The following is a 286,425-nucleotide window of genomic DNA, read 5'->3' as shown; positions in this document are numbered from 1 at the left end:
TCTTCTAGTCATCTCCTAAGAGGGGATATTTTGCTAATAGGAAATTTTTTTTTTTAATGCCTGAGATACAAGGCTTAGTGGTCTGCATAAAGGAGAGACATGAATGGCCTGAGAGGAGATCCTGGGCTCAGGACCTGTCTCTGGGCTGGGAAACTGAGCATAGAGTAGGGTGGGGTGAAGACATTAAGTATTGAGGTGGTGGGGAGGACACAGATGGTTATGGGGAGAGGAATCAGATCTTGTGGAGAATAAATTCTATATCCTAATAACATCCCCCTCATACATTCTTCGGTAATATATCCTTTTTTTCTTTGATCTAACAGGGCAGATTTGTTTGTTTGTTTATTTTTGTGGAGCTGAGGATGTTACCTGGGGCTTCACACATGCCAGGCAAGTGCTGTACCACACAGAGCCACACCCCCAACAGCAGGGTGGATTTGAGAGGTTTGTGATCCGGAGGCAGGGCAAGAATGGGGGCTGGCTTCGAGGCTTCGTGACAGATGGGTTTCACCTGTCTGTACCCATCTCTATACTCTAAATCCTATGAGAGCTGGGATCAGTTCTATCTTGTTCTCTGTGTCTGCTGCAGTTCTGAGTACACAGGGACTTGGTAAGTATTTGGTGAATGAATGAACAAGTTTGGCAAAATCAGGGAAATCGTTGTCATCCCACGCCTGCCACTTTCTCAGCTCTGAAATAGGGGGACTGATAATCACTTTGTATACTTATCATGAGATTTAAATCTAATTTGATAAATAGTAACTATGGTTATTAGTTCTTTCCAAATTCCACCAGCTAACCTACAAATACTAATAACAACCTCTAACATTTACTGAACATTTTCTTTGAGCAAGACCCCTTTGCTAAGCACTTCACAGATGTTACCACCTTTGATTCTAGTCCTAACAACCACCTTGTAATTGCCCTGATGTTAGCTCTTCCTTCATGACATTCTATATGAACAGCATCTAGCAACATTTCCTTACCACACATGAGCACCAAAATCTAGATAGGGAAATGTGGATTCCTTTGCTAGTATGCTTCTTGCTACTTCATTCTCTAGAGATGCACAACTCAGTTGTTCTCACAAGATTGGACAGAACATAAGTGATGGATAATTTAAGAGCTACCCCAGAGTGAAATGCGATGGATTTGCAGTTGTTGTTGCAACCACATGACCGTAGAGTCAGGCAAAGGCTGAGCCTGTGGTCACTAGTGATGGGAAAAGTCGGGGGGTGGATTTGTGAGCACCAGGAATCAGTAGGCTTTCTTTTATGGCAGGGTCTATTCCTGGAACAGCTGAAAATACAGAGGCTAAATTTGGACTTCTGGATAAGACTCAAAGATTGACTGGTGAGAAGGAGAGGGGAGAAAGGGACTTTGTTCCTGTTCATATAGGTCCTCTGTGCATATTTAACATTTTGGGATGTTAGTTTTCTCATTTCTAAAATAGGAATAATAATATCTGATTAGTCATCTCTCATAGGAGGATTTGGGAAGGTTTAATGAAGTGATGTTCAGAATTTCTGCATGGAAAAATACTATAGAGATTCTAATTATTTCAATAAATAAATATATATGAGCTCCATGCAGACTCTGAAGAACTTAAGGAAGGGTAACACTCATTTAAAATTAATTTATTCATAAGTTGCAGATCTGCATTATGCACTGAAAACTCCATAATAAGATCTATAATTCTATACATATAATATAAATGTATACTTATAATCATGGATGCTCTTATGTGAAGAACCAGATGCTTTTTGCTGTTTTTAACTCCTTGGATTTCTGTCCTTCCAGAAAATACCAAGTGATGAACTTGACAATATTGTAATACTATCAAATGAAATTGTCATTTGCTTTGCAAGCCAAAGGAACTTCTCAAAGTATGAAGCAACTGGTAAAGAATTAAGGTAACATGAAGAGCTTAAGTTAAGATTGCATGTTCTCTAGACTAGAATAACTCCATTGTGGAGAAGCATTTTAATCAAAAGCAGAAAGCTCTAATCAAAAGTAATAATGATTGTTATTAAGTTTGGTGGTTAAAAGGAATAAACTTCATTTAAAAAAGATCCCCTGACATGGACTGTTCAGTTTTCTACTCATGAAATTTACTGTAAATTAACTCCAAAGGACTCAGCTCTGGGAGACCCAGACTCTGGTCTGAGACCTACTGCTACCATGGTGAATGACCTTGAGAAGTCCTCCAGTCTTGTTGGATCTCTGTTTTCTTATCTGCCAGCTGAAGAGAATGGAGTAATTTCTACACTCCTTTCAGTTCTAAGACGTTGTGATTACTTTAAATCATTTCCAGAAAACTCAGTGCTTATCTTTGGAATAACTGCTAAGCAACAGCCTGAAATAAGAGCTAAAAATGAAGCGAGACTCACCAGAGTAGTGACTAAAGCTTATGCCAACATCATTGTGCGATTATTGTGCCCTAGACCCTGTGCCTCACACATTGCATTTATCATCCACTTAAGCCTTCAGACAATCTCAGGCATACCCAAGTATGACAGCTAGAACATGTCTCAAACAAGGGATGACAGCAAACTGTCGAACGTCCAGGTCTCAGCCAATGGGTCCTTACTTACTTTAAAGATAGATCTAAATCCCTTCAACGTCAATATGAAATAATCCAGGGAGAGATGGTTGCTGGTATCGCTGTACATGGCTTTTTTTTTTTTTTTTAAATCTTATCTCCCTGAGGTATTTGGTTGTTTACCAAGGTCCACGGCATAATTAAAGACCAATTCTTAGTCTTCCTATTACTAGACTTTTGGGCAACATTTGATATGAAACAATTGAAACAATTTCTGATCATGGGGCTCCCAGGACCCCAAACTTATCTGGCAAAGATGTGTGACCTAATGAGGAGGGTCTGAACAGGTCACCAGAACAAGAAGAGCCTAAGATAGGAATACAAAAATGAATATAAGCCAAGTCTGTTCACCTTGGTGAACTCATGCAGGCTGAAGCTTTACATACTGATGGTTCTAAAATTAAAACTTGACGCCAGATCTCTGCTCTGAACTTTAAAACAGATATGTCCAACTGCCAACTCAGTATTTTCACTTGGATACCTAATCTCAATGTGAGAATAGAACTTTTGATTTTTTCCTCTAAGCCTGCCCCCGCCCTAGTGTTCTAAAACGTAGAAAAGGCAATTATCAATCACCTAGTTGCTTGGAGGAGGGCAGGGTGGAATGATGGATCCTTAATACTTGGTGGCATCAAAGGTCACTGAAGGAACTCAAGGACAGACTGCCTCAAGACTTCTTAATAACTAAACACAAAAATGTGCTTGGGGTTTGAATCCTCTATTACATTTTCTGCTTCTTGCAGCTCAATGCAACCTTATTGATACAACCAGACAAAAATAAGACTCACTGGCACACAGAGCTGTCCAAGTATATAGAAACCACACAATGATAGGAAACATCCCAATGTGCATACAGACAATTTACAGAATATTTTACTTTTATAGAATGAAGTAATAAAGAGGTAATTCAAAAAGTACTTGCTTCCAGTTTTCTTGAATTTGTTAGTATTTCTTGGTAGAAAAAATATTATTTAATATTTCTAATCAAAACAAAGCAAGGACCCAGTTACCCTCTTTGACTTGTAATCTTTTTCAAGTTTGTATGACTTGGGAAGTGGTCTATTAGTTATGATACAGTAGTTGTTTTTCTTTCTCTCTACATCCTCCACTTTCTTTTGTTAACATACAATACAACTAAATTATGTAAGATAGAGCTCCCTGGGATTGGAGGATGCACTACCTAGGAGGTAAGAGTGTGATTTGTTTATTGACCTACCATTGGGAGTCTCTTCAATTCAGCTTCTGTCTCTGCTCAATATAAATCTAGTTCTGAAGATGATAACGAGTTATTGAATTTGCTGAGAAGGGAATTGATTGCCTAAGGGCTGGAGAAGTTGGTGGGAAAATAGCTTGTTATAAATGGAATCTTTATTAAAAACACAATTCTCACCATATTTTTTTTTTTCAAATGGTAGATGATGGATGATGTTAACTAGCCCTTAGGTTTAAAAAGAGAGCCAGGAGAACGGACTCTGTGCTTATTGTCAATGAAGTTGTGAATCCTAGGCTTGTGTAGGCAGTGAGTGGAATCTAAATAGGAGTGAAGTGATAGGAGTGCTCAGAGTGAAGACACAGGCTCTGCTGCAAGGTGCTGGGAAATGATGACAGGGAGGGGGACAGGTGGCCACAGTGTGTTTCATCTCTGTGACTTCCAGTGTTACTTTGGATGTTCTGGCTGCCTGGGCTTGGGGGTCAGGAAGCGTGAGCATCCTCCTTGATCCTTTATTGCTTCATGCAGGGTCTTCCTGAAGCTGTTTGGGGGAACCAGGGTTGGTATCAGTTCAGATTGCAAGTATCTGCAAGTAACAGAAAATCCATCTAAAGATGTCTTATACACATGTCCTTCAATTTTGTTTTTTGACACCCCACACAACAAGAAACCCAGAATTAGGCTAATGATTGTTCAGTGCTACAAGGCATCTAGGGTTTAGTATCTGCCGTGCCATCCTTAATGTGCCAGAGTTTGCCTTCATCTTTGACTACCCATGATTGCAAGACGACTAGAACTCCATCATTTCTAATTCAAGGCAGGAGGAGGGGAATAGGAAGGGAAGACACTACCATTATTTTTTAAAATCTGGAAATCAAAATATTCTACAGAAAATCTCAGGAAACCTCTGTTTATGTGTCATTATTTCAAATTGTGTTCCATGGTCATCCCTTGGTGGGGAGGGAAGCTAGGAAAGAAAATATTTACCTTGGTACTTTGATAAATATTTTATAATTAATATTTAGCTTGAGTAAAATTGTTAGCAAAATACTGCCATAAAAATATAAGATAAAATTAATGAAACCTCTTTACTGCTTTGCCAAAGATCACTCTTAGTTCCTTGAAGTCTCCAGAGCTCCAGAGCCACTGTTGGTCCTGGCAGGAGACAGCAGCAGAGACCAGGAAGGGCAGCAGAAACTAAATACAGGAACTGCCCTACTCTTTTACCCATGAGAGGAAGAGTAACTTCCCTGATAGGGTATTTTGGAAGAAGGAACAAGGCTTTCTCAGCTCCCTCCCTCCCTCTCTCCTCCCTCCCTTCCTCCCTTTCTCCCTCCCTCCCTCCTCTCCTTTGGGATCTCCTGACTCATCCATTTCTGACCATTCAGAAAGCCTACTGGGACAGACTTTGACCCTATGGACCCTATGTCCATCTGTGCCTGTAACCCGGGGCAGTATGGGTAAACTGCCTATTGTTGTTTATAGAATTAATCTCTGTTCTCTAATTTAGACTTTCTCAATAATAAAGCTGATAATTTTTATTTTTATCTGATACCTGTGTCAATGGGCTCAGGTGGGTGAAAGATAAGTAATATGTATGAATGTCCTGGCAGCCCTACAAGTATGTGCATCTCAGTCTGGCATGACCTGGGGATACTCAAGACTCTAAAGATCCATACAGATAAATCTGATTGTGGTAGACGACATCAAAACATGTAATCTCCTTTACTTGGGTCATGCTGGTTTCCATTTCTATGACCTTTCCCTGGTAGAACTATACAGCTGATCGCTTGAAGACCTGTATGGATTGATTTGACTCTATTTGCTTGAACTATTTGCAGGGTGAATCCAGCATAATTTTGTGAAGGTTTTGAGGATAATTAAGACAGTCAGATTGCCCCCAAATTACTTCCAGGGTGGATATTTAGAGTCAAAACAAAACAAAACAAAACAAAAACAAAAAACAAGTCTTCATCCTTGGAGGAAAGAAAAACAGATTTCTGGAAATATCTTTTCCTTCTCACAGAAAGAACATTGGCAATCTCCATTGTCAAGCAGCTGTGTTTGGAAAGTGCTCTTATTTGTCTAGGTTTGGGGTTATTTAAGATCCTGTTACAAGTCATGACCTGTATATCTAAGTTTGATCCAAAAGAAACTCTCATATTAAAAAAAAAATTAGGAAAGTTCAGCACTGGGAACAATATGAAGAACTTCTTAAAGTGTGTTTCAGGTCTCATCTGCATAAGCATGTATGTCACCAAAATGTATTTTTGGGGTTTCTGGACTACTCTTACAATTAAAAATATAGCCTTTAAAATCAACAGTCTCACCCACACAGAAGAGTCAAATAGATCTTATTGCTTGGCCCCCCCAGGGGTATTACTACTTTCCCCAAGAAGGCGTCTTCTTAATGTGACTTATGACCTATGAAGAGTACCTCAGTGTGTCCTGAACTACCCAGGTCTGCTGGAAGACCAGCAGCAGGGCACTCCCAAAGGTAAAGGTTATATCTTGTCTACCCAACGTTCTGGGCTTGTTCATGTTCAAGAACCTAAAGCCATGCTGCTCAAAAAATCTTAAGCTGCTCTGAGCACGAGGCTGAAAGTCTATGGCACTGTTGGTCCTAATCCCAGGTATTTGACCCAACTAGATATTAATAATTGTGTTTGGGGGTTTTCCATCCAGATGGGACCAAGGGACAGTTAATCCTGACCTTAACAGTTGTAGCCTAAATCCTTCTTCCTAAATTTCACAAAATGTACGCAAACAAGTAAAGCTGGTGTATCCATCATTTTTCTCCAAGAAGCAGTAGGGATTTAACTGTATGCAATCATGGGAGCTAATGATATATTCACAACCGTTTCTGTGAGGCTGTTGCTTCTGCCTCCGGTGCTGCAGCTTGAAGTCAGCAGGACAAGTAGTCAGGAAGCAAAGATGGGTTGAAACAGGGGAAGCACAGATGGAGGGAGCATGTAAGAATGAGGGGGAGACATGAGGATGGGTGAGACCTCACATTGAACTCTCACCCACCTACAAACTTTAACCTATACGATGGAGGTGTCTTGCAGAAGAAGCTGGTGCCTTCCCTCCCATGGAGAGGAGTGCCCCTGCCTCTAGAGTCACAAAAGCTGATGGAGGAGACTTGGTAGGCCCAGCTGCAGTCCCAAGCCTGGCAGTGGAGCCCCCAGATCAGCAATAGCATGTGTGAGCAGCAATAGCATCCTGTGCCCACAATGACCCTCTGAGCATAAAGGAATATGGCCATTTCATTTCTCTTCCCATGCAAGCCAATTGTGCATAAAAGAATATTCTGGAAAATGTAGTCCCAGCTTAGCTAAACTGGCACAATATGAATCCATCATAGAGAGGAAGAAGGTGGCCAAACAGGCTGCAGAAATATTAGTGTCTCATTGCTTTATGCTTCCTCATGGACAACTGAACAGGCTTTATAGTCGAATAGCCAGATCTATTAATTGAGGGTAGAAAATGTGAGCGTTTTAACTTTATGTGACAAAAGAATCTGAGATGGTGCATATAAAGCTAAAAGCCCAGCATAAATCACTCAAACTATAAGAAGATACAGAGAAAAATTAATAGACATCTTGGGCAAACTAAGAATGTTAAAGGCCTATGACCCCTCCCCAGGGAAGGAGGAAGGTTTCCTGATGGGTCTCTAGTAGCAACAGAGGTAACAGCACTAGCAGAAGGACATTTAGATCTTTGCTGACAATGTTTGAGTGGAAATCAGGGAGCTGCAGGTGAGAAAACTAGAGAGTCTGTGCTTCACAATTCCCTGTAAAGGAAAGAGATTCAGCTCCCCCAGTTTGCTGGGAGCCATTAGCCAAGTAGGTATGACAATTTCCTTGCCAGCGTACCCCATGTTGCTGACATGTTGCAGCGACATTGAATGTAGGTGACCTTGCTCAAGGACCAAGGCAGATTAGGGTGTTCCCGGTTTTAAGATAATCATGTTTAGGGCGTTCCCAGTTTAGGTTCCAGGTTTAAGGTTTAAGATTATTCCTGCTGGGAATAGGGCGTATCCTGCTGCCTGAGTTCCCCTTGAGTTCTCACGGGATTCAGACAGTATTCTTTGGGAGATAGAAGCCCAGTGGAGGTGGATTTGGGCAGAGAACGTGGATTTGGGCAGAGAACGTGGATTTCCCCAGAACGTGATTGTAGACGGCTGGTGTGAGTTCGGGAATAAAGAGTTGCTGTTTGAATCTACAAGCTGTGTGGTGGCTCGTGATTGTGTGCCCAGCCAGACTGCGGCATTTGTGCCCAGCCAGACTGTGGCACAGTTAATTCTCAGTATCTCTAGAGAAGCTGCCTCTGCTCATCTACCCAAAGGGTTAAGATGAGGTGAGGTAATGTGCCAGGATCCATGATCTATCAATATCATCACATCATTAGCAAGTCAGGGGTCCCAGTGGTGGATATCTGAGCGGGTTCCTAGAATTTTTAACACATTTTCTCTTTTACATTTTTTGACTCCCATAATTTTCTCTCATGGCAAATTGGATCCTTGAGTCATATCCAGATGGATCGAATGAACCAACAACTCCCTTCTACAGAGGGACCCAGCCATTGTTTAAAGCCATCATAGTGATAACTGCTAATGACAGACATCCTGAATCTTTCAGAGTCACCTGGAAGATGTCTATTTAGCTAGAGAGGCTATGTTATTTGGAACTGTCACTTGTTCTATACATCAGTAGGCTGTGCATTCTGCTAATTGCATACGTACAATCACCCTCAAGTGCACTTATCCTTGACCTACCCATGTTATAAATATTTCAGTGCTTCTTGTCTGAGGAGATGATTGATTATTCATCCTTCCTTCTGTGGATTGCAGACCAGATTTCTCCATACAATTTAAACATCATTTATATTTTGTTTCTTTTGCTATATTTTAAAGGGAGAAGAATATTAATGAGAGTGAATGACACAAGACACAAAGAATGAATGCACATTTGAAAGGGAAATTAATATGAAATCTTAAACCAAGGGGAAAAAGTAAAGTAAATACATGATTTAACTGGCAAAAAGACAGGCATCTTGTTGACCCTATAAAAATACAAAATTTCTCCCTGGATATCCTGCATTACTCTCAAAATGTTATTTTCAATGTTTGAAGGAAGCGGAGCCTCTACATGTACAAGATGTAAGTGCTATTTAGAGTGACCAGATTTCAGTTCCGTAAGTTCCAATTGATGTGAACAGGAAACATCTCCAGAGCAAAGAACCCATTAATTTATTGAGCATCTCAGCAACATAAAAATATCCAAATTGCATTAATACATGGAATGTAGTGCCCAAAGTAGTCCATGAATTATTGCAAGATGAATACAGCTTAAATCAATTTCTGTCCAGAGATATTTGATACTGACTACAGAATTTGAGGTAAGAGTCCACAAGGAATGGAGCCTTAACTGCTTAATCTCTAAAATTGAATAGGTGTAAGATGTGGCAATTTTTATATGAAATGGAAGGTCTCCGAACTGGTCCAAAGAGCCAGCCAAACTTGACATTTGATGTGGATAATGCTGTCTTTAAAGACAGCAATCCTTCTGGGGTAGAATGCTCACAGTTTCCTTGGTAAATTAAAGCCTCCAACACCGGTCAGCCTCAGGCAGAATCACTACAAGAAGAGGCTATGAGGAGTGGACATGGTCCCTTTCTCCAGAAGTCAACTTATTTTTCTTTAAAGAAAAAAGTTCTTTAGAGCAAGCTTGCCTTCCTTCTCCTCTGCTCGTCCTTCCTCCCTGCAGCCAGAGAGGACAAAATGGTTGTGAATGAATACTTTGGGTGCCTCCTCTTTTACCTTTAGACATTAACAACATTTCCCCTTTTCCTTCTTTCCTTACATCACCACTGAAAAGAATCTTTATGCAGTTACTGATCAAATATCCGTTGGGACTCATTGACAAGTCTTTAATAGGAGAACAGATTCATCTCAGAGTAAAAGCAAGGCGACAGTGGAAGCTATACTCAATCAGGGAGAACATCCTGGTGCCTGTGGGTACTTGCACAGCAGGTGAGCCCGGAAACATGCACAGGGATATAGCACCTGCTCTCCAACAGTCTGCTCCCTACAGTGCCCTTGGCTTTGAGGAACTCACTTGGAGAACTTGCACTCTTCCTATGGATGTCTTGGGGGAGGGCAAGACATGGTATAAAACATTTCCAGCTCCCAGTTCCCAAAGTTTTCCTTGTAGGCAACCTATTTCTAATCAGCCCAGGCACCATATGGTTTCTTAGTGGTCCTGAAATTGAGAGAGGCCTCCAGTTTCAGAAAGAAACACAAGCCAGTGTGATATTGGTATCTCCACTCCCATAGCCACAGAAGCACGTCTCCTCAGTCTCCTGTTCTGTTTGCAAGCCCCCACACAATAAGGGAGCTAGGCTCTGGGAGCCAGGTCCTCACACCACACACACACACACACACACACACACACACACACACCCTCCAAGCCAACGCTGGAGAAGGAGAGGAAAGCTTTGAATTCCTTATGAGATTAATTTGTACCAACTTTAATAACTAAAAGTGACCTGAGAGAAGTCACATCTGCTTAAAATGACACTAACATTTAGAAAGGGTGATTTGACCAAACAGGGTTGAAAGCAGTGACTCAAAGGATAGAGAGAACCACTTTCTTAGATTTCCTTCAACAAGTTGAGTCTCTTGAAATTAAGTGGTTCCCTAAAAGGCATAATAGTTTAGTTTCTGTTCATTTTAAAGGTAGTGATAAGGCAACACCACTGGGGAAAGAAATGGGTGAATAGTTTCAAGGTTTTTCAAGTTTTCTCCCCTGAGGATGTTAAATCTGTTTATAAAAAGGAACACCTTGGCAGCCTGGGGTCCCAAGCTCTCAACAGGGAGTCCAGCTGAGAACACATGGCCCAGCTCAGCCTCAGCAGCAGAGCTGTAAGTTCTGATCAAGGGCCATTCCCTCCCTCATCTCAGTTTCCTCATCCAGCAGATGTTTACTCCCCACCCCCCACCAGTTCTGGTCCCCAGCTGCTCCCAATTTCTCCTCAACTTGCTTATGTATGACTCAATCTGACTTTTTTATAGGGGCCAGAGCATTTGGAACATGTCAAATGTAGGTTAAGTACCACCCAAATAGTGATTCCACATAAAATACCAATTATACAGCAAAGAGTTTCCTTTACTCCTAGATTTGTGTGTTACTCTGGAAGTCAGCTGTTAATCCCTCATGTTCCAAGGGGAAGTTACTGAATGGATATTGAGGATGTATTAGGAGCTTGATGTAGTGGCTCTGGGATGGGTCACCTGGGACCTTGGAAGGCTCTGCTCACATCAGTAAGTGGATCCTAGCCACCAGTGACTGGCTTTTCCACTGAAGGAAAGAGTCCAAAGCTGCTATAAAAGGAGACAACCATGGCTGCTTTTTCCTCCTTACAAGACTTTTAGAAGTTAATTATTAAATATTTCAAAAATAAAATAAAATATAGATAAAATATAATAGCACAAATTAATCTATACTCAGACTTTTAAATTGTTAACAATTGGCCATAATTGCTTCATATTAAAAGACAACAACAACCAAAAAAGAAAGAGAGAGAGAGAGAATCTTAGCTACAGTTGAAATGCCTGTCTGTTGTCAATTGAGGAGTCATTACCTCTCCCCAGAGACAATAAATCTTTTATTGTTGATGTTATTAAATATGAATTTGTCCTGCCATGTTTTTATGCTTTCTCTATATATTTATTCATATATACAACTGTTCTCATCCATTATATCTATATATTTTTTTGTGTTTTAATATTTTACACAAAGATAGCCTATCAAACATGACTTTTTCTAACTTACTCTTTTCATTCAACTATACTTTTTCTATTAAACTGTGTTTAAAGTTTAATAGAAACATTAATGATATAATGTTTTATTGTATGATTATGAAACCATAATTTCCTGTTGTACTATTGACTGACGTTGGTGCTCCTCGCATGTCCACATTATAAACAAGGCTGCAATGGACACCTGGATGTGTACCTTGTCCTTTCCCTCTCTGAGCAACATATAACTGAAGGTGAAAGTTTTTCCTGGAAGGATGTGAGCATCACTGACATCAACAGATATTGCAAAATTGCTCTTCTAAATGGTCATGCAAATTTACACCCTGTCATATTGCAGACTTCCTGTTATTCAACATCCTGACTAGCCTTTGGTATTAACAGATTTTAGTCATGCTGGTAATTGTGAAATGCTACTTCACTTGTGATTATAACTGGCACTTCATGATTGATAGAGAGGGTGGGAATCTGTTCAGATGTTTATTGGTCTTTAGAGGATGCTCTTCTATTTAGTGAATATTCCTATCCTTTGCTTTTTTTCCATTGGGGTGTGGCTTTTTCTTGTTGATTTGTTGTATTTTCTTCTATTTTGATATACTAATCTTTTCTTTGTTAACATGATGAATTGCAAATATCTCCTCCTGCTGTGTCCTTTCACTTTATACATGGCATTTTTCGTCATACAATAATCTCACATTTTAATGGAGCATGAATTAATCTTTTCCTGTATGGTTGGTACATTTTCTCTGTTATTTAAGAAGCCCTTCCCAATTCATCAGACATAGAGACAGAGGCAGTTGTGTGACAGATGAGAGTCTATACTTGGAATCAGAATGCTTAGATTTGAATCTCATATTTTATTAGCACCTTGAATGATGGGGAACTTATTCTTTTCTAATTCCTGGAATCATTTGTGTTGGGTCAGGGTTATCTGTACTTTCAAGTCACCTGGGCCTTGTACATTTTGCTGTTGTTATTGTCTAAGGATTCTTTGAATAACTTTATTGCAATATTATATGCCAGATAATTCACCCATTGTTAGTGTACAGTTCAATCATATTTAGTGCAACCATCACCACAATTTAATTTTAGAACATTTTTATCATCCCCTAAAGTTCCCTTGTAACCATTTTCTGTCAGTCTTAGCTCTCTCAGTGTCAGGCCATCTGCTAATAGAGATGTCATATAAATGGAGTCCTACAATACGCAGTCTTTCATGTCTTTCTCTTGCATAATGATTTTGAGGGTTATTCATGTAGCATTAGTTTATTCCTTTTTATTGCTGAATAGTATTTTATTCATAGATATACCAGTGTTGTCTCATTTAGCAGTTCATGAACATTTGGATTGTTTCAAGTTTTTGGTTATTATGAGCAATGTTGATATAAACATTTGCTTACAAGCCTCTCTACTTGTTATTACTTTGTAGGTGCTTCATTATTTCTTTCTGATTTGTTTTAAGATTTTATTTTTGTTTTCTGCTATTTCATTGCAAAATTTCTAAGGGTGGATTCATTTGTATTTATCTTTCCAATACTTGCTATGCTTCTTGAGTCTGAGGTCTTCCTATAATTCAGGGAAATTCTCAGTTATTAACTCTTCTAATGTCTGATATTTTCCACTTTCTTTCTTCTCTTTCCAGAATTAACATGATATAAGACATAATTTTTCATTGTTGTCTAGAAAGTTTCTTTGCCTCTACCTTCGAGATCAAGCATTTATTTTCTCTTCTGTCAGGTTACATTTTCTGTTTAACTAGTTCATTAAATTCTTAATTTCAATGCACCATATTTTTTATTTCCGAACAATCTCTTTGGTTCACTTTCAAACCTGTCTTTCCCTCTACTCATCATGTTTTTCTCTCACTCTTCTGGTATCTGTTCCTTTAAAATGGACAAATTTTATACAAAATTACATATAAGAGGATGTGAGGGGAAAGGGAAAAAAAACAAGAGAGAGAAATGAATTACAGTAGATGGGGTAGAGAGAGAAGATGGGAGGGGAGGGGAGGGGAGGGGGGATAGTAGGGGATAGGAAAGGCAGCAGAATACAACAGACACTAGTATGGCAGTATGTATAAACGTGGATGTGTAACCAATGTGAATCTGCAATCTGTACACGTGGTAAAAATGGGAGTTCATAACCCACTTGAATCAAATGTATGAAATATGATATGTCAAGAGCATTGTAATGTTTTGAACAACCAATAAAAAAATTAAAAGAAAGCAAGCAAACCAAAATATTCCAAAAAATGTCTAACATCCAATAAAAATTATTGTACATGTGAAATAAAATAAAATGGACAAATTTTTTACTCATTTTAAATATGTAATTTTTTAAAGTTTGTCTTATTACTTGTGTTCTAACAGTATGGTTTCTCCCATGTATGGCCTCTTCGGACTCTCCCTTTTTATGGTTTCTTATCTTGTGTGCCTTATCAACTTTTATCAGGGGACAAGTTTAGCAGGTGCTAGTTATCACATTTAAGATATTTGTGCTTCCTGGTTTGTGGAGGTATCACTTTGGGTCAATTTTGTGTTTGTTTCTGTAAGACGAGGAGTTTGATGTACCTAATCCAGGTTTCTGGTTTTATTCTTTAGCTTAGGATCCTTAAAACATATAGATAATGTAACCTAGAACTTACACCTCCATAGACTTGTGGTTTTATTTATTAGACACTTTTTGTTTGTATCCCTTATTGATATTTTTTTTCCTACTCATTGTCCGAGGCAGACTTCCTTTTTCCTCTCTGGCTTAGCAGATTATTTTTTGAAGCCTATTAGAAGGAAGGGGGCAGCTCTTTGAGGATTCCGGTTGTGTACTGATTCCTGGTCTTAGGCCTCAGGTTGCATCGGATTCTGCCCTCATTGCCAATGCAATAAGGGTTCAGTACACCTCAGGACTACCGTAGTGTCAGCTCATGGGCCTGCATCTCCAGTTTTAGAACTTTCTTGGCTGCTAGCTTCAACTTTCTTTAGAGTTTGCCTGCACATTAAAATTTCCTTTTACCTGTATCTTACCCAGTTTTTCCATGTGTTTTGAGCTGTGTCAAGATCAGCTTCAGTTTGGTGTGCCACGGAGCTGGATGTCTTTCTCTTTCTATCCTTGAGCCTGCATGTCCTTTGGCTGTGTATCTAGCCAGAGCCATGACAGATTGGTTCCCCTCTTTGAAGAAGCCTAGGCTTCTCTTCTGTTCACTGCCACTCCTTGGCCTCCATCTTCCTTTCTTTGGGAACCTAGAGTCTGACCTGGTTGCTTCTGTAGAGGAGTCCCATCTGTCTTCATTCTGTCTTTTCTTCATCTGGAATTAAGCAAAATACTTCTGGAGGAGCACCCCAGAGGACTAGTGTCCCTTTTGTCCCTTTCTACATCCTTCTCCCCACTGTCTACCTGGGAGAGGCCCAGGTCAGCACCACTCTAGGTCTTGAGAATGAGTCTCTGGTTTACCTTGTGTTTTTTCTCCCACTTCTCATTGATAAGTATGACTGTCACTCTTACTACAGTGATCAAGAGCCAGGCTTGAATTTGGAGATGGGAGTGGAGAGAAAGAACTAGCCTTTCAGCTGGTTTTGGTTTGGGTATTTAGGCACAAGCAAAGGCCTTCCTTACTAAGAAAATGTTTCTTACTTTGTTTGCTTCTCTGTGCCCCTCACAGGAAGGGGTGATTATTGAGGAAGGGATCAGGATCCCAAGGATCCTGAATCTGTTAGATCTCTGCCTCTCACATATATCTGCTCATTCAAATCACCTATGGAACTTCTAAAAGTAATATGGATAAACTTCCCTTACCCCAGAATAATCAAGTCAGAATTCCTGAGGATGGGTTCTAGGTATCGATATTTTGAAACTCTTCAGATTATTCAAATATGCACCCAGACTAGAGGACTGTCAGACCACGGCTTCAGATACACGGCCACCACTGGATTCATGTCCCATGATTATTTCCAACACCTTGAAGTTTAAGTCAAGACTCCTGGTCTCTTTAAGAATAATAATTAGCTATGGGGGAAGGTTAAGAGAACTCTAAGTAGATATGAAATAACTGTGAGCACATGTATTTTCATAGGCCAAGAGACTGCTTACTCTGTGATACAACAAAGCTTCCGAATCACATGCTCTTGTTAAGGTCAGGGAGCCAGGGTGTTCTCTACTCCCACTCTCCGCCCCCTGGATTATTTGATCTTTGTTCTGGTCTCCTTGGAAGACAAAGATGCTCAGTCTATAACATTTTTGCAGCTGGAAGGGTGGTCCCTGGAGTCTGAAGCCTCCTCTTTATTCTGGGGGTTACAGTGGTGACCCCGCAGGGTTATGAATGTTTTTCTGTCCTGACTTCTTCCTTTTCCAGTTGCTGGCTAATACCTCTCCTAAGTATCTTCTCTGCTATGTTGGGCCACTTTTAGGTCCTCCAATGGACCCAGTTAGCACTGGCTACTCTGGATCTTGTTCTATAGAACAACTGTGAAGTTTCCTTGGCTTTGAGCTCTTTTTTGAATGTTGGGCCAAATTTCTCTTGCACACATTGCAGGGGAGAATATAGGTTCTTTATTCTGCATCTCAGCGGACAAACTGTTTCCAGATTTCCCTTTGAGGTTATTGAAGTCCTCTCTCCAGGGAGGAGGGACGAGATTTCCTTTTGGCGTTAGCGGAATGTTCAACCACAATCCCAAGAATTCTTAGGGTAGAGCAGAAGGTGACTGGATCATTTTCAAAGGACAAGTGACTCAATTCTTGAGAGGAAATATCTGTTGAAACGAACTCTTGGGTGTTTGCTATTTCTCTGTAACAGTGGAAACTCACTGATCAATTATGAATGGTCTGAATTTTCAAATACTTCCTTCTACCATCTCCCTAGGTCTGTATCCACTTAATAGTCCTTCACCATTCCTACCTCAACAGCATTAATTTAAAAATTCAGCTACATGTTAGCTTTTCATCACTGTAACAAAATATCTGAGAAAAAAATCAGTTTAAAAGGAGGAAAGATTTAGTTTGGCTCATAGTTTTAGGGTTTTCAGTCCCTGGTTTCTTTGCTTTGTTGCCTTTGGTCCTGTGGTGAGGCAGCTCATCATGGTGGAAGCATGTGGAGGAAGAAATGCTCACCTCATGGTGGCCAGGAAGGAGGGGGAGAGAGGAGGATGGGGTCCCAATATACCCTTCAAGAGTTAAGTTCCCAATCACCTACTTCCTTCAACGAGGCTCCACCTCCTGCAGTGTCCACCACTTCCCAATAGCACCATTAACTGGGGACCAAGCCTTTAGCAGGTGGACTTTGGGGACATTTAAGATCTAAACCATAACAACCTACAGCTGTGCTACTTAACACTCTTTCCATGCCGAGGACATGAGTCTTTCCTTTATTGTGTTTTTCTCCTTCATTTCTTAATTATTTCTTTTCTTAAAAGAATGCTGTTCTTGGGCTGGGATTGTGGCTCAGAGGGAGAGCGCTTGCCTACTATGCGTGAGGCACTGGGTTCAATCCTCAGCACCACATAAAAATAAAATAAGGATATTATGTTCACCTATAACTAAAAAGTAAATATTAAATTTTTTTTAAAAAAGAATACTATTCTTTATCTCATTCTAATCAGTTTGCCTTGAGTTTGGTTTCTTTTTAAAACTGTTTTTTAGAACTCCCTTCAGGAGGCTTTACCCTACATATTGGCAAATATCGGTGTTAACCTCGTGAGGGACTGGGAAGGGGACAAGATTATTCACTTTTTCTTCATAAAACTTTGTTTACTTTCTTAAAATGGGCATATATTATTTCAGCAATTAAAAATATTAAAAAATAAATTTGGTCACAGAGAAACTAAAAAGACTGTTCCCTTTATTGGGATTTATGTGAACTTTTACCATATGTACAATTTCTTTCTTTCTTTTTTGGTACCAGGGATTGAAACTAGGGGTGCTTAACCACTGAGTGATATCCCCAGCCCTTTTTGGATTCTTTGTTTTCTTCCTTCCTTCCTTCTTTTCTTTCTTTCTTTTTTGTGGTGCTGAGGAATTGAACCTAGGGCTCTCTGCATATGAGGTAAGTACTCTACCAGCTGAGCTATATCCCAAATATTTTGGTATTTTATTTGGAGATAGCTTTTCACTGAGTTGCTGAGTGCCTCGCTTTTGCTGAGGCTGGCCTTGAACTCACAATCTTCCTGCCTCAGCCTCCCAAACTTCTGGGGTTATAGGCGTGCACCACTGCGCTTGGCTATACGTACAATTTCTTATAAATGTACATGTGTTTGTAAAGTACCTTTACAAACACATACATACATAAGTATATTTATAAATAAATTAGCGTTTATAAAGAACTTAGGATATTACCCTGCATTTAGTGAATCAGGACACAGTAAATTAAAAAAAAATGTGCTGTGATTTAACAAAACAAAGGATTTGCTTTAAATCTGTAAGTGAAAGGAAATTCTGAGTTAAGGGTGAAAATACAGCACTCAGTTGAATGTGGAGTGAAAACACTGCTGGTGGAAAACTTCTGATGTTTTTTTTGTTCTCTTTGAGAAACTGGAATGAGTTAAAGTTGAGGAGCATGCTGAGGTTTAACTCATTCCATCGTTTCAGAGTGACACGAAACGTGATTTAAGGCCAGCAAGCCTGCCCAGGTTTTTAGTTCTTAGTGGAAGTTGTCTGTCTTTGATTGATTATAGAGGACCAGGGGTTCTGAACACCTATTGTGACTGACCCAAGGCTGAATACAGCCAGGGGGATGGTTTGCTGCATTCCTGTGATTTTTCTGGTTCTAGCCAAAGCCCTTGGACTAGAGTAGCTATTGGATTGATCTGAGACTCTTGCACTGGACCCTGCATCCATCCTACGGCCTCAAGGGGTCTAGGCTATTTCCAGGTCAGACCAGGGAAACTCAAAACTCAAAAAAGGATAGTAGTAGTCTCCAAACTTGGCCAGAGTCTTTGGTTGCCTGTAGAGCTGGAGGTGGGCTCTGATCTGAAACCTTGGGGAACAGGAGGCCGGGCCAACCAAAGCATTCACCACCAGGATGGCCTGAGATAGCAGCCAGAATCCTACTCAATCTCCTGCCCAACAGGGCGGCCAGGCTGCCTTGACCTTAGCTCAGAGGGTTCAGCCAGCCCTGAACCAGCTTTGTTTTTTGCCCAGATTATCCACTGGTGTCAATATGATCTTCCACCTTAAAACTTTCCTTGAAGGCACCCCCCCCAAAAAAATAAACAGAATTACATTTGCATTGTATTTTTGCAAATATATTTTTCTGATCTTTTATGGTAGCTTTTTTTCTTTCTTGTTAAAAAAAATCTTTTTGAATTATAAAAAATGCTGTTACCAAGTATTGATGTTCTTGCTAAAAAAAAAAAACAAAAAAAGTGTAACCTGCTTTTATTGGAATGGGAAATTCCACAGAGACTTATGAAAAAGTGCAAGGGCTTCTTTTGTGTTCTTAGGCACTAAGTTATAGAATTCAATTGTTCATGGATCGATAATGCTACAACTTTTAAAGCTGAGGTTTCTTTAGGTTTAAGAGGAAGTAATTTCAGGAGGAATTAAAAGTAGATTCATCACTACATAGGGAGGGAGAGGTCGGGACTTTTCTAATGACTCTATTCCAAGTTGAGGAGCCAAGTTCAGCCCCTGGAACTAAACACCAGCGTCCTTCCGGCTATTCTAGCTGTGGAGGGAAGTCCAGGAGAACCTCTTGTCCTAAGACAACTGGGTAGGGTGGAGACCAGTCAGAATTTACGAGGGTAAAGTACCAGAAGCTCTCGATATCCAGGTTATAGGTCTAAATTCTTACTTGGCTTGTTAAGCCTTTTTTAGTCCCATGAATTAGAACCCCATGAGGACCTGGCTTTGCTGAAGAGGTAAGAGTTTATTTATAATTAATGCATGACAAAATCAGTCCTCCTGGCAGTTAATTATATGCACATTTAATTTATAAGGTACCTAAGCATTTCAGTTTTATTCTCATTTCACTTCAGTTCTTCAAAGACCTATCCTGGCCAAATATTGATTGTAATATTTAGAAAAAGTCTGGCTACTTCTTTTTCTGATTACGAACAAGTCTGATCATGGTTGAAGAGCCACTTTTTTTTTTTTTTTTTGGTGAGGAGGGTGAGGAGTTACCAGGGATTGAACTCAGGGGCACTCGCCCACTGAGCCACATCCCCAGCCCTATTTTGTATTTTATTTAGAAACAGGGTCTCACTAAGCTGCTTAGTGCCTCCCTTTTACTGAGGCTGGCTTTGAAATCTTCCTGCTTCAGTCTCCCAAATCGCTGGGATTATAGGCATGCACTGCACCTGGCCAAAGAGCCACTTCTTTTAAAAGCTTTGTCTACCTGTTTGTTAGTAGAGATTAAACAAATATTTGTTAAATAAATGAAAAAAGAATCAAAGATCAATTCTATTTCACAGCATTTAGCCAATTCATTTCTGTCCAGGAAGAATGGGCATAAACACTTGCCTTCTAATGTGGCTAATCTCAGCATTACACGTGATGTGTCATCCAAACATCCAAAGGAATTACCATCCCCCATTTTATTAATTAATCTGTGAGCACAACTTTAGGGTGAATTTCTATGTTGTATAATGGACCCATTATATCTATATCAGGATTTCCTAATATGGGAAATATTGAAATTTTGGACCAGATAATTCTTTGCTATGAGGGACCCGCCTGTACACTGGAGGATGTTTAGTAGCATTCTGATCTTTGTCTACTAGATACCAGGAGGAACCTCTTCCCTTGCCTCATACCCAGTTATGACAATGCAAAATGTTTTTAGATATTACCAAATGTCTTCTGCTGAGAATCATCCTCAGTTAGGAAAAACTCTTTTATATTTTATATAGAAGCATAATATGTGGGTTGGGGATATAGCTCAGTAGTAGAGCACTTACCTAACATGTGCCAAGTCTTGGGTTCAATTCCCAGTACCGCAAAAGTAAAAAAATTAAAAAAGAGTAATATGTGATTATGCCATTTTAAACAATACTAAAATTGGGGGGGGGGGAAACAATAATCTTTGTTGTTGTTGTTTTGTTTTATTTTGTTTTCTGTTTAGAGAAGGTGTTCTGTAACATTCTGCTCCAAGGAACACATGCCGAATGGATTTTTCTCTGAGAAGTAAGGCTTTTGTTTATGGGGATAATAAGTGTTGTTTGGGAGTAGAGATTTATAGTTATGAAGGTTTACAAAAATAATATTTGATTACTTTTGGAACAGAATAAGAGGAAAACAAAGACCCAAATGGTCGTAACCCTTACCTTGATGAACTCTTAAGATATTGAAAGCAAAATTAATAAGTGCACATAGTAAAAAATTGGTACAAGAGGATAAAAATGAAAAAAGATGTCTTTCTTCTTCTGTTCCAATCCCCATTTCTCCCCAAAGTGAATTATGTTCATCATTTTTCATTTCAGAAAAAAAAATGTTTACCGTCAGTAAAATTCAAGTTTCCCTTTGGGAGAACTGGAATAGACCTAGGTGTGATGTGACCCTGGGGTGGAAACAGGGTGGTGGCTTGAGCCTGACGCCAATTCTAAGCAAATCAGAAAGGAAGACCTGGCTTTGCTTCATTAAATGGGTGTGAGATTATTCGTTACTTATTCACCCTCCCTAGGAAGGGAGAGTCTTCTTTTTCTCAGGGTGCACTGGCCACATATTTTGGAAATTTAGCTGTTTTTAGCTTAAATCTGATAGAGTTTTAACTCATGGAGCAAGCCAGCCGGGACCATTTCTTTGGCAGAGAGCTCTGTCCCCGTCTTTGTTAAGGCTGACCTGTTGTGTCGGAGCCAGGGACTCATTTACTGCCTTTTTCCTTGGTACACAGGGCACCCACTCTTTCCCTGCATTATCATGTTGTTCTGGAGGGAACAATTCCTCTTTGTTATGCGGCTGAGGTTCCCCAGCCAGGCTCCCGAGAATGGATACAGGTTCCTAGTGAAAAAGCACCCGTGGGTACTGTCACTGTCTTGTCCTTAAAAGGTGCCTGTGGGTTCCAACAGCTTTCCTTAATGAGTCGGCTATTCAGAAAAGTTCTGAATTTGTTTGATGTCCTGAAGCATTTGAGGCTCTTGATCTAAAAAATGAAGAAATTCTCAGTATTCTGTAAGCATGCTTTTCATCCAGTGAATGAATCTCTTTATGCGTTCTAGTCACTAACACCCTAAAGTTCAGACACATACAAATAAAAAGGGCCATTTGTATGGGGAAAGAATATTGCAGGACAACAGAATTTTTTGGTTATTTGTGAACTTTCATGACATTTCCCTTCTAAATATATTGCTGTTTGCTCATTCACTTATTCAAGCAGAAACAGACATCAATTAAGCGATAACAGTATGTAAGAGACTTTAAGGCACTGTGTGGGATATACTGGGAGGGAGCATAGCAGAGTGACTAACAGCTCAAGTCTGGGAATAAAAATATTTGTCAGTTTTGCCTCTGTGTGCTATGAGGAAGTCACTTAACCTCCAGCCCAGATTCTTCATCGAAGAATGAGAATAGTAATAGTATTGAAAGCATTAGTTGAGACATGACAAGGCATATCCTGTCAAATATCTTCTAATTACTAATTTGATGTTCATTTTTTTTAAAAAAGCAACTTTCAGATTAAAAGGACAGTTCTGGAAATAAATTAAATCATACATAGTAAAGAGAAGTAAAAAAGAAGATCTATTGCAGAAAATAAGTAGCATTAGCTGCTATAACAAGCAAGCCCCAAGTTAATGATAGGGATAGTTTTCTAGGGTATTGATACTCCTAGTGACCAAGGGATCCTGTTTCCTTCCACTGTGGCCTTCTAGAGTTTCAGAATCAGTCAATTCAAAGTTCATGAATAGGAAAAAAGAGTTTGTGTGAAATCCTGCATGGAATGTTTTGTAGGCGGGCAAGGTGGCACACGCCTCTGATCCCAGCAACTTAAATCACTACAGTCTGGAAGTGATGAATATCACCTCTGTCTACATTCTACTGCTGTAAAGCAGCGGCACAGTCCAATGAAATGATTGCCCAGCTTGGAGTCTTTTAATTAGTTTTAATGTTTTATAATTATTTCTTCATTGTTTAGATTACTTTCCTGGACGTGTTCTATAATGGTGACATTATTAATGATTTTTATAAGTAAATGTCTTACTGTACAAGCACAGTTTTACTCTTCTCAATTTCTAGTGAATATTAATTCTTACAGCCCTCTGGACATTGATAATAATATTGCAATATAAAAATTGTGTTGAGCCAGGAGTGATGACCCACGCCTATAATCCCAGCAGCTCGAAAGGCTGAGGCAGAAGGATGACAGATTCGAAGTCAGCCTTAGAAACTTGGTGAGGCTCTAAACAAGTTAGCAAGACCCTGTCTGAAAATAAAAAACAAAAAGTGGGCAGGGGATATGTCTCAGTGGTTAAACACCTTTGGGTTCAATTCCTGGTACCAACAAACAAACCAAAAACCAAACCAACAATAATACCTAAATTTAATTGAATACCTAAATGGTATTTAGAGGAATAGCTAAAAGAGAAAGAAAATTATGCTTGTTGTGTTTTCAGTCAGCTCTTTCACTGCTGTGACCAAAAGACCTGAAAAGAACAATTTTAGAGAAGGAAAAGTTTCTTTGGTGTTTACCATTTCAGAGGACTTAGTCTACAGTAGCTGACTCTGTTTCTCTGGGCCAGAGGTGAGGCAGAACATCATGGCGAAAGGGTGTGGAAGAGGAAAAATGCTAAGGACGTGGCCACTAGGAAGCAGGGAGAGTTCTCGCTCACCAGGGACAAAATATAAACCCCAAAAGCACATCCCCAGTGACCCACCTCCTCTAGCCATAACCTACCTGCCCACAGTTACTTCCCAGTTAATCCTTATCAGGGTATTAATGCACTGATGGATTAAGGCTCTCGTAACCCAATCATTTCATTTCTGAAATTCCTGGCATTGTCTCACACATGAGCTTTTGGGAGATACTTCATATTTAAATCATAACAGTAGTCTTTCACAGGTTTCAATTTTTTTTTTTTTAGTTGTCAATGGACCCTTATTTTATTTTATTTATATGTGGTCTGAGAATTGAATCCTGTGCCTCACACATGCTAGCAAGCTCTCTACCACTGACCACAGCCACAGTCACAGTTCCAATTTTAACAGTAGAAAATTTGTGCTTTGCGATCAGACTAGTAAATTCCATTCAGCCATGTTTTGGAGTACGGTTTTTACCCTCTCTTGGCCTCAGCTTCCTCCACTTATAAAAATAACCACTAAAACTTACTGTGATTATGTCTTAGGAAGTAGATGAGATACCTGAAAACCACAGTTCTTGATATAGAGCCTGTGCTACATAAATGGCAGCTGCTTCTCTGTCCTTCTCTTCCTGCATTCTACAGCCTAGGACCAGCCATGACCAGCCCTGGCTTCTTTCCTTAGAGTTTAATCTGGAGGGAGCACCCACTGAAAATCACAGGAAAATATCTAATGGTCCACAAATCAGGTGGAATTCTGAGATAGGGAGATCACAGAAAAGTCATTTGAAGACTCAGAGGGCAGATGGTTTGTAAGCTGGGGGAAGCGGAAGGCAGGATAGATTATCTAAAGTCACCAATTTCAGGGTTGGAGAGGTCTTTGAAGAACAGCATGGCATGTAATTGAAAGCATGGGGTTGGACATTAGACCAAGCAGGTTCTAACTCTCTCATAGCTCTTCACTGTGTACCACTGGGCAATTCACTTAGTCTTCTCAGTCTCTGTTTTCTCATCTGGAAAATAGGAACAATAGTGTCTCCTTTAGTGGCAGTTTATTTGCAAAAATCTGTAAAATACTTAGAGCCTCAGTAAGTGAGGTCCATGGAGCCCCTGCGGGGTGAGTGAGGAAACAGGCCCAGAGAGTATTAACAGCTTGCTCCAAATCATTTAGGCAGCTAGTTAGGTATTGGATTAGAACCTTGCATTAGAACCAGTGTGAACCAAGTCAGAGAGCTTGCAAATGTCACATGGGCCTAGGACAGAGGTAGCAAAGGAGGGTTTGGGTAGAGAGAGAAGGGGTAACACCAGCCCTTGAAAGCAGAGAAGGAGCTCAATGGATGCAAAGAGGAAGGGAATATGATCCTCACTTCTTGGGCAGGGAGGTATTTCATGCAAACACATTCTGAAATTCCATTGCAAAGAGATGAATGATAGAATTAATACAACATACTTTGACTCAAGACCAGGAATACAGTCATTCAGCCACAGAACCCAGCGGAGACAGACCTACTGAAAGGCACCCAGAGGCTTTGCATCATTCTCAATCTGTAGTCAAGGAAACAGGAGGCTAAAAAAGACATTGCCACAGAAACACTGATTTGAAAATATCTACCAGAGAAAGAGGAGAACCAGTTATGTATTTTGTGCCCACGTTCCCATGGTAGCACGTGTATGTACAGAATGCCTAGTGAGGAACAGGTGTAATTGTATGTATATATGCATGCACACATGTGTGCATACATGTAGTGTGTGTGGTGTGTGTGCATGTGGGTGCATGGGTGTGTATGTGTTGGTGATGGGTGTGGAGGATACACAGCCCGAGCTCAACCTGAGACAGTTGGGAGAGAAGGAATAAGCACACAGTCTATCCATGAATGGACAAGGAATTCCCAAGAGCTTTTGAATTTTTTAACTGTTGTGCCAAATGAGCAGTGGCATAGCATCTCAGAGTTCACTTGGGGTCAATAGAGAAAATTATCAGCTAAAACCTAGGTCCTTGAATGCATGCAAATGGGTAGACACTGGGTGGGAGTAGGGTGGGCGGTGTGATGTCATGGGAAGAATGGAGGCTGTGGGGTCAGATGCACTTGCTTTGGAATCCAGGCTTTGTAATAATAATTCATTGTGGAGCCCTTGGCAATTTGTTACACAAACACTCCAGTGTCTGAGACTCATCACTGAAAGAGAATAATAAAAGCTACCTTTAATGGTTTTGTGAAAATCATAGGAGGTGTTATAAACACATGTACCTAGCATATAGGAGACACTCAGCACTATTATTTTCCTCCTCACTCTTCTCTTTTAAATAAGAGAGTTTTAAACCTTAGAATAAATAAGAATCACCTGGAAGCTGCAGTCTTGCTTCACCCCCAGGAATCTGCCCTAAAAGTCTACAAAGGGGGACTCAGGAATCTGTCATCTAACTAGGGTCACAGGGATCTATTGAGATGACCCAGCAACTGTATGTGAAGAAACATTGTCCTAAAAACATGAGAAACTAGAGAAAAAACAGAAGTCAAAGAATAAAATCTACAATAAGTAACAGACATCCTTTATGGATACTCTATTTTCCCATGTGGCTGAGGAGGTATGGCAGCCAGGTCACTTCCAGAGATGTCAGTCATGGTGGCCCAAGTCAATAAACCACACTGATGGCAAAAGCCTTGTTTGTAAGTTGAATCGGGGTAGTTTCAAGACCAGGTGATGGAGCAGAGGGCCCCAGAAGTTGTGTGGCCCATCTCCATAGTTGTTTGCTCATTTGTTGCTTCACTGCTTTCTTTATCTATTCATGAGTTGAGTGCCTGCTACGTGAGGCTTACAGGACATGCTCACGGCCCTCAAAAATCAGAAGATGCTAAAATATGACACCTTAAATCTCAACCAAGGACAACAGATCAGAATGTGATGGAAGTACAAACTTAGTACTAGACATAAGTTCTACAACTATGGGGACCTAGAGATACGGGTCCAAAAAGGCTTATTGGAGCCTTTGGGAATTAGGCTGGCACTTGAAAAGGGAGTTTGAGTTTTGAATATATAGAGCCAAGGGCAGGACATTCCAGTTTTTTCCTTTCATTGAATGCTTCTTTTTATAGTCATTTTGTGGATTGTTGTATATCCTTTAGCTATTATTGTTGCTGTTCAGACTGGTGCCTCTGTACTTTGCTAATTATAACATGCTCTGTTTCCTAGGAAAGAGGAGCATTCCTGTACTTCTTTATCAGACAATCCTTTGGTTAATTTCACCTGCATATTTCCCCAAATCTATTTTAGAACAAAATTTTGATATTCTAGAAAAAACTCCATTAACGTGTATAAAGCATATGGCTTGATCAATTAATTAGGGAAGAAATTAAAATAGCTTGCAATAGTTTTTCTGTTTAAAAATGCTGTTTCAAACTCTTTTGGAACTTGCTTAGGTGCAGGCCCAGCACCCTGCCCTTTTGTAGGCTGCAAAGCTGTGTGGCGCTGGGATAACCCCCCAGAATGACCAGCACTGGTTATCTGCCCTTGGTAACCCTGAGCAGTGTTGTCACCACTAAGCCAGGAGAGTTCTGCCTCACAATGGCAACTCTAATTGAGCGGGTTAAGCTACAGACTTTGCCAGGCACCAGAATGATAATGTTTCCTTCAGCCCAATTCTCAAATCAAGTAAAAAGGAAGGGAGAGCCAGGTCCAGCCTCCTAGGTCCCAATGCTGCTGGCTTTGTTGGTTTCTCCAAATAGTTCCTATTGATTAACTGGGGATCTATGGGACACCTGTTAAAGAGAAAAGGTACTAACAGGTATTGAGCACTGGTAATGTACATCTGCCAATCCTTAAACCTGATACTAGCTCCGTGTTTAAGTACATTCTCTACCTGCTTTATCTTTTTTTTCTTTTTTATAACAATCCCATAAGTAATAACTATTATTAAATTACTAAGTAAAGGGCCAAGTTAATTGTTAAACTATACTTGCACAGTGACACGGAACAGTCACTAGTCTATTTAACACCAACATTTATGACTTTTTTGGTATAGCACACATTGTCCAGCTGCTTAATATCCAAACTCTTTAATGGTTTTGTGAAAATCATAGGAGGTGTCATAAGCACTTGTACCTAACATATAGGAAACACTCAGCCCTATTATTTCCTTCCTCACCCTTCTCTTCTAAATAAGAGAGTTTTAAACCTTACAGTATATAAGTTCAAAGAGGTATGAGTGCAGATATCTGCTGTTACCATGCAAACTACATAGGTACTGCCAAAACATAGGGAAATCTGGGTTTCCATTAAGGAAATAATAAATGTAGTTTTCCCAGGAAAACTAATATCCGTAGCATCTTGCAGTGTAGCCATCTCAGGGGTGTGCTGCAGCCAGGCTGTTTGTCATGTAAAAGCCAGTTGTTAAACTTTCGGGAATATTCTGAGTCAGTTGTTAAACCTAGCTATTAGTAGAAATTAAATTACATAACTTATGATTAAGCAGTGTTAAAAAACAAAGGTCATAATTATTCATAATCTGTCACTGCCTAACCATTATTACTACACTTTATTATTACCTCTGCTCTTGAGGTAGAAATACTATAAAATGGTACTATACACTGTGTGCATCTCTTCAAAGCAGATATTCAGAGATGTTCTGTTGATTTTGTTGAAATCAGCCATGAGAATTGTAGCTACACTATTGGCAAATACTATGAACCCAGGGTGTTCCTCCAGGGAACCAGTTGTGAAAACACCAGCATACTATAGGCAGTCTGCAGATGAGTGTTTCCTTCATAAGGAAATAAACAGTCCTAATGAATATCTTTAGTAAGCTCAAAAATGCCGTCCCATCACTAGGGTCTTGGCCGAGACAGCAGAAATCAGGAAGACAGAAAGGGTCAAACTGTGACTGAGCACTAAAGACTCCTTACAACACAGGGATTCTGGGCCATTCGCCCAATTCTGGCATGCATGAGCTTCCCCAGGATCCTGGAAGCCATTGCCCCAAAGGAAACCCAGGCTGAATTTATTGTGCTTCTAGTGCCCAACCAATGAAAGCCCTGGTCTGTGGCTTTTTCCAGAACACTTCTGCTTTCTGGGTCTCAGTGCAAACGGCCAAGCAGTGGCAGCCCTGGCTGGGGAGGTGTATGATCATGACATTCACAGAAGGTGGTGGGGCTGGTACCTCATTGGCTTTCTTTCACTCTCTGTTACTCCTGTTTCTGGGCACTGCCAGCCCATTGCCCCAGTGAGTGCATAATGCTGTACCTTGGCCAACCATCCCCACAGAGTCAGATTTATCCGTGGGAGTAGGTGTCTGGAAACAAGTAAGACCGAGACATTGGGAAGAGGATCAAAAATGAAACTCATGGCAAGAGAAGAGACTATAAAGTGAAGTTGAGATTTTAAGATAAACATGAACTTTTAGGATCCTGAAAACTTGGTGGGTGGATATTCATGACAGAAATATAGTTAAAATTTCTTTGGATGTTATTTTTTCTTTACCTCTTTTAAAAAATTTTAAATCGATGCTGGGTGTGATGTTGCATGTCTATATTTCCAGCAACTCAGGAGGCTGAGGAAGGAGGATTGAAAGTTCAAAGTCAGTCTCAGCAACTTAGTGAGGTCCTAGGTAACTTAGCAAGAACCTGTCTTGAAATAAAAAGGACTAGGGATGTGGCTAAGTCCCCCTGAGTTCAATACTAAGTTCTAAAATAATAATAATAATAATAAAATTTTAAATCAATTCATGTCACTGAAAAGTATTGAAGAGGAGAAGATCTGGCCCATGTTTTATTGCATAGTAGAAAATTACATTGTGCAGATGTGCCATAATGTATTTAAAGAGTTCTCTATTGATGAACAGTGAAGTATTTTGTTGTGGTTGTTGTTTTGTGTGTATGTGTGTGTGTGTGTATGTGTGGTGCTGGGAATCCAACCCAGGGCCTTGTGCATGTGAGGAAGTACTCTGCCAGCTGAGCTATATCCCCAGCCCCAAAGTTTCTTTTCAATTATTTCCAATTAAAATACTATAAAAAATGAATATCCTTATAAATATATTTAGTCTAATTGTACAGTTATTTCTGTAGGAAAGATAGTAAGTGGTAAAGTTGTACAGTAAATGGTATGTGCACTTACAATTTCAATAACTTTTCAAATTGCCCTTCTAAAATATTTTACTTGTGTATACTCCTACAACATTAAAATATCTACTTTCCCCCTCATTTTTATCAACATGGTGAATGCACAATCTTTTTAATTTTGGCCCATCTCATAGCTGAAAACTTGTATCTTGTTCTTACTTTGCAATTATTTGACAGTATTTAATCTGTATTTTTCCTGTGCATAGCCTGTTTGCTAACTATCTGCTAATTTGATTGACTTTCTCTTACTGATTTCACTTTTATTGTTTTTTTAAAAAAACTTTTAATTAATTCTTTTTAGTTATACATGACAGTAGAATTATTTTGATATACATATATGGTTGTATGAGTTAACGTAAAACTTTTTAGATCTTTATATATGAGGAATATTCATACTTTGTTATGTGTTATATTTTCTCACTCTTCCATTTATCTTTTGTCCTTATTTTATTTACATTTTATACCACATCAACATTTTACATTTTTTCATAGATAAACCTGTTGATCTATTTTCTTCGCAGTTTCTGGGTTTGGGTCTTGTTTTGGATATTTTCAAATACTGGTAAGATGAATATAAAGCCTCAAGGAAAAAAATAAGCTTTAAAATTTTGATGAATGTCATAAAAAGAAAGCAGCATTTATTTAATAATTCATTAGATATTCTCTTATGTGTGGAAGCAAAACAAGAAGCATTTCTCCAACAAGATGAATAAATATTTTTTGCAGGTCAGGGAAGAAAACTGTAGAAAGCTGTGCTGAGCCTTCTGCACACACTGGAGCAGGCAGGGGATGCAGCGAGGGAGCCGGCAGGAAGACCGGAAACGTGTCTTGACATATATATATATTTCATTACTGGCTCTACAGGCAACGTTTAGCATTGGTTTATTCTGTCTTTATTTTGCTAAGGAGAAAATTTAAGAGAGAGAGAGAGAGAGAGAGAGAGAGAGAGAGAGAGAGAAGAGAATTACAAGTTTATCAAATGTTTGGAGTGACCATTACATTCAAGCTCAGGTTTATCCCACCCAGGTTTTTCTTTCTATCATGAATTTTAAATTATGCATATAATATTCCTCTAAAGAGACCAAGCAATTAGTTGGTAATGAAATTCATTAAGTGGAAACAAAACTATCCAGATGTTTTGGACAGAATTCATTAATCCTGAGAAACTAAGGATGCTTTTATTGGCTCATAGCATCATTTTACCTTCACTTGAGATATTAAAATTCTTATGCTCTTTTCCCCCATAGTTTTTCTTGTTACTTTAAAATATTATCAATGACTAAAGGAACTGTGGATATCTTAATAATTAAAAAAAAATTTAAAAATCAGATCACTCAAATTTAATGACTCAAAATACCTTGTTTGCAAAAGGACTCCCAGTACTTTTGGCTACATAGTTGCTTGAAATAACTCATAAAGGAATAGGAGAGAGAAAAAAAAGTCTTCCATGTTCAGCATTTTAGGATTCCATCTGTATGAATTACAGGGTTGAACAAGAAGAAATACTCAGCTAACTGGAAAATCAGTTACTATGGAGAGTATGGTATATGAGAGAGAAAGGAGAATTGCAGGAAAGCCTGTTGCACAGTGAGATCCAGGTCAGGGTCACTGGAAAGGAGGCAAGAAACAACGGTGCTGATCTCAGGTATTTATATGCCATTGCCTGAGCAATGGGTAATAGACAAGCAAATTTGCTATTCTAACACCCAGAAATAAATATGATCTCATGGATATGTTCCGGAGACTTGATACAGAGACTCAATGACAAGATAGAGGAATGGAAGAATAGACTTTGTCTAAGAAACATAACCTATAGGAAGATAGATATGTGAAGAATTCATCAATTGAAGATGGTGCTATGCTGGACAGTCAATGGATACAGACAGGAAAAGAGAGGTCAAGAGCAGCACAGAGCTGAGTAAGACGCTAGCTCACCTTACTTACTGAGGGGCTTCTCTGGTCTCAAGTTTCTCTTGGCCCCAAACCATTTGTGTATGTCACTGAAGTCATGCCTAAGAGTTCTGTCTTCATTGAAGGAGGAACCACCAAGAATTTCTGAGAGATAGGACTTGTTGGGGACTGAATTTTAAAGAAGACAATTTTTATTAGTGTGGCAATCACCCTCTGAATGAGGTCAATAAAACCTGGGACCCTAGAGGCATTTATAGGCCACATGGCAAACCCTGGACTAACAGAGTATAGAGACAAACAAGCACCTCAGAAATTACAGGCAAATTAGGAGACAGAAAGATGTATGTGAAGGAACATTATTTCTGCCTAGGGTTGTTGGAAGGGAGCTGCACAGAAGGTGGTATCCCAGTTAGGCCCTGGAAGCAGAATAAAAAGCTAGAGACTTGGGAGAGGCATGAGGGCATGGGCAGCCCAGGCAAAAGGAAGCCTGGCACATTCTGGGAAGAGTGGGTAGCTCTGATGTGAGCACAGGGAAATGGGCTGGGATCATGGCTGGCTGCAGAGAGGCAACCCAATTGTGAAAGCTGGGTAAATCCTAGCAGCAATGAAGAACCATTACAGAACTTTAAACAAGGCTCAGACTGAGCAGACTGAGGTATCTCTGGAAAGACCAATTGCAGCAGTAGTGCAGAGAATGGACAGCATATGAGAGGGTAAAGGTAGAGAGATCACTCAGGAGTCCATTGCCTGTGGGCCATGGGAGCTGTGAGGTCCTGAACAGGGTAAGGCTGGGCAGTGGATATGGAAAGGAAGAAGCAGTCAGAATAGAACTCAGTGGATACTGATTGGTCAGAGTCTGAAAGTTTGATTCATTGGGTGACCTAAGACGCTATTAACTGAAAGGCAGAACTAGAGGAGCAGGGACATGGGAGGCAGAGATGACTCTGACTTGGGACATCTTAAGTATACCAGATACCTATTGTAGTACAATAAATGACCCCAAACACAGTGGCAAAAACAACCATTTTATTATGCAGTGAGGATGGCATGCCTCTGCTCCCCACTCAAGGCCTTAACTGGAAAGACTGGGGGTGACCCAGAAAGTGGGGAACTGGAGCAGCTGTAGCTGCAGGAGCCACTTCCAAGATGACTTGGTCACTCACGTTCCTGACCCCTTGGTGGGCAAGACCAGCAGGCTGAACTCAGCCAGCACTGCCACTTGGCAGGCCACGGGGCGGTCAGACTTCTTACCTGGGCAGGAAGACCATCAAACCATCAAACAATGGCCTTGGAGGACCTGGCCTTCGAAGACTCCTGTCATCACTTCTGCCTTACTCTGTTGGTCTAAGCAGTCACAGGTCTTGCCGCTTCGAGAAGAGGAGGACACAGATTCCATCTCTCAATATAAGAGCCCAAAAGTCTGAGGCCATGTGTTAAAACTGCCATCAGAAGGATGAGATTAAACACAAGAGGACAGATGGGAGACTTTAATAGGGTTCCATGGATCTCAGAAACCAAATGAATATTAAGCTAAGGAGGAAGGAAGTCTCCAAGATGAATATTGACATTGCAATTTCCCACATTAAATATTGGTGGTAGTGATTGGGAAGGTGGGCTGGGGTTGAACACCAGCGCCACATAGTGTATTTGCAGTTTGATCATAGACAAGTTTCTTAATCTCTCTGTGCTCCACTTATCTGTTATTCCATTTTACTGGGTATAATAATTGTATAATAATAATAATTGTAAGCTACTTGTAAGAGTTGGTGAGGATTCTAGTAAAGACATGTAAAAGAAGCTAGGCGTGGTGGCACATGACAGCTTCTTTTGCATACCTTAACTAGAATCCTAATCCCAGCTATTTGGGAGGTTGAGGCAGCAGGATAGTACATTTGAAGCTAACCTGGGCCACTTAGTGAACCCTGTCACATAATAATAAAAAAAGACATAAATTTCCTAGTACAGCACCAGGCACACATTCACACTCCAAGTCTTAGCTATTACTGTTTACAAAACACATGCACATGCATTATCTCATTTATTCCTCACTAGGACCATCTGATGTAACTTTTCACATTATCGTCATTTAACAGATAAAGAGCAATGACCCTGAGAGGTCAGGTAACATTTTGAAAAGTCACACAGCTGGGAAGTGACAGAGCTGTGACTCTCAAATCTGCTTTCCTGCTTCCAGAGACTCAGTTCTTCCCACGGCTGCACAGCTGCTCCCCAAACAGGAGCATGCTCGGGACCACTCCTGGGCCCACCCACACTGTGGAATTAGCTTCCTGGCAAAGCCACTGTGTTTCTAGCACTGATGCGGTCCTCCTGGGAGATGCAGCGGCACCTGCCTCTGCCTTCGCCCACCACCGGCATGTCTGAAATTTACTAGAAGCAAGATGCCGACAACTGTGACAGCAGGTGTGACGCCCGTGGGCATCTAGCCTCCCTGCCTGAGATCTTCAGACTGCTGCCTTTGCTCTGGAATGGGAGTGGGGTGGGAAGCAAGCAAGGCCAAGAAGAACTCAGGACTGGACACATAATACACAGACATTCCTTTGGGACCAGCACCAGTTCAGATGCCAGGTCCAGAGGTGCCTGCCCAAGACAGCTGTGGGAGAATGCTGAATAAGGATGGGCCTGCCTTTCCCATGACCCTTAGGGCCCCTCTCATTTCCTGGACGCCCCTATTCGGCTGAGCCATAGCTCCTCCCTATCTCACCCTGCTGCATTTTTTTTCTATCTGGGGGGCTCAAAAATCAAACAAGGAAATACTCAAAACAGTGACACATTTCCTTTGACTCCTTTAACAGTTTAAAACATGGACACATCTGTGAGAATATTAATCTTCAGACCCTGCAATAGTCCGGAAAGGAATAACAATGTCCGCTGCTTTCTGTTAAAGGTCACCCTCTAGGCTCTGAGGAATTTTTCCTGAATTACAAAAGAGGGACAGATCAAATGCCTGTCATAACACACTCAGAAAACAAGGAGCAACCAGAAGTTCCCATTCATCTAAGGAATCTTTGAAAATCCTGCCTTGGGTGGGGCGACATTTGCTAACAATAAAAAACAGTTCACTTGGCAGTCAGCCCTGGGTACAGCCAAAGCTAACCAGCCCAACTGTCCCTCCAGGACTGTGTCTCACCTCTCAAGACTTCCAGGAAGTTCCTGAGAACGTCAGGAAGTATGTCCCAGCTTTGGAGTGTCACAGCACATACCTTCCATCCCTGTTTCCCCTGCACCCACGTCACAAGGGAATTTTCCTCTGAAGTCCAGTGGGGCTGTTTCACCTTTCCCCACAGTTAAGCTGACCAGAGTCAGACTAGGCCAAAGTCATCAGGCAGAACTACTCGCATATTTATGTGATTCCTACTGGTTCCTTGGCTTCCTGCCTAGTGCAGATTCTGAGTGATGGGGTACTGTATGGCAAAACCAAACACATCCTATCACCCACGCAGCCACAGGGCTATTTCCAGGTGCACTCGTCTTCTTTGCATGGGTTTGTTAAAAAGCACTAAAAGAACAGTTGTCATACAACTTCAAAGTCATTTGCTAAATCCTTTTTATAATCAACATTTTGCAATTTCCAGAATATTCTTGTAGAGGTGGCAGGAAATTTCATTGTCTCTTTTTTCTCTGAAAATATGATTGTGACTTAAAAAAAAAATTGGTGACCCTGAAATATAATCTAGGACTAAGTGGTATAGAATTACTACATGTTTTTGTTTTGGGTGAAATCGCTGGCAATAGTGTTGGAAGCAAGCTGAAGAAACCTTCTGCCTGGCATTGTGTAGTGAGGACACCCTTTATACTTTCACTGAATTCTTTTAATAACTCCAGCAGCTTTGGTGTGACTGGTGTGAGGAGACATGTGAGCATGACATACAAACTACCCCGTGGCCTGGGAAGACAAATGTCACAAGTGTTAGGAAACAAACGCACTCAGTCGTCGTCTTTTCCTCCCTTTGTAACAGTGTTTCTCTGTAACCAAAGAATTGTCCTAGTTATTTAAACAATCATTTTCATTTGTTTATTAAATAATCTTCCTAGGATCATGACTTCAAAAATGAGATAAGGAAACCCTACATCTGTCAATTTACTAATTTTAAAGCACGTTCAAATCAACTGTTGTGTCTTTTCTTGGTCCATAATACCATCTGCGACTTGGGCAGAGCTGCTGTAATTGTTGTTGCTTCATGAACTGGAAAACTGATGTTTATAAAGACAACATGACCTGCTCCAAGCCCTGCCTTGGTGTTACAGATTCGCCAGCATTTGGTTGTGTTTGGTCCAAGCTGTCTTCCCAGTGATTCTTGGGATTTTTAAAATTTCCCGAGAGGGGATGACTGTTAGATGATGGGAGTCAAAACGTCTCCAAGTCCATAATCGTTTTATGTCAGACACACATTCACACCACACACACTCCACATAAATTGCTGAAATGTTTTGCCTATGCATGTTTTTGTTTTTTTTTGGTTTTTTTTTTTTTGCGGGGGAGAGCGGTAAACTGAGAGTATAAAGTATAAGTGCTTATTATAAGAGGAATATTGCTCTGTGACGTGATGCGATGGTTGAAGTTTCTTGTGGCGAGGTGTGCTTTGTGTACACAATGTACACACACTTGATTGTGTACAATTCAAACTTGAGGCCCCCATGATCACTTTTACATTTGATTTTTTTTTTTTTACAGTACTGGGAATAGAACCCAGGGCTTTGTGCATGCTTGGCAAATACTCTACCACTAAGCTACATCCCCAGCCTCGAATTTGATAATTTGCTAGGATTCCAGAATCACCAAATCTCTTACAGTCACTATTACAGTTTATTATAGTAAAAGGATAAGATTAAAACAGCAAAGAAGGAGGACATGGGCTGGGCCCACAAGAGTTTCAAGCAGGAACTTCCGGTTGTCTCTCCCAGTAGAATCATGGACAGCTCTAACTTCTCTCAGAAAGAATATATGACAATATGCATGGAGTGTTGCCAATCAGGGACCTGAGCCTTGACATCCAGAGTTTTAACTGTTACCTTTGTTATATAGACATGGCTGATTACCTATGTGATGATTTTAGTCCCCAGCCCCTCCTGAAGCCATGCTAACACCACGTGGCCCAAGATCCCCACCATAAACATCATATGTGTAGAATAGACTTTCTGGCATGGCCCAAGGCCCCTGGTAAATAAGACCCTCTTACCAGGCAGGGAATTCCAAGATTTTAGAATTTACTTCACAGGAGCGAAGGGCAAAGACCAGCCTCTTTTACTGCACAAACATGTACTGGAGTTACAGAAGCCTAATAAAACAAAATGGAGGAAACTAGGCAGGCAGGCAGATATCTAATAGGGATTTTCCTATTGTCCTTCCGGCTCAGTGATACTTCAGAATTACTAGACACGAAACCGCATACTGGACATCATGGGCTATATAAGGGACTTTCAAGGGAATTTCAACTGTAAAGTTTGACTTTTAAAAATTATTTTCTCACTAACCCCTGTTCCCACCACAGCTAAATATATAAGCTGCTCTGCTACTACTACCAAAAAGAAAAAAAAAAAGTAGGTAAACAACTCCCCCCCCCCAAATAAATTATTTTAATAGAAGAACTAAATCTGGAAATTCAGTTTCTGTTATTGCTACATTTAATATTCTAGCCATGAAAACTGTGTTAGGTTGTAAGTTTCTTTTGCTTATGATTGTGAAACACAGAGCTAGGAATGTTGGGGACTATTTTTGGAGTGTCTCCTTCTAGTGTAAAGTTGACTCAACAATGAGGAAATTATGTGACCTGTAAGATTACTTAACAGTAAAACACAGCCTGCCCTCTGTGTCCATGGGTCTGCATCCATGAAGTCAATCAACCATGGATCAAAAATGTTTGGAAAAAAATTGCATCTATAAGGAAGAGACTTTATTTTCTTCTCATTATTCCCTAAATAATTCAGTATAATGGCTATTTACATAACACTTACCTTGTATTAGATATTATAAACAACCTAGAGATAATTTGCATATGTTATAGGCAAATACTCTGCCGTTTTATATTAGGGACTTGAGCATCTGTAGATTTTGTTATCTGTGGGAGTTCTAGAACCAACCCCTGGTGGAAACTAGGAATGACAATTTTAGGCTTTTAAATCTACAGAATTTTAAAAAAAATAGAAGACAGAGTAATTGGAGGAAATTTTTATAATAAAGAAATTAATACAAATAAAAAGCAACATGTTTTCTCTGTCACAAAATCTATCCTTGACGTTGGTGGGTACATACCAGCACTGGGGGCTCTGTCTTCATGTTGAAATATTGCAGATCATCTTATATAATTCATCAACCAAAAGCATTCCATCTGTGAATCTTAATAAGTTGGCAATGAATTTCTGTGGTGGAAATCGGTTATTTTTTCTCCTCTCTTACATCTTGATTTATGGCATGCCCTTTGCGGGGGGGTGGGGTGGGCCATGCCCCAGCACAGCAATTCTAATGGTTTCATGTAGCCTGTCATGAACACAATTACCCAACAAAATATCCTATTACCAATAAGCATAGATTTTTGGTATGACACATTAGCAATAGATCTTGCAAATCTGCTTTTTTAAAAAAAACCCTTTTGCACAGTAGATAGGATCAATAATTTCCAGACTTTAGGATTTCACAGACTAGATAAATTAGCATAGTTTTTGAAGGAACTGACATAGAGTTGTCAAATATTTTCTTTCGCCAAATAAAGACAATGTGAGGGGAAAAAAATCTCCTAGAACATTATCTAAAACATTTCACAAAAGAACAATTTTTCAGTTAACACTCAGGTTAATCAATTACTGATTTATTTGCCTTGTTTTTCTGTTTATATTCTACTTTTTCTGTCTAGATTTGACATCAATCTTTTAAATGACATCTTTTAATAGTTATTTCAATGAAGATCTGTGGGTAGCTAACTCTGTTAGTCATGGAGATAGAGTAACGGAGTGAATAACCATGGACTCTGGAGCCAAATGCCTGGGCCTGAGTCCCAATTTGGCCACACGAGAGTTGTGTGACCTTGAACAAATATTTAAATACTTAACCTCCCTGTATCTTGGTTTTATTATCTCTAAGATGGTAATATTGTAGTATCTACATCAGAGGGTTGTCATGGGGATTATGAGTTAAAATATATAAAGTATGTAAAATAGTGCCTTGTATAATTGTATGATATATAAATGCTTAATATTATAATTAATCTGTGCATGTTTGAAAATGTTCATATTTTGCTTCCATTCTTGAATTATAGTTTAGTTTGTCAGGAAATTCAGTGTTGGCCATCATTATCTTCATTACTTTTGATATCACTCCATTCTCGCATCTATTTTTGTGAATAAAGAGTCTGCTATCGTGATTGTCTTTCCTTTATAAATAAGAATCTCTTTTATTTCTGATTTGTCTTAAAGGCGTTTCTCTTTACATTTGATGCTCAGTGGTTTTACTCTGTGTGTCTATGTGAGGATCTAATTTTATTTTTTTAGTTCAATATTCAGATTACTCCTGAAAGACATGAAGACTAGAAAAATTTTTTTTCTTTGATCCTAGAAAATTCTCAGTCATTGTATAATTTAGGACTAGTTTCGACTGTAAGTGTCTTTTAAAAATGCTAAATTAGAGTGGTTTGTATAAGATAGAAGGTTTTTTTTTTTTACACAAATTATGTCATCCAGTGGTGTGTGATGATGATGTCAGGGGCTCAAGGAAACTTCTATTTATTTTCAGGAAGCTAGTTAAAACCTTAAATCATCACATCTGCATTTCAGCTACCAGGAAGGAAAAACTAAAGAGAGGGGTCCACCTCCTTCCTTTTAATGATGTTTCTGGATGTTGCCCCAGGACCATAATATGGTAAACCCAGCTGCAAGAGAAGCTAGGAAATGTTGTCTTTATTCTGGTTAGACAAATTTCCAGCTAAAGATAGGTAATTCTATTAATAAGGAAGAAGAGGAGACTGGCTATTGGGGAATAAGTAGTAGATCTGTCACAGCTATTTATTTTCAAATTTCTATTTCTCAAGTTCCCCTATTATGTCCTTCTGGAACTTTAGTACCATTCTATTCTTTCTTCTCCTTCTTTTTAAATTGCTTTTATTTTTTAAATACATGACAGCGGAATGCATCACAATTCTTATTACACACATAGAACACAATTTTTCATATCTCTGTATATGAAGTATGTTCACACCAATTCATGTCTTCATACATGTACTTTGGATAATTATGAGCATCACATTCCACCATCATTGCTAACCCCCTTCCTCCTCCATTCCCCTTCCACCCCTCTTCTCCTTCTTTCTCTCTTTTTGGTGGTAGTACTGGAGATAGAATCCAGAGCTTTGTGCATGCTAGAAAAGTACCTGTGGCCATCATGAGCTATGTGCATCTTCTTTTTAATATTTTATCTGCTATATTCTGTGAGATTTCTTCATTCCTATCTCCAACTTACTGAACTCTTAATTTGTGGTTAGTCTACAGAACTGTTTTTTTTTTAAATGGTATATTTTTATCTTTATGTACTCCCCTATGTCTATTTCTTTATGTTGTTCTGGTTTCTCTGTATAGTTTTTATTCTTTTTAAATTTTTTTTAGTTGTTGATGGACCTTTATTGAATCAATTTATTTATATGTGGTGCTGAATATCGAACCCAGTGCCTCACACATACTAGGCAAGTGCTCCTCCACTGAGCTACACCCCAGACCTGTTTTTATTCTTTTATGTCATGTTATTAGGTATACTTATTTTGCAGTCTGTTTGTGTTCTTTTCTGTAATTCCTGAGGTCTGAATTTTGCTAACTCCCTTCCCTGGATAGTTTTTTCCTTGACTCTTATGTTTTTGTCCTGTTTTTGTTTTAATCCTATCATCTTGGTGTCTCATGCATTCAGGATTATACAGTGTCACTATGGGACAGCTTCATATTTGCTTGAGTTCCTTGCTGTGTTAGTCAGCTTTCTGTTACTATGACAAAATACCAGAAAAAAAAAATAAATCCACTTAAAGGAAGGGAAGATTTATGTTGTTTCACAGTTTCAGGGATTTTATTCACGGTCATTTGGCTCTGTTCTTTGGGCCTCTGGCCATCATGGCAGGGAGTACAAGGTGGCAGAGTCTGCTCACCTTATGGCAGCCAGGCAGCAAAAAAAGGAGAAGAAAGGATCAGGATCCTAATATTCCTCTCAAGGGTGTACCCCAATGGCCTAACTTTCTTTTACTAGGCCCTACCTCCTAAGGGTCCCACCTCCTCCTAATAGCACCACAGGCTGGTGACCAAGCCCTTAAGACATGTACCTCTGGGGGACACTTCAGAACCAAAGCATAGTACCTGTACTACTCATGAAAGCACTTTTGGACCCCACCCATGCACACAGCTCAGTTTGGTAGACAGGTTGCTGGGTGGTAATCAGTCAGCCTCATCCACTGATTCCCAAGGTCATGGGAGGAGATAGTCCAGGATCCTCTTCATGGCAGCAAAGCTCCTCTAGGATCCAAGCTCTATGATCGGTTCCAACTCCACAGCACATGCAGCCTCCACCCATTCCAGTTCAGGCATGAAGGTCACAGCCCCTAAATTAATCTTCTGATTCTAATTCTTCAGTTCCCTGTTCAGCTTGCTTTTAAAAAAATGTTTTGTTTTTGTTTTTTTAGTTATAGATGGACACAATACATTTATTTTGTTTATTTTTATGTGGTACTGGAAATCGAAGCCAGTGCCTCATACATACCAGTAGAGCTCTCTACCCATAACTCCAGCCCCTACCTTGCCTTTTTTTTTTTTTTTTTTTTGGTACCAGGGATTGAACTCAGGGGCACTTGACCAATGAGTCACACCCCCAGCCCTATTTTGTATTTTATTTACAGACAGGGTCTCACTGAGTTGCTTAGCCCTTCGCCCTTGCTGAGGCTGGCTCAAGATCCTTCTATCTCAGCCTCCAGAGCCGCTGGGATTATAGGTGTGTCACTGTGCCAGGTGCCTAGACTCACTTTTTGATCAGTGTTTTTTTTGTTTGTTTGTTTTTCACTTCTGACCTGAGGGATTTGTTTTAGTATTTAGCTGTATACATTTTAATGTTTTTGTTATATTTTATACAGTATTTATTTATCTGTTAGGAATGATGGGTTTTCCCCACATTCATTTAGTCCATCATAGTGATAATAAGTCCAACAGAACATTTTAAATCCCCTAAAGCAGTACAATTAGTCTCTCAATAAAAATATTGAAAATATTTGTTTTGGTACTTCTTGCATTGACCTTGTATTTTCATTTGTAATGGGCTAGCATTTTCCTGTGGGTTGACATCTGTGAGTTAATGAACTAGACTGGGCATTGAGAAACTCTGGTTCTGGTCGTAGCTCTGTTAACTATACAGTTGGAGAAATCATTTATGTTCTCTGAGCTTATTATTAGCTGTAAAATTGGAATGCTATTATTTCCCCTGCTTTATAGGATTTATTTTAAGGATCAAATGAGTTAATAAATTTGAACATAACACTTAAACCATATTGCACAAATTTTTGTTATTAACCATATTACACAAATTTTTGTTATTATTAATAGCACTGTCTGTTAGGGTTGAAAAGCATTAATACATTCACTAAGGTGTTTTAAAATACTAAATTATATGGACTTGGTTTGTTTTTTGGTTTTTTGATAATTCGGAAGAAATCCTATATCCTTGTAAAAGCTATCATTCTATGAAAATACTTGATGAGGGAATTACACGGAGACATTCAAATTCTTGTGAAATTAAGAGCATTATTTGTATTGACAGGCAGTTATGACTTTAATATAGACTATGGAATTCATTTTGGACAGAAACACCCTTCACAGTTAAAAAAAACAAAACAGAGAATTGAACATGGCAGTAATCACTGCATTTTGTTATTATGCATTTTCTCAAACTATGGATATTGAAAATTCAATTACTATTTTGTGAGGAGCCAGAAGCATTTTTTAATATAGAAAAGATGTTCTTTGCTGCACCAATTTGCAGTCCCACCAACAGTGTATGAGTGTACCTTTTTTCCCACATTCTCGCCAACACTTGTCTTCAAAATGTCCGCCATTCTGACTGGAGTGAGTTGAAATCTTAGAGTAGTTTTGATTTGCATTTCTCTAATTGCCAGCGATGCTGAACATTTTTTCATGTAAAGTGGCATTTATACACAATGGAATATTACTCAGCAATAAAAGAGAATAAAATCATGGCATTTGCAGGTAAATAGATGGAGTTGGAGGAGATAATGTTAAGTGAAGTTAGCCAATCCCCAAAAATAAATGCTGAATGTTTTCTCTGATTTAAGGAGGCTGATTCATAGTGTGGTAGGGAGGGGGAGCATGGGTAGAATAGAAGAACTCTAGATAGGGCAGAGGGGTGAGAGGGGAATGAGGGGGCATGGGGTTAGAAATTATGGTGGAATGTGATGGTCATCATTATCCAAACTACATGTATGAAGACACGAATTGGTGTGAATATATTTTGTATACAACCAGAGATATGAAAAAACGTGCTCTATATGTGTAATATGAATTGTAATGCTTTCCACTGTCATATATAAATTTTAAAAAATTAACAAAAAAAGAGCAAAAAAAAAAAAAAAAGAAAAAAGAAAAAAGAAAAGATATTCTTCATGGGTGCAGTGGTACACACCTGTAACCCCAGCAGCTTGGGAGGCTGAGGCAAGAGGATTGTGAGTTCACAGCCAGCCTCATCAACTTAGCAAGGCCCTAAGCAACTTAGTGAGGCCCTGTATTAAAATAAGAAAACATATTTTTAAAAGGAATAGGGATGTGGCTCAGAGGTTAAGTGCTCCTGGGTTCAATCCCTGGCACAATTAATAAAAAAAAAAAAAGTATTAGGGATGGGATTGTGGCTCAGTGGTAGAGCACTTGCCTAGGATGCATGAGGCACTGGGTTCGATCCCCTGCACCACATAAAAGTAAACAAAATAAAGGGATTGTGTCCATCTACAACTAAAAAAAATATTTAAAAAGATATTAGAAAAGATGTCCTCATATTTGAAAAGTTTGAGAACCAACCAAGGCTATGATAGTAGCTCACTGACAGGGCTGTTTGACTCCATGTCCTCCTCCTATCGCTAATGCATTCTCTAGGACAGAAAGACTCTGTCAGTCCTCAATGATAAGTATTAGTCAACCTGGAGGTCCACTGCAGAGACTGTGATATTTACTAATGGTTAAACTTAATTAAGTTTGCATATAATTTACTTAATAGAGAATTAGAGATTGACTCATGATGGCTGACTGAACATACACATTCGCTGCTTGGTGCCCCCTAAATCTCATAAAAATGCCTGTAGATAAATACAGATAATAAAATCCATTTTAATAAAATTAGAAAACCAGGAAACTTATGACCAAAAAGAGTAGATTTTAAGTAAATTCTGAAATATATTACAAGAGAACAAATGTTGGGACAATCAAACTGAAGAAAACAAAAGCCCAACATATGGGCAGAGACGCCTACTGGGAGGGGAGGTCTGACAGCTGAAGCTAAGAGTCAGTGGATAAGGAGAGGTGGAGAGTGTTGGGGTAGCAGGGTGGGTAGGGAGGATGGATCTTCTATTCCAAAGTGCTTTGATTCTCTTATCTCCGGTTCTGAAGTTTGAATCATTCTGTGCACTGAAGACTCTTGCTCTGTTTGCTTTTCTTCTTTGTATGATTTGTTATTTTTGATTGTGACCTTATTTTTAGTGGAGATTTTTTTTTTCCTGAGAATCACAGAAATATCTCTCTAGGGGAATTTGTATTTGCTTTTGTCGGGTACCTCAGAGATAGCACTAGCAGGATTTTTATGTTAATTTTGTGTACTATGAGAAATCCTACATGTAAATTCATATTGCAAACTGGAATGTGGCATAAACAGGGTTTTACTTTCTCACTATCTATAGCTTCAAGTAGAGGTAAACTTTCTTGCTGTCTTGTGGAATGGAGCCTGCCTTGTATTGACAAGTCAGTTGTTCAAGAGTCTCGCTTCACACATGCTTCAACTCTCTCTCTACCTTGGAAACCATAAGGTTCTATCCCTGTTCAAATGTGGATTAAAATTTAAGTCCCGGGCTGGGTTGTGGCTCAGTGGTAGAGCGTTCACCTAGCACGCATGAGACACTGGGTTCAATCCTCGGCACCACATAAAAATAAAATAAAGGTTATTGTGTCCACCTACAACTAAAAAACAAATATTTAAAAAAATTAAATTCCTAGCCCTTAAGACCTTTTCCCAGACTGTTTACCTTCCCTTCCCTTCTTCCCACATCAAAGCTTTCATTATTATTATTGCAGTTATATAGCAGTACATCTGTACCACGAAGGTTGGAAATCTATTAACATAAGAAGGTAGTATGCATGTATTGACAAGGAAAGAGCTTCAGGATATATATTGACACAGAAATGAGCAAATTCACTCTTTTGGAATATGAAAGTTTTACTGTTGTATGAGTTTGGCTATATATTTGTTTGTTATCCAAACCTTTTATTCAGGATTTCAAGGTGTTTGTAATAGAAGGGATTCACCATTAGTCTTAGTTTGCCATGTTGTAAGATCCAGAAGTCCCCAACACACAAATACATCCTGATGGCACTCATTCTTTTGCAGTCTACTAAAGTTTCTTTAGTGGAAAAAGGATAAAGGGATAAAGAAAAAGCTAGTCTTTTTCAGTACTGCAGATAATAGTGAGAAGCATCCAATGGAAATCCAGAAATACTCGTTATAGCAGAGCAATAGTTCACCCACTTCTATTCATATGTAACACAACATATAGTGGATACACTATGGCACATCAAATACACCAAATTAGAATAGCTGGTAGAGTTCATCCTTACCAAACTCAGCCAAAAATTAAAGGCTTAATTAGTGTTAGAAATGATCTATGTAAAATAGAAAACAATTTAGGAAATATTTTTATATCCTAAGTACCCATGTAATCTATAAAGAAGGCAGGGTGTGTTTGTATGTGTATATCTTGTACTGGCAGAAATGTTTTTAGATTGTTCACACTCTTAATTGTGAAACACATAGGAGTTCTAAGTTTAGAAAAAGGAGGAAAACTTAAATTTATAGGAAAATTTAAATTTATAATTTACATTAACCTTAAGTTGAAATTTTAATTTTGTAATAGTAATAATGTGATTACGGGACCACGTTTTGATCAACATACATTACTATCTCATGCTCAACAATTTTAGGAAATTGCTATTTTCTTCATGTTACAGATGAGAAAACCGAAGTCTAGAGAGGTTAAGTAATTTATTCTAGGTTACACAGCTCCTATGAAGTGGAACCAATATCCAACCCCAGTTCGTTTTGATTCTAGAGCTATAACTAATGAATGTCTCATAGGGCCTCTCCTTTAACAATTTTATATTATTTAATAACATTAATTTTGTACAAAACAAAGTTTTTTTGTTTATAAATAATGTGATAGAAATAATGTCTCATAATCTGTCGCTTATGGAGTTCACTCTTAACATCTGGAGGTATTTTATCTTTTTTTTTTCTTTTTCCTATTTATGTAAACTATATGTTCTGAGGCACCAGGGCCTGCATGATAATTGCGAAATTTCTCTACGTTCCAGTGATTATGTTTTTATCTAAAGAAGGCAACTTATCCTGATTTTTTATTGGTGGCTTTAAAGGCTTTGGCCTGGTGAGAAGAGAATGTCCTATAGTTGCGTCTTCTCTCCTCTCAGGGCTTCTGGGGCATGCCTTGGCTGCCTGTCCGACGTCTGTTTCTGATAAGTGAGTTTTAAGTCTCTAACAGCTCTTGGGAATTTTGTTGGCAGAGACCTGGTGAGATCATTCTGCTTCCCGCTGGATTTCCTTTCTCTGTTTTTTTCGGGCTGTTCTGATGAACACCGCCCCGGAGCATTCAGTAATACCTCTGTTCCCTTAGGAACTATTGGCCTACTCCCTGGTTTTATCTCTCTCTGCACAAAAGTTCCAAGTCTCTGGAAAGGAAAACAAAGTTGACATTAACAGGGGAACACAAATCACCGGAAGACGCAGCTGAGTTTGTTGGTTAGGTCAAGTCCTGGTGAGGCAGGCACTTACTTCTCTGCTTCTTCATTGGCTGTCTCCTTCGTCCAAAACTAAAGACATCACCATAATATTTATTGGCTAAACTTGTAAATAAATTACAAAATAGGGTGTGCCAGAAAATGAGCAGGAAGGAAAAAGCAGTAGAAAGTCAAAGAAGAAATATTTCATTATCTCCCATTTCTCAACTTTTCTGTCATTTGGATTGTTTAAGGCTATTCATATCAAATATTATTTCTTGTTGTATAGGTTACTATGGATACAACAGAAACAGTTCATAGATCTAAGAATTTATGATCATGTCCCAAATGTCTATTAGTTCCAACAAAAGGTTTACTTATAATGAAATATAAAAGCAAACATCTGTAGTTGAAAAAAATCCAACTACTCACTATTACATTTCTATCTGGATTTATAACCTGATTTGCATCCCCCTGCCCCACATGCACATTAAGAATATCAAAAATTGTTTATTAACTGCTTTGATATTATCTTAAGCAAATAATTTTAATTATTTAAATAAATTAAATTCCCAAACTATGATTCCAAATTATGACATCATTCCTTGCTTTTTACTATGCATGTGGTTGGGATTCTATCCTACTAACAACTAGGTTAGTTTGTTTAAATAACCTTTTAGAAAGATGATTATGACTTCCAAAGGCTTTATATTCTACCATAAATCTATTCTGCTTTAATGTATTGTCATGAGCTGTCCATGGGTTGCATGTGGGTCACTGCCCATGGAAGCCTAGTGAATGGAAACATCTGGTGTCTGGGAATGACCAGTGGACATTTTCTCTGGTCAATTGCTCAGGGACAGTGTGAATTTCTGTTCCACTCTGCCATGGCTCCCACGGCACCTGAGATGGGTGTGACCTGCCAAGATGTCGATCAACCTGCTGACTGCAAGACATCTCAAGGCAAAACTCCACCCTTGAAACCTTATCCTTGCCTTTAATGCACCCCCTTAAATAAACCACTGGAGCCATCTTTTGTCTCTCTAGCTCCAGAACCCATGTGGACTAGATCAAACTATATCGTAAATATATTTCTGAATATTTGTGTTTTGTTATTCATTAAGTATTAGACTTTTAAGTTTTAGGGTGGCTTACATTCTCCTCGGCAGGAAGAAGAACCCCCCAATGAGATGCTGGCCATCACACCTGTTAATGTATTAAATAACTAATTCTAAATAAAGTCTTACCTTTCCCCGGATGGGCTCATTGGGAGTTTTCCTGGAATCATATTGGTGTATAAAAGACATGTATTCTGTAAACTTGTTTTGAAGTTCTGCTGATGCATCTGGAGAGGCAAGTGGAACTAAGAAAAAGAATAGAGTTTTTTGGGAAGTCAAAATAAAAATTAGATTTGTCTATAGAATTATAATCAGTATTCATAGTATCCAAGCTTTATAAAAATGCCCACAGAATGATATATTCTCTAAGTATTCAAGGTTACTTACCCGTATCTACACAATAAATATAATGGATTCACCATGATTTTTCCATGAAAAGGACCAAAGCAAAACAACCAAATTTGCCCCACATGTGAAATTATTAATTTTTACATCTAATATTAATACTAATACAATCATATTAAAAAAACTATTGGTCTTAAAAATCTGTTAGATATGCTCTTTTACACAGAAAGCAATAAGTTTTAGAGAAAACTTAAGTCTAACTTATTTGTCAAATTATTTTTTACTATTAGAAAGAGTATGAAAAATTTTATGCTGAATCTGTAGTCGGGACCAAGTGGCTAGGGTGACACACAAGGCATTCCATACTCAAGTTCCTCCCAGCTATCTTCACGGAATGCACCGGAAGACCCTGGGGCTGCTGCACTTGTAGCTGAATACACAATCCTTTTTATTTCACCCAATGACGGCGGAGACTCTGAATATTTGCAAGAGCATAAGACACTTTAGAAATCATTTTTAAGTATCTTTAAATCAAGATGATGAGTATATATTCATTTTGTGGGTCTCTACTTCACATATGTTTAACATTTTAAATACTTTAAAAACTCATTTTAGTTTTATTTTTAGCAGGCAAAGTTATTTAAAGAATCAGAGCGATTTCCAGTGGCTGCTGACAATCACAAAAGTTTAATGTAGGAAAAAATTAATCTTTTAAAAAATATGAACTAGTATGAAATATGAGCAGCAGTTTGGGCTGGAGGATAGGAAAGGTCATATTCTGTCAAAAGAGAATAGGCTGTGAGGAAGCGTTTCTAAGAGTTTACACATATTAGCATATCTGTGGAATGATATATAAGAAACTGATATCAAAGACTACTGTAGAAGGAAGACTTGGGTTACTGAAGGACAGAAGTGGAGAGAGGTAGATTCACTTTTCACTGACCTTTGTATTCTTTGAATTCTGTACTATATGCATATATATCTATGAAAAATAAAGTAAAATCTATTTTTAATTACATCTTTACATATGAGAGAATATTATATTAGTAAATTCACATTTATTAACCATTCATGAATTCAATTTTATATTCAAATATAGACATAAGTTAATTTTACTAGCATGAATGATGAGTATTCAAATATTTATACATTAAATGTATAAATACATTACATGATATGAATGGCAATCTTTCCCCAGTTAGCAGGAAACAAAAGTTAACTGATAAACGTTTTCTTGATTTCTAATTGAAATCAGCTGCTCAAAACGAATTTTTTGTTTTGTTTGTTTGTTTGTTTTACTTGTTTTTTTTAACCTAGTCATTACCTTTCTTTTAGAACTTGCTAGCACACAAAGAACAGCAGGTGCTAAAAATTTAATAACCACAACACTGAGAAAATCCTATCCATAATTCATATTGTTTTTCTGCAAATTGAGAAAGGACTACCATTTTTTTGAATGAATAACAAGTTTCAGCTCACAGAACATTAATGTTTTCTGGGGCCTCGTTTGATAACTTCTTGAATAAAATAAGGCAATTCTAAATTTAAGCATTAATCATATAAGGTTAATGGATTAAACCATTTTTGGGTTTAATTGAACCATTTTGGTTTTGATAGAAGATTGATATATTTTCAAATTCTGGCACCACTACATTTCCTACCCATGTGACTTTGGAAAAATCATTTTGTTGAGATTCAATTTCCTCTTCTCTAAAACGGGGATAATGATAATTTGTTTTCAGAATTGTGAGGATTAAGGGCAACATTTATAAAGTCTCTAGGATGTTGGGGTCAAATTATGGGGGGTCTCAGCAAGGGTCTAGGTCTTTTCTATTCTGGGGAAAATCCAGAAGGGAAAGAAAAGCATGAATCCAATGACCTATCAAAGAAACAAACAAAGACAAAACCAAGACAAAACAGCTGTGAGAAACCCAAAGGCTTCAGTAGATGGGTATGAAGGCTTTAGTGAACTGGTGTGACGGGTGAGCAGCACCTCGAGGATAGAAAGGTTCAAATGCAGTCAAGAGAGAATAGGTTGAGAGAGACCTTTTAAATTTGCTCCAGGCCTTGCTTCACATTGCCTTGGGAAGATCATGACTTGCCCCAGAGCCACAGAAACTGGCATTCACTGATCAGCCATCTGTTGTCAACACAGTAACATCAGCCAGCACAGCAGTCCCCCCAGGATAAGAAACTGGTGGCAATGGGTGCATGCTGTCCCCTTGGGCTTCTCTGCTCAACTTTTCCTCCAGCAATTGTCAGCATCAGTGGATGTGAAACACCAAGAGAGTGCCTTCCCTCAGTGATGCCTCTTTCAAAGAGTTTAAGGGTAGCAGGAGTGGATTCCTGACTTTAGGACTGGCCTAGTACAGTGACAACAACTGGTGATGGTCAAAACTGATTTTGTAATGTCGGAAGCTCTACAGCCTAGGTCTCATTTTCTTTCCTTAAATTCACTGGGAGGTACGCAAACCAGAGCCTGGTCTTAACCATTTGTCCACACAAGGCCACTGATCACCTTTGGGGAGCATGATCTAAGATAAATTACATCCCCTGGAACAGAAAGAAAAGTTTAACATATACCATGGGAAGCAGTACACCAATAATTAAAAGAAGCTTAACAGATAACTTCGAATATACATAGACGTTGTCAGTAATGTGAGGCAAGAGTAAAGATCATTAAAAAATCATGCAAAATGTTAGAAATGAAAATAGAGACACCTCCACCAGCGGGGTAGACACCTGCCAGAGCCTCACCTCTGGCACAGGACCACCTCTTCTGACCAGCAGACTACCTAGGGAGGTCAAACCCTGTGGCTCAGATCCACCCACACCCACCAGAGCCCACCTTCCAGCACAGGTCTGCCTCTTCAGAACAGAAGACTACTTCAGGAATAGGTCCCACCCACATCTGTCCACACCGACTTGGGCAGGAACCATGTCCAGGGTAGGTCGGAGTTCAACCCCCTCCCACCTGGGAGCTTAAGCCTAACCCACTTCCATTTTGAGACACTGCAGTCATCGACATAGCCCTTCCCACCCCACACAGTAGCCCCTAACTTTTTGACAACAGACAGGGTCTATAAGCAGCTGCATCTCAGAGCAGGCATCCCAAAGGGAGTGTGAGGCCCACTCTTACAGCCCCATCTCTGTAAGACATAGCTTTCATCTTCGGCACCTTAACTATTATCTCGAGTTACCTCTGCTATTGCCACCACCAACCTTAGATGCAGTAGCATATACTGAGGGACACCAGCAGGGTCTGGAAGCCCAACATCAAGGTGAGGTACAGACAATCTGCATGGATACTACAAGAATATAGGGAAGAACTGTAACATCTCAGATCCACACTGCAAGAAAGGAAGACACATAGACAACATGAAAAAACAAGGGAGGAAAGTTCCCCAAACAAACCAGGACACTATACTAACAGAACCCATGGACAGCAAAATTGATGAAATGTCAGAGAAGGAGTTCATAAGGTTCATAATTAAAATGATCTGTAAATTAAAGAATGACCTAAATGAACAAATACAGGCAAAAAATGATCACTCCAACAAAGAGATAAGAGAACAAACACAGGTAGCAAAAGATACTTCAAGAGAGAGATAGAGACTCTAAAAAAAAAAGTCAGAAATCCTTGAAATGAAGGATACAATAAATCAAATTAAAAACTCAATAGAAAGCATAACCAACAGATGAGATCACTTGGAAGAAAGAATGTCAGATAATGAAGACAAAGTATACAATCTGGAAAATAAAGCAGATCACTCAGTGAAGATAGTAAGAAACCATGAACAGAACACACAAGAATTATGGGACAGCATCAAAAGACCAAATTTAGGAGTCATTTGGGTAGAGGAAGGCACAGAGTTTCAAACCAAAGGAATGCACAATCTCTTCAATGAGATAATATCAGAAAATTTCCCAAGCATGAAGAACAAATTGGAAAACCAAATACAAGAGGCTTACAGGACACCAAATATACAAAATTACAACAGATCTACACCAAGGCACATTATAATGAAAATGCCTAGCATACAGAATAAGGATAGAATCTTAAAAGCCTCAAGAGAGAGGAATCAGATCACATATAGGGGGAGACCAATTTGTATCTCAGCAGATTTTTCAACCCAGACCCTCAAAGCCAGGAGATAATGGAAAAACATATACCAAGCTCTGAAAGAAATGGATACCAACCAAGAATCTTATATCCAGAAAAACTAAGCTTTAGATGTGATGATGAAACAAAAACCTTCCATGATAAACAAAAGTTAAAAGAATTTACAACTAGAAAGCCTGCTCTACAGAACATCCTCAGCAAAATATTCCAAGAAGAGGAAATGAAAAACAATAGTGAAAATCAGCAGAGAGAGGTATTATACTAAAGTAAAATCTAATCAGAGGTGAAATCAAGTCACATTAAATACCAAAAATAAACAAATCATGTCTCAATAATAACCCTGAATGTTAGTGACCTAAACTCACTAATCAAAAGACATAGTCTAGCAGATTGGATTAAAAAAATAAAAATAAAAAAAGACCCAACAATATGCTGCCTTCAAGAGACACATCTCATAGGAAAAGATATCCACACATTGAAGGTGAAGAGTTAGGAAAAATCATCACTCCCATGGACTGTGGAAGCAAGCAGGGGTTTCCACCCCCATATCAAATAAAGTAGACTTCAAACTAAAGTCAATCAAAAAGGATAAAGAAGGACACAACATACTGCTCAAGAGAACCATACACCAACAAGACTTAACAATTATAAATATGTATGCCCCCCAAAATGGAGCCTCTATGCTCATCAAACAAACTCTTCTCAAGTTCAAGCCAAATAGACCACAACACAATAATTTTGATGACTTTAACACACCTCTTTTATCACTAGATAGACTTTGCAAACAAAAGCTGAACAAAGAAACTATAGAACTCAATAATAAAATTAATAACTTAACTGACATACGTAGAATATTTCATCCTTCAATGAGAGAATACACTTTCTTCTCAGTAGCACATGAATCCTTCTCTAAAATAGACCATATACTATGCCACAAAGCAACCCTTAGCAAATATAAAAAAATAGAGATACTACCCTGCATTCTATCAGATCATAATGGAATGAAATTAGAAATCAATGATAAAATAAGAAATAAAAGCTACTCTAACACCTGGAAACTAAATAATATGCTACTGAATGAACAATGGGTTGCAGAAGACATCAAGGAGGAGATTTAAAAATTTTTAGAGGTGAATGAGAACACAGATACAACATATCAAAATCTCTGGGACACTATGAAAGCAATTCTAAGAGGAAAGTTCATTGCATGGAGTTCATTCCTTAAAAGAAGAAAAAGTCAACAAATGAATGACTTAACATTACCTCTCAAAGCCCTAGAAAAAGAAGAACAAATCTATACCAAAAGTAGTAGAAGACAGGAAATAATTAAAATCAGAGCTGAAATCAATGAAATTGAAACAAAAGAAACAATTGAAAAAATTGACAGAACAAAAAGTAGGTTCTTTAAAAAAATAAAAAAAAAATTGACAGACCTTTAGCCATGCTAATAAAGAGAAGGAAAGAGAAAACTGAAATCACTAACATGTGATGAAATAGGAAATATCACAACAGACACTACAGAAACACAGAAGATAATTAGAAATTATTTTGAAAACTTGTACTCCAATAAAATAGAAAATATTGAAGGCATCAACAAATTTCTAGAGTCATATAGACAACATGAAAAAACAAGGGAGGAGAGACTCTGTGTCTAATAGAAGAAAAAGTAGGCCCCAATCTCCATCATGTGGGATTAGGCCCCAACTTCCTTAATAAGACTCCTTTCTTTGGTGCAAGAATTAAAATCAAGAATCAATAAATGGTATGGACTCAAACTAAAAAATTTCTTCTCAACAAAAGAAACTGACTCAATTGCCCAAATTGAGTCAGGATGACATATACAACTTAAACAGATCAATTTCAAGTGACGAAATAGAAGACACCATCAGAAGTCTATCAATCAAGAAAAGCCCAGGGCTGAGGATGTGGCTCAAGCGGTAGTGCACTCACCTGGCATGCGTGGGGCACTGGATTTGATCCTCAGCACCACATAAAAAAATAAAAATAAATAAAGATGTTGTGTCCACCGAAAACCGAAAAATAAATATTAAAAAATTCTCTCTCTCTCTTAAAAAAAAAAAAAGCCCAAAACTGGATGGATACACAGCCAAGTTCTACAAGACCTTTAATGAAGAATTAATACCAATACTCTTCAATTTATTTCAGGAAATAGAAAGAGAGGGAGCACTTCCAAACTCATTCTGTGAGGCTAATTCACCCTGATTCCAAAACCAGGCAAAGACACATCAAAAAAGAAAAACTTCAGACCAATATCTCTAATGAACATAGATGCAAAAATTCTCAATAAAATTCTGGCAAATCAAATACAAAAACAACAAAAAGATGGTGCACCATGATCAAGTGGGATTTATCCCAGGGATGCAAGGTTGGTTCAACATACGGAAATGTAATTCATCATATCAATAGACTTAAAGAATCCTATGATCATCTCAATAGATGCAGAAAAAGCATTTGACAAAATACAGTATCTCTTTATGTTCAAAACACTAGAAAAACGAGGGATAACAGGAACAAATCTCAACATCATAAAGGCGATGTATGCTAAGCCTCAGGCCAACAACATTCTAAATGGAGAAAAATTGAAGGCATTCCATCTAAAAACTGGAACAAGACAGGGATGCCCTCTTTCATCACTTCTATTTAACACAGTTCTTGAAACACTGGCCAGAGCAATTAGACAAAAGAAATTAAAGGGATACACATAGGAAAAGAAGAACTCAAACTGGCACTATTTGCTGATGATATCATTCTATACCTAGAAGACCCAAAAAGTTCCACCAGAAAACTTCTAGAACTAGTAAATGAATTCAGCAAAGTAGCAGGATATAAATCAACACTCATAAATCAAAGGCATTTCTGTATATCAGTGACAAATCTTCAGAAAGGGAAACAAGGAAAAATACCCCATTTACAATAGCCTCAAAATAAATAAATAGATAGATAAATAAATAAATAAATAGGTAGATAAATAAATAAAATACTTGGGAATCAACTTAATGAAAGAAGTGAAACATCTATATAATGAAAATTACAGAACCCTAAAGAAAGAAGCCAAAGAAGACTTTAGAAGATGGAAAGATCTACCTTGCTCTTGGAAAGGCAGAATTAATATTATCAAAATGACCATACTACCAACAGCACTATTCAGATTTAATGTAATTCCAATCAAAATCCCAATGACATTACTCATAGAAATAGAAAAAAGCAGTCATGAAATTCATCTGAAAAAATAAGAGACCCGGAAGAGCTAAAGCAATCCTTAGGAGGAAGAGTGAAGCAGGTGGCATCACTATACCAGACCTTACTGGCAGAACAATAGTAAAGAAAACAGCATGGTATTGGCACCAAAGCAGACTGGTAGACCAATGGTACAGAATAGAGGACACAGAGACTAACCCACAAAATTATAATTACTTACATTAGACTAAGGTGCCAAAAACAGGCATTAGAGAAAAGATAGCCTCTTCTTTTGGCACTGGGAAAACTAGAAATCCATATGCAACAAAATGAAATTAAATCCCTATCTCTCACAAAACTCAACTCAAAATGGATCAAGGATTTAGGAATAAAACCAGAGACCCTGTGTCTAATAGAAGAAAAAGTGGGCCCCAATTTCCATCATGTGGGATTAGGCCCCAACTTCCTTAATAAGACTCCTTTGGTGCAAGAATTAAAATCAAGAATCAATAAATGGGATGGACTCAAACTAAAAAATTTCTTCTCAGCAAAAGAAACAATCTGTGAGGTGACTAGGGAACCTACATCTTGGGAGCAAATCTTTACCCCTCGTGTTATACACATCAGATAGAGCACTAATCTCTAGGGTATATAAAGAACTCAAAAAGTTAAACAGCAAAAAAACCCAAATAACCCAATCAATAAATGGGCCAAGGATCTGAACAGACACTTCTCAGAAGAGGATATACAATCAATCAACAAATATATGAAAAAATGTTCATCATGGTTAGCAATTAGAGAAATGCAAATCAAAACTACTGTAAGATATCATCTCACTCCAGTCAGAATGGCAGTTATTAAGAAGACAAACCACAATAAGTACTGGCGAGGATGTGGGAAAAAAGGTACACTCATACACTGCTGGTGGGACTGCAAATTGGTGCAGCCAATATGGAAAGCAGTATGGAGATTTCTTGGAAAATTGGGAATGGAACCACCATTTGACCCAGCTATCCCTCTCCTCAGTCTATACCTAAAGGACTTAAAAATAGCATACTACAGGGAACACAGCCATATCAATGTTTATAGCAGCACAATTCACAATAGCTAAACTGTGGAACCAACCTAGATGCCCTTTAATAAATGAAAGGATAAAAAATTGTGGCATTTATACACAATGGAATATTACTCAGCAATAAAAGAGAATAAAATCGTGGCATTTGCAGGTAAATGGATTGAGGTGGAGGAGATAATGCCAAGTGAAGCTAGCCAATCTCAAAAAAACAAATGCTGAATGTTTTCTTTGATATAAGGAGGCTGATTCATAGTGGGGTAGGGAGTGGGAACATAGGAGGAATAGACGAACTCTAGATAGGGCAGAGGGGTGGGAGGGGAAGGGAGGGGGCATGGGGTTAGAAATGATGGTGGAACGTGATGATCATTATTATCCAAAGTATATGTATGAAGACACGAATTGGTGTGAATATACTTTGTATACAACCAGAGATATGAAAAAATGTGTTTATATGTGTAATAAGAATTGTAATGCATTCCACTGTCATATGTAGGTAAAAAAAAATCAACTGTTAAAAAAAAAGAAAACAGGAACAATTGAAATGGAACAAACAACAACAAAAAAGACACAGTAAACCAAGAGATTCATGAACTAGAAAATTAGATTGAGAAGCTATCCCAGAATATAGGAGGAAAGAAGAAAGAAAAAACAAAATTCAAGAGACATGGAAGGTGGAAATACCAACACCAGATTTAAAAGAAATAGAAGGAAATATCCAAAGAAATAATGAGGCTAAATATCTAACAATTTAAAGGAAGAGCACAGATCTCAGATTGCAAGAGCTCACAGAATACTAAAAAGGCAAGGGAAGTACGAGGGATGCCAGATTTAAGGAGGTACCTGCATGACCTGGGGAGCGAGTGGCTCTTTAAAGTTTGCACCGTAGGCCTCTCACTTGCTCCACTCTGCACCCTGTCCTACAGGGTGCATAAGGAAAACCTCACGTCTAAGACACTTTATACAGAAATTTAAGGTCATCTGAGACAAAGAAAAAATTATAAATACTTTCATAGAGAAGACATACATTATCTCCAAAGGAGTAGGAAGATTAGTGTTAAATATCTGAATACCAACACTGGACCAAAGATAACTGGGTAATATTTTGAAAATATTAAAAGAAAAATTAGAATGTTAAATTAAATTTTAAATTAGAATTTTAATTAAAAGGAAATTAGAAGGCTGGGTGCGGTGGTGCCCACTTGTAATCCCAGTGGTTCAGGAGGCTAAGACAGGAGGATCACCAGTTCAAAGCCAGCCTCAGCAATGGCAAGGCATCAAGCAACTCAGTGAGACTCTGTCTCTAAATAAAATACAAAATAAGGCTGGGGATGTGGCTCAGTGGTTGAGTGCCCCTGAGTTCAATCCTCAGTACCAAAATGAATAATAAATAAAAATAAAAGGAACCTAGAATTTTAATGTCTAACCAAATTATCATTTAACTATAAAGCCAAAATAAAAAAAAATTGGGAGGTTACAAAATCAGATTTTCCCATTTAAAAAAAATCTACTTGGAAGAACTTCTAGAAGAAGTACTCAAATAAGACTAAGTAAGAAATAAACCAAGGAGAGTACCTAAGATATATGAAGGAAAATAACAAAAGCTTTTATTTCCTGAAAAAGACAAGGAGTACAGAACAGAAAAAAAAAAATAGCATTATACCCATAAACACGCAGAGCATATTATCAATGAATAATATTATCAATGGGCTGGCCTTATGCTTAGCTTTAGCCAAAATAATGAGGCAGCAGTATCACTGTGTCAGTTCCAGGCAAAAATCCTTAAGAAAACCTTGCAACTTCTGCTTTTTGTTTTCTTAGAAGCCCTGAGCTGCCAGGTTAAGAAATCCAGCCACTCTGCAGGAGAAACCACAGGGAGAAGACCCAGACATCTCAGTGCCCTAGCTGAACCCAGTCCTAGATACCTGTCAGCCGAACACAGCCATACAAATGACCCTCCCCAAGACCAGAACTGCCCAGCTGAACCCAGCAAAGAGTGAAGAACACTGAGCAAATCAGATGATTGTTGTTTTAAACAACTAAATTTGAGGGAGCTTGTTATACAGATAATTGAAAGAGAAATAGTTCCAAAGAAAGCCAATAAAATAAATCATCTTTTAAATGGAGATGAAGAACTTCCTAGAATCTCAAAAATAATAACATGAAAGCATTCATTTCTTTATGGAGGAACAAAAGGGAGAGGAAAGTACTCTGAGCTATGATAGAGGGGAATTCCTCACCCAGACATTACATCTATTAGACATAAATACTATGTTCATTTATGCAAACACATGAGACTTTCTTTAAAAAAGCTAACAATAGTGGGGGCTTAGGTTGTAGCTCAGTGGTAGAGCTCCTGACTCGCATGTGTGAGGCACTGGGTTCAATCCTCAGCACCATATAAAAATAAATAAAGGTGTTATGCTCATCTACAACTAAAAAAACATTTAAAAAAACTTGAAATAGTGGAGATTATCTAAGTGGGACAACCTGAGAGAAGATATTTGGGTTCTTAGTGGTTTCTCTACTTAATAATTCAAATGCAGCCCAGTGATTACTTAAAAGAAGTGTTATTAGATGAAAGCTACAAACATAAGGCAAAGTACATGAAAAATGTTGGAAATCCACAGTTTCTTGGAAACTTGATCTAATTAAAATAAGAATTTTCTAAACAAGTTGGTATCTAGCCATTCAAGTTTTATCAACAAAGCCAGGATTCATTCAAACCCACAATTTGCTCCTTATATAGGTGAGAACTTAGCAGTTTTACTTTGAGAAATTTTCTTAACCTTTTGTTTGTGTCTACTTAAGAAACATTGCCAGTAATATTTTCTCTTAGAAATTCTACTCAATAGCATTTATTTTGAGGGGCTGGGATTGTGGCTTAGCGGTAGAGCGCTCGCCTAGCATGCACGGGGCCCTGGGTTCAATCCTCAGCACCACATAAAAATAAATGAATGGAATAAAGGTATTGTGTCCAGCTATAACTAAAAAAAATAGTATTTATTTTGATCTGTATAAAAAAAGATTGTTAATATAAAAATACTATAGATCTTCAAAAACACTTAAAAAATCCACAAACATAACTACAGCAAGAAGTCAGTCCTGTGCTATACCTTGGTGCAAAAGAAGCAACTTAGACTAAAACCAACTTTATAAAATTAATTTGACCACTACATGTAGATTTGCAATGCAAAATAACATTAAAATATCAAGTAGTCCGATAAACAGCCAGAGTTTCATTTAAATATGAAATACAACCCCTTCGCTAATTAGATCAGCCTTTCCAATTTATAAAGTTTTATTATATAAAATCAAATGTGAAGACTTATTCTTACTGTACTCAGATATGATGAAGCATAGCCATTTGTTAACTGACCATGGATGGCAGCCAGGAAATTGTGTGGTGGTACAAGACATAAAGGGCACTTTTATTGTCAGCACAAGATAAAATTGCTGAAATACCAAAGACCAGGCGTAATTAAGTGGGCTGACGGAACGGAATGACTATGAAATGACTTTTAATTGGCATTAACACATTTTTTTTTCTGTTTGAATGCATATATAAAAATCTGGCACATTCAGACTAGTTTTATACATATTTTAAAATGTTACATTAAAATATTTTTCTTTTTAAAAAATCCTTTTTATCTGGTATCCACACACCACCTAAAATAGGAATTAATTACAGGCCTATGTTGTTTTTCATGTTAGTTTAAATTACATTGACTTTAAACATTTTTTTCTGAGTAGTATGTAATTATCATTCAATTATTCAATAAATATTATTGAGTTTGGGAATTATACTTGGCCCAAGGATGTAATAATGAACATAGTAATGGGAAATACCAATAACTGAGGAGAAAGAGGAAGGTGGAGAGGTCTGGAGGGAGGGAGGGAGGGAGAGAAAGAGAGGTTCAATGCCAGCTTCCCAAAACTAAATTTCACTTAACACCTAACTTAGCAGTGATTAATAATAGAAATAGCTACCATTTATTGCCTAGTACGTACAAGAACTGAGGTAGGCACTTTTCATGTTATTTCATTTAGTTCTCATAACAGTCCTTCAACGTAGGAAGTATTATTCTCATTTCATAAATTGACTAAACAAAATGATGAATTTTAGTAAGGGGCCCAGGATCAGACAATTCTAAGTACTGAAGCAATACTAAATAGCAGTGACAGTCACAGGGCTGATTTCCAATTAAATGTGGCGATCAACCTGTGTATTACCTGCCTTATCTTCCCTAACTCCCAAAAAATAACAATAAAGAAATTAAGAGGGCCTATGTCCTTCAGGGGAAAAAAGAACTAAATGGGAATTAAGATGTTAACAAATTTTGAAACTGGAAAGCTGATGGATAAATGGCAATTGGCTTGAATAGACCTCAGAAAACTGGAAATTAGTGCATATGGGGATGAAAGTGGGGTAAAAATCATGCCAGCTCATGTCACAGTATTGTAATAAGATCAGGAACTTGGAGGTTCTGAAGCAGGGAGCATGGGGCATTGGTACTGAAGTTGCAAACAGGATTGTTTGAGGGATTCTTGGATAATCTGTCTTCCACCTCAAGCAGAGGTTTGGAGGATTTCTCTCTGGAAAAGTTGTTTAGCCCAACAGAACGGATCCACAAACCCTAATTTAAAGGATCCCTTATGAAATGACTGGACTTTCCTGACCAGCCTGGAACAAAATGCATCTGTCCAGTCTCATTTTTAACCACTCTTCCACATCCCTTCAACCAGATTAGAAGTGACTCCTCCTTATATGAAGAGGACTAGTTGTTTAACCAAAATAAGTCAGTTAAAGCAAAGAATCATATACCATACTTATACCTTTAATTTTTATCAGCTCATTGCTCAAATTCTTACTGGAGTACCAAGTCATTTTTCTTTATGTATGCACTGATTGGAATTTCATTTTGTTTCTTGTACAAACTACATCTCTAATGCACCCTTTCCATTTTCTGTTTCTTTAACACAGAATGAAATATAAATACACATTTGAAGCAAAATGAGTATACAATGCTTCAAGACTTAAAAAATTAATTCCAGCTCCTCTTTTTTTTAAGGCTATCGTGCCTATACCTAATCATCATTTTCTAAGTTAATGACTGACTATTTCTCAAGTCTTTCCAAAGCACTCAACTTTGAATGTTTTATAGAAACAACTGCTTTATTATCATGCTCAGTTTTAATTTACAAGGACATGTAATTAAATTACAGAAATGCAATAACAAGTAAGCAAACATAAATTGGTTTGGAACAAGCCTGACTTTCAGAGTTTTCCTACCTCCTTGGTCTGAGTTGTATCTCTAAATCTCCATATTATATGCAATAGAAGAGAAAGCAGATTTGGCAGATTGACTGGGGCCATGTAGGTTACTGTAAAGAATTTGAAATTTGTTCTATGAACAATGAGAAATAACCGAAGAACCTAAAGTAAGAGGGGGATTTCATTGGTGTTTTAAAAAATATCCTTCTGTTGATGATGCAGAAAACACATCATAGCAGAGGAAGAAAGGCAGGAGGTTGTAATGGTTGCACTACATTCATTACAACGACGATGGAAATGAATAGATTTGGATGTATTTGGAGCTCAAAATATCAAGATTCACCAATAGATTGAACATAGAGGAAGGAAAGGGAAAGTTTTAGAATGACTTCTAGATTATCAAAACATGAGCACCTGGGGGAATGAAGATGGCACTCCTCGAACACAGGGATACTACTGGGGACATTGGTTTAGATGGGGGAAATGAAACCTTCTGTCCTAGCCTTATCATACTTAAAAATGTGATTATATATCCAAGAGGAGATTTTTGAGTAGGTGGTTGACAATGAGAGCTTGAGCTCAGTGAAGAGGCTAAGGTTCTTAACCTGATTCCTTTGACCTTTAAAGAGCCTTCCTCTCCCACCACTGCCCCACTGCCAGCTCTGGGGACTGAACCCAGGACCTCGTGCATGATACACAAGCACTCTACCACTGATGTACTCCCAGCCCTTGACTTTTAAATTTCTCCTCTTGGGCTGGGATTGTGGCTCAGCGGTAGAGCACAGGTAGGCAAGCTCTCTATGAGCTACACCCTCAGCCCCCTACTTCCCATCTTCTATCAACTGTTTATTTACTCTTCTTATTAAGGCTGTTAACACAAATTCTGTTATGTAATCATATTTAAACTTCCCATACTGTGTGTATACATTGATCCTAAAAGTTGAGAACTACTAAACAGTATTCATAATATTATGTAACTATATGAATTTTGCTCACTTCAGGGTCAAATAGTGTGCTAGGACTTCATTTCCTTCTCAGTGGGTTTAATGCCCAGTGCCACTTGAAGAAAGTGGTTGGAATATCCATGCCAAGTAAATCCTCTTTTCTAAGTTAAAAATTATTTCCCCTGAGAACTTTAAAGACATAAATTCTATTGTTCCCTTGCATCAGTGATTTTTTTTAATTGATTCTTATTCCTTAGGTGGTGACATTTTTCTTTCTCTTTATGGAAACTTTTAGAATCTTCTCTTCATGATTGTTTTACCATTTCATAATGATGTCTAGGAATGTATATTTTTCCCCTTCACACCTGGAAACACTCAGTGGACCCTTTCAATACAGAGAAACCCTTTGATACAAGGAAACTTTCTTAATACTTTAAAGGCTATGCAGAGTTATGAGTACAGATATTGAGAGATCAGGCTATTGGGGGTTAAATAACAATCATTCACTGTGTAGCTTTGTAGCTTTGAGCAAGTTATTTAAAATTTGTGCTTTCTTTTTTTAATGTGGTGATTTGTATTTAGCTAATTTATTTTCTTAAAATTACACCCAAAATGCAAATGAAGTTGTTTAATTGCTCAAAAATTATTTTGAACAGTGTATGTATTTCTTTATCCAACAAATCAGCTAACACACACACACACACACACACACACACCCCTATATATCCAGAAACTTTTCCTTGAATATATGTATATATTTGTGCAATAAAGAATACTTTTGCTTAAACATAAAGCCTTTCTCAATTCTAGATTTTGCTTTCAAAAATTAGTATGCATACCAGGCAGTGGTGCACACCTATAATCCTGGTGGCTCAGAAGGCTGAGGCAGGAGGATTGCAAGTTCAAAGCCAGCCTCAGCAACTGCAAGGCACTAAGCAACTCAGTGAGACCCTGTCTCTAAATAAAATACAAAATAGGGCTAGGGATGTGGCTCATTGGTTGAGTGTCCCTGAGTTCAATCCCCAGTATCCCCCCACAAAAAATTAGTACATGGCTCTTAAGATAGTTGATGTTGTCATTAAAAAATCATAACACTTTTGTGACCTAATTTATATGCCTACTATTAATGTTATAGCCATGCCTAAGCTTAATTTTTCCCACATTTAATTGGTACATTGTAATTGTACATACAGATGGGATTTGTTGTTACATATTTGCACTGCACATAATATGTCCATATAATTTGGCCAATATCAATTCTCCCTCTTGGTCCCTTTCCTCTACTGATCTCCTTTTGATTTTTATGAGATTTGCCCCATAACATATATCCCTTAACCTTCTGAGATTGACTTATTTCATTTAACATAATGGTCTTTAGCTCCACCCATTTTCCAAAAATGACATGATTTCTTTTTTTTTTTTTTATGACTGAAGAGAACTCCATTGTGTATATATACCACATTTTCTCTATCCATTCATCTGCTGTTGATGGACACGTAGGCTGGTTCCATAGTTTGGCTATTGTGAATTGTGCTGCTATAAACAAGGGTATGCATGTATCACTGATGACTTTAATTATTTAGGATAAATACCAAGGAGTGGTATAGCTGGGTCATATGATGGTTCCATGCCTAGCCTTTTGAGGAAACTCAATGCTGATTCCATAGTGGTTATACTAATTTACAATCCCACCAAAAGGTGTTCCTTTTTTTCCACATCCTCTCCATCATTTATTATTTGTATTCTTGATGACTGCTATTCTGACTGGTATGAGATGAACTCTCAGTGAAGTTTTTTTTTTTCTTTAATTAAAATTTTTTTAGTTGTTGATGGGCATGACACCTTTATTTTATTTATTTATGTGGTGCTGAGGTTCAAACCCAGTGCCTCACACATGCTAGGCAATCGTTCTACCACTGAACCACAGCCCCAACCCCTCAGTGTAGTTTTGATTTGCATTTCCCTAATTGCTAATGATGTCAAACATTTTTTCATATATTTGTCAGCCATTCGTATTTCTTCTTTTGAGAAGTGTCTGTTTAATTCATGTGCTCATTTATTAATTTACTTGATTTTTTTTGGCATAAAGTCTTTTGAGTTCTTTGTCTATTCCAGATATTCGTCCTCTGTCAAAAGAGTAGCTAGCAAAGAGTTTCTCCCATTCTGTAGGTTCTCTCTTCACATTCCTAATTGTTTCCTTTGCTGTTCAGAAGCCTAATGCCATTCCATTTATTAGCTCTTGACATTATTTCCTGAGCTTTAGAGGTCCTATTGAGAAAGTTGTTGCCTGTACTTATATGCTGTAGTGTTAACCCTATGTTTTCTCCTAGGAGTTGCATAAACTTTGTGCTTTCTTTTGAAGGAGTTCAAAGCATACCACACCAAATATACTGGTATCTTGACCATATTGAGTTAAAGACACTTGAAAAACAGTGGGTGCAAATAAATAAAGCAAAACAAAAACAAACAAACAAGCAAACAAAAACATTCTGATCTTCCTTCTTTTTCTTAAAAGCTGAAGATGAAATTCCTGTAAAAGATGTTCTATCTCTGCCACAAGGAAGTATCATTCTTATCATCAAGCCCAGGAAATGAGCCTGAGGGAAATCTGTACCAGTAAACCTTGTTAAACTAACCCTTCTCCAACAGTGACTCCGTTCTCTACCCAGTTAACTACCCAGTCCAAGTGCCTTTGCCTTTTTACATTTTCACAGTGTACAGCTTTGTCCAATTCAGTATATAACTCTGTGTCTTTGGATCTTCATTTTCTTATGAAGGCACTTGTGCTACATAAAGCTTGCTTTAACTAAATTTCTGTTTTTCTCCTGTTGATCTTTGAGTCAATTTAATTCTCAGACCCAGCCAAAAACTCCTAAGAGGGTAGAAATAAAAGTTTGTCTCCCTACCCGTTCTTATCTGAAATATGAGAATAGTAAGAGTATTTCTACACTATTATGTTACAAAGGATTTGTGTAAGAATTAAAGTTTATATTTAGAAAGCTTTATAAAGTGCCTGGCAAATAACACATAATCAATAAATGTCACATTATGTTTTCATGATTACCTTGTTTTTGTTTTTACTCCTCTTTTTTTGGAGCTCTAGAAAAGTTGGACCTCCCAAACTGATCCTCCATTTTGCTTTTATTCTCCCATATTTTCTAAGTTTCTGATTTTCTAAAATAACTGTTTTAGTAGTTGGAATCTGGCTAAAATATTGAGTTCTAATACTTTTATTTTTAGTACCCAGGGACACTGAGCTACATCCACAACCCTTTTAGTTTTTTATTTTGATATAGGGTCTCCTTAAATTGCCTAGATTGGCTTTGAACTTGAGATCCTCCTGCCTCAGCCTCCTGAGTGGCTGGGATTACAGATGTGCACCATCCCACCCAGCTCTAATAGTCTTAATGTAAAGACAGGTGGAGAGCTCATGACTGAAGCTGCTAATTGAGACAGACTTTTGAGCAACACTGACTTCCATCCCCTCTTTGTTCTTGTCTTCCCCAGTGTCTGCTAACTGAACCCATCGGGGTCTAGTCAAATGGATTGATTCTTCTTCACTGAATTTCCTTTCTGGTATTACTTCTTTTCTCTTTTTTATTCATCAATAGGCTTCCATTCTTTCCCACATTCCAGAAAGCTTTTCCTTCCATTCCCTTTACCTTTATCAGTTTATTGGTTGGGTGTTATTTATATGTTTGTGCAAATTTATGTTTGTGCTCAGTCTACTATCCTGAATTAGAAACTTTATCTTTCCAAAGTCATTGATACAGAGTATTTAATTAGTTAACCCTCTTTGTTAACTATTTCCCTTGAGATAGAAATCATGCTGGATAGGATCATTTTTTAATGTCCTGACCCTCAGTCTAGTTGCCCTGTATATCCTTGATTAGACTGACCAAATCACAGCAATCAGAAGTGAGGTACTCTTGATCTCTAAAAGCAAGCTTCCATTGATTACTGTCCTGTGTTACAATATCTTATTTAAAGTTTAGTTTTGAACTTTTGTAGGGGGTGAGGACCAGAGTAGGTATTCAATAAATGCATTTTAATCTTGACTTCATTCTGGACTTGTTTAAGACTTAGTAAAACCTACTTCAGAGGTAGAGATGACTAGGAATGGACTAACAAACAGATAATGACTTTCATAAAATGTGACTTAGTTTATTATAATGACATTGTCAGGCCAAATTGATTTTAGATATGAAAATGTTTTAATAATCTACATAACAGTATTTCCTAAATTATGTTTTGTGGGTCACCAGACATGAAAGATAATGTAAAAAAAAAAAGTGAAATGAACAGAAAGTGGGGAAAACAGCATTCTTTACTCTCCTGCTTGGAAATTCATCATGCTTATCTTGGAATAAGGGTGTTGAGAGTGCTACAGGTTAAAAAATTTTGTGTAACTTAACTTTTGCAAAACATATGTAACCACTCCCCCTGTTTATTTGATCAGTTATCCACAAACATTATACAAAACTAGTGTTCCTCAGAGTACACTTTGAGAAATACTGCCATTTAGTGTTATCTACTATTGGGTGGAGGGGCACTCAACCACTGAGCCACATCCCCAGCCCTATTTGTATTTTATTTAGAGACAGGGTCTCACTAAGTTGCTTAGCACCTCACCATTGCTGAGTCTGGCTTTGAACTTGTGATTCTCCTTTCTCAGCCTCAGGAGCCACTGGGATTACAGGTGTGTACCACCATGCCCAGCTATCTATTATTTTAATAGTAAGGATTTTTAAAATTTGGTGGCAGCAATGAGAAGAATGCAACTAAATTTATGACTTGAGGCTCGTGTTATTAATAATCTGTACAATTGTCATTATGTTATATTAAACACACTTGGAGTCGAGCTATCCACTAGGGAAGGATAACAAGTTTGTCAGGGGCTGCCCATTGTTGTGTGTATATTTTTAACTGTTAAAGAGAAGTAATTTTCTCAGGAGGTGTCAGCACCTCCAATATATCTTAATTTGATAGCAAGAAAGAGGTTTTACCACTGCTAACCTTACCTATTCCAGAAGAAGCCTTTTGCATCTTGCTGTGTTTGACAGGCAAAGTCAATGGACATGTTGGTTTTTGGAAGTCACTCCTCTGGGTGCTCTTAGTATCATAGGGTGGTTGGAAGACATGTTCCAGTGCTTTACTATATGACCACCAGTCACTCTTTATAGAAAAAAATTGGAAACACAAAATTGAATACCATAGGATATTTTCATGTGTTATTTGATGTTTATGGATGTTCAGTAATTCAACAAGTTATTGTCTATTCTAGAACTAAAAACGAGTTATAAAATCCAGGAATATCTTTTCACAGGGACACTATTTCTTAAAAGACAGCTAAAAAAATCATCATATTTTTAGTTAAAATACAGCTGCTCAATACTTAAACTACCTTCTATTAACAGATGAAGTGCTAAAAATCAACAAAATAATTTTATCTGTTTTGCACATAATTTTAATATAATACGTACTCACACACATAAAAACATGATTTATTTATTTATTTATTTAATTTATTTTATTTTGGGATTGAACAAAGGCCCTCTTTTATATGCTAGTGCTATACCACTGAGTTACATTCCCAGCTCTTAAACATGATTTAATCTAAAAATTATATTCTATACTTTTTTTAGAGAGAGAGAGAGAGAGAGAGAATTTTTTAATATTTATTTTTCAGTTTTCAGTGGACACAACATCTTTATTTTATTTTTATGTGGTGCTGAGGATCGAACCCAGCGCCCCGCACATGCCAGGCCAGCGCGCTACCGCTTAAGCCACATCTCCAGCCCAATATTCTATACTTTTTAATCATGATAATACAAATAAGGTGTCATCATCTAAAAATGGCAGTTTTCAAAGTTTTTAGTCCATGATCCACACCATGACATAAATTTTATATCATACAAGGACACACAATACTACACATACATAAAACTGAAAAAAATTTCATAAAATATTTATTTCTATTAGTTTTCAGGGTCCTCAGCCATTTTTCTATTATGTTATTTCTCTTCTATTCATTTCATAGTGCTGACTACAATTCACATCGATTTATAATTCACTAATAACTCAGTTTGAATGTTTCCAATAATACTGAATTTTTGGTATAAAAACCTACCTAAGTACCTAGGAAAGTGATAGATTTTTCATTAGTACATACACACCATTTCATTAATACATACACAACTCTTAGAAGTTGGGAAAGCAGTGAGGGAAACTGTTACTCAGGTTAATTCTGATCAAAAATTTTAAAACTGTTTGATGGGGTAGAAAGAAAACCTTGGGGAAAAGGAACTGTGACAACTGAGTTCCTGGGAATTATTAGGGAATATTCCTTGGGCTAAGAAAGTAGATCTGCCTGGGCTGGGGATGTAGCTGAGTGGTAGAACCCTTGACTAGAAAGTAGTTCTGCCTTAAAAAACAGCGATGTTATATTCCCAGTTTCTTTTTATGGGACACGCAGTCAGTCACTGCAAAGGCCTTTCTATTCATCGCCTAATTTTGTGAATTTTAGAGGCTTGTGCCCTTTGATGTACAGCAACAAAACAAATTAACTCAGTGGAAGGTTATGAAGTGATCTTTTATTTGTATGTATCTGCATGATTTTATTCATTTTAATCTATTGTAACCCCCTTTTATGATGCCTTTGAGAAAAGGCTATCAAGTGTTTTTATATTTCAATGTGGCCACAAATTTATAAATAAAACTTGACATTTTAAAAAAAAAAAAAAAAAAAAAAAAAAAAAAAAAAAAAAAACAGCGATGATTCCATAATCAAAGACTTTTAAAATGTGAATTAAGTGAAATGAATATGTGATTCTAATAATAAAATTTAGACAATACAATTGAGGCTACATTGATTCAAAAAGAATAGGCATCTAAAGAAACCTATGTGGGTTCAAAGAGAGTCATCTCTCAAATGAGATTAGTTTCTAAAAAGACAAGCACATGTAAGAGGTACAATATCAAACTTAAAATAAAATGTAATGGAGTCGACTTGTTAGAAGACTCCAGCAGCTTAGAAATAGAAGAAATTCATGAAATATGCTAAAGGCACCAAAAATAAGTTTTGGGTTTTGTTTTTTTTTTAACTTTTTAGAGCAAGAAATCAAAGAAATGCTAACAATTTGGAAAGGAGTACACTATTCAAAGCTAAAAAGTCAGAACAACTCAACTTAAGGTCCTTTGTTAATGAAAACTACCTTAAGACTGAAAATGACAGGATGAACAAATACCAAAGAGGGAACTAAGAACTGAATAGTTGTTACTTTATTTAGTGCCCGTTTTTAGGCCAATGACAAATGGTAACTAGGAGTAATGGAAGAACAGGTAATTGTAAATAGGTGATTTCTGCAGAGATCATAGAAATTTTAGGAACTAGGAAATTTTGGAGAACAGGAAATATTGGCTAATGCCTCATGTATTTTCAGAATGGGCTAAAAGGTGGATTTTTAAAACTGAGACAAATTAATATGGATCCTAAGAAAATTCTAGAGCAGATTACTAAACAGATGGTGTCTTCTCACTATCTGGCTAAAAATAGTCACATCTTACTGTTGTCAGAGTGCCTGATTCTTGTAGCTCTTTCTCCTCCACTCCAATTCATAATTATGACAGTGCTTAATATGTTTCAAGGTATAAGATTTATAGGCCTTATCTTACCACAATTCTGCAAGGTAGATACATCCACTTTACAATGAGAAAGCTGGCAGATTAAGTAACTTTCCCAAGGCACATCACCAGCAGGCAGCAGCACTACCACAATTCAATCCCCCACCCATCTGGACATAACCCTAATTTCTGTGCTCCATTGCTACATCAAATCTCCTGTAGAATGCTAAACCAAATAAGCATAGACTTAATTACATTATTTCAAAAGTGACTTTAAGTATCTTAATCTGTTTTGTGCAGCTTTAATGAATATAATTTTATTGGCTCACAGTTCTGTAGGCTCATAAGTCTGATATCAAGGAGCCATAGTGTGGGCAGGTTTGACAATTCTAATTCCGAGTTGGCCTCTAGAATGCTCATGTAGTTGGGAGATGTAAGAGTAAAAGGAAGGCAAAGGGGAGTTGACCTTGTCCTTTTATTACAGAATTAATCCCAGTCATGAAGGTGAATGGTCTAATCACCTCTTAACAGTCTTACCTCTTAATACTGTTACAATGGCAATTACATTTCTACTTATGTTTTGTAAACTTTCGAACCATAGCAGTCAGTATTCTAAGAAAGTTCTATGAAAGGTTATAAGGCATACACTTTGTAGTATAGTATATCTACATTTATTGATCAGAAATTTGTTTTACTAATATCCAAGTTACTGGGAAAGGGATACTGGGTAAGCAAACTACTAGAAGATGCTTGGTGGACTCCAATTTTTTTCTCAAATGAATATAATACAAAACTATTCCTTTTTTAAAAAAATTTTGTAATTGTAGATGGACAGCATGCCTTTATTTATTTTTGTATGCAATGCTAAAGATTGAACCCAGTACCTCACACATGCTAGACAAGTGCTCTGCCACTGAGTCACAGCCTCAGTCTACAAAACTATTCTTAAAGCAGAGAACCAGTAAACCTTTCAAGCAAAATTTGTTGAATTGAGAGTATTATTACAATTGTCCCTTTAGTTTCACAGATATAAAGGAAATAACGAATAATTTTTCCTAAAATTTGATGGATGACTTTAAGATGCTGTAATTGGTAAAAGAGTTCTGATGAGTGTTAAAACTAGATGCATATTCACTTCAACTGAATGAAATATTACAATTCAAAGGATATTATTTTTCCTATTTCTGGAGAGTCTTCCCTATGCTTGGAAAGTATGGGTTGTCCCTGAAGAGTGAGAGCATGACTCCTATGCACGGGCACACGCCTTTTTGGTCCAAGCACTTATGCATAAGAGTTTATGAGATCAAAGAAATAGATGGAGCTTGCTTTTGTCTTCACCTCACACTGAAGAGAAAGACTAATAAAATATTTACTGTTCTGTGGCTCATCACTAACATTGGATTTGAGAGGGGTTGATATGGAAATATTTAAGACAAAATAAGCCAAATTGAGAAGTCATCTAGTGTGATGGGTAGGCCTTGGGGGACAGATTACATTTGCAGATTATAAGAGGGGGCTTTGCCTAAAGAGACAGTTGTTCCCAAATCAAAACTTTGGACCCAGAGAGAAAAAGAAGCCTGCACTCAGGTCTGTACTCCCTCCCCACCCCCACCCCCCACATTTTAAGGCAGATTCTCTTTCCTAGGTTAGGACTGATAGTCACTAGGGTTCCCTGATTAGGACATGCCTGGAGATTCCTGGGTAGAACTCCTTCTAACCCCTCAATATTGGAAAGTCTAATGTCCACTGCACTGTGGGCCCATCAGTTACATTTAGAAGCCAATGTGAGGGAATCTATGTAATACACCTGTTATCTCCAAGTTATCAGAAATGTTTTAGTAAACACTATTTTATTTTTCATTCTTTGGGAAATTATTGGAGAATCCTCAGAAGAGAAGTGGTAAAATCAAGAGGAGAATCCTGGAGAAATCAGTTAAGAGAAAGCAAGAGGTAGTAAGCTGGGTAGCCAGGAGTAGCTTGGCCAAGACGGTTGTGGTGATAGCAGTCATCTGTGATACATAAAATCCTCCTCTGGGGATTCCTAAATATAGTGAAACTAAAATTGTTTTGCTATAGATATCAGGAATGCTAAAAATGTCTCTTTTAAAGCAATTTATAATGTCTCCCATAACAGTTACTTACCTGTGTTCTGTGAAACACTAGGTCCCGGGCATATTAGTAGATGTTATGCAAAAAGAGGTTCCCATAGTTAAATAAATATGGGAACTAGTCAGATAAGCAAAGTTAAACAAGTTTATCACAGAATTTCTCAGAACCTTTATACACCAATGTAAACTATGAAGCTCTAAGAAAGGTAAATAAAAGTACATGTTTTATAAAACATTTGATTTTGGAAATTTATTTTTTCAAGCATGTAGGCAAGGGTTAGTGCTCTGAAAAACGCACTTTTGAAAATATCAACTTACTACAATTTCTTTTAAATAATATCAATATTTAGAAAAACCAAGATAACTGGGCTAAAATATTCCATTTCGCTTTTTCCAGTGCCACCAATTTTATGTCTTTAGTTAGAAATGTATAAAGGATAATTTCATTTAAAAATCTTATAAACAAATAAAACCAACCAATCTAGTGTTGAGTTCTAAAGATATTATCTTAGCAAAATGTATAAAACAGATGTCAGTAAATATATTTAGACAACTTCATTTTATTTCTTAAAGCCAGCTATACTATATATATACTTATATATTTTAACCAAGCTAATTCTTAAAAAAAGAAACCTGTCATCTTAAATAAAAGAACAAAGTTTACATACATGTGAAATAGCATTCTTTATTGCTTCTTGGGTACATGGAAATGAATACATTAAAAAGTTCATTTTTAGTTTTGTTTTTGAAACAAACTTTTCCTTCACTGCTCATCCAAACCACATGACTTTGTGATGCATCTCTTGTCTTTGTCTGTAACTCTTTATTCATATCTCCTATTAGCCTCTCTTACCTGTGCTCTTATTTCATTTCAAACTTCCTTTCACCATCTCTGAAGGTCTATCACATTTCTATTCTTGAACTAGCTTTTCTTTAGTGTCCCCAGTGTAGGGATGGGTGGAGTTAACAATTTCCCTTAGATTAAACCCTGAATAGAGCTCAGAAAGTTACTCGTTAAGAAATATGAGAACTACACTCACCTGGATTTCTGTACCAGATTTATTTCCCCAGTGTAGGTCTGGTTTAATAATTTAATAATGGTTTTCTTTTAAATCCCAAATAAAGGATACAAGAGCTCCTACAAGAGCAAGTTTATAAAATCAAGTGCCTCAAACAATCCTTGCATCGGTTTACAACTGATATTAAAGCATATTTGACCATGAGAATTCTTTCCCCGAGATCTCACGTTTTGCATACAATAGCAGGGTGTATAGTTTTATGACAAGAACTGTTGATATAATAGATGTGGAGAGCTCACAAAATAGCCTCTTCAACAAATGGTGCTGAGAAAACTGGAAATCCATATGCAACAAAATGAAATTAAACCCCTATCTCTCACCACGCACAAAACTCAACTCAAAGTGGATCAAGGACCTAGGAATTAAACCAGAGACTCTGCATCTAATAGAAGAAAAAGTAGGCCCTAATCTCATCATGTGGAATTAGGCCTCAACTTCCTTGATAAGATTCCTATAGCACAAGAATTAAAACCAAGAATCAATAAATGGGATAGACTCAAACTAAAATGTTTTTCTCAGCAAAAGAAACAGTCTGTGAGGTGAATAGAGAGCCTACATCTTGGGAGCAAATTTTTACCCCTCACGCATCAGATAGAGCACTAATCTCTAGGGTATATAAAGAACTCAAAAAGCTAAACACCAAAAAAACAAATAACCCAATCAACAAATGGGCCAAGGACCTGAACAGACACTTCTCAGAAGAGGATATACAATCAATCAACAAATATATGAAAAAATGTTCATCATCTCTAGCAATTAGAGGAATCCAAATCAAAACTACTCTAGGATATCATCTCACTCCAGTCAGAATGGTGACTTCCATTAAACATCAAGTAAAATCTCAATTCCACCTAATGCACACTGGCAGAGATGAGAAAACTGGAATAGAGCAAGCTGACATTGCTGCAATGGTCTGAGACCATTTGGATAGTACACATTTCCTTCTTCAAATGTCATGCTGGAAATTATGATTACCTCTGCCTTGGCATATTTTGCATACCATCTGTTGATCACTTTCTGAGCCCAGTATTGTATTAGGCCTCGCATCATAGAATCCTGTTCTCCATGGGGAGTGGTGGGCTTCTCAGTCCCCACAACTGTACAGGAGCAGTAGATTAGGATTCTACTACTGCCAAGAGCTAATGCTTATTGAGTGTTCCCTTTGTGCACCATGAATCCTCTTCTGCCAGGTTACTATGTGGTCCTTCCCCAGTTCCTTTCAGGTCTTCACTCAAAAGTCACCTTCTTAGTGAAGCCTTCTCTGATCACCTATTTAAAGTTGCAGTTCTCCCTTCTTACCTCCTCTTCCATGCTAACTCTTACCACCATCTAGTATCCTAGTACAGTGTATTGTGCTTATTTTTCCACCAGAATGTAAGTAAGGAGCTACCCTCTATTTATTTTATTGACTGCTATATCCCAAGTGCCTCGAATAGGACCTGACAAAAATATCTATTTTAATTCTCTCAAAAATTCTATGAGAGAGAATGACTACTAATTCTATTTTATATATAATAAAACTGAAGCTTTGAAAAAGTAATTATTTGCCCAAATCACATGACAAGAGTACAGTAGCAACAAAAAGGAATGAACAAATGGTATATGCAACAATCTAGAGAAATCCCAACTGCAAGAAAAGGATTCAGAAAATTCCAAACTAATTCCATTTTATGACTTTCTAGAAAAGGCAAGGCCTCAGAAAACAAATCAGTGGTTCCCTGGGCTGAAGCAGAGGAAAAGGATAACTACAAAAGAACAAGGGAGAACTTCTGGGAATGATGGAACTGTTCCATAGCTTGACTGTGGTCAGGTGAATGACCACATCGTCATCAAAACTCACAGACTTGTACATTTAAGAAAGGTGAATCTACTGTGCAAATGCTCCCCCACCTCCAAAGATGTTCATGTCTTACTCTCTGAACCTGTAAATGTATTAATTTAAATAGCAAAGGGACCTTGCAGATGTGATTCCAGATCCTGAGATGGGAGATTAGCTTGGGTCATTTGGGTATATATGTGATTACTATGAGACCTATGCATCACAGGGTCCTACAAGAAGGAGGCAGGAGAGTCAGTCAGTACACAGTTTGAAATGCTATGATGCTGGCTTTGAAGAGGAAAGTGCCAAAAGCCCAGGAATGTGGGCAGTCTCTGGAAGCTGGGAAAGGCAAAGAAACAGATTCTCCCTAAGGGCCTCTAGAAGGAACCCACCCTGCCAATGGCCAGTGAGACTGATTTTGGACTTCTGAATTCCAGAACTAGAAAAGAATAGACTTATGTTAAGCAACTGTTTAAGTTTATGGTAATTTTTAACAGCCACAATAAGGAAGCAAATATAATAAATCAAACCTAAATAAATCTGACTTTTTGAAAAAAAAAGTTTTGTAGTTGTAGATAGACAGCATGTCTTTATTTTATTTGGTTATTTTTATGTGGTGCTGATGATTGAACCCAGGTCCGCACATGTGCTAGGCAAGCACTCTGCCACTGAGCTCTGACCCCAGCCCCAAATCTGACTTTTAAAAAAAGAAACTGAATGTATTTAGCATGGTACAGCAAATAAAAGGGGTTTGGCTAAGCTAACAATCCTGGGTCAGAAACATGAGTGTGATTATTTGCTTACTCTCTAACTGACATGTTAATTAACCTCACTGGAGTATTATTATTGCCTTTAAAATATTTCCAATAATATGTCATAGAAATTAAATTCAGGGATTAAAAGATATAATTTATACAAAAACTTTGCCAATTCCTAGCACTTTATATGCTTTCAATAAGTTGTAGCTATTATTTTAGCTGATTATCATGGGAAATTTTCATATTAGAATATACATAAAAATATAACATTATAGCAGAAATAAGCCTCCAATCATTATTTAGTGGCTACAATCTAGAAAAATTAGATGCAATCTAGAAAAATGATTATTTGGATTCCTTCCTAATAGACAATTGCTTGTATGCCAAAGTTCTCTACCAGAATAGGTCCGAGTTACTTCTTGTAACTATTGGATTATAAACAGTAATACTCTGAGATGTGTCACATCCTTTAAATAAGTATGTGACCAAACTGTCCTGCAAAACAGTTTCCAAATCTAAATCTATATTTGTATGTAACAAACATCTGTCCAACCTGGTCCTCTGTCTTGTTTTTGGAATCTATGTAGGGAATTGGTTCATAGAATGTTCTTGCATTTGTGATAATGAATTTGGCATAATCTACACGTCCTCTCCTCACACATGGTTTTGAACGTTGTATGCTTTTCCCAGGTTTTTTTTCATGTATGATTTCTTCTTCTTTCTCAGTTACATATACTATACCATCATCTTCTATTTTATGCTGTCTGAAAGACATAATTAAATAGTAAATAATTTACCCAATAAGCAAGCAGTCGTAATTAAATAAGATTCAAATATATTTCAGGTATTAGTCAAGACAATTTAAGTTTTATTAATAGTTTTTGACAGCTTGTGCTATTAAAATTTAGGGTGGCATCTTCTCATTCTAAATATATGAGATAAAGGAACTATGTGTCAATAATGATTATTCATTATGACCAGTGTAGTATACAGACTCTAATTGGCTTGCAGTAAAGAGTAGTAATTTGATTATGCTTATAAGTCATGTTTGCAATATTTATACCTGTGGATAAATTATATGCTAATCTGAACATATTTTTTATTCCAAATTTTATTACCAGGAGATGACACCCCCCCCCTACACACTTTACCTCATAAATTCAGCCATCTAGACAAAGATAACCACTTAATTTTAAAAACTTACCTAGAAAATTTATAAAAGCAGGCTGGGAATATAGCTCAGTTGGTAGAGTACTTGCTTCATATGCACAAGGCCTTGGGTTCAATCCCCAGCACCACAAAAAAAAAAAAAAAAAAGCTACCCAATGATCAGCAATATTTATCTTTTTGAGGGAGAAAAGATACTGTGTAGACAAAACAATTAAGTCTTATTATTTTATGCTTCTAATGATTATACTGCTACAAAAAGTAGAATTACTGAAATGAAAAACATTAAAGAGATTTAAAGTTCATAGAACATTTTCCTTATTTAAAAGATTACCATATTCTTTATTTTTCAAGTATATGAAAGTCTATTAAAATTTCATATACTTGAAAAATAAAGAATATGGTAATCTGAATAATTTTCACACCCAGAGGCTTTTAAAATCAAAGCTCTGACCCCACAAAAGGTGAATTAGGAAGATGCCAAATTTATAAGAAATTCTGTTTAGCCTGATACTCAGACCATAAAATATAACTCCTACCTTACTTCAAACCAAAGCCAGGCCCATCTCTTCTGTCATGTCATTTTTCAATTAAAATCCTCATGTAGCTCTCCACTGCATTTAAAACAAATCACTGTCTCTTGACTGGAGCTCATGTGTGACTTGCTCATCTCTTCATCCTCATTCAAGCCTCTCTGCCTCACTCCTGCAGCTTTTCCTTTTCTTTTCTCCTCAGGGCCTTTGCACATGTTGTGCTCTCAACCTGCACTTCTCTTCCCCAACTCGCTGCATAGCTTGCTGGTGATCATTTAGATCTCAGTCTACAAGTCATTTTCTCAGAAGCTTTGTATCTATTTTCCCCTCCTGACTCTCTATATTCACTATTTTAGTGATTTGTCCTTTTATTTCATGACACTTACCACGGTTTATAATGCATGTACCTAGTTTTTTGTTTACTTGCTTTTAGTAAGCACCAGAAATACCCTACTAGTCATAGTCAATAAGTTCCATGAGGTAGGGATTGTTTCACTTATTATTTACCCAATATCCGGGCAAGGGGTTCTGTTCCCTGCAGATGAATAAAGTGCCATTTATATTGACATATTTCTGGTGACTCTGATGGGATTTTTTTCTGAACTCTGGGTTTGTTTTAGCTGTGTATCCTCTGCAGTCCCTCCACTACACAAATAACATTCAATCCTTGTGACTGATTTGAAAAAATTGATTACTGGTAAAGTGTAAATAACTTCTAAGCCTTTTCTACTATCTTTCCGGAAACATAAGTATTTATTTCAAGATTGTGACTTTGAGGTTAATTAATTTATCATTGTAGAATCCTGGCATCAGTCTTTCCCCATCTGCTTCTCATGGTTGTACCCCAGCAATACATTGGTACTAGAACCAGGTCTTCAAAGGACAATAGTTATTTGTTTACACACTTATGCACTCCTTCAGTTAAGCACTTGTGTAAATGACTATAGATAAAGAAATGTGGGACGGGGGTTGTCGCTCAGTGGTAGAGCCTTTGCCTCACATGTGTGAGGCACTGGGTTCAATTCTCAGCACTGTGTATAAATCAATCAATCAACAAAAAAAATTAAAAAAAAAAAAGAAATGTGAAACATGACTCTTCAGTAATTTCTTGTAGAAGGAAAACAAATAAAAACCCTAATGGCTCTGTGATTAGTCAGATCTGGATTGGAATCACAATTCTGCCATTTAATATCTGAACTTCATTTTCCTCATTGGCCTGATAAGAACAATATCTATTATGACAGATGTGAGAATAACCCTGAATAATTCATTCTTCCAATAAATAGTCACTATGTGCCACATGCTGTTTGAGGTATGGAGGATACAGCAGTGAAAACAGAAAAATCACTGCCCTCATAGAACTTACATTCTAGTAGGGGAAGGCAGATGATATATAAAATAACAAAGGCACAGTCTTTTAGATGGTGTTAAGTGGTGAGGACAACAATAAAGCAGGGAAAAGGAGTGCATGCATGTGGGAGGTAGGCTGCATTTTTAGGTAGGGTGGAGGCTGCTTTGTGAAGGTGGCAATTGAAAAAAGAAACAGGGGAGGGAGAGAGCTAAGTGCATATTTGAGGGAAGAGCATTCCAAACCAGTGAACTGTAACTGTAAAGCCTTGCAGCAGGAATGTCCCCATCCTTAGCACCACGGTGCTTCCTGAAGTGTGATTGCTGGAGTAAGCTTCATTGGCATCAATGTGACTTCATTAGAACTACAACTTTAAAGGCATCATTTCAATACTAAATCATCATCTCTGGGGCTGGTTCCCAGGAACCTGTTTTAACCAGCTGTCTAGCTGACTCATATATGTTTAAGTTTGAGAACCACTCTTCCACCAACAAAAATGCAGGTTTTGGTTCCACTGATTCTACATCACTCTTAACTAGCTGTGCTACCTTGATTCACTGGATCACAAAACATGCATACATGGGAAGGCTTGCTAAAGCCCAGATTATTGGGCCCCACACCCAAAGTTTCAGATTCAGTGTGTTTGGACGGGGGATCCCTTATGATTCTGCATTTCTACAAGTTCTCAGGTGATGCTAAGATGGTCTGGGAATCACTTTGAGAATCTCTGGAGAAAACAGCAAGGCCTATATACTAGAGCAGGGTCCTGCCAGAGGGAGGTAAGCAGTAGACAAGGTCAAGTAAGGAGAGAGAGGCAAATTGTGTAGGCCTCAAGTAGAAGCCTTGGCTTTTGCTGTGCTATGCACGATGGAGGATGGTGATCTAACCTACCTTGTAAAAAGACCATTCTGACTGCTATGTTGAGTTGCTGCAGAGGGGAAAGGAACCAAAGCTATTGCAGTCTCCAAGAGTGAGAAGCTGGGGCTTGGGACAGGGTGGGGATGATAGTGGAAATGATTAACAGTGTAGAGTCTGGATACTTTGCAAGGGTAAAGCCTACAGAATTTGCTAATAAGTTAAATGTGGGAAGTGAAAAGGAGTGGATGATTTCAAGATGCCTTCGAGAGTTTTAGGCCAGGCAATGCATGTGAAGTTGCTGACACACAATACTATGAGCAGTAAACGGTGCATTTTAAAAATTGTTATGGTAAGCATTCAGCTCCTAGAAACCGCAATTAGGAAGGGAACTGGATGAGGTCTGGCATGGACAGTGCTGGGGACCACCCCTCGGGTTTCATCTAACTCTCTCTCTTAAGGAGGAAAATAATTTTCGGAAGGGAGAAATAAAAATCCAAACCCCTGCACTTACTGCAGCTTTTCCTCCTTTCCTTCCATGGGCTCCTACGGCCTGGCACGTGGCAACGAAGAGCCTCTACCAGAAGAACGGGGACGTAGCCTTGCTAGGAATGAGGCCCGAGAGCGAGGCAACTGTGACTCTTGCGTTGCGTTGCTAAGCGACTGCGGCCTGGCAACGCCGCCACAGAAAGGGGCGTGAGCTGGACCCGGACGCGCAGGCGCAGTGATCGCGGTCGGCTCCGCTCTGTTGGCCGCGGCTGAGCTGCGCAGAGCCTGGCCGGGTGTCTAGGCGTCCGCCCCACCAACCCGCTGTAGGGTGGACACCCTGCGCTTGAACTCGCCCTTCCCCGGTAGGGCCAGGACTGGTGTTTATCACCGTGACTAGGTCCTGGGTGGGAGGGATCAGCGAGGGTCGGTTTCCGGAGCTTCCCCCGCCGGGGGAAGTGCTGCTCTGGTCTGCTCATCGTCCTCCCTCCAGAGCCCGGCAGGACGTTGCCCCGGTGTCCGCAGCTGCCAGAGCTGGCTCCAAAAGTGCGGGCAGGGGCGGGAAGAAAACGTGTTTACTCGTGAGCCATTAAATACTGTTCAAGTCGTGATTCGCTTTCTCCGGTCAAGGAGAAAGCTTGGCTATCACTGTTTACCACCAATTTAAAGCAAAACCTTTCCCGACCCTGTGGCAATGGTTAAAATAGAACAAGGGAACACTCATCTCCTGCAAATGAGGCTCCCTGTGGAGTGTGCATCTGCCCAAGGCTGAGCGGCCTTCAGAATCAGGCGCAGGGGTTTGTAGGCTTAGGCAGCCAGCTGGTTGGGACTTGTTCGTGTAGCACTTATCCAAAAAGAGCAAGCTCCTGGGAGAAGCCGACAATTACTTGCGTCCATGTCTGACCCTGGAATTTCTTACCTCATTTTACCGTTGCCTTCCACTTTCCACTAACCAGAGCCAAACGTCTTTGGCATCTACCATGATAACTGTTACGCATTTTCCTGCATACGGAAGGAAATGGAAAGGAAAAGTCCTCACTGAGTCGAATTCTTCTACATATCCGGCTGTGTGCAAGTGCATACGTTTTGTAACCCAGAGTCAATTTGTATATTTGCGTTTTCCTTGGAGAGGTGTAGGAAAGTGAAGGTTGGTCCTAATATCCATTGTACACATGTGAGCTAAAGTCCTGGCAGGACGAATGTATGAATAGATTTGACACTCAGTGACCTAACATCTACTTCTCTGGTTTTATCTTAACCATTGTAGACACTGGATACCTGGAAGTAATGGGACTTTGAATGGTGGCTCCACCACTTAAACCAGTTAGAGGGAAGTGGCTTAAACTCCCAGAGCCTCAATGTCTTCATTCACAAAATGTGAAAACACTAGGGTTGTTATGAAGTATAATTTGATACAGGCAGAATACCAAGAGCAGTGTGTGATGCTTAGTACTTGCTTGGTCACGATTAGCTTTCATTATTTTTTATTTGAGCAATTCAACCTGCCTATGCCGCTACATGTCCTTGAGGTTTAGTTGACATCCTTATCATTCCTTCTGATTTCTATTTTAACCTTCACCAATCTCTTTGATTTGATTATTCAAATCACTTATCTTCAGGGACAGTCTCTACTACTTGTTAAAAAGAAATGAAAACATTTTCTCAACTTTCTGTCTCTCAAATTGACAAATTCACCTGAACCCATGTGGAATGAGTTGTTTGCCTCTATTTTGAAAGTATTAGTCTAAAATAAATACATTTATGTCACTATCGGAAACTGTTATGCATTTTGCATATGCCTAGGATTTATTAAAGGCCATGAGAAACTTTAAAACAAATTGTGCCACAAGGAAGTCACAATCTAGTTAGGAATACAAGAGAATCACACACAAAAAAAATTGTGAACAAAACAGCAATGAACATATTATATAGCTGATAGTCACAAGTGTTAAATTTCAGTGCTGATGATAATATTCTATTATAATGATACATCATTTATTCTTGTTGTATTCTCTGTAGGGCGATGGCATAATTGTATGGATTTTACAATAATTATTGACTTTTTATATAGAAAAGCACTTGACTACTTTAGTAGTTTTTTACTAATAACTATCTGACCTAAAATACATACTTAAAAATTCTCCATGATGTAGATTCTCACTTGTAAAAAAAAAACTGAAAAAAAATCAGTAAAAGATGCGATTTGTGATAAGTAGTCTGAATGTTTACCAAAAAAGTAGTTAGTTTACTAACATTGTTCAAGTTTAAAAATACCAGTGCTGTTTGAGCTAGCTAGCATACCTTCTGTGAGGGACCACAAGAGAATGGAAAGTGCTCATGCAAAATGTTATAGATTCAGAAAATTATCAATATGTTTTGGACCACAGGAAAATATCAAAAGAACAGTACAGTTGTATATCCTTGTAGGAAAGCTGAGGTTCAGGGAGATTCAGTTTCCTCTGAGTCTTTTTTTAAGTGATGTCGTTGAAAAGGAAAGGATTGCAAACATATGGCATAAACAAAAGCTAGCCCAAATTCTATTTTAAAAAAAACCAGATCATTTATTTGCCTCATACACGTGTTGCAAGGATTAAATGAGAAAATTCATTCAGTGAACTTATCCCAGCACATGGTAGCACTATTAAAAGCTAGCTGTTAGTATTCTTCCAATTTTTATAATTGGTAGGGTGGAAGTTTCATTGAGTGCACACATTTTATTGCCTTTGTTTCATTACCTTAGACTGTAAGACATTAATAAACCAAAATAAACATTAGTCGAGGGCCATGGAATGAGAAATGTTAGTGTTAGTTTTGCCTATCTTTGAGAAAGGATGGGTTCAAACAAGTCACAGATGTGAGAGGGTCCCTGAGTTTTTCTCATGTCTAAGTTCAAAGCTAATTAATTTTTATCATACTTTAAAGAGAGACATATATAAAAAAAAAAAACAAGAATGAGTTGTTGCATCTCCAGAAAGGTAAAAATCTCTAAATTTAAGGATAGGTTGGAGACTGGGGATGAAGCTCAAAATTTGGCAGCAAAATGCTTGCCTAACATGTGTGCCTAGCATCCCTGAATTCAAGACCCTAGCATGGCAAAAACAAAATGAAAAAAAAAAGCCCATATTTGATGTAAATAAACAATTCATATAGATATATAAACAAAAATTTTTAAAATTTTCTAGAAATAACTAAAAATAATTCTATTATACCATAGAGTTGTGCAAAATCATTATTAGAAATTACTAATTCAGAAATTTACCTTATTGAGAGAAGAAACCTATATTTTATGATTTCGCAATTCAAAGTTCATTTTAAAATAATCCCAACTACCATTGCCTATATAGAAGCTGTATAACCAAAGGATGAATGAAAAGCTAGTCTCAGCTGGGCAGAACAACGAAGGGCCATTTTACGCTATAGTGGTGTCGTGAATAAAGACTGGTTGAAGGAAGAACGTTGCAAAAGAAAGTATTGTTGGAATGTTACCCATCCTCAAAAGGTCAGAAATCACTAACTGAGCTGTCTAATTTTAAAGGTTTTCTGTCCCCTAGTTTCCTTTTCAATGTATTTTTTTTGTTCTGTCTGAAGAATTCCAGAAATGTGATCATCTCTGTGCAAGCCATTGCCATACTTTATTATCTAATTATTAAGCAACACATTCTGAGCAACTTTCATATTCTGATCTATTCTTACTGGGCTGTGATATTTTAATTCATTGATTTGAGATTTGAGTACCTAGAAAAGTATCTTCCAAATAAAAGTTCTGTGAGTAAGACTAACCCAGAAAAATCGTTCCTTATATCCTGCAAAATATATACTACTTCTAATATTTTCAGTAGTGTTTTCTTTAATGGACACCAATTAAAACTGTTCAACACACTCCTTAGAGAAATGCCACATTTTAAAAATGGTAATTAAAACACCCTTTTAAGCTAAACAATTTAAGTTCTTCAACTTCTGCCCATAAAATCTACTTTGATTCTTTTGATGATACAAATTGCCATCCTCTGTGCTTCCCCTAAGGGAGAATTAATACATATTGAATTTTGGGATTAGACCTGTGTTTAAATCCTAGTGCTGTGACTCTGGGCAAGTTATTTAAAGTTTTAAATTTTGAATATATTGCTTGTTAATCTTTAAAAGTAAATGAAAAATAAAGCTCCTGAAGAATAGGAATAAAAAAAAACTGTAAGGTGGTTGGTTGTGTTCAATGGTATGCATAATCACCTGGCGCACAGTAGGTACCCGGTAAGTGTTTTCTACCACTCTTGTACTTCCTTACCCATTGTCTAAGGTCAATCGCCTTGAAAGTGATTCTGCTAGGATTTGATTTTGGAACTACTTCTCTTTTTCTATCTCTCATGGCCTCTACATCTAATTTCTCTACCTCTTATTTTAAACCATGGTGATAAAAACTGAATATAAACTTCCAAATGGGGGCTTCCTAATGTAGAATAGTTGGAAAGATTAGAAACAGGAGATTGGGTGGAAATACCTAGAAAGAGTAAAATCAGATCCCTTGACAGGAGTCCATGGGAGTGGAAGACTTTGATACAGAAAGGTCACAATAGGGGAGGAGAATATTATTATTATTTAGTGATGGAGTGGGTGCAAAGGGAGAGAATGTGCCCCATCTGCTTTTAAAATGTCACCATACCTTATGCATTCTGGCAAATGCATGATGTTAGGTTCCATGATTTGATAAAGCAGAAACAATAACTTTCTAAGAATAAGCACATCATCACCAACCACCATGACTCCAACTCATGACTTAAGTGGCGCCATGATTTGGAACTGTGATATGTATGGATAGACCTATGATAAATTTTTTTTTAAAAAAATGCTTTCCTTCTGTAGCACAAATGAAGAACCCAGAGATGTTAAGATTACATTTGAAGAAAAATGAGAGTTCTGACCTAAAAACTTGAATATGCCTAAAAAGAAATCACAGTTGAGGTTTTTAATAGAAAAGTATTACAACACTTTTAATTAGTGAGGGAGTTTAGTTTAGTTTACCTCAAATACCTCCTAATCTGAAGTCACTGTCTTCAAAACAGTATGGTATAGAATGCTTTTACGAGCCATCACTTTTAAACTATTCTTCTAACCTACACTTTTTCCCTTATGTAATTATAATGGTATTATGTGTTTCGAGTTATAGTTAATTACTGCAGCATTTATAAGCTTTTCCAGAGTTTGGAAACTTAGCCATGTTTTTAATCCTCTTACGGTAAGCCTGGAAGCAAACTACTTACCTGATTTAAGCTTCCCTTTTCATTGTGTTCTCTGCCAAACTTTGAGGCTTTAATAATGGGTTGTAAGATTCAGGAAAAGAAATATTACAGGATTTTTTTTTATATTTAAAGAGAAGTAAAGCAGCATCCAAAAGAAATGTGGCATTTCTACAGTTTTTTGCTATAGAGAGCATAGATATGGGAGGTATCTCTATCCTTGATTCATCTGTGTCATGGCTAGTCAACCTCACTGGGGACTGCAGGGAAGCCTAGCAGTTCACTGTTGTCTAGGCCACTGCAAAGAACAAAGGATTTCCGCATTGGAACTGCAGATTTGAGGCTTGCTTTTTTGCTTACCATTCAGGAGACCCATGGCAAGTCTTTGTCTGCACACTGCGATGCCAACACCTACCCTCTCTCAGCAAGGTTAGAGAAGCAGTCATGTGAAAAAGTGCTTCGTTAAACTGCCCTTGCTTAATAATTACAAAGCATCGTATTTATTAAATCCAATTGCTGGACTGTTCTAGTGTCCCAACCTCACCCTCTTGGGATTCACTTCATAAGAGAAGTCCACTCCCTTTTTATAAAATATAGTTTCCATCTGTATGCAATTTGGTGGCAGCCACCCCTGCAAAACTCTTACTTGCTTTTTGTTTATATTTTAGATTCTGTTTGTTTGTTGACCCTGCTGTTAATTCTCACTTTAAACCAGATTTCATCTCTGTAAGAATATTAGTTTGAGAAGCCCACCCATGCACAACATGATCTACTCCAAAATCTTATTTCTCTAAACATGGGCCTAAGTAGTACAGAAGTTAGGACCAAGTAACTAATTTTAGACTTTTGCTCCAATTTGGTTGTGGTTTGATTATTTTGGATGACAACACAAAGCCTCAATAATAGGGAAATAGAATGATTCTAAGTATGTTGTTTTCCTAATGAATACTTGAGGTTACTTAAAATATATAGTAGACATATAATTTTTCTTGGGCATACTTCATGGAATTATAAAACAGACATTTTTTTCTATAATTCTATTAATATTTGGTAATGTGAGACTTATGTTACTTCTTATGGTTTCTACTCTCTTTAAACTTTTTATTTTTATCTTCTCTATGAAAGTTCTTATGTGTTGTTACCTAGATTCATTACAATTTTTTTTCTGACTTGAATATAAATTGAACCAAATTTTTGCTCCCTATTTTTAATATCCTCTTTGCTTCTCATTCAGTATTTGAAGGACTATAGCATTGTAGTTATAAGCCAGGAACAGGAACTGGAGCCATTTCTTAGCCACAAGACCTTAAACAATGTCTTTCCCATATTTCCGTATCTGGAAAATGGTGAAAACTGTACTATCTGACTTCCTCAGCTTTTGTAATGATCAAATAAGATGGTCCACATTATGGTGCTTGGCATATAGTAAGTGCTCATTCACTTGTTCTCCCCCAGCATTAACATCAGAATATAACTGTTTTGAAAGCTGAGATTACTTTTCTCTGCTCTGTTGTACCTGGCAGATTCTCAGTGGCTACTTCCCAAATGAATGGCAAAAACATCTAGTAAGTTTTTTGCAGTCTTCTGTTCTTCTACCAACCCACTGGTATCTCCCTGCTCTCTGAAAGTTAAAGGTACCAGAGACAGTCTCACCAGTATAGCTGGAGACCTTAGAGTTGAGCAAAAGGGTTCATTTTTTTTTTCAAACTGCAACTTTTCTTGTTCAGTCCTCATTTTTCTTTGGACTTTGAACTCTCAGAAAAGCCAACAGGTCCCCAGTTTGGATCCTTTTCTCCAAACAGTGCATTCTTTTCCCATGAACCATCCTTGTCTCTGCTTTACTCTGTTTGTTGATCTAGTTAAACTTATCTGGAATACTTTTCATCCAATTTGGGGAAAGGAACTTATCCTTGCCTTAGCTCATGGGTTAGAAGGAAATTGTTACTCCCTTTGTGGCATCCCCCTCACCACCCACTTCCATTCCACTGGAGAAAAATCTTGCTAATCAGCTTGTCAGAATTGAATTCTGATAGACTTTGGGCTTTAATAGCACTCAGTGCTTAGGCATGCTCTACAACCTTGCCTTCCTTGTACTTCCTTTCTCTAGGGATTGGACAAAGTAGGCAGGGCCTGTCTCAGCGGGCCTCACCATCTCAATTCTGTCTACCTGCATGCAGCATGGGAGAGCTAATGGACCACTCATTCACAGGTATGTAGCTACTTGGAGAGAGGGTACAGAATTCAAGAGAGAAGGTATAGAAAATAAGAAGGTTCACTTTGGCCTCCTATGCTAATTCAGTTTCTGTGATCTAGCTTTCACTTGAGTTTTCTATTGTTGAACTGGATCTTTCTCTGGCTAAGGAAATCAGAGCTTTGTTTGCTATTTGCCATCATTTCTTTTCAATATGTTCTTTTAGCAGAGAACCCCTGAAATAAGACCAAAGCCACATGCATAACCAGTCCCTAATACCATTCTTCATCCAGACCAACCTACTTTACAAAACTATAATTTTTTTTTCCCTTCTTATTCTAAAACTGGAACTCTTATCATATTAAGAGATGCCCTGATTAGAACAGGCTACATTCACTCCATCTATGAGGGAGAGATTCCTGCCCTAGTTTATGGGGATGGCCAAACACATGACTTTCAATACTGTGAAGAAGAAATTGGCAGCACTTTATTAGTCACATATTCATAGCAGAGGGGATGAGCATACTACACACAAGGCCACATGAGGGTTACCCTTGACAACGAATGAACAGCCAGAGTCTGTGGAAAACAGGCTTTGTAGTATCAAGATGGTTTGAACCCTGGTTTCCATCAGAGGATGTGACTAGCTTGTTTGAATGATTCTGCAGGTTGGCAGGGAACTGAAACCTGCTACTCAGTGATAAGGAGGAAGCACATCTAAGTCCCTTGAAAAGGAGGTCTCTTTGGTTAGGGGACTTTTCTCATGGGAGCAGAGTTGGAGGGGAGGAGAATTTGTATTTAAGCCATTTGAAGCCCAGATGTCAAGGTAACACATAATACTGGGCTTTAATTTTAGGATTTTTACTACACTGTTTATACTACCATAACATCAGTTGTTTTATTACCTTAGAATTTCACATTAGACATGTTAATAATGTCTTACTTTCCTGTCAAATTGTGGACTACTTAGGGATAGAGAGCATCTAAGTCCTCCACTTTAAAAACAATGTACATTATGATTTGAAAAAACATGATTAGCATTAAAATGATCTGTTATATCTCAAACCAAAACTTTCTAATTTAATCATATGAATAGTATTTAATATACCCAAGATTTGTCTTTGCACATGGTTAATTAGTAGTGATATTTTAGTACTAAAGGATGCACTAAGTAGAATTCAATTTGTATTAGTAAAGTCTGAACTGTTGACTGGCAATGACGCCCATGTATTCCCATACAGCTGAATTAAACCTCTGTGATGCGACGGGTACTGACAGCTCTAAACATTTAGAGTTACCCAGGTTTGCTGACATTTGAAAATAGCTAATTTTCCCCCCACTCTGTTTTCAAACAGCTGTTGAAACAATAAAATGAATGGGATTGGCATTCTTTCTAAAATCAGAGTTAAGCTACAGCCTAGATACCAGAATGCTGATGTCTCAAATGTATTATTCACACTACATATTGTAAGCACTAATGGGGCCCATTAAGAGAATTCTTACTGTTGCTAATTCAAGCAAATTGATATGGGGGAGGGCTGATAAGGAGGTCATAGACAAATAGGAAGAATTTATAATAAATCCTCCCAGTTTTCTAAAAATATGATGTTAATCCTTTTTTTTTTCATTTCAATTTAGGTCCATTAGATTATTTTACTTTTTACTTTATTAGAATATTTGTTAAATTGTCTGCAACCACAAATATAAAGTTCTTTTCCTTTTAAAATTGTAATATACAATAGACAAATGAGTGAAAGTTTTAACATTTAACTTATTTTTACCCTTTCAGAGTAATTCATTATATCTCTGAGATGGAATGTCTTTTCTTACATTTCTTACAAATAATCCTACCTAAATCCATTGCAGTATGAAATATTGGTATAGAGAAACTACTGATTTTACTACATGAAAAATAAACTGATTTACTTAAATTAAAATGAAGTTTCCATTGCAAAACTTTTTTCAAGTACTTTGAAGTATTTATTGTTTTAGTTCAGTTTCTATATTATAAGAATTTAATTCAAAAATAGTTTCTATGAAATAAACTACTTCTTTCAAATTGATACTAGGAAATATATATTTTATCAAAAATTTTGACTTTATAAAAGGAATACATGCTTATTGTAGAAAATTTGGTAAACATTGTTATAAATAAAGCAAAATTTTATCAGCTAGACCACTGCTCAATTTCAATGAATTTTTCTCTATTTTTCTTCCATCAATCTATAACAGTTTTGGCCAATGTGCTATCTACCAACCACATGTAACTATTTAAATTTAAATGAATTAAAATAAATTAAACTAAAAATTTAGTTTAATGGTTATTTTAATAGCCACATGTAACTAATGATAATGTTAGCCCAAATATAAAACATTTTTATCATCACAGAAAGTTCTATTGATAGAGCTGTTAGAGGTATATGTATTTCATATGTGTAAATCCATATGAAACTTAATTGTGTTTATATATGTACCATATATGTATATTAAATTCAGTTTTCTGAAAATGTCTTCATTCTTTATTCTTTAGCATTTTAAAAAGATCTAGTTGATAGTTACTCTTTGTTAGGTCTTGACATAATTGTACTGTTTTGGGGCTTCCACTGTTGCTGTTGAGCAATCAGCTATAAAACTAATAGCTGTTTGGATTTCTATCTTTTCTCTCTGGCTGCTTTTAAATATCTTCTCTTTGCTATTTAAGCTTTATGATAACTTTACACCATGTTTATGTGTGAATTTTTAAAATGTTATTCTTCATGGAGTATGCTATGCATTCTGTGTAAAGTCGTGTTTTTGGTTTTTCTTCATCAATTTTGCAAAATTATCTGTTAACTATCACCATGATTACTACTGCTTTCTTTCTTCAACTCTTTTCTTCCCGAGAATGTGGTGACATTTTAAAGATTTTGCATTCTATCTACTGTGTTTCTAATGTCTTTCGTATTTTCAATGTCTTTCACTATTTCAGCAATTTTTTTCAATTTTCAGTATTTCAGCAATTTTCTCAAACTTACTTGCAGCTCATTAATGTTCTCTTCAGCCCTATCAGCCGTATCTAATCTGCTGTTTAATAAAAGGTATACATTTGTAACTTAAGCAATTATGTTTTTTTGTTTTTAAAAGTTTTATTGCAGGCTGGGGTTGTGGCTCAGTGGTAGAACGATTGCCTAGCACGTATGAGGCACTGGGTTCGATCCTCAGCACAACATAAAAATAAAAAAATAATGGTTATTGTGTCCATCTACAACTAAAACAAATATAAAAAAAATTTTATTGGGTCTTTTTTAAATCCTGCCTATCCACGTTGTAAAAAATTCAGCATTACTGAGATCTAATTTGTATACAATAAAATGTACCTATTTTATGATTATAATTTAATGAATTTTGACAGATATACATACCACTTCTGTAATTTTCCACTCAATCAAGATACAGGACAGAGAATTCTGCCTTTTATTCTTTAAGGTTTGAAAGCTTTTTAAAAGATTGTTAAATTTAGGTTGGGGTTGTAACTCAGTGGTAGAGTACTCGCCTAGCATGTGCAAGGCACTGGGTTGGATCCTTGGCAATGCATTAAAAAAATAAATAAATAAAATAAAGGGATAGTGTCCATCTACAACTAAAAATTTTTTTGAAGAAATTGATAAATTTACATTGTGCAAATTTAACTTGTCGAAATCTATCTTCAAATTATTTTATACTACTTGATGCAAAATGCTAAACCTTCACAGAATACGTTCCTCCCTCCTGTCTTTACATATTATTGTCATACCCGTTGTTTCTATATATAGACCCAGCAGTTCATATTGCTGTTATTTTTGTTGTGAGTAGTGCACAGTCTTTAAATTTTTTTCTTTAATGAGAAAAATGTCTTATTAATTTACTCCCATATTTACCACTTCTAGCATTCTTTATTCCTTTATATAGATCTGAATTTTCATCTGGTATCATTTTCCTTCTGCTGGAAGAACCTGGTATTTCTTGTAGTTCAGATCCATCGATGATAAATTTTTCAGATTTGGTTTTTCTTAAAAAGCTGAAGTTTTTTTTCTTCCTTCTTGTCTTCATTTTTTGAATCTCACTGGATCTAGAATTCTAAGTTGACACATTTTTTTCTTCCCCCCCCCCAAATTTTAATACTCAATGTTCTAAAAGTTTAAGGTTTTAGAATTTAAATTCTTTTTTCTTTAAGGATTGCTGTACTTTGTTTTGGCCAGCAAATAAGTTACTTGCTGATGGGTTTGATCCCTCTGAGTGCTATTTTTAAGCTTTCCTGGTGTGGACCTAGAATAATCAATGAGAACTATCTGCTCTGGCTTGAACTTCTTTTTAGCCCTGTTAAGATTTTCTTTTCTTAATACACCTTTATACCACAATTTATCAAATCTCTGTTTGTGTATAAGGTATGTTGACACCAAATCCACATCTTCATACTTAGAGGTGTATTAAGAATTGCAACGCAAAAAAAAAAAAAAGAATGTAATGCACTCCTCTATTGTGATGTATGTAAGAAATAATAAAAAAATTTAAAAAATAGATTTTCTTTTTACAATTCTCTAAGATGTTTTGCACAACTTTGTGACATTTCGCTCTACATATGCATGGCTTAGAAACCAGGAAAACCTGGAGGGAATATCTGTGCCCATATCTGAATTTTTTTTTCCTATGTACTTTGTTTCTTTCCAGAACTCTGTCCTGCAATTGCCAGCTGCTTTAACCTCCCTAAACTCCATTCTCTTTCTCTTCCCTTTAGTGGGACCTCCAGGAGCCATCAGTTCTCTCTTTCTGCTCCTACAGTCTGGAAATTGCCTCTAGGCAGAAAACTGGGGCAACCAAGGGCTCTTTTGCTTCCCTTTCCCTCAGGGATCATAGTCCTGTAATGCTGTGCCCAGTTTCTGAAAACAATTGTTCCATATATTTTGTCCTGCATTCCATTGTTTACCATGGGAAGTTAAGTCAAGGGTTTGTTATCATGGATATAGTGGAAGTTTTTGTTTTCTTTTTGTCACTTTATTTATTTTATGTCTCTTGTAATCTTTACATGCTTGGCTTGTGTGAAGAATTATAGAGGAATTTTAGCCATTTTTTATTTATTATCATGAATATATGAACTGACTTCTGTCATCTTAGCTCAAGCCCGTGGAGGAATATGGTGTTTCTTTTCTTATATTTAATTCAACACACATACTGCTGAGCACTGTGGCCATGCACGGTTTTGAGTGTCACACACATCAGGGGACACACATAAATTCGTGCTCCACTGCAACTTGTATTGGGGTGAAAAGCAATAAAATAAATAAATGAAATGTAGGTGACCATTAGTTAGATGATGGTAAATACCAGAGAGAAAGTAAAGAAATAGATAGGGGGGTTGAGGAGTGAGTGAATGTGTGACAATTTAAAGTCATCAGGGTAGGGCTCATTGATAAAGTGACATGCATCCCTAGGTCAGATGAAAGTGGAGATACCTGTGGATATCCAGGAGAAGAGCACTCAGGTGAGAGACAATAGAAAAGTGGAAAGGAGGGGCAGCACATGCCTGGGATATTCGAGGTAAAAGAGGGGTTCCAGATGACAGGAGCAGCTTGAACAGGGGGACAGACGTAGGGAGAGAGATTTAAGAGGAAAGGGAGGCCTCATCAGCCTTTGCAATGGTTTTGGCATTTACTGAGAGTGAGAAAGATGGTAATGAGGAGGTTTTAAACGGAGGCATGGCATGGCATGATTTAATCGTGTTTTTTTTAACAGTGTCACTCAATGCAGTGTAAAGAACAGACTGAAGAAGGGCAAAGGCAGAGGCGGAGAGTCCTGGCAGGAAGCTATATAATGATGGGAGTGTCTGGGGTCAGGGCTGACACCTTAGCAGTAGAAGTGGTTGGATTCAAGCACATTTTACTTTTTTTTTTTTCCCTTTATTCTGTGTAGCATTAGGGATCGATCCCAGGAGCATTCTGCCTCTGAGTGACATCCCCAGCCCTTTAAAAAATATATATTTATTTTGAGACAGGGTCTCCTTAAATTGCCAGACTGCCCTTGAACTTGTGATTTTCTTGCCTGAACCTCCAGATTAGCTAGGATTACAGGTGTGTGCCACTGTGCCCCAAAAACTTACTATTAAAAATATAAAAGAATAAGGAATAGCCTACTGTACCTTGATGTACTCCCTTTAATAGCTGTATACTCATATTCAATCTTGTTTCATCTGCTTCCTGTTTATCCTCTTACTCCTTCCCCTTGCTCTCCTCCATAACTGCCCCCCACTTATTTATTTTAAAAATATTTCTACACTTTTTATTTTATTCATTTTTTTTTTAAGTGGTGCTGAGGATCGAACCCAGTGCCTCACACGTGCTAAGCAAGCGCTCTACCACTGAGCCACAACCCCAGGCCTCCCCTCCCCTGCTGGGAGCCATTAGCCAAGTAGGTATGACAATTTCCTTGCCAGCGTACCCCATGTTGCTGACATGTTGCAGCGACATTGAATGTAGGTGACCTTGCTCAAGGACCAAGGCAGATTAGGGTGTTCCCGGTTTTAAGATAATCGTATTTAGGGCGTTCCCAGTTTAGGTTCCAGGTTTAAGGTTTAAGATTATTCCTCCTGGGAATAGGGCGTATCCTGCTGCCTGAGTTCCCCTTGAGTTCTCACGTGATTCAGACAGTATATTTTGGAGATAGAAGCCCAGAGAACGTGGAGTTGGGCAGAGAACGTGGATTTGGGCAGAGAACGTGGATTTCCCCAGAACGTGTTTGTAGACGGCTGGTGTGAGTTCGGGAATAAAGAGTTGCTGTTTGAATCTACAAGCTGTGTGGTGGCTCGTGATTGTGTGCCCAGCCAGACTGCGGCATTTGGCGGCTCGTACGGGGAACTTCTGAAGCTTAGAGGTAAGTGAAATTTCTCACCCTTGAGGAAGAGAGAAAGAATGGGTGAACATTTCAAAAAACAATGTGTTATCGTTTTGATTTATTTTGTTTTTATTTCAAGTTGCCTGTTCCTAGAACTTTCTCAGGCAAACTGGGGGAAATGGTTGACTCAAGGTTTGAAGTTGTTCGCCTCCGAGGAAGAAAAATTGTTAGAGGAAAGAGGCACCCCAGTAAGACCAAGAGCAGTTAGGACATATGTTGATACAATACAAAAATGTAGCCCATGGCTTTTTAAAGACGAGTTATTAAGTATATCAATGGGACCATCATGGTATCCTGTAGAAGGAGTTTTCTTCAAGAAAGAGATGGCTAGTTCTGTTTACTACACTTGTCTAAGATCTTGGTTTTTACAGATATCTGATTAATTTACAATGCTAAAGTGTTAAAATATCAACCACTAAATATGAAATCAAGTACTCTTTACTTATTAAGTTCCATAAGGTAATATATTTAAACATTATGTGTGTTTTCATAAATTGGTAAATGGAAAAATGTTTAATATTGCTTTGTGTCTGTGTCTTTGCTAAAACAAGTTTACTAAGTGTTAAGATTCTATCATGTGTAATTTATATACAAAGAGTAGAAAAATTTTCAGTTGGGTTTCAATTATAGTATAGTATCATAAAAAACATGAAAGTCTTTCATCTTATTAAAGTGGAGTAATTTGTCTAAATCAGAAATTTTATAAGAGTTGTTTCAAAATGTGAATTTATAAAAAGGGTTAACGGTTAAAAAAGAGAAAAAGATTCAAGATATGGAAATATATTTTAATATAAAAGGTTAAAGGAAAAAGAAATGTTTCTAGATGAGTGATAATCTGTGTGGTAAAGTAAAAAGTTGTAAAATGCCATTTAAAAAGATTTTGAGGAAATAGACTTACTTTAAAAGCTTGAGAAAGGAAAAAAGAAGAAAAAGGTATTTGTACATGGCAGATTGAGACAAAGCTTCTCAATGGAGTTTAAAAAAAAAAAGCCTTTGGTTGAAGGGCAGCCATGTAAACTAACATTAAAGAGATTTAAACAGAATCTAAGCCTCGTTTAAAAGAGTGAAGTTGTAGGTGGTGAAAAAGTACATTTAAAAGTACAGTATAGATGATAATTGGAAGGCTTTAAAAGGTTAAATTGAAGGTGGTTAAAATGCCTTCATGATGGAGGAAAGAAGCTTAGTTAATCTTAAAGGCATTGCTTAAAAAAAATGAGAAAATAATAGGATAAAATATACTTAGATAAAGAAGATTAAAAATTTAAAGTGAAAAACTTTAAAGACAGAAGTACAGGAAGGTAAAAAAAAGAAGATGTAGAAAGAAGATTAAAAATTTAAAGTGAAAAACTTTAAAGACAGAAGTATAGAAAGTTAAAAAGAAAAAAGATAAAGAAGATGTAAAAAGATGTAGGAAGACAAAAATTTTAAACCCACAAAATAGGAAGAAAAAAAAAAAAACTAGGAAAAACTAAGCAACTAAGGGTAAAAATACAAACCTTAGGAAAAAAAAAAACTAGAAGATAGAAATAAGATAGAAAATGTCAAGTAAGGTATTACACAGATAGAAAATGCAAAAAGCTAAGACAACTATTAGATACAGACATACTTATTAAAGCAAAAAGAGGGAATTGGAAAGGGGTATATATCCCCCATAGATAAACTTAAAATAACCCTTTTTACTCTAAACTTTTAAAATTTGGATTCATCAGGACTTAGTGCTGCGGAAAGACATGTGTATCCAAAAAATGTACATAAGCCTAAGGTACTTTGGAAAGATATTCTAACAGGACAATGGAAAGGTCCTGACCCAGTGATTGTCTGGAGTCGGGGTTTTGTTTGTGTTTTTCCACAGGGAGAACAGCAGCCGATTTGGATTCCAGAGAGGTTAACTAAAACAATTTCTACAGATCGAAAAGAAGATGATTTGACTCAAATCCATAACAGCTGATATCCAGAGCTCCAGCTTGGCCATTCTTACATCTGCAACAGTGATTAACCAGTGATATAATTTTTATTTCCTTGCCAGCGCACCCCATGTTAATTGTGGTAGTGCTGGCATATCTTTGTTGATGGTGTCACCAGTGATGCAATTTTTCCCAAGGAGCCGTCAATTGGCTTGGTGTCGTGGCATTTCTGTATCCTCCTCCCTTCTGCTAGTGATGGTCTAAAATTTGGGGGCCAATGGCTTATGCTGGACCGGTAGTCAGTGACGGGTATGATCCAATTACAGTGGTATCAACCTAAGACAGGAGGCTGACGCCTAAAGGTCAGTTTTCCGATGACGGGTAAGAACCATATGTTGAATTGGACAACCTACCAGGCACGGTCCTTAAGCCACATTAACCTCACTCCCCCACTGGCACCAAGGCCAAATTTGGGGGCCAACAGAGGTGAGGCAAAGAACCTCACCCCCCCACTGGTGCATAGACCTATCCACAAGTATGGCTGTATGCTGGACCGGTAGTCAGTGACGGGTATGATTCAATTGCAGTGGTATCAACCTAAGACAGGAGGCTGACGCCTAAAGGTCAGTTTTCCGATGACGGGTAAGAACCATATGTTGAATTGGACAACCTACCAGGCACGGTCCTTAAGCCACATTGCTTGTTGTTTAATTAATCAGAAGGGGGGAGATGCTGGGAGCCATTAGCCAAGTAGGTATGACAATTTCCTTGCCAGCGTACCCCATGTTGCTGACATGTTGCAGCGACATTGAATGTAGGTGACCTTGCTCAAGGACCAAGGCAGATTAGGGTGTTCCCGGTTTTAAGATAATCGTATTTAGGGCGTTCCCAGTTTAGGTTCCAGGTTTAAGGTTTAAGATTATTCCTCCTGGGAATAGGGCGTATCCTGCTGCCTGAGTTCCCCTTGAGTTCTCACGTGATTCAGACAGTATATTTTGGAGATAGAAGCCCAGAGAACGTGGAGTTGGGCAGAGAACGTGGATTTGGGCAGAGAACGTGGATTTCCCCAGAACGTGATTGTAGACGGCTGGTGTGAGTTCGGGAATAAAGAGTTGCTGTTTGAATCTACAAGCTGTGTGGTGGCTCGTGATTGTGTGCCCAGCCAGACATTGGCACTCCCCCATTTATTTTTAAGCAAATTCTAGACCTTTGAAATAGAGACAACAGGGAGACATGAATGCAGGAGAAAGTCTAAGATGACTTCAAGGCTTTTGCACCAAACAACTCAAAAGGTAGTGCTGCCACCAACTGAGGTGGAAGAGTTGGTGAGAAGAGCCATCAGTTAAGGTGGGGAAGTCTAAGAGGAAAAAGTTTGGAATGAAGGGGGCCTAGTTTGGGACATTGAAGTTTGAGATGCCTACTAGATGTTTAATTGTAAATGTCGAGTTGGCTTTTGGTTATGTGAATCTGGATTGAGAAAATAACTCCGGGTGGGAGATGGACATTTTGGAGTTGTCAATATATACATGATATTTAAAATTGCAGGCTGGACATTATTAACAAAGAGAAAAAAGATGTCCCGGGCCTGAGCTCTGGAGCCCTCCAATATTCAGAGGTTAGAGAGAGGAGGAGGAATCACCAGAGAAGACTAAATAAATAGATGTGAATACAAAGTAATCCAGGAAGTATGATATCCAGGAAGCCAAGTGAAAAAGTGCCTCTGTGTTTAAATAAGAGAAAGACCGAAAATTGACTGGTTGGGTTAGCAACAATGAGATGTAATCATTAGCCATAGTAAGAGGAATGCTGTAGACTGGGGATAGGGGCGATGGCATGATGCAGACAGGTTCAAGAAGCATGGGGGGGCACAGCAAATATAGATGGCTGCTGCAAAAATTTATGTGTAAAAGGGAGAGAGATGAATCCAAGGCTGGTGAGGCTAAGTGGGGGAGAAATCATAGTATGTTTGTAGACTGAAAGGAAAGATTCACTCAAAAGAAACTAAAATTGATGCTGGCGGAGTGATGGGGGAGAAAGGTGGGAGTGGAGTCCTTGAGGGTGGGGGATCCGGGCATTGCCTTTACGGGGATCAGAAATAGTCCAGCTATGGTAATAGGCAGGAAGCTAGAGCAAGCATTTGGGCACAGATAGAGGTGGGTGGGTAGAGGCAAGGTAGGAGCTGTGGAAGTTCTGATGGAAAGTGGAAAGAGAGTTATGGTGAGAGTCAGAAAGAGGAATAAGAAGTGAGGTCCAGAAGGTGGGGACACAAAATAGTTGCTGGGATCAATTGGGTTCTGTATGGGCCTCTTTCCAGTCAGTTTTGCTTATAGACCTCTATGCTGTATAATTTATACCATCTACTTTATAGCTATCTGTTTCAACTCAAATTTTCTATTGTAACTGATTTTCCCTTCTGTTTCAATTATCCTGACTTTTCCCCATGAATCACTGTTATTGATGTACTGGTGGATTATACATATGCTCTCTTTTCTTCCCATGAACCATTTTCTCTCATTTTCATTTCCTTGTTTTCTCTTCAACTCTCAGTCGAAGAGAACCTTTCAGGTTTATTCTCTACATTAGTGTTTCCTACGCCTGCCGGATTGTCAAACCTTCCTGGAAATTTTTTGAATGTGCAGCTTAAAAACAAAAACCATGGTAGATCCTGATTCATTAGGTCTTGGGTGGGGTCTAATGAGGAGTCTATTTAAAACATCCCTCTTGGGGGACTGGGGTTGTGGCTCAGCGATAGAGCACTTGCCTGGCATGTGTGAGGCCCTAGGTTTGATCCTCAGTACCACATATCAATAAACAAATAAAGTGAAAAATCCATTGGCAACTAAAAATATTTTTTTTAAAAATCCCTCAGGTAATACTGATAAACAGCTGGGTTTGGCAGCCACAGTTCTATGTCAGTAATGCAATTTTCTGGTTACTAATTCCAGAACGGATTGTAATTCTGTTCCTTTTTGGGTTTCCCACAGTTTGTTCATATAGATACCACATTTCAAAAACAGTAGTACACAGTATGCCAATTTTCTAGTTAGGCATTGCAGGCATGTTCTTTTTTTTTATTTTATTTTTTTAAATTTTTTATTGTTGGCTGTTCAAAACATTACATAGTTCTTGATATATCATATTTCACACTTTGATTCAAGTGGGTTATGAGCTCCCATTTTTACCCCATATACAGATTGCAGAATCACATCAGTTACACATCCATTGATTTACATATTGCCATACTCGTGTCTGTTGTGTTCTGCTGCCTTTCCTATCCTCTACTATCCCCCCTCCCCTCCCCTCCCCTCCCCTCCCCTCTTCTCTCTCTGCCCCCTCTACTGACATTCATTTGTCCCCCTTGTATTATTTTTCCCCTTCCCCTCACTTCCTCTTGTATGTACTTTTGTATAACTCTGAGGGTCTCCTTCCATTTCCATGCAATTTCCCTTCTCTCTCCCTTTCCCTCCCACCTCTCATCCCTGTTTAATGTTAATCTTCTTCTCATGCTCTTCGACCCTACTCTGTTCTTAGTTACTCTCCTTATATCAAAGAAGACATTTGGCATTTGTTTTTTAGGGATTGGCTAGCTTCACTTAGCATAATCTGCTCTAATGGCAGGCATGTTCTTAATTCAGATCAATCTGCACTAAATATATTTTAAGTGTGTGTGTTGTGTGTGTGTGTTTTCCTGCTCTTCAGATGTAATCTTTACCTCTCAGCTAATTTTTCTTAATCTATATGCTGTAGTTTAATCTGCACAGGTTCTCTGCCAAGCCTCCTGCTTCCCTTCCTCAAAGGTCAATTTTCATTGTATGTTATTGAGGACATCAGCAGATGTTTCCTGAAATTTTATTTTCTTCCTATAAAAAATAATTTTTAGAAGTATGTACTTCCTTGGTTCTAAAGTATAATGCACGCTTTACCTTGAGCTGCAGTGCTTTCTGTGAATTGTAAGGCTTGTTTTTGTTTCCTGTATATTCATTTTTTTAAAAAAAGGAATGTTTGTTTAAATACTGGTATTTGCCAACAGTCAAGTATATTTCTCTCAAGTCTAAAGCCTGAGAATGGCTGATCTACCCTAAGCCAGTGTTTTGTCATGAAATTTCTAGGAGCATTACATTTTTTTAAAATTATGAAATATATATATATAAAATATGTAACTTTTCTTGTAGAGCTTAAATAATTGTAAAGTGAACAATTATGAAGCTACCTGCTCATAAATAAACATAAGATCACCAGCTGGTAAGGAAACCTTCATTGTGCCTGTCTTGGACCGCAGGTCATTTCCTGTCACTTGGATGTGACCGCTGACCTTGTTTTGTAACAATCACTGCCTTGCTCGTGTTTATAGTCTCGCTATTGCTGCTGGCCTCCCTCAACACAATTTCTACTATGCTCTGCCACTGAGGCTCTTTCCTTGCCTCTGCTCCCAAGCTTTAAGTACAGGGACTACCCACTAGGCCACTGCCTGTGTCCTCTTCCTTGTGTGTGGTGACTTGGCAGTTATCCTAGTCAATGGAGAAAGAGTGGTAGCTGGGATCAGGGAAGAGAAAGAAAAGTTGATTCTTCTTTTGTTCCCTCAGAAAATTGTTCCTGAGCGCAGAAAGATTCCCATTCCATTTTTTTTTTTTTCTGATTGGTGTAGGTACTACATCTCAAAAATAATAGTACACGGTATCTGCTCACTTCATGCCAACTTCCTGGGTGGGCCTTGCAAGCATGTTCTTAATCCAGATTAATCTGAACTAAATTTGGTGGAAATTCTGCTTTGACATTTGTAAATGCCAAATACTATGATCCTTGATTTTTAGAATTGTTTTTAAATAGAAACTCAATTTCCAAAACAATCTCTTGCATCTTCTGTTTCTCTATATGTCTTCTAATATTTGTTAAAAAAAAAAAAAATGAGAGAGAGAAAGAGGGAGAGAAGCCATATTAGAGGATTTTATCAGCTGCTACTTGCCCAGCAGCAAATGGAAAAGGAAAGAAAAATGTAGTTTGAGGATAAAGAAGTATCTTGGCTGGGCTTGGTGGCAGATGCCTGTAATCCCAGCGGCTAGGGTTGGGGTGCTGAGGAAGGAGGATCTCGAGTTCAAAGCCAGCCTCAGCAAAAGTGAGATGCTAAACCAGTGAGTCCCTGTCTCTAAATACAATACAAAATAGGGCTCAGTGGTTGAGTTCAATCCCTAGTACTTGGACATTCAACAAAAAAATGTACATTTACATTTCCAAGAGAGGAGAGAGCATAAGTCATGTTTTCTAGTAAGGGAAAAAATTACCCACTTGCTTTAGAAAAACCCAATAATCTAAAAGGAAAAAAACCTGATAATAAGATCGTTGTAATTAGCATTTCGAAATAAATGTGAATGTCTTATGATATTATAGTAAAATAAACATTGGAGTTTTATCAGTTTAATTTAGCTTTTCTATTTTATTTCCTCTACATTTGGTCCACACTTATATTAGTGTGTTAACTGAAAGCCTAAACTTAAAAAAAAATACATTAACTAGTCTTTTTAATTCTAAATTAATTTTTTATTAGACTTCAGTTTTATACAAAACCATGAACCATATAAATAAATAAAATAAAGGTCCATTAACAACTAAAAATATTTTTTAAATAAAGAAAAAAAGAAAAGGAAAATTATCTCTTAAATATGATCTTATTTTTAAAATTTTTTAAAAAATATATTTATTTTTTAGTTGTAGTTGAACACAATACCTTTATTTCACTTATTTATTTTTATGTGGTGCTGAGGATGGAACCCAGTGCCTCACACATGCCAGGTGAGCGCGCTACCACTTGAGCCACATCCCCAGCCCCTATTTTTAAAAATTTTTAAAAATATTTATTTTTTAGTTGTAGTTGGACACAATATCTTTATTTATTTATTTATTTTTATGTGGTGCTAAGGATTGAACCCAGGGTTTCACATGTGCTAGGTGAGTGCTCTACCACTGAGCCACAACCCTAGACCTTACACATGATTTTAAACATTAGCTTAAAATCTCCAAAATTGCTTATAAAGTATATGTTAATGAAATCACTAATTATATATTTACATTTTCTCCTTTATATTTTTTACCTGGGTAAGACAAAAATAGAAACAAAGGACAACAGAACATCAGTTTCAGAAATATGTTAGCCACCATGCACCTTTACGGAGGCCACCATGAAGAATAAGAACTTATTTCCAATAGTAATTCTCACTATATATTTTTGATGGAAATGAATTGAGGTTAGTATACTTGCCATGCTGGCTTGAAAGAAGTAATCATGAGAATGGAGGATATATTTGAGTTCATCATTTATGGAAATTTAGAAAAGAACACCCCATATATTAAACTTGGTGTCTTTGTTGTTATTTTTTTTAATTTATTTTTTTCAGTTGTAGTTGGACACAATACCTATATTTTATTTATTTATTTTTATGTGGTGCTGAGGATTGAACCCGGCCTTGCATGTACTGGGCACTGAGCCACAACCCCAACCCTGTTGTTATTTTTTATTTTGTTTCTTTGAGGCAGAATTTTTCTTTTTTCAGTGCTGGGATAGAACCCTGGGCCTCATGCATTCTAGGCAAATGCTTTACCACTGAGCTATGTCCCAGCCCTAAAATTCTTAAAAGATGTCTTACAGATGATTGGAGTGAAGATCATAGACCTGGGCCAAGATCAAACTGCCTGTCTCTCTCCTTGGCCTTCTTAACTCTCCTGGCATCATCCCCTGAAGTCCTCTGGCTCACTGGAACCTTGTAAGAATTCCTTCCTTAGTCTAACTTCTTGATTTTGCACATTGCTAATCAGTGGTTGGCTGACCCAGAGTGTGGGTCTCCAGAGTCTTCAAGCAGTCTTCCATACCATGCCACCTGCATTTAGTTCCTGAAATTAGTTACAGATGTGAATAATTAGTCCTTTTAACTAGAGAGAGAATGTTCTTTGATATCTACATTAACAGAGACTATAGAGGGTTACAGTATATAAAATATATTTGTGGCCTATATATTCCAAAAACAAGCTAGTTTTTAGAAGTGAATTGTTTTTCTATGAGTTTAAAGATACATATTTCCTTCACTAGATAAAGTTGAAAAAATATTTAATCATTGCCAGGTGCAGTGGTACACACCTGTGGTCCTAGCTATTGGGAGGTGAGGTTCACTTGAGTCCAGGAGTTTGAGATCAATCTGAGCATCTATAGTGAGATCCCATTTCAAAACTTTTTTTTTTTTTAAGTCTTAAAAATGGTGAACCACTTCCAGCAAAGTTAAACTAAATGGATATTGTTGCCCATATTCACCAGCCATCTATTCATCCCTTCTTTGGGTCTTATCTGCCCTTTGGCAACACAAAGATCTACTGTGAATTCTTCTAGTCATAGGGTGTTCCCCTGTACTTAGAGATTTCCAGTCTCAGATGAAACTTGGATTGCTTCTTCTCTGGCTTAGAAGTCTATACCCTTCCCAAAAGAAAAATCCCATATCTTTCCCACACCTCTGTCCCTTCTGTGTGCCCAGCTGGGTAAGAATCTGTCTTTTGCACATACTCTCTAGCCAAGAAGATTCTACTGAGCTTCACTTCTTGAGCTAGCTTTTTAAAAAAGATAGGCACATTTATACAAATTTGAAAAATAATATGCATTTACAAATCATGCCCCTTGGAATTCTGGTCGTTTCTTGAGGGGTGATGTGTACGGGTATGTGGAATGTTGAGACCCCTCATTGATAGTTACTGAATTGGGTATCAATCTTTTTTTTCTCTCTCCTTGTGGTGCTGGGGATTGAACCCAGGCGTTGTGTATGTGAGGCAGGTACTCTACCAACTGAGCTATATCCCCAGCTGGTATCAATCTTTTGCTTAATTTTTTCTTGGTTTTTAAAAATAATTCTGACAAAAATAAGCCTATCAAGACATTTTATTATATATAATATAATATAATATGTAAATCAAAAATTTCTTATGTAAATTCAATATGAAATTTGAAATATCAAGTTTACTATTAAGTTATGTTATCTGGTCTACCTAACACATTTTTTTTTTAAATTTAGAGACAGGGTCTCACAGAGTTGCTTAGTGCCTCACAGTTGCTGAAGCTGATTTTCAACTCAAGATCCTCCTGCCTCAGCTGAGATTACAGGTGTGCGCCACCGCATCTGGCCTAACACATTTTTATATTGCTTTATATTTATTTCTCTTGCTTTCTACCTTTCACAACACCTATTTTTTCAATCATCTTAAACAATATTTTCCACCCAGCAATAGAATGATCTATTAATTATTCAATACTCTTGGTTAGTGTGATTCATTTTGTGTAGTTAGAAGAGTGTTCCAGCAAAGCATGATTTTTTCTATAAAGAAAGTTGAGAAGGAAATTACAAAAGGCCATCAGGACAATAGAAAGTGAATATATCAGTGTTAATTCTGAGATCATATTTCTTTTAAAAAATCACTTAGCCTTTTTATATGTAGACAATAAGACTGTATCCAAACTTGAGTGTGAAAAAAAATGTCTGTTTCATTTTCCCAAAATCAAATCGAGCCTTCAAGGCCCCTCTGACTTGGAGTTGGGAAGTGAAATCTTAGTTCTCTCTGGTGCATTGGACCCTCTCAGAAAGACCACACAGAGGGTCTTATACAGAGAAAACATTTGGGAAGGACCTATCTGATATCCACTATATGCCAGCTACTATCCAAGGGACTATTACTGTGGTCCCTTGTAGCCACTGTGGTGTTTGTAGAATGCTTTCCAGCACTTTGGGGGACAGAACCTTGCTAGGACTGAGAGCCCCTAAGCCTGGGATCCTGCTTCTCTGGGTGCCACAGCTGCTCCCTTCTCAGCTTAGCCACCCCTAGAGGTGTTACAAGAAAGAAAGGTGCAGTTCTCCAAGGCTTGGAAAAGGTACAGCCTTTGCTCTTTTTCTAAAGTCCTGAACAATTTCCTTGTGCCCTTGGCTCTCATCATTTCTGCTTCTCTTTTACTTGCTTAGAGGCCCAATGTTTATCTTTCTTCTCAACACACAACAAAAGTCACTCTTTGAAATAAAACCTTGGAAGAAAAAATGTCTTCAGGAGCATTTGACACCAAAACTTCTGAAGTAAGGGAACACAAAGACTTGTTCACCTTCCTGGAACCTGGAGTGAGCAAGTAGGAGAGCAAAATTCAGATAAATATCTTAATAGAGTCTCCTGCATTATGTTCAACACATATACTAAACAACAGCAATGTTCTCTGTCCCTTTAAGTGTATTTGGAATGTCATTCCCTATGTTGTATTGTCTTATATGTATTTGGTGTCTGTTTTATTATTTTCCATGGAGTTAACTTTTGCAGTGAACAAATCCAGCCCACTGTTCACCTCTTAATTCTTACCTTGCAGCAGGTAGAGGGGAGAGGCCTGAATTTTTTTCTCCATGACATAGAGTATAGTAGTGGACATTTGTTTCATAGATAAAATGATAATTTACAACCTGCACTCCCAAGGGAAATAGAAAAGAGAGAAGGAGGGGGAGATCAATGTGCAGGGCCCAAGGGTTTACTCCCTCATCCCCATTTCAATTACACCAGTTATGCTATTTCTTCTTTTATATATTAAATTCCACACCAATTTTTATTTTCATGAAAGATTCCATTGTTATTAAAAAAAATTGGAAATCATTGAAGATATGCACTACTACATACCTACAACATTTGAATTTTCCTTAGTGTTTTCCATGATAGGTCTTTCTTCTTCAATATTATAATTCTATGATACAGAAATAAACTTCCCTGTTAAAATACTCTGTTGTTAATAATCACTTACATTTGAAGACTCCCCCAAATGATAGCCCAACTTTAGGGGATAATATTGTATGATTTGTTCAGATTTTAGTTCGTTTTCTGATTACTAGGATAACCATTGAGGGTAGTAGATAAGAATCTTGCTACTTACTATGCTGTAATTGTGAGCTCTTACTGGTGCCATCACCAAGGCTGATTCTTCAGGATACAGAAAAATGTAGTTCAAAGAAGACAATAAGTAGTTCCCACTTAAGAACTGAAACATGTTTACGTTTAATCAGAATTTTAAAAATTAATTCTTTATTGATATGATCTTATATTGATTATCACATACATTTATTTTAACCAGTGGTTCTTTTAAAGGCTCCAATAACAGATTGCTCAGCTTCAATAAATTATATTTAGAAGGCATTGGAATTTTCTCAGACACTCAATTCAAGCTTGTCTCATGGAATTTTTAATTTCAGTGAACATTTGCATACATGTTATTTAGCTAGATTTAAGAGTTAACCATCTAAAATTATTTTAAAAATTCCATGAGACAAGCTTGAATTGAGTGTTCATATTAAGTATTTTATAACTAGAATATTATATTTTTGCTTGCTAAAAACATACTTGAGCAAAATTATTTCAGTGTCAGACATTTTTAGTTACCTACAGTTCTACAGCTTTCAGAACAGAAAGTTCCTGTTTTTATATCTGACTCTGGTACTATTGTTCTAGAATATGGACTTAAGAATATATGGTATCTTGTGCAAAGTAAGCATTACAATTTTATTTCTCTTCCATTAGTAGCGAATACTAAAATTAGAGTATTCAAGTTTAGAGATGGCTTTCTCATTAGAAAATTCCGTGCGGTCAATGCGAGAACTAGGACTCCCAATTTTGCTCAGCCAGGACTTCCTACAAAAAAACAAAAACAAAAACAAGAGTAATTAGCATATAAAATATATGTGTATCAATTAAAATGATCCCACATTAGGTATTAATGGGAGTTCACACTTACTAAGTAACTTTTGCATATAATGTAATATATAAATTTGTTTACATTTTGTATATTATTCTAAGAATACCACAGAGCATAATATATAATTAAACATAGATGAAGAAAAGCTAATAATGTATTATCAAGATTAATTCCTGATTATTTCATATTAAAATTATTTTCCCTCTCTTAAAACACTCTAAAGTCACTATTATCTAGCTCTTATACACAAAAAGATCAAAATATTTTTACAAAGAGGTAAAGTAATAAAGCAATTCACCATTACCTAGCATTATATGTATATATACATGTACGTGTACGTATGTGTGTGTCTCTGTGTGTGTATGTGTGTATATATATGTATGCATATGTATGTGTATGTATGTTGAGACAATTACTGAACAAATAAATAATAAATATGATTTTCCAAAATCATTAAAATTAAATTAGATTATTTTTCTTACCTATTCAAATACTGTATTTCCTGTGTATCTTAGTAAAGTGACTGCATTAAAGAACAAGCTAAATCTTCTGAAAACATTTTTTGCTTTTTCAGAGCAATGGATTAATCCTAATTTATTAGTGTATCCATGTGTTTAATTTATGTGTTTGAGTACTCACCTGAGATGTTTTATACATAATTCATACTTATCATATATTGCTAACACCTCAGGCAATACTGTTGTGGATTTTCCAGAATCCTTTTACCTATTAATAATGACTTGGGATGATAGATTTAGTGGGTACTTTGGGTTAATAATATGAGGCTGTTTGTTTTATCAAAGTGATGGCTATTAGGCCAGCTGCTGTTGTAGAAATATCCTGTGAGTTTCCTCCTATCCCCCAAATTATTTCAGACTGTGAAGCCAGTGCTATATCCTTCTATGCAATAATCTCTTATGACCTTGGATTAGAAATATATTCTGAGCCAAAGCTTTCTGATCTGTTGAAAATTACTCTTAATCAGGCTAGAGAAGAATTCGAATGATAAAAATTGTCGTGCTTCTTCAATCCTTTTTTGGCTCTTATTTGTGACTGTTCTAGAGTGAAGTTAATTTTGACTTTTCTTCTCTTTGGAAACCATCAACACAGTAACACATTTCATTCTTTAACTCATTTAGTTGGAAACTTGAAAATGGAAATTTCATTTGTTGAACAATAACATTCAGTTGTTATGAAAAAGAGCTTATGGCTTCAATTTTACTAGTCAAATCTTGAAAGCTTGCAGAAAACAAAAGGCAGAAATAATAAGGAGAGCTAACATTTAATGAGCACTAACTGTTTGCTCAGCACTATGTTAAGTGCTTTATGTGTGTTATTTCTTCTCTCCCACAAAAGTCACAATCTATCGCTCAGGTGAAAGAGGAGGAAAGAAAGAACATAAGAAATAATCGCTTAGGGTGAGCAGTGGTGGAAAGAAGTGGTCAGATTCTGAATGAACTTTGAAGGTATAGTGAGTAGATTTGCTGACAGATTGGATGTGGGTGTGCGAAAGGGAGAGGCGGGAAGGATGACACTAGAGTTTTTGGTTTGAGTAACTAGTTGGATAGAGTTGTCATTTACTGAAGTGGAGAGACTGTGAGAGGAGCAGACTCTGGGAGAAGATCAGAAATTCAGTTTTGGGACATTAAACTTGAGATGTCTATTAAAATCCAAATGAAATATTGAGTCGGCAGTTGGATCTGTGAATCCGGTTAGAGGACATTTAGAATTTGTCAGCAAAGAGATTTGTATTAGAAACCAAGAGAATGACTAGGATCATCAAGAAAATGAATACAGACAGAAAAGAGAAGAGGTCCCATGACCACACTTTGGGTCCTCTAATGTTAAGAAGGCAAGAAACTGAGGAAAAACCAGCACAGGAGGAGGAACATCATTTAGCGAGGTCTGAGAAGAACTGAGGGAGTGCAGTATCCTGGGAGCCAAATGGAGCCCCCAGGGAGCAAAAAGAAATCAATCAGGCCAATGCTGCTGGCAGATAAGTGAGATGAGAACTCAGAATCAACCATTACATTTAGCAAAGTGGAGCTCACTGGTGACCTTGATAAAAGCAGTTTTGGTGGAATGAAAGCCATATTTAAATAGGCTCAAGAGAGAATGAGAGGAGAGGAATTGGAGCCAGCAAATCCAAGACTAGGACTAGTGGGAACTTCAATGACTAATTCATCTGAGCTGGTAACTCAGTGTACTGTTAATGAGAGACTTAACTATCTACCTGTATCTGGTCCTCAACACCAAGAACTTCTTCACTGGCTAACTGTATGGCCAAGGAGGAATCTGTGTTACACATAGGAACCGAATAGTTGTGGCACTGGGAGGTTTAGCTCCATTTACACTGTGGGGAGGATGGCCACTTCGTATCATGGCTCCACACTTACCACCCCTGCTACTAGGGACCACCTTCCTGGACTTGCCTACTCATCTGGGAATATTCTGGTTACGTGTCTCATTCCCTGAGACCTCACTCTTCATGTGCTGCTCTTACAGTCAGCCCTTGACAAGAATGGCTCAGGTCTGGAGATGGAGGAACTAAGTTTATCTAGTAAAAGAAAATAACTAGTTGGGAAAAAAATCCCACAAATGTATGTCTTATTAATGAGAACTGATTGGGAAAGAGAACCACATAAACAATCCATACCAATTAATCAATTCACTCAACATTTATGTATCACTTTATGCAAGGGCTATTCCAGGTACTGAAGGGCATACATGAATATTTAAAGTGGAAGTCCTTCCCTCAATAAGTTTCAGTCTAATATATGGGTTTGGAAAATAAAAATAACTAGAATGTAAGGCAGAATATGTTGTGCAATGTGTTTTATATAAAGGAAGAGAAGAATTAGAGGGTTTGGCATTAGTCAAAGGCATTAAAATACATCTTTGTGATAGCAATGGAATTTGAACTAAGTTCTGAAGAAAATATTAGTGAATTTTGCAAGCCCTAGAACAAGGAATGCCAATTTACGCATGACAGAAACAAAGAGGCATAGGGAAAATATCGATACCATTAACTAATGACAAACAGAATTATTGAATGACCAAAAGAAACCCACAAAGCCAAAATCAGCAGCAAACTGGAAAACGTATTACAATTTTCTTATTATACAAAGAATAATTAAAGATTGATATACACACACATACAAATCAATTTACAAGATGGTCATACAATATAAAATGGGCAAAGAACACTGGCAGATGAGAGGGAAAGAAATATAAATAGCCAATATATATTTGAAAATATTTTCACTCTTTCTCAATTTAAAAAATACATATAAAGCAAAAATGAGACACTATGTGTTGAAATGGTAAAGATTTAAAAGTACGATGGTATCTACCAGAGCCAGGGTATGGGAAAAGAGGCACTTCTCATTGTTGATGGAAATACAAATTTGTGCAGTTTTTTAAAGCACAGCTTGGTACCACCTAACAAATTATTAAATGCCCCTATTACACAGACACACTGGAAAGGACCCTGGGATGCAGACTCTGAGATAGAGATTAGCATAGAGGAAGATAATTAGGGAAGGCTGTAGAGTTTAACAATTTGTAAGAGGTAAGGAAAGGAGACAGGATTGGGCTGAGGGAGTCACCAGGCAGTGATACAGTCTCAATGAAGACCTTGGTCAATTTGTGAGAAGCTCTGAAGCTGGGAAGACCCTTTAGAATTGTCCCAAATAAAGGTACAAGGGCTGGATCTTTATCTCCTAAATGAACCCCTCATTAGAGAAGTGCTGCCCAGAGAAGGAGGTGTGACCTCCAGTAAGGTGACTGTCTTCTGTTGCAGCAATTCCTGGAGAGGGCTGATGGCTGAGGGCATCTGGGTGAATGAGTCTTTCAGTCCTGAAGGGGAATCTGAGTGGCCCATGGTATTCACTACACATACTCTCATATGTGGGCAAAGGGAATGAATTAAGCATGCAACACAAGGGAGTGACAATTGGTGGGACAAGGTCCAGGACAAGTTGGATGAAACAGGATCAAGAGATAGTTACACGGGCTGGGGATGTGGCTCAAGCGGTAGTGTGATCGCCTGGCATGCATGCAGCCCGGGTTTGATCCTCAGCACCACATACAAACAAAGATGTTGTGTCCGCCGAGAACTAAAAAATAAATATTAAAATTCTCTATCTCTCTCTCTCTCTCTCTCAAAAAAAAGAGAGAGATAGTTACACTCATTATATTTAGACAACAAAGAGGAAAAATCTCCTCTATCTAGAAGAGAAGACAATGGGTAGAAAAAATTGAAGGGCAATTTGTATATGAACAAACATCCATATGAGATAGCATTCATTTTCTCAGTAATGTAGGAGGCAAGGTAATTTACTGAGAATAAGGGAGGTGGAGGTAGAGTTCAGGGATTAAATAAGTGAAAAAGATGTAATAATTGCTATGGGAGTAAACAAATGTTAACTGAAAGGAAAGCAACACTAAAGAGCAATGAGAGCCCTTTTATGTTAGACTTGTGTCTCCTTAGACCTCAATTCTGCAAGGCTGGTCAAAACCAGGGGAGCCAGGGGCCAATGCCTGGGCCAAAGGTTTCTCAATAGGGACAATCCCTCTGAGAGTAGATTTAACAATTCAGTTAGATGTTTCCTGGACTGAATGATGGAATATGAGACTCTCCCACCATCAATCTTCAATGGACCTTTATCTTGGCTTTCTTCTGAGTTGTGGTTCTAGGCTTACAAGGGTGAGCTGAATAACCCATTTCACTGGGAAGCCTCTGAGTTTGGTATCTTAACATTTTTTCTTTGACTGGTCAGATTCTTCAGGGAATTCACATCGGATTTCCTGCCTGAAGATAAAAATCTGGCAATGTATTTTCTGGGAATCTGGGAATGTTAAGGCCTGCTATAGTTTGGATCTTAATTGTCCCCAAAGGTCTATGCATTTAAAGCTTGGCCCCGGGGTGGCACTATGGGAGGAAGTAGAACTTTTAGGAGGCGGGGCCTATTGTGATGTCCTTAGGTCATTTAGAGTGTGCCCTTGAAGGTATTGTGAGACTCCTGTCTCTTCCTCTCTTGCTTCCTAATCATGAAGTGAATGATCTAACACATACTCCTACCATGATGTGGTGCCTCCCAACAGGCCCAAAATAACTGGGCGAATCAATCAAAGAGTAAAACATCCAAAACCATGAAGTTTATAAATTCTCTTTATAAATTGATTAACTCAGATATTTCATTACAATGCCAGAAAGCTGGCTAATATAATATCTCAATATTCAGTGACTCCTTTTCACTGAATTCCTATTTTCAGCAGAATATCTTTCTCAGATATGCCCATAAAAACCACTCTGGATAATGAAACTCTGACTTCTGCCTGGGTTGCTTTGCTGCTATTAAATAGATTTGGAATCAGCCCCAACTTTGTGCCCAGTGGCCTGAGCCTTAGAGGGTTTCCACTATGTTACCTGGGCTATTTCTTAGCTTTCCTCACTACAGGCTTACAACTCTGGTCTGCACTACCTCCTGCTCAACTGCTTTCTAGTTCCCAGAGTTTTGTTGCTGTAGCTTTCTTTCCCATTCTTTGTCCTTGTTAACTGTTCAAGCCTCTTAAAAATATTTTTTATTGGTAAGTAGAGTTTTCAGGGAAGCAGAGGTAAATGCACATGTTCAAAATATTACATCTTGATTTTATCATTATATCTTTAGTCCATCTGGAATTATGTGATTGCTTTGTATAAAAAAGATGCCTTAATTCTGAATGGTGAGATGTTTTACCTAGCATCTTCACTTAATAACTTATATTTTCCTACAGATTTCAAATGCAGCTCTTCTCATATTCTAAATTTGTGTATATGTCTCGACCTTTTTCTAGACCTTCTACTTGGCTCCATTGATCTTTGGTTGATCTTTGAGCCAGTACAAAGCTATTTAATTATTAGGGCTTTAAAATATATCTTAAATTTCCATCAGTTCCTACATTTCTACCTCATTATTCTTCAGTTTTTAAAAGTCCTGTTTATCTCATATAGTCTACTAAATCTTAGCACAATTTTATCCAATTCCTTCACGTCCTCTTTTAAATCTAAAAGTAATTCAGAGAGAACTGACATACTAATAACATTTAATCTTGTCATCAACAACAAAAATTTTCTCTATTTTTTTCACATCATTAAGTTCATTTCTAAAATTTTGTGGTCTTTCTTAATTCAGGTCCTATACATTTCTTGACAAAATTTCACTCAGTTATGTTCTCTTTTTCTTGCTATTTTGAACAAGACTTTTCTTAGTCATTATGCTTTTAAACTACTATACAAGTAATGTAATTATATTGTTATAATCAATTGTCTCACTGAACTTCATCAGTAGTACAATAGTTTTCTTGGGGGTTCTTATAGTTCACCTAGGAAACATTCCCATGTATTTTTCCTGAATTAATTCTGTTAGTCACTTTTATCACATCAACTGAATAATTTCAAATTGCTCCTTTATGTTACTAGGCTGTTTAGCCATGTTTTCTAACTTACCTGTATGGCAGGGAATTGCTACAATAACTCCGCAGAGAGAAGGAACATGGAGAGGGCTCACCAGCCATAAGGCAAGCACAAGCATGATGTGCTGCTCTGGCTCCTGCATATTTGACCTATTAGTTTAGTAGAGCTGATAAATATTGAATGGATGGTTGGATGGATGGATTAATTATAGGTGCTTAAAAGAGGCTGAAGTCTCACATTTCTGCTATTAATCTGAATCTGTTTGTGATCATATATCTTGCAGGTATTTCTATTTAAGACACATAATCCACTGATCAACTCTTTTTTTTTTTAAAGAAGGTTTAGCTAGTAAAAGCCAAAGAATAAAAATTTAAATTAGAAAAGTCTGTTGACAGAAGTCGTGTTACTTGATAGCCATGTATCTCTCCCTTTACTGAAATAGATCTTAAAGGTCTTACATAGACATTTTAAAAATGAAACTAAATTTTGCAAAGTCTATTTTATTACTTTACCCAAATCATGTTGTCTTTTAACAATTATAAAGTAACAATATAAGAAAGTATTTCATTATGGATGCATTTCTTATAGGTCTAATGAGGATTATACACAGTTGTAAAAAGAATTTTGTATGGAATGGGCAAGGACAATAATCTTGCACATTTTATTTTTAAGTATCCTTTGGGCTATCTTTGCATTACAAATTAAAAAAAAAACAATGCTTGCTGATTAATGTTAAATGCCTAAGGAGAAATCAATTTATTTAATAAATTAACTATGCTTTTTTTTTTGTACCTATTTAAGCAGTCACCAACTATTGGTCTCCTCAGGGTTTCTACAAATTCTAATTCTTTGGGGCAGATGGGACATATTTAGCCATCAAATACAGTAAAGTGCCACACATGTATGATCTTGGCAGGCAGCAGAGAGGCCAGCTGTGGCCTTCTATAATGCACTTAGGTCACTGCCCTCCCAGGGCCCCTTCTTGACTGCCTCTATGTTAAAAGGCCTCACCTCCACATTGTTGTAGCATCATGGCCATTATCACATTCTGTAAATTGCTGTTTATGTAATTGCTTCTGTGTTCATTATGCACCTCCCCCACATTAGGATGCAAATTCTAGGAAGGCAGGACCAGAGTCTTTTACTTCCATCAGGGGAAGAGCACTTGCCTAGCATGTGAGAGCCTTGGATTTGATGCCAGCATCCCCTCCACTCCCACCCCACCCCCCAGAAAAACCCTCACTATTAGATCCCTAATATCTAACACAATGCCTAGTGAGAGGGGCTAGTCAACAAATACGTGCTGAATGAATGATCCTCTGTCACCTGTGTGACTTCTTCAGGTCTACAGTTTCCATGCACGGTGGAAGGGCATTTCTAGGGCCTCACATCATCCACATACGAAAAGGAATCTTGAGCATGGCTGTTTATCTTTTTTTTCTCACTAAATTACTCAATTAATTATTGGAATTAAGAGAAAAATCATGTGAATATCTCAGTACATACAGAGAGTTCAATATCTTCTTCTTCTTCTTTTTTTTTTTTTTTGAGTACTAGGATTGAATCCAGTGGTGCTCTACCATTGAGCTACATCCTCAACCCTCATGTTTTTCATTTTTTATTTTGATAGAGAGTTTTGCTAAAATGCCAAGGCTGGTCTTGAACTTGCAATCCTCCTGCCTCAGCTGGGATTACTGACAGGCACCACCATGCCTGGCTTGTTTTTTGTTTTTTTTTTCCTTGCTAGATTTCTTTCTTTCTTTTTTTTAATTTATCAGTGCTATTTTTTTCCCACATCTTCATACATGTATTTTGTAGAATGATGAGGGTCTCCTTTCACCTTCCATGCTATTCTCCTTCTTCCTCCCTTTTCCTTCCACTCTTATTCCCTATCTAGAGGTAATCTTCCTCCCTTGCTCTCCCTCCCAACCCCATTTTGAGTCACCCCCCCCCCCTTATATCAGAGAAGACATTTAGCATTTGTTTTATTGGGATTGGCTAACTTCACTTAGCATAATCTTCTCTAATGCCATCCATTTTCCTGCAAATGCCATGATCTTACTCTTTTTTATTGCTGAGTAATATTCCATTGTGTATAAATGCCACATTTTTTTCTTTTTTTTTTTTTTAATTTTTTATTGTGGGTTGTTCAAAACATTACAAATTTCTTGACATATCATATTCCACACTTTGATTCAAGTGGGTTATGAACTCCCACCTTCAGCCCATACACAGATTGCAGAATCACATCAGTTACACATCCATTGATTTACAAATTGCCATACTAGTGTCTGTTGTGCTCCACTGCCTTTCCCATCCTCCCCCCTCCCCCCTCCCCACCTCTCCCCTCCCCTCCCCTCCTCTCTCTCTACCTCCTCCACTGTATAACCCTGAGGGTCTCCTTCCATTACCATGCAATTTTCCTTCTCTCTCCCTTTCCCTCCAACCTTTCATCCCTGTTAAATGTTAATCTTCTTCTCCTGTTCTTCGTCCCTACACTGTTCTTAGTTACTCTCCTTATATCAAAGAAGACATTTGGCATTTGTTTTTTAGGGATTGGCTAGCTTCACTTAGCATAATCTGCTCTAATGCCATCCATTTCCCTGTAAATTCTATGATTTTGTCATTTTTTAATGCAGAGTAATACTCCATTGTGTATAAATGCCACATTTTTTTTATCCATTCGTCTATTGAAGGGCATCTAGGTTGGTTCCACAGTCTTGCTATTGTGAACTGTGCTGCTATGAACATCGATGTAGCAGTGTCCCTGTAGCATGCTCTTTTTAGGTCTTTAGGGAATAGACCAAGAAGGGGAATAGCTGGGTCAAATGGTGGCTCCATTCCCAGCTTTCCAAGAAATCTCCATACTGCTTTCCAAATTGGCTGCACCAATCTGCAGTCCCACCAGCAATGTACAAGTGTACCCTTTTCCCCACATCCTCGCCAGCACTTGTTGTTGTTTGACTTCCTAATGGCTGCCAATCTTACTGGAGTGAGATGGTATCTTAGGGTGGTTTTGATTTGCATTTCTCTGACAGCTAGAGATGTTGAGCATTTTTTCATGTACTTGTTGATTGACTGTATGTCCTCCTCTGAGAAGTGTCTGTTCAGGTCCTTGGCCCATTTGTTGATTGGGTTGTTTGTTTTCTTATTGTCTAATTTTTTGAGTTCTTTGTATACTCTGGATATTAGGGCTCTATCTGAAGTGTGAGGAGTAAAGATTTGTTCCCAGGGTGTAGGCTCCCTATTTACCTCTCTTATTGTTTCTTTTGCTGAGAAAAAACTTTTTAGTTTGAGTAAGTCCCATTTGTTGATATTAGTTATTAACTTTTGTGCTATGGGTGTCCTATTGAGGAATTTGGAGCCCGACCCCACCGACTGTAGATCGTAGCCAACTTTTTCTTCTATCAGACGGCGCGTCTCTGATTTGATATCAAGCTCCTTGATCCATTTTGAATTCACTTTTGTGCATGGCGAGAGAAAGGGATTCAGTTTCATTTTGTTGCATATGGATTTCCAGTTTTCCCAGCACCATTTGTTGAAGATGCTATCCTTCCTCCATTGCATGCTTTTAGCCCCTTTATCAAATATAAGATAGTTGTAGTTTTGTGGATTGGTTTCTGTGTCCTCTATTCTGTACCATTGGTCCACCCGCCTATTTTGGTACCAGTACCATGCTGTTTTTGTTACTATTGCTCTGTAGTATAGTTTGAAGTCTGGTATCGCTATACCACCTGATTCACACTTCCTGCTTAGCATTGTTTTTGCTATTCTGGGTCTTTTATTTTTCCATATGAATTTCATGATTGCTTTCTCTATTTCTACAAGAAATGCCGTTGGGATTTTGATTGGCATTGCATTAAACCTATAGAGAACTTTTGGTAATATCGCCATTTTGATGATGTTAGTTCTGCCTATCCATGAACAGGGTATATTTTTCCATCTTCTAAGATCTTCTTCTATTTCTCTCTTTAGGGTTCTGTAGTTTTCATTGTATAAGTCTTTCACCTCTTTTGTTAGATTGATTCCCAAGTATTTTATTTTTTTTGAAGATATTTTGAATGGAGTGGTTGTCCTCATTTCCATTTCAGAGGATTTGTCGCTGATATACAGGAATGCCTTTGATTTATGCGTGTTGATTTTATATCCTGCCACTTTGCTGAATTCATTTATTAGCTCTAATAGTTTCTTTGTAGAGCCTTTTGGGTCTGCTAGGTATAGAATCATATCATCTGCAAATAGTGATAATTTAAGTTCTTCTTTTCCTATTTTGATGCCTTTAATTTCTTTCGTCTGTCTAATTGCTCTGGCCAGTGTTTCGAGAACTATGTTGAACAGAAGTGGAGAGAGAGGGCATCCCTGTCTAGTTCCAGATTTTAGAGGGAATGCCTTCAGTTTTTCTCCATTCAGAATGATGCTAGCCTGAGGCTTAGCATAGATTGCTTTTACAATATTGAGGTATGTTCCTGTTATCCCTAGTTTTTCTAGAGTTTTGAACATAAAGGGATGCTGTACTTTGTCAAATGCTTTTTCTGCATCTATCGAGATGATCATATGGTTCTTATTTTTAAGTCTATTGATGTGGTGAATAACATTTATTGATTTCCGTATATTGAACCAGCCTTGCATCCCAGGGATGAATCCTACTTGATCATGGTGTACAATTTTTTTGATATGTTTTTGTATCCGATTCGCCAGAATTTTATTGAGGATTTTTGCATCTAGGTTCATTAGAGATATTGGTCTGTAGTTTTCTTTCTTTGAAGTGTCTTTGTCTGGTTTAGGTATCAGGGTGATGTTGGCCTCATAGAATGAATTTGGAAGTTCTCCCTCCTTTTCTATTTCCTGAAGTAGCTTGAAAAGTATTGGTATTAGTTCTTCTTTAAAGGTTTTGTAAAATTCTGCTGTATACCCATCTGGACCTGGGCTTTTCTTAGTTGGTAGTCTTTTTATGGTTTCTTCTATTTCCTCAATTGATATTGGTCTGTTTAGGTTTTCTATATCCTCCTGACTCAATCTGGGCAGATCATATGACTTAAGAAATTTATCTATGCCTTCACTATCTTCTAATTTGTTGGAGTATAAGGATTCAAAATAGTTTTTGATTATCTTCTGTATTTCTGAAGTGTCTGTTGTGATATTGCCTTTTTCATCCCGTATGCTAGTAATTTGAGTTCTCTCTCTTCTTCTCTTCGCTAGCATCGCTAAGGGTCTGTCGATTTTGTTTATTTTTTCAAAGAACCAACTTTTAGTTTTGTCAATTTTTTCAATTGTTTCTTTTGTTTCGATTTCATTAATTTCAGCTCTGATTTTAATTATTTCTTGCCTTCTACTTCTTTTGCTGTTGTTTTGCTCTTCTTTTTCAAGGATTTTGAGATGAAGTATGAGATCATTTATTTGTTGGTTTTTTCTTTTTTTAAGGAATGAACTCCAAGCAATGAATTTTCCTCTTAGAACTGCTTTCAATGTGTCCCATAGATTCCGATATGTTGTGTCTGTGTTTTCATTCATCTCTAAGAATTTTTTAATTTCCTTCTTGATGTCTTCTATAACCCATTGATCATTCAGTAACCTATTGTTCATTCTCCAAGTGATGTATGCTTTTTCCTTCCTTCTTTTATTGTTGATTTTCAGTTTCATTCCATTATGATCAGATAAGATGCATGGTATTATCTCTACCCCTTTATATTGTCTAAGAGTTGCCCTGTGACATAATATATGATCTATTTTTGAGAAGGATCCATGTGCTGCTGAGAAGAAAGTGTAACTGCTTGATGTTGGGTGGTATGTTCTATATATGTCAATTAGGTCTAGGTTATTAATAGTGTTATTGAGTTCTATAGTTTCCTTATTCAACTTTTGTTTGGAAGATCTGTCCAGTGGCGAGAGAGGTGTGTTGAAGTCTCCCATGATTATGGTATGGTGGTCTATTAGACTCTTGAACTTGAGAAGAGTTTGTTTGACGAACATAGCTGCACCATTGTTTGGGGCATAAATATTTATGATTGTTATGTCTTGTTGGTGTATGGTTCCCTTAAGCAGTATGTAGTGTCCCTCTTTATCTCTTTTGATTAACTTTGGCTTGAAATCTATTTTATTTGATATGAGTATGGACACTCCTGCTTGTTTCCGAAGTCCATATGAGTGATATGATTTTTCCCAACCTTTCACCTTCAGCCTATGTATGTCTTTTCCTATCAAATGCGTCTCCTGTAGGCAGCATATTGTTGGGTCTTGTTTCGTGATCCATTCTACTAGCCTGTGTCTCTTAATGGGTGAGTTTAAGCCATTAACATTTAGGGTTATTATTGAGATATGGGTTGTTCTTCCAGCCATATTTGTTTATTTCTGTTACTAAACATGGTTTGTTTTCCTCTTTGATTATCCCCCCCCCCTTTACTGTCCTACCTCCCACTGTTGGTTTTCATTGTTATTTTCCATTTCCTCTTCCTGTAATGCTTTGGCGAGGATGTTTTGAAGACATGGTTTTCTAGCTGCGAATTCTTTAAACTTTTGTTTATCGTGGAAGGTTTTAATTTCATCCTCCATCCTGAAGCTTAATTTCGCTGGATACACAATTCTTGGTTGGAACCCATTTTCTTTCAGTGTTTGAAATATGTTATTCCAGGATCTTCTAGCTTTCAGAGTCTGTGTTGAAAGATCAGCTGTTATCCTGATTGGCTTACCCCTAAATGTAATCTGCTTCCTTTCTCTTGTAGCTTTTAAAATTCTCTCCTTATTCTGTATGTTGGGCATCTTCATTATAATGTGTCTAGGTGTGGATCTCTTATGATTTTGCACATTCGGTGTCCTGTAGGCTTCTAGGATTTGGGATTCTGTCTCATTCTTCAAGTCTGGGAAGTTTTCTTGTATTATTTCATTGAATAGACTTCTCATTCCTTTGGTTTGGAGCTCTGTACCTTCCTGTATCCCAATGACTCTTAAGTTTGGTCTCTTAATGTTATCCCATATTTCTTGGATGTTCTGCTCATGGTTTCTTAACAGTCTTGCTGAGCTGTCTATGTTCTTTTCCAGTTGAAATACTTTGTCTTCATTGTCTGATGTTCTATCTTCTAAGTGTTCTACTCTGCTGGTAGTATTCTCCATTGAGTTTTTAAGTTGGTTTATTGCTTCCTGCATTTCTAGGATTTCTGTTTGTTTGTTTTTTATAACCTCTATCTCCCTGTATAGTTGATCCTTTGCTTCCTGGATTTGTTTGCGTAATTCGTTGTCGAAGTGATCTTTCATTGTCTGATTTTGCTGTTTAATGTCTTCCTTGATACTCCAGATCATCTGAAGCATGTATATCCTGAATTCTTTATCTGACATTCCATCTGCTGCAGCTGTTACCTCTTCTAAAGTTGCGTTGACCTGCATTGCTTGTGGTCCTTTCTTTCCTTGTCTTTTCATACTGCTTGTGTATCTTTCCTGCAGGTGCGGGCGGCGGCTCTGCTCTCTCCTTATTCCAATTGGGGTGTCGTGGCTACCACGCCGGCAGGTCACTGGGCCTGTTCTGGGAGCTGGCGGCGGCTCTGTTCTGCCCCTACTCCAATTGGGGTGACGAGTGTACCACGCCGGCAGGCCACCGGGCCTGATCCGCCGGTCGGTTGCAGGTTTGCCTACCCTGCAGGCGCGGGCGGCGGCTCTACTCTGCCCCTACTGCAAATGGGGTGACGTGTCTGTCGTACCGGCAGGCCACTGGGCCTGTCCCACTGGTCGGTCGCAGATCTGCCCACCTTTCGGGCACGGGTGGAGGCTCTGCTCTGCCCCTACTCCAATTGGGGTGTCGTGACTACCCCGCCTGCAGGACGCTGGGCCTGTTCCTGGCACGGGCGGCGACTCTGCTCTGCCACTACTCCAATTAGGGTGGTGTTTGTACCACGCCGGCAGGCTCCTGGGCCTGATCCGCCGGTCTGTTGTAGGTCTGCCTACCTTGGAGGCGCGGGCGGCGGATCTGCCCTGCCCCTCCTACCACGCCTGCGGACCCCTGGGCCTGATCTGCAGGTTGATCACTGGTCTGCTCACCCTGCGGGCACGGGTGGCGGTTCCGCTCCGCCCCCACTCCAATTGGGGTCACGTGACCACCACACCGGCAGGGCCTGATCCGGGCGTGGGAGAAGGATCTGCTCTGCCCCTACTCCAGTTGGGGTGACGTGTGTACCACACTGGCAGGCCACTGGGCCTGACCCGCCAGGCTGTCACAGGTCTGTTTACCTTGCAAGCGCGAACCGCGGCTCTGCCCTGCCCCTCCTACCACGCCCATGTACCACTGGGTCGCGGGTCTGCCCACCTTGCGGTTGCGGGTGGCGGCTCCGCTCAGCCCCCTCTCCAATTGGGGTCACGCGGTCACCACGCTGGCGAGCCGCTGGGCCTGCTCCGGGCGCTGGCAGCGGCCCGGCTCTTTCCCTCTGGCTCGACGACAAATTGAGGAGACTCGGGTGACTGTGCCTCACCCCCCCTACCAGGAGACCAACTGCTTATGCCACCACTGGTATTGATGAAGTTCCCTCCTCCGCCGCTTTCTGCAGACATCAGATCTCTGTCATGTTGGTATCCTATGCGAATGGCAGCATTTCGTTCCCCTTGCCGGGCAACCAAAGCACCGGGTGAGTCCTGACCGGCCCTCAGCAGGACCCGGACCGAGAAGCAGTTTCCGCGGGCTCCTAGCCCCGGGCCAGGGAAGTTCCGGGAGCTGGAACTCGGCCACTCCGTGCTCGGTGTAAGCTCCTATAAATGTAAGCTCCAAGAAGCAGTCCCCGCGGGCTCAGTTCCGGGAGCCGTAATTCGGCTGCTTAGTGCTTGTTGTATGCTCTGGTAGGAGCAGGGTCCAAGGAGCAGCCTCCGCAGGCTCAGCAGCCCTGGGCCAGGGCGGTTCCGGGAGCCGGAACTCGGCCGCCCCGCGCTCGGTATTCACTCTGATAAGATCAGGTTCTAAGAAGCACCCAGGCGCTGAGCCCTAGCAATCTGTCTGCAAGCCGCAGGCGAATTGCAGCCTGAAACTACCTGTTCTATGGCTGAATGAGCTGCGGTCAGTCGAAAACAGGGGTGGTGACGTCAGTTTACCAACATGGTGGCTGCTGGCCTCCTCTGTGGTCTGACCGGTGTGGAGAACCGAGATGGACCGCTTCCTTCCCCCGTCTCGAACCCAGAATTCAGCCCTGAGTACGGTGCTTGCGCGGCTGGCAGAAACTGCAGCGCTGTAACCCTGCGTCTCTATCCCAGTGCACGCTGCAGATTCTAGCCGCGGGGCGATTTGCTGAATAAGCAGTGTTACCCTCCGTGCGACAAACCTCTCGCGTTTGAGTCCCCGTAGCTGATCCTCGTGCGATGGAAATCCTTCCTCCAGGTTCCGGAGCACCCCACTATTGCTGGAAATTCCTAACAAGATATCCTTTAGCCGTCCTGACTTGTCATACTCCCACACAGTGAAGCAGCACACGGGGGCAATGCACTCCCCTCGCCGCCATCTTCCCTATCCCACATTTTTTTCATCAATTCATCCACTCGTCCACTGAAGGACATCTAGGTTGGCTCCACAGTTTAGCTATTGTAAATTGTGCTGCTATAAACATTGATGTGGCTGTGTCCCTGTAGTATACTGTTTTTAGGTCCTTTGGGTATAGTCCGAGAAGAGGAATAGCTGGATCAAATGGTGGTTCCATTCCCAGTTTTCCAAGGAATCTCCATACTGCTTTCCTTGATTTTATCTGACACAAAACAAAGCTCTTACTTTTAAAACACTCTCTGCAAGTTAAAAAAAAATCACTCTTATTAGACCAGAAAACTTTGCAAGTGCTAAAAGAAAACAGGGTCAACTCTCCAATACATAGGAGCAATCAATTTACTTTCTCAGTAGGACCCCTAAAGCTCTGAAAATAATGCCAAGAGTTAATAAATGGATGACATCAAATTTTTAAAGCTGGGGCTGGGACTGTGGCTCTGTGGTAGAGCGCTTGCCTATCATGTGTGAGGCACTGGTTTGATTCTCAGCACTACATATAAATAAACAAAACAAACATCCATTGATAACTAAAAAATAATTAAAAAATAATAAAAATTGTAAAGCTTCTGCACAACAAAGGAAACAATTAAGGACATGAAAAGAGAACCCAATGAATGGGAGAAAATCTTTTCCAGCTACTCTTCCAACAAAAGATTAATATCCAGAATATATAAAGAGCTTTAAAAAACTTAATGACAAAAACCCAACCAATATATGGGCAAATGATCTGAACAGACACGTCTTGAAAGAAGAATTACAAATAACCAACAAATATATATGAAAAAGTTCAATATCTTTAGGAATCAAGGAAATGCATATCAAAACCACACTGAGATTTTATTTCACTCCAGTTACAATGGCAGTCATCAAGAATACAAATAAATGCTGGAGAAGACATGTACATGGGGCGGGGGAACATTTACACACTGTTGGTGGGATTATAAATTAGTATAACCATTATGGAAATCAGTATGGAAGTTCCTCAAATGACTAGGAATGGAATCACCATATGACCCAACTATGAGTTCCAATATTTTTCCAAAAGAATTTAAGTCCGCATACTATAGTGACATATGCCTAACCATGTTTATAACAGCATAATTCACAATAGCCAAATTATGTCTCTCAGCAGATGAATGGATAAAGAAAATGTGGTAGAGATACACAGTGGAGATTTATTCAGCCAGAAAGAAGAATAAAATTATGTCATTTGCAGGAAAATGAATGGAACATGAGAGTAGTGTGTTGAGTGAATAGGCCAATTCAGAAACTTAAGGATCATATGTTTTCTCTCATCTGTGGAAGATAAAGAGAGAAAAGGGGAAAAAAGGGATGATCTCATGAAATTAGAAGGGAATACTGTAGAGTTGAGGAAAGGGGGTCAGGGAGGGAGTAGAGAAGGGCAATGGGAGGTACTGGAGAATGAAACTGACCAAATTATATTATGTGTGTGTACAAATATATAACACTGAATCCCAGTACCATGTATAATTATAATGCACCAATAAAAAGAAATAAACAATAAACAATAAAATTCAAAGAAAAATAGTTGCTCTTATTCCAGAAAATAATAAAATATTATACTTATGGTAGTCCCCTATGAAATCACAGAAGTAATATGCATATTCATCCTCTCAGAGGATGCTGGAGAACTATGAATTTGATGAATGAACCAAATATAAACATGTGAACCAAGCTGATTCATGGAATTGGTCCATATATTTTTGCCAGCCCCTACCCCCACTTTTAGTGTATGTCTTGTGGTTTTGATTTTACTCATGATATAAATAAACCTGGCAACTGGCTTCACTCAGTGTTTAGAGTGATTGTGATGACAGCACAGGAGGACCAAGTCCATTCTGCACGCCTGTCACATGACATGCCACCATCTTCTGTCAAATCCAGCACACTGTTGTACATGCTCAGATATATTGGGTAAAAATTCTTGGACTTTTTTTTCTAATTTTCTCAAATATGTACAAATACTTACTATTGCATGTATTATATTAATCCAGGATTTTCAAGCTTTCTAAAAAGAATCTCTTTTTTTTTCCCCTTACAACACAATCTTGCACAAAAGCTTAATGTTTATAGCAGGGTAAGTGATATTCTCTGAAGCCAGGGAATATTTGTGTGTATGTGCATGTGTGTGTGTATGTGTGCACGCATGCAGACACCCCCTCTAGCACAGATTTCTTTCTCTTCCAGCTACAATCCAAGCACCTTTGAGGAGTCCCATGGGCCCTGAGAAGCTCAGATTGAAAACTGTCCTATTAACCTACCACTGAGCAAGGATGTGGGAGAGTGGAATGTATGGGGAATTTATCAAATATAGAAATAGAAATCAACATAGGACTGTCTTTTCTATAATTCAAGTCAATATTTCCTAAAGAATGTAGTAAAGCTCCTGGGGTGATATAAAAAAAAATCCATTTAACCAATATCCTTGTCTGAAACAAAGAGGTGAACTAAAGCATTAGAAAGCCAACACTATCAATAATTCATAGCAGTTCTATTTCCTGGGACTAAAGTGGGGCATCATAATCCTTTCAGATCTCTCTGTAGCACCAGTATAAAACCTAGACCATAGTAAGAAAGCAGACAGAGGCTAAGACAGCTAATGAATTAAAAGCCAATGTGGTGCATGTTGGAAATATTGAGTTGCCTGTCCATTACCAGCTTTTAAACTAGCATTAATAATGGAAAGACAGTATGTAACATTGTGCTATTTTCCTTTCTTAAACAAGTTTCTTTATTCAGTTACATATGGACAAATAATACGGGAGACTTTTATCAAAACAAGTGTTTCAATGGTATTTTGATACAATGTCTAAAATATTTGTCAGACATGTAGCCCATGATGAGTGAAGGGATCAGTGATTATCCGGGAACTCCAGGACATCCATAATTAACCTGAGACCAGATTCCTCATCTTTAAAAAGAGGGTATTATTGCTGATCACACGAGCTATTGAAAGGATTAAAGGGAAAATCTGTAGGTCATAGGAAGTGGTCAGACCAATCCTTTTTTAAAAATAATGTGTTCTTTTTAGAAATATGTGACAGTAGAATGTATTTTGACATATTATACATACATGGAGTATAACATTCTAAATAGGATCCCATTCTTGTGGTTGAACATGATGTGGAATTACACTGATTGTGTATTAATATATGAACATAGGAGAGTTATGTTCAATTCATTCTACTGTCTTTCCTATTCCCATCCCCCTTTCTTTTCATCCCCCTTTGTCTAATACAATGAACTTCTATTCCTCTCTCCCTCACCACCCTTATTGTGTGTTAGCATCTGCATATCAGAAAGAATATTCAGCCTTTAGTTTTTTGGGATTGGGTTATCTCATTTAGCATGATGGTCTCCAGTTCTATCCATTTACCAGCAAATGCCACAATTTCACTCTTCTTTATGGCTGAGTAATAGTCCATTGTGTATATATACTACATTTTCTTTATCCATTCATCTGTTGAAGGGCACTTAGGGTGGTTCCATAGCTTAGCTATTGTGAAATTAGCTATTATAAACATTGATGTGGCTACGTAACTATAGTCTGAGGATTTTAAATTCTTTGGGTATATACTGAGGAGTGGGATAACTGGGTTAAGTGGTGGTTCCATTCCAAGTTTTCTGATGAATCTTCACTGTTTTCCAGAGTGTTTGCACCAACTTGCAATCCCACCAGCAATGTATGAGTGTACCTTTTCCCCAATATCCTATACAAAATTGATTGTCACTTGTATTTCTTGATAATTGCCATTATGGTCAGACTATTGCTTGTGACTCAATGCAATCTGTCACACAGTGGGCCCTTAATAACCATTATTAAATTTGTAATTGTTCTCTGCCTTTGCCAAAGATAAAACTCTGACCCTCAGAGTCACACACTTCCGGTGCAATTCCATTGGCAAGCCCTCTTGGTCTTGGCAGAGGGAAATGAGACGCCATTCAACCTCCTCAGAAGAATTACCCAGGCTCCAGGATTCTGAGAATCAGTTTGAAGGGAACGGCCTGGGAGCAAAGAAGGTAGAACAAGGGAGTTCATGACTATAACGTCTAGTTCCCTTGACACACCACAGCTTCCAGGTCCACAAAATGAGATAGATGCTCCCATTTCTCTGTTATTTAGTGGAAAGAAAACAGGTGCTAGTAGAATGTGTGTGTATATACATACATGTGTGTAAATATGTGTGTATGTGTGTACATACCTGTGTGTATATACACCCTTAGATATAATCAGGAATGTTGGTACAACTTATTAGTAGTAGAATTCTGGAATCGTTATGCTTGATTATGAATTCAGCTACCGCACTTTGTTTGGTCATATTGAGCAAGTTTTTTAAATTCTCAGTGCCTGTCTGTAAAACGAGTGTATATTGCCTCTCTCAAAGAGTTGGCATAAGGATTAAATGAGATAATCTTGTAAAGTGATTAACACAACATCTAGAAAGGAGTAAACACTTTTTAGCTACAATTTTAGTTATTGTATCAGCCAGGGTGCAGGTAGTGAAAATCACCTTAGCTATTTTAGAATGGAATTTAATAAAGGAAATTAAGTTCTTAAATATCCCTAGGAAGGTTAGAAGAACAGACTTAGAGTGGGCCTGTTTGAACAACTTTACAGATTTGACTGCTAAAGTATAAAATGTTAAAATAGCCATTCTTACACGCCATCTGATAGAAGAAAAAGTTGGCTACGATCTACATTCGGTGGGGTCGGGCTCCAAATTCCTCAATAGGACACCCATAGCACAAAAGTTAATAACTAGAATCAACAAATGGGACTTACTCAAACTAAAAAGTTTTTTTCTCAGCAAAAGAAACAATAAGAGAGGTAAATAGGGAGCCTACATCCTGGAAACAAATCTACTCCTCACACTTCAGATAGAGCCCTAATATCCAGAGTATACAAAGAACTCAAAAAATTAGACAATAAGAGAACAAACAACCCAATCAACAAATGGGCCAAGGACCTGAACAGACACTTCTCAGAGGAGGACATACAGTCAATCAACAAGTACATGAAAAAATGCTCACCATCTCTAGCTGTCAGAGAAATGCAAATCAAAACCACCCTAAGATACCATCTCACTCCAGTAAGATTGGCAGCCATTAGGAAGTCAAACAACAACAAGTGCTGGCGAGGATGTGGGGAAAAGGGTACACTTATACATTGCTGGTGGGACTGCAGATTGGTGCAGCCAATTTGGAAAGCAGTATGGAGATTTCTTGGAAAGCTGGGAATGGAGCCACCATTTGACCCAGCTATTCCCCTTCTCGGTCTATTCCCTAAAGACCTAAAAAGAGCATGCTACAGGGACACTGCTACATTGATGTTCATAGCAGCACAATTCACAATAGCAAGACTGTGGAACCAACCTAGATGCCCTTCAATAGATGAATGGATAAAAAAAAATGTGGCATTTATACACAATGGAGTATTATTCTGCATTAAAAAATGACAAAATCATAGAATTTGCAGGGAAATGGATGGCATTAGAGCAGATTATGCTAAGTGAAGCTAGCCAATCCCTAAAAAACAAATGCCAAATGTCTTCTTTGATATAAGGAGAGTAACTAAGAACAGAGTAGGGACGAAGAGCATGAGAAGAAGATTAACATTAAACAGGGATGAGAGGTGGGAGGGAAAGGGAGAGAGAAGGGAAATTGCATGGAAATGGAAGGAGACCCTCAGGGTTATACAAAAGTACATACAAGAGGAAGTGAGGGGAAATGGAAAAATAATACAAGGGGGAGAAATGAATGACAGTAGAGGGGGTAGAGAGAGAAGAGGGGAGGGGAGGGGAGGGGAGGGGGGATAGTAGAGGATAGGAAAGGCAGCAGAACACAACAGACACTAGTATGGCAATATGTAAATCAATGGATGTGTAACTGATGTAATTCTGCAATCTGTATATGGGGTAAAAATGGGAGTTCATAACCCACTTGAATCAAAGTGTGAAATATGATATATCAAGAAATTTGTAATGTTTTGAACAACCAACAATAAAAATTTTAAAAAAATAGCCATTCTTATGCAAATATAAAATGACATGTATCAAATATATTATTCAATAATTTAATTAATAAGAAAACCTGAGGTTTTAAAATCTATTTATTTGTTTATTTATTTATTGTGATGCTGGGGATCAAACCCAGGGCCTTGTGCTTGCTAGGCAAGTGTTCTACTACTGAGCAATATCTCTGATACCTGTAAGATGTTAAGTCTAGTTCAAAGGAGAATTTAGACACACACACACACACACACACAAACACATACCACACTTGTGTGCATATGTGTATACAGATCTCCGTATGTATATATACTTAGATATAATTGGGAATGTTGGAATAAACTTGCTAATAGATGTAAAACTGATTAAAATTTTATAGGGTAGCATTATTCAGGAGAGCTATAATACAAGTCTCATGTATAATTTAAAACTTTCTAGGACTTACATTTAAAAAGTAAAAACAATAGGTAAAATTAACTTTTAAACATATTTTACTTAATTCAATACATCCACAATGTTATTTCAAGATACAATCAACAAAAAAAAATTATTTTACATATTTTTTCATAGTGAGTCTTTGAAATCCAATGTGTATTTTATACTTACAATACATATCAGTTCAGACTTTTGCTACAGGTACTCAATAACTACATGTGGCTAACAATGCCTTTATTAGACAGTGTAGCTTTAGGTCAATAAAAATATAATGTTTGGGGTTATTGTTTCTTCAGAACAAAATTTCATTGTGTATCTATCAGGAAAAAATTAATGTTTGTTATGGATAAGAATTATTTGCATTTCTATAGTTTGCTGCAAAAGAATTTCTGATACAGAGTTGTAAAGTATCCCAGATAACAAGAAATCAATCAAGGGCACATATTCCTATAGAATGAGAAAATTCCTGAAAATTCCAAGAAACAATACCTGGAACTTCCCTGAAAGATACCCACAAACTCTATGATCCAACTCCAAGCCTTGGGTAATTTCTTTTTCCTGATGGGCTTATTAGGGCAACTTCCAGGAACCAGGAAGCTGTCACTATAATTACTGCACCTAGGAACATACTACTATAGAGAACTGCAGGCAACAGGAAGCCACCACCAAACTTGTTGGCTCTAGAGCCTTGGAATGTCCACTAATACCGCTAATCACTAACTAGATTGCTTCAGCACCACTGCCTCTCTTTTCACCTAACTCAAGTTCAATTTCACATGACTACCTCTCACTGATGAAGCTTAAATCACATTTAAAATCCTGGCTGCAAGACAGTCAGGAATCATAGCTCCCGATTTTCCTGGGTCTGAAGTAAAAGATGGCAGGAGTTTAGAACAGAAGTTGACCAAGTCAATAACCCATGTCTTTTGCTGCTATCACTCAGTTAAGGAGACCTGTGTGAAATTCTATGCTATGGGATTCAGAAGCATTAGAAAGATTTTTTGCTGGTCTATGATTTTTGCTGGTGTACAATTTTGGTTTTCGATTTTGGTGGTCCAATTTTCTTGGATCTGGAGTTCTCAGCTTTAGAAGGGAAGGGTCAAGTGAAGAAGAAGTAGAGGTGGAGAAGCATGTAAGAGGATTTATCGGAGAAGAGGGAGATCACCTTGAAAGTGTGGTGTTTGGAAAATCAAGAGCACAGAGAGCCCTTAAGAGGGAGAGAGCAGTCCATTTTCAAATGTTGCTGGAGTCCAAGTAAAATGTGAAGTGAAAAGTTCTTTGAGGACCTTAGCAAGATTAGCTTTAGCGAGATGGTGGGGGTGGAAACCTGATTAGAATAGTTTCAGGAGTGAGGGGGAAGCGAAGAAATGGAGAAAGCAAGAATAGATAATTCTTCTGAGCTGTCAGACTCTGGAAGGAGAGACACAGAGCAGCTTCATACATCTTGAAGGTTCTGTTCTTGGCCGGTCAAGCCAGTCTCGGTTTTGAATTCAATGACTTCCAATATTTACAAGTGTCTTGTCTCCAAAGTACAATAATTGGGGAAGATTATGTGAAGGACACAGAGTCCAGGGTGTCCTCTATTCCAGATAAGTTAAAATCTACTCCTACGTGAAGCCAAATGAAAAATGAGTTGACTAGACGCCCCTATTTTTCCCTCCCTCATCCTGACCTTTCTACCTCCCTCAAAAATATTCATAAGCAAATGGAGTTTTTGGGGAGATGCCACTAGATGATGGAGCACTATTAGATAGTTTAGAGCCAAAATGGGACCCACCCAGAGCAGAAGTCCCCCCCCCTTTTTTTAAGCATTTTTTTAAAGCTTGTTCCTGGCTCTGTCTTATGTCCCCACCCTTGTTTTCATCCCTTTTCACTCTTAAATGTGTACTCTCTTGTTAGAGGTTTGCATATTCTTACAAATTACTTCAAATGCTGCAGGGAACAAAGTGAGGTGTACACATATAAAAGAACTGTGATGTTCTTTTCCCCTTGCCAATACTATGGCTGGGAGGGTATTTATTTATGGAGTTTTACTTTACAACCAACTTTGCTACAGACCTTTTCTGTTAAAGCAAGGCATGCAATGTTCTATGGTCATAAAAACACATATCATCAAGACAGCAGTCCCCGCCACTGTCATCCAGGAATTCCTGGATCCAAGAGTTCACAGCAGGCAAGGGTAGTCTGGAGCTGCAGCAACTAGCTGAGGGGTGGGACCCGAGCTGCAAGTACCCACCAGCCCTCGGCCTCCTCTCAGAGAGTTGCATGCACAGCTCTAAAGAGAAATTCAAGAAGCATCTCCCCGACAGTCACTTTGAGTCAAAAGAACAGTTCAAAGGCAGAATGGAGAGGCAGCCAATGACACAAGAGTCATTGGAAGAACAGGAGATTTGGTACATGGCAAATCAAAATAAAAATTTAAATTTTAATGAAAAGAAGACTGTGTTTCAAAGGGAACATCTGTGACAGAGTGTATTGTGTTGCATGTTGTTCACCCTGAAAAAATGGGAGTTTTCAAAATGCCTTTAGATATTTGACCAAAAAAAATCAAAATAGTGAAACTGTTTTTTATATGTCTCATAGATAGCAAAATGGCTTATCTTTTGTAACTTCCAGGATTAAACACACACACACACACACACACATATTACTCTTTTTAGATCATCATTTTCACATAGAAGAGTGTTTTAACTTTAACCCCACGCCTGTGACTCAGCTCACTGGAGGCTCATGATAGAATAATTCCATGGTCCGGCTTCCATTCCCAAGTGCTCACCTGTGACTGGGGCTTCTCAATATTTTTCAGCATTGATAAGTTAAATGCTCACCAATTTCAGTCTATTAACAGCTTGGTGAATCTCAAATAAAAGGACATCATCATATAACCAAGTTGCCCATCTAGTGGGAGGTAGCAAAGTGGTGGAAGGAAGGACTAGAAGTGGAAAGAGAGAAGATAAAAAGGATTTAACGGAAGAGGCTGAGAGATGTGTAATGATACCCCACAAGGGAAAATTCTACTAATTTTAATATTGTATTATAAGGTGTGCTCAATTTCCCTGATACCATTAATAAAATGATCAAAGAAAACTTAGCAACCAGAATCAAAATGTAATTTTAACTATATTCCATCTCTTTCTTTTGAATTACTTACATCGTAGATGATTATCATAATTTAGTTTTCCAAATGACTTTGAGATGAGGCATCATAAGCCCCAATGCACCAGGTTGACATCTTTGCATTGAATAGAATTCAAAGTCTGGGGTCTCAGAAGTTATGACCACAAAGCTAAAGCTAGAAGGTGGGTCCTGCTGTGGAAAAAATGGTATTCCATGTGTCAGGTCTAGAAAGGGCTATTTGGACCTGAGAATCATGCCATATTTGGGAGCCTCTTCTAACTATACACTATATCCAGATGTTAAGCTTCCATGGGGTGGGGGAGAAAGGAAGGAAGGAGGAGAGAAGCTAGTTAGCAGCTTCTGGTAGAGTCTTATGAGGCATCAATACCTTGGTGGCAGAGTCATCAAAATTCTCTATAGGGAAGTGACCTTAAAAGCCGTCTCAAAAGTGACTAAGTTTGGGGAACAAAGACATGCCCATCAAATTCATAGGAAGTCAATGTACAACACAAAATACCATGTATTCATTTAATTTTTAAAAATTTATTATTATTATTTGGGGTATTAGGGATATATCCCCAGGCTTTTTTTTTCCATTTAGAGTCAGAGTCTCCTAAACCCAGGGGTGCTTAACCACGGAGCAATATCCCCAAGCCTTTTTTTTTTTTCTTCATTTTGAGACAGTGTGGGAGACCAACCTTGCAAGTGACTGAGTCACACTCCCGGCTGGGTGCTGAGGTGCTCAGTTGCAGAAATGTGGCAGAGCTTTCCCCACCCTTCTTGGGTTTGAGGGTTGGTGTCTCGTGCATGGGTGTGTCTTGCTACAGCCCCATGGGTGAAGACATGCTCACCTGTTCCTTTGTAATATAACCCCTTGCCCTGTTTAGGATAGAATCTTCCATGGAAGTGCCTTGTGTGTGTCCCCTTCTCTTACTGTGCCCTTGGGTGTGGCCTACCCAGGTGTCAGTCAACCTGCTGACAGTGGACATCATGAAGATAGACTCAGCCCCCTGAAACCTGATCCCTTGCCTCATTTGAATAGCTTCTCCTCAATAAAAGGGGTCAGCGTGTGCTCTTGCTCTCTCTCTTCCTGTGGACCCTTATGGTCAGAGGAGCCGTCACAGCTAAAAGAAAAAAGAAATACCCAAAGAAACAAGTATTTGTGTCTCTTGTGTGGTTATTTTGCGCAGCCCAGTTAGCCCAGTTCAATTGGAGTAACCCCTGAGCCTTTTAGTTGCAAGAACAGAAACCTGGCAAGACAGGGTCTCCCTAAGTTGCTGAGGGCCTCTCTAAGTTGCTGAGGCTGGCTTTGAACTTGCGATCCTCCTGCCTCAGCCTCTGGAGTTGCTGGGATTACAGGTATGCACTACCATGCATGGCCCATGTATTTATTTATATTAGGCACTGTCTTTGGTGTGTGTGTATGTACATATATTATCTCAACCATTTATACAAGAATTTTCCTATTGAGGAAATGCACTAATGAAATGGAATTACATCAGATTGCTCTTTCTCTATGTGAAATCAGGCATAGAGATTATATAATGATAGTACCCTCTTCCTAGGAAGCATAGCAGAAACGGTAAATATGGATCACCTTTTTAAAAGCGGCACCACCCACTGCTTTTCATTTTAATTACCTCAGACAAGTTAACGAGGCTATACAGCTGGGATATTCAGAGGTAAAATATGCAGGCATATTAGAGGTAAAAAGATTGGATTATAAGAGCTGTGACCTAATCAGCCATCCTACTTTGAATGAATTGATTGGGTGGTAACTATGGGCAGGTGGGTCACTGGGGACATGCCCTGGAAGGGTGCATCTTCCTGTCACACTTTCCCCTCCCTCTCTCTCTTTGCTTCTTGACCCCACCAGGAACTGAGCAGCTTTCCTCTCCTGGGCCCTTCCTCCACAACGCGCTGCCTCTACCTGGGCCCAGAGCAATGGAGTGGTATGGACTGAGACCTCTGAAACCATGAGCTCCAAATAAACTTTTCCCCCCTCTACGTTGTTTTGCCAGGTGTTTTGGTCACAGCAATGAAAAAGCTAACACAGTGACAGTATTAAGAGGTGGGACTTTTAGGAGATGATTAAACAGAGCCCTCATGGATGGGATTCTCACTTGATAAAAGAGCTGGAGAGGGCAAAATAGGAGGGTGAGGAAGCAGAAAGAGTCGATATGGACAGCTCTATCAAAGAGGTGTGTTGTGAGAGCAATACCTAGAGGAGAATGTGGGTCTATAGAAAACCTTATAAAAACAATTCTAGATATTGAGCATATTTGTATGCTTAGGGGAATGAGCTAATAAAAAAGGAACAGGTGATGATGTGGAAGACAGCAATAATAGCAGTAGCAAATCAGGATCCAGTGTACAAGTAGGGTGAGTCTGTTCCTTCCATCTCTTCTGCCCCTTCCACCATGTGAGGAAATAGCATTGGTCCCCTCCAGAGGAAGTAGTGGCAAAGAGTATACAGAAAAAAGGGACACAGAGACACATGGAGTTTGGACAAGAGAATCAGATTAGATATAAGAGAGACTAAGAATATGAGGTGAATAGATGGAGGGTAGTGAATACTCAAAAAACCAAGAGAGTTCATCTCAAGAATCACCTGGGACTGATTGGTGGTGGCTACCTGGGGCTCTGTTGAGGAGATGGGTGAAGTCCTACCAAGCTCAGTCGGAGAAAGTGCAATGATCAGTGAACTGCTTCCCAATATTCTGACCTGAATCACTCATGTCGCCGCCTTTGACCCACAAAGTATATGGATGCTTTCTATAAGTCCAGCTTTGACCTTTAATTATAAAGTTATTTTTAAAATGTTCAAATCATATTATAAATACTGTTACAATATCTTCCACGTATAATATGAAGATTATTTGTTTTTGTGTTAACAGAACAACATCTATATCATTTTAAATGCCTCTCAGGGGTTGCATTATATGAGTAGATCTTATCTTTGATACTTAATTTCCCATCATTGGAAATGCAAGTTGTTCCAATTGTTAAAATATGCTTAAATATGTACTTGTAAAACTCCTACCTTATGATCTGGAAGGTACTCTGAGGTCATGGTTTAAGGAGATGGACTATTGAGTCAGAGCTAGACTTCTGGAATTCAAATGGCTGCCACCCTAGTTCCTACGTGTGCAGTCTTAGGTGTTATGTAATCTATGTGTCTCAATGTCTTCATTTGTAAAATGAGGTTAATAATGTTTCTACATTACAGAAATGTTTGAAGGTAAAAGGAGTTAATATATGTTAATATATAAATAATTAAACGCAGTGCTAGGGGCATGGAAAGCACGGAATAAATGTTAGCTCGTGTTACCGAGAGAGACTTACATTTACCCACCTCTAACCTCAGTGCCCAGCCCCGGGGCTGACAAGGGCAAGGAGTTCAATGAATTACTAGTTGATTGACTGACTGATTTGTATAAGATCATCAGTAACAATATTAAAAGGTTATAATCCTAGTCACAGACATAGAACTAAACTGGAAGTCTATAATCAGAACCCCGAGCCAACATACACAAAACTAATGTAGTAATCATTTTATGTAATAATAATTTGGAGAAATTTTACTTTTTTATTTGTTTTTAATCATTCATTTAGTAGAAGAGCCCCAAATGTATCAATGAGTTGAAAATACTACTGTGAAAAATATTTTTAAAAAAATTTCAAGTCAATGGAGGTGCTATTATTTTACCAAGTTATCTTAAATTTAGAATGTTAGAAATAATCACTTTTGTAGTTCATAAATTATTAATTAAAATAGCAAGGCCTGATCATTGTAAAATTTCAAATAGGATATAAGTATAGGAAGCAGAAAATGGGAAAGGGGACCTTCCCATCTCCACTCAGATGCTGCCACTCCCTGGAGTGCATCCTTTCATACCTTTCGGGTGCATATGCAAACATATACATAGTCACACCACATGTACTCATCCAGAGAATAATCATTAAATTATAAGTCACACTGCTCTACTTTCACATTTTTTAAAAAAACAAACTTTCTAAGTGATCAAAACACCAGACTGGTGTTCTTATTCACTGAATATTTATTTCAGGTGATTTCAAGAGGAGCGGGTGGCTCATTGTAGTGGGTTAATCACTTAAAAGCAGGTCAAATGTTTTCGTTCAGTTAATAAGAAAGTATTTATTTAGTGCTTTTTCATAAACATTCACAGGAATAGTTGGGGGGAAAGCATGTGACCTGAACAAAGATCAAAACAGGCAGAAATGTACTTACTCCAGGATCTTGAAATTTAACCCTAAGAGCTCAGGGCAAAGCTAAATAAAGGGTGGAACAGGGTGAGGACACAAAGGAAGCCTTCGAGATAGGCTGGGAATTATCTGAAAATGTTAAAACTGTTGTTTTTTTTTTGTTGTTGTTGTTGTTTCCCATCATCCCTGAGGATAGAAATTATTGGTCATTTACTGTTCCTGTTACTTTATTTAAAGTCCCCAATCACTAACCCCAATAGACACAAGAGTGTCTTGGGATTTAGGATTGCATTTTTTGAAGGATTTGGAGAAACTTCCATTTTTCTGTGGTTGCTCTTTCATAAGAGAGTTTAATTTGATATTTAAGCCTCAAATTTTTTAAGGCAAAAATCCACAAGTTAACATACATTTTGTTTCCAAGAAAACTGGGGTTTCCTGGGTAATAAATTATGAATAAAAACACTAAAAATGAATAATAATATCACTTCAGCTGCTTTGTGGAAGGACATAGGACAAATAAATAAACATGTGAATGAAAACAAACAGTAAGGAAGTTTGCTAATTGTGTTGCTTCCCTCTGTTATCACTCATTCATCCTAAAGAGGAAAATAATTAGCTGGTAGGGTATAATTACTATTTTTATAATTCTTTCTTGTTCGAGCAGATTTAATTGAATTCATGTAATGGGAAAAAAGTGGGATTTGGTAAAGCATTTTCCATAATCATATAGGTTTTATGTTGCTACAATCTATATTTAACTCCTTAGAAAACGGTCCTACAATCAAAATCTCCTCCTGGGTTCTCTCACCAGGAGTTGCAGCACTCTCATTTTCAATAATAAGGTTTTGATTTTGACTTTTAAATTTTACTTCATAATACCACAGTCTAGAACTAACTTACACATCATTAAAAAATTAAGCACAAGGATTTCATTATACTAGTTCTGATGATTCCTGTCACAAAATGTGTTTGCTATTCTAGTTCCAAGAAGATGGGGAGTCTTACCCAACTCAATTTTGCCTGGCCTCCAACATCAGCCCATCCTTGCCTGTTCTAGCAAGAGGCTAGCCATGTCCACCTCTCAGCCTGTTCATTCAGACATCTATCTCCCCCATAATATCCATGACAATGCAACTGCACATGGCAATGTGATAGCACCACTGATTTATTTTATACATGGTACTTACTTTGATGGACTTTATTAAACAGATAAGAAGTTATCTAGCATCCAAAGCACGAGAATATATCCTACTGAAGGAAAAGGAAGTTGAGTCTTTACTTCTGAGCTACCATGACAAGCTTAATTGTAACTGGATTCTTTGTCTTAGGGCAATCCTTTTTAGTGGGAGTTCCTTTTATTTTGTTCAATCCTTTTGATGATCTCTAAACTTAATCTGCTTTCTCTTAATCTCTATCTATTCTCTGAATGATTTCATCTAAACCCAAATTTAGCCTAAAAGTTCCAGATACATACATCTGAATATTCTACCGAGATTTCTCACTAACTGTACCATAACTATCTCCAGCCTCTTCCTCACCTCCTGCTCACCCTCACCTCCCTTACCCAAGTGCTCTTCTCCTGCATTCTGAAATGAGAGAATTTGGGCAGTCATTGACTCTCAGCCCTGAACAATCAGTCATGATGTCCTCTTGATTTTAATACATTTTCATTTCTCTTTTTTCTTTTCTATCCTTATTACCTCTAGCTTACATCAGGCTCTTATCTATTTTCCAGGAAGACAAGTTAAGTTATCCCCTGAGGCTTGGGGCGACTCTTAGCAAGTGCAGTGAAATTGAAGTTTGTGTCCTTCCTATCAGTGTTTGGCTCCAGACACCTCTTATTGTTGAGACTCAGTGGGGTGAGGTAGGTTCTTAGGAATAATCAAAAATTACAAACCACAACTTGCATCTTCTTTCAGGAGACTTGAAGTTTATCCTAACGTAGCCACAGAAGATGAGGTGGCAAATACAAACTATTTAACGAATACTTACTAAATAACTATTCTGTACTCTGTGCTAGGCATCTAGGCTACAAAGACAGGACAGGGTGCCTATCTCCTATGAGCTCATAGTCTAGTGGGAAAAGCAAATGATTATAATTCAGCATGACCAATGCAATGATGAAGGAATATATGAAGTATTATGTGAGTACAGGAGAGAGGTGTTCACCCACACACTCATTCTGACCTTACTTCAGTGAGCAAGGACGTGGACACAATTGAGTTTTTGAGTGAAAATTCAAGGTACCCATAGAGGATAAGTTAGAGGGGGTGAAGATTAAAAATACAGAGTACATATATTTTTGGGGGGGTTGAGGGGTACTGGGGATTGAACTTAGGGGCACTCGACCACTGAGCCACATCCCCAGCCCTATTCTGTATTTTATTTAGAGACAGGGTCTCACTGAGTTGCTTAGTGCCTTGCTTTTGCTAAGACTGGCTTTGAACTCGCAATCCTTTTGCCTCAACCTCCTGAGCAGCTGGGATTACGTCTTTTTTAAAGGAATTTCTCCAAATGAGGATAGAAAAGAGAATCATACACTATTGAAGTTTCAACTTCATTTTTTTTCCCAGAAAAGTTGTATAAATGTAACCTAAACCCATAGCAATTTCTTTGTGAACTACTATAATACATATAGTTAAGGATATGCTTACTGTTGCATTTTATTGTTTGACTATTAACCAATAAGATATTGTGTTAAAATGGAACTTATTTGCCCTTATCAAATATTCTATTGGGCAAATCAAGCAAGGCTTGGATGTTCGTTATAAAATAATATTTGCTAAATATTCCAAATTTGCCTGAATGGATTTCACTTAATATGTTAGATTCTATAAATCTGCTTAATCATTTGTCTGTGCTTAGTATTCCTTAGAAAAGGGACTATTAGTTACAAAACCCATACACACACTGATAGCTGTGTTTCTTTCCTGTGATTCTCAGGAAGTACATCCCTGGGGGTGCTGAAACAGCACAGATTTCTTCATTTCTAAATTATTCCATGATTTTAGAAAAAAGACTAAAAAAGTATTTTCTCTCCTGACCTAACTCTAGAAGCTAGAAATAACCAAGCATCACTACTCTCCTTTCAAAACTAAAAACTGTTTTAAACATATATATGAGATGTTTAACCTCTGTAAAATAGTCCAACAGCCAATCCTCATAGATAGTGAGAGACAGGACAGATATGGAAGCCAAACAGTGAGTTTTTACTGGAAAATATATTTGGATTTAGGTTCAACATTAGTCTACTCTTTTAGAGAATATAGCCAAATTCATACAAGTTTAGGTTTACATCAAATCCAACTTGAGTAAATACAGAAGAACAGCCTCATTATAATTACCATATAGAGCTGAATCATTCACTCAAAGGTGAAAATGAAATTTTTAGATAATTTATTAAGACCAAGGTAATTTAGGGGGCTGGGGATATAGCTCAGTTTGTAGAGTGCTTGCCTCACATGCACAAGGCCCTGGGTTCAACCCCAGTACCACACACACACACACACACACACACACACACACACACACACACACACACACAAACAAAAAAACTAAAAAAAGACCAAGGTAATTTAGGTAAGGAGGTTCTTTTTTCTTTTTTCATATCCTTCCTTATACAAAACCTTAAAATAATATTAGGAAACTTAAAATGTGGTCTACAGGATTCAGGACCATCTCAGTTCAGGTTGCCATAGCATTTTTTTAATATAGCTGAGCCCTGTACCTTCTTTAGCAGTTATTTTAGATAGCATTGAAAATGATCCACATTATGAATGTTATTACTCAAATTTAATTAACATGATGTTTTCCTGTTCTTGGCAAGAGTGCTTAATCTTATTAGAATGTGGTAAACAAATTTTTGAAAGTAAAGTCATTTCTTTGTAACTCTTCAGGTTGAATTGAATATTTCAGTTTGGCTAAATGATATTTAAAGCACCATTAATGTGGAAGCACAAACCTGCAGTTGCGATTACATCATTCTCCTTTGTGTCTGTGTTGGAGAAGCTGTTCCTGGCTTATGTAATGTTTTTCTTCCTGCATATACCATAGCTCATAAGAAATAGCTTGATTCCCTATTGCTGCCCGACTATGCATCCATTTATATAGAAACTCAGTAAAAAATATTGGTATCCTAAGGCTAAGTGATTTTCAATAAGAAATGTTTAATTTCTCCAGATTTTTATTTTAGTTTCAAAGAACAGTATATAATAGTCTCAATATGATGCTAGTCTTTGTGAAGCTCAAGAGACAAAACCAGACACTTGTGCATGCTGCAAATTCCTGCTTTTAATTCCAAAAATAACTGCTATAACTATTGGTTGTATAGATCTTCCCTCCCACCCGGCTTTGGCTGGGGATGAAACAGAGGTCAGATATCTGCTCAGAATTATTCAGGCATAAAGGTTTAGAAATGTTAGCTAACGACTCTGATGAGACTTAAAAATTTAAAAACAGTAATTACAAAATTCTATGCCTCCTAGGGGCTGTATATTGTCATTTGGATTTCTTTTGGCATGAAAACAACACTCTATTAAATAATGCACTAGTATTGAACTGGGTTTTCTAAGAGTGCATTTCAAACATTGTATGTTTAAATTAAAGCTAAGAACATCAGAACATAAGTTCCCTATTGCATGCCCAAACAGAGATGTTACACCATAGTTGTTCATTTATTAAAAATTGGGTTTGACTAAACTAAACTAAAAAAAAAAAGGTTTGAGCAGGCTCTAATTCATTAAATTTGAATAGTCACAGTTTTGTCATATTGTTGCTGCAACAGCAGAACAAAGACAAAAATAACCCAAACAGCGTTGTTAGAGAAGAGTCTCCCTATCAGGGTCCACATTGGTCCTTCCAAGAATCCTGCTTTCCTGACCCCAATTCTTTGTTTTCAGAGGAATGAATACAAGCTGACTCTGTGCTAAGAATCTTCTTGTGAAAGACTCATGACAAATGCATTTTTAAAAAAGATTCTACGGTTGAAAAGTGAAATGATAAGATTTTAGGAGACCACACAGGAGCTTGTGTCCTAGCATTGAAAATCTCGCTGTAAAAAAAAAAAAAAAAAAATCAAAGGTATTTTTATAAACAGGCTCTATAACTCAATATCATGGATATCTTCAATCTTGTTCACACTTTCACACACACACATAAACACACATATGCACTCCTCAAATTAGTGAATCATAACGATACATGATTGCTTATTTTCAAGTCAAAGTGCGATTGGAGTTTTTATTTATGTAAGTCTACAGTTGTATTTAAGTGCTCTTTACAATACAGTCCATAAACTAACAATAAAAATTAAAATTAAAAGTAGCTTTCAATTATTTGACATAAAAAAAGAAAATCTCGCTGTGAGAAGAGCATAAAGATTTGCATTTTCTTGGATGGGTTGATTCATTCTGTAACAAATATTTATTGAGCATTTGTTAAATGCAGAGCAATATGAGCAACTCGAGGATGTGGAAAGTATAGCCTCTGTCTGTGAGAACTTACAATCTTCAAGAAAAGATGTTTATAATGCATATTTAACAACAGAATCAGCCTGTCAAAATTGGATCATCTTGTTTATTATATTCTGATGAGGAAATTACAACTTAGGTTTTTATGGTTTGTATCTAGAATGTTCCCCACTAGTTAGGCAATATAGAAATGCTCAGAGAGGAAAAGATTAGGTTATAAGAATCATAACCATATCAGTGGATTAATCCATTAAATGGTTTAGTAATTTAAATGGATTATTGGGTGGTAGCTGTAGACAGGTAGAGGAAGTAGGTCACTGGGTACATGCCCTTGGGGACTATATCTTGTCCCTGACTCCTCTCCTCTCTTTTGGCTTCCCAGCTACCATGAGCTGAGAAGTTTTCCTCCGCATGCCCTTCTATCATCATATTTCTGCCTTTGAGGCAGCTAACTGTGAACTGGGACCTCTGAAACTATGAGCCCAAAATAAACTTTTCTTACTCCAAGTTATTCTTGTTAGGTGTTTTGGTCAGTGATGACAAGCTGACAAATGCAGAGGTGACGTGACCTGGCCAAGTCACGTTGCTACCATAGACATCACTGGTAGAATGTGAAGACCACTGGTTGCTGAGCAAGCCACTTCCTCCACTACTTATATGACCTTGGACAAAAATACTTAAATCTGTTGAGACTTCAAAGGGCTGATCCTTGTTAGAAGGCAATGAAATGAGAACAGAGACTACCTTAAGGACTGTTTCCCTTAGATTCACTATGACCAGAAGCAGCAAGTGAGAAACAGACACAAAAGGAGAATATATGTGAGCTGATTTCCCTAATTCTTAATAGATCCTCCACCAAAGTTTAAGGTTAATGCAGCTCCTTAGAGAGTAATAAGCCTAATAGGTCCTGGAAGCCCAGAGCCACAGACCCACAGATCCACAGCCTTTCATTCACAGGCCAACCTAGTTAGACATTTTAGTATTCTGTTTCTTAATTGATCCTTCAGGCCTAGCACAGGTGGCCTGTATTTGTTAAGCTTTGATTTCCTCAAATCTGATATTTAATAATTATAGTACAATGGTAACATCAAAGATCACTGATCTGCCTGGTGCAGTGGTTCATGCCTGTAATCCTAGCAGCTTGGGAGGCTGAGGCAGGAGGATCTTGAGTTAAAAGCCAGCCTCAGTAACAGTGAGGCGCTAAGCAACTCAATGAGACCCTGTCTCTAATAAAATACAAAATAGGGCTGGGGATGTGGCTCAGTGGTTGAATGTCCCTGAGTTCAAGCCCTGGTACAAAAAAAAAATCACTGATCACAGATCACTATAACAGATATAAAAATAATTTAAAAATTAGACTATTGTGAGAATTACCAAAATGTGGTACAGAGATATGAAATGAGTTCTTGCTGGTAGAAACATAGTGCTGATAGACTTGCTTGATAAAGGGTAGCCTCAAGCAGCCTTCAGTTTGTAAAAACAAACAAACAAACAAAAAAAACCCCACAATATCTGCAAGTACAATAGAACAAAGTACAACTGTATACTTTGTAGGCTCATCCTAAACCTTGAGGAGATGGCTTATATGAAGAGTCCAGCATGGTACCAGACCCATAAAGCAAGGGAAGGGTGCTTCATAGATGGCTTTCTTAGTTGGGGAACTGAAAGTGAGATGCAAGTCTCCTGACTCTCCAACCTAATGCTCTTTCTAAATAGCAACTGCCATTTACTGAGCATTCACTTTGTGCCAATAGAATGGTAAGTTGAAAGAGGAGATAAAAGTCTTATTATTTTAAGAAAGTATTATATCTAGAAATCTGTTTAAATTCATTAGCCTATATGAGTTTATCAAAGTTTATAATGAACTTAAAATAAGTTTATAATTAATTTAACATAATTAGGAACTTGCTTCATAAAGGTAACCAGCAATTAAATAAAGCAATAAAAAGGATGAAATTTCATTTAGAATGGAACAAAAAGTAAGAGTGGGGTGTGTGTATGTACATTTATAAAGAAAATTATAAAAAACTACATGTGCCATATATAAAAAAACTATATTGGAATATATAAAATAAGATGAATAAATTCATATATATTCCATATTATTATACAGAAAAACAGTTTTCACTAGGTAAAGCTAAAAGTTCTTACTAACAAAGAGCCCAGGAATTATAATGATAATCTAGTCCCTAGGATATCCTAAGACGTAAAGTATAGTAATTAAATTAATAAATTAACAACAATAAAATGATTAAAGCAGGGCTGCAGATGTATAGAATATGTAAAGTCTTGGTTTCAATCTCTAGCACCTCACAAAAAAAGTGTGTGCATTTGTGTGTGTGCGTATAAAAGCAGTGTGGGACATATAGAAAGAAATTTAATGTATACTATATCATAAAGTTAGGAAAAGTAATGATTACTTAATAATTACCTAATTATACCTTGATAATTAACAGAATGACTGGTTAACCTCTAAATACAAGACAAAGAAAATGTTTCAGACCAACACTTATATTACATACCAGAAGAAAACCCTAGAGGATTAAAGAGTTAAAATATTTCCTTTAATTCTTATCAAAGTTAGAAGGAAAAAAATCAAATATTTGTGCAGTCTTTAGAGGGACAGATGCCTTTACATAGTTAATGGTAACAATATAAATCACAAAGGAAAAAAATAAATAGCTCGAAAACATCAAGAAAAACGATTATAATATAAAAAAACTAAATTACAAAAGAGATACACAACTGGGAACCACTTATAATAAGACAGTATATACAGCAAATAAAGAATTTACTCAAATATCCAAAAATATTAAAACCTCAAGAAATAAATGATCAAAGGATATAAATATACTATGCACATAAGAAGAAATTCAAGTAAAATACATGTATAAATAAGTTCTTGGAAAGATATTTATAATAGTAACAAACTGGAGACAAACTTTCCAGTATAAGTCATATCAATTCAACAGACTATTAGATTATAATTATGAAAACTGGAAGAAACTATTTAATGGTGGAGGAGAGTCCAATAAAATAATTTCACTTATTGTGCACACAGAAAAAGACAAAAATGAAAATCACTGTCGACATAGAATAGTTGACTAATGGACAGCTATACTAGTTGCTGAACGTTACAGACTTGAATGCCTATTTTCTTTTTTTTTTTTTAATTTTTTATTGTTGGGTGTTCAAAACATTACATAGTTCTTGATATATCATATTTCACAATTTGATTCAAGTGGGTTATGAACTCCCATTTTTACCCCATATACAGATTGCAGAATCACATCAGTTACACATCCATTGATTTACATATTGCCATACTAGTGTCTGTTGTATTCTGCTGCCTTTCCTATCCTCTACTATCCCCCCTCCCCTCCCCTCCCCTCCCCTCTTCTCTCTCTGCCCCCTCTACTGACATTCGTTTGTCCCCCTTGTATTATTTTTCCCCTTCCCCTCACTTCCTCTTGTATGTACTTTTGTATAACCCTGAGGGTCTCCTTCCATTTCCATGCATTTTCCCTTCTCTCTCCCTTTCCCTCCCACCTCTCATCCCTGTTTAATGTTAATCTTCTTCTCATGCTCTTCGACCCTACTCTGTTCTTAGTTACTCTCCTTATATCAAAGAAGACATTTGGCATTTGTTTTTTAGGGATTGGCTAGCTTCACTTAGCATAATCTGCTCTAATGCCATCCATTTCCCTGTAAATTCTATGATTTTGTCATTTTTTAATGCAGAGTAATACTCCATTGTGTATAAATGCCACATTTTTTTTTATCCATTCATCCATTGAAGGGCATCTAGGTTGGTTCCACAGTCTAGCTATTGTGAATTGTGCTGCTATGAACATCGATGTAGCAGTGTCCCTGTAGCATGCTCTTTTTAGGTCTTTAGGGAATAGACCGAGAAGGGGAATAGCTGGGTCAAATGGTGGCTCCATTCCCAGCTTTCCAAGAAATCTCCATACTGCTTTCCAAATTGGCTGCACCAATTTGCAGTCCCACCAGCAATGTACATGTGTACCCTTTTCCCCACATCCTCGCCAGCACTTGTTGTTGTTTGACTTCATAATGGCTGCCAATCTAACTGGAGTGAGATGGTATCTTAGGGTGGTTTTGATTTGCATTTCTCTGACTGCTAGAGATGGTGAGCATTTTTTCATGTACTTGTTGATTGATTGTATGTCCTCCTCTGAGAAGTGTCTGTTCAGGTCCTTGGCCCATTTGTTGATTGGGTTGTTTGTTCTCTTATTGTCTAATTTTTTGAGTTCTTTGTATACTCTGGATATTAGGGCTCTATCTGAAGTGTGAGGAGTAAAGATTTGTTCCCAGGATGTAGGCTCTCTATTTACCTCTCTTATTGTATCTTTTGCTGAGAAAAAACTTTTTAGTTTGAGTAAGTCCCATTTGTTGATTCTAGTTATTAACTTTTGTGCTATGGGTGTCCTATTGAGGAATTTGGAGCCCGACCCCACAGTATGTAGATCGTAGCCAACTTTTTCTTCTATCAGACGGCGTGTCTCTGATTTGATATCAAGCTCCTTGATCCATTTTGAATTAACTTTTGTGCATGGCGAGAGAAAGGGATTCAGTTTCATTTTGTTGCATATGGATTTCCAGTTTTCCCAGCACCATTTGTTGAAGATGCTATCCTTCCTCCATTGCATGCTTTTAGACCCTTTATCAAATATAAGATAGTTGTAGTTTTGCTTCAACACATATATGAAAGCAACAAGTTAAACAAAAGATATCAGTAATATTAGAGTCAAGTGGTAAATTATTAGGTTTCTTAGAGTTGAGATCTTTCACCATGCCAGGACCTTACAGAGCACTTATGGTTCCCAAAGATGTTGGAGAAGGCAATCACACCAAGAATGTGCAATTATTGTCACACCTTTGTTTATGGAGTCCTTTTCTGGGATGTCAGTGTCACCAGTATGCTTTCCTCCTTAATTAAAAAAGGGGCAAATTCCCTTATTTTGCTATTTTGTGTTAGACTTTCTAAAGATATCAAAGATCCTTTATGGAATGGGACTGTATATAAACAAACCAACAAAGTTTCCTTAATCACCGCACCTAATGAAAATTTTCATTTACTAATATTGGAATGAAGACGAAGAGGAAAACACATTTATTCAATCCTGGATTTATGATTTTAACAGTCCAATAACCTCATCTTAACTTCTAAAGGTAGTAGAATAATCAAACCCAAAATATCTAAATATTTAGTAAAGTTCATATTTAAACTTTTGAAAATGAAAATAAGTCTCAGTTGAAAAGTTCAGGTAAGGAGAAAGGAACATTTTTAAAGGAATTAAAAATTGTGGCTCAGTTTCAAAGTAACCATGGCTGGCAGAAAATCAAGGTTTTCCATACTGAGTCCTAGGCAGTGACAGCGATGGGGTACAGGTTTCATGAATATATGTTTTTTAAACTTGAAATCAATAAGTGTAATATGAGCATTTCTTGGACTTTATTTGAATTTATTTGAATTTTAACAGCTACTGACAGATGTGCTTAGAATGAATAGGCCCCAATTCCCAAATAGCACAGTATTTCAAATCTACTTTAGACTCTGAAATGAGAGCCGATTCCAGGAAGACAGCTCGGAACCTTTTTCCCAGCTGCAGAAATAACTCCTCTTGTTGCCCCTCTGACCTCCACCAGGGGAAGCTGCTTGAAAAGATGTTCTTTTGCCTACAATCCTTTTACCACTGTAGCCCACAAACGGAAAAACAAACTGTTGGCTCCTCTTCAGAAAACTCATGCTCACATCCCCAGAAACAGGTAGATAAATAAAGCCACAGAGTTCCTTTAATCCCTTTCCGATTTTTCCAAAATGATCTTGATATTTTTGTTACCTCAGGGAGGCCTAGTGTGCGTACAGCTTATAAAATGGGGCTCATCTACCAGCAATTAGTCACTAATGACCTTCCCCCGCAAACTTAATTCATCCAGGGAGGTACCTCCCTCCCAACCCTCAATTTCTTGACACCTTGCTCCATTAGTCATAATTCCCAACTCACTACTGCACCAGTTCCCTCTCCCTTCTGGTTCCCACACCTTTAGATGTACAAAGCTTTCTCATTTGAAAGTAAAAGCTTCTTACCAAATTCTCCTCCAGCTATCGCCCTTATTTCTCTTCTTCATACCCAGGCTTTGGGAGCTCAACGAATTTCTATTAAGTCAAATGGAAATTCTGACTTAGCTCAGACACAGTAATAATGACTCTATTAGGAGCCTAGGTGCCAAGCACTCTTATAAAACTTAAAACAAAAACACACCCTTTTCTTGCTTAAAAAAAATGCATGAATAATCCATGTTCATTATAACAAGTCAACAATACAGAGATAAAGACAGCATCAATGTCTCCCTCTATGTAGTTCCATCTCTTATTTGTTGCATCCACCAAAGATAAAAGAATATTAACTCTATTTTATGGATGGAAAAAAAAAAACTTAAACTGAGAAAGGCTCAGAGAACATCCTGTGGAGTTCAAAAACAGAACATTAGGGTCAGATTGCCTGGATTCACTTCTTGGCTTTGTCATTTACTATTTGTTCATGGGCACATTACTTAATACTTCTGCAGGGTTATTTATTTTTTTCTTTTTCTGTTAAATAGGACTAATGATAGTACTTAGTTCATAGGGGTTGTGGTGAGGATGTCATATGTCCAAATGTGAAATTGTTAGAATAAACCCAACTTGGTTGTGGTAAATGACTCAAGTGTGTTGGTGGATCTTGTTTACTTGTATCTCTTTTTTTCTTTTTCTTTTCTTTTCTTTTTTTTTTTGGTATTGGGGATTGAACCCAGGGCCTTGTGAATGTTAGGCAAGTGTTGTACCACTGAGCCATATCCCCAACCCTTTTAATTTCCTTTTTGACCCAAAGTTGGTTTAAGAGAGTTCTTTATTTATATCTGCTGTTATACAACCATTGTCAGAAAACATTGCCCAATTTTTTTCTACTTTTTTCAAAATATTGAGGATTTTTATGTTGCCTCAATTTTTGCAAATGTCCAATGGGCACATAAGTAGAGGTATTCTCTATTTTCAGGATGTCAGGTCTCAGAGAGCACAAATAATGAGTGTTGACATTCCTTAAATATTTTATACATAAAAAATTCTTTCTTTTTTTTCCCTTTGTTCTTTACAATAATTCTGCACTTTACAACAATTCTGTGTGGTACTATTATTAATGGTACCTCATGGTAAAATTAGTACCATTTATGGGCACTATTATTATGCCTATTTTACAGATAAGAAAACAAGCAAATAAGTAAGATCATTTAATGATCCAAGATCATTTAATTTGGAATTTGGACCAACAGTCTGGCTTTGAACTCACCAGTCTTAATCATTACAATTTCCTATAGTTCATTGGTACATATAAAGATCAACCTTATTAACATCTTTTAGGTGTTCAGTATTTTTACTTTATTTTTTATATTCTATCATGCACTAAGAGATATAAAGTCGCCTTTTACTATTGAGTTTCTCTCCTTGTATTTTCTACAAGTTTTGTGTCTGTGTTTTTTTACATTGCTTTCTGCAAAAAAATTCATTCTGTGGGAGCAAATTTTTATCACATGCACAACAGATAAAGCACTAATCTCCAGGATATATGAAGAATTTAAAAATCTTAATGGCAAAAAAACAAATAACCCAATCAATAAATTGGCCAAGGAACTGAATAGACACTTTGCAGAAGAGGGTATACAATCAATCAACAAATATATGAAAAAATGTTCAACACCTCTAGCAATCAGATAAATACAAATCAAAACTACTCTAAGATTTCATCTCACACCAGTCAGAATGGTAGCTATTAAGAATAAAAACAACAATATGTGTTGGTGAGGATGTGGGGGAAAAGGCACACTGATACACTGCTGGTGGGACTGCAAGTTGGTGCAGCCAATACGGAAAGCAGTAAGGAGATTCCTTGGAAAACTTGCAATGGAACCACTATTTGACCCATCCATCCCACTCCTTGGTTTATACCCAAAGGACGTAAAAACAGCATACTACAGGGACGCAGCCACATCAATGTTTATAGCAGCACAATTCACAATAGCAAAATTGTGGAACCAACCTAGATGCCCTTCAGTAGATGAATGGATAAAGAAAATATGATCTATCTATCTATCTATATCTATATCTATCTATCTATATATCTATATCTATATACACACACACACACACACACAGTAGAATATTACTCATCATTAAAAGAGAATAAAATCATGGCATTTGCAGGTAACTGGATGGAGTTGGAGAATATTATGCTAAGTGAAGTAAGCCAATCCCCAAAAAACAAATGCCAAATATTTTCTCTGACATGAGGATGATGATCCATAATGGGGATGGCGGGGGAACATTGGAGGAATGTAGGAACTTTAGATAGGGCAAAGGGGATGAAGGGGAAGGGAGGTAGGAAAGATGATGGAATGAGATGGACATCATTACCCTAAGTACACGTATGAAGACACGAATGGTGTGATTCTACTTTGTGTACAACCAGACATGAAAATTTGTGCTCTATATGTGTAATATGAATTGAAATGTATTCTACTGTCATATATAACAAATTAGAATAAAAATCAGTAGTTGAAAAAAGAACTATATTCTGAAAAGCATAAAAAAAAGTGATTCACCTTTCATCAAAAAAAATTCATTCTGATTCAGTAAAACATCTCTTTAAGGATCTCTTCTTGGTCAGAATTTTAGTTCTCCCCCCATGTTCTCCTGTTATTCTCCATGACGGTGTTTGGTTGCATGGAAAGAGAATAGTTTTGTAGTCCTGTGACTGTGGGAAAGAAAAGACTTGTTTGGTTCTTGGCTTCTTGGGGCTCCATACCAAGGCTCTTTGTCTAGATCCTGGGTACCTTGCTGGCCTTGAGGCTAAAATCCTTGGCTAAAAGAAGAGGAGGTTCTTCCCCCCTCAGGGAAATTCCCAAGTTCTGGTTATGACTCTCATTCATTAACAGCCTGGTAACTCTTTATAACTCTAGGATCTCCTTCTCTAATCAGCTTCCTAGCCAGTCACTTAGTTATGGTTGGGACTTCTATGTTCCTTGATCTTTGTGAGAATCAAGGTCAGCTCAGAGCACCAACTCTAGTTCAGACTGCACCATTGCTCTCTCACTGCTCTGCCACCTCTGATGTATGGAAGCATAGTTCATGGTGTACCTCTCCTGTGAGAAATGGGGCAAAAGTCTGTGTTCTTGGCTTTCTTTCAATCCTTTTTGGGTTCCTTCTATGGACTCTGACTCAGAGAACAGAGGTCAGAAGACACATGTCTCACCTCTAAATTCGTCTGTTCACATGGTCCTCTAGGGCTAGAAGGAAGGAGGACGCTCCCTACTTCATTGATTCTTCTCTATACCTCTGCTTCTTTAGCTTTCATGGAGAAGTAATTCAGGAAGTGTTGGGTGAGGCCTGAGAGGCAGGCCAATGCTGGTAGTCCATGGACCACACTTTGAGTTGGTAAGCCACCACATCATCCTTTTTGTTTTCCTGAGAGGCATCTATCCAAGGAAAAAAAATATATCCAGCTAACATTATCCCTGTGATACATGTTATTGATTCAATTCTCACATTACCCTTTGTGTAATGATATGTGATATAAAACAGATGAAAACTTAGGCTCAAGTAGGTTAAGCATTTGCCGGAAGACACAGCAGGTCACTGTATTCTTCCCCTTCTCCTTGCTATTCCTTTTCATCTGCCTCATCCAACCATTGTCAAAAGAAGAACATGCTTTTCTTTCAATCCCACTTTTGATTATACAAATTTTCATACATACATAGGAACAGGAAATAGTAAGATTAAATATATATGTGTGTGTTTATACATCTGTGTGTGTCTATTTATACACACACACACACACACACACATATCACCAGTTAACATTTATTATATTTACTTTCCTTTCCTCCATTCTTTTCAATCTCTCTCCCTCCCCGTCTTTTTCTCCCCCTTAGTATTCATATAATTCTATAAGAAATATAATATCCAGTCCATATTCAAATTTCCTCCAGTGTTCAAAAAATGTCTTTTATAGCTTCTCTGCCCCCTACCTGAACTAGGATCATATATCTTCTTTAAAACAATTAATCATCTAAATTTATACTTACTTTTCTTTTTGTATTTTAAAAGCTGGTATAAATACAGGCGTTTATACTGTGTAACATAAACACACAACAGTGGCTGTGTCATTCTGCTACTGTATTGCATCCCATGTGGGGACCCTCTCACTAGCCAGGACACAGGTCCAGTCATAAGTCATATATTATAGGGATAATGTTCTGCCTACCCCTGGCTGATTTGGGTTACCCCTGCCATTTGGCTCTATGACCCTGGAGCCAGTCTGTCAAGCCAGGACTTTACACTGACCTGTAGCTTCTTACAGTTTCACCAAGCACAGTTACTTATATTTATTGTCTGAGTACTAATAAGTAGAAAATTATTAAATCATAATTACTAACTTTCCTAGGGTAAATCATTACCCACATCCTAGCAACTCAAATATTTTCTTCCCTCTTATCTTTATTTATATGATCTTTCTAAGAGGCAATGGACAAAGCTACTTGGTTAATCACTTCAAACCTCTTTTTGACCATTCCCTTTACACAGTTTAATGGACATTCTATGGGAAACAGAGGAAATTAACCAAGTGTACTTCTGCCACTCTTGTCTACCAACATTCTTTTGAGTCTTAAGAAAGGGCCATATTGTTTTGAGGTCCTCAGCTTTCTAAACTGGGTGGCCTAGCCCAAAGAACAATAATTCTGTACAAACAAGTTTGTTTAAAGAAGTTAAGTCAAGTGTGAAAGATCCCTTTCAAAACAAGAACTGAGTAACAATATTTGAGGAGTCGAAAGACAACAAGACTATACAATTCACAGACTCTCTTCATTCATCTTACAGAGAGTTTACCTTTTAAAAAAGTCACACTTTTTCTGTTTCCCAGAGATTTTAAACATTTCAGTATTTCACGATGTGCAGATGCGTAGCTAAACCACACTCTTCCCAAGAAGCCTTCCTTCCCCCACCCTTGCTCATTTTTCTTCTCTAGTGGGCCACACATTTCAGAGATTTTATATTAGTTTTCTTTATTCTTCCCTTAAAAAAATAACAGAATCAGGATGTTTCAGTCCCTAGTGTTGAAACTGTATCTTACTCTTTCAACAGTTTCTAGTCCATACCCTAGGACATGTGCAGAATGGAAACACTTTCCAAATGATTTAACACTCAAAGAATATTATCACTACTCACTTTCCAATTTTAAAAGCAAAAAGGTTCCCTATTTTTAATAACCTTATATGTATGTAGCCTTCTTCTAGGCACTTTGATGAAAAGAAAATATTATACCACATGATCTGTAATGTTAAGAAATAAGAAATTCTCCAAGTGTCTGCCTTCCCACTATTCTGATTTTATCCAAGGTTCTTGGCACTCAGCCTTGACTCTGGAATACAGACCCGGTTCAAATCTCTACCAATGAATTAGATCAACAGTCGCCTTGTAGCTTCACCCCTATCATCCCCCCTCATTTATCACGGGTTTCAGCTCCTGGCTCATTCTTACTTCTCTCTTCTCTTTCAGTGATTTCAATATACACAAGAGATCCTTCCCACCCCGGCCTCTTGGTTTATTGACCTCCTCCTCTGTCTGTAATGACCTTGTCCTCAATTGTCCTCATTAGAGCTCAATATAGATGGAGGAGTAGGATTCTGATTAACCCCCTGCAGTCTTCTTTTAGGTCACTACCTCTTTCATCCTTACAGCCTACTCTCCCTGATATTTGATCTCAACAATTCTTCAATACCTGGGTCTTCCAATCCATTGACCAGACTACCTTTTAAATGACCTTCATCCCTGTATGTCCTCTGCTTAAATTCTAAGATCAATGATTGTAATTATGCTCTTGCCCTTCTTGCTTTGCTCTGACTAAACACATTTCTGCTCTCCTCACACTATAAGTGGAATGTGGCTAAAAGGAAATTCACAACCAAACTGATGGGCCTAATTTCAAATTCATGACCTTAATGTGGTCTGATGGTCATACCTCAGTCCAGCCATCCTTGTAATCTCTAGAATTTCATACTTTCTTCTCTCTCCTCAGCCTTCTACTGCTTCTTGCTCTATCCTCATGCTCACTGACAGTCTTGCTTTCTCCTTTACTGAGAACACTGAAGCAATCAGAAGAGAATTTCACAGATCTCACTATCACTCCCACCCACCTACTAGCATACACACCCTCACACTTCGCCTTCCTGCTGGTTCCAGAAGTAAACATGTCATGTTTCTATCTAACGATGACTCTTCCTCCTCCACTTAGGCCCTAGATTTCGTCTCCTCTTATCTATTCAAGAATATCCCTCCAATAATCCTGCTTTGTATCTCCTACAACATTACTTTCTGCTCCCTACTAGAGTACTCACATCAGCATATACACATATTTTTTTGTCTTTCATTTAAAAAATATTTTCTTTGACTCAAGTTTCCCCACCAGCTATCATCTCATTTCTTTGAAGCAAAATTCCTTAAAAGAATTATGTATATGTTCTCCTTCTTTCATTTTCTTTTAAATCCATTAGAATTGAGCTGTTAACCTGAACACTGCACTGAGAGAGTTCTTGTCATCACTCCATTTCTTTGTTTTTTGTTTGGAGAAAATTCCTTGCAAGAATTATTGATATCTGCCGTCTCAAATTTCTTTCCTTCCATTCCCTTTGAAACCTATTCCACAAATCAGGAGTCTAAGCTACTTGGGAGGTTGAGGTAGGAGGACCACTTGGTTCACAAGTGAGACCAATGTAGGCAACATGGTGAGATTCCATTTTTAAAACAAAATTGCTATTCCAACTCCTACCATGCCACTGCAAGTGCTCTCGATCAGTCACCAGTAATTCTTTTGTTGTAAAATCTGATGGTCAAGTCTCAGACTTCATCCTCTCTGACCTATCAGCACTACATGAAACAGTTAAACACCTTCCTTTCCACATTTAGATTCCAGCTCACAGCACACTCTGGGCTTTCCTCCTACCTTCATGGATTCTCTTCAGTCTCCTTTGCTGGCTTTTCTTCTTCCTGACCTTGTAAATTTAGAGGATACAGGCCTCTGTTTATCCACACTCACACCATTGGTAACCTCCTCCATCCCTCTGGCTTCAAACAGCATGTATGCTGATTATCCCAAAGTGTGTATCCTCATCCTATACCTCCCCTGACCTCCAAACTCATAATGCCCACTTGGTATTCAATTCTGTTGCCTAACAACACCTCAAAATTAATATGTCCAAAAGCAAGGGATTTTCCTGCAAAGATCTGTTCCATCACCACCTTCCACATCTTTGTTTTTAGCAACCCCATCCTACCAGTTGCTCAGGTCGAAAATCTTGAGAATCATCTTTGATTTCTCTCCTTCTCGTAGACCCCAATTCAATTCATCATGAAACCATTCTGGCTGTACCATCATACTATACAGACCATTCACCTCCATTGCCATCACCCAGTCTGAGGAACATCTTTTACCTGTATTACTACAATAGCCTTCTCACAGATGTCCTTAAATCTACCTCTGCTTCCACACTAATTTTCACTCAGGAATGAGAGTGATCCATGCAAAACATAAGTCAGGTTTTGAGTTCTCTGCTCAAAGTCCTGCAGTGGTTTACCATTTCACTAAGAATAAAACTCAAATTTCTTGCAACAGTATCCAACCTCCTCCTTGATGTTAGCCTTCATCATTTACTCACCCCAGCACAGTGGCTGCCTTGTTCCTGGAACACCCCAGGCATGTTCCTATCTTAGGGCCTCTGCTTAGCTCTTCTTTCTTCCTGAATGCTTTTCTCCAGACTTCCCCTTAGCTCACTTCCTCAACTTCTTGGATTTCTGCTAAAATCTCATCTTTTTAATGAGACTTCCTCTGACCACCTAATTAAATACTACAATCTGCTCTTCACTCCCTATTCTAAGAACTCTCATTTCTCTTATTCTATTGTTTTTTCCCATAATATTTAAACTTTCTAACATGTCATATTGCTTACCTGCTATTTTTGTTTATTATATTTCTCCCCTGCTAAAATATAAACTCTTAAAAGGGAAAAATTCTTTGTTCTGTTCATTGACATATATGAAGGGGCTAGGAGTGCCAGGCACACAGTAGATATACAATAAATATTGGTAGAGCAGTTTAAAACTTAAAAAGACTTTATGTATTCCTTGAAGGGTTCGTAATATTTCTCAAAATCATTTTAACCTCATGCTATTTCTGTAGACTTTTCCCCCACACTTCTGATTCAATTTATTTACAGTCTCTAGGTCTATTCAGTTTTTCTATTGCACTTCAGTCAGTGTTCATGAGTTATAAATGTCTATGAAGTCATGTATTTCATGTAAGTTTGAAAACAGAATGGCATGCTTTCTTAAATTTCTTTAAAGCACTACTGTGACTGTAGTTTTCATTCCAAAACTTGCTTGTTTTCTCTTGTTCCTTCTATTATCAGTCTTTGATTGTTTCATAAATTTCTCCAATTACCATTACCTTTTCTCTCTTTAGCCAAACTCTGTTGGTCTTTTACAATGCTCACCAAAATTCCCAGTTTCCTTCTTTTTACAGGCTCAGGGGAGAATTATTACCATCCCTGCCCGCCACCCCACCTTGGAGTTAGGCAAAGGCATATCGCTGATTCTGGCTAATGATATATACCACATCTGATGGACAGATTTAAAAACCTATGCATATGTAAAGCATTGTCTTTTCAATAAACAACGCTAAGTCAATTACATATTTCTATGGGGGAAAATTATGACCCTTATCACACCATTTACAAAGATCAGTTCCAGATGGATGGCAGACATGTGAAAGATCTTGGAGAAGTTAGAATTCTTAAATAGGGCAAAGAAAGTACTAACTTAAAGAGGAAAATGATAAATTGGAACATATTAGGATTAAAAATGTTTACTCTTCAAAAAGTACCATTAAGATAGTGAAAAAGCAACCCACAGAATGTAAGATATCTGCAAAACACGTGGCTGAAAAGGGCCGATCAAACCTATACAAAGGATTCTTACGAATAATGTGCAACAGAATATCCAATAGAAAAATGGGGAAAAGACACAGGCATTACCCAAAAGAAGTTATCCAACCAACCAGAAAACATAAGAAAAGTTCTCAATTCAACGAACATCAGGTAAATGCAAATTAAAACCAAATGACACCATTACCCATAGAAAGGCTAAAATAAACACAGATAGTCCTGGAGGTGACTCTCGTGAGACTTAAGAGACAGAGTTGCAAGACTATGGAGTGGATGTCCTGAGTCTGAGCGGTGGGCCGTGCAACTGTCAGTGGGTCGGTGGGTTTCAGGAATGCTTCATCTGGAAGGAACCCTTACTGGCCTGGGGTCTGGCTGCTATCAACATGAGCACCCTGGATGGGATCAAGAAGACCCCACTCCTCCAAGTCCACAGCTGCGCCACTCCCGATGTGGGCTTCACCCACATCAGTGTCAGGGACCCTATGAGGACAGCGAGACACCTAGTAGTGGCGGAGATGGGTGACAGCAGATTGGAGTCCCAACATATTCACACTGCTGGGACTTCCAAACGGGAGGTCGGGGGGCACGTCTGGGACACTGCAGGCAGTGGCAATACTCCTTAGATCCTAATCTATGGGGGTCATGGTCATGGAGTCACCACAGTGGGGCAGGAAGTGGCATGGTCACCCACCGAGAGCCTGGAAACAGCCTCTACCTCTGTTGCAACTGATGGAAGCCTAACTTTCATGGTCAAGAGACACTTAGCCTAAGTGGGAAGAAGGCCCTAGAAACTTATGGCACAGAGAGGGCAGCCTCTGAAATGATGGCCAGGTCCAAAGACATGAAGACTAAAAAGTGTGCTGTCTTAGTAACAGGGTATGAGAAGCAGATTGAGAAAATAGCAAGTCAAGAAATGCAAATGCAGGAGGAAAATGGAGGAATAAAAGAGGTGAAAGAGGAGGCAGGGTCCCGTCTCCTGAATGTGGAGCCCAATATGAACCCTCTGGAGGCCATCTGGCTGGAACTGGACACTGCCAATGCTCAAGCTAACTAAGCCTTCCTCCAGCTGGAGCTCAAGCTTGGGTGGATGCGTCAGTAAGACCTGGAACTGAGGAACTACATCATTCAGAACATCCCTGGCTTCTGGATCACCACTCTTCAGAACCGCCGCAGCTGTACCCAGTGATTAGGACCCAAGATGAAGAGATGTTAACCTATATAACCAATCTGGAGGTGAAGGAGCTCAGATACCATAGGACAAATTGCAAGTTCAAGTTCTTTCAAAGAAATCCCTTCTTCAGAAACAAGCTGATTATCAAAGAGTATGAGGTCGAATCCTCTGGCCAAGTGTATCTCATTCTGCTCTGATCATATGGCTCAAGGGCCATGAACCATAGGTTGGGAACCCAGATGTCCTCATCAACTTCTTCACCTAGTTTTCAGACCACAGTCATCCAGAGTGAGACAGAACTTCTGAGATGATCAAAGAGAACTTCTGGCCAGATTCCCTAGAATACTACCTGTTACATAGAGAATCAGAAGTCACCAGACAAGGAATCAGAAGTCACCAGACAAGGAAGCCAGTAGAGATACCCAGGTCCTTTGGGTTCTAATCTGGAACCTTTGCACTTGGGATTACTCCCCACAAGATCCTGTACCACCACCTCCTGCTGGACCTATGATTATTGATGTGCCTTTTACTTTTGTGTACGTGTGTATGTGTATGCTGACCTTTCTATACCATTTTTTAAATGTTTTTTAGTTGTAGATGGACACAATACCTTCATTTTGTTTGTTTAGTTGTTTTAGGCAAGGGTTCTACCACTGAGCCACAGCCACAGAAAACTTTATTTTCTCTCAGCCTCAAGATTGACAACTTCTTAGCTGTGCTGCTGAATTCGCACATGTTCTTCATGCTATTTTGCATTAACATCACATGATGCCTGGCCATATATGGTTCACACCTTTTTTAACCAAGCAGATGATGCTACAGATTGCACTGTTTGGACTCTACTTGTTTGCAGGGTTTCTGCTCTCTATATTACCATCTGGATTTCTAGCTATGTGTAGGAGCCTACTCTATGCACTCTTCTCTGGATTTGGCAGCATAGTCTCATGGCCTGTGGACAATTACTGGGCATTAAGTCCAGTGAGAAAAACAGTGGTCTGTGTGATTTATGTGACTTCACTGTTCTTCCTGTTTCTCTGATCACCTATTGCTGCCTGCTGCTGGCTATCCTTACCCCTTTGGGCTACTGAATAAATAAATTCCAGATTGTTCTCAGCTCCACTTTCTGGTTTCTGGTAAACAAGAATTTCTAGAACTGGTGATGGGCCAAGATTTTCTGCCAGAATACAAAAGACTTTTCCATTCCTTTTCCAAAAGATCTCTCCAATTCTTTACCACTACCACCAACCACCTTCATCATCCAGAAACCTTACTGTTAGATAAGTGGCTGGGGTGACAATTTAGAACCCTATTTTCATGTGAAAAGCAGTTAATGGTGTCCTGGTCAAGTTCCAGATTTTCTCAGCTCCAACCAGTGAATTCATACAAATTTAGGTTATCTTTATTTGTCCCCCTTCCTTAGTCTGAAAATGATTAGGTGCCAGATGTGCCAGGGTACATACACACTTATCTTTAACCTCTTTTTCTCATGTCTCTTTTTTGAAAAAGTGGTGGTTCAAAAACATAGGCAAAAGTAGGCTTTATAGTGTAACTTAGCTCTATCATTTCCAGAGGCAGAGAGGTTGTGCTGTAAAATCGACTGCCAGAGGCCCTATTGCCTACTCTGCTTTCTTCCCAGATTCAGTAATGCTTAGAAGGTTAAAAAGATACAGATCTAGAGAGAATGAAAGGTGATTTCAAGTTCAGAGAGGTTTGTAAGGCTTTATAAAGAGACTAGTGGGTGTTCTAAGCAGAGAAAACTGAACAAAAAGGTCAGAGGTAAAGCAGAAATTAATTAGCCAGGGGAAAACTGGGACTAAAAATAAGACTAGTTTGAATGAGAGCCTGTGAGGAAGAGGTATTTACTCCGTTAGTGGTAATGGGAGGAGAAATATTTCTCTCAGGATTGGGTTAGAAAAACTGAAGGTGATTGGAGTGTTAAATATGTTAGCAAGAGAGGCATTCTCTGAAGAAACACAATTGTCTTTGGGTGTTTTCCTGTGGCCTTAAATTATGTGGAAGATTAATACTATGCCCCTTAATTTTACTATGCTTAGTAAATTCCTGTTTCTCTGTTCTGCTGATTGGGAAGGTTGAGCTATACCAATTTATTTTGCTTGTAATTGGGAATAGTTGGAAGAATATCTTTTCTGTACAATATAAGGAATTATGTGAATATTCATAACAATTTTCATCTTGTTTTGGTTTCTGTTGAAACTGTATCCCCCCAAAATTTAATTTGAATAACTTGGTCTTGTCAGAACCATAAAACTGGAAATTGTTGTCTTTGTGGAAAAATAACCTACAAAAAGTTTGTGGCTCTAATTGAGTGTCTTATTTGATTATTTGTCCTGATAACAGCACAGTAATTGATGTGTCTCTTTCCTAAACAGCATAAATGCTTGTAATATTGCCACATTTGCCTTTCTTTATATGCATGATAATAAAATAAAAACATTCTACTCTTAAGAAAAAAAAAAGGATAGAAAATAAGCTGGGATACAAAGTACACAGAGAAGCCAGAAGACTCATTTTCTGTTAGGGAGAGAGTAGTCTGGTGCAAATACTTTAGAAAATTGTTTGGCAATATCTACACACACCCTCTAATCTAGCTCTGGGAAAATACTCAACAGAAATGAATACATATATTCACCCAAAGACATGGATAAAAGTTTTTATTAACAGAATTAGCACAATTGTAATACCAGACACTGGGAACTGCCCCAATGTTCATAAATAGTAGAAAAAAGTTTTTTCCTTGCTTTTTTTTTTTTCAGGATAGAGGACCAAACTCAGGGCTTTGTGCATGCTAGCAAAATAAGTTTTTAAATATTCACACAATGGAAGGATATGAGAAATAATCATGCTTAAATGAAATAATATTAATAAATCTCACAAATATGATGTTGGATCTCAGAAGATAAACATGAAAGTACATGCTACATAATTCCATTTATATATGAAGTTTAGAAACGGGTAAAACCAACATGGTAGTAGAAGTCAGAATAGTGACTACTACCAAGAACAATCAAGGGTCTCAAACTACCCTACATGTAGGCCTACAGGTTAAGCTTCTTAGTTAATGGATGCTAGATCAGATGAAAACACCTCTTAACTTAGTATTGTGTCAGTATTTACACCAACATCCTAAGCTCTAATTCTCATGAGGGAACACAAAGAAAGCCAAGTGACACTGGCGCACATACAGAATTATATTACAGGAAAGGAATCCTGAGTTTAGGGAACTTGAATGTTTTGAAGAGAGACATTATCTTTATTATTCTGAATAGTAAATAAACCTGTCCCTTTTTCTTTTGTAAGAGAGACAATCTACTTTTTGAACTTGTAAACAAGGCTGCTTTTTGCTCTGAGGGAGACATATCTTCTAAGCTGTTCACAGATATCTTTGAAAAGATATTCTGAACACTGTCAGTCAGTGCCTCTGTTTACAAGATTGGCAAAAACATGGGAGACACATGGAGACCTGTCTCCCAATGTTTACTTTGGGGTGTAAGTAACTATTGACTGGAAGGTAATATATGGGGATAGTGGGTTCTAAAGGGCTGGTAATGTTCTGTGTCTTGATTGAGATGCTGGATATATGGGTGAATATATTTCAATTTGTGAAACTTCATTGAGTTATACATTTGGTAAACACTTTTCTGTATGTATATTATACTTTAATAAGTAAAATAAGCAAAAAAAAAAAAAAAGGTCAAAAGAAAACCAAAAGAACCCAATTATTTTTCTTGAACCTCTGTGCTAGAAAATAGTCCACTTAAAGTTGTGCTTCAGATCTCTTTGGGTAGGCCAAGAATCCATGGATGAAAATGCTAATAGGATCATTTGCTGTGCCACATTCAAATGGTCAAATTCCATTTCCTAAGAATGAAAATGCTCAATTTTCTAGGCATGGACCATCAATTTTTAATATTTACAGTACTTTGCTCATTTAGTTGTAAACAGTTCACTAATAATGGCTTGTGATGCTTCATTTTCAAAGCTCAGTTCTTCCAATGAAGTAAATAATAAAATCCACATATTACTTAGTTCTCTTATTTAGCACAGATGATGCCACCCTAAAGACTGGCTCTAGCATATACTTATTTTTTAAGATGGTCTCTATTTTAAAGTTTATGTTTGCTGTTTTCAGGCTTCCCTCTTTGAGGTACAAATATTTTACTTGATAAGAGTTAAAAACATTTTCAACTTGCATCTTTGACACATTCAGAGAAGACTACAGCATTAATAGCAACAAATCTGTATAACCCAGGGATGATGGTGCATACCTGTAATACCAGCAATTTGGGAAACTGAGGAAAGAGGATCACAAGTTCAAGACCAGCCTCAGCAACTTAGTGAGGACGTAAGCAACTTAGTGAGACCTTGTCCCAAAATAAAAAATAAAAAGGGCTGGGGATATGACTAGATAATAAAGTGCCTCTGGGTTCACTCCCTAGTAGCCCCCTTCACCTATTAAAAAAAAAATCTTGTGTAGAACTGCAAAGAAATCATTTGGTTTGGCTTATTTGAACAAAATATTTCCCAGTTTTGTATATAGCAAGTTGCCTGGGAGATAATAAGGGTAATTCAGTGTTGAAAATGCAATAGAGTATTTTTGTTGTTTTTTTGTTTTGTTTTCTTGACTTTTCTTTCCTTTTTTTATAATTCCTTCTACCAATTCATGTCACATATTTTAATTTTAAATGGCATCCATATAGATGGCTTTTTCACCTAATTCCCAATGACAAAATTTTCTCTTTGCTATCGGAGCTACAAGAGAGGATACTTTAATTTATGTAAAAGGGATGAGTATTAAAATTTAGTTTGTTTTATCAAGATCAATCAGGATATCAAAGGAGGTAGATAAGATTTTCACATTTAGCATCAATCTCATTTAGAGTATAAGATAATAGAGAAGTGTGCTAAGCCATAAGTCAGGCCACCTGGATTCTAGAGGGCTCTCCCACAGGCATTCACTTGAACAAACTACTTAATCCCAAGAACACAGTTTTAGTCATCTTTTCAATAAAAGGTTTGAAGCACAATTTCTTATAAATCTGAACTTTTACTTACCCTTAAATATAAGTTTTTTGGGGGCTGGGGATGTGGCTCAATGGTAGAGCACTTGCCTAGCATGTGTGAGGCACTGGGTTCAATTCTCAGTACCACATACAAATAAATAAAAATAAAGGTCCATTCACAACTAAAAAAATTTTTAAATATAAGTTTTTTTTACATGTTTCCATTGCCTCCTCTGGCTTTCTTTCTCTACATTGTTCCCAATTGGCATTGCCACAGCCAGAGCTTCTGCCATCACCTCTGAGATAAGGACTCCCAATTGGAATCTGACCCTTACTCCAGATGGTCCCTGACATGTCCATTTAAACAGTATTTCCAGAATCTCTCCCTTTCTTTCCATATCTACTTTTACCATAATATCTTTTATCTACAATACTGGAAATCTCCAGACTGCCCTTCCTGAATTTTCTGTCTCTTTTCCCATCATTAGCACTATTATCCAAGTGATCAGGTATCTTCTGTTCAAATGTCTTTATCAAGGCAGCAATGTAGGCAGCTACAACCAAGCCCTGCCTAACATTCTCACCAGAGTACATTCACACATACTGTTCTGCCTCTGTGACTTTGTTCATGACATTCCTTCACCCTGAATTCTCTTGCCCTCTTCCTTACCTATGGAAATCCTACCATTCCTTCTAAATTCTACTTGAAGTCCATCTCCTCTAAATAACCTTCTCCAAAACCACCTACCTCTTGTAGTATATGCTTTGTAGCATTTGTTCCATGTAAATTTATAGCAAAGCTCAATTCTTTACATATACTAGTAGTTTATATTTTTGTCATTTTAATTTCATTCAATTTCAAGTACTTTCAGGACCAAGATGCTGTTTTAGTTACCTTCTTAAGACTTGATTCCTATCTTCAGACCACCAACAGTCTCCCACAGGGGACAGGCATAACCGATGTGAGTGAGAAATGCTAAAATAAGCACTCGCATAGAATGCAGTAGGACCAACCATAAAAGAGACATTTCCTCCACCTGAGGATTAGGGGTGTCAAGGTGGCTTAAGTTCCATTCTAGACACCAAACTAGACTATAAGCTTCTTCTGAGTAGGTAGGGAGCTATCATTTTATTTAAGTACCCCTCGGGTGCAGTATTGTGACCAGCACAAAACATTTACTCTCAAATTAAGTGTATAACTAAAAGTTGCCCAAGTCTCTTAGCTCTAAAAGTGCAAAAGAGATATATTAGTCTTTTATATCCCACTTATTATATGGTCAATAAACATTTTATATTCCACTTATCATATAGTCAATAATCATTAATTGGCTAATGAAAACCTAATTAAAAAAATTAAGAACATACTTTTAGCCTTGAGGATTTAGGTAAATGTTAATTGACATACTTTCCCAAATAATTCCTAAAAAAGAAGAACTAGAACAGAGATTTCTATCAAATCCTTGCAAATGTTAGTTCTACCTCTCAGAAAGGAGGCTATGTGGATAAACGAGTTATTTTGCAATCGCAGACCCAAATTAAGCCAAGCTGCCACATTTACTCTTAGATCTCTAAATTAAACTATAAGTTAAAGGAAAACAACAGGCTTTAGTAGAGCTTTTAGTAATAGGCTTTAATAGAATGTTTTCTTTGATATAAGGAGGCTGATTCATAGCGGGATAGAGAGCGGGAGCATGGGAGGAATAGAGGACTTGAAATAGGGCAGAAGGGTGAGAGAGGAAGGAAGGAAGCATGGAGTTAGAAATGGTGGTGGAATCGTAATGATCATTATTATCCAAAGTACATGTATGAAGACGCGAATTGGTGTGAATATACTTTGTATACAACCAGAGATACGAAAAATTGTGCTCTGTATGCGTAATAAGAATTGCAATGCATTCCACTGTCATATATAAATTAAAAAAACTTTAAAAAATAAATAGGTTTTAATAATAGCTGTCATTGATTGAGGTGTTCTGTTATGCTAGCCACTGTGCTAAATGTACCGGATGTGCATTATTCTCTTAATTCCCACACAACTCTATGGGGTATTCCTCTCCCTATTTTGCAGATAAGGAAAAAGACTCAGTTGAGATTATGTTACTTGTTACTAAACAGTCATTTAGGCAAACACTTGCAAAGTCCAAATTCAAACCCAAATCTCTCTGATTCCAGAGTCTGATAATTACATATGGACAGATATGTTATCTTTTGTTTTACAATAGAAAATTATTAATCAAAATAATATTTGGCTTATATTTTCCCAATCTGTATACAATTTTTCTTAGCATATAAAACATTTACTAATTTTGATATTCATTAATGAATCTTACAACACAGGATGAATGCAGAATCAAAGTAATATGTAATCATTTATGTTTTTCATTTAAATATTATAACATAATTAACTTCTTTCACGATCTGGATACCACTCACAAATGAATGTAAAATACGATGTCATTTATGACACATGTTCTGTTGATTAAAATAATCTTGCAAAAGAAACCATCAAAGCTGGAGCATATTTTGAAGTGTTCAGTTGAGCCTTCTACTTTAAAGCCAGATGAACCAGCAACATTTAGAAGACAATGCACTTTATCCAGGAAGAGCAAACAGCAAAGAGGTCTTCTTGGGTGGGGGAGAGATTATGTCACTGTCTAGAAATCTTTGATAAACTTGGCTCCTCAGCAATGGCAGGCTAGAGGAAGCATGCACTGCCAAGCAGCACATGTGAGGTCCCGGAAATGTGATGGAAAGAGAAGGATAAAATGGGAAAAGCTCAAAGAGACAGAAAAATAGTCATAAAGAAATTTTCAATGTTAGTCTCATATACCCAAAAGAAAATTGGTGTGAGACCTAACAGACAATGTTCCAGTTTGTCTTCTAATTTAATTTTGGGAATTTGGGTGGTAATTGCAATCTCCCTGTGTTTGGAATTTATTAATTATGATGGGACGAAAGTGAACTAGAGGGTCTTAAGTTTCTTCCTTAATATTTTAGAGCTTTGATTATAGCATGGTAGGGAGGCTGCAAATATACTGGGGCTTTTCTGAACATTATGTTTACTGGGACCTTACCAGAAAATATCCACCAAATCAGTAACAAAGGATGCTCACTTATTGCCACCATTACTTAACTATACTGGATATTATACAATACAATTAAGAAGTATAAAAACCTATTTAGCGGTATAAAAATTTAGGGAAGGAAATAAAACATTTACACTTTGTGGCTGATTTGGAAAATCTAAGATATTCAATTGAAAAGGTACTACATGAAAATTTAGTAAGGGGGTAGCAGGATATAGAATTACTACATAGATATCAGACATGCAAACACAGTGAGTTAGAAGGTAAAACAGGGGAAGACTATATAGAATAGCAACAGTAAAGATGAAATATCTAAGAAAACAACTTAGAAATGTATCAGATTTATGAATAAAGTTTTAAGTATTCCTCAAACACTCAGACTTGTACAAAGGGAAAGTTCTTAGATAGGAAGACTCAACTTCAAAACTGAACCATGTCAGTTTCTCCTAATCTAATTTACAAATTTATTGTAATTATAATAAGCTAAAAATAAGGAGGGAGAAAAATTAGACAAGTAAAATTTAAAGTACATATCAAAAAAAGAATTTCAAGAAAACCAACACAAATGAATAAGAAGAATGTGAGACTATTTCTGGCACTTATTAAAGTAATATAAAGTTATAATAATTAAAAGCATTCTCCTGACATAAGAACAGACACATGAATCAATGGAACAGAATAGGGAGTCTAGACATAGAACCCAAGGCATACAGAAATTGTGTATGATAAACGTGTTATCTCAAGTCAGTGAGGAAATGATGGACAACTCCAAAAATGTCTTAAAAAAACTGGAGAGGCATTTTAAAAAGTAATTGTATTCATGCCTTATGCCTTACACCAGAAAAACTCAAATGAGCAAGGCTTTAAATTAAACATGAAATAATAAAAATACTAGAAGAAAACAAGGGAAGCTATCTCCTTATTATCTTAGCATGGGGAAGCCTTTCTATTTAAAATCTGGAAAGAAAAAGTTTCATAAATAAAATGATGTGAAAAAAATTTTAAATCTACAAAGCAAAAAAAATCCATTAAAAAGATAAAAATGACAAACTGGAGGAAAATATAGTCATATTATAGACAAGGGGCTAATCTCTCTACTACAGAGCACTTTAATCACTTTAATACATAAATTCATATTAAGCAAATTCTTAAAATGGTGAGAAAGGATGAATACCAAAGGGATGCAGATTAATGATTCAGGGACTTCACAAGGAAAGGTGCTAACTTTAGATTAAATATGCACATTTGACCTAAGACATAGGATATGTTCATCCTGTCAAATAAATTCTCATTTTCCATATTAACAAAGAAAACCAGCAACCACAAAGAGGACCAAATGAGTAAGACAAACCTTTGATCTCACAGGACAGACATCAGTGATGGGCAAGTCACTTTAGGATTACTGAGTTCTAAAAGGATATTCTATTTATGAAGCCTGGTTATTTCTGTCTTGTTTGACATTGTGTAGAAAGTAAAACTGTAGCTGCTGTAGGTTGATGCCTAGCTGCTAGAGTCATTTCTGCAGGGGTATGCACGGGTTTGAACACATTAGCTCAACTGTTATGAATACAGCAAACCTGCCCTTACTTTCGCCAAGCACGCCATGTAGTCATGGCGTCTGCACTTTTATTAGGCGTTTTTATAAATACATGGCTAATTTCTCCCATATGCTATTATTTCATCTGAAATGTTTTCATACTCTTAACAGCAATACATTTGATGAATAAATCTGGTCTTATTGAAATATGGCTTATCCCTTGAACTAGAACTTTATTTGATCATTCAAAGAATAAGACTATTTCACTTCTCCTAACATAGATGAATCTTTACCTCTTACAGGAAAAAACAAAACTTTTTTTTTTCCTGCAAACCGTTCCACTGTTTAACTTCAAATGGAAACAACAAAATATCAAAAGTTTCAAAGAAGTCTTACAGGAAAGCCCAAAGGCATTATGTCTTGAACCTTTTTTTTTTTTTCCCCTCCATACCAGGGTCTTATTATAAATGCTGGCCTCAAACTCATGATTCTTCTGCCTCAGCTTCCTGAGTAACTGGGATCACAGGCACATCTCAACGTGCCCAACTTTGAATCTTTTTGAGTAAATGGTTTTCATCTTAAGCCTATTTCCTGAGCACCTGAGTACATACTTCAATACATTTTGTTAGTAAAAGGTTTCCTTTTGAAGGTCAATCTCACTTAAAGCGGCTGATAATTTTGGAACAGTCCAAGAACATACTGTGTTGTAAGACTGCTATTTCCATGGAAATTTGGATAAGGGTCATCTGGCATATATTACAGTTTCCCAAGTTATGCCTGAATTAGATATTAATTCAACTTATAATGGACTTAATTAAAAACATTTTTCATGACTTGTCATTCATAAGCTTTTGAGAGGGGCAGGGTGGCTCTACTTTAGCATGCCTTGCTCTAAGGTTGCAAAGAAGATCTCTTTGGACCATCTGAATGGCACCTGCACTCTAGCTAGCCAAAGGAGTAAGGAGAAGAAGAAGGAAAACCCCCCACAAATAAAGACTTTCAAATTAAAAGTGAAGACTTTGACAAGAAAAATTAAATGGTACAAAACCTCTATGCCTGAATGAAAACAGAGATTCATCCCCTCAGCCTAAAGATCTTCCTAAAATTGCTAAAGTAAAATAAAGTCCTACATGGATCACATGTCAAAGGTGAAAGGGGTCTTATTTTAAAGCTTAAGCCAGTAAACTAGGAAAGGTAGTCAAGGTCCTACTGTTAGGCAAAAGAAACCCTTGTCTAGCAGCAAGTTTCTGACTCTTAAGTTGCTATTTTCCTCATCCTCTCTGTGGGAGGGTTGCTCATCTCACCACAGAACTGCTCATCTAAATGGCACCCTTTGTATTAGAAGCCTCCTTTTAGAAGTTTTAACTTGTCCTAAGTATGATGAGGCAAGGGATGTGTTCTGAGGACCAATAAAAATGGGAAAACTAGATGGAGGATGGAGAGAGTACAGATGTCTTTAAGTGTGGTCAGGAGGTCTGAAGAGACCTTTCCAAGTTGTTAGGAAAAGGAACATCTTTAGAATGGAGAAGAAGAGAGAGTTTTCCAAGTGAAAAAAGTCTGAAGTGCTACTTTTTGGGAAAAGCCAATTTTCTTATTAGATTCTCTGCTTGCCACGAGAATGTATTCATGTATTCCTCATTCTCTTCTTCGGTGTTTGTGACCTAAAATTAGTTTCTAAAAATGCAACACTAAGTTTTTGGATTGGGATTATTGGCGGGGCTGCGGTTTCTGTGCCGAAAATCCACTCCGCGGGAGCCGCCATTTGCTTTCTGCTTGCTGTCTTGATGGCTCTGTATACATTGTCCGTCCGGCAGCCGCACCTAGAGGTTGGAGCTGGGCTGCGTGCCGAGCCCTGTCCTCCGAAGGCTGGACTGCAGCCTCGAGCGCCTCGGTGGCCTGTTCGCCGCTGCACCTTCGGGCAGAGCCTGCTCTGGGGTCGTTCTGCACCCCCCTGCCAGGGGACCCGTGCTCCGGAGGAGGGGGACGGAGAGCCGCGGCGGCAGCCGCTTGGGCCCCAGGGGCCGGGCACCGGGCTGAAGAGCTGCGGAGGCCAGGGCGGCTCTGCTACGGTCGCAGACGAGCGCAGCGCCCGTGAGCGCGGCCCAGAGACGGAGGCGACGGCGGCAGGGTTTCATTTCTAGAAATCTGGACTGGAAACAGAAGCAGCAGTTTGTATAATCCCAAGAACTTGCTTATGCCAGGAAGCTGTAAGGGCAACATGAATATCATTGAGGAGATCTAACATGGTGGCAGGCGCAGAGAGATCAAGTCTCTGACATCTTCAACTGCGCGGGCATAGAGAGCCGTAAACTGTCTAAATGCTGTTTGCTCAGGATCACTAGGCAATGCTGAGCTGACGTGGATCTGGGGTGTACAGGCTGGGCCCCTCAGAACACACACACAGAGCCCGAATCGGAGGCAATTAAGCTCCAGTTCGCCTGCTTCGTGTGACTCAGCACTAACGATCCCACTGAAATAATTGGTCGGCCCTTAGGAACTTACAGAGGTAAAAGCCAACCGAGCCTTCATAGGCAGTGGCCACAGGACTGAAACGGGGATTGGGAGAGACAGTCAGGACCCACCCGTTGCATTGGTCACCCGGCAAAGGGAACGAACGGTCACCATTTGCATGGGATACCACCATGGCAGAGAAATGGCGTCACGGGCGGACGAGATAACTGTATTGAAACCAGCGCGACAGGTGTGTAATCCCCTAGTCATCTCTCTCCACACAGCGGGGAAACCTTAAGGGCCACTCCCAGCTGTCCTGTGAACGCAATAACCAGACCGAGGGAATCAGGAGTGGCACGGGACTCGCGGCGTGGAACTCCCGGCTACCGCTCCCACCAGTGCTGACAACTGAGGTCTCTTGCACCAGCTACTGGGGGCGTGGCTACAGGAGGGCAAGCAAATTCGCTGGGGGATCTCAGCCCCAAGCTCTACAAACTTAGGGTCTGAGGGAGGCAAACAGGGAGAGTGAGCCCAGGTGTTCATGAAAACAGGGCTCCCAGGAGCAGCAGACCTGGCGTGTAGCCAGTATTGTGGTGAGCGCCACAGGTGAGCACGGCCTGGCTTGAGGAAACACAAGACAAGGCCCTAGACACTCAGGATTGGAGACCCGCCCAGTCTAGGAGAAAGAGCTGCTGCACAGTGAATGGTTCCCACCTATTGAGAGGAGAAGCTTGGCCCAGTGGGCACAGCTCCACCTACTGGAAGAGAAGTTAATAGAACTCTAGGACTGCATTTATTATTATTATTATTATCATTTTTTTTTCTTTTTCTTTTTTTTTCTTCTTTTTCTTTCATTTTCAATTTTTATTTGTTGTTGTTCTTTAACTTTTTTTCAATGTTTCTAATTTTTTTATTTTATTATTATTTTTTTAAATTTAAATTTTCATTTTTTATTATCATTATTATTTTTGTTAAATTTTTTTCTCGTCTTTTCTTTCTTTCTTTATTATCTAATCTTTGTTATTTTTGTTTCTTTTGTCTTTTCATTTCTTTTCAATTTTCTTATTCCCCCTTCCTTGAATTCTACCTGCCTACTCTCATTCTCTTTAGTGACTTCTTCCCTTCCCTTCTAATATCTTTCCTCCCAAGCATCAAATAAATCTATAAGAGTAAACAGAAACTCAGCAGTCAAACAGAACAAGAAGTAACATGAGCAGCATAAAAAAGCAAGGAAGAAAAGGAGTACAAACAATGAAGGACAGCCTAAATATTCAGGAGGACCTAGAGTCAGCAGAAAAATGGTCATATAAAGAACTCAAGGAATACCTTAGACAGATGGAATGGAACCTTAAAGAAGATACGAGACAGCAAATCCAAACAGTGAAAGAACACTTTGAAAATGAATTACATAAACAGATAAAAGAAGAAGTTAAGCATCTTTATCAGGAGATAGAGATTATAAAAAAAAACCAAACAATAATTCTAGAAATGAAGGAAACGATAAACCAAATTAAAAACTCAATTGAGAGTATCACCAACAGAGTGGAGCAAGTAGAAGCCAGAACATCAGATAATGAAGACAAAATATATCATCTTGAAAAGAGCCTAGCCAACTCAGAAAGGCTGGTTAAAAACCACGAGAAAAACATCCAAGAGATATGGGATAACATAAAAAAACCAAACCTACGAGTCATCGGGATAGAAGAAGGTACAGAGATTCAAACCAAGGGAATGAGTAGCCTGCTGAATGAAATAATTACAGAAAAATTTCCAGAAATAAAAAAGGAAACAGATATACAAATTGTAGATGCATACAGGACACCGAGCACACAAAATCACAGTAGACCAACGCCAAGACACATTGTTATGAAGATATCCAACATACAGAACAAAGAGAAAATATTAAAAGCTACAAGAGAAAGGAGGCAGATTACATTCAGGGGTAAACCAATAAGGTTAACAACGGATTTTTCATCACAGACGCTGAAAGCGAGAAGATCCTGGAACAACGTATTTCAAACACTGAAAGACAATGGATGCCAACCAAGAATTCTGTATCCAGCAAAATTAAGCTTCAGGTATGACAACGAAATAAAAATCTTTCATGATAAACAAAAGCTAAAAGAATTTGCAGCCAGAAAACCAGCATTGCAAAGCATCTTGAGCAAAACACTACACGAGGAAGAAATGAAAAACAATAACCAAAACCATCAGTGGGAAGTGCCTCTATAAAGACAGAGGGCGGGGGGAAAGCTAACCATGGAGAAACAAACTAAATTAAAAAAAAAAAAAAGAAGATAAATAATCAAACATGGCTGGAAGTACAAACCATATATCAATAGTAACTCTAAACGTTAATGGCTTAAACTCTCCAATAAAGCGACATAGGCTGGTAACATGGATTAAAAAAACAAATCCAACAATATGCTGCCTCCAGGAGACACATCTGATTGGAAAAGACATACACAGGCTGAAGGTGAAAGGTTGGTAAAAAATATACCACGCACACGGTCCTCGTAAGCAAGCAGGGGTGGCCATCCTCATATCGAATAAAATTGACTTCAAGACTAAATTAATCAAAAGGGATAAGGAAGGACATTATATACTGTTAAAAGGAACCATTCACCAACAAGACATAACAATTATCAATATTTATGCACCAAATAATGGTGCTGCGACATTCATAAAACAAATTCTCCTCAAGTTCAAGAATCAAAAAGACCACAACACAATAATTATGGGTGACTTCAACACACCTCTCTCACAATTGGACAGATCCTCCAAACAAAAGCTGAATAAAGAAACTATAGAACTCAATATCACAATCAACAACCTAGACTTAACTGACATATATAGAATATATCAACCATCATCAAGTGGATATACTTTTTTCTCAGCAGCACATGGATCCTTCTCAAAAATAGACCATATATTATGCCATAGGGCAACCCTCAGTAAATATACAGGGGTGGAGATAATACCATGCATTTTATCTGATCATAATGGAATGAAACTGGAAATCAATGATAAAAGAAGGAAGGAAAAATCCTACATCACATGGAAAATGAACAATATGTTACTGAATGATCAATGGGTTACAGAAGACATAAAGGAGGAAATCAAAAAATTCTTAGAGATAAATGAAAATACAGACACAACATATTGGAATCTATGGGACACAATGAAAGCAGTTTTAAGAGGGAAATTCATCGCTTGGAGGTCATTCCTCAAAAAAAGGAAAAACCAACAAATAAATGAGCTCACACTTCATCTCAAAGCCCTAGAAAAGGAAGAGCAAAACAACAGCAAATGTAGCAGAAGGCAAGAAATAATTAAAATCAGAGCGGAAATCAACGAAATTGAAACAAAAGAAACCATTGAAAAAATTAACAAAACTAAAAGTTGGTTCTTTGAAAAAATAAATAAGATTGACAGACTCTTAGCCATGCTAACGAAGAGAAGAAGAGAGAGAACTCAAATTACTAACATACGGGATGAAAAAGGCAATATCACAACAGACGCTACAGAAATACAGAAGACAATTAGAAAGTATTTTGAAAACCTATATTCCAATAAAATAGAAGATAGTGAAGACATCGATAAATTCCTTAAGTCATATGATTTGCCCAGACTGAGTCAGGAGGATACTCACAACTTAAACAGACCAATAACAATAGATGAAATAGAAGAAGCAATCAAAAGACTTCCAACCAAGAAAAGCCCAGGACCGGATGGGTATACAGCGGAGTTTTACAAAACCTTTAAGGAAGAATTAATACCAATACTTTTCAAGTTATTTCAGGAAATAGAAAAAGAAGGAGCTCTGCCAAATTCATTCTATGAGGCGAACATCACCCTGATTCCGAAACCAGACAAAGACACCTCAAAGAAAGAAAACTACAGACCAATATCTCTGATGAACCTAGATGCAAAAATCCTCAATAAAATTCTGGCGAATCGGATACAAAGGCACATCAAAAAAATTGTGCACCATGATCAAGTAGGATTCATCCCTGGGATGCAAGGATGGTTCAATATACGGAAATCAATAAATGTTATTCACCACATCAATAGACTTAAAAATAAGAACCATATGATCATCTCAATAGACGCAGAAAAAGCATTTGACAAAGTACAGCATCCCTTTATGTTCAAAACTCTAGAAAAACTAGGGATAACAGGAACTTACCTCGACATTGTAAAAGCTATCTATGCTAAGCCTCAGGCTAGCATCATTCTCAATGGAGAAAAATTGAAGGCACTCCCTCTAAAATCTGGAACAAGACAGGGATGCCCTCTATCACCACTTCTATTCAATATAGTTCTCGAAACACTGGCCAGAGCAATTAGACAGACGAAAGAAATTAAAGGCATAAAAATAGGAAAGGAAGAACTTAAATTATCACTATTTGCAGATGACATGATTCTATACCTAGAAGACCCAAAAGGGTCTACAAAAAAACTACTAGAACTAATAAATGAATTCAGCAAAGTGGCAGGATATAAAATCAACACGCATAAATCAAAGGCATTTCTGTATATCAGCGACAAAACTTCTGAAACGGAAATGAGGAAAAACACTCCATTCACAATATCCTCAAAAAAAATAAAATACTTGGGAATCAACCTAACAAAAGAGGTGAAAGATTTATATAATGAAAACTACAAAACCCTAAAAAGAGAAGTAGAAGAAGATCTTAGAAGATGGAAAAATATACCCTGTTCATGGATAGGCAGAACTAACATCATCAAAATGGCGATATTACCAAAAGTTCTCTATAGGTTTAATGCAATGCCAATCAAAATCCCAACGGCATTTCTTGTAGAAATGGATAAAGCAATCATGAAATTCATATGGAAAAATAAAAGACCCAGAATAGCAAAAGCAATTCTAAGTAGGAAGTGCGAATCAGGCGGTATAGCGATACCAGACTTAAAACTATATTACAGAGCAATAGTAACAAAAACAGCATGGTACTGGTACCAAAACAGGAGGGTGGACCAATGGTACAGAATAGAGGACACAGAGACTAATCCACAAAGCTACAACTATCTTATATTTGATAAAGGAGCTAAAAGCATGCAATGGAGGGAGGATAGCATCTTCAACAAATGGTGCTGGGAAAACTGGAAATCCATATGCAACAAAATGAAACTGAATCCCCTCCTCTAGCCATGCACAAAAGTTAACTCAAAGTGGATCAAGGAGCTAGATATCAAATCAGAGACTCTGCGTCTGATAGAAGAAAAAGTTGGCGCCGATCTACATATTGTAGGGTCGGGCTCTAAATTCCTTAATAGGACACCCATAGCACAAAAGTTGATAACAAGAATCAACAAATGGGACTTACTTAAACTGAAAAGTTTTCTGTGGGAAGCCATCCTGACACGTGACTGGGCGACTCCCGTTAAGGGTCTGAGGCTTCTGGCTGTGTCGGAATTTTCCCGGCCCTTTCCTGATGAGAGAGCCCGTCCGTGTGGGGGTGTGACTGACCACTGACCCCAGGGGCCCAATCACTGACCCTGACCTTGGAGTGCAGTCCCCCCTCAACCTTCATTGGATGGAATTATCCCCTGAATTTCTTGTTCCCCAATAAAAGGCTACTCCCTGGCGTGTTCACTCTCTCTCTCTCCTGCTAGCCCTGAGTAATCCTTGCTGCCCTGCTGGGCGGTTAGAGGTCGGAGCCAGAGAGGGGAGCCATCTCGGACCTGGCAATAGAAATAAGGTAACTGTGTCTGTGTGTTTTATTTCGATCTCTTCTAACTAACTTTATGCCTAGAACCTCATTAATGAAACCATTGCGCAGGCCGCGTGGTAGAGTTTTCTCTCAGCAAGAGAAACAATAAAAGAGGTAAATAGGGAGCCTACATCATGGGAACCAATTTTTACTCCTCACACTTCAGATAGAGCCCTAATATCCAGAGTATACAAAGAACTCAAAAAATTAAACAATAAGAAAACAAATAACCCAATCAACAAATGGGCCAAAGACCTGAACAGACACTTCTCAGAGGAGGACATACAATCAATCAACAAATACATGAAAAAATGCTCACCATCTCTAGCAGTCAGAGAAATGCAAATCAAAACCACCCTAAGATACCATCTCACTCCAGTAAGATTGGCAGCCATTATGAAGCCAAACAACAAGTGCTGGAGAGGATGTGGGGAAAAGGGTACTCTTGTACATTGCTGGTGGGACTGCAAACTGGTGCGGCCAATCTGGAAAGCAGTATGGAGATTCCTGGGAAAGCTGGGAATGGAACCACCATTTGACCCAGCTATTGCCCTTCTTGGACTATTCCCTGAAGACCTTAAAAGAGCGTACTACAGGGATACTGCTACATCGATGTTCATAGCAGCACAATTCACAATTGCTAGACTGTGGAACCAACCCAGATGCCCTTCAATAGATGAATGGATAAAAAAAAATGTGGCATTTATACACCATGGAGTATTATGCAGCACTAAAAAATGACAAAATCATAGAATTTGCGGGGAAATGGATGGCACTAGAGCAGATTATGCTTAGTGAAGCTAGCCAATCCCTAAAAAACAAATACCAAATGTCTTCTTTGATATAATGAGAGCAACTAAGAACAGAGCAGGGAGGAAGAGCAGGAAGAAAAGATTAACATTAAACAGATATATGAGGTGGGATGGAAAGGGAGAGAAAAGGGAAATTGCATGGTAATGGAGGGAGACCCTCATTGTTATACAAAATTACATATAAGAGCTTGTGAGGGGAATGGGAAAATAAACAAGGAGAGAAATGAATTACAGTGGATGGGGTAGAGAGAGAAGATGGGAGGGGAGGGAGGGGGGATAGTAGAGGATAGGAAAGGTAGCAGAAAGAAAAAAAAAATGCAACACTAAGATCATGGTAGCTCCCTCTCTCCCAAGCCACTGACCCTATGGGCATTTGCAATCCTACTCTCACCTCCAATATGGTAACCCCATATCCTTCTCCAACACCTACCAGGTCACATGGGGAGTAACACCTCTAACTTTGCTCTGAGAAGAAATTCCCACCCCTGATGACAGAGTTCTAAGTCTCTGAACCACTTGATTCACCATTCCTTCTGGGAATGACCAGTTAATTTTTAACTGGTGAGTGTATGTACAACTTTTTGTCATAAATACTTTAAATTCAGGGATTGTTTTTAAATAACAATTTCTCATAAGAAAATAATTTTTAAAATAAAGAAATGAATAAATTCACATGTAAATTCATGACATTTCAGAAACATTTATCAGTTTCTTTTCTATTCTGCCATAAAAACACCATGTTTGGCTATTTAGAGTTTGTCTGTCATACCACCTGCTTAAGGTCTCCATGGGTGGTAAAGTAAAAATCATATTAAATTTTAGTTCAGCTGTGATAATGCTGTGCCCTTTATAACCTTGGTGGCTTTGACAACCCCCTGGAGGGTTTTAGTCATTATGAGCTCAGTGTTTCTAACAAGGACATATGGCGCAGAATCAGACACTCTAGCTCATATTGGATACTAACAATCCTATTTCACGGGTAGAGAATGGGAGGAGCAATGGGGTGGTGGGTATTTTTTCCTCCTTGACCTTTTGAGGAAGCATTTCTTTATATCTTCAGATTCCTTCTGACTAATATGTACATGGGTGGTGGGGGGAGACTCTGGGTTGATGACTTCATCAGTTCCATTTCTGTTTTTAAACAGGATAGGTTTATTTGAAGCTGGCTGAAAGAACAAGACAGAGGCCATTCTTGTTCTCTTTATAAGCAGCAAAATATCACAGTGTGGCATCTTTTCTTTCAAGCAGGATCCCTTTGAGACATTCCTGGAAAAGCAGCACAGCCCATGAACATCAGGAAGGCATGCTGACCTCAGGCAATCTGGCAAAATACTGTGGACAGCAGTGAGGTAAAAAACCTTATTAGCAGTCAAGACTCTCCAGTCAAACAGCTTTGATCCACACTATAGATTCCCTCTGAGTAGGTAGGATGGCTGCATATTACGTATAGGTCTAGGCATTATAGGTGAATTTATGATTTATATAGGGAAATAAATTTATAAGAAACATTTAGAAGACCAGAGTTAGGATTTCTTGCCCATAAAAATGATGTCATATGAATCCCTAAATATCTACACAGCAGATAGCACAACAAGCCACAAATGAAATAGGTCAGATAGTACCAGGTGCTGGCCAGTTTTAGCCTTTGGACTTAAAAGCACTCAAAATATTTTGCCAAAATAAATTAATAAATTTTATGTGCAATCACAACAATTTCACATTATAGAAAACACTGAAGGATTCTTGAGTCTATTTATTCATTAATTTTCTGGAAAATCATGCATTAATTTGGTAGAGGTTATTGTTTCTTTTTGTTGTTGTTTGTTTGTTTTTTTACTTTGGTACCAGGGATTGAACCCAAAGGCGCTTAACCGCTGAGCCACATCCCCAGCCCTTTTATTTTTTATTTTGAGACAGGGCCTCACTAGGTTGTTTACAGCCTCACTAGGTTGCTGAGACTGGCTTCAACCCTGTGAGCTTCCTGCCTCAGCCTCCTGAGCCACTGGGATTACAGGTGTGTATCACCATGCCCAGCTGGTAGGTTTAATTAAAAAAACTAAAATGTCCTTAAAAACTTGTGAAGCACAAGCCTAAGCAAAATGAAATGCCAGTTAAACTAATCAAAGCAATATTACCAAACATACTAAGGTTTAATTTTGCTATTCTGGGTAATACTGATGGCTAGAAATGTGATCCATAATAATTTTACATACAGAAAAAATATAGATAATAAGAATTAAAAGTCTTGCTTAGTTTACTTCTTGTTTGGTTCTTCATCAATAGAGATCTCTATCTTTATTTATTATTATTTAATAGTATTTATTATTTAATAGTCTTTTATTTATTCATCCTCCCACATATACTTACTGAGTGCCTACTCTGCTCCAGGCCCTATATATTAGGGGTTGAGATGCAGTTGTGAGAAAAAATAAAAATAGAAAAGTCTCGTCTCTCATGGAGTTTATATTCTCATGGAGAGAAATAAAGAATAAGCAAATAAACATGAAATATATAATGTGTCAAAATTGTAACAAGGGCTGTGAAGAAGCATGAAACCAGGTAAAAAAGTGAGAGAATGATGTGGAGGGGAGGGGTCTAGGTGATGCTTTTGAAAAAGTGACCAAGGACAGCCTCTGTGATACGGACACATTTGGGCTGAGCATGTAAGAGAGTAAGTCTGGACATACCTTGAAACCAGCCTTCCAGGCTAGGGAAGCAGGATTTTCCAAAACCTGGAGGCAGAAGCATGCTTGACTTGTTAGAAAAACAGCAAAGTATTTAGAGACAACTGAGTAGCAAGACAAAGTGTGGCAGGGAATGGGGTCACACAGGTTCCAGGGGTCCATCCATGCATGTCCAGAAAGCCAGAGGATGGTGAGAAGAGAGGGAAGAGAGGAGGAGAAGGAGGCAATATTTAAGAAGATAATGGCTGAAGCTTTCTAAAAACTGGCAAAAGCTACAGGTTCAAGTAGATCTCTGCACCTAAAGCAAGAAAGAGAAAATCACACCCTTCAGAAAAAATTCTGAAAATCCAAGTTAAAGAGAAAATACTAAAGGAAACCTGTTGGGGGGCTGACCAACTTCAAAGGGGCAAATATTAGACTGACAGCTGATTTCTCAAAAGAATTAAGAGAAATCAGAAGAAAATGAAGTATCTTCAAAGTGCTGAAAAAAATATAGGTGTGAACCTAAAATTCTTTTCTGATGGAATTACTTTTCAATGATGGATGGAGAAAAGGTGTTTTTTTTTTTTTTTTTGTGTAGAGAATTTTTCATCAACTGCTTACTCTAAAGAGACTACTAAAGAATATATTCAGCTCCCAGATGCAGGAAGGAAAATAGAAAAATGAAAAGGTAAATGTGGATGAATTTAAATGAATTTTAACAGAATATAGCAAAGGTTATAATAATGTTAGTAGATTTTAAGTATACATAAGATTCAGATATGTAACAATAGCTTAAAAGCTCAATTTATATCAGACAAAGGGGACTGTAAGGAAAAAGATCATTACTAAAAATAGGTATATTTCAAAATTTATCAAAGTCTAAGGTCTACAGTATCAAATAATAATTCTACATGTTATTTACCTAATAATGTCACTTACAATTACATATTAAACAGTATTGACAAAACAATATAGTGAAAAAATCATAGTAAGAAATGTGAACATACCTTTCTCAGGTACATCAAACCAAATACTTTGTAAAGATAACATAGAATTTGGACAATAAAATTTACACATTTGACCTAATAGTCACACATAACAGTACTATCCCAAAACTGCATAATGTATACATTGCTTTCAAATATGCATGGATCATTATGTTTTCAAAAAATCAACTATATATAAAAGTAAATTGCCACAAATTCCAAAAATTTGAGTTCTTACAAAATTAATTATTTGACTGCAAAGGAACTAGAGATCAGTGACAAAAATATAACTAGAAAACTTATAATTCTTGTAAATTAAGAAATATACTTTTCAGTAATAACTTCTGGGTCAAATAAAAAAGTCACAATGGAAATTGGAACAGATTTTCAACTAAGTACTAATAAAAATTAATGAGATATCTTAAACTCATCATAAGAGGAAAATGTATGGCATATATATATGTTTTTCTTTTCTAATATATATTAGGATATATATAATAATTTTCTAATATATATCTTTTCTAATATATAAATAAATATATATATTTCTAATATATATATTAGAAAATAAAAACAGGTAAAAGGTGTTGAATAGATAAAGAAAATGTGGTATATACAAAATGACATATTATTCAGCCAGGAAGAATGAAATTCTGTCATTTGCATCCATTTGGATGGAATTGGAGGACAATATATTAAGTGAAATAAGCCAAACACAGAAAGGTAAATACTGAATTTTCTGTCCTATATGTGGAAACTAAAAATTTAGTCCACCCGAATGTAGAATGGTGAGTACCAGAGGTTGGGAAGGTGAGAAGAGGGTGGGTAAAGGGAGAATGTATCATGTATACCAAAACAGAGAGAAGGAGTAAGTTCTGGTATTCTGCAGCATAGAAGGATAACCATAAATCATAATATCCTATTATATATAATTTATGAAGGCTAAGAAGAAAGGAGCTGGAAACTCTAAATATAAAGAAATGGTAAGGAGAGAGAATGTTCATTTCCCCAATTTGACTAATTATTTAGCCTGCTGTATACATGTGTTGAAATATCACAATGAACCCCATTAATATCTACAATAAATGTTAATAAAAATATGATAAAATAAAGCATTGCGTTAAACAAAAAGTTAAAAAGAGAACAACTTAAACAAATGAAGAAAAAAACCAACCACAAGTAAAATATAAAATACACATGTAATAAAGTAAAGTAATAAAGATAAAAATTGGCTTTTCAAAATGATAAGTTTATATAAGGAACTGGGCTCAGCGGTACACACCTGTAATCCCAGTTACTTGAGACACCGAGAAAAGAGGCCAGCCTCAGCAATTTAGCGAGTCCCTAAGCAACATAGTGACATCTGTCTTCAAAAACTAAAAGGGCTAGGGAAAAAAAAAAAGGCTAAGAATGTAGCTCAGTACCACCAGAAAAAGAAAAAGGAAGAAATACAGAAAATAAGATTAAATAACCCATATCAGGAATGAAAGAGGGAACATCACTATAGCTCATAGACATTAAAACAATAAGAAATAATTATTATGAACAGGGGCTGGGGTTGTGGCTCAGCGATAGATCGCTCGCTCACCTAGCATGTGTGGGGGCCCTGGGTTCGATCCTCAGCACCACATGTAAATCAATAAAATAAAGGTATTGTGTCCAACTACAACTAAGATTAGTATTAAAAATAGAAAAGAAAATATTATGAACAACTTTATGTTAATAAGTTGTACATTTGAAAAAAATCAAGCTGTATGTTTAACATTATGCACATTACTGGATTATACTTCTACAAAAAAATTCAAGAAAGCATACATTTTATAAAAACTGACAGCACAGGAAATAAAATGTGAACAGTCCCCTATCTGTTTGAAAATTGAATCAATAATTTAAAAGTTTCCACAAAGAAAATTCTAGGTGCAGTAGTTAATTCAAACCAAATTTTTAAAGGGAAAAAAATCACACCTATCTCACACTAATTTTTCCACAGAATGGAAAAGAGAATAGGACACCCCACCAGCTCATTGTATAAGGCCAGCATAACCTTGGTACCAAAGCAGGACAAGGACATCAGCAAAAAGAAAAATCACAGCCCAATCTCACTTATATACATAGACATGTAATGTTAGATGAATACAGAAATATGCAAAAAAGAGAGCTAATACATAATGATTAAATTGGGTTGTTTAATTTAACATTCAAAACTTCAACCAGTAATACAACTAATAGGTAGTGACAGGAAGTAAAGCATTGCCTGGGGGTTGGTGTAGAGGGGGTGGGAGGGAAGGGACTGGAGAGCTGAGCAAATCTTTGGAGGGCAGTGATAAACAGGCTATTATTTTGATTGCAATGAGGGTTAAGGTCTGTGCATATACCAAAAGCTATCAAACTGTATACTTAAAATATGTGCAATTTATTGTATGACTTTATGCTTAAAGTTGTTTTAAGAATCAGTGTGATTTATTGCATTAAAAATAAAGAATCACCTCAACAGATTTAGGAAAAAAAATTTGATAAAAATCAACTTCCATCCACTATTTAAAAAAAAAGGACTCTTAGCTAAATGTGAAGATGGTTTCCTGAAACTGACAAATAATGTATATATTTTTAAGCCTGACAGCAAAATTTCATAAATAAAAGTGAAAAGGTGTATGCTTTCCCTTTGAGACTGGGAAGAAGACAAGCCTTTCCTGCACCCATTTCACTTCCTGCTCCTTTATGATTAGGGTGATTTAGGTGACACTGACCACAACCTCAGGTGTAGGTCTGAACTAAGCCAGTTCTTCTTGTCTAGTGATTGATTCAGGGAAAAGCAGGGATAAGCCAGTCAATGCATTACAGCCTCCCTGGTCACAGTGAGTGTGTCAGAGGCAGCACAAGACATAAAAACCCATCCAATCAAAGGTCCAGCCAAGAGATTTTAATCTAGAAGAACAGAAACTCTCCACTGTTACATAGAGTGAGTGTAGTAAGGATGTCATTTCATGAACTGTTGCAGTCATTTCCAATACAAAAGGGGAACCACAGAGGAGGAGGAGAAATAAAAAGAAAGCCTAATGAGGAATTATTCAGTGATTGTTAAAAAAAAAAATCCCTTTATATTTTGAGACAGAATAAGTTTTTGCTTCCCAAAGTCACATAATTAACATAGTTGTAATTAGTACAAAGCAGGGAATAGAGTAAGATACAGAAGTCAAAAGACTATATGGTCTAAAAGAAAAGGTAAATAGTTCAAAGTCATGTTGGAAAGCAAAAAAGAAAAAAAAAAAAAAAAAACAACCCCTATAATTTCCTGAAAGGACTGCTGTTTTTAAATGAAATAATGTACATAAATCACTTCCTACAACTGGAAGCACCCCAAGCTCTCAGCACTAACTGCAGATAGCAACAGCTAATGGAGCAGCAGCAGGCTGTGATGGAGTGCTGGGGAGACAGGAAACAGACTCCTACATCAAAAGCATTCTCTTATCATTTAAAATGATGCAGCTCTCTGGAGTGAAATAGTCTTACACTTTAGATGCCAATGAGCGATAACAGCTCCCATTGAAAACCTGCGTTTGCAACTTTACATACATTTGTTTCTTCTTAAGGTATTATTTCCAACTGACAAACTCTGAAAGAAAATTCGGAAAGGTGAACTGATTTAGCTGAAGTTTTAGCTCATTAAATGGGGATGCCTGCTTTTATCATAGGTTGGGAGCTAAACCCATGTGCATTCTCTTTCTCTAAACCAGAGAAGAGATTCAAAGATGCACACGAACCGTATCAATTTAGATAATTTATGTAATAGAAAGACGCTGAATTTCTTGGATGCGTTCTATATCTTAGCTTTTTTTTTTTTTTGCACATTTTAGACCCATTTCATAATGGCAAAGAGTGGAAGCACATGAAAGCACATGACTAATGCAGATTAAACAACAAAAATACTTTGATAGAACAACCTTGCCTGATGTCAGTTATCTGGAAAATAGTTTATTAGCACAAATAACACTAAACCAGGTTCTTTTCTTTCTTTCTTTCTTTTTTAAAGATACTGGGAGTTACACCCAGAGGCTTGCATATGCTAGGCAATTGCTCTACTACTGTTACATCCCCAGCCCTTTATATTTTCTATTTTGATACAGGATCTCACTAAGTAGCTCAGGTTGGCCTTGAACTTAGGATCTTCCTGCCTCAGCCTCCTGAGTAGCTGGGAATGCAGGTATACACCATCTCACCAGATTAAACTGGTTTCTTAAAGCAAAGTTTGGGAGACTTTTAACAATTAGATCCAGGAAACCATGAACTTTAAAAAGAACAAATAATCATACTGTCTTTGGAGCTGTTATAAAATATGGAGGCAATTGGATAAACACTGCATGAAAGAAGACACAATTGTTTATTTTTTTCCCACAGAATAAAAGATGGGACTAGCAAAATAAAGTTACTTAAATGACTCTTCTGGAGTGCTGCTATCTTGAATGTTTATTTTAAAATACAAAATAAGAGCTCCCCAAATCATATGCATTTTACCAAAGTCATGACAAAATAAATGATATGAATAATTACGTAACAATTCATATTTAATTATTCTTCCTAATATTCTCCCAAATTGCTTATAGAACTCTATAATTAGTTATTATATAGCATATTATTTTTTAAAGAGAATAACAACTTAGATTGGACCATAAAATATACATGAAAGGGTGCTATTCAATTTTGTAACTATGGTATGAAAATTCATCTCCCTTTTCCAATTTTTGGCTATCTAATGTCAGTGCTACATGATGCCATGTCCCACAGAAGCAGGAGCTGTCACAGTAGAGAAATAATGTTAGTAAAATTAGCCTCTTGCCTGGAACTCTAACCCAGTTGGGCCAATCTGTAATGGCCTACCTGGCTCGGTGCCCTTGCTTCTCTGTCTGAGCAGAATCTATTAAATTAACTCTGACTTTCAGCTATGCATATGACTCTCAACTTCAGCCCTCAGCAGGGAAGATAACATAAGAAATCCCTTGTAAAGATCTTCCTGCCCCTGCCCTGAATTAATGGTCGTCTGAGTTAGCTCTGATTTTATCCCAGTCCACTATGACAGGTTTCCTTGCCTTATACTTCAACTTCCACTGACTGGGTTTTTAACTATGAAGTCTCTATTGCCTTGTTAGGGGCCCCTAATACTTCATGGGAGACTCCCACAATATTGACTACTCAATGCCTGTTGAAATGGACTAGATAGATCTTTCTTCCCTTCCTTCCTTCTTTCTTTTCTTCCTTTCTTCCTTCTTTTTTTTTTTTTTAATTACTTTGGTATTTGGACCACTTCCCAAACAATTTAGAACTTTAACTCAGGGTTAAATTCCACCAGCTCTACACCACTGCCATACCATCTCTGTTGTTAACCTATTTGCAAATTAAGAATCTCCTTTTCAGATTAATGGGAAGAAGTACAGCATACTGGTTGAGAGTGATTTTTACAATCAGTTTCCCTGTCTGAGAGCTAGCTTAGCTATATAGAACTCAAATAAGTTTCTCATATACCTTGATTTCTTCATCTCCAAAATGAGGACAAAGACATTCACTGCTCACATGTGAATACTACGTAGATAAAACATACTACTATATCTAACAGATAATGAGAACTCAATAAATGTTAGCTGTTGCTACTTTTATGGTTCCCAATTATCCATCTATAGAATTATAGGTTACATTACTATCATTAGACCTATGCACAATGCTGAAGATCACCTGATCCCATATGTCTATTCTTTTCTGATCTGCTTTTATCCTTGGATGTCAATTCTTTTTTCCTAATGAATTTACAGTAAATGTGATCGCTTTCCCAAACAAAGAAAGTAATAAGAGGATTGAAAATTCTTTGCTTGCAGCTATTTTCTTTTCCTTTTAAACAGAAAGAGGACTATCATTCATTCAGCCTGAACCTGTTCATACTTCTCTCTATTTATGAGATGTTACTTTTATAACTACTCTGTCATCATGGCTTATCTGGAAGAACAGCTGGGGTTTAGCTTTCAGAGCGGATGATTTGAAAGTTATGCAAAATCAAGCCAAAATAGAGAAGGAGCTTTGAGAACTGGCCTGGTCCACTCCTACAAGGTCACTTAGATCTTCGACTCTAGATTTTTTATTTTATTTTATTTTTTTAAGTGCCCCTTGGGAATTGAACCCAGGGGCACTTAACCACTGAGCCACATCCCCAGCCCTTTTTAATATTTTATTTAGAGACAGGTTCTCACTGAGTTGCTTAGGGCCTCGATAAATTGCTGAGGCTAGCTTTGAACTCACAGTCCTCCTGTCTCAGCCTCCCGAGTTGCTGGGATTACAGGCATGCACCACCGTGCCTGGCTTGACTCTGGATTGTTAAGCTGTGACCCAAGAAGTAGAATCTAAAGAAAGACATGTATGGACCTTTGCATCTCATGGCATAGTACAAAATACTTAATGAAATAGTTATAAAATAAATTCATTAAATAAGAATAAATAATGATAATAGCATTCATTTACATGATTCTGTTCTTATACAATATTTGTACCACTATTCATACATGTAACAATACCTTGGATTGATAAAGCCTTATAATATCACTACTTATTTCTGATATTTTAAGGCTTTATTAACAAAGAGAATTTCATGTGTGACACTTTCAGAATCAACAGGGCCAGAACTAGTGTGCATTTCCTGAGTGGAAAAAAAGGAGAAATAGAGAAAGTGATTTACTCCAAATTCAGTTGAGCAAGAATCTGGTTCCTAAACACCTAATACTTAGCTAAACTGCCTTTGGAAAAACAAACACTTGTTATTCATTCTTGAGAAAAGATACTTTAAACACACAGTTATTAAGGCTAATTTTGAAACTGTGAACATCCTAACACTAATGGTCCAATTTGGAACACTGAAGAAGTCTACTTCCAAATTCAACTCACATTTTTATCTGCAGATGGATCTTTAGAATATATTCACCTTCAAACAAACAACAAATTCTCACCCAATTCCACAGATTTGGGCAGTTTTTCATTTTACCAGCCCAATGCATCGACAAAAGTTCTAAATCAGGTTAGGAAAAGTCATCATGTTTCTTTAAGCTTTAAAAGGGATGGGCCTACTAAGAGTTAGGTGGGGTTCTGGGAATGTGATATGATTTTCAATAACATTTCTCAAACTCAAATTTAGAAGTAATTTTGATCCTGTGCTCTCACAATTCCTGGTAAGTGTTGATTCACTGTAAGGGAGTGGCAGGTGAGGGCTTGAAGGAGGGCAGCAGCCCCTGCCAGATCTAACCCTGGTGCAGGAACACCAAATCATAAAAGACTCTGTGTTCCATTCCCAGGGCCGACCTTTGTCACTTCTTCCAGTATTTGCTTCTCCTCTCTTTGGTTTCACTCAGGGATTGATTACTCAAACTCATCTTGTGACCCACAGCCTATCAATTACCCTGCTGTTACTTCGCAGGAGTAAATCACAGAAAGTACCTTCGCAGCTGTTTAAAATTAACACTTCTTTCTTATCAGAAATGGCTCAACTCTTTTCCTGACATCAACACATTATGGAAAGTTCTGTACTGTAAATTCTTTGTCCTTCCTGACTCTGCCCTTTCAGGCCTGCATAAGGTCAGTGATAACAACAGATTTTCTGTCTGAGGAAACTGTGACTTCACAGTACACACAAAAATTCCCAGTACTCAACATGTTTGAAAGATGAGTCCAGGAGAATGAGTGTTTACCACTTAGGTGTGTGTGTGTGTGTGTGTGTGTGTGTGTATGTTTAATCTTAAATGTGGGGATGGCTACCACATTAAAAAGCATTCAGTCCATCCTGTGAATTTATAGTAACACGATGAGGACTTGGGCCACACAGGTGTTACTCCAGGATCTCTGTAGAAAAGACAAACAATTAAGCCCAGGATGTTTACACAAGACTTCATTTTCTCACAAACTTGTCCACATTTTCTCTAAATATTTAACTTAAAGTAGGTACCAAAGTAGCAACTCCATGACAGTATTAGTTAGATGTTGCAGGAGATCTGAATTGACACTGGATTAGCCCACCACCCCTGATTTTCTGCAATGAGTTCTTAATCCTATGTTAGCAGCTTATATTACTTGGCACCTTTTCAAATGTCTCCCCTCATTCCCTCCCTGTCGTTGTATACTTGGCAAGTGAAAGTGTATTTTATTATTTGTGTAAGAAAGAAGTAAGTAGGAAAAAATCCTTAAGGCATTCCAGAGCCAACAATGACTACCACCAATTGGGAGTAATTTTGTCAATCAAGGAGCCGGGCATGGTGATGCACCTCTGTAATCCCAGGGATTTGGGAGGCTGAGGCAGGAGGATCACAAGTTCAAAGTCAGCCTGAGCAACTTGGTGAGACCCTGTCTCAAAATTTTAAAAAATAAAAAATAAAAAAGTTTTGTTGGGATGGGGTTGTGGCTCAAGGGTAGAATGCTCACATAGCACGTGCAAGACCCTGGGTTCGATCCTCAGCACCACATAAAAATAAATAAAGTAAAGGTATTGGGTCCATCCACAACTAAAATAAATAAATAAGTAAATAAATATTTTTTAAAAGTTTTGTCAATTCTCTCATTAGTATGAATAATATATTATCCACTGATTTCCTTTATGATCTATCAAAGATCACAAGCAAGTTAACTTTTAAAGAAAAAGATGAAGTTTTAAAATAATACCCCCAAAGTTAATATCATACCACCAGACCACAAACAAGCAATAGACTAGAACCTCATTGTGACAATAATGTCCTTGAAACCTAAAAATATCATATAAATAATTTTTCTTTACATAACAAAACTATAAAGAAGATGATGCTGATCCTGTCATTCCTTGTCTGTTTATTTTATTTTTTTAAAAGTGTTATTGCAGAATTTTGTTAATGAACATTTTAAAACACTCATTATTTTTCTTTTTTATGTGTCTTAAGCAGCTAAGACTATAGTGGATTATTTTTAAATCTATTTAATGATGGAAAAATACACAAGACTAGCTTCTTTTCTGCTCCAACCACACCCTGCCCAGCCTGTCCTGTCAAATGCCAGCTCACTCCTGTTGATGAGGCACAGGAGTGCACCACCAGCCCTGCTGTCCATCGCCACTCTGAGAACTGCCTGGAGGCAAGTTCTGTATGTTGCCTGTGTGTATCTCTAGACCTAACATAGTACTCAGCACATTCAGACACTCAAATATCACCTGACGTGACTGGAATTGGCATTCACTAGGGCCAGTTTAAGGGCCCTATCATTGCCCTGCCCTAGGTTGATAACCCCTGCCCAGCCATTGTTAAACCAGGTAGGATGTGAGGACTACCCACTTCCAGCCACACTGTAGGAATGAATGTGACAGCAACCCTCCTCTCTTCCATCCTGCCTCCTTTTGCCCTCAATCACTAATGTCTGTAGGTACTGTGCAGGACAAAGTACCTTCTCGTATTCTGTTTTCATCTGGTCCTTACAACACCTCTTAAAGAGGTAAGGCAAACATACTACTCATTTAACAGATAAGGAATGAGAGGTTCAGTATGGTTAAAGAATGTGACCAAGTTTCACACAAAGATAAAATGCTTTCTGTACAATCTTAGCATTGGGTCTGGACATGCTCCGGTGTGGAATCTTGAAACACTCCACTTCCAAATGTATCTCATATTCAGGATCTACCTGATTTTTCACTCTCTCTTTTATTATTGCTAGTATGTTTGCCTCTACCCCAATGCAATGATTTGCTTAATAAATAATATTTGTTAAATTTTTATAAAACAGTGCTGCTATAATCATGAAATATAAGAAAACATGGATTCTCGAAAAAAAACATCAAGGCAGTATCTTTGGTAAGAAACTAATGCCTGCCAAATTACTAGGAAAATTGCTTCCTTAAATTAAAGAAAAACTAATTAAAATTATATTAGAAAGGAAAGACAATTGAAGTTCCTTTGGTCAATTGATATTTGACTTTTTCACAATAAAACAATTCTAACAGGAATTAAGATTTTGGGTGGCAAACCATGCAAGACAAGACTGGATTTGGGCTTATCTAAAAGCAAAGAGTACTTCTTCAACCATTTCTAACATAGCATTGCAGAATCCAGTGCTTCAGACTATTTAAATTGATACCAGTATCTAAATTCTAGGCTGATAAACAAAGTTCTCAAAACTGCTGAAATTCACTCTGAAGAGCTAACAGAAAAAGTGGTCTAGAAAAAACTACAGAAAAAGCTTGCATCCAGATTTACTCTGTAATTTTTGTAAATCACATTTTTGGAAAGAGGTGGGAAGCAAGTAAATTCTAAAGATAGGCTTTTTCTTATGTAAAGTCAAGTGTCTTATTTCTAATTTAAGAAGAAAAGAGTAGCTTTTTCTTATATTAGATACTTTCAGTTCTCACCATTTAAGGTTAGCTGAACAAAATAGTCAATGTTGAGAAGTCAATGAAATTCAATTTGAAAAATCAAAATTAAAAAAAAATTGAGCTAAATGGGGGCTGTCAGACTGATGGAACTAATTCCAACTTGTACTGTTTCCCAAAAGAATCTCACTATTTTTGCTTTTAATGAGATAAAGATGGGGAAGGACTGATGCTCCAGCTATGGGCAGAGATGTTACTCCCAAAGTCTATGTTTGGGTTATCAAACATCCAAATGAAGGAGAAAGCTACTCTGCCAAATAGAGGGAAAAGAATTTAAGGGAAGGCAGGTTATTGCAGTCAGGGAGCAAACGTGAAAGGGGAGATTGGTGGAAGATTTTGGGGGTGTTTTGTTTTGTTTTGCGATGCTGGGGATTGAACTCAGGGCCTCAGGCAAGTGCTTTACCACTGAGCTACTTCTCCAGTCCTGATCTTGTGTTTTGTAAGCAAAACCTGAAAAAAAATCATAAAGTGTTTGGTGGAGGTGTGCCCGATAGAAACCAGAAAAGGTGGAGCTTTACACTTGTACTGACATAGCAATTCAAGGTGACCTTGACTGGAAGAGGATAAGGCCTGGGAGTTGGTAGAAATTGTGGAAAGAGGCTGTCGTGGGCAAAAAAAATGGATTGGGAGGCCAGGTGCAGTGGTACACACCTGTAATCCCAGCGGCTAGGGAGTCTGAGGCAGAAAGATTGTGAGTACCAACTCCCAGGACTTAATCCTCTTCCAATCAAGGTCACCTTGAATTGCTATGTCAGTACAAGTATAAAGCTCCACCTTTTCTAGTTTCTATTGGGCACACCTCCACCAAACACTTTATGAGTTTTTTGTGAGTTCAAAGTCAGCCTCAGCAACTTAGTGCGCCCTAAGCAACTCAGGGAGACCGTCTCTAAATAAAATTTTAAAAGGGCTGGGGATGTGGCTCAGTGGTTAATTGCCCCCGGCTCAATCTCTTGTACCAAAAACAAATCCAAAATAATAATAATAATAGTAATAATGGATTGGAGTCCAAACTAAATATATGCTTTTTTTTTCTAAATGTGGAGGAAATTCCTGATGACATCTGGGTTACACAGCAAATGATTAGAGATAGCACAACAAATGTTAGGATAAATCAGTTTGTAAGTTCTACTTTTCTCCTAGTTCCACCCTTCCAAGCATGAAGATAATAATTATAATAATGGCATGATCTTTGAAGTCAGGCATATTTTGGGTCAAATCCTAACCCTGCTCTTTCCTAGAAGTGAGGCTTGAGCTAGTCACTAACTTTTCTGAGCCTCAGTTTCTTCATTCAATAATAATGGGATATAACCTACCTTGCAACACCTGGCATATAGAAAGTACTTAATAAATATCTGTCATATGTGCACATGTGTGACCAGGTTCTTAAAAAATATCAGCCATGGCTCCTATGTTGTTTTATTTTGTGATTACTTGCACTTACAGATAGATTTTTAAAAATACTTAAAAAACATATTCCTCATTTCAGGCATTTTACTCAATGAAATTTGCAATGGCAATTAGCCAAGAGACACTTCTCAATTAATGTTATGTGCTATTACTTTTCAATTAATTTAACAGAATGCTGATAGGTTAGCCATATAAACTATGCTTTTTCTTAAAGAATCTATATTCATGTGTTTTTAAGAATCATAATGACTGCACCAGGCATGCTGGCCCAAACCCTGTAATCCCAGGGGTTTGGGAGGCTGCAGCAGGAGGATCGAGTTCAAAGCCAGCCTCAGCAAAAGTGAGGCACTAAGCAACTCAGTGAAACTCTGTCTCTAAATAATAGAAAATAGGGCTGGGGATGTGGTTCAAACAATAGCTGACTAATGCAGTCATAATAATGATGACAACAAAGCTTCCCAAATCCAGTGACTTCCATAACAAACATGTATTCTCATGTTCACTGGTCTGTGTGTTGGCTGTGGTTTGGCTGATCTAGGCTGGACTGAATGAGGGGCTCTGCTTCAGGCTGCAGGCTGGGATCAGGTTTGCTCCACCTGTGTTCATTCTGGGACCCAAGCTGATGGGACAGCAGCAGCCCGGCAGAAGCTCTTCTCATTACAAAGTACCAGTGTACAAAACCCAAGCCAAACAATGCAAGCATATTTCAGACTTCAGGTTACATCCACGAACATTTCATTCATGAAAAGTAGCTCTCAGTGGAATGGGGCTGAACAATAATCCAAAAAGTATCTAAAAATGGATACTCAAATTTTAACTAGTTGGCAGTAATTACAATAAACTATATATCTCTTCTATTTTAACAGGGAATTAAATTCATAAAAATGAGTCTCTGTAAAGAAAAATCTTGTGGTAATTAAGGAGGAGATGTTAGGGAGATGAAGTACTAATTCTGATACTCTGAAATGAAAATTTCTAATGTTCCAATCACTTATGAAATGAAGTAAGTCAAGCTTCAGAAGTTCATTTATAATTATATAGGAAACAATTTCAAACATGTTTTATGTGTTTTCAGTCTGTCTCTTTATTCAAACTGCTTTCAAACCATCAAAAATAATTGATGCCATTATTAAAAATAGAAGACAACAAATCATTATTATTTTATGAGTCTTGTAGTTGAGTACACATGTGTCATTGAAAAAAATTCATAAGTATATTGGGGAAAGCTCTTACACACCTCACTTAATTAAAAGGAACTACAAAATATACCAAGATTGATTTTTAAAGGAAAATAGAACATTGTCAACATAAGTGCTTGAAGTCTAAGCATTTTTAATAAATTTAAAATTTTAGGTTGAGAAAAAAACAATAAACACACACTTAGCCAAAAGAACACATGTCTGTTTTCAATCATTTTTTATAAAGCTTTTAAGAATAGAGAAATTATTTTAATTAAAAAAGATTATGCTTGAGTGTTAATATGATAACATTTATTTTCTGTCTCTGCATATGGAATTTCTCACATAATTGTCTTGGATTATTGAACTTTTCATGTGTCTTATCATCTGCTTGCGGACCCCAATGACTTTAAGTATAAATTCCATATCTGAGATACACATTCCAGGTTGCCTATCCAAAATTCAATTTCTCTCTTTCCTAAGAAAAAAATCCCAATTTTGCTTGGATGGAAAGCGCCCAGTTAAAAAAATAGTCATCTTCTAAACTTCTTTATAGAGATATGAACGTAAGTTTATCTGTAGAGACCTCCAGAAAAGCTACTGTTTGGGTAATAAAGAGGGACAGAAATGTAAATGTGGTGCCTGATGGTGGTATAGGATCTCAAGGACAAAAGTTACATGTTAAGCACAGGAAAGAAAGAAACCTTAGGACTCTGATGACAACATAATACCACTGTACCAGCCCCTACCTTCTACTTGTTTTTATATGGGAATGAGAAAAAAAACAAAGAGCCTCCTGTTTGGTTAAGACACCTGGATTGGATTTCCATTTTATATACAGCAAAATGTTATCCTAAATGATACATCTTAATATTATTTTTATGAAATTTTTAAAATTGTTTTTTCGTTGTAGATGGACACAATACCTCTATTTTACTTATTTATTTTTATGTGGTGCTGAGGATTGAACCCGGGGGCTCCACCATGGAGGCAAGCGCTCTACCACAGAGCTACAAGCCCAGCCCCGAATAAAAATTTTAATCACCAACTGTTCCATGTTCTATTCCTATACACAGAAGATACAAAAGTAATACATATGATCTGTGCTCTCCAAAAGTTATCAACTGAAGAAAAATACGCAAAATTATTAATGCAAGTTGAATTGTAATTTATTTAATAAGAATTTACTGAACATGCAACACACCAGCAGATCATAATGGAATGAATTTAAAATCAATGACAAGATAAAAAACAGAAACACTCTAACACCTAGAGATTAAATAATACTCTTTTGAATGATAAATGGATAGCAGAAGAAATCAGGAGAAAAATTTTAAAAATTCTTAGAAACCAATAAGAATAGTGATATATATATCAAAATCTCTGGGACAGAGTTCTAACAGGAAAGTTTATAGTACTGGGTTCTTACATAAAATGGAAAGATATCAAATAAATAATCCCACATTATACCACTAGGTCCTAGAAAAAGAACAAACTAACACCAAAATCAGTAAAAGACAGAAATAATCAAAATCAGAGCTAAGCTTAATGAAATTGAGCATAAAAGAACAATACAAAGGATCAATAAAACAAAGAGTTTATTCTTTGAGAGGATAAACAAAATTGATAAACGCTTAGCCAAACTAATCAAAGAAAGAGAAAAAACCCAAATAAAAAAATTAAAAATGAAAAAGGAAATATTATGGGAGACACTACTGAAATCCAGAAGATTATTAGAAACTATTTTGAAAATTTATACTCCAATAAACTGGAAAATCTATAAGATATTGACATACCACCTATCCAAATTGAACCATGAGGATATAAAAAACTTAAACAGATTATTATCAAGTAATGAAAGTGAAAAAGATATGAAATGTTTTCTAATAAAGAAAAGTGAGGACCAGACAGATTCTCAGGTGAATTCCAACAGACCTTTAAAGAAGAGCTAATGCCAATCCTTGTCAAATTATTCCAAGAAAGAGAAACAAAGAGAACGTTTCCAAATTCACTCTGTGAAGCCAGTATTACCCTGATACCAAAATCAGACAAAGCCACACCAAGAAAAAAAAAAATTCAGGTCAATATCCTTGACGAAAATAAATGCAAAACTTCTTAATAAAATATTGGCAAATTGAATTAAAAACACATTAAGAAGATACTGCATGATCAAGTGGGTTTCATCCTAGGGATGCAAGGTTGGTTTAACACATGCAAATCAACAGATGGAATTCATCACATAGAATTAAAGTCAAGAATCACATGGTTATCTTAATAGATGCAGAAAAAGCATTTGCCAGCACCCATTCATGTTTAAAACACTAAAGAATTCAGGGATAAAAGGAACTTACCTCAATGTTGTAAAGATTACATATAACAAACCCAAGGCCAACATCATACTGAATGGAGAAAAACAAAGTGTTTCCTCTTAAAACAAGAACAAGGAAAAGATGTCCACTCTCACTATTCCTATTCAACATAATCCTTGAAACTTGAAACTCTAGCCAGAGTCATCAAGTAAGAGAAAGAAATAAAAGGGATGTAAATAGGAAAAGAAGAAGTCAAATTATCTGTTTGCTGATGACATGATCTTAGACCCAAAACTCTACCAGAAGACTTTTAGAGCTGATAAACAAATTTAGTGAAGTAGCAGAATACAAGATCAAAACACATAAATCAATTACTTTCCTATACTCCAATAACAAATTTGCTAAAAATGATCAGGAAAACTATCCCAATCCCAATAACCTTAAAAAAAAAATACTTGCGAATCAATCTAACAAAGAAGGTGAAATACGTCTACAATAAAAACTATTAAAACACTGAAGAAAGAAATTGAAGACTTTAGAAGATAGAAAGAACTCCCATGTTCTTGAATAGGCAGAATTAACAATGTCAAATGGCCATACCACCAAAAGTGTTATACAGCATTAATCCAATCCCCATTGAAATACCAGTGACATTCTTCACAGGACTAGAAAAAAAGAAGCCAGGCCCAGTGGTGCATGCCTGTAATCCCAGCAGCTCAGAAGGCTAAGGAAGGAGGATCTAGAGTTCAACGTTGCTTCAGCAACTTAGCAAGGCCCTAAGCAACTAAGCAAGTCCCTGTCTCTAAATAAACTATAAAAAAGGGCTGGGGATATGGGTCAGGTGTTAAGCATCCCTCGGTTCAATCCCCAGTGCCAAAAAAAAAAAGAAAGAAAAAAAAGAAAACGTAGAAAAAAACAGTTCTAAAAATTCATTAGAAGAATAAGAGACACAGAATAGCCAAAGCAATCCTGAGCAAAAAGAGCAATGGTGGAGACTTCACAATACCAGACCTCAAATTATGCTACAGAGCTATAGTAACAAAAACAGCATGGTATTGGCACCAAAACTGACATGAAGATCAATAGAATAGAAGACAAAGAGACAAATCCACATAGATACAGGCATCTGATATTCGACAAAGGTGCCAAAACATATACTGACAGGTGCCAAAACATATACTGACAAAAGGACAGCCTTTTTAACAAATGGTGCTGGGGAAACTGGACATCCACAAATAGAAGAATAAAATTTTATCTCTATCTCTCATGATGCACCGAAGTCAACTCAAAGTGGATCAAACACCTAGGAATTACACCACAAACTCGGTAACTGCTAGAAGAAAATGTAGGCTCAACACTCCAACATATTGGCACAGGCACCAACTTTCTTAACAAAACTCTTAATGTGCAAGAAATAAAAATTAGACTAAGTGGGATGGCATAAAAGAGGACCCTATAGAATAGGAGAAGATCTCTGCCACCTGCTCCTCAGGGGATCAATATCCAGAATATGCAAAGAACTCAAAAAACTTAACACACACACAACAAATAACCCAATTAGTAAATGGGTAAAAGGACTAAAACGGCCAATAAATAAGTGAAAAAATGTTCATCTCTAGAAATCAGGGAAATGCAAATCAAAACTACATTGAGATTTCATCTCACTCCAGTCAGAATGTCAATTATCAAGAATACAAATAATAATAAATGTTGGTGAGAATGGGGGGGAAGGTATATATATATATATATATATATATATATATATATATATATATATATATATATATATATACACACACACATAGTTGGTAAGACTGCAAATCAATGCAACCACTCTGGAAAGCAGTATTGAGATTCCTCAAAAAATTAGGAATGGAACCATCATCTGACCCAGTTATCCCAGTCCTTGGTATATGTCCAAAAGATCTAAAATTAACACACTATAGGGATATAGCCACATCAAGATGTATAACAGCACATTTCATAATAGCCAAGCTCTGGAACCATCCTAGGTGCCCATCAATAGATGAATAGATAAAGAAAATACTGTAGATATACACAATGGAGTATTACTCAGCAATAAAGAAGAATGAAATTATGGCCTTTGCTGGTAAATGGAAGGAACTGAAGACCATCATGCTAAGTGAAATAAGACAGACCCAGGAAGTCAAAGATTGAATATATTCTCTGTTATGAAGAAGCTAGACCAAAATAGGGGGAGAAGAAGAGAAAGAAAAAGAAAAGGGAGGAAGGGAGATTCCATGAAAATAGAAGGGAGATCAGTAGAGTAGTGGAAGGGGATGACAGGAAAGGATGAAGGTCAGGTAAAGGGAATATCTTCGTAATACATAAGACCTAAGTTTCCTATGGACAAATATGAATCCACCACAGTGGATTTTACCCTCATGTATATTCACAAGGCATTAATTTAAAAAAACTATAAATGAGAAATCAGCACAGCAGATGTCAGGGAACAGAGAGAGGGAGGAGGAAGGAAAGAAGACGTACTGGAGACTGAGTTAGAGCAAATTATATTCCATGCTTGTCTAATTATGTCAAAATGAACCCCAACGTTATGTATAACTAAAATAATTATTTTCACATATAAAATGTATAACCTAAGTATTATGGGGTGCTTCTAGTTTTCTAAGACATTATATTCCTACTTAAATATTTACATAACATTGTTCAATTAAAGGTGTGAATGAATATATGCCAAAACATGATTAGCAGCAATCTAGAGATGGTATTATAACGGGCATTTTTCTTTTTATTTATGATTATAGACAACTGAAATTTTCTTCTCTGCATAAACTTTTAGAGTAATTTTGTACAGGAATATATTCTTTCTGTCAAAATGAAATAAACCTACAAAAATGTGTTTGGCTACTGTGCAGCTGCAGATTACACAACTATTTTGTAAAAAGAAATTTGCTGACCCATCGCAGAACTGACTAATGGGGAGTTCACAGTAGCTCCTCTGTTTCACATCTTTGCTGCCTGGGTCACATGGAATAAGCTATGTGTGAAAATTCAGAAATAAAGTTATTTGCTTTTATTCTTTAGTTCTATCACCCCTATTTTGATGCTGAGAGCTGGGAAACAGATAGGGAAGATTGCAAGACAGACCACTACAAATGATCATTTCATGGTTCTTCCAGCCCCAGTAAAGTATAGGGAAATCTCAGTCTGTTGTGCAGGACAAAGGAAAGTCTGAGGTCCTAGGATGACAGGTGAACCTCAACTAAAATTGAAAAGCAAAACAAAGTACAAATCCATACACAATTTGATATGTGATCTATGATGACTGTTTCCTGCAATGTAACAGGCACACTGGTTATCCAAAGATCACGCTCATCATTAGTACATTAGGCAAAGGAAAAACAAATTTTCCAAAAGATTTTTTCTGCATCTCCAAAAGTAAATAAAACCTGAGGCAATGAGATCTATAGAACAAAGTCTCCAGCTTCAAATGGGAAACAATCCAAATTTGCCTCTGTAAAAAACAAAGCAAAAACTAATACCATTATACTATAAGTAACCTATATTCATTCATTCTTCATCTGTTTATTCTTTTATTTAGCTACAATAAGCACTTTTTATGTGCAAAACACTGCAGCAAGCAATAGCTGGAATTTGCAATCATCTCTGATCTAATGCAAACACATTATGCTCCTGATCTGATTGAAATTCTGCCCCTAATAATTTATTCTGCTAGAAATAAATTGGGGGGAGAGGAAAAAAAAGCAGAGTTCCTGACATCACGAAAAGTATAGGTTTTCTCTATTTGAATTTTCAAGCACTGATTGTGTCCTATACTGATTGTCAATTAGGATAGAAATAATGAATCTTAAAGTTGCATAATAAAGCAGGGACAGTAATGCAATACATGGAGGTATTTAAAACACAGATCAATCAGGAAAACTTTGGTGAGTCCATTGCTATTCTTTGTGTTCCAATAACATGTAATCAGTAATACATGAAAATTTGAACAACATAACTCTCAAAGTAAAATAAAATAGAAATTATATACTCAAACATAAAACTGACAATATTGACCATAACCAGGATAGAAAAGACACCAAATCTGAACTGAGCTTCCCAATTATTCTTTCAGCCAAGCTAAGTAGGTTAGATCAGAGTGATGAGCAGATCAGATCAATAAATCAAAAATTTACAGCATTGCATTAAAGTTTCTCTCCTAAAGCCAAGGACATATCAAAAGTATATGTATTTCATATGTCAGGCTCACAGCAGAGCTAACATCTTTATAGTTCTTATACTTTAACAGAATTTAGAATTGTAAAACTATCTAAAAGATTAGAGAGACAGAAATTTAGATTTGGAGATTGAAGTCTTTTTTTCACCATCAGGAAACTGTTGGGTTTCTATGTTGGCAACATTTCTCAAACTAAGGTGTATAAATCTGTTATAAAGCTTTTCAAGCCCGGCGCAGTAGCACATGCCTATAATCCCAGCAATTCAGCAGACTGAGATAGGAGGGTCGTGAGTTCAAAGCCAGCTTTAGCAATGCCGAGGCGCTAAGCAACTCAGTGAGACCCTGTCTCTAAATAAGATACAAAATAGAGCTGGGGATGTGGCTCAGTGGTTGAGTGCCCCCTGAGTTCAATCCCCGGTACCAAAAGAAGAAGAAGAAGAAGAAAAAAGCTCTTCAAATTCTTGATGATATTTTTAAAATTACTTTTGTTTTAATCTTTGTGATAATCTAAAAACTTTAAAGTCAGTCTACATCTTTGGATGGACCCCATGATATTTTTGTGCAGAAGTTTGTATATACCATTGAGTTTATGTCAATTGACATCATGAAAAGGTGTATGACTGAAAAGCCCCAAAGTCCAAATAAGCAGAAAGTGGAAGGAAGAACCAGTGTCATCTTTGTCTACCTGAGTTCTATCAATGTATTGGAAATAAGCAAAAAAGTACACAAAAAAGAATTTTCTATTCCTGATCCTAGCAGCAACTGTATTTGTTTAATGACACCTGTTTAACAAAGCTGTTGATTAGGCTGGCTTTACCTTCAAGTGGTGATGCTTTAGAGAGTTTCAGTGGAATACCTCTTTAATGTGCTATTCCAGGAGTACTCCAGTGGAATTTGGTTAAAGATGAGGCCTAATTAACCTAACTTCCAATCAGAAACTTAAAGGCATTAATATTGTCTTGAATAACATGGGAGTGGGCATTTGTTGGATAAATATTATCAAAACTCAAAAAGAGAAACAGATGATCCAAAGAACAAGACTTAGAATGGACATCTTTCTACTATAACTCCCCCAAATCAACAACTGTTTTAGCCAAGTACCCATGCTAGTAAATCAATGTGGATTGAGCTGAATTACAGTGCTGTTCATTTGAATTGTGATGGCTTTGTAGTTTTATTTATATTTAATTTGAAAATTTGCTTTAGTTTTATGTTGTTTAGATTAACATATCTAATCATAAAATTATATGTAGTTTGATGTTTGTGCATATGAAGTAACATAATAAGCAGTGTAAGTAAATTATAATAAAAATAACTTCAGTCAACACTAGAATTCCATAGGAATTTTATTTTTCTTCAAGAGCATGTGATGCATTCCCTAACTCAGGAAGCCCTGCTGTGTTGCCTGCATTAGTTTTATCAAGGATTTAAGAGAAATGGAGCACAGAACCATGGTTCTCTGTTGGCTTAAACTGTATTTCTTGATTTCACAGTAAGTTTCTCTGTGTCCTTGCTTTACTTGCCAAATTCACAGACCAAAGTAGCAGGTACAGGGTGGAGATGGCCAGAGTGGAAGGACACCATCAGGAAAAAGGATCCTTTTTGAAGCATTATACTCAAATGTACTTGCTTTCATTTTTGTCTCAAGCTAAACTGTTTCTGAAGAGACAGAATGGCGTCAATGCCTGTCACCACTGGGAGGCTTAATATAAATGTTTGTCAAACGAAGGAATGAACCTTGCCAGGTCATTTTCTCAACTCATGTTATTCTAGTTCAGTTCAAAGAAAAGGCATTGGAACAATATCTTAATATTATTTTAACTGTATAAAAATACTCTATAAGAAATGTGCACAATCTATTGTTAAGAATCTATATCCTTGGAGACTAAACCTTTAGAGGAAACTCTGAATGATAACAAATAGTTCTAGGATGGTATGAATAGTATATTCAAATTTTCTAGGGAAAATAAAATGAGGAATCTTTTGTACCCTTTCCATAAAAATCATAAAACAATGGATATACCAACCCAAAACAAGAGTCAAAAAGCCAATATTAAATTGAAATAAGCACCACATTGAAAAAAAAAGCAGTGTTACTTTGCTTAAAATACTTAAATATTAAAAAATGCATGGCAAATGTTTTTTTAAAATCTAATAGTTCAAAAAAATGAAAACATTCCGTACTTCCTCCCCCTCCCAATATCATATTTTAAGAAAACATTTTTTTTTCAGTTTCTGGGTGGTACTAACCTAAAAGCCAGCAAACATTCCAAGCTTCATTCTTAAGAACTGATGAAATACATCTGCAAAAATAAACAGTTTGAAAAAGCTGAGCATGCCAAAAAAAAAAAAGGTAAGAGTAAAAAAGCATTTTTATCATTTCTCATTACTTTTCTTTAATAAAAGAGAAACAGAGTAAAATTTCTAAAAAAAAAAAAAATATGAGGAATTACCCCTGTGAACAAAACTGCACATAGACACACACACAATTCCAGAATAGGGTGTGAGAACATAATTTGACAAATGGCTAATCCCATGAAATTTGATTTGAGACATAGAATATTGCTCAATATTACATGTAAATAAGAATTTTCCTTCTTACTTTTCTCTGTAACTGGGATCTATGCTGAGCCCTGAAAAAAAAAAAAAAAACCACTCCCCTTTCTTCCAAAGTCTAAACACAATTTCTTATCAGCAGGCTGTCTAATGAGTTAAGTCAATCACTAAGCCACTATTTCAATTTGTGCTCCTGCAGCAAAGAGTCATTGGAATTAAGAAAATCATTTCTGTTGTATCCTGCTATTCTGGACAAAAACTAATTTCCTGCCCAACCATGGGGGTCACATGATGCCATGTTAATGGAAAGTCATGGAGAGATCAAACTCCTGACGATGAAAAGAAACACACATAATAAACTTCCATTTACCATTTGAAGGAAGTTTGCTTCAGCATACTATAATAACCCTAGAAAAGAAATATATAGCTGAAGTCATAAAGTGAAAAAAAGAAATGCATGATAATATGTTATTAACATCAGGATCAGAACTGAACAAACCAGAGAGAAAAAGAAAGAGAAAGGGAAAGAGAAAAACCCCATTAGGATTATAGAAAGAAAAACAACTAAAAAGATTAATTGAACTGTAGAAGACCAAGTTTTTGAGACAAAAGAAAAAAAATTAACGGGTGAGTAACTAGAAGATTCCCAACTGGATTGTGTGGGTCAGCGGAAAAGCAAGCTTAACATTTCCTTGAGCTGGAGGCATGCACAAACCACATGAGGACCATAACCAGAGATACCCTTTATGGATCTGTGTGAGGTCCTGGAACATTCTGTGTTGTAACAATTTTAAGATTGCAGAAACTACACAGAAGAGCCAGCTGATTAGTCTCTCTTGTCTGCATTTCAGCCACTATTCTAAGTATGCATTTGAAACTGCCAAATATTGAACTTGAAAGCTAAGTTTCAAAGAACAAACTAGAACAATACCAGTACCAAAAATCGATTAAAAATGTTATGAAAAAAATCCAACCCATAAGAATTATGGTTCATGGTTTACGTTCCATTCACTCAACTTTGGAGTACTAAGATATAACTTGGCATCTTTATTACTGAGGAGTTGTAGAAACCACTGAGTTCAAGTTAACCAAAACCTAGCTACCATTAGCTTTCATTTGATTCATGACTACACTGACAAAATGTATGCAAGTGATGATAAATTTTATATGTCAAATTGGTTAGACTGTGGTACTTAACTGTTTGGTTTTACTGTAGTCTAGATATTTCTATAAAGGCATTTTTTAGATGTAATTAACATTTATAATCAGTTGGTATGAAGAAAAGTAAATAGTCTTCATAATAGTAAGGAATCAGCCAATCAATCGAAGACCACAGGGGCAAAGACTGAAGCTTCTGAGAGAAGGAATTCTGCCTCTGGATGGCAACATAGAAATTTCACCTGATTTTCCTGCCTTTAGACTCAAGACAGCAACATAAAATCTTATCTGACATTCTAGGTTTCCAACCTGCTCTTTGACTTTCAACTTGCCAATCCCCACAATCACACAAACAATTAAAATCTCTCTTCATACGTATATAAACACATGTGTGAATGAGTATGCATAAAATATGTATGTATATATACACACTCATACACATGCATATACACACATGCTACTATTGGTTCTGCTTCCCTGGAGAATACTGATTAAGAATGATATTGGGCCGGCATAGTAGAGGGAACTGGGACCAAACACAGAGCAGGCCCAGCGGCCTGCTGAGGGGCAGAGCCGCCCCCCACCCCCCTCGCCTGCCAGGTAGGGGAAGGGTGACCACCCACAGAAAAGGCCCAGTGGCCCGCGGCGGGACAGAGCTTCCAATCACTCCTGCAAGGTAGGCGGGCCTGCGACCCACCGGCAGAAGAGGAGCAGCCACCTGCTGAGAGGCTGAGCCGCCCCCTCCCCCTGCGCCGGCATAGTAGAGGGAACTGGGACCAAACACAGAGCAGGCCCAGCGGCCTGCTGAGGGGCACAGCCGCCCCCCACCCCCCGCGCCTGCCAGGTAGGGGAACTGTGACCACCGACAGAAAAGGCCCAGTGGCCCGCGGCGGGACAGAGCTTCCAATCACTCCTGCAAGGTAGGCGGGCCTGCAACCCACCGGCAGAAGAGGAGCAGCGGCCTGCTGAGAGGCAGAGCCGCCCACTCCCCCCCGCGCCTGCAAGGTAGTCGGAACTGAGACCACCATCAGAACAGGTCAGACCTGCAACCGAGAGACAGAACAGGCCCAGTGGCCTCAGGAAGGGTAGAGCCGCCCGCCCCCCCACGCCTGCAAAGTAGGCGGACCTGCGACCTACTGGCACTACAGCCCCAGAGGCCTGCAGAGGGGCAGTGCCGCTGCCTGCGCCTGCAAAGTAGGCAGAACTGCGACCACCGACAGAACAAGCCTAGCGGCCCGCAGAGGGACAGAGCCGCCGCCCGCGCCTGCAAGGTCGGCGGACCTGCTACCGACTGGCAGAGCAGGCCCAGCGGCCTGCCGGTGTGGTAGGCACATTGCCCCAATTGGAGGAGGGGCAGAGCCGCCGCCCGCGCCTGCGAGGGAGACTTTGCAACTATACAAGACCAATATAAATATATAGGGGGAAAATTCAATAGCACAACAGTTTCACCAAGAAGAAAGGAACGCGAACAGTATGAAGAGACAAGGAAAGAAAGGACCACAAGCATTGCAGGTCAACTCAACGTTAGAAGAGGTAATAGCTGCAGCTGATGGAATGTCAGATAAAGAATTCAGGATATACATGCTTCAGATGATCTGGAGTCTCAAGGAAGACATCAGACAACAAAATCAGACAATGAAAGATCACTTCAACAATGAATTACATAAACAAATCCAAGAAGCAAAAGATCAACAATACAGGGAAATAGAGGTTATAAAAAACAAACAAACAGAAATCCTAGAAATGCAGGAAGCAATAAGCCAACTTAAAAACTCAATTGAGAATACTACCAGCAGAGTAGAACACTTAGAAGACAGAACATCAGACAACGAAGATAAAGTATTTCAACTTGAAAAGAACATAGACACCTCAGCAAGACTGTTAAGAAACCATGAGCAGAACATCCAAGAAATATGGGATAACATCAAGAGACCAAATTTAAGAGTCATTGGGATACAGGAAGGAACAGAGTTTCAAACCAAAGGAATGAGCAATCTATTCAATGAAATAATTCGAGAAAACTTCCCAGACTTGAAGAATGAGACAGAACCCCAAATCCTAGAAGCCTACAGGACGCCGAATGTGCAAAATCATAAGAGACCCACACCTAGACACATTATAATGAAGATGCCCAACATACAGAATAAGGAGAGAATTTTAAAAGCTACAAGAGAAAGGAAGCAGATCACATTTAGGGGTAAGCCAATCAGGATAACAGCTGATCTTTCAACACAGACTCTGAAAGCTAGAAGATCCTGGAATAACATATTTCAAACACTGAAAGAAAATGGGTTCCAACCAAGAATTGTGTTTCCAGCGAAATTAAGCTTCAGGATGGAAGATGAAATTAAAACCTTCCACGATAAACAAAAGTTAAAAGAATTTGCAGCTAGAAAACCATCTCTTCAAAACATCCTTGGCAAAACATTACAGGAAGAGGAAATGGAAAATAACAATGAAAACCAACATTGGGAGGTAGGACACTAAAGGGGGGAAAATAATCAAAGTGGAAAACAAACCATGTTTAGTAACATAAATAAACAAATATGGCTGGAAGAACAACCCATATCTCAATAATAACCCTAAATGTTAATGGCTTAAACTCACCAATCAAGAGACACAGGCTAGTAGAATGGATCACAAAACAAGACCCAACAATATGCTGCCTACAGGAGACGCATTTGATAGGAAAAGACATACATAGGCTGAAGGTGAAAGGTTGGGAAAAATCATATCACTCATATGGACTTCGGAAACAAGCAGGAGTATCCATACTCATATCAAATAAAATAGATTTTAAGCCAAAGTTAATCAAAAGGGATAAAGAGGGACACTACATACTGCTTAAGGGAACCATACACCAACAAGACATAACAATCATAAATATATATGCCCCAAACAATGGTGCAGCTATGTTCATCAAACAAACTCTTCTCAAGTTCAAGAGTCTAATAGACCACCATACAATAATCATGGGAGACTTCAACACACCTCTATCACCACTGGACAGATCTTCCAAACAAAAGTTGAATAAGGAAACTATAGAACTCAATAACACAATTAATAACCTAGACTTAATTGACATATATAGAATATACCACCCAACATCAAGCAGTTACACTTTTTTCTCAGCAGCACATGGATCCTTCTCAAAAATAGATCATATATTATGTCACAGGGAAACTCTTAGACAATACAAAGGAGTAGAGATAATACCATGCATCCTATCTGATCATAATGGAATGGAACTGAAAATCAACGATAAAAGAAGGAAGGAAAAAGAATACATCACTTGGAGAATGAACAATAGGTTACTGAATGATCAATGGGTTATAGAAGACATCAAGGAGGAAATTAAAAAATTCTTAGAGATTAATGAAAACACAGACACAACATATCGGAATCTATGGGACACATTGAAAGCAGTTCTAAGAGGAAAATTCATTGCTTGGAGTTCATTCCTTAAAAAAAGAAAAAACCAACAAATAAATGATCTCATACTTCATCTCAAAATCCTAGAAAAAGAAGAGCAAAACAACAGCAAAAGAAGTAGAAGGCAAGAAATAATTAAAATCAGAGCTGAAATTAATGAAATCGAAACAAAAGAAACAATTGAAAAAATTGACAAAACTAAAAGTTGGTTCTTTGAAAAAATAAACAAAATCGACAGACCCTTAGCCATGCTAGCGAAGAGAAGAAGAGAGAGAACTCAAATCACTAACATACGGGATGAAAGAGGCAATATCACAACAGACACTTCAGAAATACAGAAGATAATCAAAAATTATTTTGAATCCTTATACTCCAATAAATTAGAAGATAGTGAAGGCATAGATAAATTTCTTAAGTCATATGATCTGCCCAGATTGAGTCAGGAGGATATAGACAACCTAAACAGACCAATATCAATTGAGGAAATAGAAGAAACCATCAAAAGACTACCAACTAAGAAAAGCCCAGGACCGGATGGGTATACAGCAGAGTTTTACAAAACCTTTAAAGAGGAACTAATACCAATACTTTTCAAGCTACTTCGGGAAATAGAAAAGGAGGGAGAACTTCCAAATTCATTCTACGAGGCCAACATCACCCTGATACCTAAACCAGACAAAGACACTTCAAAGAAAGAAAACTACAGACCAATATCTCTAATGAACCTAGATGCAAAAATCCTCAATAAAATTCTGGCGAATCGGATACAAAAACATATCAAAAAAATTGTGCACCATGATCAAGTAGGATTCATCCCTGGGATGCAAGGCTGGTTCAATATACGGAAATCAATAAATGTTATTCACCACATCAATAGACTTAAAAATAAGAACCATATGATCATCTCGATAGATGCAGAAAAAGCATTCGACAAAGTACAGCATCCCTTTATGTTCAAAACTCTAGAAAAACTAGGGATAACAGGAACATACCTCAATATTGTAAAAGCAATCTATGCTAAGCCTCAGGCTAGCATCATTCTGAATGGAGAAAAATCGAAGGCATTCCCTCTAAAATCTGGAACAAGACAGGGATGCCCTCTCTCACCACTTCTGTTCAACATAGTTCTCGAAACACTGGCCAGAGCAATTAGACAGACGAAAGAAATTAAAGGCATCAAAATAGGAAAAGAAGAACTTAAATTATCACTATTTGCAGATGATATGATTCTATACCTAGCAGACCCAAAAGGCTCTACAAAGAAACTATTAGAGCTAATAAATGAATTCAGCAAAGTGGCAGGATATAAAATCAACACGCATAAATCAAAGGCATTCCTGTATATCAGCGACAAATCCTCTGAAATGGAAATGAGGACAACCACTCCATTCAAAATATCTTCAAAAAAAATAAAATACTTGGGAATCAACCTAACAAAAGAGGTGAAAGACTTATACAATGAAAACTACAGAACCCTAAAGAGAGAAATAGAAGAAGATCTTAGAAGATGGAAAAATATACCCTGTTCATGGATAGGCAGAACTAACATCATCAAAATGGCGATATTACCAAAAGTTCTCTATAGGTTTAATGCAATGCCAATCAAAATCCCAACGGCATTTCTTGTAGAAATAGAGAAAGCAATCATGAAATTCATATGGAAAAATAAAAGACCCAGAATAGCAAAAACAATGCTAAGCAGGAAGTGTGAATCAGGCGGTATAGCGATACCAGACTTCAAACTATATTACAGAGCAATAGTAACAAAAACAGCATGGTACTGGTACCAAAACAGGCGGGTGGACCAATGGTACAGAATAGAGGACACAGAAACCAATCCACAAAACTACAACTATCTTATATTTGATAAAGGGTCTAAAAGCATGCAATGGAGGAAGGATAGCATCTTCAACAAATGGTGCTGGGAAAACTGGAAATCCATATGCAACAAAATGAAACTGAATCCCTTTCTCTCGCCATGCACAAAAGTTAATTCAAAATGGATCAAGGAGCTTGATATCAAATCAGAGACACGCCGTCTGATAGAAGAAAAAGTTGGCTACGATCTACATACTGTGGGGTCGGGCTCCAAATTCCTCAATAGGACACCCATAGCACAAAAGTTAATAACTAGAATCAACAAATGGGACTTACTCAAACTAAAAAGTTTTTTCTCAGCAAAAGATACAATAAGAGAGGTAAATAGAGAGCCTACATCCTGGGAACAAATCTTTACTCCTCACACTTCAGATAGAGCCCTAATATCCAGAGTATACAAAGAACTCAAAAAATTAGACAATAAGAGAACAAACAACCCAATCAACAAATGGGCCAAGGACCTGAACAGACACTTCTCAGAGGAGGACATACAATCAATCAACAAGTACATGAAAAAATGCTCACCATCTCTAGCAGTCAGAGAAATGCAAATCAAAACCACCCTAAGATACCATCTCACTCCAGTTAGATTGGCAGCCATTATGAAGTCAAACAACAACAAGTGCTGGCGAGGATGTGGGGAAAAGGGTACACTTGTACATTGCTGGTGGGACTGCAAATTGGTGCAGCCAGTTTGGAAAGCAGTATGGAGATTTCTTGGAAAGCTGGGAATGGAGCCACCATTTGACCCAGCTATTCCCCTTCTCGGTCTATTCCCTAAAGACCTAAAAAGAGCATGCTACAGGGACACTGCTACATCGATGTTCATAGCAGCACAATTCACAATAGCTAGACTGTGGAACCAACCTAGATGCCCTTCAATGGATGAATGGATAAAAAAAATGTGGCATTTATACACAATGGAGTATTACTCTGCATTAAAAAATGACAAAATCATAGAATTTACAGGGAAATGGATGGCATTAGAGCAGATTATGCTAAGTGAAGCTAGCCAATCCCTAAAAAACAAATGCCAAATGTCTTCTTTGATATAAGGAGAGTAACTAAGAACAGAGTAGGGTCGAAGAGCATGAGAAGAAGATTAACATTAAACAGGGATGAGAGGTGGGAGGGGAAGGGAGAGAGAAGGGAAAAAGCATGGAAACGGAAGGAGACCCTCAGAGTTATACAAAAGTACATACAAGAGGAAGTGAGGGGAAGGGGAAAAATAATACAAGGGGGACAAACGAATGTCAGTAGAGGGGGCAGAGAGAGAAGAGGGGAGGGGAGGGGAGGGGAGGGGTGATAGTAGAGGATAGGAAAGGCAGCAGAATACAACAGACACTAGTATGGCAATATGTAAATCAATGGATGTGTAACTGATGTGATTCTGCAATCTGTATATGGGGTAAAAATGGGAGCTCATAACCCACTTGAATCAAATTGTGAAATATGATATATCAAGAACTATGTAATGTTTTGAACAGCCAACAATAAAAAATTAAAAAAAAAAAAAAAAAAAGAATGATATTGACCAAATTATATTTGTTAAATTGTGTGCATGTACAAATATGTAATAATAAAACCCACTATCATGTATAATTATAATGTGCCAATAAAAATGGAAAAGAATAAAAATTTTAAAAATATTTTAAAAGAGAACTGTGATTAATACAATGTCTAAGATCACAACAAAAATTAAACTTATTGCATTTATCCTAACACTGTAAAAATTTTATAACTTCAGAAAAAAATGGCTGCTGTCAAATTTTACCAATTTTCAAACTACATAAAGAACCTATGTGAAACAATATGGATAGAACCTATGTATGTTTCCTATATGGTTTATAGGTTTCATTACATATATTAAGAGTTTAAAACAGATTGCACCCCCTACAGGGGAACATTCAGTCTGCATTTTTAAATTATTGGAGCCAGTGAATTTTATTTGTGCTACAATAATTGAAACCACCACAAAGAGGATTAGATGGAACTAAAATGAAATTGGTTGACACACGGGCCCCAGGGAAACAAAAAGAGACACAAATGCCATGTAGAGTTTATAAAATGGTAATAGGCCCTGGGTATAAATAAAAGCTATCATTTGTGAAAACTTTGAATCTTAAAGTCTGTCAAAGCATGGAGGACAAATTATTTGTTTCCTTTTTTTGGGGGGGTGGGGGGGTTGGAGAGGTACTGGGGATTGAACTCAGTGGTCAACCACTGAGCCACATACCCAGCCCTTTTTAAATTTTATTTTATTAAGAGACAGGGTCTCACTGAGTTGCTTAGGGCTTTACTAAGTTACTGAGGCTGACTTTGAGCTTGTGATCCTTCTGCCTCAGTCTCCCAAGCTGCTAGGATTACAGGCATGCACTACAGTGACCGGCTTTTTTCAAAGTGCCTTTTAAAATTCATTAGATTTGAATCGAGTGTAATAGAAATATCTTTTGCTACAGGGGTTTCCATCCTCATATCAAATCAAGTAGACTTTAAGCTAAAGTCAATCAAAAGAGATAAAGAAGGACACTACATACTACTCAAGGGAACCATACACCAACAAGACTTAACAATTATAAATATATATACCTCAAACAATGGAGCATCTATGTTCATCAAACAACTCAGGTTCAAAAGTCAAATAGATCACAACACAATAATTTTGGGTGACTTTAACATACCTCTTTCATCACAAGATAGATCTTCCAAACAAAAGCTGAACAAAGAATCTATAGAACTCAATAATAAAATCAATAACTTAGACTTAACTGACATATGTAGAATATTTCATTCTTCAACTAGAGAATACACCTTTCTTCTCAGCAGCACATGGATTCTTCTCTAAAATAGACTATATATTACACCACAAAGCAACTCTTAGCAAATATAAAAAAGTAGAGATACTACCCTGCATTCCATCAGAACATAATGCAATGAAATTAGGAATCAATGATAAAATAAGAAATAAAAGCTACTCCAACACCTGGAAACTAAATAATATGCTACTGAATGAACAATGGGTTGCAGAAGACATCAAAGAGGAGATTAAAAAAAATTAGAGGTGAATGAGAACACAGATAATACATATTGAAATCTCTGGGACACTATGAAAGCAGTTCTAAGAGGAAAGTTCATTGCATGGAGTTCATTCCTTAAAAGAAGAAAAAGTCAACAAATAAATGATTTAACATTACCTCTTAAAGCCCTAGAAAAAGAAGAACAAATCTATACCAAAAGCAGTAGAAGACAGGAAATAATTAAAATCAGAGCTGAAATCAATGAAATTGAAACAAAAGAAACAATTGAAAAAATTGACAGAACAAAAAGTTGATTCTTGGAAAAAATAAATAAAAATTTATAGACCCTTAGCCATGCTAACGAAGAGGAAAGAGAAAACGCAAATTACTAACATATGTGATGAAAAAGGAAATATCATGACAGACACTACAGAAACACAGAAGATAATTAAAAATTATTTTGAAAACTTGTACTCCAATAAAATAGAAAAAAAGATCAAAGACATTGACAAATTTCTAGAGTCATATAATTTGTCCAAATTGAATCAGGATGATATACACAATTTAAACAGATCTATTTCAAGTGATAAAATAGAAGATGCCATCAGAAGTCTACCAACCAAGAAAAGCCCAGAACTGGATGGGTACACAGCTGAGTTCTATAAGACCTTTAAAGAAGAACTAATACCAATACTCTCCAATTTATTTCAGGAAATAGAAAAAGAGGGAGCACTTCCAAACTCATTCTATGAGGCCAATATCACCCTGATTCCAAAACCAGAAAAAGACACATCAAAGAAAGAAAACTTCAGACCAATACCTCTAATGAACATAGATGCAAAAATTCTCAATAAAATTTTGACAAATCGAATACAGAAATATATCAAGTGGTATTCATCCCAGAGATGCAAGGATGGTTCAACATAAGGAAATCAATAAATGTAATTCATCACATCAATAGACTTAAAGATAAGAATCATATGATCATCTAATAGATGCCGAAAAAGCATTTGACAAAATACAGCACCCCTTTATGTTCAAAACATTAGAAAAACTAGGGATAACAGAAACATATCTCAACATTGTAAAGGCTACCTACAATAAGCCTCAGGCCAACATCATTCTAAATGGAGAAAAATTGAAGACATTCCCTCTAAAAACTGGAATAAGATAGGGATGCCCTCTTTCACCATTTCTATTCAACATAGTTCTTGAAACACTTGCCAGAGCAATTAGACAGAAATTAAAGGGATATGTATAGGAAAAGAAGAACTTAATTTAGCACTATTTGCTGATGATATGATTCTATACCTAGAAGACCAAAAAACTCCACCAGAAAACTTCTAGAACTAGTAAATAAATTAAGCAAAGTAGCAGGATATAAAATCAACACCCATAAATCAAAGGCATTTCTGAATATCAGTGACAAATCCTCTGAGAAGGAAATGAGGAAAACTACCCCATTCATAATAACCTCAAAAAAAAAAAAAAGAAAAGAAAAAGATACCTAGGAATCAACTTAACGAAAGAGGTGAAAACTACAGAAGTTCTGAAAACTACAAAACCCTAAAGAAAGAAATAAAAGAAAGCCTTAGAAGATGGAAAGATCTACCTTGCTCTTGGGTAGGCAGAATTAATATTATCAAAATGACCATACTACCAAAAGCACTATACAGATTTAATGCAATTCCGATCAAAATCCCAATGACATTCCTCACAGAAATAGAAAAAGCAATCATAAAATTCATCTGGAAAAATAAGAGATCCAGAATAGCTAAAGCAATCCTTAGCAGGAAGAGTGAAGCAGGTGGCATTGCTATATCAGATCTTGAACTATACTACAGAGCAATAGTAACAAAAACAGCATGGTATTGGCACCAAAACAGACTGGTAGACCAATGGTACAGAAGAGAGAACACAGAGACTAACCCACAAAATTATAATTATCTTATATTAGACAAAGTTGCCAAAAATATGCACTGGAGAAAAGAGCATCTTCAACAAATGGTGCTGGGAAAACTGGAAATCCATATGCAATAAAATGAAATTAAACCCTTATCTCTCACCATGCACAAAACTTAACTCAAAATGGATCAAGGACCTAGGAATTAAACCAGAGACTCTGCATCTAATAGAAGAAAAAGTAGGCCCTAATCTTCATCATGTGGGATTAAACCCCAACTTCCTTAATAAGACTCCTATAGCATAAGATTTAAAATCAAAAATCAATAAATGGAATGGACTCAAACTAAAAAGTTTCTTCTCAGCAAAAGAAACAATCTGTGAGGTGAATAGAGAGCCTACATCCTGGGAGCAAATATTTACCCCTCACACATCAGATAGAGTACTAATGTCTAGGGTATATAAAGAACTCAAAAAGCTAAGTACTGAAAAAACAAATAACCTAATCAATAAATGGGCCAAGGACCTGAAGAGACTTCTTAGAAGATGATACACAGTCAATCAACAAATATATTTTAAAAAGTTCATCATCACTAGCAATTAGAGAAATGCAAATCAAAACTATAAGATTTCATCTCACTCCAGTCAGAATGGCAGCTATTATGAAGACAAACAACAATAAGTGTTGGTGAGGATGCAGGGGAAAAAGGCACACTCATACATTGCTGGTGGGACTGCAAACTGGTGGAGCCAATATGGAAAGCAGTATGGAGATTCCTTTGAAAACTGGGAACGGAAACACCGTTTAACCCAGCTCTCCCTCTCCTTGGTCTATACCCAAAAGACATAAAGACAGCATATTATTGGGACACAGCCACAACAATGTTTATAGCAGCACAATTCACAATAGATAAACTGTGGAACCAACCTAGATGCCCTTCAATAGATGAATGGATAAAAAAAAAATGTGGCATATATACACAATGGGACAAAAGAACAAAAAAAAATAAAATGTTTAAGGGAATACACACAAAGAATAGCTACAAAAACTCATGGGGGAAGGTAGAGGTGCCTAAAAGAAACCAAAATCTGTAGCTTAAGTTTCAACAGAGGAAGTGAAATAAGTGGTTAGCACTGTAAACCAAACAAGTAAACTGAGAGATGAAAGAAATAAACTATCATATCACAAAACAAGAATTACAAAGAAATATAAAACACTGGTGAAAATACAAGAGGTGTGGAGGACAGATTCAATATGCAAATGCCAGGATTTCCAGAAAGAGAACACAGTAGAGGCAATGATCAAACACCAAACTCTGAAGTGAAGGAAAAACATTGAGTTTTCAGATCAAAGGACCACAAAAAAATGTCAGGCAGATGTAATGGGGGGTCAGGAGCGGGGGCCGGGGAGAGACATCTTCTTGACCTACCATGGTGAAGTATAGCTTGAAGACAGGAGGAAAAGTGTACTTGAAAAAATTAAATGTTCTCATATTTGCATTTAAATTTGGGATTGTATACTATACAGATGAATTGTAAAAGTCACACTAATAATTTTAAACCTTAATTATCTTTTCTTAAAATGGCATTAGACAGCAAATTAAAACAAACATAGGAAGATTGTGACAAGTTGAGAGGAAGAAAAGGAAAAGCTTTCTATTTTAGTATCTTTAATGGCACTCTCCCCCGACCCCCACCTTTTGAACAGAGGTCCTCCATTTCCATCTGCATTGAGCCCCACACATGATGTCGCTGGCCCTGCCAGAACCAGTAGGACAGGCTCCTTCCTAACTGTCTCCTGGCTCCCTCTTTCCCAGCCCACCTCCTTTCTCTACTCAGCCACAGTGCTCTTTTTAAATCCTCAGTAGATCCTGTGAACCCTGCTTAAAACCCTTCAATGAACAGACAACAGAACCCAGAACAAAATGTGAACTTCTGGCCCAAGGCCTGAACCTTCCCATCCAAACCTCTACCTGGACCTCCTCTTTCTCACAACCCTCCACTCCACCGGCCTTCTAATGGTTCCTAAAGAAATGTGTTCCTGACCCAGGGTCTTTGCTCAGCTAAACCCTCTGTCTAGAATTATTTTACCCCAGATCTTTGTTCTGCAGGCTCCTTCTTGCCATTTGGGTCTCAGCTCACAGATCACCTTGTAGGAAGGCCTTCCATGACCACCTCATCTAAAGCAGGGGGTGTCCTAAGCCCCTCTGTCATACAGCCTTTGCCTTACCTTCTCAGAACTGTCACTGCTATCAGATAATAATTTATTATTTCTTGATTAATTAATTGGTTCTCAAGACTACAAGCTCTTCAAAAATTGGATCTGTGTATATGGCTCACCACTTTTATCAATAAATGGCAGGGGGAAGCCAATGCCCTTGGGGGTATCTAATGGGGGCTGGGAGTCTATGGATAAGTTCCCCAGCTTCTTCCTGACCTAGCAAGTGCGGGAGGGAAATCATACTGGGATGCATTTTTCATGGTTCCTCAGAGACAGTACCCCTGGGGCCTCTGTGGTAACCAGCTCCCAGTTCAATATCAACTGTGTTGGCTTTTCTTCCTGTTTCATTCTCCTCCCTCATTCTGCTTCCCGGGATCACCACCCAAACTGCCCATTCCCAAGACTAAACCTGTAAGCCTCACTTTCCTCATCTGTCAGATGTAAGTTCTCACTATGGTGTCCAGCACACAGTAAAAATTCAACCAATGCTACTTTGTTCATAATACCAAGGTCCAGTTGACACTTAGTTAAACTATGTTGGTATACTTTTACCAACAGACAATTCCAATGAATATCAGGCTATTGTCTAGCATAGTGGCTCTCAACTAGGAATAATTTTGTTCCCCTGGAAACATGTGGCGATGTGTGGAGATAATTTTTGTGACCACACTGGTGGAAGTAAGAGATGTTGCTAAGCTAGGTGTGGTGGCACACACACACCTGTAATCCCAGCGACTCAGGAGGCTAAAGCAGGAAGATTACAAGTTAGAGGCCAACCTCAACAATTCAGCAAGACCCTATCTCAAAATAAAAAATAAAAAAAACAGCTGGAGTTGTGGCTTAGTGGCAAAGCACCCCTGGGTTCAATCAAAAAAAAAAAAAAAAAAGAAAAGAAAGAGAGAGATGTTGCTTTATAAATATCCTACATTGCTCAGGATAAGCCTGATGACACATATTATCCAACCTTAAATGTCAACAGTACCAAGGTTGAGAAACCCTGTGTAGAACAATATCCTGATTATGATATGAGCTTCATAAATATTTATTTAATGTAATTCATCAAACCTTTAAAACTTTTTTAAAAATCACACCAGAAGAAGAAAATTCAGTTTTGGCTGAATGACTGTTCATACTGAATGCCAGAATGGAGCCATATAAATCATATCTCCATGGTTCATTTTGAAAAAAGGAAAGATCTTAAACGTAGGATAAATAGCAAGTCACACCAGCTATATTGCAACTGTAAGGTGAGCTGGAGAACGGAGTCTGGGATCCCTGTGAGTAGAGACTATCATACCATCCATGATCTGCCTATCTCCAGACTTTCTCAAGAGCAAAACAAACCTCGGTGGGTTCAGTTAGTAATTACTTTGGTTTTCTGTGACATAAAGTTAAATCTATTCCTAACACTTGCTTACTTTTACAAACCTCAGTCATAAAAGATAACTATATGTCAAAGGAGATATATAAAATATAATTTCTCAGTTAATTATGGCAAACAAAGAAGTCTAAGAACCTGAGATCTGTGGATTAGTCTGAACCTGGTCTGTGGCTGGTGCTATACTGTGCACTACACTCAGCCTCCCTTACAAAAGCAGCATTTTTAGTTAAAGGAACTAATAAGGCTAACAGAAGAGAAAAACCAACTTATAGGCAGATGCACACCATGTTCTGTGAAGTTAAAACACTGTTGCTAAAATTTATACTAAAAAGAAAAGAGTTAAACAGTTCAGCCACTGCATTTTGGGGATCCCTATTCTGATCTAGATTGGGGTAGCCCCCCAAACAAGCCAAGGCACCTGACATGGTTCTCACCCTATTTCTATTTCCACTTGAATATTCATTATCAGAAAACAAAACACTAGTTTTCACTACTGATGCCAACTCTGAATATACACACTTTTAGTAATATCACAATCACAGCAGATCATTTATTGGGTAGCATTTTTATAAGTTACAAAGGTTTATAAAAGAAGATAATTCATTCCTAATCTAAACAGTTTTCATATCTAATTAGGCTTATCAAACATTACATTTACAAGGAAATTAATTACAAATTGCAAAGCAACAGAAAAAGAAAAGTCAGCAGAATTTCTAAGTAAACTAAATTGAAAAAAAGAACAAAATTAAATGCTAATAACAGTCTATGAAGATGCTGGTACTTGCTGCTCAATAGATATAATACACAGTCTGCTCATTTAGTATCATAATAATTTGGACTTCCTGATAAAAGAAAAAATTGGTAAGCACATTCACAATTGGAATAGCATGTCTCATGTTTGAAAAAACTGGATCAAGCCAAAGCTTTAACTCGATAAAAGTGTGCAGTTAACTTTTCTTTTCCAATTATTGATGTCCTACTTTTTGTAGAATTGACAAAAACCAATTACACAGTGTTCCCAAAAGAAAATGTTGTACTCCTGTGACCTTGGAAACAGACCTCGCTTCCAACTACTAGAAGGGTCTAAGTGGTAGAAATGCTTTGGAGAAAGAAATGACAAATCAATCACTTTACCAAGTCCTTCCACTAAGAATGAATGCAGTAGGTCCTTGCATAAGGAGATATCTTTCTAGAAGTGTTGAGCATCTACCATTTTGTTTCTCTGTGGTTTCCAATTTGTGGTTCTAGAGAAATAACTCATTACTTTTAAATTTGTAAGTCTGTAAATGTAGTATGCTCAAAATGTAATAACAAAATCTTTACATGGTTTAACGAGGATCATTTAGCATTAAAATTAAGAACAGTTTTATTTTCATATAACAGTTCATATAAAAACTATATATATATATATATTTTCATATAAAACTATTCATATAAACTTATTATTTCACTATAATAAGACTAAACTATAAAATTAAATTTTCAAAGGATGAAATTTTAAATGTTCAAGTTTATTTAAATAATTTTATTTAGATATTTGCTATTCATTAACCAAATTTATAATATCTTTGAATAGTAATGATTATTTCAAATACTTTCAAGGATAAACATTTCTTTTTTTAAGACAGAGAGAGAGAGAGAGAGAATTTTTCAATATTTATTTTTTTTTTAGTTCTTGGTGGACACAACATCTTTATTTTATTTTTATGTGGTGCTGAGGATCGAACCCAGTGCACTGCGCATGCCAGGCGAGCACGTTACCGCTTGAGCCACATCCCCAGCCCCAAGGATAAACATTTCTCTATCAAATTTCTGCAATTACTTTATATTTTTATAAAAATGTATTCAATTTGAATAGAATTACATTTTTTAATATTTTATGTCATTACTGTGAACACAACAAAATTAAATAAATATATTGATTATAATAATAAAATTAGTCATTTTGCCAAAATGAAAGGAAAATAAATTTTATAAACTATGATTCACACATTATTTTATAATGCCACTCATTCCAAAATGCTGACAAGTCATCAGAACACACCAACGTGCATAGTTATTAAAATTAATCATGCTACATTGCTATGGTTTAGATATGTGTTATCCCCCAAAAGATCATGTGTGAGACAATGCAAGAAGGTTTAGAGGTGCAATGATTAGAGTATGAGAGCCTTAGCCCAATCAGTGAATTAATCTCCTGATAGGGATTAACTGGGTGGTAACTATAAGCAAGTAGGTTACGCTGAAAGAGGGGATCCCTGGCAGTAGTATGTCTTTGGATATATATTTTGTCCTTGTTGAGAGGAGCTCTGTTTTCTGATCACCATGTGAGCCATTTCCCTCTACCACACTCTTCCACCATGATGTCCTGCCTCACCTTGAGCTCCAAAGAATGGAGCCAGCTGTCTATGGACTGCGACCTCTGAAACCATGAGACCTCAAATAAACTTTTCCTCCTTCAAAATTGTTCTTCTCAGGTCTTTTAGTCACAGCAGCAAAAACGCTGACTGAAGCATAGACATTGGGTTGGGGATGTGGCTCAAGTGGTAGCGCGCTCGCCTGGCATGCGTGAGGCACTGGGTTCGATCCTCACTACCATATAAAATAAAGATATTGTGTCCACCTAAAAAAACTAAAAAATATTTTTAAAAAACCATATATGTTACTAACTTACAGTCATAGAAACCACAGCTTTCTGCATTTTCAGCTTTGGTGCCATGGAAGGGTTATTTATCAAGGCAGGCGTATAAGACATATTTCATTTAATAACCTATCAGCTTAACTTAAAAGTTAATTTTTTTAAAAAAAGTCAATATTTAAATATAAGGTTGGTGGGCCTCCATTTATGAACTCAACCAGCCTCTACAGTTGTTAGGGATGTACCAGGTCTGGGGTTATATGTGGCTTTATTCGTGGCTGATCTACAGAACAAGGGATATCAGAGTAAGGTGGTTATTGACCATCCAATCATATCCCAGCCCAGCAACTCTTGTAGGAAGCAGGCTTCATTCTCCCAATGTTTCTTATTCATTCTGCCTAAAGTACATGCTCATCAGATTATCATGGCACCCAGGGACTCTGGGGCCATGACCAGATGAACACCATATCATATTTACTCCTGTATCTGGGAGTTGGTATAGTGGCCAGTAAAGTCAAATCCATCTCATTGGAACACAAAGCAGCTACTGAATTGTGCAAATTTATCTTATTTGTTGAATTCCTATTAGTCCTACTTGTTTTTCTGTTGATTTTTTGTGTGTGGGTGGAGGGGGGACTCCTAAGTAGTCAATGATATAAAATGCCAAGAGGGATAATCCTTTCTCCTACTTTATAATGTGTATTCCTTCCTTGGCTTTTTTATTGTACTGTCTTGGACTCTCCAAACAATAGTGGTGATGGCAGATACTCATTTTATTCCTAGCCTGAGTTGGATTTGCCTTTAGCAGTGCATTATTAAATATTGTGGCTTCATATTGGCTTAATACTGATATTCCTTATTATTTTCCACATGAGATCTTTCCAGAGCTAGGTAGCCTGGTCTTCCCAGGCAAGTTTTGGAGAAGCTGAGTCCACACCAACGTGGGCACTACCACTAAAGAAAACAATAAGCCAGGGGGAGGGGTGACTTGCACCTTGTTAAACCAACTGTTCTAAATTCAGTCACTTCAAGTTGTGTCTTTGTATGATTAAACCTTGTTTGCGGGGCATGTTGACGCATCCTGTAATCCCAGCGGCTCGGGAGGCTGAGGCAGGAAGATTACAAGTTCAAAGCCAGCCTCAGCAACCTAGCAAGGTCCTAAGCAACTCAGTAAGACCCTGTCTAAAAATAAAACATAAAAAGGATTGGGGATGTAGCTCAGTGGTTAAGCATCCCTGAGTTCAATCCCTGGTACAAAAAACAAACAAAAAACCCTACTCTGCTCCTTCCAGTCTGAGACAATCTAGAAATGAGACTGTCCTGGCAACAAATGGTCAGAAATTTTATCTTCTATTTTTTTGTTTCCCTTGTTACTTTTAGGGAGGGATTATAGAAGTTTATGAGAAGCACATAAATTAGCACTTAGGGTTTTATAAGAGAGGGTCCATCAGATTTTAAGATTCATGACCTATGTTTTAAATACTTTTTACGTGTTTATTTTATTTCACAATTTTAAAAACGTTCAACACAAAAATGTGTATTCCAGTGGGGTGAAAAGTCAATACTAGTGTTAGGAGGAACAGTGGTAAAATATGGCTTTGAGTGTCACAGCTAAATAAGATCAATAAGGAAACTCTGGCAAGGCAGAGACAGTGTCTATTTTATTCACTGTTATAGCACCAGAGACAGGCACATGGTAAGTGCTCAATAAATATTTGATGAATTAAATTGATTCAAAGATGTACAGACATAACAGTTTCCTGATATTAGGTAAATGGAGAATGAGTTTTACCAAATTCAGATCATATATGATTTTAAAAGAGATTAACAGGAAATTAATATTATTTAGAACCTATCAGAAAGTAATGCTTAAAATGTTAGGGTTTTCTCTGACTGAATTCCACAACTATTGTAAGTAATAGAGATTATTATGTTCTTAATGTTTTTATTATATTATTTTCAACCTGTCACTATATTCAGAAAGGTTAAGAAACTTGCACAGGGCTGGGTATGGTGGCACACACCTGTAATCCCAGTGTCTTGGGAGGCTAAATCAGGAGGATCATGAATTCAAAGCCAGCCTCAGTAACAGAGAGGCACTAAGCAACTCAGTGAGACCCTGTCTCTAAATAAAAATACAAAAAAGGGCTGGGGATGTGCCTCAGTGGTCAAGTGCCCCTCAGTTCAATCCCCAATACCAAAGAAAAACAGAAACTTCCACAAAGTCATGAAGCTGAACTACTAGTTATCTCCCACCCCTCAAACATGTAACCAACCCCAGGCCCAATAAAATGAATATTTATCCCTGACCATGCCATCTGAAGTCTGCCCCATATACTCTCATTCATGATATCATTTATTTCCTTCTAGGACTTGAAACAATTCATAATTATCTTGTTTATTTGTTTACTTGTTAATTATGTGAGTCCTCTGACAGAGGAGTGCTAAGAGAAGGTGATTTTTCAGGTTATTTTTAATAGCCATATCCTGGTGCTTTGAATGTGGTAGTTCTCAATAAATAGTTATTGAATGGATGAGCACATTGACTCAAATCCTTCCTCTAATACTAGAAGGAGGTTAATCTAAGAAAGGAGAGCTGTTCTTATCTGTTTGTGTCCCCCCAAAATTCATATGTTGAAACCCAATCCCCAATGTGAAGTATTTGTAGGTGGGATATTTGGAGGTGATTAAGAAAAGATGGTAGAGCACTAGTGAATGGGATTGGTGCCCTTTGAAAATAAGCCCTGGAGAGCTTCATTTCCTCTTCTAACGGGAAGACACAGTAAGAAGACAGCTGTCCATAAAAACAGAAGAAGCAGGTTTCACCAGACTATGCATTTACTAGCACCTTGATGTTGGGCTTCCCAGCCTCCAGAATTGTGAGAATTACATTTCTGTTGTTTACAGCCACCCAGCCCATAGCACTTTATTACAGCAGCCAAACAAATATAAGACCTTACCAAGGGTCATTGAATAAGGGAGCTATTTCCATTCTCAATTCTCTTTCCTCAAAAAACCTACAATTCTCATGTGTTTTGGATTATGGTGCTATTCTTACGCAAGCTACATGGTGATCAAACTATATTCTCTCTTAAATCCTCTCTAATAAATGCTTTGTATTTTTCCTAGAATTACAAGCACACAGAAATATGAAAGGGTCACCAAGTACGTTATGCAGCATCCAAACACAGCCTCACCCAGAAAATAAAAAAGACCTTGGATTCAAGTGAAAGTGTGTTTATACCAGTTAGTTCCGTTGTTTTAAGAGCCTAGAACTTCAGACCTTAAAGTGGTGAGCTTTGGGCACAACCTTGCTTTATTCTGCAGAAGCTCCCGAGTGCAGCCATCCAACTATCTTGAAAACATATTTCCTTAGTCATTGTAAACACTACACAAAAGAAATCCGATGAAATAGAGTAAATCTCTTGTCGCTATTAAATAAACAATTCAAGGTACATGGTCTACTCATAATACAACAGTCATTTTTAAAATGTGTTTATTGGTAGTTTTTAATGGCATAATAAATGTTTTGATATGTTATGATAAAAATCAGTGTAAAATTTTATATACACTTCAATAATGGGGAATTAGCTCTAGAAATACTGGTTAAGTCTACATGACAGAATTGTATGTGGCCAATGAAAATCATGTTTTCAAAGAATTCTTGGGAAGTAGGGAAATGTTTTCAGTTCATCTTTGTATCTGTCATGGTTCTGTCAGGACATAGATGGTACATTCACACAAGGTGATTGAGAAGAGTGACTGTTTGCAAAGGTGCAGGCAATTGGATAAAGGAAAACAAGGAGAGACAGTGAAGCATCCCAGGGCTAGTCACACTGGGGAGTCACTCCTAGGCCTGAAAGGGGAGGGAGGAAACAATTCACTGAGCAAAACACAGCACGCCTAGCTGTACAGCGGGCTCATGGCAGGAGCTGTGGACTTAGAAGAAAAATACCTCTTTCAACCCACGGTCTGGCAAACATGATGGGAAACAAACACCTCAGTCTTTCTATGATCTCCTGTCAGTCCCTTCTATAGGTGGCATCCAACCAGTAGACAGAGGGCAAGGAAACTCACTGATGTAGTTCACAGAGGTGAGCCACCCCAACAGAGCTGGGTAGAGAGGGGTGGAGTGTGGATCTGGAGGGACACCTGGAGAATACCCAGTACAACATTCAGTGAAAAACACAGTGATGTACTATAATCTAATTTGTTAATATACATAGGACATAGGTCAAGTCTCATGGCTCATCTCAGAGCCAGAAATTTCAATGTGGGAGACTTGTTATGGAATGCCCTTGGGAACAGTGTGGTGGGTGGAGAGAGAAGCAGGATTGCCAGAGGGAGAGGGTAAAGTAATGTGGTTGCAACAGAGGCCTTAAATACCATTCATGCTTGGGGATCTAGAGTTGGGATGGCCTTTCAGAGTTATACCAATGGAAGCAAGGAGGTGGGGCTTTATACCCCCTCAACAATGGGTTATTGGATGCAGGCTTCCTCCATGAGACCAAAAGTAATACCTAGATAGAGCCATTATCAGCCAACACTGCTGGCACTGGGGGACCGAGCGTGTCATTCTGAAGGAGTGTCTGGGGGACACACCACAATATCCACTAGGATGGCAGTTAACAATGGTTGACTCTGGGAGACAGAATTGTGGAAAAGTCTTTTCCAGCTTTTGTTTCTTTATTTATACTTCTCTGTTCCAAATGTTGTAGAACAAATATTATATTAGGATACAGAGCAATTAAGATGTTGTAACAGAGAGACTTAAATGATGGCTTAAATAAATTGGAGTTTATTTCTCTGTCCTGCAAAAGTTCAAACTAGCAGTCTTCCCCCAGCATGATAGCTCACCTACTATTAGGGACTTGGCCCTTTACATCTGGTTCTTCTGCCACCCTCAGTGTACAACTTCCATCTATTGGTTCAAGATGGCGGTTGCAAATCTTGTCTTCATATCCAAATTTCAGCAGGAAGTAGGGAAAACAATGGTAGAGAGCATGCCCTTTGCTTTCAAGGGCACAGTCCAAACAGTATACCCATTAATTCACTCATTCATGTTCCATTGGCCAGAATTATTTATGTAGCCATGCAAATTTCAAAGACACTAAAAAATATATAGTTTTTATGCTAGAGGGATTTCTTAGTCAATTGAGGCTAATATAACAAAATACTTGAGACTGGTGGTTTATAAACAACAGAAATGTATTGCTCATAGTTCTGGAGGTTAGGAATTCTAAGATCAAGGTGTCAATTGATTCAAAGTCTAGTAGGGGCCTGTTTCTCATAAATGGTGCCTTCATAAAAATAAATAAACAAAGATATTGTATCCATCTACAACTAAAAAAATTGAAATAAAAAAGATTTTAAAAAAAGGAGGGATTAGAGTTGTTCTTTTTTGGTAATCTTCACATTCCTGGTAGACTTAGAACAAATCATTCTCTTCCCTTGTGATTCCCACTGGAATGTAGATGTAAATGACCAAAGGTCGGTGTCCACAGAAGAGTATAAGAAATGAAGTCAGAGCATAGACCATTATTATGATGTCCATTAATACTTCAGTTTAATCAGTATGATCAGGGATAGTCAGATAACTTTCTATCAAGAAACATCATCCAGAGGGGTCAGCTAACATTATATTTTTTTAGACACATTCAAAAAGAGCATCAACAAATCCTTCTGCCACCCAGATCAATAATTCATTGTTAATTAGCATACTTCCTTGTCAAAAGTGGGTTTTAATTGGTTATTTAGTGACTTTTTAATTGGCATGACAAATGTTCTAAACAAATTATTGTTGGTGGAATTAAAGGTCTTTGAGATATGTAGATTGGCTCAAATGATTTAAACACTTCCCAGTCCTTGCACAAACATTACATGAGAATCCAATGATGCTTATGCATCACCATTAGATACAACATCAGAGATTTTAGTCTCTAATTATTCCCATAGCCAGCTCTTGGTTTCACAGGAGTTCTGACTACAGGATCCTGCCTCTAGAATGTCATGTCTGCTTTCAATGTATTTTGTATGCATTCAATTCATAGCATGCATCATGTATCTCCTCCAAAATTCAGGTGTTGAAACTTAATAGCTAATGTGATGGCATTAAGAGGTGGGGCCATTAAAAGGCAATTAGACCATAAGGACTTCTCCCTCATTAGTGGGATTAAGGTTTTTTAGAAGAAACTTGCTCTTGCCCGTCCACTTTCTCATATATGAGGATACAGTGTTCCCTTCCTCCAGAAGACATAGCAACAAGGAGTCATCTTGGAAGCAGAGAGCAAGCCTCAGGAAACAACAGAATTTGCTAGGCCAGCCTCTAGATCTTGACATTCCGACATCCAGAACTGTGAGAAAACAAATTTCTATCCTTCATAAATTTCTCAGTCTCAGATATTTTGTTACAGCAGCACAAGTAGACTATAACAATGACTCAAAGCACATACAAGAAAACAGTACTGGGACCTCACTGGATTTTCAGAAATTCTGAATGAATTGCTTTGGGTCACTTGATAATCAATGTTTGATTAATGAATACCCTGTCTTTGTACCTGAATTTTGCCTGAACCCTGCTTTTATTATTATCTGGTAGCTATTTTGTGAGAGAGCAGCTAACCATGCCACCACAAATTCCATTGACAGCTATTATTATTCACCCAAAAGAATCTAAAAGTTATGCATATTTGACTCAACTTAGGCTCAGTTTGCCACACATACTCTTTGATAGAGAATATCAAAAGAGAGGATATGATTCTTATTCTTCCAGAACATTCTATTTATTTAGGATTAATTTAGAGGAATATTCTCTCACTCTACTTTCAGGATTAAATGTATTAATTTCTTCATGTGAAAATTCCTTCCTTTCCCTTTTTGATCAACTCATTCATTATAATAATAATTGCAATAAGTGCTAGCCAATGTTCTTCCTCAGGGGTCAGCAAATCTAGCTTGCCACCTCTTTTTGCATATCCTGTGAGCTAAGAACAGTTTTTACATATTTAAATGGTTAGACAAAAATCAAAAGAACAATATTCATGACCTGAAGATTATAGGAAATTCAGATGTCAGAATCCACAAAGAAAGGAACACAGTTTGATTCATGGGTTTACATACTGCCTGTGGCGGCACTGAGACGACAAGGACAGAGTCGAGTAGCTGCAACAGAAACTCTTTGGCCCGTGAAGCCTAAACTATTTGTCATCTGGCCCCTTACAGAAAATGGTTTAATTTTTCTCTTGATGATGGGGATCAATCTTAAGCAAGTCAGGGTATAGGTCCAATTCTTACAGAGCTTAGATTCTGGGAGGAAATAAACAATAAACAAATAAATATAAAAAAAAATAAAATAAAATACAGATTGATTTAAAAAAAATAATAAATATAAAAATATTTAATGATAACAATTACTATGGTGAAAATAAAAGTGAAGTGACAGGGAGTAACACCAGCAAGGTCCTCTCTTAGGGAAGTGATATGGGACAAGAAGGAGACAGTCATGTGAAGATGGGTAAGAATGTTCCAGGTAAAGTCCCTAAGAACACCCTACACTTGGAGTGTTAGTGGCACAAAAAGACAGTCATGGGGAGCACTTTCCCCATGCCCCTACAGTTTGCTAGGCACAATAAGAATCTTTCTGGAACTCGGCAACAGCAACTAAAGAGTCATTTATTACCACTTGGTCTTCCGGACACAGTGGTGCACGCCTGTAATAATCCCGAGGCTGACACAGAAGGATCGTGCGTTCAAAGTCAGCCTCAGCCAAAGGGAAACGCTAAGCAACTCAGTGAGACCCTGTCTCTAAAATAAAATACAAAATGGGGCTGGGGATGTGGCTCAGTAGTCAAGTGCCCCTGAGTTCAATCCCTGGTACCATAAATAAATAAATAAATAAATAACCACTTGATCAATGTAAAAGCATCAAAAGGAAAAACAGGCTGAGGGACTGAGATATTTCCCTTGGTTCATACTCCCCAGAAAAGGAAGCAACTAATTTGAAAAATTCCTATTTCCTTCCACTTTTCATCTCTAAAGCATCTAAGAAAAGATGTAACTGAATGGAAATCAGTTAGGTAACATGTATACCTTGTAACACACAAGGTCCATGAGCTACAAACTGTAGGGCCCAGGCAGCAAGAGATTGCTGAAGTTTAATTTCCCTACCTCCTCTTCTTCCACTCAACTGAACGCAGCTCCTCCTCCAGGTGTGAGGCCAAGTTTGTCTCTGTACCCATTCCCTGTCAGGGGTTACACTGTGAAAGAATTGTCAGAGTGGTGATGATTTGGGGAGGAGGAAATTCAATCCAGGCTATTACTTTAGTTGCTAATATGTTCACAAATAAAGCTCATGATCACACTAAACAACCTCAATTTTAAAAGTTCTGCCTAACGCACTGACTTTTGTGTTAGCCCTTTGCAAGCATTTATATATAGATTTTTAATGACCATGGTTGGAGGGAACATGAATTTTTAAAACCAATATTCCAATTACTAGAGACAAAGAACCCCACCCCTTTTTAAAGAAAAACAAGCCTTTCAAAAGAGGGAAGAGAAATGTAATTAGAAATGTATCAAGGACTTAAAAGCTGTTTTTAACTCCTTTCCTAAGAAACCAAAAATAGAATTGACAAGTACAACTTCCAAAGCAGCTTAGATCTCCTTACTCTATTATTAAAATTTCCAGTTCAAAGTTTTTAGAGTCACTAATTTACAGGGTGAAAAAAAAAAACGGAAAAGCACTTATTTGAAAAGAAATTAAGTCCCTTCAGTTAATTTGGTTTATAATGCTAGTGAAAATTGACCTTCATGAACAGAGAAAATGCCATGGTTGCTCTTAAGTAGGTCAATAAGATACTTAGCAACCAATGCCACCCTGTGATTTTTTTTTAAAGAGAGAGAGAGAGAAGAGAGAATTTTTAATATTTTTTTTTATTTTTTAGTTATTAGCGGACACAACATCTTTGTTTGTATGTGGTGCTGAGGATCGAACCCGGGCCACACGCATGCCAGGTGAGCGCGCTACCGCTTGAGCCACATCCCCAGTCCAACACCCTGTGATTTTTGACACCCAGAAAGGTGGCAGAATAGAAATAAATAATAAATTTGTGAACATAACTATTCTTTAGTTGGCTAAATTTGCTTAATAAAGGGGGTAAATATTTGGTTATCAGGAATTAAAATTCTCTGTAGGTAAGTAACAGTTAACTTTTTTTTTTAATAACATTCCCATATTTCATTCAATGTATTCAGCACTAAGAGGAAATGTGTGACTGCAAACCCAGCCTATGTACTTCATTATTCCTAAAGCCCTTTGAGTGATCATGAGATTGAAAGGGTTTGTTTTGGGGACTTGTCAGAGCAAACATGAAGGGCCTGCGTGAACCTTTGGAATATGCAATCAACCCACAAGCCTCATGCTCAGCCTCAAGTACTCCCACCATTCCCCACCAACAGGTTATATACAAAGAGAGGTAATACGAGGGAAACTGTGGTAGAGACTCCCACTTAGAGCCTCTCACTGGCTCAGGACTCAGGGCGTCTACTCAGAAGGCATTTCCCCTGCTAGGCATACACACTGGAGGTAGTGCAAGGAGTCTCAAGTGCACAGGTCTCCAAATCACCTGGCTAGCCTCCCACAGAACCAGCTGCTCCAGTAAATGACTGAGGCGAACCCTGGTGGTTTCCCTTTGTGACTGATAGAGGAGGCTGCATCTTACAGCTGTGCAAGAAGACGGCTGTGTCAGGCAAGGAAGAATTACTGAGTTTTGCTGAAGGGTCTGCAGGGCTAAGAGAATGCTAAGAGACCCTCCCCCGACCTTTGACTGCAAATGCTCCATTCCAGAACTTCCAGAACTTAAAATGATAAAGTCAAGAGGCCAAGAGTATAAAACAGATCCTCGGGCATAAACCTGTAATCCCAGCAATTTGGTAGGCTGAGGCAGGAGGATCTCAAGTTCAAGGCCAGCCTCAGCAATTAAGTGAGGCTCTAAACAATTTAGGACGCCCTGTCTCAAAACAAAAATTAAAAAGGGCTGGGGATATAAGGAGTGGTTAAGTGCCCCTAGGTTCAATCCTTGGTACAAAAAAAAAAAATGCTTTGCAGCTTTTTGTATGTTAATTATACTTGTTAAAAATATATAGCTGCTTAAAAAAAGATTTTAAAAAATCTGATTTACATGGAAAGCATTTATGAGCACCCTGATGTCTCCACCCTCAATAAATCCCAAGTTCATTGTCAGCATAGTATTAACTCTTATTTAAAGTACTCTTTCTGTAAATGTGATTATCTGTTTTTAAGTTTACTAAAAATCAATATCTATGGCTGGGGCTGTAGCTTTGGCAAAGTGCTTGCCTAGCATGTGGGAGACACTGGGTTTGATCCTTAGCACTGTAAGGGTAAAAGAAATTGAAGTTAAAGCGTAAAAGTTAAAGGGTAAAAGACCGGGTGTTGTAAAAGTTTCTAAGCTGCAAGGTCTGAGTTAAAATGTAAAGGAGGTATTGTTAGGTTTCTATGCTACCTGCAAAACCCGAAATTTCTGTAGCTGTTAAGACAATGCTTAGAACCGCCCAGTAAATATTTCCCCTGACTATTTGGATTGTTTAATAAGGGCTCTGTGTGGTCGCACATAGGCATTGCAGGGCCTGGACCAATCAGTTTAAATGTAACCCCCTCCTTAGGAATGACCTATCACTCCAGCCTGACCTGTTCCCGCCAATGAATGAACTAATCATGTTTAGGAGTTGTTGTTCAATTTTCCCGCGCCTCATGATGATTTGTTCTGATGTATACAAAGCCCTCCGCCCTCCCCAAAAAGTGTACTTAAGCAGTGCTCAGCCCCTGCTCAGGGCTCTGGGCTGCTTTCCCTTCTTGAGTAGGCACGGAGCCCCAGCATGCTGGTTCAATAAATCCCCCTTCTGCCAATTACATGAGTGGTCACTTGGTGGTCTCTTTCTCCGACGTTTCGCGGGACCCTTACAAGCACCATATACAAATAAAATAAAGGCATTCTGTCCATCTACAACTACAAAAAAAAATTTTTTAAATAAGATAAATAAAGATCAATATCCACAGATTAGAGGCTCCATTAGTTCGTTATAGTTTTAAGTAGGATGACAAAAGATTAAAAAGTAAATTGATATTGACAGATAAAGACTTGAAAATGCATAATTGTGCCTATACTAGGTATTACATCAAAGCATGGTTACATGCTGGTGGGTACAGAGTCATAAACAAGCTCTGTTCTTGTAAAGCATTTAGCTTGGCTTCTAGGAACTGAGAATTGGGCTAGTTGTTTCACATGTTTGTTTCTTCCTTTAATGTTTGTAGCAAACCTACCAGCACAGGTTTACTCTGATTAAGCAACATTTTTATGATCATGTAGCTCTAAATAGTAGAGAATACATGAACCCAGGTTTTTCTGAATCCAATGTCATTTCATAACTACTCCACTCTTACCACCTTTCAGAACAAATGCAGCGTTTCTGTCTTGCAGTCAGTCACTTTCAATAAACACACCAAACACAACACATAGAGAACCAATTACTTTTCTTTTAAGAAAAATAAAAGTAATGACTCAAAACTATAGCTATATGTCAGTATTTCTGAAAATATACAATAAGATCATTATTATCACATAGAGATGGAATAAAGGTTAATGGGGAAAAAGAAATCCTCCTTCCTGTCCAAATCCTAACCTTTCCTTCTCCCTATTCTTTATGAAACCATGTCACAATCCCTGCCCCAAGACTTCGCAGCTCAGTGGTAGAGTGCCCCTGGGTTCCATCCCCAGTATGAAAAAAATTTATATAAATGTCATCTATAATCATATCTGGGAAATGAGGAAAAGAAAAAGTAGTATAAGTATCATAGGAGACTTACACCTTCATCTATATGGTAAAAAGTCACTAGAAAATATCTTAAAAAGTTTGCTGGGTACAGTGGCACACGTCTGTAATCCCAGCAGCTTTCAAGGCTGAGGCAGGAGGATCATGAGTTCAAAGCCAACCTCAGCAAAAGCGAGGTGCTAAGCAACTCAGTGTCTAAATAAAATACAAAATAGGGCTGGGGATGTGGCTCAGTGGTCTAGTGCCCCTGAGTTCAATCCCTGGTACCAAAATAAAATAATATACCTAAAAAGGCAGTGATTTAAGAGCTACCAGTTATGAGACAAGTGGAGAGGGGTGGTTGATATTTTGTTGTTGCTTGATATTTTTAGCACTATTTAACTTTTTAAACATAGCCATGTTTTATTTTAATAAAAAACAAAATTAATTTATAGAAATAGAAGGCAAATAAATAGAAGGCAACATTTTTCTTTAGCAAAAAATTTGAAAAATTTTTGTGACCTTTCCTGTGTGCTGTTTAAATGCTGACTAGAGTAACATGGATAGAACTGGTAGGTCAGAGCTAATCTTAAATTCCTACAGGTTGAGGATTATTTATTAAGTATTCTGAAGAGGTAGCCAAGTAAATGTGAGTATATGTGCATTTATTTCAGCAATGCTCATAGCTTAGAAGTTGAATTCAAGGAGGGGTGGGGCATGGCTCTCATGGGTATGCTTCAAATGTAACAAAAACAGATAAAAACCACACAGATCTAACCAAGAATAACACATGGGAACAAGTGAATTATAACTCCAAGAGAAAACACGTGGAATATAGCCTTTGCTACATATGTCACCTCTTTAAAAGCCACCCCCTGTTCCTGTTCATGGGGACAATCATAGCCTCTGGGACAGGAGTTCCCTGTATTTTTCCTTTGCTAGCAAAAAAAAAAAAAAAGTTTAGGTAGAAAAATGTGTCTGAAATATTTCTAAATCATTCTTTGGGCAGAAAAACTTCACAAATTTTGAGTTTAAAGGAATGGAAACTGGTGCCAAAACCAAAGTTTTTATTCATCTCAATAGTGCTTCATTTTGGTTGCCCATTTTTATATGCCATTTAAGTGAAAGCATGCTGACAATCTAGCTTTTCCCATCCTCAGCTATCTAGAAAAGTGCAGCACTTTAAATTTTATTTCTAACAGTTATAGACACAGCCACACTACAATGAGTCCGCTCTCCATATAATACATCCCCTACAATACTAGTGTTTTATCATCCATTTTACATTTTCCCAAGAGATACTTTATATTCATTTTCACAGCTCTTCCTTTTTATTAAATTCATTGAGTTTCTTGGTTTAATTCAAGGTTTACCACCATTTGTATTTTTTTAAATAACTCAGCAGATATATAACAATAATTCACTCTACTATACCTGTCTAAATAGTGTCTTAGTAATGTATCTAAAATTATATTAATAACACTTCCCTTGGTGATATCTAGCTACTTTTTATGGCTCCTAATTCAACATTTATGGTGCTCTTTTCCTTTATTGGCTACTCTGATGTAGCAGATTTGAAACAGTGGTGTTTTGGGGGCAGTGCTGGGAACTAAATCCAGGGCCTTATACATGCTAGGCAAGAACTCAACCACTGAGCTACACCTGCAGCCAGACACAGTGATTTTATCTGGGAGATGTTTTGAAGGAGCCAATAAGCAAAGTAGACATTTTAGTAAAACATTTTCCAGAAGTCTACCTCCAAATATAGAAACAACTTTTTCATTATAAATTATAATAACATTTGAGGTAGGGAACTGAGATGGAGGGAAGCTCTGGGTGGCATGGAACTCAAGAACAGGATGAAAGATCTCCCTTTTATACATTATGTAGTAGCTTTTAGCAGGTGGTTTGCTATTTAGGACTTCTCAAAATATTCCAGACTCAAAAATTGCATCAGTATAGACTGACAAAAAGATCATTTGGCCACTACATCTGACTCCCTTCAGATATGTGCTACCCAACTACCTTTACTTTGGATTGATCTTTATGACACTCTGAAATATTTTAAATGAAATTATGGGGGAGAAGGAAGATGGCGGCGAAGGGAGTGCATTGCCCCCGTGTGCTGCTTCACTGTGTGGGAGTATGACAAGTCAGGATGGCTAAAGGATATCTTGTTAGGAATTTCCAGCAATAGTGGGGTGCTCCGGAACCTGGAGGAAGGATTTCCATCGCACGAGGATCAGCTACGGGGACTCAAACGCGAGAGGTTTGTCGCACGGAGGGTAACACTGCTTATTCAGCAAATCGCCCCGCGGCTAGAATCTGCAGCGTGCACTGGGATAGAGACGCAGGGTTACAGCGCTGCAGTTTCTGCCAGCCGCGCAAGCACCGTACTCAGGGCTGAATTCTGGGTTCGAGACGGGGGAAGGAAGCGGTCCATCTCGGTTCTCCACACCGGTCAGACCACAGAGGAGGCCAGCAGCCACCATGTTGGTAAACTGACGTCACCACCCCTGTTTTCGACTGACCGCAGCTCATTAAGCCATAGAACAGGTAATTTCAGGCTGCAATTCGCCTGCGGCTTGCAGACAGATTGCTAGGGCTCAGCGCCTGGGTGCTTCTTAGAACCTGATCTTATCGGAGTGAATACCGAGCGCGGGGCGGCCGAGTTCCGGCTCCCGGAACCGCCCTGGCCAAGGGCTGCTGAGCCTGCGGAGGCTGCTTCTTGGACCCTGCTCCTACCAGAGCATACAACAAGCACTAAGTAGCCGAATTACGGCTCCCGGAACTGAGCCCGCGGGGACTGCTTCTTGGAGCTTACATTTATAGGAGCTTACACCGAGCACGGAGTGGCCGAGTTCCGGCTTCCGGAACTTCCCTGGCCCGGGGCTAGGAGCCCGCGGAAACTGCTTCTCGGTCCGGGTCCTGCTGAGGGCCGGTCAGGACTCACCCGGTGCTTTGGTTGCCCGGCAAGGGGAATGAAATGCTGCCATTCGCATAGGATACCAACATGGCAGAGATCTGATGCCTGCAGAAAGCGGCGGAGGAGGGAACTTCATCAATACCAGTGGTGACATAAGCAGTTGGTCTCCTGGTAGGGGGGGGTGAGGCACAGTCACCCGAGTCTCCTCAATTTGTCGTCGAGCCAGAGGGAAGGAGCCGGGCCGCCGCCAGCGCCCGGAGCAGGCCCAGCGGCTCGCCAGCGTGGTGACCGCGTGACCCCAATTGGAGAGGGGGCGGAGCGGAGCCGCCACCCGCAACCGCAAGGTGGGCAGACCCGCGACCCAGTGGTACATGGGCGTGGTAGGAGGGGCAGGGCAGAGCCGCGGTTCGCGCTTGCAAGGTAAACAGACCTGTGACAGCCTGGCGGGTCAGGCCCAGTGGCCTGCCAGTGTGGTACACACGTCACCCCAACTGGAGTAGGGGCAGAGCAGATCCTTCTCCCACGCCCGGATCAGGCCCTGCCAGTGTGGTGGTCACGTGACCCCAATTGGAGTGGGGGCGGAGCGGAACCGCCACCCGGGGCCCGCAGGGTGAGCAGACCAGTGATCAACCTGCATATCAGGCCCAGGGGTCCGCAGGCGTGGTAGGAGGGGCAGGGCAGATCCGCCGCCCGCGCCTCCAAGGCAGGCAGACCTACAACAGACCGGCGGATCAGGCCCAGGAGCCTGCCGGCGTGGTACAAACACCACCCTAATTGGAGTAGTGGCAGAGCAGAGTCGCCGCCTGTGCCAGGAACAGGCCCAGCGTCCTGCAGGTGGGGTAGTCATGACACCCCAATTGGAGTAGGGGCAGAGCAGAGCCTCCACCCGTGCCCGAAAGGTGGGCAGATCTGCGACCAACCAGCGGGACAGGCCCAGTGGCCTGCCGGTACGACAGACACGTCACCCCATTTGCAGTAGGGGCAGAGTAGAGCCGCCGCCCGCGCCTGCAGGGTAGGCAAACCTGCAACCGACCGGCGGATCAGGCCCGGTGGCCTGCCGGCGTGGTACACTCGTCACCCCAATTGGAGTAGGGGCAGAACAGAGCCGCCGCCAGCTCCCAGAACAGGCCCAGTGACCTGCCGGCGTGGTAGCCACGACACCCCAATTGGAATAAGGAGAGAGCAGAGCCGCCGCCCGCACCTGCAGGAAAGATACACAAGCAGTATGAAAAGACAAGGAAAGAAAGGACCACAAGCAATGCAGGTCAACGCAACTTTAGAAGAGGTAACAGCTGCAGCAGATGGAATGTCAGATAAAGAATTCAGGATATACATGCTTCAGATGATCTGGAGTATCAAGGAAGACATTAAACAGCAAAATCAGACAATGAAAGATCACTTCGACAACGAATTACGCAAACAAATCCAGGAAGCAAAGGATCAACTATACAGGGAGATAGAGGTTATAAAAAACAAACAAACAGAAATCCTAGAAATGCAGGAAGCAATAAACCAACTTAAAAACTCAATGGAGAATACTACCAGCAGAGTAGAACACTTAGAAGATAGAACATCAGACAATGAAGACAAAGTATTTCAACTGGAAAATAACATAGACAGCTCAGCAATACTGTTAAGAAACCATGAGCAGAACATCCAAGAAATATGGGATAACATTAAGAGACCAAACTTAAGAGTCATTGGGATACAGGAAGGTACAGAGCTCCAAACCAAAGGAATGAGCAATCTATTCAATGAAATAATACAAGAAAACTTCCCAGACTTGAAGAATGAGACAGAATCCCAAATCCTAGAAGCCTACAGGACGCCGAATGTGCAAAATCATAAGAGATCCACACCTAGACACATTATAATGAAGATGCCCAACATACAGAATAAGGAGAGAATTTTAAAAGCTACAAGAGAAAGGAAGCAGATTACATTTAGGGGTAAGCCAATCAGGATAACAGCTGATCTTTCAACACAGACTCTGAAAGCTAGAAGATCCTGGAATAACATATTTCAAACACTGAAAGAAAATGGGTTCCAACCAAGAATTGTGTATCCAGCGAAATTAAGCTTCAGGATGGAGGATGAAATTAAAACCTTCCACGATAAACAAAAGTTTAAAGAATTCGCAGCTAGAAAACCATGTCTTCAAAACATCCTCGCCAAAGCATTACAGGAAGAGGAAATGGAAAATAACAATGAAAACCAACAGTGGGAGGTAGGACAGTAAAGGGGGGGGGGGAATAATCAAAGAGGAAAACAAACCATGTTTAGTAACAGAAATAAACAAATATGGCTGGAAGAACAACCCATATCTCAATAATAACCCTAAATGTTAATGGCTTAAACTCACCCATTAAGAGACACAGGCTAGTAGAATGGATCACAAAACAAGACCCAACAATATGCTGCCTACAGGAGACGCATTTGATAGGAAAAGACATACATAGGCTGAAGGTGAAAGGTTGGGAAAAATCATATCACTCATATGGACTTCGGAAACAAGCAGGAGTGTCCATACTCATATCAAATAAAATAGATTTTAAGCCAAAGTTAATCAAAAGAGATAAAGAGGGACACTACATACTGCTTAAGGGAACCATACACCAACAAGACATAACAATCATAAATATTTATGCCCCAAACAATGGTGCAGCTATGTTCGTCAAACAAACTCTTCTCAAGTTCAAGAGTCTAATAGACCACCATACCATAATCATGGGAGACTTCAACACACCTCTCTCGCCACTGGACAGATCTTCCAAACAAAAGTTGAATAAGGAAACTATAGAACTCAATAACACTATTAATAACCTAGACCTAATTGACATATATAGAATATACCACCCAACATCAAGCAGTTACACTTTTTTCTCAGCAGCACATGGATCCTTCTCAAAAATAGATCATATATTATGTCACAGGGCAACTCTTAGACAATATAAAGGAGTAGAGATAATACCATGCATCTTATCTGATCATAATGGAATGAAACTGAAAATCAACGATAAAAGAAGGAAGGAAAAAGCATACATCACTTGGAGAATGAACAATAGGTTACTGAATGATCAATGGGTTATAGAAGACATCAAGAAGGAAATTAAAAAATTCTTAGAGATTAATGAAAACACAGACACAACATATCGGAATCTATGGGACACATTGAAAGCAGTTCTAAGAGGAAAATTCATTGCTTGGAGTTCATTCCTTAAAAAAAGAAAAAACCAACAAATAAATGATCTCATACTTCATCTCAAAATCCTAGAAAAAGAAGAGCAAAACAACAGCAAAAGAAGTAGAAGGCAAGAAATAATTAAAATCAGAGCTGAAATTAATGAAATCGAAACAAAAGAAACAATTGAAAAAATTGACAAAACTAAAAGTTGGTTCTTTGAAAAAATAAACAAAATCGACAGACCCTTAGCCATGCTAGCGAAGAGAAGAAGAGAGAGAACTCAAATTACTAGCATACGGGATGAAAAAGGCAATATCACAACAGACACTTCAGAAATACAGAAGATAATCAAAAACTATTTTGAATCCTTATACTCCAACAAATTAGAAGATAGTGAAGGCATAGATAAATTTCTTAAGTCATATGATCTGCCCAGATTGAGTCAGGAGGATATAGAAAACCTAAACAGACCAATATCAATTGAGGAAATAGAAGAAACCATAAAAAGACTACCAACTAAGAAAAGCCCAGGTCCAGATGGGTATACAGCAGAATTTTACAAAACCTTTAAAGAAGAACTAATACCAATACTTTTCAAGCTACTTCAGGAAATAGAAAAGGAGGGAGAACTTCCAAATTCATTCTATGAGGCCAACATCACCCTGATACCTAAACCAGACAAAGACACTTCAAAGAAAGAAAACTACAGACCAATATCTCTAATGAACCTAGATGCAAAAATCCTCAATAAAATTCTGGCGAATCGGATACAAAAACATATCAAAAAAATTGTACACCATGATCAAGTAGGATTCATCCCTGGGATGCAAGGCTGGTTCAATATACGGAAATCAATAAATGTTATTCACCACATCAATAGACTTAAAAATAAGAACCATATGATCATCTCGATAGATGCAGAAAAAGCATTCGACAAAGTACAGCATCCCTTTATGTTCAAAACTCTAGAAAAACTAGGGATAACAGGAACATACCTCAATATTGTAAAAGCAATCTATGCTAAGCCTCAGGCTAGCATCATTCTGAATGGAGAAAAACTGAAGGCATTCCCTCTAAAATCTGGAACTAGACAGGGATGCCCTCTCTCTCCACTTCTGTTCAACATAGTTCTCGAAACACTGGCCAGAGCAATTAGACAGACGAAAGAAATTAAAGGCATAAAAATAGGAAAAGAAGAACTTAAATTATCACTATTTGCAGATGATATGATTCTATACCTAGCAGACCCAAAAGGCTCTACAAAGAAACTATTAGAGCTAATAAATGAATTCAGCAAAGTGGCAGGATATAAAATCAACACGCATAAATCAAAGGCATTCCTGTATATCAGCGACAAATCCTCTGAAATGGAAATGAGGACAACCACTCCATTCAAAATATCTTCAAAAAAAATAAAATACTTGGGAATCAACCTAACAAAAGAGGTGAAAGACTTATACAATGAAAACTACAGAACCCTAAAGAGAGAAATAGAAGAAGATCTTAGAAGATGGAAAAATATACCCTGTTCATGGATAGGCAGAACTAACATCATCAAAATGGCGATATTACCAAAAGTTCTCTATAGGTTTAATGCAATGCCAATCAAAATCCCAATGGCATTTCTTGTAGAAATAGAGAAAGCAATCATGAAATTCATATGGAAAAATAAAAGACCCAGAATAGCAAAAACAATGCTAAGCAGGAAGTGTGAATCAGGCGGTATAGCGATACCAGACTTCAAACTATACTACAGAGCAATAGTAACAAAAACAGCATGGTACTGGTACCAAAACAGGCGGGTGGACCAATGGTACAGAATAGAGGACACAGAAACCAATCCACAAAACTACAACTATCTTATATTTGATAAAGGGGCTAAAAGCATGCAATGGAGGAAGGATAGCATCTTCAACAAATGGTGCTGGGAAAACTGGAAATCCATATGCAACAAAATGAAACTGAATCCCTTTCTCTCGCCATGCACAAAAGTGAATTCAAAATGGATCAAGGAGCTTGATATCAAATCAGAGACGCGCCGTCTGATAGAAGAAAAAGTTGGCTACGATCTACAGTCGGTGGGGTCGGGCTCCAAATTCCTCAATAGGACACCCATAGCACAAAAGTTAATAACTAGAATCAACAAATGGGACTTACTCAAACTAAAAAGTTTTTTCTCAGCAAAAGAAACAATAAGAGAGGTAAATAGGGAGCCTACACCCTGGGAACAAATCTTTACTCCTCACACTTCAGATAGAGCCCTAATATCCAGAGTATACAAAGAACTCAAAAAATTAGACAATAAGATAACAAACAACCCAATCAACAAATGGGCCAAAGACCTGAACAGACACTTCTCAGAGGAGGACATACAGTCAATCAACAAGTACATGAAAAAATGCTCAACATCTCTAGCTGTCAGAGAAATGCAAATCAAAACTACCCTAAGATACCATCTCACTCCAGTAAGATTGGCAGCCATTAGGAAGTCAAACAACAACAAGTGCTGGCGAGGATGTGGGGAAAAGAGTACACTTGTACATTGCTGGTGGGACTGCAGATTGGTGCAGCCAATTTGGAAAGCAGTATGGAGATTTCTTGGAAAGCTGGGAATGGAGCCACCATTTGACCCAGCTATTCCCCTTCTTGGTCTATTCCCTAAAGACCTAAAAAGAGCATGCTACAGGGACACTGCTACATCGATGTTCATAGCAGCACAGTTCACAATAGCAAGACTGTGGAACCAACCTAGATGCCCTTCAATAGACGAATGGATAAAAAAAATGTGGCATTTATACACAATGGAGTATTACTCTGCATTAAAAAATGACAAAATCATAGAATTTACAGGGAAATGGATGGCATTAGAGCAGATTATGCTAAGTGAAGCTAGCCAATCCCTAAAAAACAAATGCCAAATGTCTTCTTTGATATAAGGAGAGTAACTAAGAACAGTGTAGGGACGAAGAACAGGAGAAGAAGATTAACATTTAACAGGGATGAGAGGTGGGAGGGAAAGGGAGAGAGAAGGAAAATTGCATGGTAATGGAAGGAGACCCTCAGGGTTGTACAGTGGAGGAGGTAGAGAGAGAGGAGGGGAGGGGAGGGGAGAGGTGGGGAGGGGGGAGGGTGGAGGATGGGAAAGGTAGTGGAGCACAACAGACACTAGTATGGCAATTTGTAAATCAATGGATGTGTAACTGATGTGATTCTGCAATCTGTGTATGGGGTGAAGGTGGGAGTTCATAACCCACTTGAATCAAAGTGTGGAATATGATATGTCAAGAAATTTGTAATGTTTTGAACAACCCACAATAAAAAATTAAAAAAAAAAAAAAAGAAATTATGGATATCACATTTTACCCAAAAACTTTAGTAGATAGCTGTAAAAAAAAAATGGGATATTTTTTCCACATAATAATTACTATCACACCTAGAAAACTTAATACTAAGTCTTTAATACTCAGCCATGTTCAAATATCTCCAATAGACCCTTTTTCCAAATGTTTTTTACAACTGTTTTATTCAAAACAGAGAAAAATATCAGTGTCTATATTTGTGAGATAAATGTAGAAAAATACTACAACTGTGAAATCTAGATATAGATGTTCATCATGCTATTCCCACATTTTTCTATGTATTTGTAATGATGTATTGTCCAAAAGATTTGTGTCATTGCGTCTTTATAAACCTGTCTATATGTGTCTAAGAGGAGGAAGTTTCCAGAGTATGCTAGTGGGTCCTGTCCTGTTCAGTGTTGAAATTATTTGACAATGATATAGAAATGACATTTGTCAATTTTCTTAGTTGATGAGCTGAAAGGAATAAGGAATGTGTCAGATAACTAAATCAACACCCAAAAATGTTTTGACAAACAAAATGCAGCAGGGATTGGTGAGGAAGCCAGTGGTGATAAACGTGGGTACTTCTATGTTCAGGGAGAGCCGGAGGCCAAAGGTCACAGGCCAACAGATACAGTAATGAGGAAGGATGCTAAGGATTCCCATCTAGTTTTTGTTATAGTTGGATCAAATGGAATTGTCTGAATCATTAAAACCAAAAATAAAAGTAGAGTCCCTTACTGAGGGGGGCTGCTGCCTTCCCAGCCTACGAGCTGCATCTGTCAGCTTAATAAATAAATGTATCAGCTCATGCTGTAGAAGAGACTTTTCATGGCACCACCATGGCCAAGTGGAACACCCACACTTTGGTCTCCTTGGCTGACTGACCAGATAGACAGCAAGATGTCAATAATTAAGGCTGCACTCAGGTAAGAACAATACCAGGGAGACACCACTTGAACAATGGGTGAGGCTTTAATATCCCTGGATGATTATCTAAACTGGAACTTCAAACTGTCACATGAGTATGTTTTGGTGTAGTAAGGTGTTATGTTTTCTACAACAGTCACACTGGATGGCTCTAACTTAGTACCCTCGTGGGCTCCAAGGACTTTTATAGAGAGAATCTGCAAAATGACCAGTAATTGCTGATAAAGATTTACCTGGATTTCTTTCCAGAAGATTCCTACATATGCAGCCCAAGGTGCACTGGCTTTCCCTAGGGGTAGGGTAGGGAGGGAGACTCACAGGAAGACTAGTTCAGACTGCTTTCCTGCTACCGTCAAGCCTGAGGCAACCATCTTACTATGGATGGGGCATGGTGACACCTGGCATCCCCTTTTTATGTAGTTTCCTTCTGCTCAAAGCCCTAAAGAATTTTTATTGTTTCTAAAGTGCATTTATGGTGAGGGTGTCTTTGGATTTTGTGACTGTCAGTATTCAAAACATATTCATGCCAGGCATGGAGGCGCACACCTATAATCCCAGCAGTTGGGGAGGCTGACGCAGGAGGATTGTGAGTTCAAAGCCAACCTCAGCAAAAGCAAGGCACTAAGCAACTCAGTGAGACCCTGTCTCTAAAGTCATGATTGTAGGAAATAAGGCAGACCCTAAAGGAAGACACAAAATCAAAAAGGTAAATATAAGTGAAATAACATATAAAGCTTCAAATCATTAGAAAGCAATTATAGTTAGGCCACCTAGTCTATACAGTGTCTCCAAGACAACTGGAAAGTTAGGCTGATTACAAGAGGTACCTCAAAAGACCGACATATGATCCCAGATACCTATGGCTGTCATTCATATAAATTAATTTTTCATTTTTTTTTATTTTTCCTAGGAATCAAACCTAGGGCTTCACACATGCTAAGTACATGCTCTACTATTGAACCACATCCCCAACCTGGACTAATTTTCCTTGATGTCTCTTTAACCTATTCATATTGTCCCTTTTCCTGTCTCTCATATTTTCTTCATTCCTCCCTTCACATCCAATACATTGGCTTAACAACCGTGTCTGCCTCCAGTCTGTCATTTGGCCTCATCTTGCACATTTCATTAACAATTCTTCCTGAATCATCATAATGATTGGGTCAGCCTTCCCCCAGTGCAAATCACTTTTTAAGTACTTTGAAGTACACAAAGAATTAAGTCAAAATTCATAAGCCTAGCAGTTAAATCCTCACTAATCTGGCTCTGGTTCATTTTTATAATCTCTCCCAGACAAAAAATCGAGCTGGTTTTTGTTGTTGTTGTTGTTGATTGTTTTTCTTTTCCCCTCACACCCTACTGGGGATTGAACCCAGGGCACTTTACCTCTGAGCTACATTACCACCCCATTTTATTTTTATTTTTTTAATTTTTAGACAGGGTCTCACTAAGATGCCTAGGAGTCATTGAACTTGTGATCCTCCTGCCTCAGCTTTCTGAGTTGCTGGGTATGCATGAGTATCCTCCAACACCCAGTTCTTGTGTGCAGTTCCTGTGGTTCAGGATAGAAGCCATACCTTAGCCCAAACTATCTTCTCTTTCTTGGAACATGCTTCCTGTTCCTGTCTTCCTTCTCTTCTGAAGATCCAAATTTTGCCCACTTCCTGAAGCCCAAGCCAGACTCCATATTTTCAGCCTCCTCTATCATTAACTAGTCTGAGTGTGAGGTTCTACCACACTTCTTTAATATTCCCTATATTGATAATTAACTTTCACTGGCATATGTTTTATTTTCTTAAGTAGACTGTACTCTCCTCAAGATAAAGGACTTTATCCTTTTTTGTTATCATTGTTTCCTAAAGTGCCTAGAACAATGTTTCATGTGGCAGGTGCTCAATAAATAATGAAAAAACAATGAATGATTCCAAACATTTACGAACCACTTCTCTTTGTTTGAACAACATTTGTCCCCACAGACTTCAGGATTTTCTCTCGAGCTTCATAATGCTATGAATGATTTGGATTCTCAAATTTTTTTAAATGCAATCCCTCAAGTTTGTCCACTGTTAAATATAACAGAGAGTCCCAGACATAGATCCTGGCAAACAATAATCTCTTGCAGCATTTTATAAGATTTATCACTTTAAACTAGAAAGCATTATATTCCATAACTTGTGTTTTCAGATTATGATTGAAAAGGAAAACTCACTGACTTTAGGCATTCTAAATGAAAGTATATGCTCACAAATTGTAGATAACTCTTCTGTGTGGGCATGGGTATAAGTTTTACCATGTGCTATTTGGCTGGTCACTATTCTCACTATGCAAAACATGATCCATGGACAAGCCAACTCCACATTTCTTGGCCACTTGTTAGAAAATACAGGATACCAGGGCTCCATCTCCAACTTATTGAATGAGAATCTTGCCCTTTTAACAAAATTGCTGGGTTTTCTGAAAAACACAGAGCCCGGTGGGGGCAGGGCACAACTGACTGCACAGAAGGAATATTTTTATGCTTTCAAAACAGCCTATGCCAGTGGTTGAACACATTGCTGGGCCCTAACCCCAGGGGTTCTGATTCAGTAGATCTGGGGTGGGGCCCGGGAACCCTAATTTCTAATCAACTTCCAGATGATGCCAATGGTGATACTGCTGGTCCAGGAAACACATCACTAGCTTGAATCATCTAAAAATAACATACCTCATATTTTGGGAGTTTTGCTCCAGTGTACTCCCAATAAAAGAGAGGAGAGAGAACTAGTAAAAGGGGTCGGGAAAAGGAAGTGGCTGAAAATGTTTCATTCATGTGACAAGAAGATAGCCGTTAAAACTCCTTTGTACACGAAGGGTAAAAATAGCTGAAGGAATTACTATAGAAACAGCTGTATTATCCACAGGGATTTTCTCTACTGGCATCGTTTATAAAGGGAGACCCATCTTGTAGGAATTCTATTTAAATATTGAGGTTTATCAGAAACAATAAACATGGGAAACATGTCCAGTTCATTAAATACTATGAGATAACAACAGAAATTTAACGTGGATTGGAAAACAACTCTCTTGAGACTTAGATTTGGATTTGTCCCAGAAATGAAATGAAAATAAGTTTTTAACTATATGGCTCTGAAACAAATAGAAAAAGAAAGCTGAGGAATGTTGGAGATATTTATTATAAATGTTTAAGTTTTTTAAAAAAATTCCAAATAGCTCTTTTTTAAAAAACAAAGACTCTCAAAATTATAAATAAAACAATATGTATAAAAACCAAAGAGCTCCACCTAGAGTTTGAAAAAAGAGTTCTTATTACTTAACACACAAAGCACCATTTATTCATATCTCATCTATATTCTTTCCATTAATGTTCAAAATATGTATTTTCACAATTTTTACAAAAAATAAGATAACTTTCTAGAGTGTCAAATCCTATTAACATAAAGGAGAATTGAATTTTTTATGATGCTATCTATAATCTATTTTTGTTCTAAAAATCTGGCAGTTATATTTGTCACAGTGAATGATTATCTTAAGGCAAATTATAAAACTGTTGGGAGAGTGTGTAAAGCATCATAGAAAGACAGCTTAAAATTTATTCAAGAGACACAGTTCTTACTTGAACTTGCTGTAATGACCTTGAGCAACTCCTCTTCTAACCTTGAGTTTTCTTATCAATAGGGCTTAGATAAGACAAGTAGTTCTGAGACCTGGCTGCACACCTGGGAGCATTGGCTACAAATTGATGCCTCAGTCCCAGAGATTATGATCTGGTTGTTCTGTTGAGGGGTGGGAGTAGAGGACAGTAGCAAGCTAATGGCCTTGTAAAAGCTCTCAAGGGATCCATAATCCATAGTTAAGCATCCATGGTCTAATTCAGTGGTTTTCAAGCTTTAGTGTAAATTGGTCACCTGGAGGGTTCGTTAAAAGACAAATTGCTAGACCCTACCCCCCCAAAACTGCAGAGTCAATAGGTTCAAGTGCAGCCTAAGAATTTCCAAGTTAATGCCAGGTAATGTTGATGCTACTGATCTGAGGTCATATTTAGAGAATCATTACTCTAGATGATTACAAATTTACATTTGCCAAATTCCCCCAAGTTATTCTTATTCTCCTTTATCAAACTACAGTATAATATATGGTTGACCAGTCTCCTGATCCCAATCTCTCTTCCTCTTGTTTGGAGCCCAGTTACCAACGTGTCAATATCCTAACTCACAGGTCTCGCTACATCACTCCCTGGCCTGCAACTTTTCAATGATTCCTCATTACTGACATAAGAAAGCACAAATTAACATGGCACATGAGGCTTTTCACAGTGTGACACCAATCTACCTTTCCAGCCTCAATTTCCAGGAGCTCATGTTATCCACCTATGTTCCTGGCACTTGTCCCTAATGTCACAGCTCAGTGCCCTTGTATCTCACATTCTGTCCTTGTACCTCTACCTTCTCTTTCTAACATACTTGTCACAACTCATTCCGTGTGGCAGGTACTGTGCAAGGTATTGGAACTCAAGAAGAACACAGCAATCCCTGCCTTTAAGGAGCTTTGAATCTTGAGAGGCGTGGTAGATATTGTTGAATGGGTAACCCAACATCATCTTTTTTTTTTAATTTTTAATATTTATTTTTTAGTTATCGGCGGGCACAACATCTTTGTTCGTATGTGGTACTGAGGATCGAACCCGGGCCACACGCATGCCAGGCGAGCGCGCTACCGCTTGAGCCACATCCCCAGCCCCCAGCATCATCTTTATACCACTCCCTTCTTCTCCCCTCCTTACTAGTGGTTAGAAATGCTAATAATCATAACTGGGAAAGGCCCATGGCACCCACATGAAAGCATGCCCCAAGTGGATGTGTACTATAGGCTTCTGGGAAAGAGTGTGTGTTCCAGATAAGAAGGAACTGACCCAGAACTGCCTTCCTCCAGCCTTGAGTGAGGGTGTGATGCTTCCAGCCAGAGCAGCCATCTTACAGCCATCATGGAAAGGGCAGATTCCTACAGCCACAGGTCCTGATGCTGATGATGAGCTGAATAAATTCCAAGACCACTGACTTCCAGTGTTGTATTTGAGTGAATAAACCCCCATCTGTTGGAGCCAGCTGTTTATCAGGTTTCCTGTTACTTATGGAGGTACTGAAAACATTCTCTTGGGGTGGAGCTGGAGGATAGTGGGCAAGTAATTCTTCCATAATTGCTGTGCTAAGTGAAGAAGCAGAACTTGCAGGGAGAGGCTACACTAGGGTGCATGGGGAACAATCAACAAGGCTGGGAGATAGGAATGAAGCATCCATTCCAGGAAAGGAGAAAAAGCTTTGCAAAAGTCTTAAGGGAGGAAGAGGAAGCACAAAAACCCAGTTAGAGGAAGAGAGGCAGAAAAGGTTGGAAGAAGAGGCCTGGCCTGACCTGCTCTCAAGGTGAGAGGAGCATTTCTTAAAATGTGTTCCCCCAGCTTCACCCCAAATTCCACCCTCGTAATTCACAGCCTATACTGAGTTGATCTTTTTTGACCCCAGCTAGATCCCACCCCAACATCTGGCAGATAGTCATGGAAAAGCCACAAATATCTGCTAAATAAAAAAATATTACAGCAAAACAAATGGCTGCCTAAAAAGTCATGATCCAAAAGGGGGCTTTCTGAGGCTGGACTTTCTGAGGTCCAGTTCTGAAGTTGAGACCCACCACCACCCAGGTGTGCCATCTTCACATGAAAGAAAGAGATCCTCTTCCCACAGACCCTTACTGGATTAAAAAAGTCTGATGACTTTCAGTTTTGTAAGTCCCTGATTTTGAGAAACTTTTTAAATCACAGGGAGTGTGACTTCAGGAGCCTAGCAAAAAGCACCTGTTACCAATGAAGGCCTAATCAGGAGTGGTTTTTTAAAAATCGCAACATGACTCTGGGAGAATATCAAACCAAGCCTTTAGTTATCTGATCCTTACCTCCCAGAAAGAAGCAGAAAGTTACATAATGCATCAAAATATTATCCATATTTATTTTCAAACAGTAGGTTTATGGGTTATTTTATTTAACATATTTTTTAATTTTAATAACTGTTTTGATTCATTTAAACACCTAAATCAATGCAATATTTTATTTATAAGAATACATGACAAAATTTCCTCAGCCATGTGGCCTTAGTTTACTCAGCATTCATTTTTTTTAAATTTCTGATTTCTAATCCCAAGTTTAAATCTAAATTGTACACAGCCTTTAACCCATATCCAAGAATTAATACTTCAAAAATTTGGAAAAAGATACACGCTAAATGTCGGTGGCATGTAAGAGAAGACATTAGGAAGCAGCATTTTATTAGCTAGAATTATTGGCACATAGTGATAAAAGCAGAACATTTTGTTGTTGTTGATTTTCCTGTTGTTTTCAGGTCCCCTACACATACTGCATCCTTACTCCCTGCACAGGTCATGGGGCCCCACCACCTGCCCATGCACACAACTGTTTGATCCCTCTGCCCAGAATGTTCCACCAGGGCTCTGCTTGGGCAGCCTCCTTTTCACCATGCAGCTCTCACCTCAGAGGTCACCTCCATGGAAAAGACCTTTCTTGACCATCCCCCCAAAAGAAGGAAAACCATCACTATTCATTTCCTTCCTGGCACTTACTATTATCTGAAAACATCTAGTCTACTTATCGTGGGCCTCCCCACAAGAAATTTAACCTTATCTCTTGGTCACTGCTGAATCTCACTTTCTGGAACAGTGCCTGGTACACATAATAGGTACTAAATAATAAAGGCTAAATAAATGAAAAAGATATGCATATATCTCTGTATAAGACACTCTCTATAACAAGATTCATAATAGCAAAAAAACCCGGCAAAAACCTGAATTCTCGTAACAGATGAATAATAAATAATCCATGATTTATCCATGAAGCAGAATATTCTGTGGTGACTTCAAAGAACATTTACTGCCATGAAAAAACAACCACAGTATACTATATTGTGGAATTAATTTTTTTTTAAGTTGCAGAACAATAGGTATGGCATGACCCCATGTTTACAAGTGATAGTTGGATCCTTTTTACAATAGTATTATATGTATTCTTTTTTTAAGATTTTTTAAAAATTTTTTTAGTTGTTGATAGACATTTATTTTATTTATTTATACGCAGTGCTGAGAATCAAACCCAGTGCTTCACACATGCCAGACAAGTGCGCTAGCGCTGGGCCCCAGCCCCAGCCCAGATTAACTGTATTCTTAATGTGTGTTTGTGTGTGTGTGTGTGCGTGCGCGCATATGTTTATACACAAGGAAAAATGTATAGGACTAAGGTATTTAAAAAATAGGATAGCTGGTGCAGTGGCACATACCTGTAATCCCAGCAGCTCAGGAGGCTGAAGCAGGAGGATTTTGAGTTCAAAGCCAGCCTCAGCAACCTGGCGGGATTAGCAATTCAGTGAGACCCTGTCTCTAAATAAAATACAAAAAAGGGCTGGGAATGTGGCCCAGTGATTAAACATCCCTGGATTCAATCCCCAGTACCAAAAAAAAAAAAAAAGAATGAACCCTAATGTAAACTATGGATTTTAACCAATGATCACGTATTAATATTGGCTCATCAATTTTCACAAATGTGCTGCACTAAGGCAAGTTGTTAATAATAGGGGATCTGGGGTGTTGAGGGATTTAAGGAGATACATGGGGAAAACACTGTATTTGTCACTCAATTTTTGTTAACCCAAAACTGCCCTAAAAACCAAAGCATATTGATTTTTTTTTTTAAAGAAATTAATGCTAGTGCTGGGGATATAGCTCAGTGGTACAGTGCTTGCCTAGCATGTGTCAAGCCCTAGGTTGATCCCCAGCACTACAAAAAGTAAAAAGTAATTAGTCCTGTTATGCATTTTTTTCATTAAATTTGGTTACCTTAATAAATTCACATATATAAATGTGAATTTTAAAGCAAAATTCATACATTTAAGTCTTGTTAATATAAATCTGTAATATTACAAAGGAAAATAAATGATGGTATTTGAGGTCAAAATGTGGTGTTAGAACTCCAACCTTACCAAGATAGTTTCTAAAAAATGAGAAATTATACCCCAATGATTCAAATGTATGAATTGCCAAGATCATTGTAATATCATAAATAGCTAATAAAAAAAAGATAGTTTCTAGTATCCTATTAATGTATATCAGATAGATTACACAACATATTTTCCAAAATTACAGCTACTCAATGAATTTTTTTCCCTGAAAAATATCCAAGTTCTCTATATCATCATATGACATCCAATGGAACCCTCTTAATAGCCCCATCTATTTGTGTGAAAAGGACCTTGGTGAATAACGCATAAAAGATATTAGCAAAATGCTTTGAGTTTATTGGATGAAAAATCTAGGAAAAAGTAGTAATTCTTGTTACATAGAAATTCATACCATTAATGGTCTTCCAGAGAAAAACTATTTTTAAAATATTAAATAACTACCAGGCATAATGGCACACACTAGTGATCCCAGCTGCTAGGGAAACTGAGAAAGGAGGATCGCAAGTTCAACACCAGCCTCAGCAACTTAGTGAGACTCTGTCTCAAAGTAAAATTTAAAAAGGGCTGGGGATGTAGCTCAGTGGCAAAGTACTTGCCTAGCATGTGTGAGGCCTTGGGTTCAATCCCCAGTACTGTTTTAAAAATTAAATAATTTTGAATCTGACTCCCCCCAATTGTTCATAAATCTACTGCTTCATTCCAATCGACTACAATAACAGCTACAACATTCAAAACAATGTCATTTCACAAAGCAGAATCTGGTTCAAATTTCATGTTTTATACAAATGCCACATATCTCTGGAAACGGTAAAAACAACTCCACTGGTGAACAGGCCTATTCTAACTCTTGAACTGGGAACACTGCACATGGTCAGCTCTATAGAACAGAATCTTAGCCGGACTGGACCTGGGAGGTCACCCAGTCTAACACACCATTCAACGAGTCAGACTTTTACAACACCCTTAACTTGTTAGATACCTACAAAAAAGCTAGCAAACACTTCTGTGAAGGGTCAGATAGTAAATGCTTTAGGCTCTGTGGCCATTTAGTCTCTGTTACCACAACTCAACTTGGTTGTTGAACCACAAAAGCAACCACAGGCAAAATATAAATAAATGGGAGTGGCTGTGCTTCAGTAAAACTGTATCTACAGAACAAGCAGTAGGCCAGCTCTGGCCAACATGCTGTGTGTTGCCAATCCCTGATCTAGACTGCTTCGAGTTAATGATAAAATTCCACCATTAAGTACATTAGATGGTCTATAGAAAAAAAAATTATTTTATCAGGGCTAGCAGAAACAAGCAAATGCACCCATTACTACAACCACAATTCCTGCCTTCTGGGTTGTAGAACATCTATCCATTTTCATGTATCAGCCCTTCAAATACTTGATGTAAACTATCGTGATTCCCTGGAGTATTTTTTTCCCCAGCCAAATATCCCCCATGCTTTCAAGCATTCCTTCTATTATGAAATGGTTTTCCAGACATGGAACCATTTGATCATCTCCTTGTATACATACACCAGTCCTTAACAATCCTTTGAAGTACAGGAGACAGATACAGGACATATGGTTTTAAAAATCTGTAGCAATCAAGATGTAATTTTAATTTTAGAATTTGGCTCACTGTCTCCAAATACAATTGGTTTTTGCTGTGCAAAATTACCATGCGGTCTTTAAGAAAAATATATTATGTGAGGATTTAAAGGCTTATGCCCAGTGTCATAATTCTATACATTAATTTAAAATGATTACTAAGAAATAGAAAACATTTTTAATTTTGCCCCAAAAAAGTAGGTTTAAAGGAACAATAGATTTGAAATAGTTCCTATGCATCAAAAAATGTTGACAGAACTCACCTCTACAATTGGAATCATATAGTGCAATTTGCAAAAGAAAGTTATCAGTTATTCTTTCTGAGGAAATAAAACACAAAAGAGGAAAACAAACACACACACATCTGCAGTGAGTCCTTGGACGCTTCTGGCTTGTTAGTAAGACAGAACAGGGCTGCTATAATCACAGCCAGGCTGTCTCTAAGTAACAGTCCCTGTGGTATTCCACATTTCTAAAATCTGGGAACAAACCAAATTCATATTTTTAAAGACATTTTAACTCTACTTTCTGTACTTCAGCATCATGGCATTTTTTAAGGTTTTCTTTTTTTAATAACTAGAAGAAAATAAGGATATATATTTTAAAATGGGCCACATTTTGCCCGATCTTATAACTATTTCTGTAATATCTCTTATGTAGTTCAATTTTCTGATAACTCAATTCCTTAAATAGTATGTTGTACCACAGAAATAAATTCATTCTTTAAAACCTAAATATGTTTATTTGTAATGACATCACATCTCACAATGTTGGCTAAACTTAATTTACATTCTCCAGTGTCTTCTTCCTGCTTGCTTGTCATTACACAAGCTCTCCCTGGATAATCCCATTCACATGTATGGCCTCAAATCTATCCACATAATCATGGCAACCAAATTTATTGCTCTAGCCCAATTTTTCTGCAAAGACATAGCTAGGAACCTTGTGGCATTTCTACCCAAATAGTCCAACAGCCACTAAACAAGCACAAAGTGGAGCACCATGTGTCTTATAGTGGTGAGAATGTTTACTGAGTGCTGACTATGTGCCAGGTACCATCCTAAGTGCTTTACATGCATTTTCTCACTTAATTTTCATAGTGCAATTACAAAATGGCACATTTATCTTCTTTTATCTGAAATCCCATGAAAATTACAGCATCAAAATATGAAAGATACAGCAGACATTGTTTATTGAGCACTCGGTACACTTTCCCTTCCCTTCTCCCTGGCCAGAAGAACATCAATCTTGTTCAGTGTATTAATATGCCAACCAGTTTCCCAGTCTCCCTGTCACATAGCAAGGAGTAACCATATGATGCTGAGCAAAGCAATGAAGCACAAGTAGATGTCTGTTTGGGGGTGGGCCAGGGAATGCAGCACAAACCTTACCCTTTCCTTCTGTCCTTCTTCTTGACTTACTTGTATTATATGCAGCTGCACTTTCCCCTTTTTGACCAATAAGGAAAGGCCAAGATAATCACCAAGATGTTGGTCCTGAGATCACTGAGCTACTGAACCAAGGCCAGTAACCAAGTACCTCCAGATTTCTTGACTGAAAAAAAATGAACTCTTATTTGTTTTAACCATTTTAAGTCCAACTTTCTGTTAATTTGCAGCTGAAAACATTCCTGATACAAAACTATAAACTTAACAAGATTTTGACAAATATTTATATGAAGAAAAGCAGATGGAAAGCAGTAAAACAAAGAATGCTTCAGCCTAAAGGCCTGGAAAAATAATTAGAAGCAAATCAGCTCACCCCATGGAAGCCCAGAAGACTCGCGATTTGGAGATACCAGGTAATGCAGAGGATAGGACCTTCAGATTTGACATCTGGAGGACCCCAACAAAAAGACCCGTTCCCTACTGTTCCTCAAGTTCACAAGTCTACAATTACATGTTGGAAGGTTTCCTTCAACTCCTATTTATTCCTGGCTGTCTGTTTTTATTTGTGACTAGATTACTGACAATATGATTTAAGGAAAGTCTGCAATATGACATAAAAAAAGAAAACACTTTTTAAAAAAAGCAAAACATTTTTAAAAATGCAAGGAGAAGAGAGAGAAAAGAAAATGAGCCTAGAGGACACATAAATAATGCAAAAAGCAGAAGAAATTTTCAAAAAGAAAAACACAAGTAATATCCTCAAAGATATTTGAAAAATAAAAGAATGATATGCTATGAAATAAAGCTGGCTAATATACACTAACAGAAATAAACAAAAATAATAGAAAGGTTGAAAGACAAAATTAAGGCAACTTCCCAGAGAATAATGTTAAGAAACAAGGTACAAAAATGTTGAAAATCAGAGGATCAGGTCCACATAGAAGTTCTGAAAAAAAGAATCGAGAGTGGGGGAGGTAGAGGAAACGTCAAAGAACAAATATTCTCTCAGAGAAAGGGGAAGTCTCAGACCTTCTTGGTAAGAATGTCAATTAGGACAACCATTATGAAAAACAGCATGGAGTTTCCTCAAAAAAAAAAAAAACTAGCATTAGAACTACCACATCATCCAGCAAGTCTACTACTGGGTGTATATCCAAAGGAAACAAAATCAATTATGTCAAAGAGACATATGCACCCCCCATAATCATTGCAGCACTCCTCATAATAGACAAGAAATGGAACAACTAAGCGTCCATCAGGTAATGAATGGATCAAGAAAATGTAGTACATATACAGCATGGAATACTATTTAGCCATAAAAAGAATGAAGTTCTGTCATCTGCAACAACATGGATGGAAGTGGAAGATGGTATGTTAAGTGAAATAAGTTAGGTACAAAACACCACAGGATCTCACTTTTATGTGGAAGTGAAAATGTTGATCTCACAAAAGTAGAGAAAAGGATAGTGGTTACCAGAGCCTAGGAATTACATGGATAGGAGAAATAAACTTCTAATGTTCTATAACACAATACAATAACTATGGTGACAACAATTAGCTGTATATTTCAAAGTAGCTAATAGAGAGGATTTTGGATATTCTTGTTACAGATGAACAAGAAATTTTCACATCATGAATATACCAATCCTGATCTGACCATTATACATTGTATATGTATTGAAATATCATACTCTATCCCATAAATATGTACAAGTATTATGTGTCAAGTTTAAAAATATATTTTAATATATATTAAATATATGTTAATATATATTAAATACTAATATAACATATAAATCACTATATGTGTGTACACATACACACACACACATACATCACTCTCCTCTTCCAAGACACCAGCATTTAAAGTTAAATTAAAATATGCACAAAAGCAAGTGATTATAAGAATGCAGAAAAAGAGGGATAAACTGAGCATCTAATGAGTTTTCTGAGAGGAATAAACAGTTGTAACACACAATCCTTTGCATTCAAGTGACATCAAACCTCTTTTAACATCAACACTAGAATTTTTGGTACTATGCCTCCAAAATTCTGAGCAGATTATTTTTACCATAGAATTTTTTATGACTCAATCAGTCAAGTATGAAGGTAAATGATGCAAATTTTCTTTCATGCACTTTCCTTGAAAGAATTCCTTTCTCTTATGGAAAATCATGTTTCTGAAAAATAAGAGAATAAACCAAGAAAGATGTAAACACAAGATTAAGGAAACAGGCGCCTGCTCCACAGAAAAAGCAAAGGGAAGCTCCACAGTGGCAGCTGTGCAGCATATCTAGACCCAGACTGGGAGGAGACAGGCCTAGGGGGAATCGCATGATTGACAGGTTATGTGATGCACTTTGATGCTTGAAGGTAAATTTGTCGTGGGGCTTAAAATATATATAGACAGGTACATAGAATTTCAGTTTAAGAAACATAGTAAAATATTAGATGGAACAGCATGAAATTGCTGTTTTACAGGTTTTGTGGGTTTCACTGTCAAATATTGGTGATTCCATATCAGTTACCTGGATTTACAGGTGATTAAATGATGGTGGAAATTTGCTTTAAATGCTCTAAAGATAACAAAAACAAAAGAAAAGTTGGAGGGATATATGAAACAAGAATGTCAGAAAGTTAACTGTTATTGAAACTGGGTAACTAGCACAGAGGTTTCACAGTCCTGTTTACTCTCTTTTAAAAAATTGTAATAGGAGAAAAGCATGACAACACAAAAATGTATAACATTTCAGTTTTTTCAGACAGCAGGAGGAATTTCCACTTAGCAATAGTCATATAAAATCCAGTTATAGGGACTGGGGTTGTGGCTAAGTGGTAGCATGCTCGCCTCGCATGCATGAGGCACTGGGTTCGATCTTCAGCACCACATAAAAATAAAGACAATAAAGTCCATCAACAACTAAAAAATATTTTTAAAAAAAATCCAGTTATAGAACTAATGAACACAGAAAAAACAAGGATCAGTTAAAGAACTCACGTATACAAAAGTGGGGAAGGAGACAGAGACAATTTCACAACCCCACTCTACCCCATCCTTTCTAAATTGACTCCACTGACTCTAGACTACACTAGAAAGAGCTTATCCAAGTTGTTGCAATTCCTGAGATCCAAAACCCAATGAAAGAACCACTTTTCTCTGCCCATCAGTTCTATTCCAGTTTATATATTTTTCTTGTCCAATCTAGATTCCAAGATTCGTAATTATACGCACACTTTTGTAAATACCCTTAAGACCTTGCTCTCTCAGTTTCTGTTCTTTGAAACTGGCAGTTTTTTAAAGTAAAGTACAGTTATAATAAGACTATTACTTACTTGTAAATAGTAAATACCAATTTAGTAGTAAATATTTTCTATTTGACAGTAAAATATGCTATGTAATAGTTTAGTTGTTGACATCACTGTTGAAAGTTTGAGATCAGGAATATAAGGCACAGATGCCTATTATCACTACTCCTCTTACTCAATATTGCACTTGAAGACCTAACCAGAAGCATGATGAGAAAAAGAAATAAAAGATAAAAGGATTGGAAAAAGGAGAAATAAAGTTCTCACTATTCTCAGATGATATATAAGATCAGCTACATAGAAAATTCAAAATAATCTATATACAAATTATTAGCACCAATAAGTGAGTTTAGTAAAGTTGCTGGAAATAAGGCAATATGAAAAATTCAATTGTATTTTATACATTAGCAATAAAGAAAAAATAAAATGCTTAAATAGATAGTATTTATAATACATCCAAACTATCAGATACAAGCAGGGAGATATGCGAGGCCTTTATGCAGAAAATTATATCATACTATTTAAAGAACTGAAGAAGAACAAAATAAAGAAGAGGCTTCTTACATTTGGTACATAAATTCTTCCCAAATTTATCTATATACTCAATGCAGTTCCAGCAAAATTCCAACAGATTGTGGACCTTGACAACTAGATATATAAAACTTACAATGCAAAAGTACTAGAATAGCCAAGGCAATCTTGAAAAAGAATAAATTGGAATAACTTGTCTACCAGTTGTCAAGACTTACAATAAAAATACAATAATTAATATGGTATGGTATTAATACAAGGATAGAAAAACAGACCAGTGAAACAGGATAGAGAATCCAAAAGTAGACTCATGCCTATGACCTAGTTGATCCAAGGTGCTATGGTAGGGGAAAGAACTTTGCTTTAATCTAATTCATCAACCTGTGGGTTCATACCTCACACATATTATGTGTTCTAGTTCACTACAAAAACTTTAAAGAACACATAAATGTATTGATTCAAACTAAAAATAAAAATTGTAAAGTGCTTCTGAATAATGAAGTCAGTTGTTACAAACCACTGGTACAATGAACATAAAGAAACTAATGTGGCACACAAATCAATTATATTAGGTGAAGAGACCAAGTTCTGCCATTAAAAAGAGAAATGTTCACATTGTGTTAAAATAATCAAAAAAGGACAAAAATACAGAGAATAACATAAAACGCATAGGAAATGTAAAAAAGAAAGATGAAATGGCAGGGAGCAATTGAACTGAAAAGGATTAAACAAAATAATAGCAAACACTACAGTCATGTGCTGCATAATGATGTTCAGTCAACAACAGAACATACATATGATAGTGGTCCCAGAAGATTACAATGGACCTGGAGAGTCCTATCACCTAGTGACATTATGGCCATAATAACTTCGTAGCCCAATCATAACATATTTGTGGTGATGCTGATGTAAATAAATCTTTTGTACTGCCACTTGTATAAAAGTATAGTGTACACAATTATGTACAGCACATAATACTTAATGATAAATGACTGGTATTCGTATGTATTTACTATACAATAGTTTTATTGTTACTTTAGAGCATACTCCTTCTACTAATTAAAAAATGTTAATTCCCCAGCACAGTGATGCACACCTGAAATTCCAGAAACTCAGAGGCTGAGGCAGGAGGATCTCAAGTTCAGGCAAGCCTGGATAACAGCAAGAACCTGTCCAAGATAAGAAATATAAAGGGCTGGGGGATATAGCACACTAGTAGAGCACCCCTGGGTTCAATCCCTAGTAGTGAAAAAAAAAGTGAACAAAAAACAGCACCAGGTATGCCATGTGTGTGGTCCTGGGTTCAATATCTAGCACTTCAATAAATACATAAATGCAAAAATTATAAAAAAATCTATGGCAACAAATTTGAAAACCTAGAAAAAATTGGGTAATTTCTTAGCAAAATATAAAAGAATCTAAGCACCACCAGTGGAAAACCCAAATACACTAATTACCACAGACTAAGTTAGAAATGTGTTTGAAGGTCTACATTGAGATGGTATCAGGACCACATGATTTCATAATTTGTTTCAGCTAATCTAACTTAGAACAATATTCTAACAATATTTGAATTATCCCAGAATAAATGAAAAGATGGAAAACTTCCTAACGTGTTTTATGAAGCCAAAATTTTAACATTAAAACTTGATAGAGTACCAAAAATAAAATCATAGTCTCATTTATAAATATAGATGTATAAGTTCTAAACAAAATATTAGCCAAGCAATATTAGGTAATAACTCAAAAAAATAACATACTGGGGGCTGGGACTGTAGCTTAGTGGTACAGCACTTGCCTCACATGTGTGAGGCACTGGGTTCAATCCTCAGCACCACATAAATAAATAAAACAAAGGTATTGTGTCCATCTACAACTAAAAATTAAGAAAAAATAACAACACACTGGAATCAACCAGAGCTTAATTCCAGGAATACAAGTGAAATTCAATGTGATAAAGTGTGTTTATGAAAAACCAACAGCAAATATCTTTCCACTTGGTGAAACAGTAAAACTATTTCAAATAAAATAAAAAACAGACAAAGATGCCTGCTATTACTATTATTAATCAACATTGTTATGGCAGTACTACAAATGAAATAAACACTGAGAAAAAAATGCATTATTTTTTACAAATTGCCAAATTATATATATTTAGAAACACAATGAAATATAATTTTTAAAAACTAGTAGAATTGATAATAATAGTTGATAAAGTAACACTATGATGTAAAATAAATACACAAAGTCATTGGGCTTTCCATATTCAAGCATAAACACCTAGAAACAGAATTAGGAAAAAATATTCCATATACAATAATGAAGCTATCAGTAAAATACAAAGGAGTAAACTTATGTAGAAAAGTACAAAACTTATATGAAGAAAATCATATTAAAGGATAAATTTTAAAATCTAACCAAATGGAAAGACATTCATATTCTTATATGGGAAGATATAATAGCATAAAAATGTCAATTCTCTTGACATCATAAAAATGCCCAACTAGAAATTTGGCCCAAAATACAGGGCCAATAAACACATGCTGCACATGTTTAAGTTTCCAGAAGAAAATCAAATGTGGAGAGAGGTTTACACAAGGGACAACTGGGCATGGAAACCCACCAGGCTCTACCCCTCTTCGATTCCACTGCTTGCGGGACCAGTTGGGAGAAATGCTTCTGGTCAGGAACTTGGAAGGGCAGAGGCGGGAGAAATTGGAGACTGAACCAGAAAACGTGGGGTCTGCAGGTGATGTAGGAGACTAAGAATTGGCTCCCCCACCATATGAGTTGAACTCAGGGATGATCCCTGGGGTACAGTCTTGGAGCGTGGACCAGCAAGTACCGGGCGCTGGAGATGCACTGACTTAAAATCTCTAGACCAATTGGCATTCAGCAAAGAGCCTGGAGCCTGCAGAAGACTAAACCCTGCCTCCAGGAATTCCACCTACCGGATTACCTCTCTCACTCCAGCAATCCAGAGGGTGGAGCATCACACTCCTAAAACCTCTGAGAAGCTGAGAATACTTTGAACTACAACAGAAAGAATTCTTCAACTTTTCATCAAAAAAAAATTTTTTTTTCACTGTTTAATTGTGACCTTTAAGTACATGGACATTTATACAGTTTCCTTTTTTTTTTTCCTTCTCATGTCTAGCATTTTTAAAAAATATTTGTTTAGTTGTAGATGGACACAATACCTTCATTTTGTTTATTTAGTTTGTTTATGTGTTGCTGGGGATTGAACCCAGTGCCTCACACATGCTCGGCAAGAGCCTACAGCTGAGCCACAACCCCAGCCCCTCATGTCTAGCATTTTTGAAGCCAATTATTTTACATGGATTAGTTTTTTTGTGAACTAGAATGTTTGATTAGTATATTTTAGTTTTGTTTTATATTCTTTTAATTTTTTATTTAAATTTTTGCTTTATGTATATTTTTTCTCCTACCTGGTTCCCTTGATTCTCTCTTCTCTTCTGCTAACAGCCAATCCCTATTATTCTCCCCATCACCCTTCTTTTAACCTTTTACTTCTGTCTTCTCTCCTCCTCCCTCATAATCATCACACCCTATATCACTTCTGTTCTCTCCCTGTCCACCATTTGAAAATGTAAACCCTTTTGCAAACTTGCTGTTATTATAGGCTATACCTGATCATATAATTTCTGTTTATTATTATAATTAACATTGTAGACATCATAGTAGGAACTATTTGGTTTAATGCTGTAAATTATTTGCATTGGTTGTTGTTATTACTTGTCTCCCCCTAAACTGTGAGGTACTGGAAACCTTCACAGACACCATAAGTCCACAGAATAGAAGAAACTCTACTGCCTCAGAAACTCTACTGTTAGTTGGGTAGACACACAAACAACATGAAAAAGCAAGAGAACAAATCACCCCAAGCAAACCAAGATACTCTGATAACAGAATCCATCAATACCACGGTGGTAGAAATGTCAGAGAAGGAGTTTAGAATGTACATCATTAAATTGATCTGTGAAGGAAAGGATGATGTAAGAGAGCAAATACAGGTAGCAAAATAAAAAGATGGGGAGATAAAGAGATCTCAATAAAGAGATAGAGATTTTGAAAGAAAAAAAAACAGAAATTCTTGAAATGAAGGAAACAATAAACCAAATTAAAAATTCAATAGAAAGCATCACCAATATACAAGTCCACTTGGAAGAAGTGGCAAAGAAGACAAAATATATAATCTTGAAAATAGAGTTGACCATGGAGAGAAGATGTTAAGAAACCATGAAAAGAACTTCCAAAAATTATGGGATAACTGAAAAGACCAAATTTAAGATTTATCAGGCTAGATGAAGGCATGGAGATACAAACTAAAGGAACGCACAATCTTTTCAATTTAATAATACCAGAAAATTTTCCAAAGCTAGAGAATGAAACGGAAAATTAAATACAAGAGGTTTATAGGACCTCAAATATGCAAAATTACAACAAACCCACATCAAGGCATATTATAATAAAAATGCCTAACATTCAGATTTTAAAGGCTGCAAGAGAAAAAAAAAATCAGATGTATAGAGGGAAATCAATTTGGGTGTCAGCTGATTTCTCAGCCCAGAACCTCAGAACTAGGAGGTCCTGGAATAATATATACCAAGCTCTGAAAGAAAATGGATGCCAACCAACAATCCTATATCCAGCAAAATTAAGCTTCAGATTTGAATATGAAATAAAAACCTTCCATGATAAACAAAAATCAAAGGAATTCGCAACCAGAAAGCCTGCACTTTAAAATATTCTCAACAAAATATTCCATGAAGATGAAATTAAAAAAAAAAAAAAGTAAAAACCAGCAAAGGAAGGAACTACACTAAAAAAATAGTCAATCAAAGAAGAAACTAATTCAAATTAAAAACTAGAAATAAACAAAAATGACTGGGAAGATAAATCATATCTCAATAATAACCTTGAAGATGCTCAAGCTAACTAATAATTAGAGAATTGCAAATTATAGTGAAATAACAATCACCCAATAGCCAATCAGATAAAAAGAAAAATTAGAGAGCAATCATACCCATTGCCAACAACATGAGGAGGAAATAACATAAATTGTTTACAGCTGCTCTAAAAGCACTTTGATGAATTTTTTACATTAAAAATACACAGACACTTCAACCAACAAATCATGCCCTTGGGAATCAATCCCATAAAAATAAATTCAATAGGGCTGGGGTTGTGGCTCAGTGGTGGAGCATGTGTGGGGTATTGGGTTTGATTCTCAGCACTGCATATAAATAAATGAATAAAATACAGGTCCATCAACAACTCAAAAAGTTTTTTTAAAATTCAATAATAAAACGTTGATTGTAGTATTAGTCTTATTGTAAAAAACAAGAAACAAACACAAAAAGGGTTCCTAGCAATAGGTAATAAATAATGGTTTACCTAACTGTGTAAGTTAAGCAGCCATTAAAAAGAATGAATTCGAGTTATACAGTTTGGCTCAGAAGGATTTTCTGGATATATCTTTGAGTGATAAAAGAGAGAGGTAACTTAGTAAGACCCTGTCTCAAAAAATACAAAGGGTTGAGGATGTAGCTCAGTGGTAGAGCACCCCTGGGTTCAATTCCAAGTAAGGAGGGGGAAAAAAAAAGTGAGGTCGAGAGAAGGGCATATACTATGATCCTATTATAAACATATGTGTGCCTACATGTGTGTGGGGGTGGGGGTGAGGGGACAGAGAGAGACCTAGAGAGAGTATGTGACCATGAAGACAAACACAGAAGGATACCAGCTTGCCAACACACATTTCTTACATGGGGGGGGGGGGGGGTAAAGAATGCAGAAGTTGAAAAGGGAAAAGGGGAACATGTGATATGATTTCATTCATGTTAAGCCAATCACTCAAATGTCTGCTCTAATGTGGATTAGGAATACAACATGATTGGAATGGGCTTCCATCCTGCCAGGCACGGTGGCACATGCGTGTAATCCCAGCAACTCAGAAGGCTGAGGCAGAAGGATTCAAGGCCGGGACTGGGGTTGTGGCTCAGTGGTAGAGAGCTCGCCTAGCTCGTGTGAGGCCCTGGGTTCGATCCTCAGCACCACATAAAAATAAAATAAAGATATTGTGTCCAACTACAACTAAAAAATAACAAATATTTTTTAAAAAAGAAGGATTCAAAGCCAGCCTCAGGACCTTAGCAAGGCCGAAGCATCTTGTTAGACCATCTCAAAATAAAAATTAAAAAGGGCTGGGGATGTGGCTCAGTAGTTAAGCAAACATGGGTTCAATCCCTAGTACCACACACACAAAAAAATTTAAAAATAAAAAATAAAACATCCTTCACATGGCCTCCATTCTTAAACTACTTCATGACCATTTGACATTTTCTCATCCATTGAACTTATCCATTCTGTACAATGTAAATCTCACAATCTTTTGTGCATTTTCTGGTAATTCTCTTGAAAAATATCATTTTTTGTTCATTAACTCTTTTTTAAAAAACATTTATTTTTTAGTTGTAGTTGGACACAATATCTTCATTTATTTTTATGTGGTGCTGAGGATCAAACCCGGTGCCTCACCTATTCGAGACAGGTGCTCTACCAATGAATGAGCTATAGCCGCAGCCCTGTTCATTAACTCTTAACCCACATTTTGTGTAATTGAATTTTGGGGCTTTTTAAGCCAGAATGTGATTTTACACATAAATTTAAGTATGTACCTATATATAAATAAATTAGAAAACATAAGGAGTTAGTCATTATATGTTTACTTATTTTAGAATGTCCCATAAAATGAAATACAAGTTACAGAAAATATGCATGAAGTATACCATTTCAGTAATAACAAGCAAAACCTTAACCATAAATGCACACTTAAATAACTTGAAGTGAAACAGAAAACTGTTAAAACTATTCACAAAGCCACTGGCACGTGTTACATAAAGGGGCAGAGTACTATCACTGCCTTTATAACTCTCTGCCTTATATTTCTTAATTGTATAATAAGCCAAAAAGTAATGCTTTTAAAATCTGAATATATTAAGTAATGAAAACAGAGACAATTCATAATCAATAAAATAAAATAAAGTGGGTAATACTGTCTACCTCATAGGATCTGCTGTAAAGATTAAATGAGATAATTTATATAAAGTGCTTAGCATATTCCCCAATATGTAAATGCTTAAAAAATGATAGCTATTTTTTATTTAAAAAAAAAAGACTACAAAGAACATTAGAAACGATGAAGCTGAAGAGACAAAGCCTTTGAAAATGACATTGTGTCCACAGGACACTATTCCCCATATTACTGAATCTTGTCTCTGTTGACTGCAAGAATTCATATGATGGTAACCTGAACACACTCTCATTGACAGTAAAAATAAAGTTGCAAGTAGATATATAAAGCACTTACATTAAAAGGAGATGGTGATCTTTTTGCCTTGAAGATTACTTTAACCACCATTCCAAGGCTAAATGCTTCTATCCTAAAACTTCAAATGAGAAATGTGGGCCCTGGACATTAGGGGAGACTCACCAGGACAAATTCATACAAAATGGGGAGTCATGCAGTTGCCTCTCCTGAGGCCTGCCCAAGGGAAATTCCTAAACAAGAAATTTCACCCTACCTCTGAATTTCTTTGCTAGCCCACCTAGAAATCTGAGTTTGTTTATAATCTACAAACTAAACCTGGCCCATCAGTACTATTCTTATTGTCCAGTGAAATTTACACACGTGTTATTAGTCTTATTACTCACATGGAATTGACCTTGTCTTCAGGACCTTGTACTTGGCCTGTCACGGTGCCTTTGCTGGTATTCTTCACCCAGCCAACCACTCCTATTTTCTTAGCTTCATCTTCTGTGTACTGGTTTCAGGAGAAAACAAAAGAGATGAAGTCAATCACGAAAAGTCTGAATTCATAAAATATTTTATTCCAATATTCAAAATGTTAACCTGATAATATTTTTATTCTAAAATATAGTCTATGCCAACACTGGCAGAGCTGAACCAGTCACACCTCTATTTAATAGCAAGAACCTTCACTTAAATGGTATCTTCTATTAAATTCCACTTTCAGGACAACACATTACAAAAATAGAAACTAATAGTGGGAATTATTTCAGAACCAGTTTCTGTCATGTGTTTGGGGATCTATAAAATTCAGCCACATTGCCCGCAGGCCTGTGGACACTAAAATTGCATTGTCAATCTGATGCATTGTCATCAATCCAAGATTCTCAATCACTGACAAGAAACATCCTGTTATGATCAACATTAAGCATTCAAGGGCAGGAACAAAAACTAAAACACTGCGAAATTTCCAACAAAAATGAGGGAAAATAATTTTAACAAGAAAATTAAACTATCAAGAACACTAGCCTACACAAGCTGGTTTGCAGAATTATCATAGATTAAAAGATTCTGATGAGTTTTGATGGCTCTGGATTTACCAGAAAAATGTTATAATTGTTTATGGATAAATTTATCTTTCCTATGATTCATATATATATATATATAGTTGTGAATGGACCTTTAGTTTTATTTATTTGTATGCGGTGCTGAGAATCGAACCCAGTGCCTCACACGTGCTAGAGAAGTGCTTTACCACTCAGCCACAACCCTAGCACCCCTACCCCCCATGATTCTTAATAGTTTCTTTAAATTCTTTTCCCAGTTTCAAATTCAGTTATTCTACTAAAAATGAAAAAAAAAAAAAAAAACAAGAAACATTTTGATTTTGAATTATTTTAACCACATTATTCTAAAAATTCTTGTGGATCCAGCCAACCTGAAGTTTTCAAAACTATGCTCTTCACCTGCTTGGAGGCTAGGGTGGTTAAGATCTATACTCCACAGACCCAGCAAGATGAAGCAACACAAACCAAAATCATTTTATTAATTTTTAATTATTTTTATTTTACTTTTTACTATTTTCTACCAATTTTTGCTCAGATGGGTATAGGAATTGGCTCAGAATATAATTCAAGATAATTATGAAAATGGAGACAATCTGAGTTGTGGAGGATGGAGCTATCTCAATATATAGAGGCTTTACTGTTAGGAAAGTGTTGAAACTAACTCTCAGGGGTTGGGGACCAGAAACTTAATCAAGTGACTCCCAGCAGCAACAGTAGGTGAAAATACAAGCCACAGTTAACTTTTAGGAAAAGAGTATTTTAACAAATAAAAATTTAAAAAGAGAAAAAGGAAATATAACTGCTGAAAACCTGGGAACTGCTTTCATATTCAACATTAGCATTTTTCATTTTGCAGTGCTAGATATGCTCTCTTGCCTGGAGCATTTTTCTATCCAGAACACGTAAAAGAGCCCCTACTTTGTACTCAATATATCTGATCATAATGTTTAATTCAAATCAACCAAGAGAGGTGCTTTTGAAATTCATAGAAAATATTAACTAATAAATAAGAAGGCTGTAATGTTTCTGACTATTTTTAAAGGACAGCTTTAATAAAACAGTAATTTCAATGAAATTCATTTACATCTTCATTTGCTGTCAAGGGCAGTAAATAAGGAGTAGGCTAGCACTATGCAGAAAATTGCACTGTCTCTGATTAAAAATAACAGGAAGCAAGTGAAAAAAATAATAAAGTGTATTGACTTACCATTCTGAAGCAAACACCTGTATAAAAGAAAGATAAAAAGAAATGTCAGCATGTCTACCTTTTAAGAAAAAACTATATTTTCTAACTTAATGTTCATCTATTTATTAGAGGGTAAGTAAAAGATAAATAAAACATTCAATATCTGAATGTATTCAAAGGGCATTGTTCAAAAGTATTCTCTTTAGCCAAATACAGTGGCCAATGCTTGTAATTTCAACAACTAGGGAGGCAGGAGGATCACAAGTTCCAGGACAGCCTGAGTAACTTAGTGAGACCATGACTTAAAATAGAAAATAAAAGGGGCTGGGGATGTAGCTCAGTAGTAAAGCACCCTAGGTTCAATTCCCAATACCAAAGTGTATATATATATATATATATATATATATATATATATATATATATATACACACACACACACATACACACACGTATACACACAGATATATAAGGTGTAGGTATATAGATATATAGGTATACATGTATATATATATTTTTTAAATAAAAAGAGAAGGTAAGTTTTTGGAGAAATATAATATAGTAACACTCTAAGACCAAAGTATAATGAAATTCTGAACTACATTTTGAATCTGTTGTAAAATGCTAAATAGAACAAAATGCTTATTATAAGGATAGTTGAGGATACTTAGCTTAAAATTTACCCATCCTTAGGTTTTAGAATTTCTTCTTTAAATGCAATAACTAAATTCAAGTTTAAATAAACATTTATATTTTCATTTTATTTCTGTTAGTAACTAGAACCAATGAAGCAAATATCAAGAAATGATATTCCTGACCATGACTGAGCTTCTGAAGCTTCAGTACTAATTAAATTAACTAAAATGGAAATAAGCCTTAGAATCTTTACAGTGTAGATTACATTATGTTCATATTTTAAATCATATAGGTTAGGTAAAGTTGCTGGTGCTGGTTATGTTTTCTCCACATAAACTGTGGTAGATGGGACTGTTCCATATTGATAATTACCACAGTATATTATACTTCAGTTATCCATCCTACAAAACTATGTGAGTGCCATCTTAGACATAAGTCAAGTAAGCTATGGGATTTCCTATACTAGGTTGTTTGGAACCAAACATTCATACTAGGAGAACAGGGCCCTAATTCAGGGGTAAAACAAGAGGCAACTGGTTCCAAATTACCAAGGATGTATGTATATAATTTGAGACCTGGTAGGAGAAAGGGAAGTCCTTCTTACATCTCTCCTGGGAATTGTAGCAATGATCCTAAACAACAGAGCTCAGGTCAGTCTTGCAAATTGCAACTTGGAAGACATTCAGTCCAAAAGGATGCATAGAACTGGCTTCTCAGGAATAGATTTGCCCCACAGTTGAGATCCTACCTAAGAATTGGTTAAAATGGGTTTAAGAAGCATCAGGAATATGGCAGGTGCAGAAATACAGAGCTTGTTGAGTACTATTTAGTTTTTATTCCCACCTACAGCACGTAAGAAATTTGGAAATCTTTTTCCAAATTGAAAAAAAAAAGGAGTTTAAATTTAGAGGATAGAAGAGAGCATAGCAATTAAAAATATTTTTAGAATGTATAAACAACTATGGTAGATCCGCACAATGGACTACTCAGGAATCAAAAAGAAAGACCTATGGATACAAGCAACAATTTTATGAATTACATGTTGAATCTTGCATTATGCTAAGCAAAGGAAGCCAGACTCACACATAGTGTGTAATCCCACATTCTGAAACAGGCAAAACTATAGACAGAAAACAAATTGGTGGTTGCCAACACCTAGGCATGGGGGGACAGTGCTACAAGGAAGCATGAGGAAACTTTTGGGGGGATAGAACTGTTCTTTATCTCAACTATGGTGGTTGTTACATTACTGTATGCATTGGTTAAAACTCATTGAATGTACAGCAAAAAGAATGAGTGTTACTGAATGTAAATTATACCTTGGTTGAAAAAAAAATACATTATGAAGTCACAGGGGATAGAACAAGCTGGTCTCCAAAGAGGCCAAAAGATATTCTACACACAGCAATTGAGCCTGAGCATATAGAAGACTAGTAGTTTAGATATTTTTATAGTTTTGTAAGCAGATTTATAATAACTTTTCCTGATGGTAGTATATTGTAGTGCCAAATGAATATGAAGAAAATAGAGCAGCCAATCAATAAAGACAGGAGAGTATCACAAATGGAATTTTTATAGGGCTATAAAAATATTTTTAAAGATACATGTAAAACTTGGAGGAAGGATGAGTAGGAAGTATTGATCTGAAGGAGAATCAGAAAGGCAATCTGCTGTATAGATGGAAGGAAAGACATTAGCTAGTAGATGATATAAAAGGAATCAGCAGAAAATTCAAGAAACTTCATGTCAACCCAGACCATATAAAAAAAGAAAGACACAACAGGAGGGAAATTCTACAGGCAATAGTCTGAAATATTTTCACTATATCAGTGAGGGGCTCTGAAACACAGTAAGATGTTGACCAATAAGTAGATTGACAGTTTGGGTCATGTTCCTCACCCATTCCTCAACAGTAAAAGTTTTGTGTTTTAAAATAGCAACACCTGAAAGTTCTTATAGAAAATCAAATCTAGGACTCCTTCTCAGACCTACAGAAACAGAACTTTGTAGGTGGTATCCAGAAATATGGTTTTAACATAATTTCCAGATTATTCTTATGCACTGAAATTTAGAACCAGTAAGTGGCCCAAACTTACAGGAGATATAGGAGAGATCTGGAAAGGGTTTGTGTTCCAGGACAAGGACACATCACAAAAAGGAAAACCAAAATCTTATAGGGTACTGCACATGGGATAAATCTCCTACTGACTCTGGTCCAAGTTGTGTTGATGATAAGTCATGTACATGCATACCTGTTTTGCCTCACCTGTTTTACAAGTCAGCAACACTACATGAAAGAAACAATAGATGATGAAAAGGCAAAACCCACTCTCTAGCACCCTTCTTGGACCTGGAGTTGTAGCTGCTTAGGCAGCCTGTCTCTTAGATTGCTCCTTTCACCCTTATAACCTATTGCTAGAAATACTGGAGCTGCCCATAGAGGGAAGATGACGACACTCAACACAGTGAAGAGCAATCCTTTCAGCACATGAATCCCAAACAGCCCTTCCACCATCTATTCACTGATGAAAGAAAAAAAAGGACATTCGCTTTTTGTGAAGGGGATGTAAGAATTTTTATAAGAGGCATCAAACACAGATATTCTACAAATTATGTGTTGTCAGATTAAGGAAATTACCTAAATCGGTCTATTGACAGAATTTTTTTTTTTTTTTACACAGACATAAGCTAGGATTCAGGCAACTCAAATATATTTAATAAGCATACAGTTAGACATTGATTATTCACTTGACAAAAATAATATTAATTGTCTAATTCTAAATGCAAGTAATGAGATGGGTATATAAGACATAGTTCCTGCATCTAGGAACTTCATCTAGTCAAGTGGGAGAGGTAGAAAAGTAAACAGGCTGAGTACGATTCCATTGTGTATATATGCCCATTTTTTTTTATCCATTCATCTATTGAAGGGCATTTGGTTGGTTCCACAGTTTAGCTATTGTGAATTGTGCTGCTATAAACATTGATGTGGCTGTGTCCCTGTAGTATGCTATTTTTAAGTCGTTTGGATATAGACCGGAGGAGAGGGATAGTTGGGTCAAATGGTGGTTCCAGTCCCAATTTTCCAAGAAATCTCCATACTGCTTTCCATATCAGCTGCACCAATTTGCAGTCCCACCATCAGTGTATGAGTGTACCTTTTTCCCTACATCCTCACCAACACTTATTGTTGTTTGTATTCATAATAGCTGCCATTCTGACTGGAGTGAGATGAAATATTACAGTAGTTTTTGCAGGTAAATGGATGGAGTTAGAGAAGATAATGGTAAGTGAAGTTAGCCAATCCCCCCCAAAAAAACAAATGCCAAATGTTTTCTCTGATATAAGGAGACTGATTCATAGTGGGTAGGATAGGGGAGCATGGGAGGAATAGATGAACTCTAGATAGGGCGGGGTTGGAGGGGAAAGGAGGGGGCATGGGGTTAGAAATGATGGTGGAATGTGATGGACATTATTATCCAAAGTACATGTATGAAGACATGAATTGGTGTGAATATACTTTATATACAACCTGAGATATGAAAAATTGTGCTTTATATGTGGAATAAGAATTGTAATGCATTCCGCTGTCATATATAAATTTTTAAAAATTAATTAATAATAAAAAAGAAAAGTAAACAGGCAATTAAAATTGCTGTAGATTGCATAAACCTGGATGCAAGTGAGAGTTTACCAGACACATGATCCAATCTTGGTAAGTTTTAGAAGTGCTTGTTAAAGATTGGATCTTAACGAATGGATAAAAAAAATGTGGCATTTATACACAATGGAATATTACTCTGCATTAAAAAATGACAAAATCATAGAATTTGCAGGGAAATGGATGGCATTAGAGCAGATTATGCTAAGTGAAGCTAGCCAATCCCTAAAAAACAAATGCCAAATGTCTTCTTTGATATAAGGAGAGTAACTAAGAACAGAGTAGGGACGAAGAGCATGAGAAGAAGATTAACATTAAACTGGGATGAGAGGTGGGAGGGAAAGGGAGAGAGAAGGGAAATTGCATGGAAATGGAAGGAGACCCTCAGGGTTATACAAAATTACATACAAGAGGAAGTGAGGGGAAAGGGGAAAATAATACAAGGGGGAGAAATGAATGACAGTAGAGGGGGTAGAGAGAGAAGAGGGGAGGGGAGGGGAGGGGAGGGAGGATAGTAGAGGATAGGAAAGGCAGCAGAATACAACAGACACTAGTATGGCAATATGTGAATCAATGGATGTGTAACTGATGTGATTCTGCAATTTGTATACGGGGTAAAAATGGGAGTTCATAACCCACTTGAATCAAAGTGTGAAATATGATATATCAAGAACTATGTAATGTTTTGAACAATCAACAATGAAAAATTTTAAAAAAAGATTGGATCTTAAGAGTTGAGACTTCAATCTTGAGAAAATACTGGTATGATGAAAGTAGAATAACATTATAAATGGAAGAGCTGTGTAAAGCCCCAAAGTTGGAATTTTGGCACATTTGGATACCACACATAGTTAAATACTCACAACCACGCATTCCCTTATTTTCAAAATTATTTCTAGGCCCCAAACTTTACTGGAGACTTATTGAAAAGTAGTTCAGTTCTGCTCCCACTTTTATAAAGGAATTGGTATGAATGTTTTTATACCTAAAGTTTCCATAATCCAACTAATCTACTGCAAGAACCTCCTTAATAGTCCCCCTGCTTCTAGTTCTGCCTCCTAGAATGTATTCTTCATAAAGCAGCCAAGGTGGTTCGCTTTTCTTATGTAAAATCAAATAACTTCCATCCCCTGCTTAAAATTCTCCAGTGGTTCCCCATGATATTCAAAATGAAATGTATTCGATTACCAGAGTCACTAGGCCCCTTCCTAATGCCTCTACCTTTATCTCTAGCACTCCCTCTCTCTTTATTCCAGTCAGACTGCTCCTGGGGACTCCTTACCCATGCCAAGCACATTCCTCCCTCATGACCTCTGCACTAATTATTCCTTCTGCCTGAGATGCTCCTTGTCTGGGTCTTAATGACTGATTCCTTCTCATTACTCCTCTCCACACAAATGTCACCTCCTTAGAGAAATATTTCCTGACTAATTTGTCTAAAACAGCAATGCTCCCGTTTCCTGCACACACACACACACACACACACACACACACACACATGCATACTATCGATTACCATATGATATTATTATGAATTTATTTATGTATTTTCAAATTCCTGTCTTCACAATAAACTACTAAGTTCCATGAGGGCAGGATTTTTCCTGTCTTGTTCACCTAGCACCTAGACCAAAGCTAAGCTCACAGTTGTTGAATAAATAAATAAAACTAGCTGATGAATATTTAAGTGACATACTTAGGTACCCCATAATAATTCATTATTAATATCACAAATATACATATAACCATACTGACTAGAATTTAAATCTGTTTTTAAAATGGTGACACTAAATACACTGCATTAAAGTTCTGGAAAGAATCTCAATTTTACAAGTAGAACTCTACGTAAGTCATAATACATAGTGATTGAATATTTTATATATATATATATATATATATATATATATATATATATATATACACATATATATACTTATGCATATATGCACACTCAACTATAAAAGATAGCAAGAAGTTACTCGATAGTGCCTCAGTTGACATTAGGCATGTACATAACATTAGGCATATACACAGTGCATATATATATATAACAGATATAACCATGATAACTAAAAAAAGAGAAATACTTAAGTTGGTTGTCTTAAAGAACCTTCAGGATTTGGGGTGGGAAACTAGAGCAGGATGTGGTGGCTGATACTTTTCATCATCAATCCTCTTATACTGTTTTATATGTGATAAATTCATGTGTGTATGCTAATTTGGTTTAAGTTTTTGAAGTTTTAAATTTTAAAGTGTTTATAACTATGAATGGTAAGGACACACACATACGTAGTTACTTTAAAAATCTTAAAATGGCAGGGTATGGTGGCACACGCCTGTAATCCCAGTGGCTCAGAAGGCTGAGGCAGAAGGATCTTAAGTTCAAAGCCAGTCTCTAAATAAAATACAAAAAGGGCTGAGGATATGGCTCAGTGGTTAAGTGCCCAAGTACAATCGCCTGTACAAAAAAAAAAAAAAAAACTTAAAATGGTAGAACTGCAGGATTTAAGTGACATATTTAACTAACCCATAATAATTCATTATTAACATTGCAAATATGCACATAACTACACTGACTGGAATACAAAATGTTATTATTTTAGGCAGTGACAGATGGAAAAAAAAAAGACTGAGATAAATCATATATGAAAGATTCAACATGTATTTAATAGAGATTTCGGTTGCCTTGGTTATAGATTTAATGTTTTCAGGTTGAAACCCTGGAGATCACAGTCTTTCTGTAATGTGTTCTTTGGGGTCACTACTTGAGAAAGAATACCAAATGTAATAACTATGTTTTAACATTACTTAATATATAAATGCCTATGGCACATACAGATTGTTTTCCCTTCTTCCTAAAAGAATTCTGTTTTACCTGGAGGCAGCAAAGTGACCTTCTATGTTTCCTAGTCACCCTTATGGCAGGGGTGGCCTAGTGAGAGGTAAGCCAAGTCACTGGTTGAGGCTATCAGAAAAGCTCTTCCGCAGAGACTGACCCAGCCAGGGGTATTTCATTTGCCTCTCTTTGCTGACTGTGATGTGAATATAATGTTTAGAGTTATCGCAGCCACCTTGAAACCATGAGGGAAAGGCTCTGGCCCTAACTTCCTAAAAGATTGTAAGTGCCAGAAGATGGAGGAAGAAGTGAGGAGGGGTGGGGAATGGAGAATTCAAGAGACTGGAGAGACAAACCTAGTGGTACACAACTAATCCCAAGTACTGTGGGGATGAGTGACTGAGGGAGGAGGATCCAAGTTCAAGGCAGAGCCTGGGCAACTTTGAAAGACCCTGTCTCAAAATAAAAAATAAAAAGGGTTAGGGGTGTAGCTCAGTGGCAGAATTCCCCTGGGTTCAATCTCCAGTACCTCAAAAAAAAAAAAAAAAAAAAAAAGAGGAGGAGGTATTCTTTTGGGGGTGATAGATCTTCTCTGGAAATAGAAAGTGGTAATAGTTGCGAAGTACTGTGAATATATCAAAACGTGCTTTGTATTTAGTGTTATATGAACCATATTTCAATTTTTTAAAAATCACATACATGCAGCAGAAAACAGGATTGTGATGCAGTCATTCCTCTCTCTATCTGTAGAATAGGATCATTATTCAATTTTGCTCACCACAAAATCTCCCTTATTTTTACTATTGTTCCACACCAAAAAAACAAATCAAAATAAAACAAAAAACTCCAAAGTGCAGATCATCTTGAAGTACTTTAAACAGAACCGAATTTTCCCACACTTTAAGATTTATTTCTGTAGAAAAAGCCTTTTGCTCCCTAGCAATAGTTCCTTCCAGGAGGAGGATTATCCTTTAGTGTGACATTTCTGGCCCACCTTCTTCCCTGCCCCTGATTCATTCCCAGGGACATGTAGTGACTCATCCTTTGGGTAAGTTTAGCAGGAGAAGCATGCTTCTTCTTCTTCCTCCTGCTGAGAGCAAAGTATCCACAGGGATCATACTCTTTTCTGTCTTAGAGTAGCCCTGCCTGTGCCCAGTTGGGTGTATTTAATTCTGCAGTACAGGTTATTATAAAGTTCACTTACCTGCAGATATAGGCCACACCCCCCAAACTCTGCTTTACTTTTTGTCTTCCCTGTCAATAACTCACATAATGAAGATGTGTGCTATTTACTAGGCCCCTCAAACAACACCCCTTATTTTAAATTCTTACAAGGAATGTGTGTTAAGGGGTCTTAAGACTCCAGACCATTAACTTTGCAAAGCAGCAAATCATGTGGGAATCAACCATTCAAAGCACCATAGCACGCTTGGAATTTTCCAGAATCTTTCTGAAAGTCCTGACCCCTAGTTTGATGAATACTGTGCAATCCAGAGACATCTACATAGAAAGAAAAGGTGGACATGGAGACATATTTTCTGCAGTTTATCACAGCAAGCTGAAACAGACACTCTTAGGTCAAGGCCTCTGCTGAAAAAGATGCTTCTGTGAGTTTTCAGGGCCTCCCGCGCCGCTTCCACCTCGCTTGCTAAAGAGAAGGGAAGCTGATATGACACACAGCTCTGGAAACTGGGACAGATATTAGCCCTTTCAGTTATAAAAGGCTCAAGCACAGTATGTTGCTCAGTCAAGACTCAGTCAGCAGCAACTGTTCCTCACTTTGTGGAAGGACGGATCAGTGGGAAACCTGACATGAATATTTGCAAAGCAAATACACTTTAAATCTACAAAGAAGCGTTGATATTTAAAGAAACCATATGATGAATTTTAAATGTCAGCAGCCTTTCATGTAAAATCAGATTTTCATATTGCAATGTAACCCTCCATCCTGGGCTCTGACTTTCATGTAAAATCAGATTTTCATATTGCAATGTACCCCTCCATCCTGGGCTCTGACTCAATTTTGAATTCAGGAAGTGATCTAGCTGCTACAAAGCAGTCCTTAATGATTTTTAAACATCCATAATTGTTTAAAATCTTTCCTCATATGTCATAAAATTCTGCCTCATTTGACCTTTCCTCGTGGTCTAGGGTCTGTTCCCTAGAGCCACACACGATGACATCTTTGTAATAATTGAAAGAGCCATCATGCTACTGTTTTCTCTAAGAGCTAACTGTCCCCAAGCACTTCAATTTAATTCAAGACACTTGAAGTCTCCACTAGAGGCACAGCCCTCTAGGAGATATAAAAACAAGCCACCAGCTTGACCTTCAAAATCGTATCCTTATTGTCTAGTGAGAGACATAGCCATGTACACAAATAACTGCAGCAGAAAACAGAATGGGTGGAAGAGAAGTAAAACCAAGAAGTATAATGGAACTATTAATGAAATGCTGTAGGAACAAAGAAGCCAAGAGGGAATTGGAGTCAACCAGGCTTATGTTTTTTGACTTTAATGTACTTAAAATTTCAACCTCTAAAAAACAGCTTTTCTATTTTCCTGTGCACATAAAGAAAAATATGTACATCCAAATTATGTGCTGAATCCATTTAATTACTCATTGCAGTTTGTATTTTCAGCAATCTTTAATAAAATTACTATTTATATCAGGACTTCAATAAGCTACTTGCATTCTAAAACTGAATTAATAGTATCAAAAACAAACTTGAATTTCTAAGGCACATGTCAACCAACAGATTGCCACAATGCTATTCTAGGAGTATCATTAATATTGACCTGAGAGCTGGTAAAGCATCAAAGTATCTGTAGACAGTTTAATCAATTTCCCTTTCAAATTTTCAGACTGTATTATTCTAGATGTGAATATAACTACACATCCAGAGAAATATGATAAGCCAGGCCATAGCTACAAATACTTTAAGAACATAGGTTCAGTCCCCTATTCCACTAACCCTGTTCCCTAAGCTCCCAATGCAACAGAAGTTGGTGGGGGTCTTGGGGAAGAGCTTCTCAAGAATATGGAGATTTTACCAAAAAAAAAAAACCTCCTTTGCTCTCCTTTATCCATTAGCCAGAGGTATGTACTTAATACTTTCAATAAATGTTAAATAACACATAACTTTCTGCAGTCTTACAATAAATTCCCTTTATGTTCACATTAAAAAAAATGAGATTTTTTTTAAAGTGTAGGATAGAGCCAGGCATCATGGTATATGTCATAATCCCAGCTACTCAGGAGGCTGAGGCAGGAGAATTGCAAGTTCAGGGCCAGTCTCAGCAATTTAGCAAGACCCTGTCTCAAAAAATAAAAAAGCCGGGAACATAACTCAGTAGTAAGGTTAGGCTGAATCTTTAGTACTAAGAAAAAAAGAAAGGAAGGAAAAGAAAGAGAAAGTAGAGAATGGAAAAGGAAGGAGAGAAAATAGCTGTACAGTGGAGAAACCTGACAAATGCTATCTCAGCCAGGTGATCAAAGTCAACATAACAGCTGTAAGTTGTTATGTACCCTTGACATGGTGTGATGATAATGGTCTTCTTCCCAATAACCCATAAACCCAAGTCTTAGCATGTCAAAATATCAGACCAATTCTAATTGGAGAGCAATCTACAAAGTACTTGACTTCAAAGTACTCTTTAAACTGCTAAGGTCATCAAAAACAAGGTTAAATGCTAGGCTCTGTGGCATATACTGTAATCCCAGCAACTCAGGAGGCAGAAGCAGGAGGATTGCAAATTCAGGGCCAGCCTCACCAACTTAGTGAGAACTTGTATTTAAAAAAAAAAAAAAGACTGGGGCCATAGCTCAGAGGTAAAGCTCCCCTGGGTTCAATCCCCAGAAATTAAAAAAAAAAAAAAAAAAAGACAAAAGTCTGAAAATATCATAGCCTAGAAGAGTCTAGGGAGGCGAGGCAATTAAATGTAACAGGGTATCCTAGATGGGATCCTGGAACAGAAAGAGGACATTACATAAATTAAGAAAATCCAAATCAAGTATGGACTTGCATTAAAAATAATGTATCAAGCTAGGTGTGGTGGCACATGGCTATAATCCCAGTGACTCTGGAGGCTGAGGCAGGTAGATCTTGAGTTCAAAGCCAGCCTCGGCAATTTAGTGAGGCCCTAAGCAACTCAGGGAGACCCTGTCTCTAAATAAAATACAAAAAAGGGCTGGGGATGTGGCTCAGAGATTAAGCGCCCCTGGTCCCCCCACAAACCAAAAAAATAATAATGTATCAATATTGCCTCATACCAGTTATGTTGTCTCCATACTATCTTCCCAACTTTTCTAAACAAAAAGTTTATTTCTAAAAAAGTAAAGGAAGAAGCAATGGAAAGCAGCAGTAGTCAAAAGGATTTATATGCAGACTTTGAGGATAAGCCTAAGAAGCTAACTATTTGTAATTTGTAAATGTGTTTTCCTGAATTTTAAACAGCCATCTTATAAACTACATATTGGAATTCCAATACATTTGAAAATAAGAGGCTGTGTATTTGAAAGGGAGAGTGCAGTGTGTATGCCCTCTAGAATATTCTGTCACCAAGGGTATTTTAAATTCAAACATTCCAAATAGAAATATATCAACACACATTGTTTTAGTTGCAAAATACTTTCTGTGTTGAACTCCAATAAGCCAATTTAACTCAGTGGTCATTTTTCCATATAAAAAAGTTAAATCATTTTCCATTTCATTGAATTTTCATGTCATTGAATCTATTTTCACTGGGAATGCTTTCCATGTAAATATTTTTTAAATATATTTTTAGTTGTAGATGGACATGCTCCTGTTATTATTATTTTTTTTAATGTGGTGTTGAGGATTGAACCCAGTGCCTCACACATGCTAGGCAAGCACTCTACCACTGAGCTTCAACTCCAGCCCTCCATGTAAATATTTTAATGACAATCTGTCAACCATATTTTGTCCATATTAAATGTTCCCAAATATATCTTCTTCCACTGTGAATTCACTTTCATAGTCATTATTTCCATCAAACCAATTTTCACCAAGATTTTATTATCCTATGGTTTTAAACTAAAAGTTAATTTTATAATGTTCTTTTCATTGTTTTTATTTACTATGTTTGCTTATCTATTTATTTATTTATAGTTGTAAATGGACAGAATACCTTAGTTTATTTTTATGTGGTGCTAAGTATTGAACCCAGTGCCTCACACATGCTAGGCAAGAAATCTGCCACTGAGCTACAGCCCCAGCCCTTCATTATGTTTTATATTATTAAAACAAAAATTTCATTTTTGATGATTTATAGACACAATCACTTCTTCATAATCATGACTTGAATAAAAGGCCAATGGTTTATATTTGTTTATTTCTTACGCAATCACAAGAAAAATTGTAAGCAATTTTAAGAAACAAAGAACTATATATGGAAACAATGACAGAGAATGCCAGCAAGTGAGAAAGAGAAAATGGGAGGCTGCAGTGTTTCTGGGTGTGCTGTGCTTACTGACCAGGTCAAACTTCCCTACAGTCAAAATGACAGTCCAAACATCCTGAGGGGCATCTGGAATGATACAAATGATCAGATCCACATGTCCTGCTTCAATCCATGTGTTCAGTGCACAGGTCAGGAAGAAGGCAAAGTAAGGATGGAAAGGGTATTGAGGGGAAAATCAACAGGAAATAGTCATGAAGAGCATGGGTGCTAGTATAGTCTGTCAAGGTTCAAATCCCAGCTCCACAACTTAAATCTGTGTTACCTGGGAAAGTTACCTCTCTATGCCTCAATTTCTCTTTTAGACAAGGAAATGATTGAGGTCAAAAGAAGGAAAATTAAATGGAAAACGCATGTAAAATACTGAGTACAGAATTTGGCCCATCCTAAGCTGTCAAAGAATGTCAGTACATATGGGTGCAAATATGTTTCTGTGAATTTGTACCATATATTCCACCTTGATAAAACAATAGTGTGCATGTACTCTCTTCCATTTAACATACTACAAATTGTAGGAGTTATCATCCTAAACCTGACTTTCTTTTTTTTCCCCCCTTTGGAAAGGTTGTACAAAACTACTATATTTACAAAAATGGCACAAATGTGAACTCAACAGTCAATGCACATGCATACTTCATTCACATCTTCAACGATGAAAGGTCTTCAACACTGCAGAACAAATAAGAATGCAGCTATTAAGCACTGAAGTCATGTAAGTTATACCAGAATGGGCAAATATTGTCCAAGTAAAATTCTATTGTTAAAGCAGAAACAGGTTTAAAGCCATTCAAGTGCAAGCACAGTTAGACAAATCTTTCAGAGCCCCATCTATTTGTGTTTGAATCATGTGATCTTTCTTGCAACTTGTGGTCTTAAACTTCTGTTCTACAAAATTCAAAAGGAAAATACATAAAAAAAAACCAATACATCAGAGGTTATATTAAATAAGAGTATTATATAAAGCGATAATTAAGATGAAACATTGAAATAGTAAAATTTGATTGTTACTTGTTGGAACCAGTCCTATACTAGAATTAGTTAATATATACAAATATTTTCAAGTAGATAACTTATGTTTCTCTAACTCGTCCTTTTCATCAGTGCACTGTTAAACTAATAAAAACACATAGCTGGGTGTGGTGGCTCATGCTTGTAATCCCAGGGCTGAGGCAGGAGATCAATTCAAAGCCAGCCTCAGCAAAAACAAGGCGGTAAGCAACTCAATGAGACCCTGTCTCTAAATAAAATACAAAAATTGGGATAGGGATGTGGCTCAGTGGTTGAGTGCCCCAGAATTCAATCCCCAGTCGCCACCACCACAAAAAAAAAAAAAAAAAAAACACTCTGCACATATATATTCCCTTACAATAGCAGCACATGCTATTACTACCTGCAAAGTTGTCACTCTCAAATGACTTAGTGAATGAAAGGAAACAAAAAGTGAATAAGTGGCATAATAAGGAGAAATTAAGGGAATTAGAAAAATTCGTGCAAGGCAGCTTTTTTAAAATCAGTCAGCCATGGGGCTGGGGATGTGGCTCAAGCGGTAGCGCACTCGCCTGCATGCGTGCGGCCCGGGTTCGATCCTCAGCACCACATAAAAACAAAGATGTTGTGTCCACCGAGAACTAAAAAATAAACATTAAAAATTCTCTCTCTCTCTCTCATTCTCTCTTAAAAAAAAAAAAAAATCAGTCAGCCAGCTTGCCAGCAACAAGGGATGGTTTCCATTCAGGAAGGTCCTGTGGCGTGGGAACGTAGCCACCAGTGACCTCTTTGTTATCCAGGGCTGTGTTAGGAAGTTGCTTGTTTTTGCATGTTGTAATCCCCAGAATCAAAATATATTTGCCCTTTCTGCAATCATTTCCTTAAACATCTGAACCTCGAGGCTTTTGTCCCGGGTGAGAATACTTTTTTTAATTTTGCTTCTTCAGCTTTCTCTAAATTAGTCACTTTATCTTCCATTTCCTTCTGAAGGCCAGGGACTTCATGGACACAATGCTCTCTCTGCCTAGCCCTGCTCCTCCAGCTTCCCTAAACCTGAGTTTTTTAATTTAAATATTTATTTTTTAGTTTTAGGTGGACACAATATCTTTTTTATTTGTATGTGGTGCTGAGGATCGAACCCAGTGCCTCATGCATGTTAGGTGAGCGCTGTACCACTGAGCCACAACCCCAGCCCAAATCTGACTTTTTAAACTCTACTATTTTTTAAGTAGTACATTTCCTGTCTTTATATGTTTACTTGCCTCAAATTGACCTTCATATCCCATGTAAGCATTATCTGCACAAAAATGCAACAAGGTAGTTAAAATCATTTGAAATATATGTTGTATTAACAGAAAATGTCACTGTAAAATAAAACTGCAAATTTCAAAGAGAGATAATCTTGGTATCAAATTCCATTGATCTAAGGGCTTATCCAAGTTACTGAACCTCTCTGTACCTGTTTTCTCCTTGTTAAAATATAAAGAAGACCCGAATCTCACAAAATTGTGACGATTAGGAACAGTGAGATGCTCAGCATATAGGTCAATCACAGCAAATTTCCCACATGCAATTCACGCACACACTCTTTTACACACACACACCCTAATCACTGTCATCTCTGTCAAGTGAACTAAACTTCTCAGATGATCTTTGTCACCATTTTCATATTTTATATAATAGGCTTCAGTGATTTATTGTGGCAGTTTTCAAACCAGGGTACCCATACTCCTGGGGTACTCCAAGACTTCCTAAGGGTACAAACCCATGGATATTTTAAAGGAACCATTTTTCAGATCTTCACCTTTCATATGTATTCTTTCCTAAAATTGCCCTGAGATCTGTTGGCCCTGGTTCTCCCTTCCTACCTCCCTTTCCACGATCAACCTTACAAAGAAAGGCTCTTTGCAAAAGATATACTTTCACCCATTTTTAACCTTACTCTGGTACTTTGTCCTAAAGTGTAAAAATCTATGAAGTACCAAATAAAAGGATAATTCAGTCTTTCCTTTAATCAAGGTCCCATAAACACCCCAGTTCTCTCTTTAAGAAATAAATTTCTGACATACATCTGTAATCCCAGCATTCAGGATGCCAAGGCAGGAGAATCATCAGTTCCAGGCCAGCCTCAGCAATTTAGCAGGGCCCTAAGCTACTTAGCAAATTTGTCTTTGTCTCAAAATAAAAAATAAAGGGTTCAGAAGCCAGGAGAATGAGAAGTTATACTCCATATATGTAGTCAAAATACATTCTACTGTCAAGTATAACTGGTAAGAACAAACAAATTTTTTTTTCAAAAAACATATTATCAGAGGAAAAAAAAAGGTTCAGAATGTAGCATGTAGCTCAATAGTAAAGTTCCCCTGGATTCCATCCCCAGAACCAAAAGAAAGAAAGAGAGAAAGAAGGAAAAATAGAAATTTCTAATACAATTTAACTTTTAATAACTAAAGGTTATCATGTTTTAAATATATTTATATTATTTTCACCAATTATGTTGTAATAATAATTGCAATAATAACACACTCCAGAAAAGAAAAATTAATATTTTGGAGACTTATTGTCAAAGGAAATTAGGAAAAATATTCCATTTGTACATACTATGGGTATATATGCACACATACACAAAGCAGAAAGTGTAATAAGCAATAAGAAACTCTCAAGCATAACAATGGGATAAAATTCTGTGGGGGAAGTGAAACAGAAATCAAGTTCAAAAAAAGAAAAAGAAAAGGAATAATGTATCATGTCCCAGTGTTAAATAACTTTTATTTTAAATGAATGATGGTGGATAGTAAATCACCACAGTATTTATCGTCCATTGGATAAATTTCAGAGTGATTTAACGTTTTAATTTACAAATATCAACATTTACAATAAGCCAGATATCACATCCCTTGCAACTATTAAACTCATGATGAAACAAAAATCAGATAATAAACTGAAGAGCTACTATCAGCTTGGAGGGGTACTAATAACCTGATAAAGCGAGCCCTCAAATATCATTTAGGTGTCCTTCCTAAAACTCAAGTCAAGCCCAATTAGTTTCAGTGACAAATAAAGGGACCATTAATTCAAAGTCATTCTCTTCCTTCCCCATTTCTCCCCATCAGTCGCCCCCTTCTAAGTCCCTAGTCGTCCCTCGCTCCACCCTCGCTCCTTTGTGGGTTCCTTTAACCCACCCTGTGCCCGCCCAAGCACTCCAGCGCATGCGCGCTTCACTTCCTTTCCACCCGCTGCTGCTGTGTCATGGCCGAGCGGAAGTTCCAGCCCCCGCGGGAAAGGGCGTCCTTAAGATGGAAAGGGCTTCCCACAGCTTTCTCCCCCTCCTCCCATAACATCTTTCATTCTCTCATTGTAGGGGGGCCCCTACCCTGTACTCTCCCGAACACCTCGTAGTCCACGGATTTGAGTGGCTCGCTGGTAGACATGGCGGCGGCGAGCCCTCTGCCGAGGAGCCGGAGCGGGATTCGGGGCGCGGCGACTGCGGCGGCCGCGAGAGGGAGGAAGCACATGGGACCGCTGGGTGCCCTCCGCGCCTGTCCCCCGCCCGAGTCGCAAGCGCGCTGGGTTCACGCGTCAAACGCTGTAAATGAGACCGCCTGGCCCGGGAGTGAGGGCAGACGGGGACGCCGAGCTTCCGAGGCCTCTTCTTGCCCCCCCGCCCGCCCAGCGGAGCCCGCGCTCCCAAGAATGAGCGCCCCTGTGTGCGCCCTGGGATTTAATTCGCCATGGCGCTTGATGCTCAGTGTTCGTGAATTAAAGCCAGGTGCTGGGCTCAAAATGGGGTTGCTTCCCTCCCCCCAACTTTATTAACCAAAAAGTGTATATATAAGGTGAGGTTTTGATATGGGGATTCTTTGTGAGCAGATTAAATCAAGCTAATTAACAGTCATCACCTCTTTTTTACGTAGAGAACTTTTAAGATCTCAGTTTTCAAGTATACATTATTCTTAACCATAGTCACCATATTAGACAATAGATGTACAGTATTCACAGTAACAAGCATTGCACCCTATGATCATTGTCTTTCCCTTTCCAACCTCCCTTCACTCTCTTCCACCAAGAAGAAGTGCTTTTGAAACTAAGGGCTTGCTAGGGCAGTGGTTAAGGGTATTTGATAAGTAAATTGATTACGAAATGTTCTGGTGACTGCCAAATCTATCTGGCAATTTCAAGCCAACTCAAAAGATGAGGTCTGTCCTTTTCACCTCTTCCACTGAGTTAGAAAGGCTTTGGACCTGTATCCCTTATCCTAAATAGACTGATATTTTCTGAAACAAGAACCTGTTTATTTTAAGTCTGAACTTTTGAAAATGTCCTCTTGTTTGTTCTGTTATATAGTTTTTTTTGTTTGTTTGTTTTGTTTTTTTTGGTTTTTAAGGTCTTGCTTATCTCAAATACCTAGAAAGTTAAAGCAGCTTATGTATTTCCTGATCTAAGTTTGTCTGTCTGTCTCTCTTTTTTTCCCCTTTGGATATGGTATATCCCTTGCCCAGACTGGCCTTGAACTTCTGGACTCCTGGGCTCAAGTGATCTTCCTGCCTTAGCCTCTTTGAGTGCTGGAACTACAGGTATGGGCCACCACTCCCAGCCCATAAATTCTAATTTGTAACAACCCATCAACTCCAAAGAAACTAGATACAGTTTTTGATAATATGCCTTCTAGATTCCAAATCCTATTACATGTAAGAATTTGCATATTCAATTTATTTGTTGGCTTCAACACCCTTGCGCATATATATATATATATATATATATATATATTTTTTTTTTTTTTTTTTTTTTTTGCATTTGGCCTCATAGTTAAAAAATTCACTGCAACCTGATTCAATGTCATGTGCCAATTCTGTCAGAGAATACCAAAAATTATCTAAAACTTGGTTAGAATGTGGTTAGATCATGTTTTAAAATTTATTCTGAGGTGCTTTCTGATTGATTTTATATAATGAAAGTCTTCGTTGCAGGATACCTCACAATTATATCTTCCTCTCATTTCCTTGTTCATTTCATACAGAGTATGGAATCAATGTAAGTATTAAGTCATTCTTCTCACTCTTCACTGCTGTCAGAATCAAAACTAAGGTCTTCCACCTCAACTAAGCCCTTATTAAGTGCTTATCAAAATCCTATAAGTGATGTAATCAAGACAGTTATTCTGCAATCTGAACAGAGAGGTTAAACAAAACAAAAAATGACCTTTTCTCTTGGATCTACTTTATCTGGAATACACCTGCTACCCTAGACTCTTACCCTATCTTGTTCAGTTGCCTTTGCAAGTTCTTACCAGATTTCATCCTAATTATTCAATGCTAAGTGTTCCAAGTCACTGGGAAAGTTGATGGTTTCCTTTTCTTAATCAGTCCTTGCCTTTTTTCCCACATTTACCTAAGATTGCCCCTGCCAATTATTATGTAGCTTTATTTTTAACTTAAGAAGTGCTATAGCAACAATTGACATTTGCTTAGCTAAAAAATTTACTGTCTGCCAACAGCAGAACATTAGCAAATGGAAAC

The 286,425-nt window shown here is 37.6% G+C and overlaps 3 protein-coding genes, 1 long non-coding RNA gene and 1 pseudogene across 8 annotated transcripts; 1 reads left to right on the top strand and 4 right to left on the bottom strand.

The window, feature by feature from the left end:
• Positions 1-30,095: 30,095 nt before the first annotated feature.
• LOC139701706 (uncharacterized) lies at positions 30,096-34,656 on the bottom strand. 3 transcript variants are annotated; one of them, XR_011704236.1, is made up of 4 exons: positions 34,518-34,656; positions 32,621-32,808; positions 31,394-31,537; positions 30,096-30,359 (listed from the first exon to the last, which is right to left on the bottom strand). It is a non-coding gene; the product is annotated as an uncharacterized lncRNA (long non-coding RNA). The 3 variants fall into 3 exon arrangements; XR_011704237.1 differs by lacking the exon at positions 31,394-31,537 and having other exon boundaries at positions 30,096-30,349; positions 34,518-34,655; XR_011704235.1 differs by lacking the exon at positions 31,394-31,537 and having other exon boundaries at positions 34,518-34,652.
• Positions 34,657-46,124: 11,468 nt separating this feature from the next.
• Cimip6 (ciliary microtubule inner protein 6) lies at positions 46,125-80,307 on the bottom strand. Its single transcript, XM_027934306.2, is given in 6 exon segments — positions 46,125-46,239; positions 46,241-46,354; positions 47,650-47,765; positions 67,499-67,652; positions 76,418-76,628; positions 80,282-80,307. Coding segments are annotated over 6 exon segments (708 nt in total). The 3' UTR covers positions 46,125-46,152.
• Positions 80,308-106,528: 26,221 nt separating this feature from the next.
• On the bottom strand, positions 106,529-284,585 carry Acyp2 (acylphosphatase 2). 3 transcript variants are annotated; one of them, XM_071601236.1, is made up of 5 exons: positions 284,283-284,585; positions 267,334-267,350; positions 265,464-265,573; positions 228,851-228,939; positions 107,062-107,159 (listed from the first exon to the last, which is right to left on the bottom strand). In XM_071601236.1, exons 1-5 carry the CDS (start codon positions 284,422-284,424, stop codon positions 107,146-107,148), a joined length of 372 nt encoding a protein of 123 aa, XP_071457337.1. In that variant the 5' UTR covers positions 284,425-284,585; the 3' UTR covers positions 107,062-107,145. The 3 variants fall into 3 exon arrangements, with proteins under 3 accessions (XP_071457336.1, XP_071457337.1, XP_071457338.1); XM_071601237.1 differs by lacking the exon at positions 228,851-228,939 and adding an exon at positions 202,752-202,804 and having other exon boundaries at positions 284,283-284,583; XM_071601235.1 differs by lacking the exon at positions 228,851-228,939 and having other exon boundaries at positions 106,529-107,159; positions 284,283-284,578.
• Tspyl6 (TSPY like 6) lies at positions 157,896-159,125 on the top strand. The gene is given in 4 exon segments (XM_071601972.1): positions 157,896-158,087; positions 158,249-158,675; positions 158,678-158,857; positions 158,860-159,125. Coding segments are annotated over 4 exon segments (1,065 nt in total).
• LOC114091791 (cAMP-regulated phosphoprotein 19 pseudogene) lies at positions 281,614-281,887 on the bottom strand (annotated as a pseudogene).
• Positions 284,586-286,425: the final 1,840 nt, after the last annotated feature.

The sequence above is a fragment of the Marmota flaviventris genome, chromosome 14, assembly GCF_047511675.1.
Source record: "Marmota flaviventris isolate mMarFla1 chromosome 14, mMarFla1.hap1, whole genome shotgun sequence".
In the NCBI taxonomy this organism is placed as follows: Eukaryota; Metazoa; Chordata; class Mammalia; order Rodentia; family Sciuridae; genus Marmota; species Marmota flaviventris.
Note: the sequence above shows the minus strand (reverse complement) of the source record. Positions and strands in the feature narration are given on the sequence as shown.

Coding starts and splice junctions, on each gene's coding strand:
- Acyp2 (XM_071601235.1), bottom strand. CDS start 284,424: ATGTGCTTCCTCCCTCTCGCGGCCGCCGCAGTCGCCGCGCCCCGAATC. Junction 107,160..265,463: donor GAAGACAAGGTCAATTCCAT/GTGAGTAATAAG, acceptor GTTTTTTTGTAG/GAAGTCCTGGCTGAGCAAAA.